Here is a 228,717-nt window from a genome sequence, read left to right as displayed (position 1 = left end):
CTGGATTCAGCTCTAAATTTGGATTGTGATTAAATAGTTGACACAGCATAGGTTTCTGACACAGAATGAATGTGTTCTAATGAACTTAAAATTTTTGTTTTCTCTTAGAGCAATTCACTATGCTGTTGAATATTAATCCTCTCAAAAAAATGTTTGAAGAAATTTTCTTTTTATTTATGAAATTTCAAATGAGAAAAATTGAACCCAATTTTTTAATCACATCCCCCTTTCCCTTATTCCAAAACTAATCTCAATTAAAATATTCTAATGGAGTTTGCAACAATAACTACTCATTTAAATACATCATAAAATATTGAGATGTAAAACAACTACTTGTTATCACTGAATGGTAAAGATCATTTAAATTTATCAGTTGGTAGTAAAAAGTGAATATACATTGTATATTGTATATAACAAAGATTTAAGTTGATTCTGGACAAAGAAAGATAACTCCAATTAAAAAAAATTCTTGCAATAAGATATTTCTTGCTTACTATTCTGGACAAAGAAAGATAACTCTAATTAAAAAAAAAATTTGCTATTTCACAATATTGTGAAATTAGATATTTCTTGCCATTGCACAATACTGTGCAATTGAAAAGACTTGCTATTGCACAATACTTAATATAATAATTTTAGATCCTGATTTGGACCAACTTGAAAACTGGGCCCATAATCAAAAATCTAAGTACATGTTTAGATTCAGCATATCAAAGAGGCCCAAGAATTTAATTTTTGTTAAAATCAAACTTAGTTTAATTATGGACCCTTTGGACCTTAATGTAGGCCAATTTGAAAACGGGACCAAAAATGAAGAATCTACATACACAGTTAGATTTGGCATATCAACGAACCCCATTTATTCAATTTTTGATGAAATCAAATAAAGTTTAATTTTGGACCTGGATTTGGACCAACTTGAAAACTGGGCCAATAATCAAGAATCTAAGTACATTTTTAGATTCAACATATCAAAGAACCCAACCGATTCATTTTTTGTCAAAATCAAACTAAGTTTAATTTTGGACCCTTTGGACCTTAATGTAGACCAATTTGAAAACATGACTAAAAGTTAAGAATCTACATACACAGTTAGATTCAGCATATCAAAGAACCCCAATTATTCAATTTTGATGAAATCAAACAAAGTTTAATTTTGGACCCTTTGGGCCCCTTTTTCCTAAACTGTTAGGACCAAAACTCCCAAAATCAATACCAACCTTCCTTTTATGGTCATAAACCTTGTGTTTAAATTTCATAGATTTCTATTTACTTATACGTTATGGTGCAAAAACCAAGTCAAATACTTATTTGGGTCCCTTTTTGGCCCCTAATTCCTAAACTGTTGGGACCTAAACTCCCAAAATCAATACCAACCTTCCTTTTGTGGTCATAAACATTGTGTTTAAATTTAATTGATTTCTATTTACTTAAACCAAAGTTATTGTGCGAAAACCAAGAATAATGCTTATTTGGGCCCTTTTTTGGCCCCTAATTCCTAAACTGTTGAAACCAAAACTCCCAAAATCAATCCCAACCTTTCTTTTGTGGTCATAAACCTTGTGTCAAAATTTCATAGATTTCTATTAACCTTAAACTAAAGTTATAGTGCGAAAACCAAGAAAATGCTTATTTGGGCCCTTTTTGGCCCCTAATTCCTAAAATGTTGGGACCAAAACTCCCAAAATCAATACCAACCTTCCTTTTATGGTCATATACCTTGTGTTAAAATTTCGCGAAAACTAAAGTATTCGGACGCCGAATACGACGACAACGACGCCAACGTGATAGCAATATACGACGTCGTATAAAAAGTAAACAATATCATTACTGACAATAATCATAAAAAGTAAACAATAGCATTACTGACAATAATCATAACTAGAGGCTCCAAAGAGCCTGTGTCGCTCACCTTGGTCTATGTGAATATTAAACAAAGGACGCATTTGAATTCATGACAAAATTGTGTTTTGGTGATGGTGATGTGTTTGTACATCTTACTTTACTGAACATTCTTGCTGCTTACAAACATTTTATCTATATTGAACTTGGCCTAAGAGTTTCAGTCGAAAATGTTAATTAAAATTTACAAATTTTATGAAAATTGTTAAAAATTTACTTTAAAGGGCAATAACTCCCTATGGGGTCAATTGACCATTTAGGTCATGTTGACTTATTTTTAAGTCTTACTTTGCTGTACATTGTTGCTCTTTACAGTTTATCTCTATCTATAATAATATTCAAGATAATAACAAAAAACGGTGAAATTTCCTTAAAATGACTAATTCAGGGGCATCAACCAAACAGCGGTTTGTCCGATCCATCTGAAAATTTCATGGCAGATAGATCTTGACCTGATAAACAATTTTACTCCCTGTTAGATTTGCTCTAAATGCTTTGGTTTTTGAGTTATAAGCCAAAAACTGCATTTTACCCCTATGTTCTATTTTTAGCCATGGCGGCCATCTTGGTTGGTTGGCCGGGTCACGCCACACATTTTTTAAACTAGATACCCCAATGATGATTGCGGACAAGTTTGTTTAAATTTGGCCAGGTAGTTTCAGAGAAGAAGATTTTTGTAAAAGACTACTAAGATTTACGAAAAATGGTTAAAAATTGACTATAAAGGGCAATAACTCCTAAAGGGGTCAACTGACCACTTTGATTATGTTGACTTATTTGTAGATCTTACTTTGCTGAACATTATTGTTGTTAACAGTTTATCTCTATCTATAATAATATTCAAGATAATAACCAAAAACAGCAAAATTTCCCTAAAATTACCAATTCAGGGGCAGCAACCCAACAACAGGTTGTCTGATTCATCTGAAAATTTCAGGGCAGATAGATCTTGACCTGATGAACATTTTTATTCCATGTCAGATTTGCTCTAAATGCTTTGGTTTTTGAGTTATAAGCCAAAAACTGCATTTTACCCCTATGTTCTATTTTTAGCCGTGGCGGCCATCTTGGTTGGTTGGCGGGGTCACGCCACACAATTTTTAAACTAGATACCCAAATGATGATTATGGCCAAGTTTGGATTAATTTGGCCCAGCAGTTTCAGAGGAGAAGATTTTTGTCAAAGTTAACGACGCCGGACGACGCCGGACGCCAAGTGATGAGAAAAGCTCACTTGGCCCTTCGGGCCAGGTGAGCTAAAAAGTAAACAATAGCATTACTGACAATAAATCATAATAAAGGGCTGCGCTTAGGCGCATGATACGCCCGTTGCTCTTTTAACTGGTCTTTTATGCTTTAAATGAATTTATATGATCAACTAGAAATAGTGTGAGCCCTGTCAAAAACCTCCCCCCAAATAATAAATAAAAATGCACAAAAAAATTGGCACTATTAAGGCTACCTCAAATTTAACCAAGTTTGTTTTCTTTATTTTTCATCCATACATAAAATGTTTGAGAAAGTGTTAGTTATTGTCCCAAAATTGGAAAAATCCCCCCTTTTTTAAGCATAAAAATTCATAACATGGAAATGTAAAATCTGAAATTTATAAAAATTGAAAGGGAGCTTACATTAATAGATATAAACAATTCACCAAAGTTTCATGGACATTGGTAAAAGCCTTTTTGAGTTATTGTCCGAAGTGTTAAAAATCCCCCTTTTTTTATGAATAAAGCCCCATAAATCCAAAACTTTAAATCTGAAATTTATAAAAATTGAAAGGGAGCTTACATCAATAGATATAAAAAATTCACCAGAGTTTCATGGACATTGGTGAAAGCCTTTTAGAGTAATTGTCCGAAGTGTTAAAAATCCCCCTTTATTTATGAATAAAGCCCCATAAATCCAAAACTTAAAATCTGAAATTAAAAAAAAACGAAAGGGAGCTTACATCAATAGATATAAACAATTCACCAAAGTTTCATGGACATTGGTGAAAGCCTTTTTGAGTAATTGTCTGAAGTGTTGAAAATCCCCCCTTTTTTATGAATAAAGCCCCATAAATCCAAAACTTAAAATCTGAAATTTAAAAAAAACGAAAAGGAGCTTATGTCAATAGATATAAACAATTCACTTAAGTTTCATGGACATTGGTAAAGCCTTTTTGAGTTATTGTCCGAAGTGTTGAAAATTCCCCCTTTTTTTATGAATAAAGCCCAATAAATCCAAAACTTAAAATCTGAAATTAAAAAAAAACGAAAGGGAGCTTACGTCAATAGATATAAACAATTCACTTAAGTTTCATGGAATTTGGTGAAGGTGTTTTAGAGTTATTGTTCGAAGTGTGGACAACGGACGGACAGACGGACGGACGGACAGACGGACAGTCGGACGGACGGACAACGGTATACCATAATACGTCCCGTTCCGGGCGTATAAAAAGTAAACAATATCATTACTGACAATAAATCATAAAAAGTAAACAATAGCATTACTGACAATAAAACATTGTAATTAACATAATCTGTAAACACCTTTAATGATTTACTTTTGTAGATTGTAAATTGGGTGGAGAATTGACTCCTTGAAACTAGTATCACCAGAGACATCTAATACATTGTATTATATGTCTCTGGTATCACGAATAGAATTACCGACAATAACACATTTATAATACATAAAATGTAAACAAAAACATTACTGACAATATATAATAAGAGTAACAGGAATTAACAAAATTATTGGATAGTACAAAATATCACACACATACCAGTACACCAACAACCTGCATATTTCATAACATCAAATTATATGGCAACACCAAACAGCTTCTGATGTTGATTTCCCGCCGTAATTACCTCCCTTTTTTTTTACCAGAATCGTTATGTAAATTATCATCCACATACAACTTACATTTCAATTTTATGGCGGCCACTTTCATTTAAGAATGAAACCGTCTAAAAAGTAACTTAAATGCTAAGATTGTGAAGATTTCAGTAATGCAGTAAGACTTAATGATGCTAGTACCCGATATATGTGCATTGTATTGTCAAAACAGCCCATATTTAAGTAGCAGAGCATTCTACTTCGGCCAGTACTGTAAATAGCTAAAAGATTACATTTTCACAATTTTGTAAAACTGTTATATTTTTAGGACAAATTGGAGCCTTACTGAACATACTCCTTTGTTCTTGTTTGGCTTTCTAACTATTTTGATCTGAGCGTCACTCATGAGTCTTTTGTAGGCGAAACACGCGTTTGGTGTATTAAATTATAAGCCTGGTACCTTTGATAACTATTTTCATACAAGTGATTGAATCTGATAGCTTTAGCTAGTGTTGTATTTTTCATTTTTCCATTTGATTACGGTCTTTAAGTTTTCCTCGGAGATTTATATGTTTTGTTTATTTACTTTTTCTTGACTTGTTCGAAATTTTGTATAATCATTACTTTCAGTTTGTTAAAACCAAAAAAAAATCATCAGTTTAATTCATTTTACTCCAAGATCGTTTTCAAAATTGTTCAACCTCTGACAGCAATGTGATAAGAGTTTCTTCAAACCACAATATGTCGCATTTTCCATGTGTTATTTTAAAATTAGTTATGCTCAAAAGATAATCTAAAACTGCAATTAAAAAAAAATGGCAACTTTCGAAAATAAAAACACGAAAAAAGGAAATAACATTCCAAACCAACTCTAAATGATACTGGTATCTGGGAAGACGTTGGTATAATCCGATCTCTCACCGCTCCCGTTTTCTGATATGCCACGCGGCATGCTATACTAAAGTTTATAAGTCTCTGGTGCAATAGTTCTAGCTGGACAGAGGCATCAGAAGAATTTTGTTTTGGCGGGTTGAAATGTTCTTTCCTTTTTTTAATTGATGATCATTGATATGATATACGTTTTGTCTTTCGGATAGTTTTTGTTTTACTAGACTAGTTTTCACAAATAAAAATACTTATGCGATAAAAAAATTAAAAAAAACATAATGTTCTCAAAAACTATAATAATAAAGTACTGAATTATATTTACGGTAATGTTTTGGATAGATAGATAGATACTTTATTCTCTAAAAACTAGATACAAGTTTACAGAGAAACATACAATATAAATACAGACACAATAGTTAAGGACTGGTAACAAATACAGTTAATATGATGACATACATGTTTTAAAAGTAACATGTATAATTAATGATATAAGAAGGAAAAATGATCGGTAAGATGCTTATGCGATTACATTTACATGGAGGGACAAACTTTTTTATTAATACACTTAATAAATAAACACAGTTTCCTTAAGACATATTGTTTTTTATTATTAAATAATGAGCAAAATGGAATTATATTTGGATTATTTGAAAACTTGATTTGTAGAAATACTTGTCTTTCGTTCTTCAAATGCGAACAGCAAAACAAATAATGAAATTCGTCGCCTATCTCACCGATCATGTTCTTTCATTTCTGGCAATGTTTTGCCATCTTCCCTTTTCCATAGGTAACGAATGGTTACCTGCTCTGAATTTACATAATGTAAACAAATGTTTATCTTCAAGAATATTCAAGTAGTTCTCAAACTCCAATGTTTTTTTGAACAGTCGATAGTTAATGCATTTTGGTGAGTCTTGTATTGAAGAGTACCACGTCTGCTTGTATTGGTCGATTAGCCTCATTTTGATGCTCTGATTCAGCCACTTTGAGAAATGTCCATTTTGTTGTAGAAAAATATTTGAAAACCCGCCCGTGTTAACAATATTTTGAACATACTTGATCCATTTAATGCCTTGATTTTTCACACAGTGTTGGTAATATGCAGTCTTGTAAATTAATGAAGACAGTTTGTTTTCGTCTGAACATACTTTGCACCAGAACGAAATAGTTCGGCATTTTATGCTAATGTCAAGTGGGTATCTACCCGTTTCACCATACACAATTATGCTTGGTGTTGATTTTTTCAAGTGCAAAATATGTTTTAAAAATTTCAGGTGAACTTGTTCGATGACATCATTTTTCTCAGATCCCCTGACTTCACATCCATACAGAAGGATAGGTTTAACTATTTTGTCGAACAGATCAATTTGGCATTTTATTGAAAGGTTAAATAAACGGCTTTTTTGTATAACACCATACATGGCTTTCGTTGCTTTTTCTGCAATTTTTTTATTTGCTTTTGTAAATGTTCCTGTCCTGGCAAGATTTATACCCAAATAATTGAACTCGTTTACTATGTCTAGATGGTTTCCTTTATACAAGAAATGTACGTTACTCGGTGGTCTTCCCTTTGAAAATTTCATAACTTTTGTTTTTGCCACATTTACTTTTAATTTCCAAATATCACAGTATTCACTAAATATATCTAATTGGTTTTGAAGATCGTCTTTATTCTCTGACATAAGGACGGTGTCATCAGCATAAAGTAGTATAAATAATTTTAGGTACACATTTAGATCATTTTCCAAACATTCAGATATGGACGATAAGCCATTAATATTTTTGCTATTCAAATAATCTGTTAAATCATTTATATATAAAGAAAATAATAGTGGTGATAGGTTTTCACCCTGTCTAACGCCTATATTGCAAGAGAAAAATATTGAAGTTTCATTGTTATATGTTATCCGTGATTTGATGCCATTGTACATATTTACTATCCCATTATACATTTTACCATTGATGTCATTTAAAATCATTTTATACCAGAGTCCATTTCTCCAGACAGTATCGAATGCCTTTGCGAAGTCGATGAAAGCGCAGAACAGTTTTTTTCTCCGGTTTTTCATCATTTCAAAAAGACAATGTAATATGAATAAATTATCAGTAATTTTTCCTAAATCCGCTCTGGTTATTATGAAGTATAGAAAAAGTTTCAATAAAAGTGGATAATCTTTCATTTAAGACAGACGTGAATAATTTCCCAAAACAGCTTAAGATCGTTATTGGTCTAAAGTTATTCGGATCCTCCACATCTCCTTTATTTTTGTACATCGGATTTATATTTCCAAGGAGCCAGCTTTCCGGTATAATTCCAGTATTAAAAATTATATTAAACAATTTCACATATATATTTATCATTTTATCAGCTGTTGATTTTATGTATTCATTAATAATAAGGTCATCGCCACTAGCTTTATTGTTTTTAAGCTTCTTTATACATTTCAATATCTCTTCTGCTGTAATTACATCATTAATAATTTCTTTCGACTCTTTCTGTACATCGGTATCATCATGATCATTTTGTTGTGTGTTTCCATTTGCATCGTTGCTTGTTGTCTTGTTTAATTCCTTAAAGAAGTCATATAAGATGTGTATAGGTATATTAGGTTGTTTTTGTTTATGTCCACCATTCAGTAATTTCCAATATTCCTTTGGGTTTTTTGTTTTCATATTTTTCATTTTATTTCTCATTTCGATCCTATATTTTTTAATACATTTGTTTAAGGTCTTTTTATATTCTTTTTCGCTTTGGTTTTTATTCTTTTATTTTCTTCGGATTTACACAGTCTGTATAATCTTTGAGTGCGCCTCGTCTTTTTTCTTTTTTGCCTGCATTCGTTGTCAAACCATGGTTTATTCGATTTCTCTTTTTGCGCATTGTAGGTTCTTTTATCAGATTTATCAATTTTTGGATTGTAAGTTCCAAACGTTTGTTTTGCTGCGTTGACAAATATATCACCAATATTCTTTACAGTATCATTAATATTATTCAAGTTAACATGGGCATGTGTCAGTAGATCCAAAGCATTATCAATAGTTTCAATTTTTGCAAGATCCAAGTATTCATTCAATTCATCCGCTTGGGCTAAATTCCACTTCTTAATCTGTACTTTTTTTGGTTGGATATCCGTTCGAGGGTTACATGCATTACAGGTACATGTAGTAGTGTTGATGTTTATAGATATGTCCAAAGGACAGTGGGCGTCAGAATATAAATTACTAAAATGTAGCACATCAGAGTTTGAAATAATATTAAGGAGGTCTGGGGTTGCTAAAAAATAATCAACGGTAGCTGCATTTTTGCTTGTTAGTTTACCGGTAATGTTATCACCTATTCTTCCGTTCACAATATATACACCAGTGTATCTACATAAATCTAGGAGTAAATTACCGTAATTATTTTTCGTTTTATCCATATTTTCCCTAGAAGTAGGACATGTGAGGTTGTCAGATATGTGCAGACTATTTTCTTCAAAAATGGATGATTCGATGAGAATATCGTCAAAATCGTTGTGTTCATTTGATACATGATCTAGGTCTAACGATGTTCTGCTGTTAAAATCACCGGCTAAGCATACATATTTATATCGAGAAGAATATTCTAAAATATCATTTTCAATTTCCCGAAAAGAATCGGAGGAACTGTATCGTGTATTTTCAGGTGGAATGTAAACCGAACCAAGAATAACATCGTCGTCTAATTTAGTGTATTGGGATGAAATATTAATCCACATGACAAAATTACTCTCATTTTCTATAAGTCGGACATATTTTGAAATCTCATCTTTATAAGAAATTATTAGGCCGCCTGATCTTCTATTTGATAATCTGAATCTGTTTTTCATTTTGAAAGTATAGCCAGGTAGGGATAGATGGTCGCAGTTGTCGGTTTGGGTTTCTTGAAAACATATAATATCGTATTTGGTTATAAGGTCAATAAATTCGGGATATTTCATTCTTGTCTTAATTCTACATACATTTAAACTTAATATTTTTAAATTTCTAATTTTAAATTCACTGCAATTTAGCTTACACTGTTTATGATTCAAAGTTTTTGTATTAAAATTTGTACCTCCGGCGATTTCCTATGACGATGAGCCAGTTCTAGATCTCTTGTTCGGCCTACTTTCAGTATCATTATTTTCCTTTGGGGATGTCTGGCTTTCCTCTGTAATGGTTTTGGAATTATAAACTTTACCTTCAATAATTAATTTGTCCCGTATCAAACTAACTCTTTTCCCATTTCTTTTCGCTTCTTTCATGACAGGATATAATTTTCTTCTCCGTTCTTCAATTTCGATGGGAAATTGTAAGTTCATCCCAAGCTGAGGTTTTTCTTTTAACTTTGGCCCTGCTTCTAAAACTTTTCGTAGGTCAGCAAAATATACGAATTTTGCTACAATAAGCCTTGGTTTTCCCTTATTTATGTCTGCTCTACCAAACCTATGGATATTTCCAAACTGTATATCTTTTTTAATTGAAAGTTCGTTCGAAATGAAGTTCTGAATTACGATTTTGGTATCTTCCTCGGGTTTCTCCTCAATCCCACTAAAAACAAGGTTATTTTGCATTGACCTGCATTACAGGTCTATAATTTTCTCCTGCAAATCGGACACATTTACTTTGGAAAAGTATGATATTGTTAAAAAAAATAATTATCAATAAGACTTTTTAATATTAAAACTCTACAAGGTTTAGTCAACTCCGATATCTTGATATATGAAAATTAATACAGACACATAGAAAAAGATCGACAAACTATAAAGAAACTAAATGAACCAGTGGATTTTATTTGAAACTAGTATAACACGTTATAGTAGTCTCAGATTATATGACGCACAAGCAGATGTCCACTACTACTGATAGACTTCTGGTACTAAATTTCTACGATGGTAACATTCTTCTTCAGAAAGAACGTGTCTGACAGTTGCTTATTCTTACCATTGCATACATCACCTATTGTTTTGTTAGCTTTTTACCTACTAACCTTGTGAAGTCTGCTTGTGACATCTGCTAGTTGGTCTTTAAGGAGATCTTGCTTTCTCTTACGGTTATCATATAATGGTATATACATCCCCATTGAAATCATTGGTGATTCAGTTTGGTCATGATCAAATTTCGTAGTGCCGTATGATGAGTTGGTTATCATTGTCGGAGGTTCAAGCATACTCATGTCTAAATACGGCTTGTCGCTTATCTTTGAACCTCTCCGCTTGCTTGAAGCAATGTTGGCAGCAGTGTATTTCACTGGCTTTGCTTTTCCAGTTGGTTTGGCTTTTGGAGCGGTCTTCCATACCGACATTTTACTGGAAAACAAAGTTACTACCACGTGATTAGCAAAAACGTCTCCAACGTCACAATATGCATATATATACCGTCGCCTTACAAGTCTTAACAGATATAAGAAGGTGTGGTATGAGTTCCACTGAGACAACTCTGCATCCAAATCACAATTTGCAAAAGTAAACTATTATAGGTGAAAGTACGGTATGCTCTTGCATCTAATTTCCCGGTTTGATTTTTTAAGACTATGATTTTGCCCACTTAAGTTTCGGCACTATGCGTGATTTGTTACTTACTTCATTTTGAAAACTGGATAATGCGTTAATGCGATGATATTAATCTTTAGATCTGTTTGGAGTATATATAATAAATCACAATCTGTACAAAACTTGAGTAAAGTTCACTTATGATTTTTAAAATATATATTATAGTATAGATTTGAGTTGTTTTTTTATCATTTGTTTTGAGTATGTTAGTGAATTATGGCATCAAGAATTGCGTAACGTCTTTTGCTTTTTAAGTTTTAAAACATTTAAAAGTGCTGCACCCCTTTGTATTAACGTGAGAGAGAGAAAAAAACTTGGATATCAGGTTTTGAAATGTTTTTAACTGCTGCACGTAACGAAAGTAGAAACTAAGGAATCGTTGATATGCCTTAAGATACGGGTATGTCTGTCTTCTTAAAACAGCTTCAATTTGATTTCCCGACAAATCAGTATCATGTTTAATCCCCATAGCAGTTCCAATGCGGTACTCGAATCCTCCAGATTCAATAATTACACATAGGATAATTCAAGGATAAGTTGGGGCACGATCATACTGAGGCAATGGTATAATGACAATAAGTATTAAGTTCTGATAATTTCAATTTCGTTTTCTTGGTTAGATATTCGGTTTAGATCTGTTGGCCAGACAGCCACGCTTCAACTTCAGTATCATCCTTATTTTCACTGGGGTGGGACTAATTTCTATTACACTATCCGAATTATCACGAGGAAAAGTTTTATTATTCTATCGAAATTATCACTGGGTCAAAATCTATTGTGATATCAGAAGTAAGTAGCATGTATATATCCTTTTTCTGACGAAGTTTCTTCACGAAAACACAAACAGAAACTACAAAACAGTCAAAATCAACGTCATTATAGTAAACAAAGACTGCATTACAGTCAACGGATATATCATAAGCTAATAGATACAACATATCAGTCAACCAAGCTATTAAAGAAGTTCATAACACTCCATGACAGTCAATAGAAACATCATAACAATCAATATAAACAACATTAGTCAACAAAGATCTCATAGAATTCAACAAAGTCATCATTAGGGGACGACCATTTGATATTCTGGGGGGGGGGCCTGGAGGATTTTGAAAATAAATAACTCAGCCTTGATAATCACAAAAATAAATGGTTTGTTCTGTGATAGTTTGAAAATAAATTACCTGACTTGCAATGTATTGAAAATAAATAACTCAGCAGGTCTATGGCTTATTGGGCCTTCAGCAGTTCCAAAACCCTTCAAAAAAATTTTGCCTCGCTGCCCTCGGTGAAATATGTTTGACAATACTTTGGAAAGAGGCTAGGTAAAACCAACACTATATTAACTTTAATACTGTGTATGTATGCAATATGTGTATATTGCTTGGGAATATCAATGATTCATTTCGTTAAGAAAATTATTAATTAAAAATACTTAATCTAATTATACCAATTGTCTTTTATAATATACTTATAACTATGTATTTAGTCCAGTCTCGCTATTTATGATCTTAACATGTTTGTATATATTGTCCTCTTGTACACAAGTATGTGTACATGTCTGACTGAGGTTATGAATCACATCTTGAATCTTAATATTTCTGAAGGGGATAATGATCTACTAGTATTCTGATTAAATGGTACACAATAACTTGACTATACATGTATTAATGGTTTATCTTTTTTTTTAATGGTTATTTGGACAGAGAGTTGTCTCATTGGCACTCACACCACATCTTCCTATATCTAATTATTCAAAATTAACAAATATTTAAAAAAAAAATGGATGTTTTTTCGAATATCATAAATATAGTGGAAAAAAATAAATAATCAGTCCCTTGCTTTAATGAAAATGAAAAATCTTGCTTCAATAGTACAGAAAATGAATAATCTGTCCTCTCAGTTTACAAAAATAAATAACCGATCAAAAACAAATCCTCCTGGCCCCCCCCCCCCCCCCCCCCCCCCCCAGAATATCAAATGGTCGTCCCCTTACGGTCAACAAGAGATATACATCGTTGCAGTAAAAGGAAAGTCAATAGAAACAGCATGACAGTCATCATATCCATCATTACAGTCATCATCATAGCTTGACAGTCAACACAGACAGCATAACAATCAACAGTCATTGTACGTCAAAAGAGACATTTGAACAGTCAACAAAGAGATTCTAGAACAGTCATCAGAAACAGAATGACAGTTAACACAGAGAGCATAACAGTCAACACAGACAGCATAACCGTCAACATAGACAGCATAACCGTTATCAGACAGCATAAGTCAACAGAGACAACATGACAGTAAACACAGACAGCATAACAGTCAACACAGACAGCATAACAGTCAACACTGACAGCATAAGTCAACACTGACAGCATAACAGTAAACTCAGACAGCATAACAGTTAACACAGACAGCATAACAGTCAACACTGACAGCATAACAGTCAACATGACATATAGGTCAACAGAACCATTGTACGTCTATAGAGACATTTGAACAGTCAACGGAGTGATCAAAACAGTCATCAGAGAAAGTATAACAGCCAACAGAGACAGTTGAACGGTAAAAAGACACATCTAACAGCCAGCAATGAGACAGCAATCAGTCAATAGTGACTTATTCTAGTCCCCAGAGACCAGATCACAGTCAAAAAGACATAATATGTCAACTGAGACATCATATCAATAAACAGGAACAGCGTAACAATCAAGTCAACAGTCAACAGAGATAAACTAAGTCAACAATGACAAAATAACAGTCCACAGGGATAACATAACAGTCAACAGACACATTCCTTATGCCAACAGAGACATCTCAACAGTCAGCATTCATCATTTGTCAGCATGACAGTCAAAAGAGACATTATCAGTCAACAGAGATATCATCACAGTCAACACAAAGAAGGTATAATAGTCAACAGACACATCCTTACTGTCCACTTATATATCAGAACAGTAAAAGGGATACATCGTTAGTCAAGAGTCATATGACCCTATTAAGAAAGGTGGCTGTTTTAATAGATATAGGAAGATGTGGTGTGAGTGCCAATGAGACAACTCTCCATCCAAATAACAATTTAAAAAGTAAACCATTATAGGTTAAAGTACGGCCTTCAACATGGAGCCTTGTCTCACACCGAACAACAAGCTATAAAGTCTTCCAATGAATTTTAAACAGAAATCACTTTTACTGAATTCAATAAATAAATTTAAGATGATGCAAGGCCATGACACAACATTGGATTTATTTATATTTGAATTTGATTTATTGTCATCCTAGGCAGTACTGATGCAATGACTGAACAGATGGGATACCATACTGTAATCTTCTTTGATACTTATACTATATGACTAGTCTAACATAAGCTCTGTCCTTTTTGGTAGGAATATTGTTGGCAAGTAGTTATACATTCTCCTATTAACTTTGTAAACAAAAAATCAATTACTGTATGAATCTTATTCTTTATTTCAGTATATATCATTATTAATTATTTGACCTATCTATGAGGTAAATTATACTTTAACCTAACTACTTGTAAAATATTCATACAAAATGTTCATAAAACACTTCACATTGTACCCTGGAAGTAAATCAATATCAAGAAAATTTTGATTACATTTTTGAAAGCTTTTGTTTTACATTTATAACAACACATTGAATCAAAATACTTTAAACATGCTGAAATGTCTCGTCTGCTTACTTCATTATTTACACCAAACATCAAATATAGTTCACAAATAGCTTTTAAAAAGTGTCTGAGAAACAGGTCTTACTAAAGTAATAGAACTTTGACCAATGAACCATAAAAATAAGGTCAAGGTCAGATAAACACTGATAGACAGACTTGTTTACCATACAGACAATAATTCTTTCAGTATGGAATAACAGACAAACCATGAAAACTTAAAATTGACCAATTAACCGTAAACATTATGTCAAGATCAGATGAAATCTGCTAGGAGGTAGTATACACCTTTTTATCATTTCTAACACCAAATATAGTTGACTCTTAGCTTATGGTATGTGAGATATTGATGTGACCAAGAAAAAACTAATCTTGATCAGATAACATGTAGATCTTGCAAGAATCCCATAAACTTAATATAGTTATCATATGACTCATAATTAGAGGGATTTTTATATGACATAAAAACAAAAAAAAGAAGCAGTTTCTGAACCATGAAAATGAGTTCAAGGACAATGGACATATGACAGACAAAAATATAACATAATTTGATTATATGGCATCTGTATACAAGGTATGAAACATCCAGGTCTAATTACTATTGAAAAATAATGCTATGTACAAAGAGTTTACATTGTCGTCACATAATTGTAATCCCTATGTCTTCCATTTTGAGACCTTCATTGCAGGCGAGACAAAAAATGATGCTTCATAAAAACAATTTGAATACTTTTTTAAATCATTCTTTTAAAAAACAATTCACAAAAAGGAAATTATCTTGCCAATTTAAACCAATTAATGTTTTATACTGCAACTAGTTGTGTTTATTTCCTAAATATAGTAACACAGCTATATTTTGTGCAATGTCAATTTCATTGTGGCTCACTTTTTCCACAATCAGAGGTTCATTAAGGATTGAAAATAAGTTAATGTAATATGTTCAACATGTTTTATGTGGTTAGACATTTTACATAACACAACCATGACATTTCATTCTAACAATAAACACAACCATGACAATTCACTCTTATAATGAATCCTTGATAAACAACAGAATATGTCACTAACCTTAATATAAATATAGGAAACATGCAATTTAAGCTGGCCATATATATGTAAACTTCTACCCCAAAAATGTTGGAATCAATGGTTATATATGGGGACTTTTGAATATGTTTTACGATTGTTGTGTGAAAATTGCTGCCTATAAATATCTAGTCTAAGCAAATTAAATATATAGAAAAAAAACATATAGAAATATTCATGTTTTATAAGTGAATAATTAAACCAAAGGGGTCCTATAAATAAATGTATCAAACTCCCTGAATTCAGTATATGTACAACCCATTCACTATATGTATTTTTAAAAATATATAAGCTGTGCTATGATATAAATTTATTTTTCATAAAGTTCTTATAACACGACCAAAATCAATTATAAGACCAGTATACAAATCTAATCTTAATCAATTATATGATATCTTGGTGTCTAATTAAATCAATCTTGTTCAAATTTGAATTTTAGTTTCAATTTAGAATAATTGAACTCATTCATAACCTTAAAAAAACATGATTACAAGGTAATTAAAAGTACCAGGGAAACTTTTTACAACCAGTCTGCACATAATCAAAAAAGATTTTTTTTAATACAAAAGTTTAAGCACTTACATGGCACTATCTTCAGTATTACACCAAATTTAAATCTATATACATTCTTAAAATTAAACATTGAACCCAATACACCATAAAACTGAAATATAAATATGCATTTTTACAAACAAAAAAATCATTCAAATCAACAAAGTTAACTTATCTTATTACACTGAACCCAGGTTTGAAGTGGTACACATTTGAGCAATGGTAATTAAAAATAAAGACGTCTTTACACCTAACACACAAAATTTGTCACATTAAAAAAAATTAGCAATAAATATGGAGTACATTTGGGAGATAACTCTGCCTCGTGTCACTAGGTAAACTCTATTGCTACAGTGAAATCTACATTTTACATGGATGAAGTTTAATATACAATACAGTTATTGTCATTTTAACAAATTAAACACAGTTTCCCATTAAAGACTTCATTTGGGTGTAAAAATATTATCTCTGGAAAATTCTGTGAAACATTATTCTCTTCTTTGGAATAGTATAATATCGTTGTATCATGTATGCTTTTAGTATCAAATTTAAATTTAAATATGACATGAATAAGCATTATGTTATAATTTAGAAGAAAATAAAATTTAACTAACAGAAATGATTTTGAGGTGAGATATATGTTTGTTGTGTTACTAATTGATGAAATCACAGAAATTCAGAGATTCAAAATGGCAGCTTTGGATCTAACAGACCAATTAACCTAGACTTTACCACTACCCCCATCCCCCTGAAAATACAAAAGGTAATTTATTTAAAATTGTGACTACATTATAATTCAATTACAATGAAATATTGTTTCCTCAATAAACAGATTGTGTCCTCTTTATAAAGTTCCCAGGGGCAGATCCAGCCATTTTAAAAAGGGGGTTCCCAACCCAGGACAAAAGGGGGTTTCAACTATATGTCCCCATTCAAATGCATTGATCGGCCAAAAAAAGGGGGGTTCCAACCCTCGGACCCCCCCCCTGGATCCACCAATGGCTTCCCTTTGTAAAAAAATATAAAACACCTGTACTGCTGCATCATAAATAAATGTAATCTTATTCCTTAATGTTAAGTATGAGATTTCTAATAAAATAACTACTATTACTTTATCATATAATTCTACAATATTGTGGGTTATGTAATTGAAAAAATAGGATATGTAATAAAAATCTGTTCTTTCACATTTTACAAAATAACTACCATCATGGTAAAGTACTAAACATCTTTGTAATGACAATGTTATGATTACAACAACACATAGAGATTAGAATCTCTGGTGGTCATTTCTGGTTAGACCAGAATAAGTGACCATGTCTTGGAAATCGGGTCTATTTTGATAGGTTGTCTCATCAGACATGTCACCATGAGTAGAATTAGCATGAAATGTATTTTCAGGGTGCTCTGCATTTTCTACGAGTGGTGGTGTTGATAGGTATGATAATGCTCGATCTCTTCTCTTCTTCAGAATCATCACAACAATAATACCAATGACAGCAAGTCCTGCTAATGTTCCTAGAATTGCTACAGCTATCTTGGCTCTCTCATTTACTGAATAATAAACAGACATTTCAATAATATACATTTGTACAGTTATCTTGGCTCTCTCATTTACTAAATAATAAACAAACATTACAATTATACAGGGAAGTAAAATAACTATATGTTTTTAAGATCAGTGTTGAACTGCAGGATAAAAATTAAATTTGTAAAGTGAAGAAAACATACTTTTTTTTTAATCCAATGGTCATTCTCTATCATTTGTCCTGAATATATAGAACAATATATTTAAAAGTTATTTTTGTGAAAGATATTCCTTATTCATGAGAACTTTAATACTTTTTTAAATTGTGTATACAATACTTACAGACAGAGCAGTTCTCTCCATAAAGCTTTAATGTGGAATTCATTATTTCTACATTTTTAAATTTTTCTGATAGAACTGTCACCTGTAATGTAATTTTAAACAAAATATATAATACACTTTTATGATATACAATATAAAATTGAGAATGGAAATGGGGAATGTGTCAAAGAGACAACAACCCGACCAAAATAAAAAAACACAACAGCAGAAGGTCACCAACAGGTCTTCAATGTAGCGAGAAATTCCCGCACCCAGAGGCGTCCTTCAGCTGGCCCCTAAACAAATATATACTAGTTCAGTGATAATGAACGCCATACTAATTTCCAAATTGTACACAAGAAACTAAAATTTAAATAATACAAGACTAACAAAGGCCAGAGGCTCCTGACTTGGGACAGGCGCAAGAATGCGGCGGGGTTAAACATGTTTGTGAGATCTCAACCCTCCCCCTATACCTCTAACCAGTGTAGAAAAGTAAAAGCATAACAATACGCACATTAAAATTCAGTTCAAGAGAAGTCCGAGTCTGATGTCAGAAGATGTAACCAAAGAAAATAAACAAAATGACAATAATACATAAATAACAACAGACTACTAGCAGTTAACTGACATGCCAGCTCCAGACTTCAATTAAACTGACTGAAAGATTATGATTTCATCATATGAACATCAGGCACAATCCTTCCCGTAAGGGGTTTAGTATCATACCATCATAACATATATGAGAAGAACATAACCCGTGTCATGCCAACAACAGTTTTTAGAATAAATGTGTTTAGTTCCGACGCAAAGACCTTATCAGTGACTCAATATTAACGCCAAAATATGCAATCTTTAATGACTTGACAACAGTATCGTAATTATATCCCTTCTTAATAAGTCTATTCAAAGGTTTTGTAAGTTTATGAGGTGAATACTGACACCTTTGTGCTTTATAAAGAATATTTCCATAAAAAATTGGATGTGAAATACCTGAACGTATAAAAAGTCTGCATGTTGAGCTATATTTACGAATGATGTCTTTATACCGATGATAAAATTTAGTAAATGTTTTGACTAGTTTGTGATATCGAAAACCCTGGTGTAATAATTTTTCAGTAATACATAAATTTCTCTCGTAAAAATCTAAAACATTGTTACATACACGAGCGAATCGTACAAGCACATTCTCAGGACTCACTTCATTTAAACTGAGTTTTACTCTACATTCTGCTGTGTGTTTGTTTATAATTCCACATATGCTAGAGGTAAAGGGGTGGTCTGACATCTCACAAAACATATTTATGCTGCGTTTATGCGTCTTTTCCTAGTCTAGACTTTGTAAGTCTTGTGTGTGTTTTTCTAATTTTTGTTACTTTTATATGTTTAGGGGACAGCTGAAGCCTGCCTCCAGGTGTGGGGTTTTCTCCCTGCCTTGAAGACCTATTGTTTAGACACCTGCTTATTATTGTATGGTGCTCTTTGTATATCTTTTGTTGTTAAGTTGCTGTCTCATTTACTAAGTGATCGTACATACAATCAACAGAAACAAAACCTTTATTTAAAAGGAAAATAGAAAAAAAAATACCCTGATCATTGGGTGTCAAATCTAAGTTGAAGTCATATGACATATACACATATATAATCCAAACAGCCATTTTTGTTTCAATTATATACAAAATAAGTGTATGTCTAGAAACATTCAAATTTACAAACTCTTTTGAAATGTTTCTTGTCAATCTGTCCTTAAATATGTTATTTGAGTTGTTATTATGACTTTTGAAATGACAAAAATCAGTAATTAAAATAAAAAGAAATTCGGGAAATAGACTTAGTAATGTGTAGTAAAGAAGAACACATGGTGTCAACAACACCATTGAAATATATCATTTGTGTTATACAAATAACTATTCTAACATTTTCATCACTCAAAATTAATCTATCTTTTGTATATAAAACCATTTGTTTATGAAAACCTTTTTTTTTTTACCTGAATGCCATATTTCTTAGAATTTGAAGAATACTGTTGTTTGACCTGTAAGTAAATCTTCTGCCAATATCCTGGCACTTCCTCTGTGTCTATAGCACCTGTAAATGTTCTTCTCCAATCAAGTTTGGGCTTTTCACACTAAAAAATGTAAATAAAACTTTAATAGATACTGATTTAACATTAAAAAACATAACTAAACATTACAAAATGTTTACAATAAAGTCCTGATATCCATTTTGTTAAACTTGAAATTTATAAAATAAAACATAACTCTTTGATTGGTAAAAACCCTTGGAATACTTTTTTTTTTAGGGCAAGAAAAGGGATGGGCTTATCTCGCCCCATTAACAGAAAGATATAACAGTTTAGAGTATTTAACAGGTTTGGGTTGGGCTCATATAGCCTTTATTTTATCGAATTTTCTCAATTTCAAACTGTTCTTCTTAGCCACTTCTTTGATGTTCAATTTACGTTCTTCTGAGTACAAGAAATTCATCTTGTCTCATACATCTAACCAGTGGTCATGACTTCTTTTGATGGCGCTGTAGAAAGTCGGATCTTTTTTCTTTTTTGAACAGTTTATAGGGGTACAGCTTATCTGAATAAACAAGGATAAAACTGTTTTCCTTTTCAACTTCGGAAACAGAAAGGTCTTTTGTGGGAGGTAGAGAGTTATCTTTCCTATCCTGTATCTTGTAGTTCGTTCGGTTTTTTCCGTTCCTGCATAACTTGCTGAAAGTTGTTGTGCGGGAGGTATCCTTGTGTGTACAGGATAGTGTTCTGTCATCCTGCAGTACTGTGATTAACGGTTCTTCCTGTGTAATCATTTCCTCTGTATGTTGAGCGGTATTATCATGTTCTCTTCGGTATTGTTGGTAAGCTGTACATCGGGGTTATTTTCTAGACGTTTTTTTTTAGCGGGTTCTCCATTCTCACTTGTCGTTGGTGTTGACGTCGATGTTGCGGACTTCTTAGCTATGTAAGCTTCTAGGCGGCATTTGTTCCTGTCTGATCTAGTTTTTGATGACCGTTTCTGTGTCTTTTGTAGGTGACTCGGTCTGCACTTCATGTTGTCTGGACTTTTTCCATCTTATTGCTAGCTTGTTATCTCCATTCCTTGCTGAGAGGTCCCAGTTGGCAGTTTGATGTTCAAGTAAGTGTACAATGGTGAAGATATCTCCAGTCAACAACGAAGGTGAGCATGACTCACTGCTCGAGGTTATAACGATCCACCTCTGCCTGACATGTGGTGATTAGTCAAATAATCATTACAAAATGTTTACAATAAAGTTCCGATATCCATTTTGTTAACCTTGAAATTTATAACATCAAACAAAACTTTTTGATTGGTAAGAACCTTTGGAATACTATCAAGTCATTCAAGACAACAATTTAAACTGACAATGGAACAGGATAAAAAATGACATTTAATATATGAAATAAAGTGCTCGATTTTCAAATTGGTTTAAAATTGCTGTTTATATTGATTTTTTCATTCATAAATTTTTAAACACACCGTTTGTCCTTCTCATTTTAATAGAATTAAGCATGTATAAGCTTAAACCTAATAGTTCAAGTGTTATATGAATAAGCTAAATAATTTCAATTTCAATTTAAGGGGAGATAATCCAATAGTTCTCCAATAATTTCACAGCAAACAGAAGGGATGTTATTTAACAATGTAAGATATTACCTGCTTTCATTGGGTGAATGTATAGACTTATATAAGTTTCTTCTATCATTATAACTTCATCAATTTTTTTTTAGAAAATTATCTTATTTCAAAATGATTTTATTTCAATATTTGAAAGTACACATGTAAACAAGTTTGCTAATTTTCAATTTCTTAAGAGGAAAATCCGAAATGATATATAAAATCATGTGTGACTTGTATATTATGATTTTAATAAAAGAAATTAAGTTCAGACAATAGCATCAGAACATGCTTTTTACACTACCATATGGTTAGTTTTAATTTTGATTATATAATTATAATTATTATGAAATGAACCATAGTATACTGAAGAATAATGTATTGTACTTACTGATATTCTTAACGTTATATCAACAGGGTCATTGCATTCATTGATTGTGGCCTGGATTCTGGACATGGCAAATCCATCCAGTCTGTAATCACAATCTGATTTCAGATGATAAAACAGACATATTACACCTGAAAAATAAGGACATGTGATGAAACAGACATATTACACCTGTGAAATAAGGACAGGGAATAAAAAAGACATATTATGCCTGTTAAATAAGGAAAAGTTATGAAACAAACATAATTAACACCTGTGCAATTAGGACAGGGGATAAAAATAGACATATTATACCTCTTCTTCTTCCAGGTAAGGAACCAGATTCATTGCTGAATGTTAATGGTTCCACGTGAACATTTTACGCAGTGTGGGGCAACACAGAAAGATTTCTCTTGGCTATTTACAAATTACATTTGAAAATACCTGTAAAATAAGGACAGGTGATAAAACACCTGGACCAATTGGCACACAATTATATTACCTTGGTCTGACACATTATTATCTTACCTTGGACATTTGACACAGAATTAAAGAGTATGATTACAAAGAAAACTACAAATCTCGGAGACATATTTATTGTAGTAGTCACTTCTGCTGATTACCACTAGACTCAAGCTCCATATCTGAAGTAAAAACAAGTACTTAGTTAATGCATATATTTATGGTAAGAACATTTTTAAATGGTATCATCATTGGTACAGCTCAAAAAACTAATTCAAACTGGTTTAGTACCCAAAAAACATTAGACAGAATTGGTTTTGTGCTCAAAATTTAAATGTTCGACACCAATTGCAAACAAAAACACTTTCGCTTTGAATTTCAAGCTACTGTGATCAAACAAGTGTTATTTTGGAGCCAATCACATGAAATAATTAAATATATTCTGGGAGATTAACTTGTGTGATTTGTAAGTCCCCTAAGATTGCTCAGGACTTTGAATTCCAAAAGTGAAAAGTGATGTATAGGAGACAAAAGAAACATACAGGACACTTTACATTATTTCATGGTTACACAATAATAAGATCTCTTAGGGGACATTCAATGTTAAAACTTCTATAATACAGATTGCATTGTTTGCTGAAACAATCCAAACAAAAATTAATAAACGAGATAAATTACTTACTTTTTGTTTACGGAAATGAATTTTCTAAAATGAACTCTTCCCCGGGAGGATATGAGAAATTTCCGGAAAATCTAAAATCCATCTAAATGAACCGTAACGTGTTGCCGGCCAAATACAAACCCTGGTACAGTACTCATCCTTCTTACGGACTTATTATTATTTACCTGGGAGGGAGAAGAATCAAAAATAAAAAAAATTCTTGATCCCCCATAATAGTTCACTATTTTTATTTGATCCCCCCAGTAAAAACATTTGAAAATTTGATCTCCCCTCTATTTACATACGAAAACTTTAACATCTAAAACACTTGTTATTTCACGAAAAAAAAAATTGAAAATAAAAACATATTTGAAGGAAAATTGTCTTGAAATAAGACTCTTTCATAAGGCCTTTCCATGAATATAAGTAGGTAGAGCAAGTCAGTGCTTTTGGTAGTTTTTTTCTGACTTTTTTTTCTTCTAATTTCCTATATTGTGCTATAAAAGAAAACTTGAACCAAAGTATGTAAAAAATAACTTTTGGAAACAGTAACAACACATAATTTATTAAGGGGAATCTATTATATGAACGCTGCTTACGTGAAGCCTTAATATTGAGTCTAACAGGGGAAAGTTGAGATGTCACAAATAATTTTTAATACCATGTCATTCTTGTAGTACTACGTGTATGTCAGTCTTGTATTATTTTGAATTTTAGTTCACAAACTGAAGTGTCCTGTATGAATAACTGATTATTGAATTCTAAGTGGAAAGACCAATGTTTTATTTATAATTGATATAAGCAAGTTATATGATAAAGAAGGTTATTTGTTGTTCAATAGAACGTTATTTATTTTTCTCATGATGAGGTTATCTCTCACATAGTTATATTAAAATCTCAATTGAGTCGCTTAACTTTTATATGGATAGTTCATGCTTTCGGCAACTTAAACAATTCAATTACTCCTTTATTGTCACATTTCATTCACAAATGTGTGATAGTAACCTTTAAATTTTGATATATTTAGCATAAAAAGTACAAATTTTGAGGGAGTTAGAGGTATAAATGGACCCCAAGGGATCTTGTTATGAAAACAAAAGAAAACATTGTGGTGTTCTTCATCTCACAATCATTATCAATGTGTATCATCAGGGGCAGACCAAACTGTTTTAAAAAAGGGGGGTTCCCAACCCAGAGTAAAAAAGGGGGCAGTTCCAACTACATGCTCCAATTCAAATGCATTGATCATCCAAAAAAAAAGGGGGGTACAACCGGAGATTTCTTGTTATGTAGAAAAAAATGTATTTTCGGTACATCAACGTCATCATCATCCTTACCCATTTTTACGTTATTTCTGTTTTATCTTTTTCAATTTGATAGACTCTTAAAGTATTGAACATATCATAGGGTTATTGCATGCTCATATCAATATTTGTATTGTAATTTATTGTTACTAGTATTCGGAGAGGACGTCATAAGTATGGCTTACTTGTGTCCAATCCATTTTACTTTGAGTAAATACAATATGTATAAACTAAACTAGAAATTGATAGAAAACCGTAAACTAATATATTGTTTCTTGTAAACTATGTAAGCCAAAAACAAGCCCATTATTCTTGGAAAGGTTTTGGTGAAGGGGAAGAACAACACAGCTGATTTCTAGGCAAGACAAATAAAGACAAACATATCTACTCAAACGTGCCTGTTTCAAGAGAAAAGTTTGATACAAAAGCAAATCCATTGTGTGGACAATGAAGAGCTGAAACATTTAATCCTATATTGTGCAGAGCTAGAATAAATCAGATCAAAATACTGCTATTAGATCGGCAAACCATGGACCAATAAAATACTGCTATTAGATCGGCAAACCATGGACCAATAAAATACTGCTATTAGGTCGGCAAACCATGGACCAATAAAATACTGCTATTAGGTCGGCAAACCATGGACCAATAAAATACTGCTATTAGATCGGCAAACCATGGACCAATAAAATACTGCTATTAGATCGGCAAACCATGGACCAATAAAATACTGCTATTAGATCGGCAAACCATGGACCAATAAAATACTGCTATTAGACTCGGCAAACCATGGACCAATAAAATACTGCTATTAGGTCGGCAAACCATGGACCAATAAAATACTGCTATTAGATCGGCAAACCATGGACCAATAAAATACTGCTATTAGATCGGCAAACCATGGACCAATAAAATACTGCTATTAGATCGGCAAACCATGGACCAATCAATATATCAAACGGTAAACATTATAAATGATGGCAAACTCCGCCAGCCTTTTATGGACATGATAGACTTGTATGTCATACAAAATTGTTTGAAAATATATAGGAAGCAGTGCACGACTAGAAATATGTGATGTGAGATAAAAAGATGAAATATGACAAGAGTGCAATACACGAGAGTAAAATGTACAGAAAATTTCAAAAATAAACAGTAGAAATGATTAGAATTATAAATTCAATATTTCAAAAGATCATAGTTGGGATTGTAACAACAAACCTTTGAGTCAAAACAAAAATTTGAATTATCTAATATATGAATTTTTAAACTTATAACTCCATACATATATAAATTAATTTCATTCAACTTCTTATATGCACTCAACACGTGTTTTATTCAATTTCTTACGATGTCCATCACAGTAGCTCTAAACATATTTTACATGTACGTAATGCTCAGTCAACCCTTGTAATATAATGCACAATTTGAACTTGTATGTTTAATTACACTTAACTGAAGTTTTACAATGGACATTTTTCATCATTTTAATTGTGTTTTAAACAGGTGTTGTCTTTATTGAAGTTGTCTCTTTGACGACACAATCTAATTAAAACGTCCTATAGTGCACTATAAAACAACTAAAGGTTTTCTCCTGACAATATTTACTTGTCATTTTTTTATGATAGAAATTATCATAAATAAAACCCATATAGTAAGTAGCTATAATATGGTTGATCAATTTATGAGAAAAAAATACAGACTCACACACATGAGGAAACAAAAAAAAATATGCTCTTTGAACTTTTAATCGACCGTTATTCATCATTCACTCACTGACTCTGCAAGTATCAGGTCTCTCAATTGAGCATAAGTTTCACATCAATGCAAGGCTCTGGGGCTCATGGTCAATACGGACCCTAACTAATTACCTGCACCATACTTTGTATTTGCTTTCTTTAATATAACTTATTTTGTACCCTGAAATCCTGAGTAAGCCCTTATTAAAATTTATTGATATTTCTCACAAGCTTATAACCATATAATACTATTGTGACCATTTTTTTTCAGAACCATTTTTTGTGTTTCCTTTAGTATGTCATAGGTATGCCACAGGACACATTTATATCTTTCATGATTTAGTGATATTTCCTTAAAAACTTTACCATATGGTGCCAATTTTGTGTTTGTTGTTCTCAATCATTTGTATAGTATTACATGTAATACCTTGTCTTTTCAAAGCATTTACTTTGCAAGGGACGGTGTGTGGTATAATTTTTGAGAGAGTTGTGCACAGTACTACTAAATGTTTATGTTTTACTGATATAATAGTATGTGTATTCAACATGCAATAACTTATGTCTAATTCTATTAAATGGTTAATTACTACTATAAAACAGCATTACACTAATTATATGCGTGCTTGAATGTTCGTGCTCAAACTTACAACTAAAGCCTTTCTATGTTTTCATTTTTTTTTTAAATTTTCTTAAACAATTTTAAAATACGTTTTACACGTACATTAATTATTTTGTTTATGGTTTATGTCATAAAAAATGTTAAGGCGTTTAAAAATGACACAAGAAATGCAATATATATTATAATTATATATATTCTCAAGGTTTGTCATTATAACTAACGACAACGATAAGGATATAGGGAGACGTAGGGTAGTATAGATCCATACACAAAGGAGACTGCAACCAAACAAAAACATAATACCGACTTATCAAACCAGTGACATATCTTTGATAAAGGTCTACAAATAGCCTTCAAACTGATACATTTGCTTTTGCAATGTGTCAAGCTCTCTCAGCAAGCTCTCAATTGCCAATAGGCCGAGAAAGTTATATTTATTTAACAAATATGAAAATAAGAAAATATGGCATACATTTGTATTTGCGAATAAGACAACTCTCCACAAGAAAACAGGAGACCAAATGAAATAGAAGAAAAAATGTTTGATTTTGTTCAATTAATAATGAAGGTAAAATAAATATATCTTTGAACAGCCAGTATGGTTTGATTTTTCAAAATAAGCTAAACAATATCAATGATGATAATTCACTTGCAGGTGAATAATTAGATCTAATTGTGATCTTCAAATTAACCCCTTAACAAGAGATGGATTACGCAGGAATTATGCGTGTTCGGTTATTAAATTAAAAAGAACATTCAATGTAAAACAAAGGTAAATCATTTGATTGACTGGTTCGATCTCAAACAGGTTAAAACGAGTATAATATGAAATAATAAATACATAGAAAAAAATCATATTGCACGAGTTCGCTATCTATTTTAATCTATATATAAGTTTATATCTCTTTTATGATCGTTGGAGGTGTTCGGAGGTCAACTCGATAGTAAACTAAACGACGTTAAAACTAAAATACACACGAAACGATATTACACATGAAACGATATTACATATTATCAAGCCTTGTAAATTCTTTATTTTAGATTTGTAAAGCTTAGATATACGTTTAAGTATGTTATAAACCAAAAATGAGAATTTAAGTCGTAAGGAAAATATAGTTTAAATCACTTAATTTTGTTTGTAATAACTGTAACTTGTTGTAGATGTACACACATCTCCGAATTTGATTGAGTTGTGTCTGTGTTATTTTTATTATAAGTCCGTATAAAAAAAACCCCGATCAACAGTTTAATTGATTCGAATATCATGCATAAATGATGTGAGCAATATTTGAATTTTCAATCGTTCTTTGGAAGAATTTAGTAAAATATTATTTTTGTTGTTGAGTTATGTATGCCTCATTGAAGTGTACCCTAATAACGTTCTATTATAATAAAAAAATATATTAAAATGAAGAAAGCATTTAAACGAGGTGAAATAAAAAAAAAATATTCTGAACTAATATTTTATGAATTCTTATCAATCAAAAATTGATATATCATAAAAACTTCATAACGCAAACATACTTTTCATGTGTAGTGAATGTCAAAAAACGTCAATTTTACGATGATTGACACTTTGGTGGACCACTATATGACTCTTTATTTTGGTGACTTTTACATCAATCTTTATTTTACATATATTGAAATGTTCCTATTACAAAGGAATTTGAGGGTAGCGTTATTTGTATCTAACAACTGGTGTAGTTTTCATTGTATTCTATGATTCAAAAAATAAAAATCTTAAATAATTCAAAGAAAAAACAAAGACTAACATTTTTATACTTTTGTAGCAGGGGCGGATCCAGCCAATTTAAAAAGGGGGGTCTCAACCCCGAGTAAAAAGGGGGAGAATTCCAGCTTTATGCTCCCATTCAAATGCATTGATCGTACAAAAAAGGGGGGTTGCAACCCCTGAACACCCCTCCCCCTGGATCCGCCAATGATACCATACCCTTTCAAAGCCGATATGTGATACAAATCGATAAAATTCAAATGAACCGCATGAAACAGTATTTTTCTTTATTTCAATTTTATAATACTTGCTTCTTTTTATCCATTCTAAAATGCATAACATATTAATTTGAATAGTTTTCTATACCCAACACCATTAGTACTTAAGTTAAAACTTGTGAGAGAGAAGCCTTGTTGGGATTCATATATAATTATTATTTTTTTATTTTTGTTTTGTTTACGCCGACATCTTGTTTACATTGGTTACGAAAAGAAGTTCGGTCAACGTCGTCTATCGAAAAATAACCAACGTCAAGATCAACTACGTATAGATTATCGGGTTTTCTACACATTGATATCGTAAATTCTAATGCAATTTGGATGTAACAATTTTTTTCAGTTTTTTCAGCTTACAGTTGCCGTCAAATCCACAGTTGACCAGGCGTAACTAAGGAGAGACCCGCCATTTTGAATTGATGAATCAACAAATGTTCGATTACTACTATATAATCAAAAATAAAACAACACCTACCTCGAATTTGCCGTTTTAATGTAATTTTATCCAAATTTGAAGCGTACAGGTAACGAAATAACCTCCAGTTTGTAAGTTTTCGTTTGTATGACGTCACGTTTAGCCATGATAACTTTGTGCCAAACTTATTCATGAAGTTTCGCGGATTTTTTTAAATGACAAATTAAGACATTTTTTCAAGTTTTATCGTATTTTTTTCTTTTTGTAATGCATTAGAATCGGAATAACAGTACTGTAGTTGAAGAGTTGCCATCGTCAATTTTGATTTGACGGTCGAAAATCTTCGTTTTACTGTCTCCGCTACGCGTCGCCAGTAAAACTGCATTTGCGACCGTCAAATCTACAATTGACAGTGACAACTCTTCAACTACAGTACTGTTATTCCTTAAATATCAGCCGCGAGCCACAATGTGAACCTTTTTTGACGAGTGAGCGTAGCGAACGAGCTAAACATTTTCACATTGTGTCGAGCGGATGATATTTTACGATATCTATACGAAGAAAACCCGATTATCTCTTTATCGTTCCACAACTGGTCTTTTATCCTCTCCATAAGGCAGATTTACGCTTAACGAAAGCAAGCTTGATAACGTCTCCTCTCGCATTGTGACGTCGCTGATAACTTCTCCTCTCACATTGTGACGTCGTTGATAATGCCTGGTCTCGTTTTGAAGTCTTGATACGAGAATTTCTGAGCGACAGAGCAGGTTGATATAGACGTAGGGAAGGACGAAAACGGAAGATATCTCAACCAATCATATCAACGTAATCTCTTATATGCAAATCATATAAGAATTATACTCTGATAACTTTATTTCTATACAATACGATTTCTTGGGTTTTTACATTCTGATAAATTAGGTTTTAACACTCTGATAACTTGGGTATTACACTCTGATAACTATGTTATTACACTCTGATAACTATGTTATTACACTCTGATAACTTGGGTTTTACAAACACTCTGATAACCTGGGTTTTACATTCTGATAACTTGGGGTTTACATTCTGAAAACTTTGTTTTTACACTCTGATAACTTTATTGTTACATTCTGATAACTTTGTTATTACACTCTGATAACTTTGTTTTTACGCTCTGCTAACTTTGTTATTACACTCTGATAACTTTATTTTTACACTCTGATAACTGAAGGTTTTACACTCTGATAATTTTGTTTTACACTCTGATTACTTTGTATTTTTACTCTTATAATTTTGTTTTTATACCCTGTGTTACTTTGTTTTTTTCTCTGGTAACTTTGTTTTATTTCAGTTTAGTTTCACTCTTTATAGAATAACTAATGGAAGAATTTAAATGAAGAAACATATTCAACGATTGCCCCAACAGCACATTTATTCACGAATGCGCCTAGTGCATGAGTTAATTATCAGTGTTGTTCGATCGCGAGTTGAATATTTTTCTTTATTTGAATTACTAGATTAGTTCATTTTTATATTACATTGGCAAATGGCTTTTTCCTGAAATTAAAGTAGAACATTAAATGAACTTTATGGAATAATATCTTTTTTAAGCCTTCGCAATTTGTTTTGCGATAACTATGCTGCACGTAGAATTGTTCTATTTTTCAGAGTTTGTAAGGGATATTTTTTTGATGAGTTGATTCATCACTACTATACACGTACATCACATGATGTGAGGTGATTTGTACTACATGTATTGAGGCTATGGTTCATGTACACGTTTCCCACCTTACGTATGTTGGTATGATAAGTTGTTTCCTGTTCACCTTAATCGTTAGAACAAAGCATGGCTCTGGTTCAAACCACGTATACTTATCACTTATGTAGAATCATATATTTGACAGTTTTACATTCAAGAATTTGGTGATGTCATATGACTTTTGACATTAATATCAATTATCACGTGTAATTAATAACTTTGTTGACTTGCGTTTTTGTTGTTAAATAAATCTTCTATGAAAACATAATAGTTTTTTAATTTTGTTTACTTCTCTGTACGAAAGCAAAATGGTAAGTCATAACTAATTTGTCCAATATCTGTTTTGGATAAATTTTGATTTGAAATCATGTAGAATATCTACAGTGTATTTTCTGCGAGATAATACATATTTGTCTTTGTGCTTGGAATTTTTTTATTGAAGAAAAGATTTCTTGAAAATCACTTAGAAAGAAAACACCAAGACAGCTATAAACGGTTTTATGTTTTAAACATGTTAAAGGAAACGGAAAACGATTGAAACAAAGAAAATAGCAATATGTACTCAAACGAAATAATGAAAGCTCGTTTTTTATAAAATGTTTTAAAAGTTTATGTTGCTGCATGTTTAAAAATACCATGATTTAACTTTTGGGACCTTGATATGATATTTTATCCTTTATTTTATTTCAGAAGACGATATATTATGTTTTACCTCTTTTATTGACTTTAATGGTAGTATCAGGGAGATGGTCCAGAAATAGTTATGTCGCAGTAATGCACGAGTGTAAACGTGAATGTATCAGGATAACTTTAATCTGTGAGTGGCCATGCCGTATTTACTCAAAAACTAGAATGGACTATAAATATTGTGCAGTGGATTGTAAATTGGACAGACTAGTTTGTATGGACGAGTGTGGTCGGTATGTCAGGAGATCACCCGTGCGGCGTAGGAATACGAGGAACTTTCTGTCAAATCATAGAAAAAACTACGCCACAGAAAACGAAGAAAATGAAGAGTCATCGCCAAAGTATAATTTATACCAATATCTACTTTCAAGCTTGGATTAAAATATGACATTCTCAATTACTTTGAACAACTGTGAAATTTGAACTTTATTTCCTTGTCTATTATAGTGAAAATCTTTGGAAAAGAATGACATATTTCGTTTGTATTTTGATTTGTATTTGATTAGAAAATTCTTCTTTTTTTATACCATATTGACATAATTGGTAAATAATGGTCTCATAAAAACAAATACTTCACTTGCGTCTTATGCGTTCTTTTTAGTTTCTGAATGATAAAATCTGTCAGATAGATGTATAAATAAATCTTTATTCTAGCTAAATATATCGGTTCTTACTCCAAAACGTTGCGTGTGTGACGGGCAACAAATAACAATTCTGTCATTTGATTAAAGAGGAAAATTAATTCACGACCTCCAACTTTTGGGACAAGCGCTCTACAACGAAATCCCGAAGCAAAAAAACAACGTTAAAGAAACAGAAAATGTGGAAAAGACAATTCTATCCTCTTTTCTTAAGAAGAGATATTGCCCTTAAAATCAATTGTTACCCGAAAGCGGAAAAAAGGTTAAAGAAACTTAACAGAAAATCTTGAATAGACAAAATTGTTACCAATATTTTACGTTTTTCTACAAATCATCATGAAACAATCGTTGTAATAGTCCTTGATTGACATTTTATTTTACACAGGTTAAGCGTTTTCGGCTAAACACGTGATAATAGAAATGAACAGCAACACAGGATTTAGAAGAAAAAAAATACCTTCGCCATAAAAAGTTAGTCTAATACTAAATATAGGAATAATTGCGTTTCAATGTCAATTTTCATCTATTGAAAAATGTGTACATTATTTGTTGTTGCTTAATTCGAAACTAAACTGTAGCAGATATAGAAAATGTAACCAGTAAAAAAATGTTATATAAAAATTGTAAATCTTTGTATATATTATATATGTCGTGTGCAAGTTGCGATTTTGTACATGTAATAACATGTATATTTATATACGAGGTACTTTTGTACATGTTATAACTTATATTTTAGCATTGTACAAATTATAAAAGTACAATATAGTTGTACACGTTATAACCTGTACAAAATTGCAGCTTGTACACGACATATATGCATTTTTTGCGTTGCTGCAATTTAAATAAAAATACTCATATTGTGTATACTGAATTCCGAGTTCTAAGACAAGTATGGACTCAAACGAAATCCGAGTTCTATATTTTAATTAGATTGGTGTTGATGGCACACGCTCTATATATAAAAGACTAAAAGGAATTTTCACACCAACAGAAAATCATGTTTAAAGTAGAAAAATAAGTCAGTGAATTTTTAGCTCAAGTCAAAAGAACAAATGCAACTCCTAAATATGATATCTGACAAACTTTGCTTTAAAGGAGGGGAACCGGGTTCAGACTGCTCCCGTATGAATGTAAGTATGCACACAACATTAAAAGGTTACACAATGAAAAATTCTCGTATTTTTCAATACGTAAATGTTTTAATCTAAGAACATGCTCACATCAATTGAGGTTTGGTCAGTACATTCTTCAAGCAAGATATTGAGAAGTTTATTCTGATCTTCGGTCAGTAAAAGTCCAGCTGATTTCAAACAGGATAAAAACACAGGAATTTCCACTTTCTTTTTCTCGTCACACTTTCCTTCTAAGAACTCGTGCACCTCTACTTTGTTATTGATACAGTAATTATTTACCAGATCTAAAATGTTTGAAGGGTTGACAGTTTCCTTCGGAACATCAAAATACAGAGCATCGTTTTCGGATCTCATCCTCTTTTTGATAATAAACTTTGACAAGATTGGCCCATGTATAACTTTGACGGGGCGTATTTTATCCAATTCTTTCGTCATATTCAAAAATTCTTTGTCAACTTCAACACCACTTAGGTCAAGTTCTTCAACGATCGAATAAGGAGAGCTGATCCCTTGTAGTATAGCCTTCGTGCCCTCAACACCAAATTTGTTATGTCCTATTTTAAATGTTTTTAACACATCATTAACCTCTAAAGCCTTTCCGATTACCAATGCCCCAGGATCTGATATTCTGTTATAACTAACGTCCAGAATTAGAAGTGTGTGGTGTTTCTTAATTATGTCAGCAATAGCAAACGCAACATCATCATCAAAGCCATTCATTGATAAATTGACTTTACGAAGGCCCATGTTTTCCGAAATTCCCTCACATAGCTTTATTGCACTGGCGCGTCTAAAATGATTCCAACTTAAATTTAAATTGTCAATGGTCTCGTTTTCCGAAACAGCTGGTCCGATGATACTACCGGCTTTTTCGGAAAATTCGTTATGACTTAAGTTTAAATGTCTGATGCGGTTATTTTCGTTTATTGCGTCCGCCATGATTTTAGCATCATGATCTGAAATTTCATTTCCGGACAAATTTATATTTTGAATTACAGTGTTTTGCATTAGCATGTTGCAGACAGATTCTATACCTTTGCTTCCTAGACGATTATCGGACAAGTCAACATCGGAAATGTAACAATTCTCCAATAACATCGAAGCAATTGCGTCACCGCCTTCAGCTTCCAACCAATTATCATGAAGATCTAGGATAAGGGTTGATGTATTGCTCTGCATAGGCAGGGCTATTGCTTTGGCGCCAAGTTTTCCTAGACCGTGATGCCTCAATTTCAATTCTTTATCATTCAAATGCCGTAAGAAATAAGAACAGGGTACAACACCTAAATGTTTGCAAGCACACATATAAATTCCTCGCATGTCGGAATCAAACTCTGACTTTTCTTCTTCAATTTCTAAGTCCGTATCAGGATCCTGGTCTTCTTTTTTCTTAAGTTCCCTTTCTCCTTCAGCCTCTTCATCTACACTATCCTCGTTTTCATCTACACTATCCTCGTTTTCGTCTACACTATCCTCGTTTTCATCTACAATATCCTCGTTTTCATCTTCTTTTTTTTGTTCACCGGTTTCCCCTTCATTTTCTTGATTTGTTATGCTAATCTCTTCTTCTACACCATGCTGCACATCGGTTACACTTTCCTCTTCCAAAATTGGCATCATTTGATTTGCCTCATCGCTGCTAGTAGTCGCCATGTTGTTGAATTTAGATAAATCGATGGCCCCAAAAACTGCCTTACGTAAACAACAGTCCTAAAGGTACAATGGGTATAAACGTTGTGAGTCTATTTAGTTGCTAGGTGAGATTTGACGTCTGTGGCGTCATAAAGCGTAGCTTCTTATAAAATTCTAAAGGGAGCTTACATAATTATGTAGATATAAAACAAAATTTCTACCAAGTTGGTGAAATCATTCTTGAGTTATTGTCCGAAAATTGGAAATTTCCCTCATTTTTGTCGAGCCTTCGACTTTAGTCGAAAAAGCGAGACATAGCGATCCTATATTCCGTCGGCGTCGGCGTCGTCCACAAATATTTACCCTGTGGTTAAAGTTTTTGAAATTTTAAGAACTTTCTTAAACTATCCAGAATTTGTACTAAACATGGACAGAAGCTTCCTTATGATCATAAGATAGTAAATTTTGTAAAAATGAAATTCCCGTTTTTTCGTATTTCACTTGTAAATGGACTTATTTTTTCTGTTGGGAAACAATACAATCACTCTGTGGTTAAAGTTTTAAAGTTTTAATAACTTTCTTTAACTTTTCCTGGATTTGTACCAAACTTGAACAGAAGCTTGTTTATGATTATAAGATAGTATCCAGAATTAAATTAAAAAAAAACAAACTTTTTTTACCGTATTTTGCTTATAAATCAACTTAGTTTTTCTTCCAGTTAACATTAAATACAGTCTGCACTTGAAGTTTTTAAAACGTTTAGTAGATTCATAAGCTATGCTGGATTATTACCAAACTTTTTTTTGAGTTAATATAAAAAAAAAAGAAGATGTGGTATGATTGCCAATGAGACAACTATCCACAAAAGACCAAAATGACACAAATATTAACAACTATAGGTCACCGTACGGCCTTCAACAACGAGCAAAGCCCATACCGCATAGTCAGCTATAAAAGGCCCTGATAAGACAATGTAAAACAATTCAAACGAGAAAACTAACAGCCTTATTTATGTAAAAAAAAATAACGAAAAACAAATATGTAACACATAAACAATCGACAACCACTGAATTACAGGCTCCTGGCTTGGGACAGGCACATACATAAATAATGTGGCGGGGTTAAACATGTTAGCGGGATCCCAACCCTCCCCGTAACCTGGGACAGTGGTATAACAGTACAACATAAGAACGAACTATAAAAATCAGTTGAAAAAGGCTTAACTCATCAGATAGACAAAAAATACAAGTGGACGTGGCCGGGTACTTATACATCCCGACATGTTGATGGTATACAAAAATACGTCCGGTGAATATGAGGTCAAGGTCAAATAAAACATGCAAGACTGACATGCACATCCTTAAATATTTCCATACACGAAATATAGTTGACCTATTGCAAAAAGGAAGAAAGAAGAAAAAGAAAAATTTCAAAAACTTAACTTTGACCACTGAACCATTAAATTGAGGTCGTGGTCAGAGGACTCCTGTTAGTTAGACATGTGCACCTTACAATTATTTCATATACCAAATATAGTAAACCTATTGCATACAGTGTAAGAAAAACAGACCAAAACACAAAAACTTAAGTATAACCACTGAACCATGAAAATGAGATCAAGGTCAGATGACACCTGCCAGTTGAACATGTACATCTTACAATCATTCCATGCACCGAATATACTGGACCTTTTGCTTATAGTTTCTGAGATATTGACTTGACCACCAAAACTTAACCTTGTTCACTGATCCAGTTAAGATCAAGTGAAAACGTCTGAGAGGCATGATGAACATGCAAGGTACGCACATACCAAATATAGTTATCCAATTACTCATATAAGAGAGAAATCAACATTACCAAAAATTACAACTTATTTTTTTCAAGGAGTCATTTAACCATGAAATTGAGGTCAAGGACAACGGACATGTGACAGACAGTTACAAAATAACATGAGGCATTGATATACAAAGTGTGAAGCATCCAGGTCTTCCACCTTCTTAAATATCAAAAGCTTTTAAAAGTTATCCAACACCGAATCCGCAACAACCGCCATTGCTGCTGAATAACTATCTCTATGTCGAGCTTTCTGCTACAAAAGTCAGAAGCAAATCATTGTTGTTGATTCATCTACAATTATGGACAAAGGAAGATAACTCCAATTTAAACAAATAATTTAAACCAACTACAATTATGGACAAAGGAAGATAACTCCACTTTTTTTAAAATGTTCTTTTTTTATCAATTTGATCTGTGTTTTGTGGTAATTATCATTTTGTATAAGTTTCATGAAAATTGGTTAAAGCAAACTAAAGTTAGAGAACCTAAACCAACTTTGGGACCCTTGATGTAGACTAATTTGAAAATGGGACAAAAAAATAGGAAACTACATACACAGCTAGATTCAGCATATTAAAGAACCCCAATTATTCAATTTTTGATGATATCAAACAAAGTTTAATTTTGGACCCTTTGGGCCCCTAATTCCTAAAATTTTGGGACAAAAACTCCCAAAATTAATCCCAACCTTCCTTTTATGGTCAAAAACCTAATGTTTAAATTTCATAGATTTGTATTAACTTATACTAAAGTTTTGGTGGGAAAACCAAGAAAAATGCTTATTTGGGCCCCTAATTCCCAAACTGTTGGGACCTAAACTCCCAAAATCAAACCCAACCTTCCTTTTGTGGTCATAAATCTTGTTTAAATTTCATAGATTTCTATTTACTTATACTTAAGTTATAGTGCGAAAATCAATGTGTCTTCTGACAACGACGCTATCGTCATACCAATATAATTGAATATTTTTGTGGTCATATAACAACTCTGAATTACAAGGATACTCTGATTTGTGATGGTTTGCTGAAGTGCTATTGATTATATAAACTATTTTCTTAATGTTTTCTGTGTTAAGATGTGGATTTCTTTGTTAGTTTTATCTTTTAAGTGTTTCTTTTTACCAAAGTTCACTTTGAAACAGTTATTGCCTAGACCACTTTAGTTGTCATCTAATAGCTACAGGATTTATTTAAAAATAAACAAACAGCCATACAACCTTTAGAAATTGACCTCTTTAGATTCCACATAGTATAGTATCATATAAAACCAGTCTTCTTTTTTTCCTTAATTTTTTGTATATAAAGAAGGATGTAAATGTTCTCGTTTGAATTGTTTTACATTGTCATTTTAGAGCCTTTTATAGCTGACTATGCAGTCTGGGCTTTGCTCATTGTTGAAGGTTGTATAGTGACCTTAAGTTGTTAATATCTGTGTTATTTTGGTCTCTTGTGGTAAAGAAAAAGCACTAGGGGAGGAAAAAAACAGATGCTCCACAGGGCACAACTTTATATGACTGCAGAGGTAGAACCCTGAATGGTTGGGGCAAGTATGGACACAACATTCAAGCTCTTAATTCCTAAACTGTTGGGACCAAAACAAATATGATTATTTCAATTTTAACAATAATGTATAAATACCATTTTGAAAGACAGATAATAATGGATCAGTTTATCCTAAAGATTTATAAAATGTAAGACATCAAAATACATCATTTTCAAAAAATGATATCAAAATGAAACCAGATGCTCCGCAGGGCGTAGCTTTATACGACCGCAGAGGTTGAACCCTGAACGGTTGGGGCAAGTATGGACACAACATTCAAGCTGGATTCCGCTCTAAATTTGGATTGTGATTAAATAGTTGACACAGCATAGATTTCTGACACAGAATGAATGTATTCAAATGAACTTAAAATTTTTGTTTTCTCTTAGAGTAATTCACTATGCTGTTGAATATTAATCCTCTCAAAAAAATGTTTGAAGAAATTTTCTTTTTATTTATGAAATTTCAAATGAGAAAAATTGAACCCAATTTTTTAATCACATCCCCCTTTCCCTTATTCCAAAACTAATTTCAATTAAAATATTCTAATGGAGTTTGCAACAATTACTACTCATTTAAATACATCATAAAATATTAAGATGTAAAAAAAACTGCTTGTTATCACTGAATGGTAAAGATTATTTAAATTTATCAGTTGGTAGTAAAAAGTGAATATACATTGTATATTGTATATAACAAAGATTTAAGTTGATTCTGGACAAAGAAAGATAACTCCAATTAAAAAAAATTCTTGCAGATATTTCTTGCTTACTATACTGGACAAAGAAAGATAACTCTTAATTAAAAAAAATTTTGCTATTTCACAATATTGTGAAATTAGATATTTCTTGCCATTGCACAATACTGTGCAATTGAAAAGACTTGCTATTGCACAATACTTAATATAATAATTTTAGATCCTGATTTGGACCAACTTGAAAACTGGGCCCATAATCAAAAATCTAAGTACATGTTTAGATTCAGCATATCAAAGAGGCCCAAGAATTTAATTTTTGTTAAAATCAAACTTAGTTTAATTTTGGACCCTTTGCACTTTAATGTAGACCAATTTTAAAACTGGACCAAAAATTAAGAATCTACATACACAGTTAGATTTGGCATATCAAAGAACCCCAATTATTCAATTTTTGATGAAATCAAACAATGTTTAATTTTGGACCTCGATTTGGGCCAACTTGAAAACTGGGCCAATAATCAAAAATCTAAGTACATTTTTAGATTCAGCATATCAAAGAACCCAAAGGTTTCAATTTTTGTTAAAATCAAACTTAGTTTAATTTTGGACCCTTTGGACCTTAATGTAGACCAATTTGAAAACGGGACCAAAAATTAAGAATCTACATACACAGTTAGATTCGGCATATTAAAGAACCCCAATTATTCAATTTTGATGAAATCAAACAAAATTTAATATTTTGGACCCTTTGGGCCCCTTTTTCCTTAACTGTTGGGACCAAAACTCCCAAAATCAATACCAACCTTCCTTTAATAGTCATAAACCTTGTGTTTAAATTTCATAGATTTCTATTTACTTATACTAACGCTATGGTGCGAAAACCTAGAAAAATGCTTATTTGGGTCCCTTTCTGGCCCCTAATTCCTAAACTGTTGGGACCGAAACTCCCAAAATCAATACCAACCTTCCTTTTGTGGTCATAAACATTGTGTTTAAATTTCATTGATTTCTATTTACTTTAACTAAAGTTATTGTGCGAAAACCAAGAATAATGCTTATTTGGGCCCTTTTTTGGCCCCTAATTCCTAAACTGTTGAAACCAAAACTCCAAAAATCAATCCCAACCTTTCTTTTGTGGTCATAAACCTTGTGTCAAAATTTCATAGATTTCTATTAACTTAAACTAAAGTTATAGTGCGAAAACCAAGAAAATGCTTATTTGGGCCCTTTTTGGCCCCTAATTCCTAAAATGTTAGGACCAAAACTCCCAAAATCAATACCAGCCTTCCTTTTATGGTCATAAACCTTGTGTTAAAATTTCATAGATTTCTATTCACTTTAACTAAAGTTAGAGTGCGAAAACTAAAAGTATTCGGACGACGACGACGACGACGACGCCGACGCCAACGTGATAGCAATATACGACGAAAATTTTTTCAAAATTTGCGGTCGTATAAAAATGCAAAACAACTTATTTTTGATGGAGAAAAAATATCCTTCATGATTCTTCTATATACTCTTGTTTATATTTACCTACTTGTTTATTTAAAATTTGAAATCTAAAATTAAAGTGCAACAACACTATATACACACTTAATTTAGATGTAGCATTGTAAATGCCCTGCAAACGTCGACAACAAAGATCTTTTAAAATAATGTTTGTGAAGACATTTCACAAGTCTTATTTGAATATTGAGTTTGTCAATACCTGCACTCTGTGTTTCCTGGCCCTTAATTTGGTTGAAATCCAGCTGATTTTATCAAATTTCACCAAAATTCCTTATCTTGACCTTTTTGGGACGTAAAAATCCACGTGTTAGAATTAAACTTGGACAAAAATAGTTCTGTTTAACTTTCTCACATGTCTTTATGGCAACTTAAATCAATTATTGTCTTGTAACTATGAACTTTATAATTGGGGCCAAATATGGCCCTTACCGAACTTACTCCTTTAATTTGTTCTTACTAATGAAAAAATCTATTTCTGTGATTTAAAACTAACCTTCCATCGTCATATAGACCATCCCTCATCAGGAAAAACACCATCACACTTTGACATAGAACATGACATCTGTGAGTCTGTCATATTTACTAATTCACATGTGACCTAAAACAACCTTGAACCAAAAATTTTTATCCATGTACTGGAATGATGGACAATCAGAATAGAAAAGTATTTAAAGACTTTTTTCAGATTATTTAGTTAACAGGATGTTGATTAGGTAAAGAACAATATTGTGCTTAGCTTTTATTTAGTAATGAACTTCATCATGTGTTTCAAATATATCATTAAACAAATATAAAGCTTGTATTTTATTCATCAAGAATAATTCATGAACATACACTTCTTTGGTACAAATCATAATGTGAATCATCAGTGTTATTGGAACAATTTTCCCCTATACACAATCCAGAATTCATCTGTGAATCCCCAAACAATTCTGTATGATCACTACTGGCTATCACTGGGATATTATAAACTTTTTCAGCACTTACATCAACCTGTTTGGTACAGTTTGTATTTTTATTGCTAACTTCAACACCTTTTTCAATAAGTTCATCTTCTGTATGTTTGTTCAAAATATCAATATTGATAATATTTAGTCCTTTATTGTTTTGACTGAATTTTAAATACTTTCTTCTTGGCAAATGTTTTTCATGAACTCCAGCCTCAGAAATACATAGATGTGATTCTGTCAAATATTGCACACTTCCTGTCACATGACCTGCCTGTTTCAGATTCTGCTTTTCATCATGAGCACTCTCTGATTCTGATAAACAAATACGATCTTCAGTTGATTCACATTTAATTAGTTTAGGATTGATTCCAGTTACTAATGCAGCACAGCTTTTCTTTTTTACTCCTTTTCTACTTTTCTTCTGAAAAAGAATATTTTTGTGTAATCTTTGTTTGTCAACAAATATGCAATAAAAAGGGCTAGGTTTACATTTTCTTAAACTTTGTCTTAAATTCAACTCTTTAAAAGTGTTATTTCGTTCCTTAAAACTGATGGAGATAATATTCTTTAATATAACTAATAGTATTTTTTTCTAGATTCCTGGAGGTGCTCCTATTCCAGGAGTAATATATAGGAGAACAAGAAGAAATTCATGAAAATTTTGCAGACTGATTCAAGGGGGATAATTCATGCAAATTTTACGTTTGAAAGAAACTAAAAAAGAGTTATCAAATGGTTTAATGCAGCTTTGGGTTTTCAACGAGTACTGCTCAAGTATTCAATATGATAATAACTGATGCACTGTCTTAGATTATTCATTTTTTGCCTACAGTGATTTTTTTTATGCCTCCTGATTAACTTCTAGGAACTTTCAATGTATTTCACAAGGAAATTTTGCTATTCCGGCCTTAAAGGGCTTATGAAACAAGATAGTTGAAAACAGAAAACAATTCTGAAATGCTTAGTTATTTTATTACCAGGGCGGGTCATCAACAAATCTCAGGTGAGCTGGTTAATCCCCAGATCACGCTGGCAAAAAAATAAGGTCAGTTGACAGGTATAAAAACAGGAAAAACCATTGTCAAAATAATAATTCTGGAAGTCCAAGTTATGATGGACACTCGAACTATGCATGTGAAGTGTTCCTTGTTTTTAACCTATGTTAAAGTAAAAAGGAACCTATCCTAATTTTCAAGATCTCAACTCTATACTAACCTTAGGAGGTGTGCCTTTCATTTGGTGTAAGAGAGTATGTTTCTGACATTTTTGCTGAAATACAAAATCAAATTATTTGTCATAACAGTCTGTTTTAGGAGGATATAGATATCTCATTTTTGTGTGTTTAAGAAATCTTCTTTTTATAAGAATCTTTTATAATTTGATAAGTTCAATGAGATGTTTTCATTATTATCTTTTTTAATTTCCACATTAGCTTTCTATATCATCTCTGACAACATATCATTTTTTTTTTAAATACAAAGCTTGAAACATTAAACCATTTCATATTTACTGATTTTCAATGAATTCATTTGAAGAGTGACAACAACAAAAAAGTTAGAGAACAGAAATGAAAATTTCAGTAACTTTTCGATTTGCAAAGGGACATAACTCTAGAATGATAAAAGTGATGCAATCAAAATTATAACTTGTTCTGTGTTTTGTGGTAATACTTTGGATACATTTATTTTTGTTGGTAGCAATTTGACAAAAAATTGCATGATTTCAAGGTTTTGCTTTTTCTACAAAGCTTATAGAAAATTTACAATTGGTTGAACATTTACATTCGTGCAGGTTAACCTGTACCCATGGAATCCAGGAAAACTGGTATCCAACGAATATTAATGAATCCCCAGTTAGCATTGTGTATAAGTTTCATAACATTTTGTTGAGGCAAACTAAAGTAAGAGAAAGGAAACCAAAAAAAAAGTAATTTTTCCATTTGTAAAAGTAAAATCACAAAAATACTGAACTCAGAGGAAAATCAATTCGGAAAGTCCATAATCACATGGCAAAATCAAACAACAAAACGCATCAAAAACGAATGGACAAGAACTGTCATATTCCTGACTTGGTACAGGCATTTTCAAATGTAGAAAATGGTGGATTAAACCTGGTTCTAAAGCGCTAATCCTCTCACTTTAATGACAGTCTCATCAAATTCCGTTTATTTACATTGATGCGTTGAACAAACAGACACAATAAACAAAATAGTCAAAACATGGGTAAATCAGTCATCATCGTATAACAATTTCAAAAGGAACAATTTAACAGAACACGAACACATCTACTATCTACGAATACATTGATTAATTTGAGTGTCTGACGTCAGAAATTGTTATACGTCACATTTTGTCGTTCAATGTGCATACAAACAATTTTTAAATTTTACATAGGCAACGTTAGCATACAGGGTTAAAAAATCATAAGTATGTAAGAATAAATTTCAGAAATAGACCGAGATTTAAACTAGTCTAAAAGTTATGTATATAATTTGCAAGAATCCAAAAATAGTTGATTTCACTACGCGATTGAATGATGTAAAGGGGCATAACTCTAAAACAGTTTTTTAAAGTGACGACACCAAAATTCAAAATTTCGTGGTAATAAGCATAATGTATAAGTTTCATAACATTTAAGTGAGGCAAATATAAATTAAAGAGATTGGAAACCAATTTTGGGAAGTACGTACTGACAAGGGTAAAATTGAATGCCCCCTACGCTACAGTGGGGGCATAAAAAGCATTTAAACACAAACAGTGCTTACTTTTGTTGAGAAGTTCCTATCACAGCCTTCATATTGACAAGAGAATCTGTGTCCTTCATGATAAGATTTAATGTGAGCTGTCAGATTCTTCTGTTCTAGATAAGTTCTACCACAGTTAGGTCTAGGACATGTGTACACTTCTCTCTCTTCACAATGACTTTTCATGTGTTGATGTAAAGCATTCTTCTGTGTGAATGTCTTGTCACATTCTGTACATATGTGCACTAAAAATTAATAAATGGATTGATGTAAAGCATTCTTCTGTGTGAATGTCTTGTCACATTCTGTACATATGTGCACTAAAAATTAATAAATGGATTGATGTTAAGCATTCTTCTGTGTGAACGTCTTGTCACATTCTGTACATATGTGCACTAAAAATTAATAAATGGATTGATGTAAAGCATTCTTCTGTGTGAATGTCTTGTAACATTCTGTACATATGTGCACTAAAAATAAATAAATGGATTGATGTAAAGCATTCTTCTGTGTGAATGTCTTGTCACATTCTGTACATATGTGCACTAAAAATTAATAAATGGATTGATGTAAAGCATTCTTCTGTGTGAATGTCTTGTCACATTCTGTACATATGTGCACTAAAAATTAATAAATGGATTGATGTTAAGCATTCTTCTGTGTGAACGTCTTGTCACATTCTGTACATATGTGCACTAAAAATTAATAAATGGATTGATGTAAAGCATTCTTCTGTGTGAATGTCTTGTCACATTCTGTACATATGTGCACTAAAAATTAATAAATGGATTGATGTAAAGCATTCTTCTGTGTGAATGTCTTGTCACATTCTGTACATATGTGCACTAAAAATTAATAAATGGATTGATGTTAAGCATTCTTCTGTGTGAACGTCTTGTCACATTCTGTACATATGTGCACTAAAAATTAATAAATGGATTGATGTAAAGCATTCTTCTGAGTGAATGTCTTGTAACATTCTGTACATATGTGCACTAAAAATAAATAAATGGATTGATGTAAAGCATTCTTCTGTGTGAATGTCTTGTCACATTCTGTACATATGTGCACTAAAAATAAATAAATGGATTGATGTAAAGCATTCTTCTGTGTGAATGTCTTGTCACATTCTGTACATATGTGCACTAAAAATTAATAAATGGATTGATGTAAAGCATTCTTCTGTGTGAATGTCTTGTCACATTCTGTACATATGTGCACTAAAAATTAATAAATGGATTGATGTAAAGCATTCTTCTGTGTGAATGTCTTGTCACATTCTGTACATATGTGCACTAAAAATTAATAAATGGATTGATGTAAAGCATTCTTCTGTGTGAATGTCTTGTCACATTCTGTACATATGTGCACTAAAAATTAATAAATGGATTGATGTAAAGCATTCTTCTGTGTGAATGTCTTGTCACATTCTGTACATATGTGCACTAAAAATTAATAAATGGATTGATGTAAAGCATTCTTCTGTGTGAATGTCTTGTCACATTCTGTACATATGTGCACTAAAAATTAATAAATGGATTGATGTAAAGCAATTGCAAGTCTAGTAATACTAGCATCATGTGATCAATATTTTGTAATATAATTACAATAAAGTACTTACAGTATGTATACAGAGTCTTCTGAATAAGATTGTTTGCTTTGGGAATTCGGAATGATGTTGGAATACATGGATGTTAGGTGTCATTTTTATTCAAAGTCATACATGTAGAATGTTGCTGATTGGTTGTTTGAGCCATTTCAGGAATTGCTCGTGTATTTACTTTTAAGAACATGTTTTTTTTTTTTATAAAAGTAGGATCCTACACATATCTATGCTGCCTGAGACAGATTCAAGACTCAATCAGGAGTCAATTTGAAATATGGTCAGATCATGTTTCCATAGTCATACAAATTTGTATTATGTAAGAATTTTCAAAGGAAATTGTTGTATCACAATGCATTTTTAATTCCACAAAACCCCATGAGATGAGGATCATCCTGATCCATTTTTATAGATATCTGTAGTCTTGAGTCAGGTTCAGGAGGAGCTATGTGTCCTCGGTCATTAAACTTTACTTAGTACTCAAGAATACAAAATTTGTGCTCTTCACACCAAAACCAGTATGTTAATTGAGGCATTCGGGTGTGGGAATTTCTCACTACATTGAAGACCTGTTGGTGACCTTCTGATGTTGTTAAGGAGAAACACAGTAGTTATTTTTTTTAAATTTTATAATTACATACATGTTTGATGGTGTAGATATCTGTGTTGTCTAAATTATATGTATATACATAAAAGATGCTTCAGATATCTGTTGTTTGAACAGGTTAAGGAGAAACACAGTACTGGTAGTTATTTTTTTAGGATTTAATATTTACGTACATGTAGGATGGTGTAGATATCTGTGTTGTTAAACATTTTTTTACATACATGTAGGATGCACAAAAGTTATTTTTAGGATTTAATATTTACATACATGTAGGGTGGTGTAGATATCGGTGTTGTCTGAGTTGAGTCCACGTGTCAAATACTTCTTTACATCCATCATGGTTACATTGATATCCTAAAATTAGCCAATACATACATATTTTATAGTTTACAAGCAATAAGTTGAAATTAATAGAGAAGTTATTATTGTGTCATACTTTGGAAAATATTTTACAAATTGTAGATTTATTATCAATTTTTGGCACAGGAGACAACTTTGAACAGATATAACTGTAACTGTTCTTTGTGAAAAATGTACAGCAAATATAAATTGCACGTGTTAAACAAATTTCCAAACAATTCCTTTTGCCCAAAACAAATGTGGTTCTCAATTTTGAAACCTGCTTTTTAACACAGAGACAGTAATTTACTATGTGAGAGAATTGATGGATCAAGAGTACATATATACCTACCTGAATGAACTTTTATGTGTTGTTTCAGCTTACTTGGTAACAAAAATCTTTTCTCACAATCTTTAAAAATACATCTGTGGGAAATGAAGATAAATTATTAGTCAGTACAAAAATTCAAATTTACTGATGCAAACTGTCTTAAAAATATTATCTCTAATTTTATTTGTGTTTATAAAAATTTCAGAAAAAAATTGACATTTGTTTTTCATTACAAATTTTATTTATTACCTTTTGTAGTTGTTACTTTATCATATGGCACAAAAATATCAAAACAATGAATTCGTGTTGGCCCCAGAGGACTTTTAAAATGTAAACATCATTGAAAAAGTTCCAAATTATCTCCCTTTACTGGAAAAATGCCATTTTTTGGCTTTAAAATTGAAATATCTCTTTCAACTCATCATTGACCTATACTTTTAATATAATTTCGATATATGCTGTACTTAAACTAAATTATTGTAAAATTTGAGCGATTTCTGTAATAAATTTCTTCTTTTATTTCGATATCACTTTTATTTTCTCCTATTAGTTCAACAGAAAAAAAAACACTTTTACAAAGATGTATGCTTCTTTCGAAGGCAGATTGTGAGCGCAAATGATCGGTGACCCCATTTTTTAATTTTATTTTTCTATTAACTACAATGTATAAGATAAAGTTCATTTAAAGAAAAATATAGAGAAATCCTATATAAATGATTTAGACCCGCGAACCTCCTTAATTATGAGAAAAAATAAATGTGAACCTAATGCCAGCGTCACAGATTGGTGTATAGACCAGCATGCACCAGACATACACAGAAAATTGACAAGGTCGGTATACGTTAGTTGCACACTAGAGGAACGCTAAGCAATCGTTAAACACACGTTGACTAAGTTTGAAATACGTCAAAATGCAAAGCTATACGCTTGGTGAATGCTACAACTCAAGGAAATTTTTATGCAACAAAAAAAAATTTCATCCAGCTCAAGCGTTACTTAAACACACAATAAACACTTAGGTACGCTTCTTGTACACCCGATACACAGTTTAAGCTCATTGTGTACATGATACAGATAATATTGACAGGATGAATGCATCCAAAATTACTAGTGTATTGGCAGCGTACGTGATTTTTTGGCATGTTCAATTACCAACAACTTACAAATCTTGACATTACTGAATTAAAACAAAAATCAAATTGAATTAATACAGTTTGCAAAATTCCTAATTCTAAAGCATGTTAAGTCAGGTCTAACTTATCTCTTAATCATGTGACTAACTTACTTAAATGGTTTGACATCTGTATGTTCATACTCGTGTATAGTCAGGTGTTGATGTTTGTGGAAATATCTGGTACAGCCTTTAAATGTACACTGTAATAAAAAGAAACAATTAAACTAAAAAAAAGTCTAGAAATGAATTTGAAGTTGTTTTACTATGATGTCATATCTAGTCTAATCAGATGCTACTTGTCCTGAACATGCATGAAATATTTGCCACTGGACATTAAGCAAACAACAAAAGGATCAATCAATATTGATGCCATAGGTCTCAACATCCTTCTTTCATTTGTTTTTTTCTTTATCTTGCTTTAAACAAGAGATACTGCACGCAAATGCTCACAAAGCCTTGATAACCAGATGGACTGATATCACCAAATGTCCACTCCAGAAAGATCAGGGTTTAACAATTACTAAGACAGATTCTTAAATCTGACATGAATTTATCTGGTTCCTGGCCTTGAACTATTTAAATACAACTTGTAATAATAGGTTTATATTACCTCATACAGTTTCTGTTCATGCCTCCTTTTTATATGTTTATTCAGAGCTTGCTTTGATGAGAATGTCTGGTTACACCCTTCTTCCTCACACCTATAAATAATAAAAAAACCTTTTAAAACCTTCCTCACATCTATAAATAATAAATAATACATAACTTTTTAAACATCTTTATAATATAAGGGATCTGAATGAGTACCTGAATACAAAGATGATGCAAGACAGTGACTAATGGGTTTAGTAATTAGTTAAAACAGCATCCCATTCTTTTCAAAATTGATTCTAAGTTGATTTCAACATTTTCTCCTTCTTTCAACATAAAGTTAGAAATTTTCCCCATTTTAACCTTCACTGTGACCAGTGTGGTAATTATTGATTTAAATACAGTGGTTGATAATAAATTGCCTCTCTTTGACAACTTTTTGCCAGTAAACATGTACATGTGCTTAAATGTAAACAAAATACAAAAATCTCAAACTAATCAATTAGGCATTTACCACGATTTATTGGTATAGACTTATCCCCTGCAATTCTGAACCTTCAAAAGTGTTCATATATTGTCATATCAATACTTGTCAATACTTACAACAAAGACTGAACCACTGTGGATCCATGGACAGTTTCCTTGTGTCTGGTCAGGTGAGTTGATCTGGCATAACTTTTACCACATTCACAAAGGTAAGGTCTCTATAATGATAGAATAAAGTCAACAATTACAGTAATCATAATTCATGTAAATAAATTTAAAGCACTGGCTGCAATTATGTTGAAATGTAACAATAACAAAAAAAAATTTGTAACATTTGACAACAATTGCTGGAATACTCGCGATCAGTTGTGGTAGGAACAGATTAATCACAAAAGTAACAATAATACAGTTGTGTTCATTTCAGTCCATTACTAATGTTGTGTTGTACAGTGTACATTCAGAAATAAGTGAGAGGTTTTTTAATTAATGCGAATAATGTGACTCTTTATAAACATATTGAGTATTGTAATGTATAGTCCAAATAGTTATATTATGAAGTCTTGAAAGGCTATTTTGTAATATCTTCCTACATTTTGTACTTGTCATAACACTGAAGCCATTTTTTTCGTCTGGTATAGGAGAGAGAATTTTTGGCAGAACATTCATAGTTTTTCTATAGAAGACAAATCATTGTCTTTCAATGTTGTCATAATTTCATAAAGATGTTTGACTAATTCATAAATATGCTTGGGTCTTGTAGTTGATCAATTTTGGCAACTTTTCGACTTGTAGCCGGACATGCATGCCTGAAAGAGTCCATGCATATTTGAAACTTTTAAAAGCAGGTAAAATATTCCTTGCTTCTGTTAAGTTCTGTATCTGAATTTATAAGTTGAAGACACCAATTCTGGCTTTTATTCAACGGGAGAGACCTGGCTGACCTGGCCGCTTGAACTTTTGACGCACTCCCTTTTCCATTGTGGCATCAGATATTTTGTTTATTGAAGTCAAAATATTATAAGAACCTGTGTGATATCCAGTAATGGCGGACAAATAGGGATAAGGTGTATTGACTTATTAAAATCATTATTTTGTCTTAAATTAAAGCCAATAAAGGGAGACAAATTTAGAAACCCACAAATGTAGACCTTCATGAGTCAAAAGCAGATTTAGCATTATTTATACTTGTAACATTTCTAAGCTCTGATTGTAAGTTGGGAACAGTATATCAATTTATATGTTCCTGATGTAAGTGTTGTTTATTGTTAGTGTTGCCAGTGTTTGTCATTCACATTTATTGTCGACAAATTATAATATATTAGTGCTGGATTTTTTTTTATTTAAGTTCACGAGTCGAAGTATACCTCTCCTGTGTGTGTTCTCAAATGAATAATTAATCTATCTTTCCTTGAAAACGTCTTTTCACAGCCTTCAAATGAACAAACATGTGCACAGGTTGACATTTGATACATTTACAGAGTAACTTCCCTTTATTGGGATATACTAAAAACAAGAGTTTGGACCTGCTCAGGTACGGAAAGTTAAAAAAAAAAATAATTGCAAATCTTGTTCCTTTAATAATATAATTTCAGGCGGTTGATTTTATGAATAAGAGTGAAATTATTTTCTTCTGAATTGTCTGCCAATAGATTGCGTTTTAGGTTAAGTGTGATTTGGCGGTTAAATCATTCGGCACACGACAGGGTCTACTCGATATGTCACGTTAATTTTTACATCCATGATAATGCTTTTTGATATTTTGTATCATGCATTAAGAGATTGATTGATTTACAATAGATTGAGTTAATTGAAATATATGTAATATATGATGACATTTCCATCTGATTTCGTAATTTGTATATGATAAATATTAAAAATCAGATTATCTTCTGCAAATACAATGTATTCAAAATACAAAGAAAGCAATTAAATGATGTAAATCAATTATCCGATATCGTTAAATAAAAGGATTTACAATTGTCACTAAAATATTTTTAATTGATTAGAGAAATTATGAATGTTTCGAGGAGCACTTCTTTGCTCAGGGATCATTATCTTTTGATTTTGACAAATCAAAGAACTAATGTACTGTTTACGCAGACGAACTCAAGAACTGATGTCCACTTTGATGGCAAGCGAATAAACCATACAGGTACCAATCTCCTTGTAGACTGATGCTTCCAGTTTTTATTCGCATGTCGACTAAAAGAAACTTCAAGTTGCTTTCTCAAGCTGAGTGTTAAACATTTCAGACACAATTGTAAATTTCTGTGTCATTTGGTCTCTTGTGGAGTCCGAGAGTAATCAGTTGTTTCATTGCCAATCATGCCACATCATATAATTTGAAAAATCAAGAATTTGAAATTGATCCTATTAAATCGAAAGAGGATGAGTTAAGGAACAAAATAAGCTAAAATATCTATATGTTATGGACCTCTTTTTTGAGATATTTGAGTTTTAAAAATGGCGGGAAAACACAGGCACTGACTTGTCTCAGAAAAAAATTTCCTTTATACCTTAATGTTATATTTAAAAGGTATATAGAGAAAAACATTCTGAGACAAGTGCCTGTGCGAGAAAAGATTGGCAAAGGAGCTCTCGATCATGCACCTATCTATATTTTATCTTATTTTGTTCCGTAATTAATCATTCTCTTCTGACTAATAGTATCAATTTCAAGTTTTAATAGATTTTTATTAAAACTTCACCTAGATACACCCTTAATTTCAAAACTGTAAGACCGTAAGTTCTGAATCATTCCAAGATCACACATATTTTAAATCAAACGCATAGACTATTAGCTAACATCATGCAAACCGAAGCAGACTCTAGAATTAAGGCGTAAAACAAGTAGATTAACCATGTTTGACAAAGCATCCAATGATGAAGCAACAGTAAACATACCATAGTAAACAATTACTGATAGATCATACATCTGATCAAGAAACTACCATCCATATACATTTACAAGACCAGTACCTTGGCTTAATGGATGTCTACAAGTGTTGCTATATACCGTACACTATCATCGACTGGAATACAACAAAGCCATGATAGCTGCCTCCTTTAGTAGATTAATATTAACCATGTTCTACAAAGCACGATATGGTGGAGCAGCAGCAAACATATTATAGTATATTATTACTGATAGATCATCCATCTGATCAAGAAACTGCCACCCATAGACATGTCACAAGACAAGTGCCTTCTTGGACGTCTACAAGTGTTGCTATACACCGTACACTATCATCGACTGGAATACAACATAGTTGTCTCCTTTTGAGCATCGCCATCTATATAAATTTATTGAAGGCTTCACGGAGCACATACAGAGACTACACGTACATAGATTTGAGTTTTTTTTATGGGTTTTAAATTATTATTCTAAAATGAAACATTTTGACTGTACTTAGTGGTTTCATAACACTTTGTCTGTTGCACGAGTGTCCTCGTGATTATCGGAAGTGCAGTGACAAAGCGTTCAAAGTTCTATCAAAACGAAACTCTTATATATCAATTGTACACCAAATCGATTTTTTAATTTTCGAATAGGGCATGCCTCACAAAGTATCATTTTATTTAACTAACTATAAAAGACTTGAACTTAACTACATCCGAGATACTTGTGACACTTATAAGCATTGTTTCCGGTAGAAAAGATGTCAGTCACTCCACCTACCATAATATATCCATAATAAAGTCCAGTCTGGATACTAAAGTGCTATAGTTCTACCAGTAGGATGAAGGATTTAGTAGTTTCCTTGTTTTCGCTATTGACAGTAAGTATAGATACATCGGTTATGTTTAGAAAAAATAGTCGTAACTGAACATTTAAATTCAAAACTTGAGAATGACTTATCCTTGTCTCCTATTTCAATAAACTCTTACGGATCTTATTCTTATATATATAGATACGGAATCTGATGTACAGTAGTTGTCGTTTGTTTATGTAATTTATGCGTGTTTCTCGTTTTTCGTTTTTAGCTCACCTGGCCTAAAAGGCCATGTGAGCTTTTCTCATCACTTGGCGTCCGTCGTCGTCGTCGACGTCGTCGTCGTCTGTCGTCGTTAACAATTTTTCAAACATCTTCTTCTCTGAAACTACTGAATGGATTTGAATGAAACTTATCATGACTGTTCCTTAGTATATCCTGCACAAAATGTGCGCTTCGATTTTTGATCCGTCAAAAAACATGGCCGCCGTTACTTAAAATAGAACATAGGGGTCAAATTCAGTTTTTGGCTTATATCTCAAAAACGAAAGCACGTAGAGCAAATCTGACATGGGGTAAAAATGTTCATTAGGTCAAGATCTATCAGCCCTGAAATTTTCAGATGAATCAAACCAACCATTGTTGGGTTGCTGCCACTTAATTGGTAATTTCAAGGAAATTTTGCAGTTTTTTGTCATTATCTTGATTATTATTATAGATAAAGATATACTGTAAACAGCAAAAATGATCAGCAAAGTAAGATCTACAAATAAGTTAATATGACCAAAATTGTCAATTGACCCCTTAAGGGGTTATTGTCCTTAAATGACAATTTTTCACAATTTGTTCATCATATTTGCTAACTTTAAAAAATCTTCTCCTCTAAAACTACTCAACTAAATTCAACCAAACTTCAACTGAATGATCTGTAGGGTGTATAAAATAAAGTTTGTGCTTTATTTTTTATTTCGTCAAAAAACATGGCCGTTATGGCTAAAAATAGATCACAGGGTAAAATGCAGTTTTTGGCTTATATCTCAAAAACTCCGGCATTTAGAGCAAATAAGACAAGATGTTAAAGTATTCATTAGGTCAAGATCTACCTGTCCTGTAATTTTCAGCCGAATTGGGTAACTGGTTTTTCAGGTATAATGCCCCTGAATTGATGATTTTAAAGAAATTTTGCAGTTTTTGGTTATTACCTTGAATACTATTATAGATACAGATAAGCTGTTAATAGCAAAAATGTTAAGCAAAGTAAGATCTACAAATAAGTCAATTTGACCCAAATTGTCAATTGACCCCTTAAGGAGTTATTGCCCTTTATAAACATTTTTTCACAATTTGTTCATCATGTTGACTTACTTTAAAAAATCTTCTCCTTTGAAACTGCTGTATCAATTTCAGCCAAACTTAGGCTAAATGAGTTTTAGAGTATCTAGTATAAATTTTATATTTCATTTCCTTGTATGTCAAGAAACATGCTCATATGGCTAAAATAGAACATAGGAGAAAATTATTTTTTTTTGCTTTTGAAGAAAATAGGACGATTCAAAGAACATTTAAATAAATTGAAAAGCCAAAATAATCATTGATGAGAGATTTAACCAAAAAAATTCAGGTGAGCGATTCAGGCTCTTGGGAGCCTCTTGTTTTATATAGATAGACCAGTGGTTTTCCCGTTTGAATGGTTTTACACTAGTAATTTTTTATATAGGAAGATATGTTGTGAGTGTCAATGAGACAACTCTCCATCCAAATAACAATTTAAAAAGTAAACCATTATAGGTCAATGTACGGCCTTCAACACGGAGCTTTGGCTCACACCGAACAACAAGCTATAAAGGGACCCAAAATTACTAGTGTAAAACCATTCAAACGGGAAAACTAACGGTACATGTATGTTTCGGTTTACTGTCAGGTTCATGTTCTGATTTAGTAAGCCTTTCTAAACATGAAGGATATCAAAAAGCAAACTTACATGACTTTGGTTGTAGATCGTTGTAAATACAGTACGTAGTTATAAATGGCATTTAGTCAAATATATGCAAATTATGCAGGGGCTCTTCATTTAAGGATTATTTGAAATATCAAATATAAAAAAACAACCGATAAGTCTTTCCGAAACAAATACATCATACAGACAACATTGATCAAATACTAAATTTACAAGTTTTGTACCCACAGGTTACACAGTTGTTAACAAAACCAATCCCCTTAATAATTATCATCTTTTTTAAATAATTGAAATCCGCCAAATAACATAAGAACATAAAAAGTATATGTATATATAGAGAGAAATGTGCGACAAGGCTGTACAAACCATCCAATTAATCCAATTAAAGTTATGATTGAAACACTTATTCTAAATTACAAGTTGGTTATAGAGGCTCTAAGTGTTTGTGTTTCTATGAATATTATTGTAAGCACCTGTCTTGTTAATTTGTCTACTGTGCAAAAGTTGTATTATATCGCCATGTATATGGTTGTAAGATAACGGAGAAAATAAGTTTTGAATTTCTAAACATCAAACTGGTGTTTCATTTTGAATCTATATGTAACAGTCTATTATTTGAACTTGGAACTATTTTTAATTATGGAATTTGCATGATTTCTTGTGTTTAAAATTTATAATAAATTTCATGTTTATTTGGTATAATAACCTTTTGAGTGATTAATAACACTTTCCATACAATGTATTTTGGTTAGATAGTGTTGTGCGCAGCACAGAACAATTCAGTACAGAATAATCATGGAATTTATTAAAAAAAATCAAAGAAATCAAGCAAATTCCATAATTAAAAATAATTCCAAGTTCAAATATGGCCTGTTATGTACACTTTTTAATTCCTAGAATTTTATACTAGAGACACATGCTATCCCTATGCATATCGTTTTAAATTCATAGGAAATTTCATGCCACCAATAGTGTAACATTTTTTAATAAAAGTTTCCGTATCCAAGTCATACTTCTAGCTAGTGTTCCTAGTGAATTAATACAAACCCTTTTGTTATTAGTACAGAAACGTCCTGTAAAATAAAGAGGTAGTCGTAGTCGTTAAACATCCCCGTAGTAGTAGCACCCTGTAAGGTTATAGACTGTGAATCACTAGAATTGATTGAATCGAACTTAATCCACCAATTTAATTGTTATCAAAGGTACCAGGATTATAATTAAGTACGACAGACGCGTGTTTCGTCTACATAAGACTCATTAGTGACGCTCATATCAAAATAGTAATAAATCAAACAAATACAAAGTTGAAGAGCATTGAGGAATCAAAATTCCAAAAAGTTGTGCCAAATACGACTAAGAAAATCCTTAGTTTTTCGAAAAAAAATCAAAGTTTTGTAAACAGGAAATTTATAAAAATGACCACATAATTGATATTCATGTCAACATCGAAGTGCTGACTACTGGGCTGGTGATACCCTCGGGGACGAAACGTCCACCAGCAGAGGCATTTAAGAGATGAGTTCATTCTGGAACATGATAGAAAATACATTTATTTTAAATATTTTTACTGGGGGTATCAAATAAAAATAGTGAGATATTATGGGGCGGGGGGGGGGGGGGGGGGGGGGGGGGTAAGAAATTGTATATGTTTGATTTCAAAATGACCAGCCCCCCTCCAAGGTAAAAATTGATAAGCCCCTAAAACATACAATTTATATTGATTTGTATTATATTATATTCTAAAACTATGATCAGTGGCGAAACAGGGGGGGGGGGGGGGGTTCGGGGTTGGAACACCCCTTGTTTTTTTGACGATTAATACCGATTTGAATGAGAGCCGTGGTGTAGTGGTTAGTGCATCGGACTACTAACACATAGGTTCATGGTTCGATTCCCGTTCGGGATGAACATTTCAGGAACTCAATTTTCGGCTCTCCTTTGACACCATTTGCGAGTATGGTCTTAAGGAAACGATGGTAGTCCGTCGGAAGGGGACGATAAATGGCTGACCCGTGTTAAGAGAGAGCCATATCTCTTGCACGTTAAAGATACCCTTGTAGATTTCGAAAAATAGTAGGCTAATGCCGCTACAAGGCAGCACTCGCACCTGCAAAGTGGAAAGGGATAAATATAAGTTGCAAAACTTGTTTCCCAATCATCTATAAATAAATATGTTTAAATCAAATTAAAACAATTTGAATGGGAGATTTAAGTTGGAACCCCCCTCTTTACTCTGTGTTGGGAAGCCCCCTTTTTAAAATGGCTGGATCCGCCCCTGATCATGTTTAGCAAATACAATAAAACAACGGTGCAAATCATATATTCGTTCGCCTACACGCACGTTTCCCTGTGTGGTGCAGTGGGCAGTAATTGCGGTATAACATCGAATCAAAACTAAGAATATTCAGATCTCTGAATTTAGAAATTAAAATTTTCTGACATAATTTCATCTCTGAATGTCTACTAAAACATTGAGTCCTTCAATATATGCTTATGCCTACATATATATCTTCACATTTATATCTTTATTGGATTCTGACGTTTATGGTTATACTTATATAATTCTTTTAATAGTTCATGTCAGTCAATTCCAACAATAAAGGTGGAAACAATCATCAAGTGTAGTAAATAATTGAGAATATGACGTCTTGCTCAACGGAAATAACCACAATGCTAATTGTATTGACACTTATATTCATTGTACAAATGTATATATAATCTTTAAAAGAATTGATTTCAAGATCATACCTTAGAGAGAAATTATGTATTTTTTATGAATAAATAAGAATACTTGGAATAATTGGAGATGTATTCCTAAAAGAATATTTCCGGTATGTGTGTGAAGCATATTCAGGAATTAGTCTACCCTTCTTAGAGAACTTTGAGAAAATTTAAAACACTTAAAATACTCTTAAAGATCAAAAACGAATTCAGTGGTTGTCGTTTGTTTATGTGTTACATATTTGTTTTTCGTTCATTTTTTTTTACATAAATAAGGCCGTTAGTTTTCTCGTTTGAATTGTTTAACATTGTCTTATCGGGGCCTTTTATAGCTGATTATGCGGTATGGGCTTTGCTCATTGTCGAAGGCCGTACGGTGACCTATAGTTGTTAATGTTTGTGTCTTTTTGGTCTTTTGTGGATAGTTGTCTCATTGGCAATCAAACCACATCTTCTTTTTTTTTTTTTATATAAACACAATTTCGATTATCAAAAACTGTAAAAATGCTATAATGTTTGATCTAGGTATCTGTCTTTTGGAATTCCTGTAAAGGGCAGTCAATGGCAGAATTAAGGAAAGCCAATATAACTGGTGTCAGACCTACAGATATAAACAGTCCAGAAGCTCAAACAGGACTAAGCATGGACCAAATCATCGTTAGAGCAATGGGCGGTATTGAAGGTAAACTCATAATCTACAACAAGAATTAATACATACAACGCCGTTTTCAAAATGTGTAACAAACAAACATATCATCATAAGGTTTAAAAGTTGGTTTACGAAAAAAAAACACCTGTTCATTCCTTTTGGTAGTGTTTAGGGGTCATGGAAATATTTACTTCCATGACCATAAACACAATTAAAAAGTCGTGTGAATAGATAAAACAGTCGTGTGAATAGATAACACACTAGTGTGAATAGATAACACAGTTGTGTTAATATTAGTAGATAACACAGTCGTGTGAATAGATAATAGTTACGGTCGTGTGAATGGGTAACACAGTCGGTAAACAGAAACTTATTTTGGTAAAACAATTATACATGCAGTCGGTAAATAGATAACACAGTCGTGCAGTCGTGTACATATTCGTGTAAATATTCGTAAGTGGCAAAAATCATTCAGGGTTTAAAAAATACTAGAATAAAAAAAGATGCTTTAAAGAACATGCAATAAAAACCAGAACAAGTATAATAAAAGACAAGAACATACAATCAAGTAAATTAAATTGAACACAACAGAAAACAAAGAGGACCAGAGTTAATATAACATGGACAAAGCAAGGCGAAAAGTGATATCAAAATAAAAAAAAAAAAAATTCCGATAAAAAAAAGTGGAATTTCATACGCCCTTTGTGAAATAACAAGAATTATTATTATTATTATTATTATTTACAGTGCTTATATAGCGCTTATCTAAATAAACATTTACTCTAAGCGCTTTACAATGCATAAAAACAATGAAACAAGTACATATAAACATATTTAAAAATCAAATACAAATAGAAACCATAAAAAATAAAAATATACGACTAAATATATGAAAATTAAAACTTATTCATCAAAAACGATTTAAAAAAAAATGAAAGCTAATTTTGAAAAAAAAAGTATTAAAAGCAAATCAACAGGAGTGCTTCAGTTTAAAAAAAAAAAAGACAAATAGCTTTATGTCTAAAAATAAAAAGAGTAAAGGAAATAAAAAGGAAAAATACGTAGGTATGAGAAATATCTTAAAAAATAAAAAAATTAAAAAATGTAAAGGTAATAAAAATGCAATAAAAAGTTAATATGATACATAAAAATATAATCTGAGATCAAATAAAAGTCTACAACTGTCCGAGTATTAATTATGTGGAAAAGCCTGTCTGAATAAATAAGTTTTTATGTTTTTCTTGAAAGCATTCACAGATTCAGTGTTTCGCAATTCTTTCGGCAAGTCATTCCATAAAACGGCGGCCGCTCTATCAAACCGTCTCTCTCCGTATGTTTTTGTTCTTACTATTGGTTTGACTAAAATCATGTTGTTTTCTGACCGAAGAGTTCTTGTTGGCTTGTAAATGATAACTAGATCTTGAAGGTACACGGGTGCTTCTTGTTTCAGAGCTTTAAACACATAAAGCAACACTTTGTATTTGCATCGATATGCTACCGGCAGCCAATGAAGAGATTTTAAAATTGGACTTACGTGTTCGTTTTTCTTCTTTCTTGTTATTAATTTTGCGGCAGTGTTTTGGACACGCTGTAATCGTTGGATTGCATTTGCGGGAAGTCCATATAATAACGCATTTCCATAGTCCAATCGAGACGTTACTAAAGAGCAAACAAGTGTCTTTGCTGCATTCTCTGTAATGAATGGACGAATCCGACCGATATTTCTGATCTGATAGAAACAAGATTTTGAGGTTGCACTGATCTGTTTGTCCATCGCCAATGTTTTGTCAAAGTAAACACCAAGGTTCTTGACGCATGCTGAATTGCTAACGATGTTTTTACCAAAAGTAAGATGGCAGTCTGAAAACTCTTTTAATCGGTGTTTCGGTGAGAAAATTATCAGCTCAGTTTTATCTTCATTCAATTTTAGCTTATTTGAACACATCCAAGAGCTTATGTCCGCCATACAGGTTTCAAGTCGAGCAGATATATTGTTCCAATTGTCAAGGGGTTTAATAACGAGATAAACTTGAGTATCATCCGCATAGCAGTGGTAACACATATTATGACGTTTACATATTTCACCTATGGGTTTCGAAAAGATGCAGTAAAGTTTCGGTCCGAGAACGGATCCTTGAGGAACACCATACTTGAGATGAACATCGTCCGACTGAACAGAGCCGATTGCGATACGTTGAGTTCTATCAGTAAGATATGATAACAACCAATTTAGCGCGGCTCCAGATATTCCGAATGAGTATTCAAGTCGCTGTCGTAAAATGGAATGGTCGAGGACATCGAACGCTGCCGACAGGTCTAGCATTAATAAAACTACACAACAGTTGTTATCAAGTGCAACAGCTACGTCGTGATGAACCCGTAGCAATGCCGTCTCGGTGGAATGGTAAGCTCGGTAAGCAGATTGAACACTATCAAAAAGATCGTTCGATTGAAGATGGTTCTCTAGTCGACATTCTACAACCTTCTCAAGGACCTTCGATATAAATGGAAGATTAGAAATTGGACGATAGTTCTTCAAAACTTCTTTGTCTAGTCCCGGTTTCTTCAGTAAGGGTCGTACAACTGCTTCCTTAAATGTTTTTGGAACATACGACTCTTGTAATGACTTGTTAACTATTTTCGTTATGATTGGTGCTAAGTTGTCCACACACGGTTTTAGTAACGAAGTTGGCAACGGGTCGAGTTCGCACGATTTCGACGGAGCCTTTGAAATTATCTTCCGAACTTCATCCACGGATGCAGATGTAAAAACAGTAAGTGCCTGTCCGTCGAACCTTACATCTGCGCAGAAGGCGTCATTTCTATTTAGAGAGGAATCATCTTCACTTGATAGACATCTCATGATGGTTTCGATCTTATTGAGGAAGAAGTCGCCGAACCTGTTCGATATATCTTTATCGCACTCGCGTGATGGCAAAACTACGGTCTTTGTATTACCCATTAGCTTGTTTGTTAAATTGAACAGTTTCTTTTGATCGCACCCTATTTCCAAAATTTTATCTGAATAGTAGTCAGTCTTACACTTCAAAAGCAGCTTGTGTGTTTTGATACATTGCTCTTTATACAATTGTTTATGAACCTCAAGCTTTGTCTTCCGCATTTTACGCTCAGCCTTACGGCGCTCTGTCTTAGCGGTACGGAGCTCGGATGAGTGCCATTCTGTATTCGGGCGCAATGTTGTAGTTTTGGATTGCATTGGAGCATGTTTCTCAATGATAGAACTGAGCACTGAGTCATATGTTGAAACTAACTCGTCAAGCGTTGCTATCTGATTTGGCATGAAATTCGAACAATTGATGTCGGTATTAAAATCGTCAATAACAATATCTTCGAGCTTACGGAATTTCATGGACTCACGTTTTTTAGGTGGTTTGTTAACGTTCAGACTACAGTGAACCGCGAAATGGTCGAGTGATGGAACGCCTTTATCATTACAAAGATGTAATTCCTCAATAGATGGAATGCCGATTACAATTGAACTGTCTTCTCTAGTTATAATGACATCAAGTGTGTGTCCACGAATATGAGTAGCACCAACAACATGTTGCACGAGACCACGATCAGATAACGTTTCAGTGAATTTTCTGGCGTCACAGTCGAATTTATCATCTAGGTGGAAATTTAAGTCTCCCGTTAGGATTATATCATCGGATATTCCCATTGTATAGTCAAGAAAATCCAACCATTCCTCGAAAAAGCTAGATGTTTTGAACTTGTTGGCACGGGACGGAGGTGGACGATAAATCACGAACAGACGGAAGTTATTTCTTGATGAACTTATATTGCATTCAAGCAGTTCGAAATGTGAAGGTGATTTTTTCGTTGGTACACGTTTAACAGGAATGTTCAATTTATGTATGATAGCAACACCACCACCCCTTTGGACGCATCTAGGAGCATTCTGAATAGTGTATCCGTCTGGTAAAAGTTCAGATAGAATACATTTATCGATGACGGAACCGAGCCATGTCTCTGTTAGCACTAAAATGTCGGTATTGCTCGAAATTAAATGGTCACTTATAGATAGGGATTTGTTTTTAACTGATCGAACGTTTAGTGATGTAAGAGAAAGTTGTTTGCACAATTTCCACTGCGATGTTTTTTGCAGTTTAGGTAAAGGTATTCGAATTGGCGTTGTCGATAGCTTCGTTTCTGATCGCTGATGCACAATTGTATGAATATTTCTCACATGATTGTCATAATTTGTAAGCTCAGTGTCACCGTGCGTTATGACATGAATTAGATTACTTTGATCCACAAAACGTTCTTTCCCTTTTTCTATATCTCTTTCACAGTTAATTACAGATCTTATAGATCGAAAAAAGTTTCGACCAGCTTTTGTTCCGCGCCGAGTCCGTCTGGTAGGTTTCTCGCCGAAAGAACTGTATTGTGAATTACCTGTATGCGTGATTAGTGGTCTAAATTTAGATGTAGATATAAATAGCCTCCTTATACAAAATGCACTCATGGCGAATCGATATCGATAAACAGTAAACACAAAAAGTTTCTTGGTCTATATTGGCCTCAAATAATGTTTTTGTTAAAGTTTGATAGATACTATTGCTTCAGTGGTATTTTACACAAATCCATGTGAAATATGAAGTAGTTGTTTTCGCTAATAATTCGTAAATAAGCAAAATATCACTTACGTAGTGGGAGCAGCCGACCAGCGCTAACCACCAGTCTTTTCAACCAAGCACTGAAGACTCAACCTCTGATAGCTCAAAATTAACTTGATTTCTTCCAATAGTTGCAGCACAAAGTATGGTATCCCCAGGAGGAATGATCTTGGCGGAACTTGACATGCTGTTGACAGAGGAACAATTTAGTACCTTATACGAGCCACCAGAATAGTAAGTAAACTTTTACTGGTAATTATTCACTGAGGTACAAAACTTCATATGATCTTCTGGAAAAGTTTGTCTACCTTCAACTTGACACAGAAAAGTTTATGATATTTTGGACAAATGTCAAAGCCACAGAGACTATGCCTCTACAACACGTTCTGTCCATACATATAAATGATGATTGGGTCTGTTGTGCTGTTTTGTGTACAGTTCTGTGTTGTTTTACGTGTTCACTTTTATTCTGTGGTTAGCATGTTGGAATGTACCACATCTTTGTTTTTATATGTTGTATTGGTTATTTGTGTATTTCTCTGCCCTGAATGTTCTTGCATTTATTTGTAATGTCATGTAAATAAATGGTGTCATGTGAGTGTTAAACTTAACATTGCCATAAAAGTGCGAGTTTTGGCTAACCACAACAACCGGTGCAAGTATATTTAATTGTACTGTACCAAGCCAGGAAAATGGCAGTTGTTATCTTATAGTTCAATTCTGTGTGAGTTGCATTTTCGTTTGAAATTTGGTCACTTCAGTGTTTCTGTTGTTTCGTTGTTTTCCTCTTATAGTTGATGTGTTTCCCGCAGGCAGTTTGTAACCCGGATTTGTTTTTTGTCTCAATCGATTTATGACTCTCGAACAGCGGCATATTACTGTTGCCTTTATTTTTCCGTTACCACACTGATTATGAATATGGAAATGGAAATATTTTCTTCAATTTTCTCAATGAGTTTATAATATAAAAACTCAATTGTACCAGTAAACTTCTCCGTTTTTTTATATTTTGTTTGAAGCATGAAGTCGAAATACTAACCCTTTACATGTTGTAAAACATTTATCAATAAGAAACATTCCTAGAATCAATTTTTGTATTGTTAAATAAAAGCATTTACTTATTTCATAGTGGTGACCTACGTGAGATGCCTTTCTTTGAACATAGAAGAAAGAGAAGGAAAGCCGTAAGACAATTAGACCTGAGGTGGGCGGATGGCGTTATGCCTTATTATTTTGCTGATGGTCATTTTTGTGAGTATTTGATAGATCTTAGTATCAGTGAATCTTTAGTCAAGGAGTTATTTATAAAAAAATATAGTATTTCAATTGTAGAACATGTTTCATTCAACACGATACTAAATGAGTATGAAACTCCCTGGATATGATTATATTAATTTCAGAGTAGATTTTTTCAGAAATATGATTTGATATAAGTATGCATATAGAAATATATTTCATATACTAGTATTGTTTATTGTACTACTAAGCCATGCACTATTTGATTCCAGCTGACAAAGAAAAATACCTAATTAAAGTGGCAATGCGTGAATGGGAGAAATACTCTTGTGTTAAGTTTAGGGAGAAAACCCGTAGCGACAGGAACTATGTTAGATTTCAGAATGGAATGGGGTAGGTACATCAATCAGTAGTGGACCTAACACTACATATTTCTAAATTTTTGGTTTTTCTAAATAGTATGGTGCATTCTACCACTGAAGCAGAAACTGCATTTCATCTCAGTGAAAACATTATTCTCTAATTGTAAGCGAGGTTTCGGGTTGTTTACCTTCTGGTTTTCTGTGTAACGTTTTGATGACATTTATATGTATTTGAATTGCTCCTTTTGGTAATGTGTTTTTTTAAACTTACGATGCTTCATTGCCTATAGTATCTTTTAACTTCTTCATTGACCGGTACAATGCTTTATTTAGAATATAACTGGATAAGTATAGTATATCTTTACTGAAAAAAAGCTTGTCAAATTTCAGACAAATATCCATACAATAAAGGCAACAGTAGTTACCGCTGTTTTAAAGTCATAAATTGATTGAAAGAAAACAAATTCGGGTTACAAACTAAAACCGAGTGAAACACATCAACTATAAGTAAATAAACACAACAACAGAAACACTGAAGTGCAGCTAATGCCAATGCAACATACATAGAAACGAACTTTATATAACAACTGCCATATTCCTGACCTGTTAAGAAAAATGGTGCGTTGAACCTGGTTGTATTGCTAGCCTAACTTCCCGCTTTGATGACAATGTTAAAAATACCACTATAATGACAACATTACGTGACAGGAAAAAACAACTTCGGCTTTATTAAATACAAAAAAAAAGTGGTAAGATATTTTCTAGCGAACTAATCTTTGTTAGATATGAGAAGGGAATGTTCACAAAAGAGAATGGTCAGATATTCATACAATTAGCGACAAGAGCTTTGTTAGATATAAGGAGGTAACTGTCAGATCTATATACAACTAGCGACCAGTGCTTTGTTGGATATAAGAAGGCAATGGTCAGATATTCATACAACTAGCGATCAGAGCTGTGCTAGATATATATCAAATGGGATGGTCAGATATTCACAAAACTGGCAACTAGAGCTTTGTTAGATATTAGAACGGAATGGTAAGATATTCATACAAAGTGTAACTGGAGCACCAGGATCTAATGGATAGATAAGCATATACTTAATGACTGGAGCTAAATGCAAATAAGATTTCAGATGCTCATGGTGTGTTGTTATTAAAGTTGTGCTAGCAAGCCGTTTGGTTTATGCGGTTTACTTAGATTTGTTATCCAACTGAAAGCATGCAAATAACATTTGTACAAGGTTTATTCGGACTAAAGTTTTCTATTTTATAACTTTATATCTATAACTAAAGAAGAAGAAAATGAGAACGATAAGACACGATCAGCTTATTTCATTTATACATTTGTACATGATAACTTGTCTTTTGTGGATAGTTGTCTCATTGGCAATCATACCACATCTTCTTTTATATATTGTCAAGTTAGAATAATTTTAATATAACTTTTAGATGTAATTCTCAGCTTGGAATGGTTGGTGGAATGCAAGTTCTCAATCTTGACGTTAATGGTTGCAGATGGGTATTTATGAGAGAGAACAATTCTAATAAAAGTTACTTGTTTTGTTTGCCTTTCTGGTATTTATTTAACTGAGTTGTGTACATTAAAAAGAAAGGATAATAGAACATTTAATTTAAATTAGATTTTGCAAACAGCATATTATCCGTTAATAGTGTTATCATTGAGGATGATCGCATGCTCTTACAAGATGTTTTTCTGGTGTGCTTGGTCTATATTCCATTTTGTGCTTCTTTTTCTTTACTAGTGTTTGTTTGTTTCATAGTGAGTAAGATTATAACACAATATTGATTGCTGTACCCCTATTTTTGACATTTTTGCCTATTGTGTCTGTTTGTTTGTTTTGTTCAAACATCGGTGTCAATATAATGGAATACACTGTCTTACAGTGAGAGGTTTAGCTAGCTTTAAAATCAAGTTAAATCCAACATTTTCTACATAAGAAAATGCATGTACCAAGTCAGGAATATAACAGTTGTTATCCATTCGTTTGATATGTTGGGGCTTTGATTTTGCCATTTGGTTAGGTACTTGACTTTTAGAATTTTCGTTGGAGTTCTGAACTTTTATTATTTTATTTTTTACACTTAATTTTATGTGTATTTTATATCAAGTTCTTGTTTACGCCTGTAAAAAAAATCCCTCTTAAAATATTGAAATTAAGGAAGAAATGTGAATTAGTGGAACGATTTTATTTTTCTATTCTCTATCCAACATAAGACCTTTTCCTGTTTTCTATACATATACCTATAATGGTTTACTTTTATGAATTGTTATTTGGATGGAGAGTTGTCTCATTCGCACTAACACCACATCTCCTTATATCTAGGAATAAGATTATGGTATTCGATAGTCAATAAAAAAGTATATATATTTTTTGGACTTTTTTTGTATAATACATTTTTACAATCAATCATCACAATAGTGAACCTATATTGATCTTCAAAGGCTGAACAATAATTCGTCAAATTATTTACAGTCTTTCAGTAATATTTAAGGTCTAGTCACAGCGATTTATTTATTCAGTAATGTTTAGACAAATAACCTGCAGTCATTCAGATCTGTTCAATTGTTGACATTACTTGTACACAAAAACAGTAATGAATTGACTGAAAGACTGCATATGACTGAATAATTTATTTTTAAAACTTTTCACATGATGGTAAGATCAAAATGACCGTTTCAGACTCAAATTTATTCACTAGTGCTTGCATACTTTTTAACATTGTTCGAATTGGCATGTCCATACTCAAGTGTGATTAAAAGTCGAATATTTTTTATCATATGTCAAATTTCATAGTGATCCAATATATAAATCTGAGTAATTGAGATCTAACAAACGAAGCTGTATTCAATATATACATAGTAATGGCCTGAAATTATCAGACAATACATCTTGCTATTTGTGAAAAGAGACCTGAAATTACCATACAATATATCCGACCAATTGAGACAAAAAATATCAAAGACATTCAGCAGTCAACTAATTATTTTCCCCCTCATGTTAAACCAGAAGTTTAAAAGGGGTAATTAATGCTGTTTTATGTTTAAAAGGGGTAATGACAATTCATGATTCAAGGAAAGATACACTGTAATCAAATAAAAAAGACAAAAATACTATCAAGTATCTATAAACAATACTCAGAAAAGTATGTGTTTACAACGATACTAGACCAAAGAAACGTTTTGATATCAGACCATATACACTGAATAAAATATAGAACAACATACATTTATTATTAACATCTGAAAATAACATACAAGCCTAAATATTGACATTTGGACTATTTAAATGAAATTAAAACACTATTTATACTGTTTATCTATTTCCAGAAAGGACTATATCTGCATGAAATTGGACATGCGTTAGGTCTTGTTCACGAGCACCAGCTTCCAAACAGAGATGAATTTATAGAAATTATGTACTCCAATGTCGAACCGAGCATGCGTATATGGTTCAATAAATATTCAGGACAAGAAGTCAACCAATATGATGTCACTTATGAATATTCTTCAGTTATGCATTATGGAATTACGGTAATAATCTTATTCAAATGATATCAGGTAAAGTCTGAATTTATTCACTACCTTTTATTGTAAAACAAATTTTATAATAAGAAGGCGCAATTCTGTATGAAAAGAATCAAAGTATATGTAAATGCACCATTCAGTTCAGCACATTCTAGGCTTTGTATATGTCTGACCAAAGTTAGGCGCCAGTAAATCAGTTTTTATCGTTTGTTGCTGTATATCATATTTGTTTATCATTCTTCAAAACAATATATTGAAACAAATTTCTATTAAAAACAACATTGACTAAAAGACATATTCGCAAATAAAATTAACATTGTTGCGCATAAACTGTATTGTTATCTTTGTCTACTAGATTGTACCTAAGTTGATGCCATTGATAGTATTATTATTTCTGATATTTTCATGTAATAATTTATTATAAGAGATACAAGATAATTCATACTGCTGAAAATTTGAGAAATTAGAAATCAGTCATCCTTGACCATTGATTTTGATTTTATAATTATTGTAACCAACGAATATAAGTCAACCGAGCAAAAATAAGAGAATCAATGGCGCACATGATGTTGTGATTTTTTCCTCTTTTTTGCTTATGTGCTTTGTCTATACTAATATGTCATTTGTTTTTCTTTTTGATACATTTGTTTGTTTTTATAGTGATTTAGATTGTAACACAATATTGACCGCTGTACGTGTGTTTTACATTTTTTACTTTTTTGTCAATATCATAGAATTTAATGCGACTGTCATACAAGTGAGAGGGTGAGCTAGACATAAAACCAGGTTTATGGTTGATGACTCCTTCTGTAGCCATTTTTGTACGAACTTTTCAAACTTCAATTGTATCAAAACCGCAGATAAAATGACAAATAGAGATAGGCCAATTTGTACATATACCAAGGGGAAACTTGATGCAAAGTAATAATATTTACTGTTTCATTGAATTTAATAGAAAAAGAGTACTTTGTGGCGAATAAACCTAGGTTTGTAGAGAAAATCCACAGCCTTTATACAGAGGTTTATGTTATAAATTTTGAAACATAGATTACTCACTTGCTTTTCTATGATGTGCTAGTGTTTATTTTTTTACAAAAAAATCTAACCAACCTGTAAATTCTAAAACACCTCATGCTGAGTCACTTAAGTCGAGCGCACCCTAAAAGGTGTACATGATTTGGTCCACATTTTGTTTATACCAATAACTACATAAATAAACTTATTTAAAAGAAATTGATGCTGGCACTGCATGACATAATCCTATATCTATAAGTCATCAAATTGCCAAAAATGAGAGTACAAAGATAAAGGCTGTGGATTTTCTATAAAATTTCCTTATGTTTAGCATTGAATCAACATCCTTAATCAAACATTTTCAACACAAGGACATATCTGTACAAGTCAGGAATATGGCAGTTGTTATCCGTTCATTTGATGTGTTTGAGCTCTTGATTTTGCCATTTGATAAGGAACTTTCCGATTTGAATTTTCCTTGTACTTTGGTATTAAATGAATGAAGAGGTCTTAAGCGATAATTATACGCGAAATTAGTTTGAATGGTTTTTTTTTTTGGCAACTTGAAGTTCCTTCACTTTTTAATATTCTTGAAAGGCTTTTTCCAGTGACGGCAAATCCCAGACCATCAGAGCTAAGGACAAGTCTAAAGAGGAGACAATCGGAAAGGTTTGGCGTAAAGAATTGTCCTTCAGTGATGTCAAGGCGGTCAACAGATTATACAGATGTGGTGGTAATATAATGTGATACATTTAAAATGTTACAAAATGAAGTCACAGAACTAATCACCCAAAAGTAAAAAAAAACACTTAATTTGTCTACATCACGTGTCTTTGGTGTCATCAACCATGCATAACCACGGTTTTAGGAAAACACATATTAACGTTTAACCTTTTGCGTTCTAAACAAAATGATGGGACAAACCAATCTTATTATTTGATCTTAACCTGATTACACCCTTTGTGCATGAATGTGTCAAAACAGAGAGTCTAACATTGTTAAATAATAAATGCGTTAAATTGAACTATATGAACTCAACATACTGAAAACATATTCCCATAAACAAAACAACATAAATAAATGACTAAGCCGACACATATTATAGAGTCTTGGTTTGTTTCAGAAAGATGTCCTTCCAACATTCGTTGTCGTGATGGAGGTTTTGTTGACCAGAACTGTAGATGTATTTGTCCTGACGGATCACAGAACTGCCAGGAAGGCCAACCTGCCACCGGAACTGATGCTGACCAAGACGGTACTAAACTGAAATGAGCAAATAGATAAACAAATTCAATATAACTACATATTCTAAAATAATCTGATGTTAGATTCATAAAGATTCCATAACTGCAACAAGTGTATTACGATATTTCTCCACTCGAAACAGTTAAATTTCAATATTTAAAGCGTGAGGCTTGCCGAGCTTTTTGAATAATTAAAATTTAACTGTTGAAGAATCTGTTTCTCTTATGATTTTTAACCTTCCTCTTCAAAGATTTGGGGAAAGTTGTGTACTTTTGATATGACGTCATCAGACATAGTCACCTTTTTTCCTGACGTCACAATAACAAATTCAAAAGAAAACAAGAAAATTCAACGTTACAATTAAATTTCAACCAATCATTTGCCGAGAACAGATTTTTACTAGTGAGGAGAAATATTTTGATCACACCAGTCAGGAAATGTGAAAATAGCACAAACATTAGAGGAAATCTAGTTACTAATTGAAATGCAATGCAACCATTCTTTGCTGTAGTATTATTTTAGTATTTTTGATGATCTCGTATCACTGTGGTATAATTGTCAATGAGACAACTCTTCCTAAGCGATCAAATGACACAGAAAATTTAACTGTAGGTCACAGTATTGCCTTCAACAATGAACAAAGCCCATGTCAAAAGGACAACTATAAGAGGCTTCGAAATGACACATTTAAAACAATTCAAACTAGAAAAACTAACGGCCTAATTTATGTACAAAATAATAAACGATAAACAAATATGTTACACAGCAACAAACGACAACCACTGATTTACAGGCTTCTGACTTGGGCCAGACACATATATCATATGGAATGAAACTAGTTTATTGGCACCAAACACTCCCACTAACCCGGGACAGTGGCACGACGGCACAATACAAGAACAAACTATACAAATAAATAAACGAAAACCGAATATGAGAAACAGCAATAAACGACTACCACTAAATTACAGGCTCCTTGCTTTTAAACATATTTCGTCTGAACACAATTTTAATGTTGGTATGTATGATGAGTTTATTTGCAACCACTGGGTCAATGTTACTGTTAGTTGAGATGCTTCATCCCCAATGGTATACCTAGCACAGAGGTCAGCACGTTTGATTTGACAAGAACTATCATTGATTTGGTTATAATTATAAATGAACTGTTTAAAAAACATAATTTTTTCGAAATTCTAAGTACTTCTTCTCCATGTATAGAGTACTTTATAGCTGTATTTGACAGAACCTTTTAGAATTGTGAGTCCTTACTGCACATCAACTTCGTACTTTATTTTAGAATTTTAACTATTTTGATTCGAGCTGAACTGATGAGTCTTTGTAGGCAAAATGCCCATCTACTGTATATCATTTTAATTATTGTATCTATGAGAAGTTCATTTTACTATTGGTCAGTATTGTGATGGAGAGGAACAACTATAATTTGTCACTAGTCAGAGAGGATCTAAAATTATACTTCAATGTTTTATTTTTGTTGGCATTTGATGTAAATGGCATATAATCAATAGAGACTATACAGTTTATAAAATTGTTTAATAACCTCTGAATTATCTTTCTGTTTATATACAAAACATCTCTTGTCAATTCGTCACCAATTTGTTATATTATTTAGTGTACATGCTTTGGATTTATATAGAAAGCTAGAAGCAATTCTATGGTAAGCGAAAACTTGTATGTATCCATAGTTAGAATAGTTATCGAAGGTACCAGGCTTATAATTTGATACGCATATCGCCCGTTTCGTTTACACAAGACTCATTAGTGACGCTCTGATAAAAAAAAATTAGAAAACCTAACAAGAAAAAAGTTGAGTAGCATTGAGGATCCAAAGTTCCAAAAAGTGGTGTAAAATAGTGCTAAGGTAATATATGCCTGGGATAAGAAAATTCTCAGAATTTCGAATAATTCATACTTTTGCAGACAGTTAATACAGAAATGACCATATGATTAATATACATGGCAAGACCGATGTGATGACTATGTGCTGGTGATACCCTCGGGGACGAAACGTCCACCAGAAGTGGCATCGACCCAGTGAAAGAAACAAAGCGTGGAACGCTGGACTTGTGACAAAATTGTTAACATCAAGCAATAAATTGTTCTATAAAAAAAACCAAAACAAAACAAAGCGTATCCATATACAACATAATATACATTTAGGGCCGACCAGTCAAAACCAATTTACAAAACTTATCAATATGTATGTCTGTTATCATAGCAATTACATACACTACTGACGAGATTACACTGCATCAAGGAAACTACGAATTTACTTCAATTATGAAGGGAAAATTTTTCAGATACTTGTACAAATATGTATGACGAATGGGCCTGTAATGTTTGGGCATCACAAGGTGAATGTAAAGCAAACAAGAAGTTCATGCTGACCTCCTGCAGGAAAGCTTGTAAACTGTGTGGCGACGATGCCGAAAGCGACGAGGGTATGATTATGCTGGTATTTTAGTAAACATACATAAAAATACAAAAAGATATAGTAGCTAAAATAATGAAGAAATATCTATGAAGAAATAATTTTGAACATGCATATAACCCATACTCTCCATCAATAAGCCATCACACATGTGATAAGATGTTGTTAAGAAACCTTCCAACTTTCATTCAATTTTAATACAATGGTATCAATAAACATAATTTATTCTCTAAACACAGTCTCTAATTTCAAGTTAAATATAATTTCTACTCATTATTTTTATAAAATAAGTAGTTATGTTAAAAATAATGTACTTGATAGTCCTATGAAAAGATGTCAGAAGTTACAAGCTTGGATCTTTCTAAAACTAAAATTTATCTTAAGTACCGTTGTCTATGAATATTTTGTTTTATAAGGTTTTCTTGATTGATTTATCAATCTTTTAATTGATATATATTATGTACAATGAATATGTTTATAAAATTATACTTTCAGGAGACCATGTGATGACATGGGCGTGGATGTGGCTAGGGACATTTGCAAACTTATTTCCAAGGAACTGGTCAATAGGTATTTTCTAAATTACATTCTTCATACACCTTTAAGTTACTACAAAGTTGTTGGTCTTTTGATATAGTATTTTCAAATTTAATACCTGATCAGGTAATTGTATAATCACCTGGAAAGTAATACAATAATCGTTTGTTTATGTTATTTGTATTTGTTTCTCGTTTCTCGTCTTCAACTATTTACCTGTTTGGCTTTACAAATATTTTGATATGAGCGTCACTGATGAGTCTTATGTAGACGAAACGCGCGTCTGGTGTACTAAATTATAATGCTGTTACCTTTGATAACCTTTACACCATTGTGTCGATGCCACTGCTTGTGGACGTTTCGTCCCCGAGGGTATCACCATCCAAGTAGTTAATATCTATGAAGAAATAATTTTCTGTGTTAAAGGCCAACACTTCGGTGTTGGCATGAATATCAATAATGTGTGTGGTTTTTTTATATAAATTATCTGTTTTAATACAAAAAAATCGAAAAAAGGATTTTCTTATCCCAGGCATGTATTACCTTAGCCGTATTTGGCACATCTTTTTGGAAATTTGGATCCTCAATGCTCTTCAACTTTACACCACTGGGTTGATGCCTCTGCTGGTGGATGTTTCCTCCTCGAGGGTATCACAAAGCTTCGGTATTGACATGAATATCAATAATGTGGTCATTTTTATAAATTATCTGTTTACAAAACTTTGATTTTTTTTTCGAAAACTAAGGGTTTTCTTATCCCAGTCATATATTACCTTAGCCGTATTTGGCACATCTTTTTGGAAATTTGGATCCTCAATGCTCTTCAACTTTACACCACTGGGTTGATGCCTCTGCTGGTGGATGTTTCCTCCTCGAGGGTATCACAAAGCTTCGGTATTGACATGAATATCAATAATGTGGTCATTTTTATAAATTATCTGTTTACAAAACTTTGATTTTTTTTTCGAAAACTAAGGGTTTTCTTATCCCAGTCATATATTACCTTAGCCGTATTTGCACAACTTTTTGGAAATTTGGATCCTCAATGCTCTTCAACTATTTACCTGTTTGGCTTTACAAATATTTTGATATGAGCGTCACTGATGAATCTTATGTAGACGAAACGTGCGTCTGGCGTACTAAATTTTAATTCTGGTACTTTTGATAATTTTTATATATAGATTAGCCCGTTGGTTTTCTCATTTAAATTGTTTACACTAGTAATTTTTTACCCCTTGTATATCTTGTTGTTCGGTGTAAGCCAAGGCTCTGTGTTGAAGGCCGTACCTTGACCTATAAGTGTTTACTTTTATAAATTGTTATTTGGATGGAGAGTTGTCACATCTACCTAGTATATCTTACACATACATACAATATACTAGTATGTATGTGTTAGATATTCTAGGTAGATGTGACAACTCTCCATCCAAATAACAATGTATACTAGTTTATTGTATGTATCATACCAGATATTAAACAATATTTTAATACGGTGAGTACTGGTATGTAAAAAATATAAGTAGGATTCGTGTTGACAAATGTAAAGATTTGTGCAAATGTTATTTGAACATTATGATTTTGGTGCTTTCGAATCCTTATTCTAGATTTGCCTTCACAATGAACGGTAAAAACTTCAAAAGTTAAAGCGAATTGTGAAAACTATACAACAATTAAAGACCTTAGGTTCTAACTGAAACACGAGGTCAGCTCTGCCTAAGGAGTTGGAACCTCAGTCGCCGAATGATTTCTAACTTTAAGAAAGATATGTTATAAATCAGTATGTAAAAAAAATTTATTTCTTATATTCATGATCTAAAGCTGAATGCACAGACAAGTTTCCTCCTGCAAAATGTCAAAAATGGGAGAGTCTTGGAGACTGTGTAACAAGTGAGGAATGGATGACTGAAAATTGTAGAAAAACCTGCAATATGTGTAGTAAAAGGCAAGCAGAATGTAAGATATTACAGTTTTAAAACTTAGTTATGGGTTAATACTAAATTATTATAAAAGAGGTAATTTCTATCAATCAAAGATCGTTTATTTGTCTAAAATGTAAAGCCAAAAGACATTGTTATATAAAGCCATTGCAATGACTAATAAATTCTATAACACATGTTTGTCACAGGACGCCAACTGAATAAAATTACAAAGTGTTTAGACAGTCGCTTGCAGATAGTTTAGACATGTTTTTATATATTTGCTTGCAAATTATTTAGACAGGTTTTAGACATTTCCTTGCAGACAATTTATACATGTTTCAGCTGTTTTTCTTGTTTTATGAGAGTCCAAAAATAATTACTTCATTGTATGTACAAACAAGATGATGAGATATTATCATTCAACTGAAAATAATCGTTAAAAACTAAAATATAATATTTCCTTATAAATACTGGTCATTGGAGCATGCATAATACAATATATGTAATTAATTAGTACAGAAAATTAGGACATTCAATATAATTGTTCTTATTTTATATAATTTAGGATTTCATGATTTCATGATTTTATTTGAATATTTAGACACAGATACATAAGATTGAGAATGGAAGTGGGGAATGTGTCAAAGAGACAACAACTGGACCATATAACAGACAACAGTATAAGGTCACTAATATTGACAGTATATATGATAAACAGTTGGAAGTCGTGTACACAATTTTTATTGTTATATTGTTTACCTTTTTGAATTGTATTTAAATAGATAATTGCACGACACCAAAACTACTTACTTTTCATTTCGAGAATACTTTGATTCAGTTGATGCGACTACAAACTGTAGAAATTTATACGAAAACAGTGAGAAATGTGACGGTTGGGCGAAAAAGGGAGAATGTGGAATAAACCCGTTTTGGATGACTGAGAATTGTAGAAAATCTTGTCGACTCTGTCACAAACTGACGACAGAGCAGCCACCACAAAAAGATGACGCCGGAGATAATAATGATGAGGAAGACACAGAAGAAGAAGAGGAAGATAGAAGTGGTAGAACAGCCAGTAAGATAGACATTTATAAATGTTTATGTTTTAGGGGTGTTAAGTAGAACAGCCAGTAAGATAGACATTTATAAATGTTTTATGTTTTAGGGGTGTTAAGTAGAACAGCCAGTAAGATAGACATTTATAAATGTTTTATGTTTTAGGGGTATTAAGTAGAACAGCCAGTAAGATAGACATTTATAAATGTTTTATGTTTTAGGGGTATTAAGTAGAACAGCCAGTAAGATAGACATTTATAAATGTTTTATGTTTTAGGGGTGTTAAGTAGAACAGCCAGTAAGATAGACATTTATAAATGTTTTATGTTTTAGGGGTGTTAAGTAGAACAGCCAGTAAGATAGACCTTTATAAATGTTTTATGTTTTAGGGGTGTTAAGTAGAACAGCCAGTAAGATAGACATTTATAAATGTTTTATGTTTTAGGGGTGTTAAGTAGAACAGCCAGTAAGATAGACATTTATAAATGTTTTATGTTTTAGGGGTATTAAGTAGAACAGCCAGTAAGATAGACATTTATAAATGTTTTATGTTTTAGGGGTGTTAAGTAGAACAGCCAGTTAGATAGACATTTATAAATGTTTTATGTTTTAGGGTTGTTAAGTAGAACAGCCAGTAAGATAGACATTTTTAAATGTTTTATGTTTAAGGGGTGTTAAGTATAACGGCCAGTAAGATAGACATTTATAAATGTTTTATGTTTTAGGGGTGTTAAGTAGAACAGCCAGTAAGATAGACATTTATAAATGTTTTATGTTTTAGGGGTGTTAAGTAGAACAGCCAGTAAGATAGACATTTATAAATGTTTTATATTTTAGGGGTGTTAAGTAGAACAGCCAGTAAGATAGACATTTATAAATGTTTTATGTTTTAAGGGTGTTCAGTAGAACAGCCAGTAAGATAGACATTTATAAATGTTTTATGTTTAAGGGGTGTTAAGTAGAACAGCCAGTAAGATAGACATTTATAAATGTTTTATGTTTTAGGGGTGTTAAGTAGAACAGCCAGTAAGATCGATAGACATTTTTTTTTATGTTTTAGGGGTTTTAAAGGACATTGTTATGTTGATATTTCAGAGTAGGACAAAAACATGTACCAAATATTCTTAACCAGATACTCATTTCGACAAATAATGTCTCTTCAATGATGCTCGAGGCCAAAATATTTGTAAATCCAAAGCTAATTGAAAAGATGAATAGCTATAAATTCAAAACAACAAACAAGTATAACCAAAGCCGGGCAATGAATCAAACATTGCACGAGGGAGACAGATATTAAAAGCTTAAAGAGTTTACAATGAATACTAAACTGATATATTTATGTCAGAAGAAATGCATATGACAAAAAAAAACCATGATATTAAAAAGAACATCCAGGATGTAGACAACACTTCCTTGCTCATTTATTTTTAAACTATATAGTGTTTAAATTAGACAGAATTTATTGGATTCTGAAAGTCTAAAGACATCTGATCAGTTTAAATAAAACTTTTAAACTTTACTATATTACTTCTTTATTGATCATTGCAAACATCTAGTACATCATCTGATAGTTTTGCAGAGGAGTGAAATTGCTTCACTGATGTCATTTATTATTATAGGAAGCTGCCGTGATCTACATGATACAAGAAAATGTAAAAAATGGGCGGACCAAAACGAATGTACTGTCAACCCCGATTGGATGATTCCTAACTGTAGAAAATCATGTGATAGATGTGTTGGAGGTAAAAGTAATTTCTATCAAAATACAACACGCGATTTTAAGGGTTTCAATTTGTTATAATGATTTTTAAGAAGAATAAAATATACCTGTAAGGGTGCAATTAAAGCGAAAAAACCGTTAGCCCATCTTCATCAAACCAATCTTTAAAAAATAAATCACATCATCTCCTCCTTACGTTTCTGTATTTTGAATTAAAAAGATATAGAAAATGAAAAGTTAAAAAGCTAAAGATGCATGAGATTGTTGGACGTCATTAAACTCACTGACCAACATACCTCATCTCCTTCATTATTTTCATATTGGAATTATAGAAATAATATACAACTATAGTGCTATAAACAAAACCAAAAGGACTGTATACTACATGCCCAATCATTGAAATTATGAAAATATTTTTAGATATGTAAATAAAATAGCCATGACACATGGAGTTGTGTAAGTATTCGATATCACGAAGTAAACCAATAGACCACTTTCGAGTTCATCCGCCACCGGCAAAAACTCGTCAATTATGCACGCATTTATGACGTTATTTACCAGATAGAGGGGGTCGCCTGTATCCCTGCACTATTTACGTTCATCAAGCGTCTTAGTGATCGTCTTTGTGCAGGATAAACTAGAAATAATGGTTGCTCTGTAGGGACTTACTGACAATTTCCTAATGACAGCAGTGTTGATTGTCAATTTTGAGAATTCAATTTGCCGAATAATTCGTACAATATAGAATTATAGTTTTCCAACCACTCGCTCAACATTGGAAGGGAAGTGACGACGCCCCTAAACGCACAAATGACGGTAATAAAGGCGCGTATCATTGACGAGTTTTTTCCGGTGACGGATGAACTCGAAAGTGGTCTATTGTATGTCCTATTTTTAAAATTTCACTGTGAAAAATTGAACATTCACCAGCTTTTTTAACAAAATTTCTAAACAAAACTTTCCAACGTTATTTAGGTACCTGTAGGAATTATCACGATGATACAGAATGTGACAGGTGGTCAAGTAGAGCTGAATGTATAAAGAATCCATCTTGGATGAGGAGAAATTGTGCAAAAGCTTGTCATTCATGTAACGAGCAGGACATGGATGTGTTTGATGACGATAAAGAGCGAGACGAAGATGAAGAGGAGGACGATGGCGATACTACTGATACACAAAACGATCGTGACACAAATGTTGGAAGACGACGAGATAATCAAGATGACAAAAACACCGTTACTAGTACTGGTAAGTACAATTTACACACTGTATAGACCAAATATATAGGTTAAAAAATAATTATTTGTAATACTGATTACTTTGAAGTTCAATTTTACATTCTAGAAACATTCGAAAACTCGTCTTTTTTCTGGTTTTGCTGCCGACTTTTATTTGGCAAGTCTTGTTTATATCGTGGTATTGGTTCATTGGCATACACGTTTGCTGCATTCTTTTATCGCTTCAAATTTCATTTGCATACACTTTTGCCGTATTCTAATATCGCTGCTTCTGGCTATTTTCTGGCAACTCTTTGTCCATACCATGGTATTACTGCAGACTACATTTTGGAAGAACTCTTGCTACATTCATTAGAAAATATTCTGCCAACTCTAGTCTTTACCCAGGTATTGCTCCAGACTTTATTCTAGTATTTTTAGTTTATTTCATGGTACCGTAAAATACTCGTGCAAACTTTGTGTGCGTTTGTATAATTCTTGAAAGTGTCCAATCATTAAACTTTCATCGATGCCTGACTCTTTAGTTGATGCTGATGATGCTGAATGTACTGATGAACGTCAGGAATGTGAAGCCTGGGCAAGACATGAACATTGTGACATAAACCCAGACTATATGCTCAAATCATGTCAAAAGGCTTGTGGGGTTTGTCAGAATACCAGAGAAGATACGAATGGCGGACGGACAACGACGGTTGCTGGTAGAGATGACAGGAGCCATACTGATGACGACAGAGTGGTCAATGATGGCGGTACAAGAGACCGTAATACAAACACAAGTATGATTGGTATTCAAATAAATCGTGTATATGTAATAAGTTTAAATGTTACTGCATCTTCTCGTTTAAGGTTTATGTACCCTTCTGTAGCCATTTTTGTACGAACTTTTCAAACTTCAATTGTATCAAAACTACAGATATAATGAATAGTAGAGATAGACCATTTTGAACATATTCCAAGGGGAAACTTGATGCAAAGCATTATTGTTTACTGTTCCGTTGCATTTAATAGAAAAGGAGGACTTTGTGGCAAATAAATCAAGATTTTTATAGAAAATCCACAGCCTTTATTCTTGTACTCTCATATTTGGCAATTTGATGACTGACAGATATAGGATTATTGCATGCAGTGCTAGCATTGATTTCCTTAAAACAAGTTTATAAATGTAGTTATTGGTTAAATCAAATATAAATATGGCCAAAATCAAGTACACCTTGTCGGGTGCGCTCGACTTTAGTGACTCAGCACGAGGTTTTTTGGAATTTACAGGTTGCTTAGAACTTTTTGTAAAAAATAAACACTAGCACATCATAGAAAATCAAGTGAGTAATTTATGTTTCAAATTTTAAAACAAAAATCTCTGTATTAAAGGCTGTGGATTTTCTACAAAAATCTTGATTTATTTGCCACAAAGTCCTCTTTTTCTATCAAATGTAATGAAACAGTATAAAATAATACTTTGCATCAAGTTTCCCCTTGGAATGTGTACTAAATGGCCTATCTCTATTATTCATTATAATTGTAGTTTTGATACAATTGAGGTTTTAAAAATTCGTACAAAAATGGCTACAGAAGGGTACATAAACCTTAACTGTTTGATAGAGATATTGACGTGCATTTCAAGTTAATAGCTTCTTATTTGAAATATAGCTTTAAACTTCATATATACGGTGCAAAACTGAAAACAACTTGCAAGAAAATTATTTTGAAAACGGTCCACTTATATTTAGATATGATACTCATCATATCTTTTACAAAAATGTTAATATGTGTAATGTTTGGCTTACATCTATTTTGTCCTGAAACCATTTAAACAAACTACAAATGTTGCACATTTTGTTATACAGTAAAACCCGTTTAAACCGATATTCTTCTGGACTTAAAGATTTTGTTCGGTTTCGGCCGATGTTCGGTTTTATCAGGTTTACAACGTATGACATTTGATATGACGGTGCTTAAGAACATGTTTGGTTTGAAAATTTAGTCTTTCCGAATTTCTCTAAGTTCAGTATTTTTGTGATTTTACTTTTTAGACAGGTTTTCGATTTATACAGGGTTTGGTTTAGTCAGGTTTCACTGTAACATCAACAAGACATTACAAGTGAATTTTATAAACAAAAGTGTCCCGATAAATTCTGTCTTTTTATTTATCAACAAATTATGTTTTGGAAATAGTGCATACTTTGCACTTTCATCGTCCAAAAATTAGCAATAATCATACGTTCTCCTGTTGAATATAACTTGTCACCGATCAAAGTTATCCCGATAATATTTTGATTGAACTATTATTCAATTTTGGATCATTATTTTGTTAAAGATACTTGTGAAGATGACAACCAGGACTGCGACAGTTGGAAAAGAAGTGGAGCTTGTGATAGTAATCCTAGCTATGCTTTACGTCATTGTAAAAAATCTTGTAATAATTGTAAAGATGGTGAGTATTAGAGGTCGGTCATTTACAAACGTATCAGCCGTATCGTATACGTTGACGTATCCGCATCTGCAGATATATCAAAAAATATTATGTGATCCCGAGCTTATTAATAAGACCATACTTCATTTAAAAAAAAACTAATTGGAATCTTTTCGAAACGATCAAACATACACTTTTAATATTTGTAATGGTGGTGTTTTGTGAAACAAAAATAAGGGGTTCTAAAACTACTTTTACATGCCCTTAAAAAGGAGCCAATGTAGGGCTGGTACACGAATATCCTTTATTAATATGGTTAAAAAATGTTTCAAGATCGTAAATGAATAAACACAAAAAAATCAAATGTACTACTTATATAAATGTAAGGAACTTTGAATATTGTTCATTCAATATTTTATCATAAAAGGTAATAGCACGTACTGAGTATCAATTTATTTGTCAATTAACAATTTGGTTCTACGTTCATACCGGCACAAACAAATGATTTTACCGTATTTACTCTTATCATACCTGTAAACTGTTCCAACTATCCGGAATATCTTTAAAAGTAGGGTTACATATTCTACAAAAACTCGATATTTCCTTATTGTTTTGTAAATTTCTGCATTAGAAATTAATCAGTCGCCCATTTAAATTATTGAAAGTACATAAAATCAAAGCTCGGGATCATATACTATTTTTTTGTAAATCTGCAGATGCGGATACGTCAACGTATATGATACGGTTGATACGTCTTTAAATGACTGACCTCTATTAATCAGTGTGTTAAATACGCAGGTAGCATGCTGTTGATAATTTACTCATTTATATAAGATTAATCAACACGATTAACACAAGACAAACGTCTGGTATAAATTGCATGCTTGGTGGGAGTTTCATTATGGAGGGCTGAGCTATTTCAAAATATTTTTTTAATGATAACCTGCTATAAAAAAAATGAAGATAACATACATATCTTGTGAGCAATAATTATTTAACCCAACTACAAAGAAAAATTTATAAAAACCAACTGATGTTGTGTCTTGTATCTCTGATGTAAGAAGTCCTGATACAAAGATTAATACATAGATATAAAAAGATGTGGTGTTAGTGCCAATGAGACAACTCTCCATTTATGAATATAAGAAACACTTAAACAAATAAAGGCAACAGTAGTATATAACGCTGTTCATATGTCAAAAATTGATTGCGAGAAAACAAATATGGGCTACTAAATTGTCTTAAACCGAGGGAAACACATTAACTACAAATTTGATTCTAGAATGACTGATTATGTTATGTCCGATACGACCTTGTTTGTGATCAATCTTTTATCTATTGCAGGTTGTCGTGATGAGCACACCCTTTGTCCTATATGGGGAAGAGGTAAAAGTTGTACCTCAAATCCGGGATATATGCTTCGATTTTGTCAAAAAACCTGCAAAGTATGTCAGTGATAAACACGATTCATTTCACAGTCTTGTCATAAATGTATAATTGTAAAGGATGTAACATATGGGTTTTCACCTATACTTTTAATAATCTGTAAAATTGACTTTCAATAAGGAATATATAATTTGATAATCCTGGGTCGCCGACTACTGTTCATTCATTTGGCGAGTAATGCTAGTTGGCATTACATTCTGGTGTTTTTTCGACACAGTAAGTAAGTAAATGAAGATTTCATAGTAAATTAACGTCTTCTACATTGAAAATGTAATAATCGTTTATATTTTGTTATATTTTGTTATATTGATGTAATATTAATTACTAGTAAGAATTCTATGTAATGGTTAGTTAAAATATTGTTGTTAGTGATGAATAAAGACTCCGTGTATGTCCAGCAAACAAAATCAATAAATTTATTTACAAATTTGCATTATTTTTAATTTTACTATTTCGAAAATCATTCGGTCAATGTATGCTTCTTTTGTTGAACAAAAAAAAAAGACGTGTACAGTTCTTGTATTGCGATGACTTTTTTTTTTTTTTACCGTATATAAAAAATCCGGTTATATGCGATTGGTATATTTGTTTTGAAATGCATTGTGTGGGTTCTAATGTTTCTATCACGTTTGTCACATAGAAACGTGTGATGAAATGATACCAATCAGTACATATTTATCAGTATCATTTACAGGTAATTATTATCATAAATGAAGAGGTGGTAATTTTTTTCGATGATGTTGAAGTTTGGAATATTAAAACACTTCTTTTGTAAAAGACGGTAAAAATGTGGTTTGATATGATAATTATACAGACATCAAAGTTCTGGATACCTGCCTAAGCAAATTGAAGTCCTATCACGAGAACCTATAGTCCTATTAATACACTATAACATTATCTAGTCCATAGTAGATAACGTGTTTATGTTTTAATATTTAGCAAATAATGTAAAAAACAATACCGAACTCGAAGATTAATCCAAGCAGAAAAAGTCTATAAAAATGGCAATAAAAAAACCCCGCTTGTCTAAATCTACTAACAGAACGTTCACATAAAAGTTCTGAATGTTAAACAGTTCGTGAGTAAGTCGGACCAGGTTACACATAAATAATATCTGGATTTTTTTTTGCTTGTTCCTATCATAACGTTTAAAGGAATACATTGAAAAAGATCACACATGTATGCGCAAAAACCGCTTAACATCGTTTCTTTCTTTTTTTTTTATGAAAAAAGAGTTAAATATTATTAGCTATTTTTGTACGCATATTTTAATCAGAAATCTTAACCTAGCTGAACATATATGCTCTTCTCATTTGTTATATTTACAAGAAATCTACCCGGAAATTTGTGTTTAATTATAGTCAATTGTGTAAAGATGTTAATATCAGTGAAAATACACCTACTTCATGTAGTTGCAGTAATTCCAACTATATTTATGGACCCATTTCCCATGTTATAACAGGAGATCTTAACATCGTTCAAGACCGAGAGTTAAAATCATTCATCAGTAAAGGATCTAAATATCGTCCCTCGTCAATTATTATTTGGAATGAGTGTCTTAATATCATCCACGACTCACTCCATACTTACTGTATGAAATGGATAAAACGGGAAAAAGCTGACAAAAAATCTTTGGATTCTTTTTTTAATTCAGTAATGAAGATAGTTGATATACGTATTCAACATTTTAAAGAACATTTTACTATTAACAATAGTAACCACAATAAACCTATTTCTCGTATCAAACATAAACTAAAAGAACTAGCCAAGGATTTTTTTTTTGTCCCGGCCGATAAAGCTGCTAATAATACTATTATTGTTTGACGTAAATTTTACATTGAGGTTCTGAAAAAGGAAATCACCAATTCACCAACATTCCAACTGACTCCATTTTCAGAAAACGAAATCTAAAACAAACATAAACTTTTAGCCACCGCTTTACAAGCAGAGCCAAATACAATGAAAGTCCCAACTATGTATTGGCTTCCGAAGCTACACAAAACCCCTTACAAATATAGATTTATTTCGTCTTCAAGCCATTGTTCAACTACTAAATTGTCTATTCTTCTTACCAGCACACTTGGTACAATTAAAAACCTTATAATAAATTGTTCAAATAAGGCCTTCGAAAATAGTGGAATAAATTCCTTTTGAAGTGTCAAGAACTCGTTGGAAGTACTTGATAAATTGCATGCTTATATTGGTTATTTTGAATCTTTTCTCAAAGTTTTGATTTTTCTACCCTGTATACCACATTGCCTCACATTCTCATTGAGAAAAAATTCACACAATTAAATGGGCATTCAAAAAATCAGAATGTGAATATATATGTTCAAACTCTTTTAGGTCATTTTTTAGTAGCAATAAACAAAAAGACTATGTTAATTGGACATGCTTTGATACTATATATGCCCTTGAATTTTTACTAGATAACATTTGTGTTCGCTTTGGGGATTCCGTATATCGTCAGATTATCGGAATTCCAATGGGGACTAACTGTGCACCACTTATTGCGGACCTCTTTTTGTATTGTCATGAGTTACAATTTATGACAAAAATAAGCAAATACCCATCAAAACAACATCTGATAAACAAATTTAATAATACTTTTAGATATTTGGATGATATTTTGGCTCTCAATAATGACGACTTCAGTATGTATATTAATGAAATTTATCCTGCTGAACTTACTTTAAATAAAGCTAATACTAAAAATGACCACTGCCCTTTCCTCGATCTTGATATCTATATCACTAACGGAAAGCTGAATACTAAAATTTATGATAAAAGGGATGATTTTTCGTTTCCGTTTTTAGATAGTGACGTTCCCTTGTCACCATCTTACGGTGTTTATATATCTCAACTTGTACGATTCGCTCGTGTATGTTTCAATGTTTTAGATTTTAACGAGAGAAATTTATGTATTACTGAAAAATTATTACACCAGGGTTTTCGATATCACAAACTAGTCAAAACATTTACTAAATTTTATCATCGGTATAAAGACATCATTCGTAAATATAGCTCAACATGCAGACTTCTTATACGTTCAGGTATTTCACATCCAATTTTTTATGGAAATATTCTTTATAAAGCACAAAGGTGTCATTATTCACCTCAGAAACTTACAAAACCTTTGAATAGACTTATTAAGAAGGGATATAATTACGATACTGTTGTCAAGTCATTAAAGATTGCATATTTTTGGCGTTAATATTGAGTCACTGATAAGGTCTTTGCGTCGGAACTAAACACATTTATTCTAAAAACAGTTGTTGGCATGACACGGGTTATGTTCTTCTCATATATGTTATGATGGTATGATACTAAACCCCTAACGGTAAGGATTGTGCCTGATGTTCATATGATGAAATCATAATCTTTCAGTCAGTTTAATTGAAGTCTGGAGCTGGCATGTCAGTTAACTGCTAGTAGTCTGTTGTCCTGAATAAATTTCGCCTTTCGCTCTTCCTCTACCTCTAACGGTTACAGTATTTGAATGTTAACATTTTTTTCAAAGTTAGCTTAACCGTTCACTTATTTGAAAGTCGCATAAAATACAATTAGCTCCCAAGGGTGACTGGGGAATAAAATATGGTCACTTAATTTTCTTTCGACCGGCAGTAAAACGCTTGCCAAATTGGGGCGTCCGTATGGCTGTGCTAGAGGTATCAAGTTTGCAGCCATGGGGACGTTAACTCCGATGTTTCATGAGTGCCACGCTCTTTGCACGTTAAAAACCCTTGTGATAACTCTGTAGGTGGTTTGTTGCATAGCAAACCTTCTGTCCCTATCTATAATACCCTCATTTTCCAATTGCAGTCAAAATTTCCCCGACTGTCATCCCGTATGGCCTCTATTACAAGACCTACCAGTAACCTATTGTATTTATTGTTAACTCGTTCCCGTTCTAAACATGCATAGAATATTTGCTACTAGACGTTAAGCAATCAACAATCATTCAATCAAATTCCATAATATTGACAACGATTGGTGAACAAAACAATAGGTTACTCTGGCGTACTAAATTATAATCCTGGTACCTTTGATTACTATTAACTGTCAAAAATAGAGGAACAATAGCAACACGGACCCCAACAGGAGGAGGAATATACTAATAAAGATACAACACAAAATCGGAGGGAATCGCATGAACATTAGAGGGAGTAAAACAGTATGTTTACTTCTACATCTATTTGTGTTCTTGTGTAGCCTTGACTTACAACCAGCATCGTAGCAGGGTAAAATTTCTAATGATGAAACCCTTAAATGATCCGGGATACTGCATTATTAGATAAAACTATCTTAAACAAGAGAGCACTCAACATTGACAAATGAACCATGCAAATGAGGTCAATGTCGGATGAACCATGCCAGACAGACATGTACACCTATTATTCTATCAATGCACTAAATATAGTAGACGATTGCTCAAAGTATCTTAAACACAAACTCAATATTGACAATGAACCATGAAAATGAGGTCAAGGTCAAATAATACTTACCATATAGACATATAAACTAAATACAGTTGATCTTTTGTGGACAATGTAAGAAAAACAGAGAAAAACACTTTAAACTGTTCACTGAGAAATGAACTGTGAATATGCATTTAAGGTGAAATTAAACCTGCCAGACTGACATTTGTATTGTAGAATATTTCCATAGCACTATAAAACCAGGTTCAATCCCCATTTTCTGCATTTGAAAATGCCTGTACCAAGTCAGGAATATGACAGTTGTTTTCCATTCGTTTGGTGTTTTGTCATTGGAGTTGGGACTTCCGTTTTGAGTTTTCCTAGGAGTTCCCTATTTTTACGATTTTGCTTTTTCCATACACCAAATATAGTTGACCTATTGCATATAGTATAAGAAAGAAGACCCCCCAAAAAAAACCCAACTTAACTTTAAACATCGAACAATCAAAATGAAGCAAAGATGAAATATGCCAGTTGGACATTTACATCATAGCTAAAGCTAATTAATTAATGTTCGGCAAGTCAATGTTCCGTGTTGAAGACCGTACTTTTACCTATAATTGTTTACTTTTAAAAATTGTGACTTGGATGGAGAATGTTTCATTGACAATCATACGACATCATATATCGATGTACACCTTACAATTATTCCAGATATAAACCTATTTCTTATAGTATATAAGATATAGACTTGACCACAAAAATAAACTTTGTTCGCTGATCCATGAAATGAGGTCCAGGACAGATGAAACTGTCTGACTGGCATGCAGGTCTTACAAGGTATGCACAGAGAGAAATCAACATAACATAAGTAGTCACTGAACCATGAAAATGAGTTCAATGACAAGGGACAAATGACAGACGGAAACTTTATAAAATAAAGCATCCACGTCTTTGGCCTTCTGAAATATAACGTTTATAAGAAGTTAGTAAACGATGCATTTAGATCACTATCCCCATGTCGAGCTTTCTAAAACAGAAGTTGCATCTCGACAAAAAAAAACAAACAACCAGAATAAACATATGGAGACTGTTTGACTGATCATGATTGAAGATAATATTGACAGTGTTTAAAACTATAAAGTTTTACTAAAGATATCACATAAGTTTCCCAAATTATCAAAATCCAAGTCCTATATAAACCCTCATAGTTTACATACACTGAAAAAGTAGACTTATTGTATATATCATAAGAAACTAGTGTAACTATGAAACTTAACATTGACCAATAAACTAAGAAAATCATAGTTTTGGCATCTTTAAGCGAAGTTGCTATACAGGATATAAATTATCCAAGTCTTAAGTCTTTCGAGTACTAAAACTAGAATGTGTCCAAGTACACGGATGCCCTACTCACACATTCATTTTCCATTTTCAATGGACCGTGAAATTGGGTATAAAATCTAATTTGGCATTAAAATTAGAAAGATTATACCATACTAAGTTTAAAGTTGATTGGACTTCAACTTCATCAAAAAGGATGCCCCACTTGCACTATCATTTTCAATGTTCAATGGACCTTGAAATTGGGTAAAAAATCTAATTTGGCATTAAAAATAGAAAGATTATACCATGGGGAACATGTGTACTAAGTTTCAAGATGATTGGACTTCAACTTCATCAAAAAGGATGCCCCACTCGCACTATCATTTTCAATGTTCAATGGACCTTGAAATTGGGTAAAAAATCTAATTTGGCATTAAAAATAGAAAGATTATACCATGGGGAACATGTGTACTAAGTTTCAAGATAATTGGACTTAAGCTTCATCAAAAACTACCTTGGCCAAAAACTTTTAACCTGAAGCGGGATGAACGGCGCACAGACGGACGGACAGACCAGAAAATATAATGCTCCTCTACTATCGTAGGTGGGGCATAAAACATAAAACTTTATACAAAGTTTTCCTTTTTTTTTCTGTCTCACAATAAAGAAAACAAATTGAAACTGATGTAACAGCAAATGAATTTATGTCTGGTATGTGGAGTGAGTCTGAAAGATTGTGCAATGTGTTTTTTTTAAACTGGGATTTTAAATAGATTTTGTAACAATTGTTGTAATTTAGTTTGGCAGTCAGTTTATTTTGCATGATTCTGCCAAGCAGTTTCTTTTGTGTTTCATATGTACTTTATAATTTGATTTGGACTTTTGTGGCAGAGGAGATATTTTTTATTTGAAAATAAAAGTTTGATCAGGTGACTGCTCCATTCAGTACACACATATTGCATTTGTGTGTTTTTCATTATTTCTGTAATAAAAATGTAATTAATTGCGTGTTTTCAAGGTTTCAAAATAGCTGGGGCATTTTAGAACATACATATTCCAGAATAAGATTTGGGTTTATATATTTTGTATGGCTTATATTTAAATTTGCAATATATTCATAAATTATTTTTCAAAAGCTACCTTCTGCTTTAAGACCAACTGAATTTGAACAATTTTGAGCCAGGCATACTGTATGCAAATCAACATTTCAATGTTTGAACTGTTTGTGCTCTACAACTCTCTTTTTGATTTTTGTGTCCTTGGGATGATGTTTCTACATTCTCCACATCTCTTTTTAACTTATTTTACATTGTCTTATTAAAATATAATCAAGTCATTTCAGAATTGCCCTATAAGTGATTCCTACATGTGTATAGTGCTTTCTTTCAGGTTGTATTAACTCATTTATTTATAATCAAACTGTGTTTTAAAACTATAAAATGATTCTTATTGAAAACGTATCAGTATATAGTGCTTTCATTATGATGATGATGACTAATTTTGGAGGCTTTTGTTTTATCATGCAATCAAAATCTGTGTTTTAAAGTTAGTTTTATTATAAAAAGTGCCTATTGAATAACACTATTTTACTCTTACGTACTATTTTTATACAATTTACCTGTATTAATCTGTATCATTGGCGCTATTAAATGAAATGCCAATTGACACCAATACAAAGCACCTATTGCACTTACCTTTTAAATAATAAGAACACAAATTATCTTTACTGGATGGATGGATTTGTGTTTAATTCAAATCATTGATGGCTTTACAAACTGAGATATTAATGAGATTTTACTTTAATGATGACATAAACTATAACAAATATATCATTGAAATCAAGTCTTTTTTTCACAATAAATTATGCTGACAACACAATATATAATGTCAAAACAAGCACTAACAGTCTAGAATCTTATGACATTTCTTCTTCTAAACTTGGCTTCCATATATAAATCTGAAATATATAAAAATCTGTTATCATTTGCATATCTATTTAACCTTTAACCTTTCATAAATAAAAACTCATGAAAGTGCCATTTCAGATCATTGCAGATCACCAACTAAGATCAAATGGTGATTTTTAATGAGTTTACATACTTGTTAGAGAAAGATTATATCCTGAAACGAGTTTGTCACCTTTTATTCATAATTTTTTCTTCTTCAGTTATTCATAATCGAATTTTTTTCAGTGATATAAATATAAAAAGGAAAAAAAAATGATCAGTTTAAAGTGAAGTGTACCTGTAGACTTTGAGATAATTCAGAAACATGTCAAATAGACATCAAATGATGTGATATGTTTTGTTGTGAGTTTTTTTAAAAACATTTATACTAAGATCAATGTTTATTTATCCTTTAGATAAAATATTGCTTGTGTTGAGAAAGAGGCTGAATTGAGCAAATGATTTTGTTGAAATGTTGTTTAACTTAAAATTCCAATACCAACATTTGCACATATTTCCATAGCTTTTAGGAGAAACAAAGTTAGTTTCTGGAACAAAATCTGTATCGTATGATATAAAATGTAGTGACAGTGGGTAGACATAGACAGGATTAGTTAAGTGTCCTAGGTATGTACGTTTCCCTGTCATGCATACTTGGTCAAAACATCACAATCAAGAAAATGTAACTCAATTGGTAAAGGAGTCTAGACAATAAGGCCCTCATATAAGTGTAAATTGAAAAGTTTCCATCTAATAATTTTTACAATCAGACACGTATATATAGTATGTAAAGATCTAAGACAGTGAATTGAGTTATTACCTAATCTTCAGTCCATTCGAATGGCTCTGGTGGTTCAGGTTCCTCCTCCTCTTCAGCCTTTGGTCCCCCAGTAGCCACAGGTTCTATTATCTCCTCCTTCTCTTCGGGGTTACAATTCTTCAACAATATGATTCCACCACTGCTAACCTAACATACAAACATTTGATATCATAATTCAGACTGTTTACAGATTAAACATTTGAAATATAAATCTGGGTGAATTTAGGATTTTTCTTCAGTCAATTTCTTTAGTTTGCTATCTTTTAAATCATATGGGTTCTTCATGGGAAATAGAAAAAGAAAAGAAAAATCCAAGAGTATTTACAAAAATCTGCTTTTTTCTGCTTATGAAAAAGGAAACAAGAATATATGTCCACTGGACAGTATATCCTGCTTACACTAGTATTGTCATATTTCCATGTCCTGTGAAAACCAAAATATATAGACTAAAAACCCTAATTTGGCATATATTTTAAATGAGAACATTTATACCAGTTGACATTTATTGTGAATACAGCTTCATTGTAAATACAGCTTCATGGTTAATATCCTTAAAACAATGAAAAGGGAAATATACAGAGGTAAAACATAATGCATAATGTACAATCATAGTAACAATAAACTTACTTCCTTGATTGGTTTGTAGCGACTTCCTTCTGGCATGTTAACAACCTTCAACTAAAATAAAAACAAAAGTATTTAGCACATTTATACAAATCATAAACATTCTTTAAAAAAAAAGGTCACAAACAAGTAAAATTGGCCAACTAGAATTTGATGGTCTCAAATTTCAGTTTTAATGTCTCTACAATTGGTTGCTAGTAAAACTGCAATTGCAATCGTCAAATCGCTACTGACAGTAGCTCAACTACAGTACTCTTATTTCTTAAGTACTACGTGCATGAAACTACCCAAATACTATCAATTTACCAGAACTTTTAGACATTCCTTTTTAGTTCTATATCTTCACTGTTATAAGTTTTCATTTATGATGAACAATGTGTGTTTTACTAGCTGGTATACTCATCTGAGTGATTTACAACTTATCAGATGGTTAGAGTATATTGTTCTAAACCATTAAATGATATGTTTATTATTTTCTGTTACAAACCTTGACTGACAAGGGTGACTGGGGTGTAGAAATATAATCACTATTGGTCTTTTGATGACCGTCAATTAAACTCTTGTTACATCTGGACTGAATGGAGATTTTTTTATGTGTGCCTCATAAAGAGAGAGCTTCATGCTCTCTGCACATAAAATCCCTCGAATCAACTCTTTGAGGGTTACAAAAGAGGTACCAAAGATACCAAAGGGACAGTCAAACTCATTAATCTAAAACAAACTGACAACGCCATGGCTAAAAATGAAAAAGACAAAGGAACAAACAATAGTACACATGACACAACATAGAAAACTAAAGAATAAACAGCACGAACCCTACATCAAATATGTAAGGGCTGATAAGTCAGGCAAGGACTTAAAATACATGCATGTTTAGAATAGACACCCATCTTCTCTAGGTAAAAAACTGAAAAACGTCCTGCTCAAAGCTGGGTTTTTAAGTCTATCTCTCTCTGTCTTTACAGGATGTCTACATGTTTCGGACTTTTTGCAAGAGCAAATGGAATGAAATCAAATGTACCTAAAATATTTGCCAAAATTTAATTGCAACAATTTCTCAAAGAAGAGTGGCTGTTTGAAAAAATGCTGTTTGCTGTTTATTCATGAAATTATTATGTTTATCAAAACATGTATATGTATCCGCAATTTGACGACAACGTGTCTGTATTTTAACTCCCTATGTCCGCCAAAGAATAAACAACACGAACCCCACCAAAAACTAGGGGTGATCTCAGGTGCTCCAGAAGGGTAAGCAGATCCTGTTCCACATGTGGCACCTGTCGTGTTGCTTATGTGATATCAAATCCGGTAAATAGTCTAATTCGGTAGGTCACATTCATGAAAGGGAAGGGGATTGTAGTTACGATGTAAGGAACATATCCGATATCATTTGTGAAACGGTTACCATAACGGTCAACCAACTCATGATGGTGAAGGTAACAAGTTGCAAGCCTGATTAAGATATTGGTGTATATACAAACCTGTTGTTTCATAACTCTAGCAGGATTTGTTAGGATTTGAAATGTTGGCTCTGGTTCTTTTTCCTTCTTTTCTGCAGGTGTTTCTTCCATTTTTTCCTCTTTTCTTTCATCTTCCTTTTTCTCCTTTTTGTCATCTGCTTTCTCTTTCTCTTTTTCATCATCTTTCTTTTCATCATCCTAATAAATCAAAGATAAAATAATTTGTCCTAAAAATATATCCTCCTTTTTAATTTTTTTTATTTGTTTTATGAAATATACTGTAAACTATCTTATTTCCCAGATTTATTTATTTTTGTGAATTTCCAAGGTAAAACAAAAGCATATGCAATCTTAACAAGTGTGTCAAACATGGATTTGCTAAATTATAAATCCAAAATAGAAAGTAGCAGAAATATCTTGGTTTGCATTCCTCTGATAGAGAAATGTTTTATGTTATATTGATTGTAAAATGTTGAAAATAAAGGACAATGAGAAAGTTTGCATTCAAAAAGGTAAAAATTAAACTGTAAACATGCATCAATTTCAAGTTATAATGTTTTTTATAAAGTCAGACAAGACGTTTATCAAAATGACATCATTTTAAGTACTATAAAGTATTTGACCCATTATTCCTTGTACTTACTCAAGCAAGCTTAGTAATAAACTGGAAATATTCGTTCAAAATATGAAATATCATGAAACTGTATGTATAGATTCCTGTTTTCAAAACTGCCAAATGTCATTTTATAATATGCAGTTTTAGTACACATAAGATTTTTTAAAAAGAAATGCAAATAATACTGCAAACATTGAAAGAAATAACCCTATGTATCTATATGAGAAGAACTTTTTCACTAATTTGATTGGTTTCATTTTTACATAAGCATTGTGATAGTTACTTGACAGAGTTGCCTTTCTTCAAATATAAATGTTCATTTCTTTGAGAGATTACATCAAAAAAATCCCAGTGACCTTGCAATATAACTAAGGTAAAACCAAAGTTGCAATCAACAATTCACATATATATGGGATGTAATACTAGGCATGATATGTCAGTTTTTTTAACGTACCACATCCATTTTTTCTTCTTTTTCCTTCTTTTCTGCTTCTTTCTTCTTCTGTTTGGCTGTGATACTAAGAACAGCTGTTTCTACTTTCTCTTTTGCCTTTTCTTTCTTGTCTTCCAATGGTGGAGGATAAGCATAATGCGATGGTTTGGCATTAGATTTAAACTCTAAAATTGGCATCTAAATAATACAACATATATGTAAGTAAAAGTCTGTCCTAAAACAATATTTGTACATCTTAGAGAAATTATCACATACAATGTTCTGCTGACAGAAATATTGACAACTAAACTTGAAATTTATATACAAAAAAAACAACCTTTGAAAATATTTCATTTCTAAATGTTCTCCTATTCAATCTTTCTAATTATATTAATGTTTATATCTCTCAACCTTCTGTTTTTGACTACTATGATGATTAATCGTGTAAATAGACCTATTTTTTCACACAGAACATGATTTTAAGTTCTTATATTTGTTTAAAAAACAAGAATGCCCATTTGTTGTACTAAACCTAGCTCTACTTGTAATTCAAAGTATTGTAAATCAGAAAGTAGGTGCCTAACATATGAACAAGGCTAGCATACGTTATGTTTATTGTCAAGCAGCTGACCCCTTATCAAGACATAATGTGAGTAGTTATGAGAAAAGTGTGAAGAACTGTTTGTTTGAAAAACAGACAACATGACCAATGGAACAAATGATTACAATACAGCCCAAACTCTTAGAGGTGGGGTATACAGTAATTAGAGGAATATTTAAATGTAGGATTTTCTGTGGAATAAAAAGAGATGTTATTTGATGGTACTTACCTTGAGGTCTTCATTTAGACCAATCAGAAATGTTGGTTTATAGTTATTGAGGTGCTATTTGATATTACTTACCTTGAGGTCTTCGTTTAGACCAATCAGACATGTTGGTTTGAATGACAAACACAGGAAGTGGCTAAGAGGATACCAGAACCAGAACTGTGTGAATACCAACATACCAACAACAGCCTCTAGATTGGTGTGGCCCATCTTAGACTGAAGAGAGATCGTCATGTTACGACCGCCTACAAAACAGAATAAAGATTAAAGATAAATCTAGATTGGTATGACCCATTTTAGACTGAAGAGATATTGTCATGTTATGACCGCCTACAAACAGAATAAAGATTAATATAAATATAATTTCAGACTCAGAGATCTTGTAATATTATGATCTAGTATTTTGGTAGAAGTAGGCAAGTGCAAATTACTGACCAAACATCATATATTGTATCATTTAGGCATTTCAAAAAAACATTTAAGACTTTATTGAGCAAGAATTTCATAAAAGGCAAGATAAATACATGCAATGTGTCTAGAATCTCTTTTGAAAGCTACAACTGCTATTTTAAGAGCTCAGTCCTTTAATTGAAAGACAATCAAAAGTGTTATTATTAGCTTCAAATTGAACATATACATTCTAGTTGTACTGTCGATTCATTAATATTCATTGGATACCAATTTTTCGTGGATTTTGTTGGAACAGGGGAACCAAGAATTCAAATGTTCAACGAATTCCAAATTTTCTATCTGAATGTATTCAGACTTTGCCAAAACCATTAAATTCAATTTCCATGAAAATGCTAAAGTTTTCATAAATCAATGAAAATAAGTACCCACAAAAATAATTTAATTCATAATATGTTGGAAAGTTGTCCCCATACAACATCTGCGTTACCTGTACCCAACATCTCCTCTTTAAACCAAACATTGTATAAAGAAACTTGCTGACACGTATCAATGTTAATGATCTGTTACACCATTGTGCATAAAGATAATGAATCTGATGTCATTCTCTAATCTTACTGGGAGTAGCCAAACATTTAATGTTTGTGATAATACCACCTACAAGTCTCAGGTATTTAGTGACAGGTATATATATATACATTGTAAGCTGTATGTGTCATTTAGGTGGATAGTTGGGCTCAAAGTGCATACTCAAGGTAGGAAATGGGAGCAGTGTGTCCTTTTATCTATAATTGTTTATATGCAAAACAAAACACCATAACATGATACCTTACAAATATATCACTGATTCTCTTAGGCCGATTAGATAGCTCCAGTATCATATCTTTAGGCAACAGTATTTTAAACTTGCATGTTGAAGACCGTACTTTTAACTATATTGGTTCAATTTTTATAAATTGTGACTTGGATGGAGAGTTGTTTCATTGATACTCGTACCACATCTTCCTATATCTATATATCCAACATCAACAATTTGTTTTGGACAATATGTGTAACATACCTGCATCAATGATCCCTTGGGCAACAATAGCTCCAAACTTGGCCATGACATCTTCATGTTTGTCACTGATGACCTTGGCATACATTGTACGGAAATGGGCAACCTACAATTGGAGAAAAGATGCATCATGGGTTAACATTTGATGTAAAGAAATCGGCCATCAAAGAAGATGATATACATATACAGTATAGCCTATAAAGTCCATTTGTAATCAGGAACTATTCTTTCTAAGTAACAGAGAACTTTTCTGTTCCTGAAGTCGGTTTCACAAAAATACAGCTTACAACTAAGATTGATGTAGGTATATTGAATTTTTTATGACTTACAATCGATTTTAGTTTGTAAGTATTTTTATGAAATTTACTCCAGAAACATACCTGTAATCTTAGGTTAGCGGCCGTTTAGATTAAATGAGTGATATATCAGTAACATTATTTCATTTACTCTCCAAAGGTTAATATATAAGGTGTATAAACTCACATCTCAGTCATAAATTACTGTCAATTATGAAGGAATATTCAATAAGGAGTTCCTGTTACATTCATTAAATATTCACAATATCACTAGGGGACTCAGATTAACCAAGAATTGTTTTTAGTATAATTGAGGATCATAGGAATTGAAAAGGTCATAGGCTCACTTATGAAAATTAAGGAAATTATCAAATTGAACAGGTCAAATGTGCTACTGGAATGTAAAAAAGATAATGGTCACAAATATCTTCAGACATTTTATAAGATGCTTATTAAAAAAAATGAACTTTAAAAGGTCACTTAATTAATGTCCAACCATTAATTCCCCTATTTATTGAGCATTGAGCAAGATTTAGAAAAATAAATGGAGAATGTGTCCCACCATGGGAGACAGATGATCCCCCCACATATAACTTTATTGAATGAGAACAGAAAGGGAGACAGCACCCCATAAGAAACAATACAGCCAAACCAAATAAAAAGGACAATCCATAAGGGCTAAACATTTACAGACACTGACCATAGATGACATGGACAATAATCTGACATAAATATTTTGTTCAGATAAAAGTTTAGACCTGTGAATGTCTTATTCATCTTTATAGTTTTATTTTCGATTTTCTATCACTGTAAGAATAATTCTTCACTTCATTTTTGTTGATAACTTGGATATTTTTTCAATAACTATGGCCTATCAATGTCATGTAGACATCCCTTTCTAGCCAAGATTTTTCAATATTTTCAATAATAGTTAATGATTTAGAAAGTAAGAGATCAGATCGCAGGAATCAGTCAAATGTAACACAGAAGAAAAATCATTAGACAATAGCAATAATATGTAGAGATATTGTCTGCACAATAGAAATGATCAAATCTGTCAGTTTCATTCTGTTAGATACAAAAATATTTATAAACATCATTACTTTTTTTTGTAATTATCAAGATCTAGACAGAGCTTGTAGAAATTGCAAGAATGAAAGTCTACTTTTGAAAAAAAATTCAAAACCACCCTTTAAGGTGGTACCCAACACTTTCACTAAAATTAATTTGGCTCGTTTAATTTTCATAAAATTTTGACAATGTATTTACTTTGACCCTTTAACAAAAATATAAAAATTTCTAAAATTTTGAACCAACCGTTTTATTAGAAAAATTACACTGGTTATATAGCAATTTGTCAAACGCTAATTTTGATCATTGAGAAGCTTGATATTCCCTTTACAATACAACGTAATTAAAACGTTTAGCTAACTTTACAGAGTTATCTCCCTGTAGTATTAGGTACCACCTTAAAAATAAGTAACTGGTCCTGCTTAATTTCAGCGATCTCCAATGAGAGCTAAATGTAGGTTAAAGAAGTTATTGTGTTTAGGTCTTTGATTATCCCTTTCGTCTTTTCTCTATTTGAAAAGCAAATGAGGACATTTTCTTTGTTTTGAAGAATTGTTATCATAATAACAGCAACCCTGAAGTTTTGTAAATATAATGAATCATTATATTTCAAGTGGTAATTGAAATATTATCATGTTCTGCTGTTAGATGTCATTAATCAAAGGGAGACAACAATTTGCATATATCATATTAACTAATAAACCTAATTATATAGTTATAATTAATTACGGCTATATGATCATCAAGTGAGATTATGTCATTAACACAAAAACTTTGGGCCATTACCAAGAAATGTCATTAAGAAACTTTATCAAAGAAAGACAGCTTGAAGATGATAGTCATTTACATTTATTTATCTGTTGGTCTGATAAATAGTTGTGGAAAAATAATTATAAATAATACCCCAGGGAAGGTCACATGTACTTTTAGAGTTCATTCCGTCTAAAACTTGTTTGATGGTTGCACTGTTTTTCCAAGTTCAAAGATTTTTTTTATCACTTTAACTATTGTGTTATCAAAATTCCTTGCTGCATCATTAATCAAATAAATAAACTCTATGTTTTCACAGTATTAATAATGTATAAATGGACTAATTATACAAAATATAATATAACTGTTGGAAGCAATGCAGGTATTGTCTCTGCAACAAATCTTCCCTTCTCATCCAAACATTTTCCAATGGTTACAACATTTTACTTACTGTCAAAGAACAACAGATGAGTTTTATTTTTATGGATATGATAGATATATAATATCAACCAACTTTAAGATGAAAAGACTGGTTACTATGGCTTACCTTTGGACATGTGGTTTCATTCTGTTGAACAGTGACCATAGCTGAAGCGATCAGGGCTCCTTGTCTCACATAGTTGACTGGATCATTGGTCATTGGTTCAAGTAGTCCAATGGCTTCCTGTAAAAATTAAAATATATTTAATTGCAGTTTGTGTAACTGAAAGACTATCTTAAAATAAACTTAAACTATTGAATACTGAGGATTGTGATTTTGTGGAAGAAGTTTGTACTTATAGATCATCGTTGATCATCTCAACGAGATTGATTTTCTCGCTTGAGCTGGTACAGCGAAAGTGAGAAAAGCAATCGAGTTGAGATGACCAATGATAATCTGTTTATCGCTATTTTACCTATGACGACATTGTCAATTTCATGTCAATTTGGTTAGCAACGCCACATGGCCTCCTTAGTTTCTAGCAATAAATTTTCCATCTCAAGCTAGAAGCATGATATGAAAATTATCACAAGAAGAGATCAAAGGAAAAATGCACAAAATAGCGATAATATCTTTTATCATTATTGAGTAAGTTGTACGTCAGGTACAAAATCTACCCACAAAGAAACATCTTCTATAATTGTCAAGTCAGTTCACATGTACATGAAATAATAAGTGTTTTGATTGCCACTTCAGATGAAACTTACATTATTGTTCAGTATGTTTTTTAAAGGTGTAAATTGCAAAACATATTGGAGATGAAAAATACAGCAGGGATACAGGTGAATCCCTATATCTGGTAAGTATCAAATGTCATAAAGGTATTTATAATTGACGAACTTTTTCAGTGATGGACATTTCTCGAAAGGGGTTGATTGCCTAGACCAAGATTACTTGGACATCCAATGTCTGACGGGCCCAGTTTGTTTGGCAAAATAACCCTTGGACATCAGAGTAATCAGTTTAAAAAAAGTTGTGAATCACTTCACATAGACTATAACAGATCTGTCTTTAACACTTAAGTTCATAGCTACAAAATTATCATTGTTATCAAAGAAAAAAATACATTTCCAGCACATCTTGGCAAAATATGGATGATTTAAAAAATTCTATTATATATGATAAAAATACCATTTTGAAGGATCTAAATACAAGTAAGTGCAGTCATTTATGGAATCGTAACTAATGCAATAAAATGAAGACAAAATCAACCCGTTTGATTTATTGTTCTGAATCATTGTTCACTCAGAATAAACACAGAAATCAGTTATGTCCGACAAAAGTACACTGGTACCAACTATAAATCAAGACCCTGGAAATGAATAGATCCCTCTCAAATGACAAATCAAATTGAAAGTTATTGATCAAGGTTTATACCCATCAGATCAAAGAACAAACAATTGACAAATGTCACAGGACATTGTAAAAACAATGTTAGACAAATTATCATGTAAATTGGTGTTGTACATTATCCCAATCAGATGACCATTTCACAGGAAACAGTTTGTGATATTTAAATCTCAGCTTAATTGGTCTTTGTAATTGTGTCCATTGTTTTACATAAATAATGTGTCTTGTTACAGTATATCAATACTTTATGTTAGATATGGGTAGGACATCTACTATATCTATAGAATAAGATATGCTCTCACACAGGGCATTATTCCTAGAGCTTATACAGCATACAGGATTTCAAAAGAGACATTTTAAAGAGACATTTTTGAAAATTACCAATATTCTTGAATCTTAGTATTTTAATTTTAATTCTGTCAAAAGTTATACGGACAATTCAACCAAAATTTGTTTTCAAAGTAACTTGATGCAGATTTTTTAAATTTTTCAAAAATATATTTAATTGAATTCCGCCCAAAATATTCTATATTCAAAAATTCAATCACTTCATGATGAATTAAAAATATTACTACTAACTTCCTTACTAATTGGTTTAAACCTTTTACATGATTTTGTTTAAGAGTATAAAATGTAAATAAATTATGGGAACTGTCATGAATGCCAATTAGCCTCAATGTATGCCATAACAAAAGTTATAACAGAAACCTGCCATATAAATATTCTAACAAATGGCCAAAACATCTGATAACATGATAGGCAAGAGAAATGACCACATTATCTACCCAACACATTGCCCATCAATGCCATCATCTATAACCATCATTGGTACACATTTAATTTCCACTTGTTTTGGCAAATTTAACATGGATTGTAAGGTTATTGTAAGGTTATTACTCCAACTAAAATACAATTGCAGTATTTCTTATCTTCTTTATGTATCTGCACAATAAAACTGAGGCTTAACGCAAGTTATGATCATATGGTGAATATTTTTTGAATCACAAATAATTCTGAGATAAATTTAAAACCTAGAAGGGGAAAGATAAGATTATCCCAGGGGAGTAGCAAATTTTAATTACAACATAACTGTAAGAAGCAGAAAGTCGTATATAAAGGGATATCAGCAAATGTATTTCCCAACTACCCATCTAGACCCTCAAGTCTGACTGCAAGTTGCAGACATCTGCATGTTCTCATTGGCTTTCAATATTAATTGATAATGATAAGTAATTTAAGGACTGACCACAGCTGAATAGATCTATTCCCTGGATCATTACATTTTATTCTCCCAAACCAACACATGTGTTTAAAACTTTCTGTGCTCAACATGGCTGGTTATACTCATTGTATTGTTTTAACTCTTCAAAGTTTCATTTCTTTGATTATTTAAGAAAACTTTTAATATTGATAGAAAACAATTCAAAAGCATTTGTCCTTTTTTATTCCCATTTTAAATGCAAAGATCTAATTTGTTTTTTTTTAATTAATTTTAAGAAATTAGTGTGAAATATTACAAAGAATATTTTTGATCTCCCTTACTATGATCTTAAATGTAGAAACTGAACAGAATTGGAACTGTTCTATCAGATATAGACAACTGACCAAGATTAATTACCTGAATTTACCACTTTACCATAGAAAAACAAACTTCCCTAAAATAGTAGCTGATCATAACAATCTGAGATTTCCATTTTTTTCCAGCAAGTATTCAATCAATGTCTTCCTGATTTACTAAATATAACATAAGTCAGAATGTATGTCAACACAGAACACTCTGTTGTGACGAGGTAAACCTGGTTTCAATTGTACTAAACCCATAATAATAAAAGTACTTGTCTTAACTACACTCCCCTCCCCTTTCCCTAGAATTTTACCAACAGGATTAGACTTCTGACCAGGATGGAATTTACAAGAGCAGCAAAAAGGGTGCCACATGAGGGAGCAGGATCTGTTTTCACCTTAGATCATTCCAGATTTTGGTGGAGTTGTGCTACTTAGTTTTTCTATGTTGTATTTTGTGTACTTTTGTTTGTCTGTTTGTATTTTTCTTTGAGTTTGAATGTCCCTTTGGTATCATTGGCCTCTCTTTTGTCTAGATGACTCTTGGTCTATATTGTGGTTGTATTTTTGGTTCATTACCTTTAATCCAGTCCCTGCACAGGCTATCCCTAATGCCATGGCTGCACCAAACCTCACATGGGGATTATAACTAGACTTACCTTTAATCCAGTCCCTGCACAGGCTATCCCTAATGCCATGGCTGCACCAAACATCACATGGGGATTATAACTAGACTTACCTTTAATCCAGTCCCTGCACAGGCTATCCCTAATGCCATGGCTGCACCAAGCCTCACATGGGGATTATAACTAGACTTACCTTTAATCCAGTCCCTGCACAGGCTATTCCTAATGCCATGGCTGCACCAAACCTCACATGGGGATTATAACTAGACTTACCTTTAATCCAGTCCCTGCACAGGCTATTCCTAATGCCATGGCTGCACCAAACCTCACATGGGGATTATAACTCTCTGACAATAGTGAAACAACACTTGGGCATTGCTCTGGTGTTCTGGAAGTAAAAAAAACAAACAATAAGTAAAAATATCAACCAATTTTTGTTTCTTAAATAAGCCTTTTGTATGATCATAAAATGTTAGAGGCAACAACATTGACCAAACAAATCAGTGCAATGCAGACTTTTGCTCTTTCTTATGAAAGTAAAAGTACTTTCTAATTATTATAAAAAGTAAGTTTTTTACCATACAACATTGGGTTTAATTTTCTTTAAATACTTTTGATTAAGTCTATCTGTGTTCAATGTATATTTGAAGTTTTTTGGTAGTTTTGAAATTATAATTTTATAACACTCCATAATAACATATACTGGACTACAAACATACACACAGCATGTATCAAATGCCAGATCTTCATTTATATTCACCAATATTTAAAAAAAAATAACATAGCTATACCAGCACAAGCAATAACAATGACTTATTTAAATGTCACTTTTGAATGAACTATCGGTTACTGACAGGAGATTATCTGACAAGTTTCAAGTTTTAACAGAATAATATAACATTGTTATTACACAAACAGAAACAATACTGTCAACGGACACCAGCGATTCCCCATCACTAACAAGGAAGTCAAATCTCTATGGTGTGTCGTCTGTCCTTTTCATCACTTATACAATATTATTGGAATGTAAATCAACATTTCTATGAGTTCATAAATACATTTCAAACAAAAACATATTGAATTGAAGTATCTTTACATGATAATGTTAACTAGACAAGCTTAAAATAAAACTATTTTTACACAGGAATATATATGTATGTATGTATGTATATTTTTGCAGAATTTTCTCTATGTCTGTCTGCATGGCAGCTCTTACAAAAGACATTCTCCATAGGATAACTTTTGTGTTATACAAGGTAAACTTTACAAATTTCATGAACTTCCATTAAAATTCAGCGCAACAATTTAAGAAATGCAAATTTTGGCCTTTCTTTTGTAGCCTATGCACTTCAACCTGTCCTAAACACTAAAAAAAAAAAAACCCTTAAAAGAGATGTGTCGCTGCTGAATGCAGTTGCAAAGGGCAATTTTATTCCTTAAAATGTAAACTTGGCAAAAAGGAGAAGATTATTTATTTAATTATTTCACAAATTCACTAATTGTTTATAAAGAAGTTTCAAGAAAAACACTAACAAATCAATGCAGGTTCAGAAAATGAATAAATTTCTAGTTAAACTCCAGTACAATCAGAAAGTAAATCTTTCAACATTTTAAATTTACTGTTATATAATTATGTACAGGCAGATGTGTGCTTCTTCTGTTAAATAGACAAAACAAATAATAAATCACTTAATCTGAACACAATTATTTATTAATAATTGGTGATTAAATATATATTTATATGTTTCTATCGTGTTCTGATCAATAGACAGGTGACAACTGAAGACTGATTAATGCTAACAAGAAGAGAACACCAACCAATTACCTCTGGATGTAATGTTCCAAAGCTAGTCTTTACTTGTGAAAAAAGAACAACATCTTAAAGATCTGGCATTTAAATTAGAAAGATCAGATCATAGGGAATATGTGTACTAAGATAAAAGTTGTTTGGACTTTTAACTTCATTGAAAACTTACCTTGCCCAAAAATGTTAACCTGAAGCAGGACAGTGGACGAACGAATGAACAAATAGACAAATAAATAAAATTGAGAATGGAAAAGGGAAATGTGTTAAAGAGACAATAACCCGACCTCAGAGCAGACGACAGCAGAAGGTCACCAACAGGTCTTGAATGAAGGCACAGACTAGAAAACATAACACTCCTCTACTATTGAGTTTACTAAAATAATTTAGGCCTGAACCATTATGTCATATTTTTTCTAATAGTAGATACTTTGGTGAGACCACAAAAATATTTGGAACTTTAAAACTAGACCCACTAAAAAATGGTGATGATGTTTAGTTTGAATTAGCCAAGTGGTTTTAAAAAAGAACATAAAACTTTTCAGATGGATGGTGATGATGTTTTATGTAAATCTTAAACTAATTCTATGAGGTGTGATTGTAGGTCATGGTGACCTACTTTGGTCTCATCACACTAAACTCCCATTGACTTTTATTTGGACATAAACCTAAAGGCTAAACTAAATTAAATTAATATGAAAGAATAATACTGAGGCAAAAAGATACCAAATGGACTTCTTCAAAACTTATAGTCGAACTCAGCAAAGAAAACTTATTATAAGACTGAGTAACTTGAACCCCATCAAATACTCAAAGCTAAGCTGAATAAATCTGGCTTATTCATTACACTAACCCATGTATTCATTAAAAACTCTGTGCATTTTCTTTAAGGTTTTAAGAGCCAATATCTAGAGTCTTTGCTTTCCTTGATGTCTATGAGTAATTCCAATAGTATCAGCACATTATCATAGAACCAGTGTTTGTAGATTTCAAATTATAAGTAGAAGGTCCTGTTTATCTAATATTAACCAAAAAAACAGAAAGAAAACGAAACAGATGTCTCTCTATGTTTCCTCAATTAATATCTACTTATCTTTATTTAGACGTAATTCTACGATATAGTCTCTAAATAACATTACAGACATGTAGGATCATACATGGGTATATCCTGTCATAGAAACTCTAGATGAAAAAATAAATGTCATTACCACAGGTAAACAAAACTTAGTCAATACTGACGAAAGATCACAACAATTAGTGCAATATTATCAATGTGCACGGAATTCTGCTCCGGTAAACTATTGAAATTCTTTCAAGTTAATATCAACTTCAATAAAAGCTAAGCTTTTAGGGTAAGGATAAGGTATAGCAAACATGCAATATTGTTGTTAACTTCTTAAATAGATTTATAAATTGACAAAGGATTTTGTTTTGTAAATATTTATCAAAACAAGGTTAATGTATTGTTCGATATTTTTTCAGAATTTGACTCTAAGTAATGTCAATAGTCTTAGATCAACAATGACACTTGTTTACAGGCTGCAACCAACTATGATATGTAATTGAAGCAGTCTGTTTAATTCAAATGTCTTAAAGCACATACAATCTTTTCTGTCAAATAGCACAATTCTTTTACTCTCAAAAGAGTACATAAATGCTAGAAAAACAAGGGCAAAACTTTGAATGCCCCCTGTCTGCTAATGGCAGGGCAATAAAAACTTAATGACCCCTCCCCTGGCAGGGCAATAAAAACTTAATGACCCCTCCCCTGCCAGGGCAATAAAAAGATTTTTTTAAAGCTGCATTGAAGACCCATTGGTGGCCTTCTGCTGTTGTCTGTTCTCTGGTCAGGTTGTTTTCTCTTTAACACATTCTCCATTTTATTTTTTATTCTATTTTTCTCTTGAATCTTTAAAATACTAGAAACAAGAATGTGTCCTCAGTACACGAATGCCCCACTCGCACTATCACTTTCTATGTTCAGTGGACCGAGAAATTGGGGTAAAATCTCTAATTTGGCATTAAAATTAGAAAGATCATATCAAAGGGAACATGTGTACCAAGTTTGAAGTCGATTGGACTTCAACTTCATCAAAAACTACCTTGACCAAAAACTTTAACCTGAAGCGGGACAGACCGACGGACGCACAGACCAGAAAACATAATGCCCCTTTACTATCGTAGGTGGGGCATAAAAATGACAGATAAAATACAGTATAACCCCTTCAGAAAAGTTCAATATGAAAGTAATTGTGATAAAATGTGAATCTTACACACTTTGCTTATTCAATTTTTAGTCAGACACTGAGGGAAACTGATGAAGAATTCAGCCCCAATGTCTTCCACACCTGTTATATCTGATACTGGAAATGAATGGTCAGTACAGTATCTCTGGCTTATCTCTTAGAATGAATGGTCAGTACAGTATCTCTGGCTATCTCTTAGAATGTATGCAGATAAAAATATTAAAGTGTTCATATACATCTATGGAAAGTGAAAAACGATAAGCTGAAGAAACATACATGGGTTATACAGAAGTGGAAAGGATCCAACTGCAGTGTACAAATATTACAGCAAACTTGTGTTCTCGTAGATATCACTTTTCTTTGAAGTGAATAAACCTTTAATAATGATAAATAAACATACATTTATAATTTAAAGATGAACTTCTTCTGATATACAGTTACAGCTTCATTAGTATTGAAGATTACGAACTGAACAATCTTAACATAAGGTGAGATTGTTTTTTGCTCCTTGTGGGGGGCCTCACTGTGACTGAAATGAAGAACAAAAGAGTGCTGTTCCTTTGCTTTTTTTGCTGTGCATGTTCTGACTTTGTGTCATTAATCCTATTTTTCAAGATATGAATAGCTGTCCATGACTACGTCTGGATAGAAGGTCAACATAACAACACAGTATAACTGTCAATGTTAAAAAAGAAAACATCTTTTGAGATCAATTTTGTCTAAGTTAAAATAAACATGTCTTGTATAAATTCTCCAGAATCTTGTAGAAAACAGAGTTTATAACTTTGTTGCTAGCTATAATCAACCTAATTACTAAATATAAAAGTCTGGAACATAAGTCTGGTAATTTATGTCTTAAGCTTCCTAAATTTGGTTTCTAATAAGATATTATTTCCAGGATGTTATAAACTTGATTATGTTGGAGAAAATTGAGAAATGTCTGTCATTGGTTTTAGTCAATAGAAATTAAAATGGGATACAACCTATATATGTTTGTCATATTATCGCTAAGATACTTAAAATAAATATACAAGATGTTAAAATATCAATTGTTAATGGAGTATGTTGTTCCTTATGGGTGAAAAACTAAAGCTATTAGACTAAAGCTTTGCCAACACAAACTGCTAAGCAGAGTCCCTTAGATTTGTTTAAAAGTCATCAATTACCCCCTCCTAAACTATCCAACCGTACACAACATTTCAAAACTGGAGAATCAATTGACACATTTCCGATAAATCAATCTGCATCAAATTAACAACAATCTTTGATATTTAGATCTAAAATGGAACTACCTGCAGTTTGAAGCTAACTTTGGCATTGATGATAATATAAATCTGTTTCTTTCTGATTAAATCAAACACCAGTGAAAATGACTATTCTATCAAGTCTGATGCAAATTCAAAATGAGCAATACAAGTTAGCAAATCTATAAAATTGTGATCTGTTCTAAACATAGACTGACAGTACAGCTATTAAACTTCAAAACTTTCACTTTATATTTAATCATCTTTTATAACACCTTTTACATAATTTCAATTAAATTAGACTTTAATTGGTAGAAGATATTGATCTTATCAATTAAATTAGACTTAAACGGGTAGTTGATGCCAATGAAATAGTTAAGTATAGAAAAAATATTTGAAATTCATGTTTTTTTCCCCATGAACCAAAGATGATTACTCAAATTCATATCTTTGTTAGCAGTAAGATAATAATTTCTGCCTGTCATATACCTTTTGACCAAGTGAGTAACTGACTCCAAACATATAGCATTAGATCATTTGAGAGTAACTGAATTCTACCATATAACAGTAGACCAGAATAATAAGAATAAGAATAAGAATTTTATTAGTTTGAAATCCAAACAATAGGATTGTTACTAAAATACACAACAAAAAAACAAACAAACAGGCATATTAAAATTACAAAACCATAGTCAATAAACAGTTACACTACAAACATGTAGCATTGAAAGAAAAACAAAACATAGATTAATAGTATTAATTATAATACTATTTTTGACAGCAGTAGACCAGAAGAGTAACTGACTTCCATCATATACCAGTAGCTGAAGAGAGTAACTGACTTCCATCATATACCAGTAGCTGAAGAGAGTAACTGACTTCCATCATATACAAGTAGACCAGAAGAGTAACTGACTTCCATCATATACAAGTAGACCAGAAGAGTAACTGACTTCCATCATATAGCAGTAGCTGAAGAGAGTAACTGACTTCCATCATATACCAGTAGCTCAAGAGAGTAACTGACTTCCATCATATACAAGTAGACCAGAAGAGTAACTGACTTCCATCATACACCAGTAGCTCAAGAGAATAACTGACTTCCTTCATATACCATTAGACCAGAAGAGTGACTGACTTCCATCATATATAAGTAGACCAAAAGAGTGACTGACTTCCATCATATACCAGTAGATGAAGAGAGTAACTGACTTCCATCATATACAAGTAGACCAGAAGAGTAACTGACTTCCATCATATACCAATAGCTGAAGAGAGTAACTGACTTCCATCATATAACAGTAGCCCAAGAGAGTAACTGACTTAGTTCATATACCAGTAGCTCAAGAGAGTAACTGACTTCCATCATATAACAGTAGCTCAAAAGAGTAACTGACTTCCATCATATACTAGTAGCTCAAGAGAGTAACTGACTTCCATCATATACAAGTAGACCAGAAGAGTAACTGACGGCCACCATATACCAGTAGCTTAAGAGAGTAACTGACTTTCATCATATAACAGTAGCTCAAGAGAGTAACTGACTTCCATCATATACAAGTAGACCAGAAGAGTAACTGACTTCCAACATATACCAGTAGACCAGATGAGTAACTGACTTCCATCAAATACTAAGACTAAGTAGCTCAAGTGAGTACCTGACTCCAAACATATACTAGTAGACCAAATGAGTAACTGCCTTCCATCATATAGCAGTAGCTGAAGAGAGTAACTGACTTCCATCATATACCAGTAGTTCAAGAGAGTAACCGACTTCCATCATATACAAGTAGACCAGAAGAGTAACTGACTTCCATCATACACCAGTAGCTCAAGAGAATAACTGACTTCCATCATATAACAGTAGCTCAAGAGAGTAACTGACTTAGTTCATATACCAGTAGCTCAAGAGAGTAACTGACTTCCATCATATAACAGTAGCTCAAAAGAGTAACTGACTTCCATCATATACTAGTAGCTCAAGAGAGTAACTGACTTCCATCATATACAAGTAGACCAGAAGAGTAACTGACGGCCACCATATACCAGTAGCTTAAGAGAGTAACTGACTTTCATCATATAACAGTAGCTCAAGAGAGTAACTGACTTCCATCATATAACAAGTAGACCAGAAGAGTAACTGACTTCCAACATATACCAGTAGACCAGATGAGTAACTGACTTCCATCAAATACTAAGACCAAGTAGCTTAAGTGAGTACCTGACTCCAAACATATACTAGTAGACCAAATGAGTAACTGCCTTCCATCATATACCAGTAGCTCAAGTAAGTAGCTGACTCCAAACATATACTAGTAGACCAAATGAGTAACTGCCTTCCATCATATAACAGTAGCACAAAAAGAGTAACTGACTTCCAACATGAATCAGTAGCTCAAGTGAGTAGCTGACTCCCAACATATATTTGTAGACCAGAAGAGTAACTGACTGCTAAGTATTGACCAGATACCAATGAGTAGCTGACTTTCATCAAATACCATTAATAATTAACTTTTCATCACATACCATCAGATTCAGTGTGTAAACTGACCGTGCAGTAGTGATTAGGGTTAAACCCCAATCTTAAATAGTTAAAAGATGAAGTATTTTTCTTGAAGAAAAAAATCTGTGCATGAAATTTGAGGGAAAAAAACCCCTAGAATTTTGATGAACTGATATTTCAAGACCTATTTTTAAAAAGAATAAATGCACACAGAGTAAGTAGCTGTTCATCAAATAATTATCAATAGGATGTGTTGATAGCTTTATACTATAATACTACAACAATCAGAAGGCTTTAATACTCATCTTAATTAATCATATACAATACTACTGATACATCCTATCCTACTATAGCTCATACATTTATCAATGGAATTCTTACTAGGAAAGACCAAAAATCAAGGCAAGTACAAATCAAATGTATCTTTTTTTCTTACTTTTCTTTGAAGTGGATTAATGATCTATTACATTTAATTTCTTAGACAATTAAAAAATATCTTTTATCAAACATCTTAAAATAAGCCTGTTATCATATCAGATACCTGGACTTCTATTCATGTTATATCTAGAAATCATAAAATCCAATTTATCTTTGCTTTCGTCTCAGTCTGCGTTAATTGTTAAGGTATTTCTAAATAGTGTCACTGCTAATCAAAATAACATACTGTAAATAACAAGTACTGTTCAATGGTTAACAAATCTATTTCCTATAATTAAAATAACTATCTGTTGTTTACTATAACTGTGAGAGCTTATCATCAAGATAAAACTTACTTTGACAAATAACAAAAGCAATTTCACAAAAACCTTCCTTCTAAGCATTCAATAGATGTAAACAGTACAGTATATTATCTGTATTTCTGTGTTTGTTTGTTGCTGTAGGATATCACATTATTTTTTTTGTTTATTTTGTACTGTGTCCTGGTGTTGTGATGTTGCACCACTGTCTTGAGTTTATGGGAGGGGTTACTTGAATGCCTCAAAACATGTTTAACCAGCCACAATATGGTTTAAACATATTTTATTGTTCATAATGACAAAAGGATCAGCCACAATATGAATGTTCCTGCCCAGAGTCAGGAGCCTCTAACTCAGTTGTTGTCATTTGTTGCTGTATATCATACTTGATTTAGTATTTTGTTTTGTGCTGTTGATTCTCTCGTTTGAATTGTTGTTATTCTATCATGTTGTGACCATTTACAACTTTCTACGCAGTATTGGTTTTGCTTATTGTTGAAGACTGTACAATAAACTAGTTGATATCATCTATGTCATTGTGAATAGTTGTCTCTGGCTATGATACTTGCTCTCCTTATTTTCCTGCCATCTCCAGCTAGACTCTCCAGTGGGTTGTCAGTGAAAATAACCTGATGTCATTATACAGCCAATATCATTGACGTTTTATAGAGAAAGTTGATTTCTATTAATATAACATTGTTTATAAAGTTGCAGTGTAATTAAAAATAACGTTGCCACTTGGATCTTCATAAAGGTTTCCTTCATCAGCCTGATAAATTAATCAGACACTGATGCATTTGATAGTTACGGTTAAACTACAAGAATATCTTGCCTCAATTATGTTTTAATAACTGGTATGTCAAACAGACTTTTGGTATATGAATTAAACAAACCCCACAAGGAGTTCTATTTATAGGTCACATGCAATTCTTAACAAAGGACTTGGTCTCTGGGAATCTTTAAAGTTTCATGTCTTGATATCAAATTGTCACCACCATATATGTCCTTACAAATAACTCCATTCAAGAACACACTTTAATCTTCAATTACATTAATCCCTTATCCTTGAACATAACATCATAAGGATTATCCTTAAATGATGTAAAACAAAACTAAATACCAGGATATAATCGTTAAAAAAAATGATGCAATTCACTACTGTTACTAACTTAAATTTTATAAAATTTCACATTTCAGTCGTTGACATTTCATTGAAATCAAAGTGAATATTTTTCCATTATTATGTACCATGTTGCATTATCATTAATATTGACCAATAACTTCAATAGTTATATTTTATTTCTTTGTGTTATTATTACAAAAAACATATAGATTTTGAATATTCTATATTCAATAATAGAAATAAAATTTGAGCTTCTATTGAAATAGTTGAATCATGTAGATTTTAAATATTCAATATTCAGTTATAAAAATAAAATTTTGAGTTTCTGTTGAAAGGGATTTATACAATTTTCTTCTAAAGTAGTTTATTTTTTCAATAACTTGCTGTAGTATATAGTAAAGTGGTGGAGAAAATCAAATGATGATTAAGTTAAAACTATTCTATCAGAAATCTTAAGATCAACATATCATAAAATAAGCAAATATATCATATTAATCAAGTAAATATACTGACAGACTAATTAATAAGGATTTCTTTGATTGCTTAAGAAGATCGGAAATGAAAAAGCCATTTTCGAGGAGACTGTATTGATTGTTACGCTAATTGGTGTCACTGATTAAGTGGGTTTAACACATACCTATAGGAATTATTGATAACAATATATTAATTATCTATTCAAACCAATCAAAACTTCTTGTTTCAGCCTCTACAGAACTGTAAAAATCAATTCTGACCAGACAGGTAAAAATGTGATGGATGTAATACACTGCAATAAAGTATTGAGGAACATTTCATGACGAGGATCCCGTTATAATTCACGTAATAAAGTAAATACACATTGTACGTCACTATGATCATGGAATATGTTGTGCATTTTAGAACTTCTGGTCACATGTTTCAAAAAGTTCAAAAGTTAGAAAAAGTACAAAAGAAATATCAAAGTGTCGTCTAATTATAAAGATGACAATATCTCAACAAAAAAATTTTAGTGAAAAGAATGGAACAGAATATATACAATGGGATTTACTGCTGAACCAATCAACGATTCATCCAAACTCCACAAATTCTAGCATGGAGACCGAGTATAACTGGGCCATCTTACTTTGGTCTCCGTTGATAATATTTGGAATTGCTGGGAATATACTTGTGTGTATGGCTATATCTATGGAGAAACGCCTTCAAACTGTCACCAATTACTTTCTGTTGTCTCTTGCTGTCACTGACTTACTTGTCTGTGTTATAGTTATGCCTTTTAGCATCATTAATGAATTTACAGGTAAGAAAAACACATTCAAACACAAATTATTATTAAAGATTATTTATTTATTTCTTATCTTCTATTTTTTTATAATGATAATTCATTTTGGAATTTATGAAACTTTGTGTCTTGCTGAAAAAACCCCAAAAAGTTATTAAAAGAAAACTTAACAACATTTTCAAAAGGAAATTAAACTACAACAATATTTTCCATTTCAACTTTAGTTCAAAGTAAATAAAAAATTTCCATAAAGAAAATTTACACAAAATAAAAAAAGAGTACCAGTATATTTTCTTCATTTGATCGATTATTATTGTGATAAAAGCTTAAAAGAGTGGATTTTACATTCAAAATTTATTAATAACAAACATTTTTCAATGTGATTGGAAAGAAAAAAAAATGTTATAAACTGGCATGACATTTGACTTTAGTAGAGAACAAATAAGATGTTAAATGACTGTTTTATCCATTAATTTCTCCTTTTGTAGAAAAATTCCTGTACATCATTCTTAACATTTAATTCCATTTGATTTCAAACTGATTTTGTATATTACAACTTATTCATTTAACCTTCATTAACCATCACAGTTATTAAGAGAAAATATCCATCTAAAGCCTGATCCTAGAAACCTTATATAAAACACATTTCATACAAAATAGTTCCAAATCAATTCTTGAAACAATCTTTTCAGTCATTAAAATGCTATAAAATCACTACTTAAAATAAATTATTTTCATGCAAGATTTCCTTCATTTAAAAAATCATTATTGGTTTTGATGGTAATGAAATATTCACCATTGATATCATCAAAATTGACTAGTTTGTTTCATGGTGTTTATATATCATTACATTATCAGATCACAAAGCACTTGGTGAGGAAATTAACTGCTTTATTATTTCATCTCATAACTAATTAATTTCTTCATCATGTATAATTCTTGGAGTAAAACACAGCATACAAGTACAAAAAGCAAGGAGTTCCAAAATTGGAAATGACTGAAACATATTTGAATTTGTAACTTTCTACTTTGGTCATGTGCTAATGTAGGTGATCTCATAGTTTATAAGATCAACAGAGAAAGAAACTTGACAATATCTGATTCATTATATTTACAAGTAATATATGCATGACAATCGGAACATTTATAAGGAGTAGCTGGAAATCCTGTCATTTTCCTGTCTCCAATAATTGTGTTCCTAACTTGTACTGTGTGACGTCCAACTATTGTTCAATTTGAGTAATGCTTTTGAAGAAAGTTTTCAATACAAGATATTGCTATACTTAAACCTGTAGTTTTGGTTCAACAATTACTTAATCAATTACATTACAAATGTTACAACCAAACATTGATTTCTTGTTTATTTATAATAAAATCATTGTATAGCCAACAGTAGGTGAAAAATAAACTTCTATTAATATATACATCAGTTATAAATGTATACAATAGGCAAACAATAAACTTATATTAATAAATATATATCAGAGATATCTCAATACAATAGAAAACATACTTAGGCCATAAATGCATTTTTTAAAAGTATATTTTGTACAAAAATCTGTGTTTCATAATGAAAATAAACCAACGTCATTACATCACCATTACTTTTATACGCCAAAAAACCCAACTACAAAACAATGAAATTCTTATGAATGTATATAAAAATAAATTGGGAATGTGTCCATGGGACAGTCAGATGATGCCCCCACTTGCATATAACTAAAGGGACATAACTCAAGAACTGTAAAAGTGATGCTTCCCAAATTTGTATTTGATCTGAGTTTTGTGGTATTAAATAAGCATTGATTATAAGTTTCATAACATTTAGTTGAAGCAAACTAAAGTTAGGAAACAGAAACAAAAAATTCAGCAATTTTTCCATTTGTAAAGGGGCATAACTCTAATATATGAAAAGTAATGCCCTCAAAATTTGAACTTGATCTGTGTATAATGTGGGAAGAAGCATTGTGTATAAGTTTCATGACATGAAGTTGAGGCAAACTAAAGTTAGAGAACAGAAACTGATTTTGGGAATACATACATATGGACAAGGGTAAAACTCACTGCCCCCTCTGCTACAGTGGGGACATAAAAAAGACTACCTACACCAATAAATCATACATGCTGTTTAAAAGAAACATGTATTTATGTATACTAAAATGTAGACAATTTCTAATAGAGAGAGACAGGGCAGACACAACTCTCTCCCTTCCATTATGGCAGAAACTTCCAAGTTTTTTTTTTATATTTTCTGCTTTTTGATTGTCCCCTTCCTGTCCCCCCTTTTTTGTTATCTCCTCCGACATTTATTGATAAATGAGGGCTTGTACAGTTAAGTGAATTTCTTATAAGATTAAATTTAAGGAAAAAAAACAACTCACAAATTTCTATAATTTATATGAATATATAATATAGGCTTATACCTAAACAATGATGATTCTAAAACATTTACTTGAAATGTTTTTATATAAGGTAATCTGGCGCAATACCCGCAAGGGTAGTCGCTATTAATCTCTATTTAGTAGTAGTTAGAATAGTGAATTTCATTTTGTGTGAAACATTCACTTCATAAAGCTATTGACCAATCAGAAAGCCAGATTCAATTTAAATACATGTTTAATGCAATCATGTACCACCTTTTACTAGATCTTTACCTACAATTTAATTGTACTAGTGATAAATCTATATTTGTGTTTATTTAAGTACTTATTCCAATTATGTAATACATAAATGTTACGTGCAAAGGGTCACAATATCAACTTACTGAGATGATAGTCTGAACAATCTTTTGCCTCTAACATTGCTGATAATAATTTTTTTAATTATCGTCAGACAAAAAAAGATATGCTGCTAATAACTAAGATTTTAGATTGAAGGACGTTGGTATGATCGACAACATTGCACCTGCTACAGGAATAGCATGCATATTCCAAAGGCTCAACAACTTTTCACAAAACATTAATACGGAAAGGAAACCTTGAAGTGCTAAATCTTGTCAATACTAATTAAATTACAAGTAACCACCACATAATAACAAGATTTTACAAGGTTTTCTAATGTCATAACTAAGTACTTCAAACTGAAAACAGTGTCTGGCTCCTAAATGGTTTTCAGAAAGATAACACTTATTGTAACAATTTTTGACAATTATTTGTGAATATTTGTTCATTGTTGAAGTAATAAGAAAGAGGATAATTGCAATACACTTGTCTTATTGTTCATCCACTAATTTTTATTTAATTCGTTTTTTCAACAGAAATTTGTCTACTGCGATGTAAGATATGATTTACCTCTTTAAACTGTGATCAACTAAAACAACTTGTATATAATGGCTATTTACTTCATATAATACTTAAACAATTGAAGGCTTAAGCTATTATCAACTGAAATAATTGAAAACAAAGCACTTCAGAATTAAATTTAGATGGTAATATATATTTTAAATACAGATAATTTTAGATTGGTTGGTAATACACTTTCTAAGATTGTAATAATTTCCGATTGGTAATACACTTTAGATCTATATTGATCAGTAACAGGTTACCTACCACAGAAGATGACTTATGTCTACACCTGCTGATTAATGCTGCCAATCTTATAGCAATTCTTTTACTTATAGCTCTAAAGAATGGGATTTTTATATTTGACCATTCTTAAGGCTGGAAATTTATCTTTTTCACATTTAAAAAAACTAATGTTTGTTTTCAATATACATTGGAATAAGCTATGTCTTAACTTCCTGCCAGCTGCTGCTTCTCTCAAATTGCAACAGTTGACTAAAAACTGAGTTATTTTGCTATTGTTTTTTGAGAATTCCAATGGTTTTTGTGTTTCCTTTTGAATATAAGTACAGTCTGATTACCCCTTCATATCAATCAATTGTCTTGTAACTGGTCATGTTCTAAAACCTATGTATACTAGACAGGTGCATGAGAAGTGACTTGCTCACAAATCAGAGAGAATGGAAGGGATTCCTGTAGATTCAATACATGCTACTGAATGTGGAATTTCAAAGGGATCTGAGTCATCTGAAGTAGTTGGAAAGTAAAAGGAAAAGTTGCCTTCTTTATTTCTGATTAATGTCATAATAGAACTATAGAATGACTAATCATTAAAATCTATAGGAAACTCAATTCTTAATTTCTTATTTATTTATTAAGAAAGCATCAATTTATAACCAAGGATGGAACCATAAACACAATATGTAAAAAAAATAACGAGGATTGTTTACACTATACATTGTTGTGAGATGGATGAGAAACAAGAATGGAAAACCTGTGACAGATAAAATTGTTATGGAACTTTAAAACCGGTTCTTGAACAAACAAGTATATTTTTCTAGAACATTTTTTGGTCTAAAACTTCGATAATCTGTTTTTAATCTTTTAAGCAGTTTAAAGGAAAGACAACCCCACACTGTCATGTTACGTCATAATATAGAAATAGTCAGGTGTTCAGATCCAAATTGATCAAACAGAACTGAAGTCAACCTTAATTAAAATCACATGAAAGAGTTCAGTCTGTATTAGTTACAGAACAGATTGTTTCTACATTAATTGTCTCTTATATCAGAATGGTCAACATCCTTAGACAGTCCTTCCTTTTTTCATGTTATTTATTCTTTAAGATTAGATACTCTAAAATAAATATGGTCAGAAACCTTCTTGGCTGATGGACTTGTGAAAATGATTACAGAAAAACCCTTTAGTTGTGGGAGTTTTAATTTTGGTTAATAGTGGTCTAACATGCAAGATGAATCAGTGTTATAACAAACCTATTTAGATCTCTATATAGACCTAATATCCTTATAAAACCTTTCTAATTTCCATATCTAATCTTAACTATTGTGTTACAAAGCCCTTGACAGGATAGGCAACCAATACAAACAGACTGACATTGGAATATCTATTTTACTTGTATGGAAATCATCATCTTTTTTAATTTCATGCTTTAAGATGAAACTGACAGCCTTTCAGAACTAGATTACACTTTTGCCAACTTCCAAATTATATTTTAATCAATATTATGAAAAAACAATGAGTTTTCTTTTCTGTTGTAAGTTATTAAAACAATTATCTGACTAAACAATATGCCATCCTAACTCCATTGATTTAGCTATACATGTGAAATAGACGTGGAACAATGTATATGGTAATACGACTCAGTCAGGATGTTCTTTTCAATGTTAGACTGTACATACAATAGGACAAGAATTTAATGCATAAAAACAATTCCATTGATGACACCTTTTCGACTTGGCTTTTTTAAAACATTTTTTGTCTGCCAGTAGGATAGAAGGTTGAAAAACAAGAACTACGGAGATTATACTGTCTTATACAACTTTTAAACCATCATTTACAGTTTAGACATTTATCAGTATCAGGTCGACTCTTATTTACATTTTTTTTGTCATAATTTAACCAAGAAATATCCATAGTTAACAAAGGTCTTCATGCTGACAATAGTAAACTAAAATTTAAGGAGAGACATCTGATGACAGGAATCATTGCCACAATTTGCCAACATTATATTATATAATACTGCAAGGGCAAGGACACAAAACCCTTTTGGCAAGTGCCTTGCAATTACCTAGTTTGTCTCATCTGATGTTTACAAACATAAGAAAACCTTTACAAGACAACAGTCAGTCTCTGATTACAGAATGTTTTCAGTGTAAATATTCTGACATTTTGTCTGGGATCTCCATGACATTAAACATTTTATAATCAACAGAAATAAGATTCCTATCTATATATTGCTGGCACAAAAACTTCATTCACACACCAGCTTGTTCTACAGTATTCTATGTAAGTCAAACTGTGAATGTTAAATAAATTCATAGCAATACCATGATATTACAGAGATGGAAGATAAACAAAATCAGCAAGAAATCAACTATTTGTTGAATTCATCGTAAAAGTTGAGTTCATTTTTAATGACATTAAAAGAAATACCACAGGTTCTTTTTATCATTTAAGTAAAATGGTGGCACATAATCCTGCATGCATGAACCTTTCCCCCTCTTTGACTACCATGTTGTGATTACTACATATAAATTAGCTAATATATATCTGGTGGTATGTAAAAAAAATAAAAAAATAAAAAGTGCTATAAGGAAGATTGGTCATTCCCCATTTAGGTCATGGTACCATTGCAATTGTGACAACTGCAAATATGACAAATATCCAAACTGCATGATTGCACTTCACTTTAAACTGATTTTAGCATTCAATTCAAATATCAATTTCCATGAATCTGATAATGAAATTAATTTACCAGTGCTGACAAGAAACAAAGACCAAAAAGATTACAAGTGAAATCACAGACCATTGAACACTAACCACAGCGATGGATAAATGGACAGTTATATGAACTAATTGACTTAGGGGATTACATTTGTGTACTAGTTAACCCACAAGAGTGAAAAGACCAACATGTTTTGTCTCACTCACTCAGCCCACTGATATCAATGGTTTCATTAATAACTATTCCTGGCTTTCCTTGGTCAAAATGAACTCCAGTGCAAAAACATGGAAGAAACTTTACACATGAGCCTAAAATAAACAAGTACTTTACAACCTAAATGTATCTATCACCCAAAATAAATTAAGTATAGATGTCATTAAAAGAAGATTACAACAGATCAAACTAATGTCAGGTACACACATGTGGAACAAATGATATTTTGTGAATTATTCCTAACCATCTGACCTTATAGCTGATTTAATAAGAAACATATCTAATCTATCAGAATTTAACCCAATGCTTTAAATTACTGTAAACTTGTAAACCTCTTCATATACACCCACAAGGATGACCACATGGCTGCACTGAGTGACCAATTCCAAAAATATAAATTTATAGTCCTTTAATATTCTTACTCTTGATATTTCACACACACTTTATTGTTGAAGACCATTTGTTGGCCAGGTTAACTGTGTACCAAACAATATATCCCTAGCTGCCAGAAAGACCATTCTGTGTACTAAATAACCTTTGTACCAAGTGACCATCATTGTATGGTTGTGTTTTTGAGTATAACAACTGATTCAGATAACAGACATGTCAGACAACCATTCATAACTTACTTCATCTAGTTGGCAAAAGTATTTGACCTACTATCTCCCTCACTACTATGACCTAATTTACATCACCAAGCTCACAGGCACAAATGTTTGACCTACTAAATCACCGACTACACTAATTTACTGAACATCATCCAATTGGTGGACATGTTTGACCTACTAACTTCCTCACTCTTATGACCTACTTCAACTCATCCAGTTGGAAGACATGATTGACCTACTAACTTCCTGAGACACTACCATGACCTACTTTAACTTATCCTGTTGGTAGACACATTTGACCTACTTACTCCCTCATAAACTATGACCTACTTAAACTCATCCTGTTGGCAGACATTTTTGACCTACTAACTTCATGAGACACTACCATGACCTACTTTAACTCATCCTGTTGGTAGACACATTTGACCTACTAACTCCCTCATTAACTATGACCTATTTTAACTCATCCTGTTGGCAAACATTTTTGACCTACTAACTCCCTAATTAACATAATGACCTACTTTAACTCATCCTGTAGGCAGACATTTTTGACCTACTAACTTCATGAGACACTACCATGACCTACTTTAACTCATCCTGTTGGCAGACAAATTTGACCTACTAACCAACCTAAATACTACCTGATTTTATATCTCATCAATCAATCAATCAATCAATCAATCAATCAATCTTTTAAATACCTCTTTAGAAGAATGTCTCACCACAAGTTTCTCTTAGAATGATATAATTTAAAATCCCCCAGTTGTCAGACATTTCAGCCTGTCTATAACACCAGTTGGCTGACATGTCTAACCACAACTGTTATTGTTTTCACTGTAAGTTGTTAACACCTGATTTAAAGGTTCCACCTGTCAACAGTAAAATCAGTATCATAGTGTGGAACTGTTTAATGGCAAGCTTTGAACTGCACGGAGATAAAGGAAATAAAAATTGATATTAAAATATAGTTTACCCCCACCACAAGCTCATGTCCTGTTACAAACTAAGATATTTATAGGCAACCAGAAACATAATTTTGACAAATGGTTCCAACACTTGTCAGATAATGTTGTAATTTTCATTTTTGCATGGTCATTTTCTTTCCATTCATATACTGAATTAAAGAAAAAAATAAAAAATTAAAAAAGCTGTGGAAGATAAATTTGAAGATAAGTAGCCATCTTTGCAATGTTAAAAATATGTACCTGTATATTCTCTAACAAAAATTGTTTAAGATATCTTTTACCATTTTTGTGTGTAAATAGAGTGTTTTTTTTTAACATCCTGGTTTCTATTATTGGTCAGAAGACAGACATTCTGGTAGCTACAAGGGTGAGATACAGGCCAACTTAACTAAGACATTCCCATAGTCCTTAAAAATTTGATGAAAGAATATTGATGCACAATGTTTTGGGTTCATGCTGCTAAGTAAACAGTAAATATGTGCTATACATACTGCCATGTAAAATTAAGTGAGGAAGACATTTCTTCACCCAAACCAATCAATTTCTGAAATAATGAAGTTTTGCCAGTGGAACTAATATGGTCAGTGTCATAGGTGGGCTGGCTCACCATATACATCCCTGGTCAATCAGTCCAAGGAAATATTATTCACAGATCAAAAGGCAAGTCTTTCTACTTATTGTATATTTGGAAAAACAATTTTTCAAGGTTCACTGTGAATTCAAGGCAACTTTTCTTGTTGTTTTATTGAGATTTCTAGAACAATGCCTTCAATCCATTAAGACAATACAAATCATGTTTTCTTGAAAGCAGATTTGGAAACCTGTCAGTCAATATTTCTAGCTTCCAGTAGAAAGTTACACTAAATTAATAAAGAATCTACCAAAGTTAAAAACAATGCCTTAAGATCATTTTAACTTGCAACAACACTTTTCAGTACTGACAAACTAGTTACCATTATGCATTCATCCAGAATAAAAGAAATGATATATTTGAGTAGGACAGCAAAATTATGATAGATGTTCTGACTATATAGCCCTGGACTTAAAAACATAATAACATTTGTAAATTTTCTACTGCAGTTACAACTTACAGTCATCTAATCCAAATAAACTAGTTATAAAATAGAACATCATTAAAGTTTTACTGAATTAATATATACTTGGTAAATGACAGCTATGTATAATAAGCTGTTTACTATGATTAGTAAAATATTCTACAGAATAAAAACCTATTACATAATGGCAAATTAGGGGGAATAAAAACGATCCTTTAAAATTGAACATTACCACCAACAGAAAGGGAGATTTCATATTTCAAAATTTTAAGGTTTACAACAAATTTTTGAAAGCCATTACATCTGTAAATGAGTTATAAAGGTCTTCTGGGTAAATATAAAAAAGAAGATGTGGTATGATTACGAATGAGACAACTATTCACAAAAGACCAAAATGACACAAACATTAACAACTAAAGGTCACTGTATGGCCTTCAACAATGAGCAAAAGCTTTATTTTTATTGATTTGAAATAATATTTAATTTGCTTGAGCCAGACTTTGTCTTTATAAAATATGTCTGTTTATTATCTGTCTGTTAAGATGATGATTGTTATGTTATAATCAACAGAAGATTGTTAGTGCTGTCTTATAACATTTTATTGGTTGATCTATGAATTTTGATCTGATGCATATTAAACTTATATTTCTTATAAGAACTAATCATAATCAATAATAAGAGAAAATGATATATTTGCTAAAGATTCAGGTGCCAAGAGTAATTAATTGGGGTTATTGAAAATTCAATGTTATTCTAATCTGCATGGCAAACAAATAAAAATAAAAAATTTGCTCTACTTCCAGGTAAATCATTTGTACATGTAGCATGGTGGTCTAATGAAAGGGTTTCACTATTCAAATGAGGCCTTATTAATATTATAAAAACAGGAAATGATATATTACTCCCTCAATTTTTATACGACCGCAAATTTTGAAAAAATTTTCGTCGTATATTGCTATCACGTTGGCGTCGTCGTCCGAATACTTTTAGTTTTCGCACTCTAACTTTAGTAAAAGTGAATAGAAATCTATGAAATTTTAACACAAGGTTTATGACCATAAAAGGAAGGCTGGTATTGATTTTGGGAGTTTTGGTCCCAACATTTTAGGAATTAGGGGCCAAAAAGGGCCCAAATAAGCATTTTCTTGGTTTTCGCACTATAACTTTAGTTTAAGTTAATAGAAATCTATGAAATTTTGACACAAGGTTTATAACCACAAAATAAAGGTTGGGATTGATTTTGGGAGTTTTATTTTCAACAGTTTAGGAATTAGGGGCCAAAAAAGGGCCCAAATAAGCATTATTCTTGGTTTTCGCACAATAACTTTAGTAAATAGAAATCAATGAAATTTAAACACAATGTTTATGACCACAAAAGGAAGGTTGGTATTGATTTTGGGAGTTTCGGTCCCAACAGTTTAGGAATTAGGGGCCAAAAAGCATTTTTCTTGTTTTTGCACCATAGCGTTAGTATAAGTAAATAGAAATCTATGAAATTTAAACACAAGGTTTATGACTATAAAAGGAAGGTTGATATTGATTTTGGAAGTTTTGGTCCCAACAGTTAAGGAAAAAGGGGCCCAAAGGGTCCAAAATTAAACTTTGTTTGATTTCATCAAAATTGAATAATTGGGGTTCTTTAATATGGCGAATCTAACTGTGTATGTAGATTCTTAATTTTTGGTCCCGTTTTCAAATTGGTCTACATTAAGGTCCAAAGGGTCCAAAATTTAACTTAGTTTGATTTTAACAAAAATTGAAACCTTGGGGTTCTTTGATATGCTGAATCTAAAAATGTACTTAGATTTTTGATTATTGGCCCAGTTTTCAAGTTGGCCCAAATCGGGGTCCAAAATTAAACATTGTTTGATTTCAACAAAAATTGAATAATTGGGGTTCTTTGATATGCCAAATCTAACTGTGTATGTAGATTCTTAATTTTTGGTCCAGTTTTAAAATTGGTCTAAATTAAAGTGCAAAGGGTCCAAAATTAAACTAAGTTTGATTTTAACAAAAAATAAATTCTTGGGCCTCTTTGATATGCTGAATCTAAACATGTACTTAGATTTTTGATTATGGGCCCAGTTTTCAAGTTGGTCCAAATCAGGATCTAAAATTATTATATTAAGTATTGTGCAATAGCAAGTCTTTTCAATTGCACAGTATTGTGCAATGGCAAGAAATATCTAATTTCACAATATTGTGAAATAGCAAATTTTTTTTTAATTAAGAGTTATCTTTCTTTGTCCAGTATAGTAAGCAAGAAATATCTGCAAGATTTTTTTTTAATTGGAGTTATCTTTCTTTGTCCAGAATCAACTTAAATCTTTGTTATATACAATATACAATGTATATTCACTTTTTACTACCAACTTATAAATTTAAATAATCTTTACCATTCAGTGATAACAAGCAGTTTTTTTTACATCATGTATTTAAATGAGTAGTAATTGTTGCAAACTCCATTAGAATATTTTAATTGAAATTAGTTTTGGAATAAGGGAAAGGGGGATGTGAATAAAAAATTGGGTTAAATTTTTCTCATTTGAAATTTCATAAATAAAAAGAAAATTTCTTCAAACATTTTTTTGAGAGGATTAATATTCAACAGCATAGTGAATTGCTCTAAGAGAAAACAAAAATTTTAAGTTCATTTGAATACATTCATTCTGTGTCAGAAACCTATGCTGTGTCAACTATTTAATCACAATCCAAATTTAGAGCGGAATCCAGCTTGAATGTTGTGTCCATACTTGCCCCAACCGTTCAGGGTTCAACCTCTGCGGTCGTATAAAGCTACGCCCTGCGGAGCATCTGGTTTAAAAAGGGAGCCATGGCTACGTAGAGAAGTACATTTTATATCTGCTTTAAAGTACCCATTATACAGCAGTCACAAAATAAAACATTCAAATAAAAGGAACAACTTAATTTAATAGATAGATTGGACATGCTACATGTCTATAGTCTGGTAATTTGTCTTTGAATGCATAGTATACTGAAAATCTTTGATGATAAGGTTGCCCTTTTAAAGTGAATCATGAATGTTTAACTTTCATCAATTTTCTATACATATGAGGTCAGTGGAATCCTGACCCATGCAGACAGACATTGAGTTCCTGACAAATGATTCAATAGAGCAAGTATTGTCAATCAGAATTATTAGAAACAGAAATGCATGCATTGGTGTGCCTAGCATCTCCCCACTCCTTACTTTAAAAGTACCAAAAAGCAGAAAAATTGTGTCGGACAAATCTGAATTGTGCTCAAACTTTTCAAATCATCACTGTTAGAATGCTTACTCAGAATATGATGTATTCTTTTTACAAGTTTCTTTGAAAGTGTGACAGAATTGAAAACAAAATATAGTAGACCTATAACTAGTGTTTTACTTTCTTGGTGACTACGTCCTACTGAACTGTTGCTATGCCATCTTTAAGATTCAGTTATCCTCTCTGTGCAGAGAGTTCATCCCTAATATTTTATAACTTTATTATATGATTCAGTTTATCTGCCATTCAACAGAACTCAGTTTTATTTAAAATCCATAAGTTTTAATACTAGAAACATCAATTTCTTAATCCACACAAAATCAATATCAATAAACTAAAGTAACATTGATAAATCTTCCGCTAATTAAACACAACATATTAATGACGTTAATCAGTAGGCAATTGTGACATCACAATTCTTAGTCAATTCTGCCCCCCACGATAAATAATATTAAAACAATGCTGATGGTTATTTATTCAAATTATGGTTGATCGTTTCATTCTTAATTCTTCTATAATAAATATATTTTTCTATTTATGTGTTTTTAAAAACATTTTCTCTTTCCAGATTTATTTGTATTTCTCGTATTGAAAGCCAATTTAGAAGCTGAAAAGATTCAAATCTATTTCATCAAAACAAATTAAAAAGAAATTGTAGTTCTTTTTATTAAGTATGTCAAGTAAAGTCAAAGAAATTATCTATTTTTTGAAACTGTAACATTCAGAGCAGGTTATAAAATGTTGTATTAAAGGATATGAACCCAAAGATTGGCAATTAAGTAAAGTAAGAAAAAAAAAGATAAAATCCTTAGGCCTATAAAAATGTTATAAAAGCTTTACAGCAATTTACTATATTCCAAGTAGAGGCTTTAGAATGTATAAAGTCTGGTATAATAATAAAGTGTAGTATCATTGGCCTTTTTGTTGACAAACTTTGGTTTTGTTTATTATACTTTTATATGATATGTGAATTAGAGAATATTTTACAGTGATTAGATTTCCAGACTGCTATTTAATGATAGATGATTGTTAGACGTAATTGATTTGGCTTTTTCTTCCAGGGTATTGACCCTGCTAACTACCACTGTTTTCCCTGCAGCAGGGTTAAATTGATTTGCCTATCCAATTTTCTGCTTCTATTTTACTCTGAAAATATGGAATCGTAAAAAGTTTAATCCTTCTGAAGTTCAATGGAGGAATTAGAAATAATCCAGCTAGGATTTTAACTTCAATAATTGATCAATATAAAAAAGAAAGTATTTTAAAAGGAATAAAGCTAGTAACCTGAATCAATGGCCCTGTAAAGAGTCAGTTTAAAACTTCAAATGTAAATCCGTTTTTGTAATGCTAATGTATTATTTTAAAGATTAATAAAAGAAAAAATGTTTATCTGCTTCCTATAATATTATAAATATATTGACCAGAAAAAGTACAGATTTCATTTTTCTAGAAATTTGTTATTTTCTTCTACCTCATTTCTTGAATTTAAACGCGGCACCACACCTGAGGCCCAATGAAAGTTTGGTTGAAATGTAAAGAATATGAAATATTTAAAGTATTTCAGCAAAATTATTTGTGGGTGATAATTATCTCTTGCATTAACTAACACATGTACTTGATAATGGCACCACTTTAAGTGATATTTACCACAATATTAACCTTAACTGAACCTTATAGAGAAATGACATCTAAAAACATAAAGAATGCATTAGAATATAAGTTACAGAGTACTTACATCAAAATCTAATTAATCATCAAAAACATTTTCATTTTTGATATTTCAATATTGGAATAACCTCATTAACACTGCAAAATAACAATTAACACTAATTAATCAATCATTAAACTTATAGCCACTTAGTTTTATGATTTATTCATTAACTATTGTATGTTTTCAAAACCATTTTCATATATGGAAACTAAAATAAGACATTAAAGTCAGCAAATGGTCTAAGCCTTGTCAATATCTCTCTAAACATGGACTTGATGACATTCTGTGTATGCCTGTCCCATTAGTTAAGAGCCTTACAGATTTTTTTTAAGTTGGAGAGCAGAAACAATATGTGACGGACAGACAGACAAACATCCTCAGGGTTGAAATACAATAAATAAAGTGGTTATGATATTTGGGACAACTTGAACCTGGAATATCTCTACTGAGTTGAAATAGCACTACACAAAATGGTTGTAGAATCTTCACTAACATCACTGGACAATTAAGACAATAATTGCTGGTTGACAATAGTTGTCAAGCACAGACCAGAATGCAGAATGAGGCTCCTTCCTTTAATCAATAAAGTTTCTATCGAAATATGATTTCTTCATAAAATTATACATTACTGACAGGAAATACAACACAATGTATTGTAAATACTATAATATGAGAACAGAAACTGTATGCCTCTGCAAGATACAAAACATGGATGTGTGGTAAAAACATTTAAAGCAATATGTTCAAAATTGTAAAGAATGTCTTTACCTTAGTGAGTGAGTGTATTTGGCAAAACTTTTAGGAATTTTGGACCTTAATGCTCTTCAACTTCGTACTTTATTTGGTCTTTTTTCACTTTTTTGGATTCGAGCGTCACTGATGAGTCTTTTGTAGACGAAACGTGCGTCTGGGATATATACAAAATTTAGTCCTGATATCTATAATGAGTTTATTTCCAAGGCATCTTTAAAGGAGCAAAGTTCTCTCTGATCATGATCCAACACAAGTCCATCCTCAATTTTAAGATATTATAAAAAGAAAGGATATTGTTTAGCATGCAAATATACTGCGTAACCTTGCTTTTTAGCATGTTCCCCATTTCTTAACATCTCTTGATACATATGCAATAATACAAGAGTTAATAAATTAAAAATTTCTTTAAACTATAAGACTTCTATAGACATTTTTGAACTTTAAATAGGGTTCTAGTATTTCAAATCAGTGGATGTAGACATTTTTGTTTTTCTATTGTGTTTTTATCAATTATTTGACTAATGCTTGTTTATTTATATTTCAGGTCAGTGGTTGTTTGGACCAGTTCTTTGTGATTTCTTTGTGACAGCTGATGTCTTCATGTGTACTTCCTCTATACTTCATTTATGTACGATATCACTTGAAAGATTCATGGCTATACGAGCACCTCTTTCAAACCGTAATAAATCAAAAACTGTTGTGATATTAAAAATAATAATGGTGTGGGTTATAGCAGTGACAATATCAAGCCCTATTACAATTCTAGGATTTGTAGACGAGTCCAATGTTTTGAGTGGAAACTACTGTGTTCTAAGCAACAAACATTTTATGATATATGGATCAATATGTGCTTTCTTCATTCCACTTTTTATCATGATTTTATCCTACAGTATAACTTTGTATTTACTCATACGACAGTCTAAAAAGTGTCAAAGAGGAAATCAGAATGGTAAACCTATAATGAGGAGATCGCTGAGTCGAAAACCTGTTCAACGCCGTCCATATGTACGATTTCAATCAAAACTAACTTCTCCAAATGGAAGTATTGTTGGGAATGCCGATAATCAGTTTTCACCAATGATAGGTAGAAAGCCAGGTAGAAAACAGCGATTACGTCCCAGCTTAACTTTTCCTATTCAAAAGAATGCCCCGTATCTTAGTCCAGGAGATGTATCACCTGACAAGGAATGTTCAGTGTATCATTCACAAGAAGTGCTAAACAGTAAATGGGATAAAAAGGCAAACTTTAATCTGTCAAGTCCCTCAGCATTATCTAGACTGATCAAGAAACATCAAATGGAGCTTAAAGAAGCCAGAATAAAAACAGATGATGTTCAGACTGAACAAAAAGCTTCAAAAGTCATTGGAATAGTATTTATAATATTTGTAGTCTGCTGGGCGCCATTTTTCATCGTCAACATTACTTCAGCGTTATGTGATAAATGCTTCTTTAGTCAGACACTGATTTCAACGTTCGTATGGCTCGGCTACTTATCAAGCACAATCAATCCTATCATTTATACCATGTTTAACAAAACATTTAAAATGACCTTTAAAAAGCTGATACTTTGTCAATATGATACGCTTCAACGTAAAACTCGGGTCCAACGTTGGATGTTAAGTAACGGGATCAGTCACTATCCAACCAGTTCCAGTACTGTTAGCTTAGAGACACCCTGCTGACGAAACATAAAAATCATCTTATAGTCAGGTACAATTCACCTGTCAGAAGCCAATTAATCATCTCTAACTGTTTTTAATTGTCTCAAAGATGGATTTCCAATATTAAAATAATATATATCTTCTTTAATTTCTACTTCAACTTTATTTGTTGAGAAATATCTTGATCAAGGGTTATCATTAACGCAAATAATAAATATCAACAAAAATAACCACAGCTTCTATCTTAAAATTATTAATATCATTGGAAATACATAATTTACTGATGGATAGTGAATATCAACAGCAGAACATCAGATATCCCATTTAGAATCTTTCATCTTTTTTCTGTGATCATTGGGTGTTTCTATCTTGATCAGCAATGTAACAGCATTTATAGTTTCTTCTGTTCTAAATGTGTCATTACAATCATAAGTGGATCACCAGAATGAAGATGACTAAAAAAATCAAATCTCTTATTAACTCATTTAGAACAACACAAAATCAGGGACTACCTAAGTGGACCCCTGGTTTAATGTTTTTCATCAATATAAAATTACCTGGTGGAATTATTCCTGCTTTATTGATTAACTTAAGTAGCTTTTGCTGAAATTGTGGTTTCACAAAATCATAAAAAGAACAGAAAGTAAAAGAAATGCTAAAACTCTTCGTCACGTCACGGAACATATTATATTGGTTCCTTTTTAAACAGTCATTTAAGAGCTGAGGGCAAAAGTCTTTTAATTTTGTTCCATAATGTGTTCATTTAAAATAGAACTGTTATTTCTTTGCTATATTATGTTTTGTTATGACTATAAATAAAGATATCAAGTGGTTTTAGACAAACAATAATATTACTTATATGAAAAAGTCCAATATTACCGTTTTTTTTAAAATCATTGTCTGGTTGAAGATTACTTTACAGGTGGACAAAAACCTTGGAAAGAAAACTTAACAATGATCAATTACATATACATGATAACTTGGTTCAAGCAAGCTTAGTGCCAGATGACAGGTTTAAGTTTAACCTGGGTTTAGCTTAGACTCTCCTAATGCAAACAAAACAGCACAAATACTACTTTTAATTAAGCTACTAATAACATAGACTATCCTTGAGGATGACCGCATGTTCCTGTGTGTACAATAACATAGACTATCCTTGAGGATGACCGCATGTTCCTGTGTGTACAATAACATAGACTATCCTTGAGGATGACCGCATGTTCCTGTGTGTACAATAACATAGACTATCCTTGAGGATGACCGCATGTTCCTGTGTGTACAATAACATAGACTATCCTTGAGGATGACCGCATGTTCCTGTGTGTACAAAACAATCTGATAAACCTATCTCTCCTTGTATCTGATCCATTACAGATCTGGTGATGGACATAACTACATGATTCACATGATCAAAGTCATCAGCAGAGATTACAGTAAAACCACTCATACCTTTTATTAGATTTTGTATGCTCATTTTGCAAGTATTTATTGTTATGGTTTTAAGATTAAAAGTTTATCTGCAGTTCATTACCAGAGTAAAGCCACAAAAACCAACTGTTAAAAGGTCTGAATAAGCTTTGCTCAATAGGACAAATAAATAAATAACTTTTCGTCAATTGTAAAGTAATATAGTTTATCTTCAACGTCCAATTTGCTGTTTCACTGATACATTAAAATGATGGACACACAAATTAGAACTCTCTCTGTCCACAACTTGTATCTCAGTTGTGGATAAGAGAGGGAGAGAATTCTGAATACAACTAAGTACTGTAATTTCAGGGGAGAGAAATAAATCAGAAAATTCTCTGTAAAATTATTGTATGCTACAAATAACTGTATAGAATGTAATCAGAACTACTCTAGGGCAACCACTGTAAAGATAGAAAGAGACTAGTATGACCAAATACAGACCACTTTGGTAACTTATCAACCAAAGGAAAATATATACCTGCCATGTAACTCAGCATTGAGGCAAATGTTTGTTTCAATCAGAACTCAAATAAAACATCTCTATTACTTTGGACAGATAACAAATAAAATGTAGAAGAGGTGTCTATAACTCAGACTGGTCCTTCATGTCAGATCAGGGAACCAGTCAAAACTTGATGTTTATCATTATTTACCACATATGAGGGTTAAACTAAGGACTCTACTCCCATAAAATACTGATAAAGGAAGGAAAAAACAGATATATATATTACATATCACACAGTTATTAAATATGATAATGAATTTATCTTGTTTTATGAGAAATGTCAAGATTTTGACAGAAAATACATTGAAGTCTAGTGTTTAAGCTGTAGAAATGTTCATATACTCAAGACAGACTACATCATTAAACAGATAAAGAAGATGTTGTAGGGTGCAATGTCTTATCATTCCAATATATATTTTATCATCATACTCATCAAATGGTTCTGCAGTTTTGAATTTTATGGAAATGTTTGTTTTAACTTGAGGCAATGTCAGCAACCATTTTAAAGCTGTTTATGTATTGGTACTGAATACAATCAAACAGTTCAAAGATTTTTTTTAATAAATTTTAATCTTTGGGTGTAATTTGGACTATTTCATTACTTTTTAGACCATTAACCTTCGGAGCCTAATAGGATGTATTTGCAAACTAACCTATCTGGTTAGATCAAATCACTTAATTCTTATCTCTCTAGTATCCTGTTTCCACTGAGGAATATCATCTAATTACAGAACATCTTGATTGTAGGAGCCATGAAAGTGTGGATGGGGCATGATAAGATTTTATCAAGTTTTTGTTTCATTTCATTACAAGTGTTTACAAAACTCTGCAATTAAGATACACAATCAAAGCAGCGTGTCTAAGTATCAATTTACATAAATATTTCAGTTATCTACCATTTCAACACTACAAACAAGGATACCAAAAGTATGGGAGACAAACACCTACCATTTCAACACTACAAACAAGGATACCAAAAGTATGGGGGACAAACACCTACCATTTCAACACTACAAACAAGGATACCAAAAGTATGGGGGACAAACACCTACCATTTCAACACTACAAACAAGGATACCAAAAGTATGGGAGACAAACACCTAGCATTTCAACACTACAAACAAGGATACCAAAAGTATGGGGGACAAACACCTACCATTTCAACACTACAAACAAGGATACCAAAAGTATGGGGGACAAACACCTACCATTTCAACACTACAAACAAGGATACCAAAAGTATGGGGGACAAACACCTACCATTTCAACACAACAAACAAGGATACCAAAAGTATGGGGGACAAACACCTAGCATTTCAACACTACAAACAAGGATACCAAAAGTATGGGGGACAAACACCTAGCATTTCAACTCTACAAACAAGGATACCAAAAGTATGGGAGACAAACACCTACCATTTCAACACTACAAACAAGGATACCAAAAGTATGGGGGACAAACACCTACCATTTCAACACAACAAACAAGGATACCAAAAGTATGGGGGACAAACACCTACCATTTCTACACTACAAACAAGGATACCAAAAAGTATGGGGGACAAACACCTACCATTTCAACACTACAAACAAGGATACCAAAAAGTATGGGGGACAAACACCTACCATTTCAACACTACAAACAAGGATACCAAAAGTATGGGGGACAAACACCTAGCATTTCAACACTACAAACAAGGATACCAAAAAGTATGGGGGACAAACACCTACCATTTCAACACTACAAACAAGGATACCAAAAGTATGGGGGACAAACACCTACCATTTCAACACTACAAACAAGGATACCAAAAGTATGGGGGACAAACACCTACCATTTCAACACTACAAACAAGGATACCAAAAGTATGGGGGACAAACACCTAGCATTTCAACACTACAAACAAGGATACCAAAAGTATGGGGGACAAACACCTACCATTTCAACACTACAAACAAGGATACCAAAAGTATGGGGGACAAACACCTACCATTTCAACACAACAAACAAGGATACCAAAAAGTATGGGGGACAAACACCTACCATTTCAACACTACAAACAAGGATACCAAAAAGTATGGGGGACAAACACCTACCATTTCAACACTACAAACAAGGATACCAAAAGTATGGGGGACAAACACCTACCATTTCAACACTACAAACAAGGATACCAAAAGTATGGGGGACAAACACCTACCATTTCAACACAACAAACAAGGATACCAAAAAGTATGGGGGACAAACACCTACCATTTCAACACTACAAACAAGGATACCAAAAGTATGGGGGACAAACACCTAGCATTTCAACACTACAAACAAGGACACCAAAAGTATGGGGGACAAACACCTACCATTTCAACACTACAAACAAGGATACCAAAAGTATGGGGGACAAACACCTACCATTTCAACACTACAAACAAGGATACCAAAAGTATGGGGGACAAACACCTAGCATTTCAACACTACAAACAAGGATACCAAAAGTATGGGGGACAAACACCTAGCATTTCAACACTACAAACAAGGATACCAAAAGTATGGGGGACAAACACCTACCATTTCAACACTACAAACAAGGATACCAAAAGTATGGGGGACAAACACCTACCATTTCAACACTACAAACAAGGATACCAAAAGTATGGGGGACAAACACCTACCATTTCAACACTACAAACAAGGATACCAAAAGTATGGGGGACAAACACCTACCATTTCAACACTACAAACAAGGATACCAAAAGTATGGGGGACAAACACCTACCATTTCAACACTACAAACAAGGATACCAAAAGTATGGGGGACAAACACCTACCATTTCAACACTACAAACAAGGATACCAAAAGTATGGGGGACAAACACCTACCATTTCAACACTACAAACAAGGTTACCAAAAGTATGGGGGACAAACACCTAGCATTTCAACACTACAAACAAGGATACCAAAAGTATGGGGGACAAACACCTACCATTTCAACACTACAAACAAGGATACCAAAAGTATGGGGGACAAACACCTACCATTTCAACACTACAAACAAGGATACCAAAAGTATGGGGGACAAACACCTACCATTTCAACACTACAAACAAGGATACCAAAAAGTATGGGGGACAAACACCTACCATTTCAACACTACAAACAAGGATACCAAAAGTATGGGGAACAAACACCTACCATTTCAACACTACAAACAAGGATACCAAAAGTATGGGGGACAAACACCTACCATTTCAACACTACAAACAAGGATACCAAAAGTATGGGGGACAAACACCTACCATTTCAACACTACAAACAAGGATACCAAAAAGTATGGGGGACAAACACCTACCATTTCAACACTACAAACAAGGATACCAAAAAGTATGGGGGACAAACACCTACCATTTCAACACTACAAACAAGGATACCAAAAGTATGGGGGACAAACACCTACCATTTCAACACTACAAACAAGGATACCAAAAGTATGGGGGACAAACACCTACCATTTCAACACTACAAACAAGGATACCAAAAGTATGGGAGACAAACACCTACCATTTCAACACTACAAACAAGGATACCAAAAGTATGGGGGACAAACACCTACCATTTCAACACTACAAACAAGGATACCAAAAGTATGGGGAACAAACACCTACCATTTCAACACTACAAACAAGGATACCAAAAGTATGGGGGACAAACACCTACCATTTCAACACTACAAACAAGGATACCAAAAGTATGGGGGACAAACACCTACCATTTCAACACTACAAACAAGGATACCAAAAAGTATGGGGGACAAACACCTACCATTTCAACACTACAAACAAGGATACCAAAAAGTATGGGGGACAAACACCTACCATTTCAACACTACAAACAAGGATACCAAAAGTATGGGGGACAAACACCTACCATTTCAACACTACAAACAAGGATACCAAAAGTATGGGGGACAAACACCTACCATTTCAACACTACAAACAAGGATACCAAAAGTATGGGAGACAAACACCTACCATTTCAACACTACAAACAAGGATACCAAAAGTATGGGGGACAAACACCTACCATTTCAACACTACAAACAAGGATACCAAAAAGTATGGGGGACAAACACCTACCATTTCAACACTACAAACAAGGATACCAAAGTATGGGAGACAAACACCTACCATTTCAACACTACAAACAAGGATACCAAAAGTATGGGGGACAAACACCTACCATTTCAACACTACAAACAAAGATACCAAAAGTATGGGAGACAAACACCTAGCATTTCAACACTACAAACAAGGATACCAAAAGTATGAGGAACAAACACCTACCATTTCAACACTACAAACAAGGATACCAAAAGTATGGGGGACAAACACCTAGCATTTCAACACTACAAACAAGGATACCAAAAGTATGGGGGACAAACACCTACCATTTCAACACTACAAACAAGGATACCAAAAGTATGGGGGACAAACACCTACCATTTCAACACTACAAACAAGGATACCAAAAGTATGGGGGACAAACACCTACCATTTCAACACTACAAACAAGGATACCAAAAGTATGGGAGACAAACACCTACCATTTCAACACTACAAACAAGGATACCAAAAGTATGGGGGACAAACACCTACCATTTCAACACTACAAACAAGGATACCAAAAGTATGGGGGACAAACACCTACCATTTCAACACTACAAACAAGGATACCAAAAGTATGGGGGACAAACACCTACCATTTCAACACTACAAACAAGGATACCAAAAGTGTGGGGGACAAACACCTACCATTTCAACACTACAAACAAGGATACCAAAAGTGTGGGGGACAAACACCTACCATTTCAACTCTACAAACAAGGATACCAAAAGTATGAGGAACAAACACCTACCATTTCAACACTACAAACAAGGATACCAAAAGTATGGGGGACAAACACCTACCATTTCAACACTACAAACAAGGACACCAAAAGTATGGGGGACAAACACCTACCATTTCAACACTACAAACAAGGATACCAAAAGTATGGGGGACAAACACCTACCATTTCAACACTACAAACAAGGATACCAAAAGTATGGGGGACAAACACCTACCATTTCAACACTACAAACAAGGATACCAAAAGTATGGGAGACAAACACCTAGCATTTCAACACTACAAACAAGGATACCAAAAGTATGGGGGACAAACACCTACCATTTCAACTCTACAAACAAGGATACCAAAAGTATGGGAGACAAACACCTAGCATTTCAACACTACAAACAAGGATACCAAAAGTATGGGGGACAAACACCTACCATTTCAACACTACAAACAAGGACACCAAAAGTATGGGGGACAAACACCTACCATTTCAACACTACAAACAAGGATACCAAAAGTATGGGGGACAAACACCTACCATTTCAACACTACAAACAAGGATACCAAAAGTATGGGAGACAAACACCTAGCATTTCAACACTACAAACAAGGATACCAAAAGTATGGGGGACAAACACCTACCATTTCAACACTACAAACAAGGATACCAAAAGTGTGGGGGACAAACACCTACCATTTCAACACTACAAACAAGGATACCAAAAGTGTGGGGGACAAACACCTACCATTTCAACTCTACAAACAAGGATACCAAAAGTATGAGGAACAAACACCTACCATTTCAACACTACAAACAAGGATACCAAAAGTATGGGGGACAAACACCTACCATTTCAACACTACAAACAAGGACACCAAAAGTATGGGGGACAAACACCTACCATTTCAACACTACAAACAAGGATACCAAAAGTATGGGGGACAAACACCTACCATTTCAACACTACAAACAAGGATACCAAAAGTATGGGGGACAAACACCTACCATTTCAACACTACAAACAAGGATACCCAGAGTCTGGAGGACAAACACATTATGAATCTGATCTACCATTTCCAGGTTATGGGGGACAAACACATTATGAAACCTACTAAGACAACATTTCAATATTACAAACAAGGTTAACACAGAGTATGGGGGACAGACACACAAGGAATCCTATCTACCATTTCCAGATTATGGGGGACAAACACATAATGAATCCTATCTACCATTTTCAGATTATGGGGGACAAACACATAATGAATCCTATTTTGGACTTTTGAACTTTTTTGGAATTGAGCGTCACTGATGAGTCTTTTGTAGACAAAACGTGCGTCTGGCGTATACATGTATACTAAATTTAGTCCTGGATTCTATGATGAGTTTATCTACCATTTCCAGGTTATGGGGGACAAACACATTATAAAACCTATCTACCATTTCCAGGTTATGGGGGACAAACACATTATGAATCCTATCTACCATTTCCAGATTATTGAGGACAGACACATTATGAAACCTACCAAGACAACAGTTCAACAAAACAAACAAGATCACACAGAGTATCGGGGACAGACACAAAAAGAAACCTTTTTACCATCACTTCAAATAAGGAAAAATAGATTATGAGGGGCAAAGATCTGAATTTGAAGTCCCTTTTTACATTTCCATTGTGAGCACTGTTAGTATATTGTACTATATTCTGATACTTTATTTCAACTAAAAATGCAATCTTATCGAAGTACTAAAGGAGTACCACATTATTTAATAACATTTTCAGTCCTTTATTTCTATTATATTAAAATAGATGTGGATAACTAGGTGTATAAGAAGATGTGTCAATCCCATACACATCCAATTTCCTTTTAATACAAAACTATATCCTTTTGTGGCTGCTGTCTTGAATTGAATATTTAAAATCATAAAATTGTGATTAGGTTTGGCAAAAGGCTATTGATTGATTCATTCTATAACTTTTCAATCAAGTTTGAATGACCCCAGACTCCTACATTATATTTTGTTTGTTTGCTATTGTTCATAGCTGATTATATTCCTTTGATAGTTGTGTTGCTTTCCAGCATATCTAGGACACACAAGCACATACATCCCACCCTCCATGTCTACTGTATAAAGCTGGGAGCCATCTTTAAAAATGGTAACACTTATTTACGAATCTGGAGAGAGATATTTAACCAGGTGACAATCGTTAAAACCAGATACAAGATAAAAGAGAGTGCTTGTGATAATACTGAAACCAACAGTTTTAATAATTACAATTGCAGACTGGATGAGCTAAAATAAATCATTATGTAATTTAATGTTTGTCTTAAAAACGTCTAAAAATGTATGATGTATAAGTAATAGAAAAGATTTGTTATAATTTATAGTTAGATCACTGAACAGTACAAAATAAACAAAATAAACAAGTAGATTATTGAAGATTTTGTCATCTTCTGAGAGACTTACTTCAATGCAGAACTTTCTCAAAAAGCATGTAAAAATAGCAGTATTGTCTTAATCAGCCCTCAATAACATCTCAAATAGTTTAAACTTAGACCAATCAATCTGGGCTTTGTTAAAAAAATGTCTTTTATTTTATTTACTCCATATGAATATTTCTTACCAAATAGCAGAAACTGTCTTACATGCATTTTTAAATTGACCAGTGTCCAGACAGAGAGTGTTCAATTAAGCTTCAGACAAACTACAGATGGTAGTCAATTATAGTTTATTTGTTTGTTTTTCATTACCAGAAAGTGTTACACTCAGTAGATATAGCACTTCACACATTCCTGTTTTAAATGAACAGCCTCTCACAGAAACCTTATACATCATCCTGTTTCTAGAAACAGATAATTACCTGATAATAAGGTTTCATACAAACTTTTTATACTTTTCATTGCCAATTAACATCGCAACTAATGCTTTTGAAAATATACAATTTTCAATCTTATATTGATGAACATCGTTATAATGTGGCCCTGTTATGCATTTGAAGAAATAGGCATATTTTACAAAATTATTGTGATTTATCCTATATTATTAGGGGGGGGGGGAGTTTATTAAAACTGACAAGAATGCATTCCTTATATCAACTGATGTTCACATTCAATTTTGTTCAATGATAGCCTGTGTGGTAGACTGGTGTTCATATTTGTATTTGTAACTTGTGACAGAGCCTTAATAGAACAATCAAAAACTATAAAAGTAGATAGTTTAAACCAAATGCTGCATGAATTCAAGGGAAACTAGAAAACTTACTATATCTAGAACTAGTCACATTTACATTGTTTATTTAGAAAACTCATCTTTTGTTGAAAAATCAATTGCATTTCAGGTAAATTCTATAGATTTTCCATTTATTTTGAAATTTTCTTAGTGCAAAAAGATTTCATCTCTTGAGAAACTATATTTTTTAGGCGGAGTTCCATGCTGGTAGCATATTTTACAACTCATTTAAAAGCTATTAAATAGGCCTGTATCTTTCCTGTCTTGATTGGGATGTCTGTTCTTCTAAAGAGATTGTCTGGTTCATGGAGGACTACCAATGCATAACTATAATCAATGATGTGGAGGCATATACTGGAAATGTTGAAGGAGTTACGATAAAAGTTTATTTGTAAATTATAATGACTTTGGATTCAAAGATAAAAAATGCAGAGTAACCCACTTGTAATTATATCAATATATTATGAAAGTATTCAATAATAATTGTTTGACATGGGAAATAAATTATATATATAAATACTTTTTTTTTTTTTAAATACTACACAATGGTTTTTAATGACTTTGACTGGCTGTTAGCATACAAGTCCCTCACACAGTCATTTATTTTTATCCATGTTAATGACCAAATTTGTGGCTTTTCCTTTACCTTCACAGGACACTCCCAGAGGTTAGGAGAGTCAACAGCATATCATTAATAGGGACCACTTTAACCAATAAAGTCTTAGTGTAGCAATGGTAAACATACGCTTAACTAATGTGGACTGAAACATTAGTTCCAGAAATGTATTCAAGTTTGTTAATTGATTTAACTTTATAGTAAAACAATTAATAAGAGCAGTTCTGATACTTGTACAAAATAAGTAATACTCATCACACTGCAAAGAATGGGGAATAACTCTATCTATTTATGATAGGGGACACTACTCTGTCAGGTCTAGATACAACTCAATACTCTACTAGAGTTGTCTTTCTTTTTACATTATATAGACACAAATTTTTTAAAATCTACTAAGGAGTGTTATGTTAAATCAATGTCTATTAACATTACAACAATTTACACCATGATTCTGTTAAATAAAATTAGATACCTGTCATTTATGGACTTTCCTAATTGATTTTCCTCTGAGTTCAGTATTTTTGTGATTTTACTTTTTATCATGCTTATCAATAACATGTGGCCAAATCACTGTGAGATCTCCCTGCTAAATTATTGAAAACTATAATTCTGCATTGACAATAATATACTGGTGTAAATTAAGATACACATTCATAGATATTTGTAACACAAACTGTGAAAAAGTCCACCTACCTTGCTTAGAATACCCACACAGAGAATAAGTATCAACTGTTCTTACCTACAAAAATTAAAAAAATATTTATCATCATGAACAATTCCTGCTTGTAGACATTTCTATATCTTACATTCTTTTTTAATATAGGTCTGCTTGTTATTTTCAAAATATACTTACAATCATTTGGTAAGGGTAATGTTGATCTTTGCACATTCTGTGATATAACCATAGTTTCAAACTTGTGTCATTCAATTATACCAATATTTGAAATGTGAATGCCTTACTTGGTCTATCTATCAATGTGCAATAAGGAAATCAAACCCAGCATATATATGAGTGCTATATTAATATAAGTGCTGAAGTGTATCAGAGGTGTGAGCTTGAATCCTGTTCAGGAACAAACATTTTTTTAGCATAAATATCTAGTTCTAACACTGTTTGGTATAGTTTTCAGGCCTACATAAATATTTATATTATCCTGCAATCTCAACCACAATGAGATCCAGTGGGCATATATATTGTATGGTTGTCAGTTGGGTTCAATTTTAACATCAACCCAACAATGTTAGATCTGTAAATTTGCAAAAAGCAAATTTTTGTTCTTCCCTCGCCGGGATTATATATAACTTGCACAGGCACTTGTCTCAATTTTTTTCCCCTATATATACCTTAATATAACACAAGGTACTTAACTAAATTTTTGAATAATGACACCCAGTCCCAAATTCCCGTTATTTTTTTTATTTCTCGGTTGTCAAACCTACTTAAACTTAATATGCCGTCAATCTAAATTGATTTATCTACACAATGGTATATGACACGACTATCATTGTTGTCGGGATCATTAGTAGCAGGCCTCAGAAGTCGGTCAACGGGATGTTTTTTGCATTCGTCTCAATTTTTGGCAACACCCAGTCCGCATGTAATTTTATACTGGTTTCTCATTGGTCAATCGTCTGGCTAAAAATAAATGTGGGAAATTTTGGTCAATTTATAACTCTACATTAGTGTCGTTGTGTACACGTGTGTTTCATAACAAACTTATTTGGGTTTGTTTCACATAATCTGTAAAGAATTTACAATAAAGGTAATAATTCATAGTCAGAGGGAAGCTGACAGTTTTTATTTTAATATTTTTTTATAATAATTCAATCACTGCGGGCTGGGTGTTGCCAAAAATTGAGACGAATGCAAAAAAACATCCCGTTGACCGACTTCTGAGGCCTGCTACTAATGATCCCGACAACAATGATAGTCGTGTCATATACCATTGTGTAGATAAATCAATTTAGATTTACGGCATATTAAGTTTAAGTAGGTTTGACAACCGAGAAATAAAAAAAATAACGGGAATTTGGGACTGGGTGTCATTATTCAAAAATTTAGTTAAGTACCTTGTGTTATATTAAGGTATATAGGAACTTTTTTGTTGACACAAGTGCCTGTGATAACTTGTCTGAACATCAACCCAACGATGTTAGATCTGTACATTTGCTTTCGCTAATTTTTTGTTCTTCCCTCGTTGGTATTTGAACCCATGCTACTGAGATATCGTGACACCAAATCACCTGCACTGTAACAGGGGCGCTAGATCACACAACCACTTGGGCTTCATAAAAATGAAGCTTTCAGTGGCTGGGTGTTACCTTTCCACATCATTTTTTAATCTAAGCGTGGTACTACAGTAAATGATATATAAGGCATGAAGATGTTATTTTTACAGATCAGCTAAATTATCTACAGTAAAGGATCCTACAAATTAACGTAAAATCCAGTCACAGAAATAATTATATTTATAAGTACGTCTGAACCAGTAACAACTCTACAACAGACCTATCTATCGGATCACCAGCAGTGATTGTGATACATGGCTGTGTACATATATCTATATTGAGGGCAAAGATGTCAATTTGATTTTGGTTTAGATTGATAAATAAAAAAAAGTTTGATGAAGCCCTCAGAACTATGCACTACAATTACTGAACAGTGGAACCAAGATGAATCATACAAAACCATAATAAAATACATAAACAATTGCTACAACAAAAACAACAATGAAAGAACTCCACAAGCCTATCACCATGGAACACTAATACAACATTATAAGCAGTTACAGAAGTATTCTCATGTTATTGAAGATTTTTAATATATTATACCATGGATATACTTGACAACTCTCCACCAAAGACTAAATGATATAGAAGTAATAAACTTGTTTCTGACTATATCTTACAAATGCATGAATCTCATTTAGAGTCAAAGTCTGATGTAGGAATAGGCAACAGAAGAAACTTAGCAAAATGACAATTTAACAAAGAACTACTAGCAGTTTCTGACATGCCAGCTCTTCGAGTTAATTGGTCCACAGATTGACTTCATCATATGAAAATCAACAATTTATTTATTCATCTTAATATTAAGTATAATAAACTGATAATGACCCTACAATCACCTGCAGGATAAACTGAAGTTAGATGTCAATTCTGATCTTTTGAAGAAGAAGATTGACAAATCAATTAACTAATTATTCTGGCTTTGTTTGAAATCCTTGACAGGGAATTCACTCATTTCACTCAAGAAGAAGGGCATTGACAACACAACAGTTAAGGTTAAACAACAATAATTTGGCAAAATCATCCATTATTTCGAATCCAGTGGAAAATCTATTAGGAAGAAATATAATTAGACAAGGATCAATTAAAAGACAATTTTTTTTAAATATTAAAAAGAATCAAAATATTTTTCCCAAATAGCTGCTGTGCATGTACTTGAAAGTTTCGAGAAGAAAAAAAATATTTTGAAGCTAGCTTTTATTCCAACTACAAACTAACTTTATTACTGATGGAAAGCCTCTTGAAACTGTATAGAATTGTTCAATTGTCATAATGTACATGTTTAGAATCCACAGATTTTCCAGTGACATCACTTTCAATATAGAATTGTTAAGCATATTGTTTAGATGGTATTTACTCCAACCTTAAAATTTATGACAAAATATTTCTTTCTTGTGGTAATTCATGCACAATAGTATAGGATGAATGAATCAAAGAGTAAAGGAAATATGTTTTCCAGATATATGACCACATCCTCCCCCTTGTGCTTGTTTACCATAAAAAAACATGACTAATTTTTCTATCAATTATGAGTACAAAAGATTTTCATCTGAGCTCTCATACTAGAAGTACATGGGTATGAAAGCTTAATTACACAATAACAGAAATATATAAATATTTACATAAGCTATTAGGTACAAATGTGTTTGGCTAATGTGAAGTATTATAGAATAATAAGTTTTATAAATACTGTCAATTCCAAAGAGGAAAACAGGAGAATATCTAGCTACATATCCGGATAGGAAATCTTAATGAGATCACTCAAGTTTTATGTTCTGTATGGTAATAACTTCACACAATTCCTGGAATCAGTGCAAACACTTAGATGCTTAGTGTAAAATCTGCAATGTTCAGTGCAAAAATGCCATTTATTATTGTGATTATGGAACAATTGACAAGATAAATCAGTTATTGTGATTTCTGGAAATGCTACATTCATTCATGCTGTCATTATTTTAAATGCATTTTTGTTTTTATTTTTGTGAAACCTATCCTGTCGCAATTTTTGCAATAATAAACACTTCTGAAATATTTTAGAATTCAATCATGTATTACTGTAGACAATTTTTGTATAAATGTAACATCATCCTTACCACAAAGTTTAATATATTTAGTATGATAAAATTTATTCTGTTACATATGTTTGTTAGTATTTAAGTGTAATAAGTGCTCTCATTATTTTACCAATGTGAAATTGAAAAAGCCATGTCATTTCCTTGCAATGCAAGATGGTTTTTGAGGAACTAAATCATAGCTTTTTCAATATCACATATGTAACAACAAAAGACAGAAACTTTAATCATGAGAGCTCAATATCACACGTGTAACAACCCAAGAAACTTAACAACATCAAGAGAGCTCAATGTCACATCTGTATCAATCTGGGACAAAATGTCACAGGAAAAATGGGGCACCAATATATCCCCAACCGGGGTGAAGCTAAGTCACCAGAAACCACAAAGACATTAGGCATGGTAATAATTGAGGGCCTTTTTCTGCATGAAACAAGTAGTCCAAGTTATAATACTTTATTTCATGAATCTGTAGCGTCAACTCTTTGATATTATATCGACCAGTGACTAGTCTCAATATCATATGTGTAACTACCCAAGACATTAAAAATAGAATTATGAGAGTATCACATGTGTAAACAACCAAATAAACACATAATCCAGAGATTCAATTTAACACCTGTATCAATCTCATGCACCAAAATAATCATGAGAGCTTTTACTTTAATATATATACAAGAAACATATGTTTTCTGTAAAACATGATATAATACAGATTTAGGGCTGTGATAAAACCTTTGCAATAGTGACTGATATTGAAACCATCACAGATTTCTGATACAGAAAGATTCAAATTGATTAAACTACACTAAATTTACTGGAATTTACTACACAATCTATAATAAAAGTAAATCAAAGATACAGGTTTTTTTTCAATCTTTCCAGTAGATAGAAATTTTGGTATTTTTCTAAAAACCACCAATCTTTTAACATTCCACATGCTTATCTATACTAATATTATACAATAGACAATCCACTCAACAAAGACCATCTAGGTAATTGCTTCCTCTAAGATTTGTATCAACACTAAATTTATTATTATAAATGATGAGATGTACTTCAAGTTGAAAACAATAAAAAGTGATCTGATTTAACAAATCTCTTCTAAAACCCTCTCCAAGTTTAATTTCAATAGTGAAAATATCTGTACTTTTAATAAGACAACCTAATGCTGTCCAATAAATCTATATCAAATCTATCCTGACTGTTTATCATCTTGTAAAATTCTCCAGGCCAATTCTAGATTAATCTCATTACACTTGGTCTGTTCATTTTGTAAATTAATCATTCCTCCCTTTTAAGCTGGGAAAATAGAAAATATTGTACTTTAGAGAATTTTCATTACATGTTTATACAGAAAAAAATGAAATATCAGAAATCAAAGATAAATTTGTTTCTATTGAAAGGCATCCCTAACTTTGAAAAATATACTGAATTGAAAGAGGAAATAAAAACCAAAATGCATTAAAGAAATCAAATTATTAAAACAAGACAAGTCGACAAACAGATGGACAAAAAGATAACCAGATAAATTGACATGGAGATTGATATACATATAAAAATTTGGTATTTATAAAACGCCAAAACTCATTAACAGTCATTAACAGCTCAAAAGACAACATACACTACAAAGCTCATGGACAGTCATTAACAGCTCAAAAGACAACATACACTACAAAACTCATTAACAGCTCAACAGACAACATACACTACAAAACTCATTAACAGTCATTAACAGCTCAAAAGACAACATACACTACAAAACTTATGAACAGTCATTAACAGCTCAAAAGACAACATACACTACAAAACTCATTAACAGCTCAAAAGACAACATACACTACAAAGCTCATGGACAGTCATTAACAGCTCAAAAGACAACATACACTACAAAACTCATTAACAGCTCAAAAGACAACATACACTACAAAGCTCATTGACAGTCATTAACAGCTCAAAAGACAACATACACTACAAAACTCATTAACAGTCATTAACAGCTCAAAAGACAACATACACTACAAAGCTTATGAACAGTCAGCAACAGCTCAAAAGACAACATACACTGCAAAAGCTCATTGACAGTCATTAGCAGCTCCAAAGACAACATACACTACAAAACTCATTGACAGTCATTAACAGCTCCAAAGACAACAGACACTACAAAGCTCATTGACAGTCATTAACAGCTCAAAAGACAACATACACTACAAAACTCCTTGACAGTCATTAACAGCTCCAAAGACAACAGACACTACAAAGCTTATGAACATTCAGCAACAGCTCAAAAGACAACATACACTGCAAAAGCTCATTGACAGTCATTAAAAGCTCAAAAGACAACATACACTACAAAACTCATTGTCAGTCATTAACAGCTCCAAAGACAACAGACACTACAAAGCTTATGAACAGTCAGCAACAGCTCAAAAGACAACATACACTACAAAAGCTCATTGACAGTCATTAACAGCTCAAAAGACAACAGACACTACAAAACTCATTGACAGTCATTAACAGCTCAAAAGACAACATACACTACAAAGCTCATTGACAGTCATTAGCAGCTCCAAAGACAACAGACACTACAAAGCTTATGAACATTCAGCAACAGCTCAAAAGACAACATACACTGCAAAAGCTCATTGACAGTCATTAAAAGCTCAAAAGACAACATACACTACAAAACTCATTGTCAGTCATTAACAGCTCCAAAGACAACAGACACTACAAAGCTTATGAACAGTCAGCAACAGCTCAAAAGACAACATACACTACAAAAGCTCATTGACAGTCATTAACAGCTCAAAAGACAACGTACACTACAAAACTCATTGACAGTCATTAACAGCTCAAAATACAACATACACTTCAAAGGTCATTGACAGTCATTAACAGCTCAAAAGACAACATACACTACAAAAGCTCATTGACAGTCATTAACAGCTCCAAAGACAACAGACACTACAAAGCTTATGAACAGTCAGCAACAGCTCAAAAGACAACATACACTACAAAGCTCTTTGACAGTCATTAACAGCTCCAAAGACAACAGACACTACAAAGCTTATGAACAGTCAGCAACAGCTCAAAAGACAACATACACTACAAAACTCATTGACAGTCATTAACAGCTCAAAATACAACATACACTACAAAAGCTCATTGACAGTCATTAACAGCTCAAAAGACAACATACACTACAAAGCTCATTGACAGTCATTAACAGCTCCAAAGACAACAGACACTACAAAGCTTATGAACAGTCAGCAACAGCTCAAAAGACAACATACACTACAAAACTCATTGACAGTCATTAACAGCTCAAAAGACAACATACACTACATAACTCATTGACAGTCATTAACAGCTCAAAAGACAACATACACTACAAAACTCATTGACAGTCATTAACAGCTCAAAAGACAACAGACACTACAAAACTTATGAACAGTCATTAAAAGCTAAAAAAACAACATACACTACAAAAGCTCATTGACAGTCATTAGCAGTTCCAAAGACATCAGACACTACAAAGCTTATGAACAGTCAGCAACAGCTCAAAAGACAACAAACATTACAAAACTCATTGACAGTCATTAACAGCTCAAAAGACAACATACACTACAAAACTCATTGACAGTCATTAACAGCTCAAAAGACAACATACACTACAAAGCTTATGAACAGTCATTTAAAGCTCCAAAAACAACATACAATACAAAACTCATTGACAGTCATTAACAGCTAAAAAGACAACAGACACTACAAAGCTTATGAACAGTCATTTAAAGCTCAAAAAACAACATACAATACAAAACTCATTGACAGTCATTAACAGCTCAAAAGACAACATACACTACAAAGCTTATGAACAGTCATTTAAAGCTCAAAAAACAACATACAATACAAAACTCATTGACAGTCATTAACAGCTAAAAAGACAACAGACACTACAAAGCTTATGAACAGTCATTAACAGCTCAAAAGACATCATACACTACAAAAGCTCATTGACAGTTATTAACAGCTAAAAAGACAACAGACACTACAAAGCTCATGAACAGTCATTAGCAGCTCAAAAGACAACATACACTACAAAACTCCTTGACAGTCATTAACAGCTCAAAAGACAATAGACACTACAAAGTTCATTGACAGTCATTAACAGCTCAAAAGACAACAGACACTACAAAGTTCATTGACAGTCATTAACAGCTCAAAAGACAACAGACACTACAAAGGACATTGACAGTCATTAACAGCTCAAAAGACAACATACACTACAAAGTTCATTGACAGTCATTAACAGCTCAAAAGACAACAGACACTACAAAAGTCATTGACAGTCACTAACAGCTCAAAAGACAACAGACACTACAAAGTTCATTGAGCAGTTAACAGCTATAAAGACAACAGACACTACAAAGTGCATTGACAGTCAGCAACGGCTCAAAAGACTACATAAAGGACAAAGACTTTTAAGGCCAAGATGATCTCAGAGGACAACAGAAAGTACAAAGATTATTTACAGCCAAGATGATCTCAAAAGACAACAGAAAGTACAAAGATTATATACAGCCAAGATTACCTCAAAAGACAACAGATTATTTACAACCTAGATGATCCCAAAAGACAACAGAAAGTACAAAGATTATTTACAGCCAAAATGACCTCAAAAGACAACAGATTATTTACAACCTAAATGATCTCAAAAGACAACAGAAAGTACAAAGATTATTTACAGCCAAGATTACCTCAAAAGACAACAGATTATTTACAACCTTGATGATCTCAAAAGACAACAGAAAGTACAAAGATTATTTACAGCCAAGATTACCTCATAAGACAACAGATTATTTACAACCTAGATGATCTCAAAAGACAACAGAAAGTACAAAGATTATTTACAGCCAAGATTACCTCAAAAGACAACAGATTTTTTTCAGCCAAGATGATCTCAAAAGACAACAGAAAGTACAAAGATTATTTACAACAGATTATTTACAACCTAGATGATCTCAAAAGACACCAGAAAGTACAAAGATTATTTACAGCCAAGATTACCTCAAAAGACAACAGATTATTTACAACCTAGATGATCTCAAAAGACAACAGAAAGTACAAAGATTATTTACAGCCAAGATTACCTCAAAAGACAACAGATTATTTACAACCTAGATGATCTCAAAAGACAACAGAAAGTACAAAGATTATTTACAGCCAAGATTACCTCAAAAGACAACAGATTATTTACAACCTAGATGATCTCAAAAGACAACAGAAAGTACAAAGATTATTTACAGCCAAGATTACCTCAAAAGACAACAGAAAGTACAAAGATTATTTACAACCTAGATGATCTCAAAAGACAACAGAAAGTACAAAGATTATTTACAGCCAAGATTACCTCAAAAGACAACAGATTATTTACAACCTAGATGATCTCAAAAGACAACAAAAAGTACAAAGATTATTTACAGCCAAGATTACCTCAAAAGACAACAGAAAGTACAAAGATTATTTACAGCCAAGATTACCTCAAAAGACAACAGATTATTTACAACCTTAATGATCTCAAAAGACAACAGAAAGTACAAAGATTATTTACAGCCAAGATTACCTCAAAAGACAACAGATTATTTACAACCTTGATGATCTCAAAAGACAACAGAAAGTACAAAGATTAGTTACAACAGATTATTTACAACCTAGATGATCTCAAAAGACAACAGAAAGTACAAAGATTATTTACAGCCAAGATTACCTCAAAAGACAACAGATTATTTACAACCTAGATGATCTCAAAAGACAACAGAAAGTACAAAGATTATTTACAGCCAAGATTACCTCAAAAGACAACAGATTATTTACAACCTAGATGATCTCAAAAGACAACAGAAAGTACAAAGATTATTTACAGCCAAGATTACCTCAAAAGACAACAGATTATTTACAACCTAGATGATCTCAAAAGACAACAGAAAGTACAAAGATTATTTACAGCCAAGATTACCTCAAAAGACAACAGATTATTTACAACCTAGATGATCTCAAAAGACAACAGAAAGTACAAAGATTATTTACAGCCAAGATTACCTCAAAAGACAACAGAAAGTACAAAGATTATTTACAACCTAGATGATCTCAAAAGACAACAGAAAGTACAAAGATTATTTACAGCCAAGATTACCTCAAAAGACAACAGATTATTTACAACCTAGATGATCTCAAAAGACAACAAAAAGTACAAAGATTATTTACAACCAAGATTACCTCAAAAGACAACAGAAAGTACAAAGATTATTTACAGCCAAGATTACCTCAAAAGACAACAGATTATTTACAACCTTAATGATCTCAAAAGACAACAGAAAGTACAAAGATTATTTACAGCCAAGATTACCTCAAAAGACAACAGATTATTTACAACATTGATGATCTCAAAAGACAACAGAAAGTACAAAGATTAGTTACAGCCAAGATTACCTCAAAAGACAACAGATTATTTACAACCTAGATGATCTCAAAAGACAACAGAAAGTACAAAGATTATTTACAGCCAAGATTACCTCAAAAGACAACAGATTATTTACAACCTAGATGATCTCAAAAGACAACAGAAAGTACAAAGATTATTTACAGCCAAGATTACCTCAAAAGACAACAGATTATTTACAACCTAGATGATCTCAAAAGACAACAGAAAGTACAAAGATTATTTACAGCCAAGATTACCTCAAAAGACAACAGATTATTTACAACCTAGATGATCTCAAAAGACAACAGAAAGTACAAAGATTATTTACAGCCAAGATTACCTCAAAAGACAACAGATTATTTACAACCTAGATGATCTCAAAAGACAACAGAAAGTACAAAGATTATTTACAGCCAAGATTACCTCAAAAGACAACAGATTATTTACAACCTAGATGATCTCAAAAGACAACAGAAAGTACAAAGATTATTTACAGCCAAGATTACCTCAAAAGACAACAGATTATTTACAACCTAGATGATCTCAAAAGACAACAGAAAGTACAAAGATTATTTACAGCCAAGATTACCTCAAAAGACAACAGATTATTTACAACCTAGATGATCTCAAAAGACAACAGAAAGTACAAAGATTATTTACAGCCAAGATTACCTCAAAAGACAACAGATTATTTACAACCTAGATGATCTCAAAAGACAACAGATTATTTACAACCTAGATGATCTCAAAAGACAACAGAAAGTACAAAGATTATTTACAGCCAAGATTACCTCAAAAGACAACAGATTATTTACAACCTAGATGATCTCAAAAGACAACAGAAAGTACAAAGATTATTTACAGCCAAGATTACCTCAAAAGACAACAGATTATTTACAACCTAGATGATCTCAAAAGACAACAGATTATTTACAACCTAGATGATCTCAAAAGACAACAGAAAGTACAAAGATTATTTACAGCCAAGATTACCTCAAAAGACAACAGATTATTTACAACCTAGATGATCTCAAAAGACAACAGAAAGTACAAAGATTATTTACAACAGATTATATACAACCTAGATGATCTCAAAAGACAACAGAAAGTACAAAGATTATTTACAACCAAGATTACCTCAAAAGACAACAGATTATTTACAACCTAGATGATCTCAAAAGACAACAGAAAGTACAAAGATTATTTACAACAGATTATTTACAACCTAGATGATCTCAAAAGACAACAGAAAGTACAAAGATTATTTACAACCAAGATTACCTCAAAAGACAACAGATTATTTACAACCTAGATGATCTCAAAAGACAACAGAAAGTACAAAGATTATTTACAACCAAGATTACCTCAAAAGACAACAGATTATTTACAACCTAGATGATCTCAAAAGACAACAGTAATTACAAAGAATATTTACAGCCAAGATTGATACTATATAACCACTGAAACTTATATACACATGAAAGAACACTTATCATAAAAGTATAGAAGTTGCACTTTCTCAAGAAAACTGAACTCAAATACAGTGAATGCTATGAATAAATTGTAAGGGTGATTTAAATCAGTTTCTGTCAACTTCACCTTGAGGTGTCACCATAAGAAGCAAACATTTCTCTCAGTGCCTGATATATATTTACATTTTTTATTAGAATTATTCTTAATCTTTTACTGAATCTGATAAATATGATTGCCCTGAGAAGTGTAATAACTTTATGGTTTACAGTAATTACAAATAACTGTGCAAATGGAAGAAACATGTACATTTATTAATAAACCAAAATACATACAAAAATAACTTTTTATTTTTGATGTTAAATCATAAAACTGAAATTTCAGATGTATATCTTATTCATGCAAAATTGTGAAGAAATTTTAGAACTTTGTGTATCTTAACACAGTTTTATTGAGTGAATTATACCACTCAACATCAAATTAATAAACATTCAGGAATTAAAAAGTAAAATTTACACATTTTAAGATTGTTACAAAATTAACAAGGAAATAAGTGAATAAAGAACACTAGAAACCGAAAAATTAACCCTTCATTTTGATGGACACATTTGAAAAGACCAATCTATATAATTAAACATAAGCTGTTGTTTTATTGTTTACAAATTTTGCTGAAATTTTAATAAAGCTAACTGGAATTATCATGAAGAAGGCTCCTAATGGGAGAAACTATAGAGATTTAAGTACTTTTCTAATTGGAATGAAAGAACTAAATACAAAAATTAAACAGAACTGTTTTTCTAATGCAATGAAAGAACTAAAGACACTAGAGGCTCTTTGTGTCGCTCACCTTGGTCTATGTGAATATCAAACAAAGGACACAGATTGATTTATGGGGATGTGTTTGTAAATCTTACTTTTCTAAACATTCTTGCTGCTTACAATTACCTCTATCTACAATGAACTTGGCCCAATAGATTCAGTGGAAAATGTTAGTGAAAATTGTTAAAAATTAACTAAAAAGGGTCAATTGACCATTTTGGTCATGTACTTATTTGAAGATCTTACTTTGCTGTACATTATTGCTGTTTACAGTTTATCTCTACCTATAGTAATATTCAAGATAATAACCAAAAACAGCAAAGTTTCCCTTAAAATTACCAATTCAGGGGCAGAATGTTACCTAACAACGGGATGTCTGATTCATCTGAAAATTTCAGGGCAAATAGATCTTGACCTAATGAACCCTTTAACACCATGTCAGATTTTATCTAAATGCTTTAGTTTTTGAGTTATAACCCAAAAAGTGCATTTTACCCCTATGTTCTATTTTTAGCTGTGGCGGCCATCTTGGATGGTTGGCCGGGTCACCGGACACAATTTTTAAACTAGATACCCCAATGATGATTGTGGCTAACTTTGGTTAAATTTGGCCCAGTAGTTTCAGAGGAGAACATTTTTGTAAAAGTTTACGGACGACGGACGCCAAGTGATGAGAAAAGCTCACTTGTTCCTTTCGGCCAGGTGAGCTAAAATTTAAATAGAACAATTTTTCTCTTTGAAAATTATGCATTGTGTTCAAATCTGTAAAAGGTACAGAAAAGCTTGAGTTCCTTCAACATACTTTACAAGGCCAGGTGAGCTAAAAATGACCACTACGAAATAACAGAGTTGAAAGTGGCATTGAACAGCAAATAATCATTCAGTCAAAACCATTCAAATGACTAACTGTGAATTTTAAAAATTGCAGAAAGGAGAATAATTTTTAAAATCAATATCTTAAAGCCATCTTGTACCTTATTATCAGTTTCAGATGCCGTTTTTTTCTTTCTTGTTTTTTTAGGAAACAGGGGAAGAGGGGAGGGTGGCAGTTAGCTCTTTCACTTAGTAATAGACAATGTAGATGATTGATTAACAGGTTGATCAGGGGCAACTTTTGGGAAACAAAATATTAATCAGGGATTATGGCATAATAGAATAATAACTTAATTGTGATATTTAAATGATTTCTTCTTAATTTATTAAATCTATGAGTTAATGACCACTTTGGGTTCAAAGTCTCCTACTTATATTAGTTAATCACTGTACAAAAAACACTTATATAAGCTACCATCGATTGTAGTCATCCTACACTAATTGTTCAATAATTATGCTGAGGTTAATTGTAATCATTTTGATATTCAATTAACGACTTAGTGACATCATTAAAACAGACCTTAGTGTTTCGTTATATAAATGTTTTATAGATCAATTATAAGGGGAGAGAATTGATTGGTGGATTGTAAATCTATCAATGAACGTGATTAGATGATATCTACAGTGGGATGGAATGTATCGAGAGGAGGTTGTAAATAGTTTTCATCAACATCATCTTGTGCTTTTTCACATCTTTAAATAATTTAACATTAATGAATCTTTAAGTACATTGTACTCTGTATACTTCTAAAGGAATTTTGTGGTTTTTATAATGCACATGTTTGTACAAAAATAGATGCATGATCAATTAAGACAGTTTTGGAAAATAAATTAATATGAAAAGTTTTAAAAACTTGTAAAATTAATGTTGGATTTATATTACTAAATAAGAAAAGGAGAAATTATTTGTCAATGATAAAACATGGATTAAGACTGTGATTTCAAATTTTAAAATAAATATGGATAAAATAGTGAAAGACTAAATTAACAGGATTGACAATGAATGAAAATATTTCTGCCTTAAATGGAAGTCTTAATGTGACGGATGGTGGCGAAGAGGAACAAGAATTACGATGGGGAATGCTATCTTTGTTAGCTTTGATATTTTGTACAACGTTAGGAAATTTATTAGTGTGCCTTGCAGTAATATGGGATCGACGATTACAGAATATGACAAATTATTTCCTCATGTCTCTTGCCATTGCAGATTTCCTCGTCTCAATTCTAGTCATGCCTTTTGGCATGGTTGTAGAAATTTATGGTAGGTACATTAAAAAACATTTTGAAAATTCACGTTATTTGTCAAGATCAGAAATTCTTTTAAAAGGGGGATATTGTTTTTAAAACTGAAAATGTTATCAACTTTCCTATTTCTTAGTTACAACATAATGCAACTATTTGACTAAGCAGTCAAATAGCATAAAACAACGATTACATTGATTATAGGACTCTTTTAAAATATTAATAACCATAGGCATTGATTTACTTTGAGGTGTTCCAGGAACTTACTTTTAATTGTGAAAAATAAGTTTTTTAATTGATTTCGATAAACTTACAAATGCCAAACTATTGATAGAATTAATTTAAACAGAGAATAAATATATGGAATCAGCTTTCATTCCATTTCATATGGATTTATACTCAAGTATCTATACATTTAATTTGACCAAGTATCTATACATTTAATTTTATCAAAGCAGGAAATTTACCATAGGATAGTATTTTGTTGCTGCCACTGCTGTCACAATTCATTATCCTGATATTTTAATAGTGTGTTTTACATATAGTCTCTTGCTATTGATAACATTGCACAGCAAAGAAAGTAAAAGGAGAAAGAAAAAAATAAGTGTGACTTAAGTTGTTTACTCAACATACAGTGGCAAATATCTCATACATTCATACACTAAATTCAATAATCAAGTTCAGCAAAATGGGTCCATAGGGACTAAGGAAGGGAACTTCAAGGTATAACGGATAAGAAATGGTCACCAATTGACCCCTCAATGAGTTACTGCACAAGTTTATAAATGTGCACTCTCTCTACGTGAGACATCAGATAGTGGGACACCATTCTGACCTGGCTAACATCAATACATCCAATGTCCCACTGAAGTACAGGTTTTAAATTCAAATTGGGAGGAGTATTCAACCCTTGGGCTATAAAAACCAAAGAAGAAACCAATGTGACAGAAGACAACCAATAGTCCCTTAAACAGATTGTCAGATATCTTGAGACTATGTACACCACTAGACTATGTAACATGAACACATCTAGAAACTTAAGTTAGAAGGGGGCGAATACAAAGTTAACCAAATGGTTTTAACATATATTGGTCCTCTGGTGGCATGGCGCTGCACATGGAATGTATAATGCTGTTACCCTGGTATATGTTCTGAGCTTTGCTACCATAGTGGTCTTGTTATTTTGGAACATAAAACTACAAACAACAACAAGTATTTGCTTGAATCCAGGGAGTTCTACTTATTTGTGAAATGTATAACATTTATCTTAAAATGTCAGTCTTTACTTTTTTAAAGGAGCTAAAAAATGCTAACTTAAAATTTGACCTCAAAGATATAGAAACTGTTACCAGGAAATTGATTGTTGTCTGTTGCCATCACTTTTAACAGTAAGCATTTTTTTCTTCTATCGTAACTAAGTTTGCATGGCTAAGAAAGCATTAAATTTCACCAATTTGTGACAGACAGTTTCTTTATAGACTTTTAACATCATCAAAGATGGGACTTCCAAGTTACATTCAATTTACTGCCATTTTATCCCCACAATAAAAACCTGTCACAATAATAAAGGATACTTGTGAAATGATATCTCCTACTAACTGTATATTAACCCAGTCTTTATGTCCCTAAATTACATCAGGGGACATGCCATTTTCATCTGATGGGAAAGGAAATACACTAACTTAATAAAAGTGTGAAATGTAATACCATATAGCGGAGACAGCCATGAAGTCTTCAAATTATCAAAGAAAAATGCTGATCAATAGGCTTTTTTACACTTTGCTCAGAATTTTTTTTTTTGTGGGGCAAAATAATAGATGAAATATCTATGGCAGACCCAGTGTGTTGTTACATAAAATCAACTGATGTTACAGCTGTAGGCAAAATATGAAAAAGACAAAGACATGTTTTTAATAATTCACGGAATTAGAGAGGGTGATACAACAGACTTAGTTTTGGTTGTTATTCTATGGAAATTAGGGTACATAAATCAACAATAGACAACTGACTATAAAACATGTCAATATAGATAAGCTTCAATTATAATTCAACGAAAATGGAACCACAAATTAAAAAGATAAAAGTTAAAAAGGGGCATAACTCTAGAACAGTAAGTGACTTACCAAATTAGAACTCTGCCTACTAGATTTGATTCTTTCATTAAACTTGCAAGGGACAACCTTAAGTTAAAGTGTGGAAACATAAATGGGACAAATGAATGGAAAGAAGGATGAAAGGTCAAGGATAACACTTAATGCCCCCTTTGTCTGCAGCGGAGACATACAAAAAATGCGTTTAATAATGGACACCATTCTGTCTAAATATCAAATTCTTATAAATATTATATAACAAACTAAAAATTTCTATAGCTTTTTTCCGCATCTCATGTTCTCTTGAATTATTCAGTATCATTATTTTGGTTCACACGATAATTAAAAGATGCCAGATTTAGAGCTAATTCTCATTTCAAATAAAATACATGCAAAAACTATAGTGTTTTATTTTAAACTAACATTATTTCAGCTTTGAAATATTCCTCAGAACTAGATTGAGGCAAACAAGATCAGAGAGCTGCTGTAAATCTTTCAATTATAAATAGTCATGCAGCTCATTACAACCACGACAGACTTAATTACCCATCTTGTTAGCCTCAAATCTTACTTCTAGGTATTTTGGGCATCCTATAATTGCTGCGATATTACATCATACCATTGTACTGGTACGTTTTTTGTTCTTTTAAGTATAGCATTAAATTTTGGTATCAGCAGCAATCATCATAGAAAAAGTGACAAGATATTATTTGAGAAAAATGAACTAGCATTATTGTACAGTAACCTTTAGATGCTTAAATCTACCGTCAGTTGGTCTCTAGTGAATAAAGTTGTCTCATTGGCAATCATACCATGTCTTCTTATTTTTATAACATTATTGTTTATTTGTTTCAATTATTATAAAGCATGAAGTAGATTGCAGCATGGTCTCTTGTGACACGGGTTGTTAAGAATAAGAAATATGTGTGGGAATAAGATGATATAAAACTATCCATGTAAAACAACTAATTCTTATATAAATTTAGTCTGTAGAATCTGACTAATGTTCCAATGATAAAGTCTGAACATGACCTTGAAATTAGTTCATAAAGGTTACATCTTATTCAGCAAAACTTTGCAAAAAATAATTTGTCCACTGTTAAAAGGTTGTGTTTCAGTAATTTGGGAAGATATCTTAGATGATAAAAGCTGTAGTAGAAAGGGAGGGATGAGTTCTGCTTAGGAAAACTTGAAGTCTCAATCTTTAAGGAGCTGTATATAGCTTGCTTTAAATGGTAGATTGCTCTATGTAGATCCTGGCAAGTAGAAGGGTGGGATATTAGCACTAACTTAACTGATCTCTAGATCTGGAAAAAGTATTAGTTCTCATAGGGTTAATATAGAGGGAACTATAATATATTGCAAATAACAAAATTTCATCTGTATAATAATTTTGGAAACCATTCAAAGGACAAGCTGCTCTAAGGCTTCAATATATGAGAGTATGCCAAAAAGGTGGACTGTCTCAAGATACTTAATGAATCACTTTCACCAGAGGGACACTTTTCATTCATCTACAATGTACACTGAAAACTTCAATATGTACTGTGTGACCCATCTGTAAATCTTATTAACTGTCTTAGTCCTTAAGCAGTGTTTTGTTTAATTATTTACAGTCAAATTAGCAACTGTTAAATATATACAACTCCCAACCATTTATAAATATATGTGTATTCTTCCACTGATTATTACATATAACAGTGTTATAATAGGAATTATCTAAAATAGTGGACAGCACAAGAGAACCCAACCAACACTAACACCCAACAACTTCAGTATTAAATAAATGTACAAACTTTTTATTTTTTTATTTGTTGGCTACCACAGATTCAGTGTTTTACTGTTTCTAGAGGTTCATTACAACTTCCTTTGATATTTAAGCCAATCTTTACATATCTGAATCAGATACCAGCTTATCACTCTTCCTCAATGTTAATATTACCAATTAACCTCGAATCTCTCTCATCTTCTTAAATCCGTAAAACAAAAAGCATAGAAAATTACTTAGTCTATCCTTGTACACCTTTTATTTTTTGGAAGAAGAGAAATAATGTTTCACAGGTCAACATGGTCAAGGACAACTAAAAAGTCAGACTTGAATTACCATGAAAGTAAATGTTATCCCTTGTCTTATAAATGATGATGTGTATACATATTTGACTTCCCATAATAAAATACCAGTCTGAACAATAGTAACAGTTTTGTTGTTTTGTTTTTTGAGGGGGTAGAGGGGAAGTTGAAAAACAGGGGAGTGAACTCTAATCTGTGAATCTAAATCAGAGCCTGTCTAAAAATCTATGAATTTACCATGTTATCCTGTATATTACCCATAAATTTGTTTCTTAACAAGATCTGTTTGTAAATTTTGTAAAGATAAATGCAAATGTTTTTATTATTCCATACAATATTATTTATACTGAAACCAGACAACTTATTAACATGAAACATATTAGAAAATAACTGTTTAGCATGATTTTTCTCTTATCAATTCAATTATGATTCCCTCTATAATATCTCTTCTTAACATGTTAAAACCACCAAATAATTACAGTTAATGATTAACATAAAATACTCAATTATCTATCTGTAATAAATAAACTTAAAGTGCCTCCCCAAAAACTGTTTTTATGACTTTCAACATAAACCTTATTAATCTGACCCAATACTTTATTTATCAGTTTCAACCCTCAATATTGGCTACTTTTGAAAATAAACGCTTAGCAATGTCTCCTATATGAACCACATAAAAAATTATAAAAATAGTATTTGAGTAAGACGTCCATTCTTTTATTGACTTTTTGAATAATTATCAAGTAAGCTTTAAATGTATGACTTCAAGGACTGCAACATCAAACCAGTTTTGTGACCATGACTTTAGTGGGAGATTCCAAACTTATGTACATCTGCCTTCTGGTGAAGAATCACACAAAGTATAACTTTTAACTCCAAGCACAACATTTATCACTAAGTGGACATATAAAGTAAACAACCTTGCCCTTCAACCTTGAAATAACAACCTTATCTACAACACACCTCTATAATTTAACCTTATTCTGTTGGCCTCAAACAATCATCATTAAATTCAAAGTAGCATCAAGATATAAGGCTATTTAGAGATATGAACCTAAACTAAATGACCTTGACCCTAAAGTATATAAAGTATAGATTTTAACCATATCCATGGACACACTTTCTTTACATAGGAGAGTTGTCTCATTGGCAATCATACCACATCTTCTTTTTTTTTATATTATACTGTAAAAGAGAAAGTTTTGAATTTTATCTATACATAATTACTTTTGCAAGAAATTTGGTTACAGACAGAGCACAAATGAGTTTTTATCTTAAATTGGGAAGGTTCAAAAAGCACTATTATTGATCATGTTCCTTATTGTATATGGTACCATGAACTGAGGAAAGCAAACAGTTTATAAGATTACCCATGTATAAAGTGATAGGCAACAGTGTCATCTTGTTGTTAAATGTGATACAGTATTTTGATGACTAATGCTACTTTCTCTTCAAGATACATGGCTACAGAACTCTTATACTTTCAATCTAATACTCATAAGTTAAGACCTTTAATCATGATAAGAAATGACAAAGAAGTTCTATAAAAAAGTGCCAACAAATAGCTGCCTGACCTTAGAAACAAAGAGTCAGCACTATAATATAAAACATTCACACTTCATACTTTCTGTCAAACCAATCAAAGAGAGTTACGTAATATGTGCTCAATTCTAAAAAAAAGAATATTTCACCGATTCTATAAAAGTCAATAATTCTCATGAAAGATGTAACATTTTCACTCTTTATTTATCTCCCCTTTATTCTGGTGTTCTAAATTTAGTTTTTTATTCTAATCATTTAGTTCATTATTGTCACAACCAAACACGATCACATTTTTATAAATCGTTTATTGTTCAATATATCTGCCTTATCTGAAAGTCTAATTACTTTATACCATAAATCAAAAAGTTTGTTACATGTATATTTACATAAATTTATCAAAAAGATCATTGACTTCCCTACATTATAATTCTACAAAAATCTTGGAACTGTAAAAACAGCATTATCCGTTTCACATTCATAGAACTTCTTTGTCATTTCTTATCAATGGAATCTCGGATAATATTCATCCTTAATTTTTATCATGTTGTCAAGAACAAATAAAATTGAGTAAGAAATCAATAGCAAAGAAGTTCGTTAAACAATACTGAAGCAACCCAAAACAGATAGAGGGCATCAACGAGACAGCAAACCAACAACAAAGAAAACTGAAAAGGAGTTAAGTGATATAAACACCAATGAGACAAAAACCCAACGACACTTAAATAAGAGACATCTTGAAGTCAACACAAGAACATTGCCTAGGTTTTCTCCTAAACTTTAATTAGAGAACATATCTTATTTGTTTCTGTAGACATCTAAGTCATTCCATAATTGAAAAAAAAGGAGGGTGGTATTTGAAATTGAGATCGAAACCCATAAACACAAAGAGCACAGACAACTAGAGGTCAAAAATATAATTCACTTATCCATGAACATGGTCAAGTCAGTTGTTTGAAGCTGCAAGAGACATTTTAAACAAATAAGAGATCCCCAAAGTGATCAATAGTGTTGATATATTCAATTGTTAATTAAATAGTCTTTAATAGATAGGTCATCCGAGATCACAGAGACTAATATCCATTATGCAGTAAACTTCTTTACTTCTTTTATTATTTTTAAGTGTATATTTAAAGTAACCACCAATCAATCGATCTAAAACAAACTTTTAATTCTGTGGGTTCAGACTTGGATACACATTTTTATACCAAATTGACATTCATATAAAAATACTAATTAATCCCTGTGTACATCTCCTCCTCTCTGTATTATCAATCACATATAACACAATGTATAGTTCCCACTCCCCCCCTCTGTATTATCAATCTCATCTGACACATTGTATAGTTATAACCCTCCCACTTTATATTACTCATCATCACTTCAAATCTCTTCATTTCCTACATATAAATGGTTTTTCAATTCTCTATTAAACAAATGAATATTAAAGCCTTTAAATTCCAGTATCACTAGTACAATGTATCAGAATTAACCAAAACTTCAATCATCAAAAGGCTGAAATTTACATTTAAAATTTAACTTCTGATGAGTTTTTGTTTTTGTTATTGTGATTCTTATGTGTTGTGTATTTGCTATCCATATAAAACTTTAAAGGGGATAGCAAGTGGCACATAACCAAATAACCAAGCAGTCTTTAATTTCAGATTCTGTTTTGGATGAATTGTTCCCTTTCTCTTCAATAATTCTGGTTAAATTAGTCAATGGACAGATTACACTATTTTTCCCTTTGGAAACTTTGTTTTATAAACACTTATAATTAATGTCAAACAAAATACTTATTGATATAAAATTACTTTACAAGATGGTTTTAGCCTAAACATTTATCTACATCAAACAAACTGATAGAAACTTAAATTTGAACAGTTTTCAAAACATTTTCTTTGAGAAATTACTGCCTATCCACTTTGAGCCTACACATCTGTTTGTCCCATCAAATCAGGCAGAAAGCAAATTGTATCTATTACCATAAATTTCAATTTCAAAATCAAATGTTCAAATCAGGCAATACAATTTAAAAAATTTCCTAAAACTAATGCAACATATGAAGGATCTAATGATTGTCAATGAGAGAATAAATAATGAAAAAAATACAAATCTAATCTCAGTGTGTACAGACAGTAAGACAAACATAAAACTAATGAACTAGTTAATGATTTAATGACTACTGTAGTGCATGTGAACTTTAAACAAATCTTATATCCAAAACATTGCTGCCATTTTTGAAGTTTTTCTCTTTAAAACTAATTACAAAACAGCATTATAAATCATAGTACATCGCAAATTATGCAAACTTAAATATAAAGGGCAATAACTCCTTTGTACTTTTAAACTGACATTGCATGAGTTATGACGATGGTTTCCATCCTAGGTTTGTTGACATTAATTACCAGACACAATTCTTCCATTCACACACATTTAAATACCACAATGGCTTTTTAATAATTATTAATTATTGACTGTGGTATCAATTCCCCCCACTAATGAAACAAAGACCATCATTTCCAATATACAGTAATTATATGGTATTTCCCATTGACATAACAGCATTGGGGTTTGTCAATATCTATATTCATTTAGTAGCAAACTATCATAGGCACTTTACTATTTGAATTGTAACTCCAGCACTTAATTTCACATCAAGTGTTACATATTATAGCACTGCATGGACAACTGTCAATAATTACAGTTCAACCACCTCAGGATATCTTTTTTGAGTTGATTGGTTGCTGTCTCATTTACAGATTTCCTTTTACTCTTTTCCAGCATTAAAGTTTAGTAACACAATTAGCAATCCTCTCTTCTTATTCTTATTCTCTTATTCTTACTCTCTTATTTGAGCAGTAAAATACAAAGCTTTTGAAAAATCAATGAAAACTTTAAACAGAACCAAACTTGAAGAGAAAAACTGCTTACAACTTAGATAAAATTCTTTCACAATATTGAAGCATTTCAAAGGTAACGCAAGTACATTTAAATTAAAAAAAGAAATGGGTAAGAGCTGCATGTAGTATCAGTCAAAATGTCTAGTGAGCAGATGAGTTAATAGTCTGATAACAACTTAATGATGGGAGGCTTTGACATGATCAGAGATGTGATAGAAATTATTATTTATGGATTTAATTTGTAAATAAATAATACTAACATATTGCATTAATATCATCTAAAGATGTAATTACAGTAAAACCAAGTCTAAACTAGATTCATATCATTACTATTTCATTGTAAACCAAGTCTAAAACTATGTTACATGTAGTTACAGTAAAGCCAAGTCTTAACCAATGCTACATGTAATTACTGTTAAACCAGTCTAAACAGGTCTATGTTGAATGCAATTACTGTAAAACCTAGTCTAAACATATGTTACATGTAATTACTGTAAAACCAAGTCTAAACCCATGTTATTAAAATGTATTTTCTGTAAAACCAAGTAAACCCATGGTAAATGTAATTGCAGAAAATTCAAGTTTAAACCAATGTTAAGGTAAATTCCTATTCAAATAAATTTAATATACACTAATAGAAAAAAAAACAGTCTAATGAAAGTGGAAAATTCAGACAGCTACCTAGCAACAAAGACATCAAATATGAACATTTCAAGGTCACTTTACAGTCTTCAACATTTACCAGGTGTTCATCCAAAAGTTTTAGCAATTAAATCTCATTTGAAATTACTTGATGAAATAACAGAAATTCCATAAATCTGCAAAATATGTTATTAGAAAAACAGACAGTATCAAACAAGGTATTAATAAATTGTCCATTAATAACCTGTGTAACAATGATAAGTTGTTGTATGACCAACATTAACTACATCAGGCCAAATAATGACCATTCTGGTCAAGGATAAGTGGTATTCAGAGAGAAATCCATAAAGAGAGTCATTATCCACTACTGGGATATAATGAGAAAATTGTTTTGTAAATCAGGGAACAAAAAAACAACCTATCAAATACATGAATAGAACATTGCTAATGTAAGCAAATTATCACTAAATGTCCAAGGGAGTAAAAACACAATATCGTTTAATACATCAGATAACAAAATCAACTGGTAAACAGGTTTTTGTTCTGATAAAATCTGATAAAGATGCTTTCTAAATATTTTCACTATTGTACATTTTCTATCAGTTATTAGGAATTTAATAGGCAATATTACCTGTAGGCTAAAAACAATATTTTTTGTATAATGTGGGTGTTTAATTTCCTCAAATGACAATACTGAATAGGACCAATGGACAATATCATTTCACACATAAGAAATAATTCAAGTTTCTCAAAACTTTTTTATTTAGCTTTAAAATGAATACAATATATTTCAAAAGGGGAAAAAATTAGAAAAGGAAAAATAAGCTGCACAAAAACTGCATCTTTAATGATATTAAACCCAATGATGTTTTTTTTGCATTATTCCTTAGTATAAATAATAATGACTTTCAAAACTCATTTAGTTCCCAAAGTACAACTGAACCTAATACAAATTATTAGATTTAAAGTACTATGGAAAACCAAACAGTGAAAGGATAAAATAGCGTTCAGGGGAGATAATTAAACTTTCTTTCTGTTAAAACACAATCAGTCATTTGCCTTATTGATTTTCCCTGGAAATATGTCCTTAGAGGCAAATAAAAGTGATGATTTAATGCAATCACTTTATCACTTTCATTGTTAATCCAAGCTCTACAACTTATTTAACAAAGCAAAACTGTCCCTAACATCTGATCAAAACAGAGCGTCCACTTGTCAGAACACTTATTTCAAACGAACAAATTGTTTCCTGGAATAAATACTCCAATTATCTAAGGTTTTAACAATACAAAATAAACCTGTAGGAATTACTGTCTGAAGTCAACAACTAGGTTGACTAATTCAACTTAAATATTTAAATCCAAACTAGATTTTTAATGACCTACTGGCCTCTTTAAGATAAACGAAGCTTAACACATATATATATAGACCTAGTTTAGTCTGGTTTAAATCAAGGATTTTTTAACAGGATAATTTGGTGTTAATAAGCAGCAGTGATTTGAACATTAGGATTCTTAGTACTGTTACAACAGAATACAAATTCAGCCAATAAAAGCATATTTTATGTTTCTTTTTGGCTTTTATGGAGAATTTGTGCCAAACTTCTGAACATAAATTGATAAACAAGAATCACTTCCTCCAAACTAGAATTGCTTGGTTGATTGATATATATGCTATAATGTTAACTGTGTACCAATGTCCCTTTATACAAGTTGTTGGTTGTTACTCACTAATTCACAGGAGTCTTAGGCCATTATCTACACTGTCAGTTTAGATACTCTGGCCTAAGACTCTTAGTGAATAAGCTATTGTTAATTAGTTTAAACATATTTATTTAGAGTGGATTGGGAAACAAGTTTTGCAACTTATATTAATCCCTTTCCACTTTGCGGGTGCGAGTGCTGCCTTGTAGCGGCATTAGCCTACTCTTTTTCGAAGTCTACAAGGGTGTCTTTAACGTGCAAGAGATATGGCTCTCTCTTAACACGGGTCAGCCATTTATCGTCCTCTTCCGACGGACTATCATCGTTTCCTCAAGCCCATACTCACAAATGGTGTCAAGGGAGAGCCGAAAATTGAGTTCCTGAAATTTTCATCCCAAACGGGAATCGAACCAGGAACCTTTGTGTTAGTAGTCCGATGCACTAACCACTACACCACGGCTCTCTTGTGTACCAATGTCTGTAGGTTGTTACTTAATGAATCACAGGAGTCTTAGGCCATTACCTAGACTGTCAGTTTAGATACTGGCCTCAGACTCCTAGTCAATAGGCTATTATTAATTCAAATTGTGTACCACTGTCTGTAGGTTGTTACTTAATGAATCACAGGAGTCTTAGGCCATTACCTAGACTGTCAGTTTAGATACTGGCCTCAGACTCCTAGTCAATAGGCTATTATTAATTCAAATTGTGTACCACTGTCTGTAGGTCTGTAGGTTGTTACTTACTGTATCACAGTTTAAATACTGAAGCTGAACTATGATGGATACTAAATTATTACTTACTATATCTCTACCAGAAATATTCTCTTACCTGAAACAGAAAAATTCAGTCCATTAAACTACAACTGGTAGTCAATAAAATACAATCATTTAAATATGAGAACATTTGTTTATTTTATATTGGTTGTAAGTGTGTTATTAGACTGTTGGTTTTCCCGTTTGAATGGTTTTACACTAGTAATTTTGGGGCCCTTTATAGCTTGTTCAATGTTCAGTGTGAGCCAAGGCTCCGTGTTGAAGGCCGTATCATATGGCTTCGATTATAATCTTTTTTCATGAAAAAATTGTTGTAATGTAAATAAATTAAAATGTAGTTTTCAAAAATTCAAAAATGCATATGAAATTCACTGCAAATTTTTCATGAAATGTAAATTCTACTTCTGTTTTGGTCTATTTTATCAGCAGTGAAATGTTAAAATCAATCCACTTAATCTTTTCGTGTTCTTCGTCAATTAATTTCACTGGATAACGGATTGTTACTTTGACAATGACATGCATTGTATTTTCAGAACTTTCAACTTTTAACCCATTAATTTGTGTGTCATTTAAGGATTGGATTCACTTAAACTCACAGACGATTTAAATATATTCTATATAAAAACAAACTGCCAAAAGAACAATGTTGGAAGCATTTTAGATTCTCTGATCAAGTGTAAATTGCTAACAAATATCAGAAACTCCTCATTAAGTGTAAGCAATTGAAGAAAGAGACCTGGTCAGTCAAAAAGGATCCAGTCAAACTTTATTATAAAGGAGAAGAAGTAATGGCTTTTCTATTGACCAATCACCATCTCTTGAAAGATTTTTTTTCTTATGAACAGAACAAAAAAGAGATTTTGGACTAGGATAGCATATTATCTACGCTGTCTTGGCTTGTTTTAGAGGTTATCATTTCCCATAATTCCCTCACTGTCTTGGCTTATTTAGAGGTTATCATTTCCCATAATTCCCTCACTGTCTTGGCTTGTTTAGATGTTATCATTTCCCATAATTCCCTCACTCTCTTGGCTTGTTTTCGAGGTTATCACCCCCATTATAAATTCCCTCCTTAGGAATAGATTGTACAGATAACATCTTGTTTCCTTCAATCACAAATGGATTTTTATATGTTTGCTTACTGATTGGCTTCATTTCTGGGGGTTTCCGAGTACATTTCAATTCCTGCCAATAGGCAATGATTTTTTAAATAATTGTAAGATTTAAGTAACATAATCACCACAGTCACAGAATTCTTTTCTTCTATACATAATTGTCAAAGCTATAATTCGACCTTACTTGCCATATCATGTTTTATTGAAAAACTATTTTTCAAAACAGGGATAAAAATTTAGCTAGCTAATCTTTCAAGATATTTTTCAGTTGCTTTGAATGTATTTCTATCAAAACTAGTCTTAACCAGATGCTCCGCAGGGCGTAGCTTTATACGACCGCAGAGGTTGAACCCTGAACGGTTGGGGCAAGTATTGACACAACATTCAAGCTGGATTCCGCTCTAAATTTGGATTGTGATTAAATAGTTGACACAGCATAGGTTTCTGACACAGAATGAATGTATTCAAATGAACTTAAAATTTTTGTTTTCTCTAAGAGCAATTCACTATGCTGTTGAATATTAATCCTCTCAAAAAAATGTTTGAAGAAATTTTCTTTTTATTTATGAAATTTCAAATGAGAAAAATTGAACCCAATTTTTTAATCACATCCCCCTTTCCCTTATTCCAAAACTAACTTCAATTAAAATATTCTAATGGAGTTTGCAACAATTACTACTCATTTAAATACATCATAAAATATTAAGATGTAAAAAAACTGCTTGTTATCACTGAATGGTAAAGATTATTTAAATTTATCAGTTGGTAGTAAAAAGTGAATATACATTGTATATTGTATATAACAAAGATTTAAGTTGATTCTGGACAAAGAAAGATAACTCCAATTAAAAATCAAAGAGCTGAATAGCTCTGAGGGGAAATACGGCCCTTGTTTCTATTTTATTATGTTTTTGGAAAGGGGGGGGGGGGTTATCTTTTGATAGTTTTCATATGAAGAATGAAAAAAGTAAAATCACAAAAATACTGAACTCAGAGGAAAATCAATATAAGAGAACAGCTAGAACATGCAGAAAGGTTGACAATATTGAAATCAATTGTTGTTTATGTAATTTCATTTCCTTAGTTTAGAATTCAATTTGGACCAATGGAAGTGATCTGCATCTTCTAAATCTAAACATTTGATTAAAGTTGATAGCTAATTATCTAAAACTCAACTGAATTCTGTCATTTCACAACAACTACAATATTTTTTGAAATCTTGATTGTGTACCACTGAACTGCAGGCTAGGGCCATTTTCCATTTTTTTGTGACAGTACTCTTGGATTTTTAAGTTTTTTCTTTAGAAAGTGTGGACTGAAAAATCTATTCAGTTTTAAATTTCCATTGTTGAAGTTCCGAGTTACAACTCTCATCACAGGGAAACAGGTACTAATAAAAAAAACAATATGAGTGATGTAAACTGTGTGAAGCTTGTTTCCAAATCATAATTTTGAAATATTTGTAAATAATAAATATGTTTAAACTACAAAATGCAAATTTTTATTATTTATTTTTTTACCATTACAATGATTATGTAGGTACACAAAAATTTAGTTTTTAATAGAAGACTACTAATCCAATGAAATGTCACATTTGAAGTGTTTAAATACATTAACTTTTATTTTAGTGGATAATTACTCATCAATTGAGGTGCTCCTGAATTGGAGGAAGATTCTCAGATTTTTTACAGAAAAAAGTGGTCTCACTAATTAGCGACAAGAAGAATTTTAGCGACAAAAAGCGACAAGAAGAATATTTTTTCTTGTCGCTAAATAGTCTTCTTGACGCTTCTTGTCGCTTTTTGACGCTTCTTGTCTCTAATTAGTGAGACCCGAAAAAAGTAATAAAATCGTTTCTTTCCCCTGTCTCATGTAACCCCACGATCTTTGTTTATTTTGAAAGTTGTTGACCTACAAATTAAAGTATTGCATGTTGATGTTTAAATCATCTACAGTAAACAATATTATGTTTAGATTTAACAAATACCAATTTGTTATTAGTGCACGATCTCTAAGATTGATTTAAATAACCAGTGAACTGGTGAAGGATATCCCTGCTTCTTCCAAGAATGACGTCACTATAAAATACAATGTAGGTTGGATATATTTAGAATATCTCGTCATACTAATTTTTCCGGATTGTTAAATAAACGTAAATAGTGTAAAGGAGAGTTCAAGATACGATAATTTCGTGAGAAACAGAACGGAAATGTGTAAAAAAGTGTTTAAAGTCAAACTATTCATTTCTGGGTCTCCTTCTCTTCAATCTAAGTAAGATTTGTTGGGGGGTTTTCCACACCATAATATGTATAAAAACAAAATGAATGATGTGAGGGAGTGTCACTCTGGTCAATCCCATAGGGGATTGACGGCTTGAAGCCGTCTTTCCCCAAAAAATCTTGCAGATATTTCTTGCTTACTATACTGGACAAAGAAAGATAACTCTTAATTAAAAAAAAATTTGCAATTTCACAATATTGTGAAATTAGATATTTCTTGCCATTGCACAATACTGTGCGCAATTGAAAAGACTTGCTATTGCACAATACTTAATATAATAATTTTAGATCCTGATTTGGCCCAACTTGAAAACTGGGCCCATAATCAAAAATCTAAGTACATGTTTAGATTCAGCATATCAAAGAGGCCCAAGAATTTAATTTTTGTTAAAATCAAACTTAGTTTAATTTTGGACCCTTTGCACTTTTATTTAGACCAATTTTAAAACTGGACCAAAAATTAAGAATCTACATACACAGTTAGATTTGGCATATCAAAGAACCCCAATTATTCAATTTTTGATGAAATCAAACTATGTTTAATTTTGGACCTCGATTTGGGCCAACTTGAAAACTGGGCCAATAATCAAAAATCTAAGTACATTTTTAGATTCAGCATATCAAAGAACCCCAAGGTTTCAATTTTTGTTAAAATCAAACTAAGTTTAATTTTGGACCCTTTGGACCTTAATGTAGACCAATTTGAAAACGGGACCAAAAATTAAGAACCTACATACACAGTTAGATTCGGCATATTAAAGAACCCCAATTATTCAATTTTGATGAAATCAAACAAAGTTTAATTTTGGACCCTTTGGGCCCCTTTTTCCTTAACTGTTGGGACCAAAACTCCCAAAATCAATACCAACCTTCCTTATGTGGCCATAAACATTGTGTTTAAATTTCATTGATTTCTATTTACTTTAACTAAAGTTATTGTGCGAAAACTAAGAATAATGCTTATTTGGGCCCTTTTTTGGCCCCTAATTCCTAAACTGTTGAAACCAAAACTCCCAAAATCAATCCCAACCTTTCTTTTGTGGTCATCAACCTTGTGTCAAAATTTCATAGATTTCTATTAACTTAAACTAAAGTTATAGTGCGAAAACCAAGAAATTGCTTATTTGGGCCCTTTTTGGCCCCTAATTCCTTAAATATTGGGACCAAAACTCCCAAAATCAATACCAGGCTTCCTTTTATGGTCATAAACCTTGTGTTAAAATTTCATAGATTTCTATTCACTTTTACTAAAGTTAGAGTGCGAAAACTAAAAGTATTCGGACGACGACGACGACGACGACGACGACGACGACTGACGACGACGACGACGACGACGACGACGACGACGCCAACGTGATAGCAATATACGACGAAAATTTTTTCAAAATTTGCGGTCGTATAAAAAGTCTACTGAATTCAATGAAGAATTATTAAAAAGAAATACAATGTAGTAGATTTTATCTTGTTGCTGCATATATTTGAGCACCATAAATTATAATTTTATTTGTCTAATCTATATACAAACTAATCTGTAAATCACATCAGAACATGTTAAGAAAAAATATTTTTTTCCCATTTAAATTTGAAATTTACAATTTTTATATTTTCAGGTACATTTCCTTTCCGAGCTGAGTTATGTATGTTCTGGGTGACAATGGATGTACTCATGTGCACAGCCTCCATTTGGCACATGTGTACAATGTCGATGGATAGGTATTTTACATTAAAATATCCGATGCGATATGGACGAAACAAGACTAAAATGATGGTTGTGTTGAAAATATTCTTTGTATGGGCCGTTTCCATAACGATCAGTAGTCCTCTCTGTATTTATGGAATTCAAGACAGTAAATATATCTTAAACGACGGACTCTGTGCTCCAGCCATTGAAGACTTTGTAATATATGGGTCAGTGTTCGCCTTCTACATTCCGTTAATTATAATGCTAGTTACTTATGTACTCACAATCAGAATTCTGTGGCAAAATCAAGTTAACATGCAAAGGATTGACAGATCAGATTTAAGATATAAACAAAAGAAAGATAAAAAGAAAAAGTCTTTCAAAGCATATCTGTCACCACCCAGTGATGAAGGCTCACAACGGCATAGTGTGGAACAGCTTGAGAGCGATACCGATAATACCATACTGGCTTCAATTCCAGTGCTTCCTCAAAAGGACCATCTTTATACAGAGAAAGTCTGCAAAAAGATCCCAAAACCCAAACAGAACTGGGAAAGGCGTAAAGCCTCTTCTTTCACATGTCTGCCAACGTATCCTAAATATACAACCATTAAACCAAAAGAACAGACATCAGATTTATTACGTGTTAATTCTATTGAAAATGTTTCAAAAGGAAAAAATCTATTTGGTGCTTCCTCTTTCTGTAACTTAAATGACACGGATATTCCATTTGGAGGTGGTATGAGAAATGTTATGTTTCACAGTTGTGGAAATCTGGATTTTAAATCGGCAGGGTGGAAACAAAATTATTTCCAGATTCAAAGCGAAATGGACCAAATTATAAGAGACGGAGAAAAGGAGACTAAAAGACCTACACCTGAGTCACTGTCTGATATGAAACTTCACAAAATACAGGACTGGTCAGAAATCAAGTTTCATAAAATGCAAGACTCAATGTCAGACATTAAGGTTAATAGAATACAAGACTCAGTTTTGGACATGAAGCTCCAAAAAATACCTGATTCAATACTGGATACAAAAATAACCAAACTGGATGACTCATTGTCTGATATAAAACTTCATGATCTTTCCGAGGATAGTGGTGCTCCTAACTTACTCGGCCTGCCGGCATCAAAGGTCGTATCAGAATCAGAGGACTCATTAGATGAAACGTCTTCATCTGGCTCAGACTTTCTTACGATTAAACTTCGTCCGCAATCTTTCCATATGTATAAACTAAACACATCAGTACAGACATCTTCAAGTCCACTATTAGGGAATTCAACCATAAAAAATCATGTGAATGGATTCTGTCAAAAAATGTATGATACCACAAAATCAAGTGAGTCTCTAGCTTCTTCATCAGACAGACCTGAAGTCTCGAGGAGTATCAAAAGTCTCCTTCACAAATTTAACAAAGCTCAGGACGCTAAGCACACCATGTCAAGAAAGGCTACTTCTAATGAGAAAAAGGCGTCAAAAGTACTAGGAATAATATTTGGTGTATTTGTAGTTTTGTGGACACCATTCTTTTTTGTAAACATACTGTCTGGATTCTGTGAGTCTTGTATGGCGTTTGTGACTCCTTACATGATGTCCATTTTCCTATGGATGGGTTACGTGGCTTCGTTAGCAAACCCTATTATTTACACAATGTTCAACACAGCATTTCGTAGAGCTTTTATTAGAATTTTAAAATGTCATTTATGTACAAAGGGACATATAAGATCCGATATATACAATGGTACAAGTTTCCCAACATCCCATAATATCACAAATGATCGTAGAAATACAGTGACAGTTTTAATTAAGGATGAGATTAGATAATGAACTTTGATTTTTAAATTTACATATCTATATTGTCTGTTAATTACCAAAGATTAAAACATATTTATTTATCTTGGTGTATTTTTAGTTATAGAACTTTTCAAGCTAATTGGAAGATATTTCATTTTACTCAACACTTCAACCAAAACTAGGTTCATGTACCTTAATAACATAGATACAATAAGAAATGTTCAAATGTACCAGAAAAGTTGCATTGTTTACACAGTATTCAAGTTTATATCAAAATTATACTGGTGACTTGCTTGGTAGGCAACAGAGGTTTATCTAAAAAGCATTCATGTAAGGTAAATGCTTATTGAACAGCGACTATGACTTAGACATTCAAAATACATTTTATTCAAATTCTACAAATTAGATAAGAAACCAACATGAACTGACACAAGACATTAAACTCTAATTTGGAGATGTCAAGTGCTGTTTTTCATCTATATTGACCCACAACATTCTAAGATAAACTCAACTTATATTTTCTTCTTCTTACAAAACAACTTTCCTTGTTAAACTTACAGTATCTTATCAAACACTTAATATTGTTAAAATAACTGAATAACATAGTTCTCTGAAACCCAGAATTTAATGATCACACAAAATAGATATCTACCCTCCTAAGCATAGGGTTTGAATCATATTCCTGTATTCATCTATGTATTTATAGAACATGAAATAGTATTGCATTTTACATACAAAAAAAAAAAGAAATCATTTTCTACAAATCATGAGTTGAATCAGATCTGTTAAAGACAGATTAAATGAACAAGAATTTTAAACTACCAAAATAGATACTATCATATATCACAGAACACAATAAAACAAAGCTGTTCATCACATGTCAAAATAAACCGCCTTAGTTCAGAAAGTCTTTGAATGTGATACGTAAAAAACAACTATCAGCTGAATAAAGCAATTCAATGTCAAATCTCAAACTCAACCTCTTTAGTTCAAAAAGTCTAACACACCTGTGAATTTGACAACAGCAATCACTTGAATAAACAAGGAATTTCAATTTGAACAGATATGAAATGTTACAAATATAGCTGTTTATTGACAAGTTATTCAATGGCTAGTGTTTCCTCTGTGGATTCTCTTGTTTATTGTTGTTGTTTACAAGGAAGCCATTGAACCTTGGGATCTTAATGGACTAGCAGACAGTCTCAAGGACGATGTCCTAACTCTTTTGCCTTTCTTGACAAACTGATGACCACTTTATGTCTCTGTTAAATGCACTTCCTTGTCTTCCATTCCTTAGACATCATACAATACAACTGACACTGTAGGTACAAAAAGAATGGCTCATAGGATCACCTGATTTAGGTTTATTTTCTATCAGTCTTCTCTTTATATACAAGTGCCATAATAGTCTCATGATGCAGATAGGGGGTTTCACTCAGATCCACAGACAGGTCAGAACAAAAAAATCAAAACTTTGCTGCTTATATGCTACATATATAGTTGTATTTATATACTGCATATCAGAGTAGACCCACAAGCCAGCTTGAAGTCAACATAATATGTCCAGATTTGATATGATGAAGTGTCTTACTGTGGACTGTTTTAAACTAACATTAATGGTACCAATTTTTTCTGCACCAGATGTGCATTTTGACAATACATGTCTCTTCAGTGATGCTCTTGGCCAAAATATTTGACCAAAGCTTATATAAATGATGAAGAGCTATAATCCAAAAGGTCCAAAAAGTATAGCCAAATCTGTGTAAGAAATCAGAGCTTTGCTTAACTTTTGAGCATAAGTTAGCATGTTATAAATAAGGACCTGAATTTCAGCTCATTAAAAGATAGGATGGATAGATTGTTGTTAGTCGATTGTTCAGTGGCAAATATTTTATGCATATTTAGAACAATATCTGAAAAAGTCAATTTTCCATGTCCCCAACTTCACCAGCAATTATTTTTTTATTCAACCATCTTTTTTGAAAATTTCAAGTTTCAGTATAAACTAAATTATATAATGCACCAACCCCTGACAATTAAACCCTCATTCTTATATTTCTTCCAATAAAATATTGTAATTTAAATGTTCAACCCCCCCTAAAATCATGTTGTCCCCTGTGTTTTTTGGAAAACTAAATCATTCAAATAATATCCAAATTAATTAAACAGGCGTCCGATTCTCACATATATGATAAATTATATAATAAACTTGCCCTTAATTTGTCTTTTTATATTATAACTATAGCATGAAATAAAATTTTGCAAATTTTAAGACAAAAAAAATTTGTCCCAGAGGTGATTTCCCTCCTGTTACCACTGAGTTTTTTTTACCCGTGGAAACGTTTACAAGACCAATAGTTATTTTCCCATTATGTATTGTGAAGAGCATCATTTCCTGAATGCATTAGTACAAAAAAATAGTTGAAAAGGCGGCCAGGTTTGAACATTCAAGCCCCTCCAAGGTAAGAATTTATAGAAAAATACTTATTGGTGTTCCATCCTGTTATAGCCTTTTCTTCCACTTTCTGAGAATATTTTTAAGTGTGCACCACAATATTTAGTGTGTTTTTATATCATCTTTTTAAAAGTTATAGGACTCAGGAAATTCACTTACATTTAATGTGATAAAAAGGACAAAAACTATCGTGTAATTCCTTTCTGTTACGTTCTGTCATGTTACCTGATAAAAAGTAACAGCATAACCATCATTAGTAACAGGAAGGATATTCAAGACATTTTCACTGAAGAATCGAAGAGTTAATCTACTATATGTCAACCATTTCATTTAATATAAGTTATCACCACCATATCAAATAAATTTCAAAATAATATACAGTATATTGAATAACAAAATAGGTTTTTTGCTTTTGATAACAGCAGAGAACATTGTGCAATTTAAGTATAGTAGATAGTAACAGAAAGGAATTTATTTTAGAATTTTTCATTACCTAGGCAAATTTTTCATCTTGCAAATACAGTTTTAAAGACTAAATGACATTGTTTGCTGTTATCTTCTAATTGTGACCAATCTAAAATGATGTATTTTTCTTAAACTTTAAAATAAAGCAGAAAAATCCTTTCTGTTACCAACTCTGTCCTGTTACCGTTGTCCTGTTACTCAAAATTCTTTCATGTTACCAACATACCATACTATATTTAAGTATGTTTCTAAACCTTTTGTATTGCAAATGTTAAAATCAATAATTGGCATTTGATAAACTGTTGCAGGATATACTAGTAAACCACAAATAATGTCTTAAACTTATTCCTTATTCCCATTAGAAACTTTTTAAAATTGATTCCCTTTGGTAACAGGAAAGAACTGGATTTTTTTGTACCATTTTTAAAATTGCCATTGTTTTCTTATTAAACAATTGTTTGAATTACAGACAACAGTTCCTATATCCCAAATGTGTGTTCTTCAATTTGTGCTATTGAAATACCGGGTTTAAAGAATTTTTTTTTGGTTTTTTCTTATTGCCAAAAAATCAACTTTTTCAGATATTGTCTCATATACAGATTAAATCACGGTGTTCTTTCCAGGAATAAGGATGAAAAGATAGCCCCGTGGGCATTTAATCCATCACTCCTTCTATAGATAAAATACAATTATCCTTAATGATCAGAAATCCTTTATTCTAATATGACGTGCTGCTTAGGCTTTGTAAACAACATCGTGATAAATTCCTCCGATATATATCTATATTAAGCACACTAACAGATGTACAGATTTATGGCCCTTACAGTTTATCTCCTCCCAAATAAATCAACATGTAAAAACACTGTGTGTTGGTTTGGCTATGATAAAATTGAAATTGAAAAAAAAACTCTTGTCAGAAATACATATTCAAAGGAGCTAAATATCAATATTCTCCAGTCGAGTCCAAAACTATTATTCCTATTCTAATGTTTTACTATAAGAAATTAATGTTTTTCAGATTGGAAAACGATTGCAATTGAAATAAGGTATTTTCTGTGAAATATTATGAATGATTTTGGGACATTATTATCATATTTAAATGGAGTTTTTGAGGTTTGTGTTGTTCTCATTTTCAATTCCATATCAGCCACCCAAAATTAACTGTATCTGTGTTGGTGGTTATAATAATTGAAATAAAATTGAGAATGGAAATGGGGAATGTATCAAAGAGACAACAACCCGAAAAAGGTTATATACTTTGAAATAGTTATGGTTTTATATGGTGGTCACTTGCAAAAAAACAAAACATTGTGTAAACAATTATCACTGTACTGTCCGTGTGTGTGTGAGTCATCACTTAGTACAAATCTTTATAATTAATGTAATTGGTATAAGTTTTACTAGAGAGGTGGATAACCAACTAAATGGATAACTCTAAAAACAAGGTGAAAATGCTATTGCAAAAGACTAATAAAATGCTGAAAGACAAACAACAGTATACAGGACACAACATAGAAAGCTACAGACTGAGCAACCAGAAATCTCCTTCATGTGGGGCACAAAACCTCCTACACAGGTCGTGATAACTCTCCTTCATGTGCACAAAACCTCCTACACAGGTTGTGATAAATCTCCTTCATGTACACAAAACCTCCTACACAGGTTGTCATAACAATATTTCAAAATACTGGCCACTGATAACTGGTCATTGACATATCTAAACTCTAGTTAGTTAAAAATTCTAAAAAAAACATTGCGAAGTAGCAACTTGAAATTTATCCCTTTGAGTCTCTTATAGCTTCAAAAATTCAGGGTTGGCAAAAACCCGGGTTTTATGAGTATTGCCCAGCCCAGTGGGAAATACTGGGAAAGCCCGGGTTTTACTGGGTTTTAGTGGGTAATACTGGGCAATACTGGGTAATACAAAAAACTAGTCTGAATTTTATAGAGAATTCAGTGATCAAACACAAATTTTATACATTTAAGATATATGTATAACCATTTTTGTTTGTCTGAATTGGTAAAACTGTAAATCATAAAGCAAAAAACTTTTTTAAAATAGATATAACTCCTATTAAGAATTAACAATTGCATGTAAGAAAAATTTCATTTAAATAATGTATATGTACTGTCACTAATTAGTAAGTAATTATTCTGATTAGAACATGTAGAATGCAGATTTGTTTATGTAACAATAATCAGCCCTTTCAATTTTATAAGTGTTAATGGCCTGACCCCTTAGGGTGTTTATTTAGCAATATGACAAATGTATGAATGTATAACATTTAAATTAACAATTCACTTAAACATTGCAATATTTTTTTTTTTTCAAAGTATGGATTATTGAAACAATGCTTGGTAATTAACAAGGTTTCCTTAAATGTGCAAATCTTGTATTCGGGCTACATACCTGACATAGAAGGGAATGAAATTGAATTTATAATTCTTTTAGAAATGACTGTCAATGGTTATCAGTATAAAAAGTATATATTTAGCTGTAATACTATGAAACTACACCAAGACTTTACTATTTTATATTAAAATAAGCTTAAAAAATCATATTGCCAAGTAATGCCCAGTATTCACAATTTCTGGGAGTATTGCCCAGCCCGGGTAAACCCGGGTTTTCCCATCCGGGAATTCCCGGGCGGGTAATACTTTGCCAACCCTGTTCAAAATGATTTTTAATCAGAGAATTACAGTCCAGATTGTTCAGGAATTAAAGAGTTTAAAGTAAAAGCAAATAATATAATGTAATATAAAGAATTGAATGTTTTTGGTTTATGTTGTTCATAATAAATAAGGATGTAAAAGCAATAAGATTTAAAGTTGTAGTGAAAAAATATAGGACAGAAATAGAATATATACAAGAATGGGATAGTTAATATGACCAGTGATTCTTTTTATTGCTATTAAGGATACTAGTACTGTAAACAGATTCAAGATACTTGACTGATATAAATCAGATGATTTCATTCATACAAAATTTCCAACACAGAAAGCAAGCACTCGAGAACAACTTCAAATTCACCAATCATAAACCTTATTAGATTTCAAACCAAGGAATGAACAATTTTGTTTAACTGTATCTTTTTTTAGCTCCATTATAACTTGAATGAGTTATTGTAGTGTTTCGTAATTTACTGTAAACTGTTGCCTTTTATTGAGACTGGTGATATGACATGACTGTCACAAATCACATTACAGTTGGAAATGAAACAATAATTTTGTCAATATGGAGAAAACAAATTTGATCAGAAGCACAATCAGTAAGAAGAGATTTAGTAAATGCTTTATGGTTTGCAGCTGAATGTAATGAGAGTTTCTCAGAAATAATAATGCCATCAGAGAAACGTGAATGAAAGCCTTCGATGATCAAACCTCCATTTGTTAATATTGGATAACTAATAACTGTCTACTAGATGTCTTTGTTTTGTTGGTCTGTTGCCTACTTGAAATATGTCATATAATTTCTTATATTCATATTTTATCTTTACAAATGGAAGCCATTACTACAATAAACATTTGGATATAATTTTTTCACTTACAATATGATAAACGTTTTTCAATCATTTTAAAATGACAGAATATAACAGCATAGTGTTTTCTTACAAAAGTATAGTATTCTGTAAAACCAACTTTCTTTTAACTTTTTTATGTGAAAATAATAAAATCTAAAAATAAAGCTATAAACCTTTTTTTGTCTTTTTTTTTCAAACAGTATGGCCTTAAAGAACAATCAGCAGCCTACTTCACTAAAAGCCCGTCCATTCCACCCATTATTACAACTTCCTAAAACCTTTAAACAGGAAGCAATCAAGACTTAACCAAGTATCTGGTCAATGAATACTTAATTTGTGGGATCTTACTTAGCATCATACATACAGAGATTCCAATTTATTATTTTTGCCCAAAGATAATTCTCCTTAGTTTTCTTAATTTAGTCAAATTGTCATCAGGCAAAAATATGTCAGATAAAATGATTCTTTATCAACTAGCTACAGAATTGTTAAACAGGCTTCAGAAAATGTGTGTCTATGACAGTTTTAGCTCTAGGATAATTATAAATTCACATCAGGAATTTAGTTAGAGTCTACAGATAACTAACTGTATTAGCTGGATAGTTTTTATTATCAGATATGTACTGCTATTAAAATAGATACAAATAGACAATTCCATTTTATCTACCATACATACATAAAATGCACTTCTCATAGTGATAGAACACTGACATGGCTGATTTAACTTCTGCTCTAAATTAACAAAACCATAAAACAACAATTATAGTTAAAGAGTGTATGATTTGAGCGCAGGAATTAATTAGGGCACAAAGAAGTACTTTATATTTTTCGTTTGTCTGCTAACATAAATCTTCATTTACCCAGCCAACAAAAAAAGGGAAATATGCAGCATGGGTTTTACTCATTGTTGAAGACAATTGTTGTACATTTATTGTACAGTTGTAGTACAGTGACCTATAGTTGCTAACCCCATTTAATCTCTGTAGGTTGAGAGTTCAGTTTCATTCAATTATTGATTATAATTCAACTCTTCTTATTTTCAATGAACATCTGTGCCATGAGCGAATATCATGCCAAACTTGTTTTCAAAGAATAAAGTTTAATAACTTCTCAGTTTCATATCAGAAATTTATGAAAATTGAAAGGGAGCTTATTTCAATAGATATAAACAATTCAAAAAAGTTTGATGTGAACTGCTTATAGTATTTATGAGTTATTTGTCAGAAAACTGAAAAATCCCCCCTTTTTTAATGATAAAATCCCACAACTTCGAAACCTAAATTCACAAATTGGTTAAAACGTTTTTGAGTTATTGTCCAACATGTTGACAGAGGACTGATGAACAGACCTACATACCATAATTCGTCCTGAAAACAGGCATATAAAAAGGGTATTTCTGGATTTTCACATTATTTCTGGCATGCAACTTTAGTTTGAGACTTGTAGCAACATACACACCACATCTTCCTATATCTATTTAAATCCTGTTTTACCAGACTTAAAATATCAATCAGTACACATCCAATGGAACTAGTGATAAGATTTCATAAACAGCCTGAGAAAAGTAAGAACTTACAAGTGCAATGCAAAACACTAAGTACCAACATGATATAGGCCAATAAGTGTGCAAAGTAAAGCAAACATGTTAAAATAAGGTTTTTTTCTAATAAAATGTTAGAAAGTGCAACATAGATTCTTATATTACATGGATTTTAAAATCATATTTTCATCTGAACCTATTTAACATTTCTTACTCAAGATTTATTCCATTACATCATAACAAAATGAAATGATACCTTCTCTCTAATCTCTTACTATGCAGCTTTAGTGTCCTGCCTTTTTGTCAGAATTATTTGTTTAACTCCTCTTTTCATTGGTTGATTGGTGCCAATCAAAATGACCATAAACTAAGTTACCAAAAGCATTCTAGTAGAACTTGACTTGTATAAAGAGAGAGAAAAATGTATTCTCTCAAATATTGAATTGTTACTTAATGATTGAATAGTAATGATTTAAGAAGTAGAATCTATAGGAGATACATATCAGATTAATGGACAAAGGATACCCTACTGACCACTTCATTATGTTATCTATACCCTGCTGACCACTTCATTATGCTATCTATACCCTGCTGACCACTTCATTATGTTATCTATACCCTACTGACCACTTCATTATGTTATCTATACCCTGCTGACCACTTCATTATGTTATCTATACCCTACTGACCACTTCATTATGTTATCTATACCCTGCTGACCACTTCATTATGTTATCTATACCCTACTGACCACTTCATTATGTTATCTATACCCTACTGACCACTTCATTATGTTATCTATACCCTACTGACCACTTCATTATGTTATCTATACCCTACTGACCACTTCATTATGTTATCTATACCCTACTGACCACTTCATTATGTTATCTATACCCTACTGACCACTTCATTATGTTATCTATACCCTGCTGACCACTTCATTATGTTATCTATACCCTGCTGACCACTTCATTATGCTATGAATATGAGACATTCTATAGAGTACACTATGTCTACAGGGATATGCCAATTGAGGAAAATCTTTTTAAAAATTGATCAAGTAATTATGTGCAAGGTCAGAAGTTGGTCAACAAAGTGTAAGACATTATCTCAAGAACACTTCCCAATTTACTCTTACTTTCATTGACACCATGAATTTTAATTCTATAGACTTACAAGTGCACAATAATGTTCTGTTTAAACAAGGTTTTCTTTGATGTTGTCCTAATAACGTAGTGATTGAGTCACAAAATCAAAATTGTAACCATTTTAAGCTAACTTATTTTTGTCTTTTTGAAAAAAGCAAACTTTGCCAAATAACGTTTAAACAAGGAAAACAAAAAGGATGGCTGTAACGTCTTGACATCAACCATAGTTGGCTATAAACAAGCAATACATCTTCACAAGTTGTTCTCAAAACTATTGAAACTATAATTATTGTGTTTCAAAATTCTAACCTTAAATATAGGTACTGCAGTGGCTAATAAAAAAATAAATAAAAGAAGAAGAAGAAGAATGGGTTTGAGAACACAAATGCCAGAAGGACAGTCAAGAGTTACACTTAATGCCATCATTGCCACTAAATATCTGATACAAACTCCCTACTAATTCTAAAAGCAGTAATTTATCAAAAATTACAAAGGTCCAGCTCGTACATTTTTATCAAATTATGTAAAACTGAAATAATATTTCAATATCATGCAGACTTGCTGGCTTTATCTTAACTACTTAGAGATTTCAACTATAAAATGCCTGAGTTATAGTTATGTATATACAATTCAGACATATTTATGACTATTTTCATGATACCATGTTTTTTGATCTGTTAAAATAATATTTCCTGATAAATAAATGTATAAACCCAGTAAAAAAAGAAGTAATTTTAAAACGAATTTTAACTATTGGTAGTTAAATTAATACACTTATATTATATTTGAATTTGCAAGATTAATTTGAAATAAAATATGAAGTTTCAATCCAAACTGATAGGTTTACAATTTTACATTAAACATATAATACAACAAATATTTTGATAAACATTTTAATTACATTTTTATATCATTTATTTGATTAAATAATCTGGTTGGTGTTTTATTCCAGGTTTCTTGTCAGCACAACATTTTTGTTTAACAAGAAAATTTATAAGCTTGACTAATACTTATACAGACACTGACAACAATCCGACAATGGAGTGTCAAGCATAAGTAATATCATTTCACAATAAATTGTCCACCAGACTTCTTTTCTCTTAGTTATTAGAGGTTTCAGATTCCAGGAAATTAATCAGTGCAGTCAAGGGAAATTTCAATTGACAATATCTTACTTCTTTCAAGGGATATTCAACCTGCAGGGATTATTTACCTACCATGAGTTTCTGGAGCTATTCAATCTTTAGGGACTATTTCCTTGCAATGAGTAAAGCTTTCTGGGGTATTTAACCTGGAGGGACTATTTCTTGTAATGAGTGAAGTTTTCAGGGGTACTCACACTGGAGGGATTTTTTCCATGCAATGTCAGTCAAAGATTTTAAGTTAGTAATTCAATACAATATTGGTCACTTATGTCAACTAAAGTGAAACTGCTGTTTGTTAATTAACCATAGACTTGTTTATAAAGCAAATGTATTTGTCAGCTTTTACTCCACTGGGTAATTTTACATATAAAAGTCATGTAGTGTAAAGAGTTGACACAAATGCTTATAATGCCATGTTCTGTTGATGATAACTTGTTTACAAAGATTTGTCCTCACAAATAAATGTTGTTTATATCCAATGATATGATTGATTTCTAGTTGACACGATTGTCCTGGATATAATAGCATATAAGTTACAGCTTTGTCTTAATAAATGCTGAGATATTGTTTTTCTATCATCTTGATGAAAACAAATTCAATGATCGTCGGAAATGTTTATTTGGATACAGGTGAAAATCTCAAGGTGAAAATCTCAAGGTGAACTCAATTGATCATTTCGGCATAGATATATTCGAGGCTGCTCTGTTTCTACCTTTCTTACATTTAGTGCATATGTGCTGGGTTCTCCAAGATTACTCTGACGTCCATGCTGGGGTTGTGTCTGGCAAAACAGCCGTTGGATGTCAGAGTAATCTCAGACTAGTGCTGGGATGTTCCTAAGTATTGCATTAAAAGTGTTCAAAGAAACTTACAGTATTGTTTTACTAGGGCCACATATATTTAAAAATTAAACCTCTATTTCAAGCATGACTTGCTAATCTCACAATAAGGCATGTTATGCATATAATAAAACTTATCAATTGTGTTTTATACAGGTTTGAATTAGTTAAAAGTTGAATTTTATCTAACGAAAAGGTTATTCAGTACTTCAATATCAATGATCAGTCGATTAAATCTAGCAGAGAGTCATTATTTCCCAGCTTTAGGTCCAATTTTTAACAAATACAGACAATTAAATACTATTACTATTGTTGATATAAAACCTTCATTAACTTAGTACTTATGGTAAGTAGTATTAGTCTAGACAACAGTATAACAAAACAATCATAGTCTTACTATCATTACATCTACAATGTTTAATGGATTTGCACAAGGGTATGAACACTTCTGGATTTATTGATTGATTGGTGTTTGACACCACATTGAGCACTTTTGTTCTATTTTCAATTTTTGTGGTCAGGAAAACTGACAAACTTAGATTGGAGTCTACCTGCCACATGCCAAATCAAACTCACAAACTTAGTGTTGACAAGCTACTAATACAGAAGTTTGATTTTTTTTACCACTAAGCCACTGAAGCCTCAAATTGTCTTATTGCAACTACCATATTTTATTGGAATGCAAGAATATTAAACTATGGTCTTTCTGACTGTACTATACAACAGTATCAAAATAAGGAGATGTGGTATGATGGCCAATTTGACAACTATCCAACAATCTCCAAAATGACTTGGATATAAGCAACTATAGGTTAATGTTGTTTGTCTTTTAAGATCAAGGTAATTGGCCGAGTCAATAAAAGGAGATATGGAGACGAGAGATAAAAGATAACAAAGGATCATTAAACTCATAAGTTGAAAATAAACTGACAATGCCATGGCGAGGAAAAAAAGAAAGAAAAAGACAAACAGCCAAACAGCAGTACACAAGACACAACATAGAAAACTAGACTGAGCAACATGTCAACCCTACCAAACATCTAAAACAGCAAACCAAAGGGAAAAAAACCAAAAACAATTTCAAGTTCGTTAAACAATGTTTGGGTCTCTATCTTTATAATATATCATACTCTACATCTACAACCCATAAGAAATGCTGTGAATAATTAAACCAATGACCATCAGAGATAGCCATCAAAAACAAATTTTGAAAATGATTAAAAAGTGTCTAATCTGTATGTTATTACATTGTAGGTGTGTACCAATGGTCCATCTGACCTAATGTTAGTTGATTCTTAGATATTATCTACCAGACAGAGGACTATCTAACCTCTATATAATTACATTGTATAACATATTGTTTGATAGACCTAAACAATACTAAGGGGTCATACATCCTGACATCTTGTTAGTACAGCCAGTTTAATCGGTATTTCTAAGGATAGGAGGTTAAACTAATTCTATCTAAATTTGATTGCTTGAAGAAGTTCGATGAACTTACACTTGTCTTCCATTTAATAAATACACTTCAAGGGACTTAAACAAAATAATCTTGGTGAAGTTTGTTGTGGCTTTATCAGTAATTGTTTGGTATATATTGTCATGCTATTACTAATACAAATGATTTTTTATAAATTTGAGTAAAAGTCACAGTTTGACTGTATTAACACTCTGATGTCTGATTGTCCAAGTCCAGTGTAGGACACAGCCGGTCGCCTGGTCGCCAAATGCGACCAAAACCTTGATTGGGCGATTAGAAACTGTAAAAGATAGATAGTTACTGACCCAAAAATAAATCATTGGGCGAGTGCATTATTATTCTCAAAATCGTAATTACTCCTTAAATAACACACCCCAACTTCGGAAAAATCATTTTCGGAAATCCTCTGATCACATCTTTAAAACGTACAAGTTGAGGAGGTGTTCCATAATTGGAAGGATATACATATAGAAGAAGAAGTGCAGTAGAATTCTAACATTGCGAATGACAAACACGTCGTGCGTGATATTGCATGCTCGATTGCATGTTTAGTGGGTCAAATAAGGCTTTACTGGCAATAGTGGTCGCTAAACAAAATGTGTTTAATAAAAGATAACGACAGTCATTGACAGTAAAATCTCGTCTGACGAACTAAACCAAACGAGGACACAGGAATTATGGAAAAAAAACTCCAAACACGGATACAACTGAGAAGCTGTCAAAATATTTTTTTTCATACGAACCCCCAAGTACAGAAACAAGTGACTGTGATATAAGAAAATATACCGTTTATAAAATGTTTTGATTTTGTTTTTCACTGACATTTTGTACTGAAATACAAACTTTTGAAATGACTGACCGGACAGAATATCGCGGAAATTCCCAGAACTAATTTCAATAGATCAATTCGCAGAAAACTGTTTAATTTTAAACGCAACAACAAAATCTTCATGGATGGGCACGACATCACAATGCAATCGAAACGGTAATGGAACTTCTCTTCTTGCTACTCTCATGGAATGAGAAGTCACTTTTTCCTCTTCAAAACCCTATATTGATCTATATTAGGCACTGGACAGTGAGGTTTCATTAATTCAGTGACAATGAAGACCGTGAATGTGTTTTTCAGGGTTATGTGTCGGCAAGGTTTGATTGAAAAGTTAAGAACATCAATTTATAATGGTTTTTTTTTCCATTTTGTATGGCTCAACACGGAAAAAAATTTAGTAAAATAATTGGGCTACCAATTGGCATTTTGGGCTTGTGAAGTAATTTTTTTACTGGCCCAAAAAAAATTTTTCGGGCCAGCCAAAGGCTGGCCCGACTGTCCTACACTGAAGTCACTCACAGTTTGACTGTATTCACACTCTCTGGAATGTCTGATTGTCCAAGTCACTCAAATCAGAAGTCACAGTTTGACTGTACCTTCTTATCCAAGTCACCAAGATTAGACGTCTAAGTTTGACTGTCAAAGACATTTAGATCAGAAGTCTGAGTTTGACAGTATTACACTCTAATTAAAGACTGCCCAAGCAATATTTTTTTTTGACATTTGTAAGATCAGAAGTCAATGTCTGACTGTCCAAGCACTAAATGTTTTTTACATTTGGTCACAATCAGTATTCTAAACGAATCTCCATTAGATGTTATAACAAAAACTTAGGTGTGTCAATACCATATGTTATGTAATATTCAAACAGGGTTTATCATCTCCATTTGATTTATGATTCATAAAACGTTTATTCTTTATGAAACAGATTCAGCATCTATTTCATTATCAACATCTGAATATTAACTCTGAAAACCCTCAATGTGTGTGTTGACCTTGACAGCATGTAGTTATTGATGATTGACATGTAGCCACCTGTCAGAATATATCATGCTCGTTTGCACAATGTGCACATCCTCCTACAGTTTGTGTCAATCACCAGCCTTCATTATATATCTTACAGAATAGAACCATTAATATTGTTTGATATCAAACGTTAAGTATGATAACATGAACATATGGTACCAATTTAAGTTTGCAGGAAACATGCCTCTGGAATAATCTTCAAACTTTAAACAAAAAATAGGCAAAACAAAACAGTTAAATGAAACACCATTCCTGAAATCACTTTATTCAAAGTCTATTAGAACCAAGTTGCATCACTGAAGTGGGGGATAGGATCATAGTACTCTGTATTGGGAACAACTTCTAGATCATACTGGTCAAAGATTCTATGGACTATGAAATATATTGTTGTCCCTCAATATCTTAGAGAAGGACTTATTACCATTGATATATATTTCTTATTTTTTAATCAATAAATCTATTTAAACAGGTCAAGATTCTGTCGCATTTTACAAATATCATAAATGTCAATTACATGCAGACACTTAACCATAAGAGATAATTGTGTGATTCCTTATTTGTATATAATGATTGGTAAGACAATTACATTAGCACCCCAAACCTTCATCAATTGGAAAATAATATCATTACCCAATTCACCTTTAAAAGTCTCAGATCCGATTAACCTTCCCTGCCAGTTTTTCTTTTCTATATACTGACGTCAATTCTAGTCTTAAAAACACTTGTCCAAATGCAACGTTGATTGCATTTGACTTTAAGGATATAAATTGTCACAGGATTGATGCTCAAAGCTGCCCTCTTTCCATAAAATCTACGTCATTTACTTCAAATTACATATTGTGTAGAAGTTTTTCAAGAAGACTGACTTCATTGTTATTCAAGATACTGCCAACCTTGTCTGTTTGTTAGCATTCTTTTTCAATTTTATTTAGAAACCAATTATAAGAGTTTCCAGTGTTATAATAGAGAACCACTGACAGGATTTTAATGATGGTACATAAAAACTTTCTTCCAATAAATGAAAATGTCAGCCAATTTAAAATATCAATGAAAGAGTTTAAAATTTGTATTTGGTCCAAAACATCAATCGAAACATGCAACAATATATGTTTGGCATTTGCTTTTTTATTAATTCAAAATAATATGCAGTATTTATTCTTTTTAAATTGTCACCATTAATAAAAATTTTCAATCAATGCATATTTCCTGAAATAAAAGTACTTTTTATTGAGGAGCACAGGAATAGTTTTATGAGAAAAATGATTATTTTTTAGCTTTTACATTATTTTGTCTCTGGTGGAAAGTTGTTACATCAGAAATCATTTTAAACTCTCTTACTTTATGAATACTTCTCTAAAAATACTTCTGTTTCAACAAAAAAGAAGAGAAAATGTGCTATATAAATTAATGACAGTCATGACAGTAATATTCAAAAATATTTTTCATAATTTCTACTTGCACATTTTCTTTTAAACACAGACAAAGAAGATATATTATAGGCAATCAAATGTCAAAAAGATGGAGAATAAATTTGGCAGTAACTTGTTAAAAAAGAAAAACACTAATTGCAATTATATATGCCAAACCTTACAAAAATCTATGACATTATTTATTAAATGTTCTGGTACATATGAAGTCCACACCATTTGTGTGATTTTTTGAAATTGTACTAAATTTCATAGTTCAGTTCCTCAAATGAGAAAAACAGGAATTCCAAATGTCTTTTTGATAACAAATTTTTGATAACAAATTCAAATAGATTTTACTTCCATTTTTAATCTGTCAAATGTGTATTCCCATGGATGCACACTAACTGCAGCATATCAAATGAAATCTGCAGTACATGCACATTTTTAAAGGAGAATTTAAATTTTATCAAACTAAAGTGTAAATCAATAAGATCAGTTTTAAATGTCATCTTTGTTTTATGATCTTAGTCTTTGTCTTACAAACTTCTTCTATAATATATATAATCTTAAATAATTTCAATTATATACCGAAAGAGTTATATAATTTTAATTCTCGATTCTATGATCCTCAATTTAAATTCTAAATTTTATGATTTTTTCATAGATATCATTAAATAAGTTTATTTTTCTAATTTATTCTTTTTCAGAAGGAATAACAAAAAAACAAGTTAATAAATAAAATGGAATCTGAGTACAGTTGACAGTTTAAAGCTTTAATTAGAAATCTTGTTCAAAAGTTTTCATCCTATAGAAAAACTTACAATCTTACACTGGAGTGCTTAAAGAACATGTCAATAATTCAATTTAAGTTGGTTTTCCCCCCAATTTACAAAAAAGAATTGTAACTTTTCATCAACCATAACCTCTTGTTGTCAATGACATCATACATGTAAGATTAGGCAACTGATAGCAACATTATAACAAATCACTTTTATATTTTGAGTTCGAAGAGATAACTGAAACCTTAGAATTTCCTGTGTACTTTGTACAAGATTTATCATGTGGTCTTTGGTTCTAATATCTTTAAGGTTTCCAATGATTACTTCTCTATGATACAATAGCTCAGGTCAGTCTACAACCTTTTACTCATTGAAAATGTGAACAGAAAATGATTTTTCTATTACATAACAATATAAATCATTTAGCCAGTTTGTTTTGAGAATTGCTATGTTGCTATTTTTCTGTCAGGACAAAACAATCTGACATAATTGATTCGTTTGTCAAGTCCTACTTTATATAAGAAAGGTTAGTACCTCGGTGAGTACAGTGTGTAATCACAAATCATCTTTTATCCATTGTAAATACTGATGCTTTATGTTATTCATCACCAATATGTCTATATGCAATTCTTACATGAACAATTAAATCTTAAAATCATTCTCAAACAATAATAAGCATACAAAAGATACTTAAAATTAATGTGATGTTTGGTGTCAAATGTACAATAGAACATTTTCATGAATACTAACTTTTACTACCAAGTATAAATTTGTTTGACGATATTTACTTCAGGTACTTGGGCAGGTTACAGTTACAAAAAGAACTAAAATCAAGCTTTCAATTGGTGCAATTTGGAGAAACAAAAAACTGCTTTATGTTTTCTATATCACAACAAAAGAATTGGAAAACTGTTAATTCTTTTATCCAAATTGCAGATTGTAATCTGAACTCAAAGTTAAAGTTGATAATATGATAAAAGTCTATTGATTTGCTGAATTGAAACATTGGAACTCTTAAGGATGTACACCTCTGAGGAGCCAAAAATTTCTAGAATTAAACTTTTTTTCTTAACCTGATTTTTAGGTTTATAAGACTGTAACAAAACAATTAGTGAAGAAAAAATCATATGGTGGTGTGCTTCTTTTTTTGCTACGGCCCTTTGAAAATGCCCAATTTTGATGATTTTCTCACTTTTCATCGATTTTTACCTATTTTTGGGCTATTATCGTGAAAAAAATCACAGTTCCACAATTAAACTTTTTTTCATACTTTCCATAAAGATGAAGTGGACCAATCTGAATAAATTTAACTTACAAAAACTATAGGTAGGTGTTAATATAAGAAAGTTTTATCATATTATGATGCTTTTTTGTGTAAAATTTACCATACTGCCAATTTTGTATTTTTATGATTTTTCTCATTTTAAAGAACAAAATGCATATTAATTCAACTTTTTTGTTATAAATGATTGAAAAAATACATAACTAAGAAATTTGAAAAGACCAAAATGAGATGGGATGTATATTATTCTTGTAAAATCATTTTTTGTATCCTTCACCCATTTTCTCAAAATTTTGACTAAAAATACTGACTTGAATGGTCGTAAAATTTGAAAACTGGATTATTCAAAAACCGTTCATGGTAAATACACAATTTTTTCACAGAGTTATGTTTGATTATAATATTTTTAAAATTCATTGATATTTTCCACTTCTATCATATGTTTTGGAAATAATTTAAGAACGAGATTTCAACGAGACTGAACGAGACTGAAAAGTCAGAAGAATACATCCTTAACACAATTTTTTGTTGAAAATATTAATTTGTTAGATGTTTTCCATTTATTAAGCATAAAATTCTTAAAGATTGTGGTTGACACATTTCTTGATCATTTGTTTTTGTACAAGGTTTCACTCTAAGGATATATTACTGAGTTTGTGTTTTTGTGACAGAAAAGCAATATGGTGACTTATTCTATACCTAAAAGTAGCCTAAGGTACAGATTTCAGAATTTATTAATTAAGTTTTCTTTTACTTCTACATTCCCCTCCAGAAAAATGCAACACCAACAAAATAATTGAATTATAGTCTTTAAAATGCTTTGGCATAACACAGTAACATAATGTAGGTTGGATTATTATTTAATAAAAAATATTAAAAAATCTCTATTTTTTTTTAAAGTAAATAAGTGAAAATAGGTCAAAAATGGTTTTTATGAAGCCTGTACATGCACATTTTCACTGTAAATCTTATTTAAACTAGTTAAATATGAAAATGACAATAGTAATGCAGCAGATTTCCTAGCTGTCTTTGTCAATATCTCGTTGGTTCTCAATCAGACGAAGCATTATCGTATATTGTCATACAATCATTATACATATTGTCTGAGTAGTCAAGTGTAATTGATTCCAGGGAATAAACGCTTTTTTTATTGTCACATTTCCTAACCAGTATATAAAGATCCTCGGAGGAAACAGATGGTTTTCCTACATTAAAACAAAGATCAATTTCTTAGATGAAGATGACATTCTAGTCATGATCATTTCTGTAACCTGACGTCAGTTTATGTGTTCCACCCTTTTCCCTACACATATTGGATACTATATTGATAATGCCTGTACTTTATTTTATTGGGTGTGAAATATTCACCCACTTGATCATTTTTACACTAGTTGTTTATAAACTTAATATTCAAATTTTACAAACATGAATAGGTACTTATTATTTCATTCATGCAGTTTCAAATGTCTTAATTCTTTACTCAGTAGTGTATAAATAAAATGTAGATGTTTTCAAGGAACAAAATTGAGAATGGGAATGGGGAATCTGTTCAAGAGACAACAACCAGACCAAAGAGCAGAAAACAGCCAAAGGCTACCAATGGGTCTTCAATGCAGTGAAAAAAATCTAGCATCTGGAGGCAGGCCTCAGATACAAAAATTGCTCAACACTTTAATTTTAAAACAATTTGGTGTCATAAAGTACACACTTTTCCAGGAAAATTAATTTGTTGATCGTGTTAAGATGTTGACATCAAACATGTTTCATAAGGAAATGAATTTGTTCTGTGTTTTACTATTTGATTATAAAATCTGGGATACAAGATAAAACTATATGAAATTCAATCAAAACCTTATAATATACTACTATTATGTTATGTAACCATTCTGTAGAATTATATTTACTGTGTTAAAAACAAACTTGTATTTGTCTAAAATAAAGCGAACACACTACTGGGATTCTTTTTATCATTCACCAATTTATACACTTGATTCTTCATTAATTTTTAACAAAGAACAGTTATGAATCTGTATCAGAGAAAGGCATAACAGAGATGCCAAAGAGAAGGACAAAAGATACCAGAGGAACAGTCAAACTCATAAATCGAAAAATAAACTGACAACACCATGGCTAAAAATGTAAAAGACAGACAAACAAAAGTTCACATGACACAAAATAAAAAACTAAAGAATAAGCAACACAAACCCCACCAAAAACTAGGGTGATCTCAGGTGCTCCAGAAGGGTAAGCAGATTCTGCTCCACATGTGGCACCTGTCGTGTTGATCATGTTATTACAAAGATCAACATAATGTGTTATATGTTGATGAATACAACAGAAATTCTAGTAAAACCTACTTTTCATGCATCTAGATTTCTATATGACATTACATTGATGCTCCACTAACCTGAATAATAAGAATCCAAGGGAGGTAACTGCTATTCTTCTTACATCATCATTCACATCACTGACCTAAATAATAATATTCTATTACATCCCTCACTTCACATAAAAAAACAATTTGATGACAACAACATGTTTTTTTAAACACAACAAAATACAAGAAAGATGACTTCGAATATAAAATTGTGATAGAAAAACAAAATAATAATCATTGTTCTTCATTTCTTGGTCAAATAGGCTTGAAGGTTCTGACTTTAGACTAGACCTTCACAATATATTATATAATGCAATTGATTTTCAATGATATTTTTATATTAGGTATATAGTCTTGTGTAAATTATTTACATATGTATTCATAATAAATATAGCCATCAAATTTGAAATTTCCTCTTGACTATGACACTGTTGCTACTGAGTAAATGATTTTTAATAGCATAAATGTGTGCCCTGTTGCTAATATTCTAATGAGTAAATACTCTTGAAATATTTAAATAACATCAGTAGTACTTACTGCTACATGTAATAGTTTTCTGATGGCTTGGTTACTAGCTGAACCACAATATGCCATAGCTACAGTAAACATGCCAGACCATCGAAGGATAGGATCTTTGTCACGACATAGGGACTCGATCAGAGCATCAGCCTCTTCTAAACGTTCGTACATAGTTAAAGAGATACCGACAGCCAAACCTCGTAAGATCTTTTCATGCTGGGTCTCCTTAGCATACTGTTAAAGACAATAATTAATTATTTTAAGTAGTTGAATGCAGTTTCATAAAATTTGAATGAGGCAAACTTAAGTTAAAAGTGTGGAAACAAAAAATGGGACAAAAGAATGTACAGAGTTAAAACAGCGGTTAAACTATTTGACCTTGGCATAAGTAACATGAAAGGTGACACTTAAGTGCCAGATTCTGCTCACCCTTCCAAAGATCACTGATCATTGCAGAAGGCTGTACAGTGACCTATAGTTGTTTATTTCTGTGTCATTTGGTATCTTGAGGAGAGTTGTCTCATTGACAATCATATCACATCTTCTTTTTATAAATTTTTTGCTCTGGACTATTTTGATATATTTTATGATTTCAAAATAAGTAAAGACAACCCAAGAGCGACAATTTCCAGGTATCCCATAATCAGATCATTAATTCTGTACTAGACCATTTTGACTAGCGATATGAATAAAAAGAAATATAAGTTACAATGAGACATAAATCCAATGACACGAGAAACTGACATCTTTGTCTTTATCTAAAGAAAACCATCCTAACCATATGTCAAATTCTATATTTTCCTCCAAGTCTAGCCAACTGTGATTTAGCTTAAAAGACACTATCAAATACATACTGTCAGTAAAGAATACAGTAAAGAATAAGATAAAGACATCCATTCAAGATGTTTATGACTTGGGACAAACACATAATTATGACTGTAGGGGGGTTTATTTACAGTATCTATTCCTTTTTTTATTGTCAAACAATAACCTTCAAATAAATAAAATGAATGAATCAGACCAATACCAGGGTTGAACCTGCTCTCACTTGCACTTGATTCAGGTAACATGTTTACTGGAGCATAACTGATCAATCTCAAGCCCAATATCAAAATCATTCACAGAAAAGATTGAACCAATTGACAAACAGGAAGTGGCTTTTTGGTAGAGGTACATATTGCTTACTCACTAGAACTCAACATTATCAAGCGGTAGACCAAACATTAAACCATTCCCTTTCACAGAAGCTAAGTTTTTTCTTTATTGAGATGGACACACAGATGGATTGATGGAGTAAGGCAGAACTTTACTAGACCGGCTACCTCTTTTAGTGACAGGTTTAAAATATTAACGCTTGTTTTATAAAATTCATCAAATATATTTGTTATCATATTTTTACAAAAAAAAAACTAATAACAAATTTAATTATAAGATATTTTCATTTAAATGCAACAAGTTCTTAGTTAAACACAATATTTATGTGATAAAATGTGTCTGTAAAACAGAAAACTAGACACTATGATGTAAGATGTTGTCATCACACACACTTCCTTAGACACCTGGGGTCTGTTGTTCAACTTGTCGTTAGTGCTAACGCGTCGTTAAAATTCTTAATCATTCGATTAAATTTAATCATATGATTAGTGTGTTGTTCAACTTGTCGTTAATTTTAACGCTGCGTTAAAAATGCTAAAACTGTCGTTAAACTTAATCGACCTCTTTGAGGCACAGGCGCTTGGGTCTATGATACAGATTTTTTTTTTTTTTTTTTTTTTATTAAAATATTCAATTTTCTATATTTATAATACATATCTATCACTTCTGTGCATGTTTCACCTAGTTTCGAGTGATTTAAACGACCCAGAGAAAATACCCAATTTTACTATCCATACTAAGATGGATAGTAAAATTGGGTATTTTCTCTGGGTCGTTTAAATCACTCGAAACTAGGTGAAACATGCACAGAAGTGATAGATATGTATTATAAATATAGAAAATTGAATATTTTAATAAAAAAAAAAAAAAAAAATCTGTATCATAGACCCAAGCGCCTGTGCTTTGAGGTGTATTAAATTTTAATCATATGATTAAAGCATCCAAGATGGCTGCAGTACCAATGCATAAATAAGTTTATCCTTGAAATATGAGATGTTTAGATATATTTAGCTCCTGGAAAGAGTTTTCAGCTATGAAAGAGCTTTAATATTTGAAAGAAACACAATATATTTGCTAGGAGTTGAGTTGACACATAAATTGGCAAGAGATTTGACAAGATGGGGCGAAGGATCGGACGCACTCATTAATTGGTCATTTGATAACAGAATGAAACTGCACATTTCGGCAGATTTCCGTTTGTATTTTACCGCTCAGTGACGGCGCCCCAGTGACGGTGTTGATTGCAACGACGGCCACATTATTGTGCGGAATCATTCAATAAAATATTACGCAAAACAGCTTTATAAATAATAAATGTTACCATAGCATTAATGTACAGGCCATAGGTGATTTTGAAAGCAAGTCTTTGCTAATTTCCCCATTTTCGAAGTTCAAATAATAGCACATTCCCTGGTAGCGCCCTTGACCTAACAGTTTACGCAGGTAAATTCTAAAGAGTCAATTCGTCCCACAGATAGCTCGGACCTTACGTTTTTTTTATCTTTACACGGGAGTTTTTAAACATTATTTATTTACTATTAAAACTTATGTTTGACGAGGACCCAAATTATGGACGGATCCAGCCATTTGGGGGGAAAGAGGGGGGGGGGGGGGGGGGGGGTTCTAACAGTGCCTAAGTTAAAAGGATTGCTCCAACTCTATGTCTCCTTTCAAAGGCTTTGATTGTCAAATAAAAAGGGGTTCAGACCCCAGATACCCCACCTGAACGTCCACTCCAATTATTTATTATGAAAATGTTCTACTGCAAGTGTTTAATGTTAGTGATTTAGTAAAAAAAAGAATGAGTCAATGATATGTTTCATATTTCTCAACTGATGTGTAATATACAAACGCAAGCACCTGTTATCAAGAATCTGGAAAATCTCATTTGATTTTTCGAGTGTCAGAGATATTTCAAAAGAAGCAACTCACCCCCGTCGGGAAAGAGGGAGAATTTCACTTATTAGTGCCGGTCATTCAAATAATTTGAATCATTGCAACATATAATATTATGTTTGATTTATTTAACACTCAACTATATGCTACTCCGGTTTAATAGTCCGAGTAAGACATGATACAGTGGCGGATCCATAAACTTTTCCTAAGGGGGGAGGCGCGCTGACTAACCTAAGAGGGGGCCGCTCCAGTCATGCTTCAATGATTCCCTATACAATCAACCAAATTTTTCCCACGAAGGGGGGGGGGGGGGCTACAACATTTTGTCTCCGAAAGGGAGTTGTCTCGTTAGCATTCATACTACATCTTCTTGTCTTTATATTTACTATTATGCACCCTATCCCACATGATTATCGGATACCAAAATATATCCTACTGTCGGATTGCTTTCATTGATCTTTATTATTATTTCTATCTGAATTTTTTTTCTGACAGCTAGGGTATTGTCAAATAATGTCACGAAAAAGTTGCTATTTCAATTTTGAAAAAATACTGAAGACGCAGCTAGATATACCTTGACTGATAGAATAACAACTTTGACGGACTGTGCATTATGCCTTTACACTTACACAATTGAATATTTGTAATTGTCCCTCTGTATTTCCTTGTGCCGTAGGAACTACAATCGATCTCAGTTCTGTTAAATATAGTGCGATCTACACCATATCCGTAAAAAATATCTTAAATGTTAACTTGGCTTGCCATACTTGATGAAACGCGGACGTGAAAGAAAGCACTTTTCATCAACGCGTCAATGGAGATGTTATTTCGTCATTTAGCATGTGAAGAAGGTTGTACTAAATCAACAACATAACTGACAGGATTTTTAAAGAAATCATAATGATCTGGATATGTGGAAAACCGGGGAAAAATCATGAAAATCACGGCCATGAATCGGATGCATTCTTGACCGGAGACATGCAATTCAGATCACTGACATTATTTCTGGATCTTTCTGAGTTTATAGAACAACCAAATAATGCATGCTATTTCAAGTAAAATGCAAATTTTGATTATTACAAAATGTACCCATAACCATTTCATGGTAAACAGGGACAAACAAATTGGCCATGCCGCATATTCTCAGGGCATTACTTGACTTTTCACTGAAATTATTTTTCCATTTAAGAACATTTCATTGTGAACTGGAAACAAAACTAAAAGTGAATATGATTCCATAAAAAATATGAACATGTCATAAGATATTTATTCAATAATTATTGGTACCCAAAAACTGTTTAAAAGAAGAATGATATGATTTAATGCAAACAGGGAAGTTATAGAGGCCCTGATTTACAATGCATTGTGGGAAACACTTGCTAACTACCCAAATTTAATCATATGATTAAAAAATTAATCGCATGATTAGTAATTACAATGATTAAAATAAGTTGAACAACCAAATTTAATCATTGCATTAACTAATCATCCGATTAACTTTTAACGACTGATTAAAATTAATCATATGATTAGTTTAATCACAAGTTGAACAACAGACCCCTGGTCTTCAGTAAACTCAAGGGAACCTCACTATAATCTATTACTAGGATTAGTCTTATTTTTACAAAGAAAATATAGTAACAGGAATATTATTTGCATGTTAACATGTAATTTTAACTTTGATTCAGATTTTATAATGGATTGTAGGAAACAGAAGAGTAATTCAATCCAAATAATTTTCCTTTAATTTTTCATTTTGTATTATGTAAGAATGCAATTTTCCCCTAATAACTTGAACAAGTGTTTTAATAGAGAAGTTGATTCCTATTTTAATTTATTTATTTTTCAGTAATGTTATCATGACTAGTGACAGGGTTGTGATGATGGAGATGATTTGTCTTAACATTACATGGAGGTTAGTCCTTTAGTAAGTTTAAGGGATGACAGCGATGTGTAATTAAGGGTATGGGGTTGTATTTTTTTAAGTTTGTTGCATGAGGGTTGATGCTGATTTATGTGTTTAAGTTAGATGATGATCCATGTGCGAGGGTGAATGGCTATGATTGATACAGTTTGGTGATGATTCATAATTGAATGTTGATGGTGATGTTTGCTTAAAGTTTAGTGACTATTCATGCTTGAATATTGATGGTGATAAGTCGTTTAAAGTTTGGTGATGATGCATATTTCAGGATTGAAGTTGTTATTTGTTTAACGTTTGGTGGTGATTCATGCTAAAAGATTATGGTTGTTTAATGTTTGGTGATGAATTTTTGAGAATTGATGGTGATGTTTTTTTCAAGTTTGGTGGTGATAATGCAGGCTTGAGGGTTGATGGTAAAGTTTCTTTAAAGTTTGGTGATGATGCATGTTTGATGATTGATGTTGGTGTTTGTTTGAGGGATTTACAGCTGATTTTGGATTAAATAATTCCCAATTCTTGTTTTTCTTTATTGTCAAAAGTAATAATTAAATCTATTACTAAGTATACAGTATCAATGATTTTTCTAACATAAAGAGTTTTAGTGGAATTGGAAGGAAATGTTTCATTTGATAAATTGTGGTATTTGATTTGACAAGCAGCAGAATGGTTTTCACAAGAAACACAAGTGATCTGTTGACAATAAATACATTACAAGTGACAGGAAATCCTATGCTATCTGAGACTCTCATAGAAACAATCTTCTGTCCAACACCTAATAGGGTATTGATTATTTATAACTCCTAATAAATTAACTTGATAAACAACACATTTCTTGAGACTTAATTTAAACATTTACTATTATAAATGGTCATTTATATAGTTAGTTTACCATTACTAATGTCAGTGAACTCGTACAACCAGGCTAAGCACATGTCAGGGAATGCTAAACCAGTAAGGATGGGTCGACAAATTGTAATCAGTTTAACGTACACCAAAATAACATCAACATAGTAGTTTATACAAGGAATGAAGCCTATAAAATGAAGTTTATTTTAGTTCAGATGGACATAAAATAGGATCCTAAGGATTTAAATAAATATGTAGTAAAAGTTAATAATTAAAGAACAACTATGAATAAGAAATCTGATGCTGTATAACATGTAAACAAAATGTGTTTACAATGACAACAGAAATTGGATAACAACTTTAGTAACACTCAGCTAATCAAGTTTAGTCTCAATGTGATGGCAAAATAATCCAAACAATGTTTACAGATATTTGTTAGTTTGTCATCACTTTCTTCACATGACATTACCACTTATAATTTGATAAAAGAAAATGTGCTCATTCTATAATAGTTATAAGCATGGTCTTTTAATTTGAAATTAATGGAGAATGTCTCCATGGGACACAGACGATGCCCATGCTTGCATATAACTTTGAAAAGGGACACAACTCAAGTGACGATACCCAAATTTGTATTTGATCTGTGTTTTGCGGTAATAAGCATTTTATACAAGTTTCACTATATTTGTTGGAGGCAAATTAAAGTTATTGAACAAACCTATTTTGGGATGTACGACAGAATTGAGGTTCAGACAGACAAGGGTAAAACTTTGTCCCCTCTGCTACATATATACAAGTCATGGGTCGCTAAAAATCATGGCAAAAAAATGAACAAGATGGTCCAATGATTCAATGAGAATGCTTAAAACAAAAACGCAACAGCACATGATAAATAAAATTGATGTGTCAAAGTGACACCAATGGCCCCGTCCCAAAAAAATCTGCAATTTTAAAAACACATGTGGTAGTCACACATATCAAAAATTAAAAAAAAGTGGCACAAAACTAAAACTTGATCTGTAACTCATCAAGGGTAACTCACAAACCAAAATTCATCCCAATAGCTGAAAGCGTCTAGAAAGAAAGTCTGGATAACTGTGATTTTCAACAATTTATCAAAGTCCATATCCCTTAATTTCGGCAGAAATTAGCCAAGCAGAACAAAACTTAAACTTGATCTGTAACTCATCGTGGTTAATTCACATGCCAAAAGTTAGCCCAATATCTGAAGGTGTTTAGAAAAAAACTCTGTATAATGGTTTGTTGCGGAATGGTGGACAAGGGTAAAACTATATGGCACCGACAACTTTGTTGCAGGGCCATAAAAAAGCAGATTTTAAACTTATTAAGTTATTTAACCATAACAAAGCCTTGTCTGAACAGCATCTTTTAACTAACAATAGAGACAAATGATCTCTAGTATACTAACACAACAACATGTCAGGAGTACTTTCTTTACATTTCTCATTTCTTCTCAACATTATAATTCTTATTCTCTCTTGATAGTGATATATGCTATAGATCTTTATATTGGGGACAGAATTCAAACCAAATGTATTAAGGAATAAAAATCTGTATTTCCATTCATTCATTATTCTATTCAAATCCCCCTATAAGAAAAGTTTTATTGACAAATTGGCGACTTTATCTTCCTGCAATCCATAAAGGGCTGCCAGCTCAAACTGTCAATTATAATGAGTGGAGGGAGAATGATTCGTTAATTCTAAGCTGAGACATAAAAACTTTCCAATCAAGTTATTAAACAATGAAATGGAATTGGTTAGGTAGTGAAACAAACATCACATAGAAAATTAATTTCCCCTTCAACTTATTAACAATCCCATCCGTCTTATCTTCTTAGAGATGACATTTTTACTAAATACTTGGAGAATGTTTTTCATGAATGAATCTTTTATTATAATTATGACTGTGTGGAAAATTTTGTGTCAGCTTAAATCTATCAGAGTTAACATAACATCTAATTGTATGATATAAAATAAGATGTGGTATGATTACCAATGAGACAACTCTCCACTAGAGATCATATGACGTAGGACTATAGAACCATTCCTAAGTTTAGGAGTCAGCTGTGATCTATTGTGCTGTCTATTAAGGTTGGTAAATATCATTGGCCTTTTTTTTTTATTAATAGAAAGGAGATGTCATGAATAAGTCAATTAGACAGCTACTTTATTAACAGTAAAGAGAACTTATTGAGGTTAGAACAATATACAAAAACTTTATCTGTTATGTTTTTTGTAATTAGAAACTATACTTGGTATATTGCTTTATTTTTCTTCTTCTCTTTACATAGAAGAAATACTGTAAGTTCAGCTGGCAAGGGAAGAGGTGTATAAACATAATTAACTGCAAGGCTCAGTCATATATTAGAAACTATTAAAATAGGCTCAGTCACACATCAGAAACTATCAAAATCGCAATTACTTTTAAAAAAACAACATAAAGAACAAAAAAACTCTTTACAAGACACCTTTCCTTTCAAATTATTGATGATATATGAACCGATGTCTCCCAGGAAGATTATCATTTGAAATAAAATTCAAACTACTACAGCTGACAACCATTATAGCATTGTATTTCATTTTTAATGTCTTAATGCTGGAAATTTGATTTAATATTTACAAACATAACTGTGTTAAATAGAAAACTGGGACAAAGTCAGTGTTAAATACTGCTCATAGAAGTAATAACTATTGTGCTATTAGATTACTGGCATCATTTCTTAGCACAGATAATTTGTACTTTACATGCTTGATTTATTGTTAAACAAATGGTGACATAGTTTTCTGTTTTTAAGTGTCAATGTTTAACTGCAGTGAATCAATTTACAAAAATATTTTTCTTATCTTGTCTTCTGTAAAAATGCAGTATTTTCTAATAGTAAATTATAATGGATGTAACGATGCTAATTTACTAATTCCATTCTTTTTTAAATTAGTTTTTTTTACCAATAACCACTGACTAAATGTAGATGTAGATTACTTACTGCTAACATGTCCTCTATAGCATTAGCATGTTTTGTCCCCAACATAACCAGCCCCATGGCTAACCCGGCTGCTTCACCTGAAATACAATAATATGTCCTCTATAGCATTAGCATGTTTTGTCCCCAACATAACCAGCCCCATGGCTAACCCGGCTGCTTCACCTGAAATACAATAATATGTCCTCTATAGCATTGGCATGTTTTGTCCCCAACATAACCAGCCCCATGGCTAACCCGGCTGCTTCACCTGAAATACAATAAATAAAACCAAGTGTAATTTTCTTGGGAATTTTCCTGTTTTTCATTTCTATGTTCTACTTCTAAATGACAATAATATTATCTTAGTGGACAAGGACCAAGTCTTTGGTTTGATCTTATAGGAGATCTCCAACAATTAACCAAGAGAAGACCGAAGAAGTGGAGAAATAGGATAATTCATTTTTATAAACTTTATATAACAAACTAACAACCCTTCAAAGGTTAGAGGGAGCCATTTCTGAAAATGACATGCATTAATTTTAAAAGGTCACTGATTTAGGAAAACTTCTTTCCTCACAAATCCATTATTTCTTTTTAATGCGTCATTGAAATGGTTACTAACCGTAACACCGTAATTTCCCAGTCAATTTATAACTGAGATTTCATATAATGATTTGAATTAATGTGTTAATTGTTCTTTCACTTTCACACTGAATATTTTTAGGGAATTTCAGTGCTTGGATTAGTTATTCCGTAATGGTACAATTCATCACACATCTTACTTGTTCAGCAGCAACAAATTAGGTAGTATAAATACAAAATTAAAGACAAATATTAATTACGTATCATTTTAAGCTTCTAAATTACAATTTAGAGTACAAATCTCTCAAATAATATCTTTCTGATATTGAAAATCATAAGTGTGCCACCCATCCTTACTAAATTTTTTCAATTTGATCTACATTACAAACTTAAAACTTTTTGTATTGGAGAAATAGTCACTATTTCAGATCTTGTAATCTTGAAAAAAAGAATCCTTTTTAATTGAAGTACTATAACAGGAGGTGAAGAAAATTGATATGCTTTCATTGCTTTAGCAAAATTTGAACCAAAAGGATTTTGAAAGTTCAAATACAATGAAATTTTGTGTGTAAATAATAATAGTTTTCTACAAAAAATGACCGAAAATGCATCTTTAAAAACACATTTGCAAGTTAAAAAGTATTGAGCACATACAAGAACAAAATAAATAATTCAAATTATAAAAGAGGTGTGAATCATTTTATAACAATCATCATATCAAAATATTCAGTTGTTACTTGTGTGGATCTAGTTCAAAATACACCAAAATCTAAGCATTTTTCACAAAAATGCCTAAATAAGCGCAAAAAAAGTTAGTTGTACTCATATCACAAAGCAGATTTTTTTCTATTGATGTGAAATAGGTAGCATGTAATAATAATGTATTATTTAATTCACACTTTAATTGTCTATAATCGTTACATAAAAATAATGACGTCAATGAATTCACACGGTCTTTTAATTAGTCTATCTCAGCTAATTATTATAAACAGTCATGTGTGTTATCATCTGTATGAAAAGGTTTTCCTTAGTTAGATGAGTCACGAATTCAACACCATATCATTTTATACAATTAAGGCAAATCTATTTAGGAAACAGAAGTTACATAAGGTGCATATTGGTCATGTTTAACTATATTCTCTGTAACGGGAATGGTGACTTTGAAAACAAAACTGACTGGATTGAATTTGGGTCCTCAATACTCTTCAACTTGGTACTTTATTTGACCTTTTTGAGAACTTTTACTATGGTTGAACTCCTTAACATATTATGTCTTCTGCACCCAGATATATTGTGCATTGACAAGTCAAGTAGAAAAAAAAAAGAAGAAAAAAACCCCAAGACACACTTCCTAGATAATGATAGACACGCATCACAGCATCAGTTAATATAATGGTAAAATATTTAAAAAAAACAAACTACAGGCACCATTATAAAGTATTACAGGTAAGACCTTAATAGTCTTGTTGCTCCTAGGTATTTACTTAGTTAGAGAGTTGTGTTTATATTTAATAGGAGCTTCATCATATAACTACAGGTCATCATCACATTTAATTTATATAATTAATCACTCTTGACAATAAGTTAGAGGCTATTATTTCCATGTTTGAAGAAAACACATTTTAGGTTTAATTAGAATCATTTATCAAATTTTTTGTTTTACTTCCTGGTACCACAGGCCATGCTTTATGAGAATGAAGTGAAACTATAGCAGATATCATATAGCATTCAAAGTTGTATAATCTTTTTAAATTTGCGTCCTGGACACAGTTTTATCAATAGATAGTGAAATAAATTAACGTTTAGCTTCCTCTTCAGTGTGACGAAGACAAAGGCTCTGTGTTGACCTAGCTATTATGGTTTACTTTTACAAGTTGTGACTTGGACAGCGTTGTCTCATTGGCACTCATAACACATTTCCTTATATCAATTTCTTGTTTAAGGAAGTTCGCTTCCCAGTTTCAGAGTAATTAACTTTTAAAACACTAGTTCATTCATATTGATAGGGGATTAATAAAGGAATACAAAGAGCAAAAAAATTATATAGGTCACTGTGCTTGTTTCAAGATATTAGCCTATGAAATTTTGGCCGGAAAATATTCTCTCTTGACTTTTCATAGCTTTGTCATTGACAAGTTGAAGTTCTCAAAAACTGTTAAAATGTAATTAGAATTTAATAAGACTTTTACAGATGGCTTATCATTATACATGTAAAAGATTTATAAAAAAAAATGGGGGTCACCGGTCAATTTTTTTCAAGGCATTCAAATGGATCAAACCAGAGGATTCCGAAAATATGACAAAAAATCCAAAACATGACAAGCCAGCTTCATTAAATTGACTCCAGATAGTGTCATTTCAATATTTTTAATGACCAAATTACATTGCACTTTATAAATAAAACTACTGACATAGAAAAATTAACTATTTTTTTATTTGAACTTTATTTCAATTTACATGCTGGGTTAACAAGCAATTAACAATTGTCAGCAAATCCATTTTCCATTGATAAAACATTAATAGAAAATGTCAGAAGCAAGGCTTCCAAAAACAAATGATCTTTTATTTCTCTCCTGCAATGTCTAATTCTATTCCACATAAAACATGTCAACAGCCAAATAAATGTCGAAGAAAATGGGATTTTATACAATATACCATGAATTAAAATCCGTCACAAGAGTGCTCATAGTAAAGATGAGAATGAGAGAAAATAAAATTAAAAACCAAAATAGCAAAGTGGCAGAGATTTGGTTGAGGTTTTTCCTTCATTATGAAGATGTCGACCACAAACAGTACATACTTGAATAATGTCAATTGTTTTATAACATGCTATAACAAACTGTCAAGACACAATACAACTCCGTAATCTAATTTGATAAGACAGAAATCTAATCCTACAAAACATAATTCCTAGTCAATCAACCTACACAAAATCACAGCATTTTCTCAACAATTTTATATTCTACGTCTAAAATTGGTTTCTATTTAGAAAAAAAATCAATTACTAGTATGTTTTAGTTCAAATCAGCCAGTGATATCAAAATTGTAGGAATAAAACAAATGATTAATATACAGTTGGTCACTTTGGTTTTTAAAATTGCAGGAAAAAAACAAATGATTTAAAGTTGGTCACTTTGGTTTAAAAATTAATGGTCACTATAGTGACAGAAAAAAATGGTTAGTTCAGTTGCAGAAAGATTGGTGACTTAACTAGTTGTTAAGAAATCTATAAAATCTTCAAACCACTGAATAGCTTTATCAGTTTAATCTAAATCTAGATATGCACAACTCTTTAATTATTCAAGGCTTGGCCATTAAAGTGCAGTTTAAAAATATATCCATTGCACGCATTTCTTATTATCACATGATCAGTTTCAAATATGTTCAAATGTTATGTTCAAACAAGGTATCAAACGACAATATTGGTATATTTTACATATCAATACAGATAGAACTACTAAATGGAAGTATAAATTCTTCATCCTTTTCACAATGACTGTTTCTGGAGTAGTATTTTCTGATTTAACCTCAGCTAGAAGTTTTAAGTGCAAGGCTAAGATAAAATAATGTTGATTATTTTTAAGATTTATTATCTTGGCATTCAGTTTCATTAGACAAAGAGCTGCCAATGAATTAGTAAAGGTGATAAATTTTGTACCTTGGTGATGTTAGAACATGTCTATAGCCTTATATGGCACTATTTGTGCATTTGTCAGAAGTTCTGAGAACATGTTAATTCCAAAATTAAAAGTGTTTTCCCCTTCCTTTATCCATCTGTATATTTTCATTGTTAAATTTCTCCATATGGAAAAAAAACTTCAAAGCTTTACTATTGAAAAACAAATAACCACAAATACTGTAGTACAGTGCATATAGTATGAACAAATTATGTCAATTCCAAAGTAAACTTGTGCTGTAACAAACTTTTGAATGAACAGATGGACAGACAGAAAAATAACTTAAAAGTTCTTCTTTCATGATTGGCTAAAACAAAGTTAATCTTACTATGATAAAAAGACCACCATAAAAAAAAATAATTCTTAAACAAATTAAATTATGCCAACATTTTCGTAAAAATAAATTTTCATGAATGCTTCCTAACATGATATAAAATTCAAATTAAAGCTCCTTAAATGTCATTATTGGTGAAAACATTATCGTGAAAAATGGTCATAGACAATAATTTTATGAAGTTATAGTCTTCTGGGACAAAGATTAATCTATCAATCAGTTAAGTAAATCTTGGTATGACATTCATGTACATATAGTTCCCACCTGATTTACACATGATAGATGGGATCATAACAATGATATATATGTATCTAACATGGGGAATTACAAAACGTAATTGTCATGTCCTCATTCTCTACATCCAAGGGTTAATCTGCTGAGGGTAAATTAGTTTTGCATTTTATCACACTTATCTTGATAAAATAGTTCTGAGACTAGACAGTGAATAATCTATCTGATCTGTAAACCCAGTTAGGTAGCTTAGAACCAAACAAGTTTGACTGATCAAACCTGACATAAGCTCCCATGTGATCTCTAGAGTTAGACTTTCCCTTTCTTAGTTATTCATATGGGTCCAAACTTTTCCTCTTTAAGGACACATGATGAAAATCATTTGAGTAACACATATATTAATCAAATTTAGTTTGGATTTGTATCTTTTATGTAAATCCCTCAATGTGATGACATCAAATATTTTTTTTAATCATCTAGACCAATATCATATATATTTTCATGCTTGTGTTCATATTGTGAATAAAAATGTATGGAACACTGTTTGTAACATTCATTTTGATTGGACCACAGCACAAGTTTCATGGCATCAATTCACAATTGATGTAATGAAAATGCATGTACAAGCCCATACAAAGTATGACAGATTTTAAATGTATGAATTGATTTCCCCTTTAACTACATGTACTTTAGTTTTCTTCATTGGAATTATTACCAATGATTTTTCCAAAAAAAATTTAGAAATTATTAGTCCATCCCATGCTTTACTTTAAATCAATTCTAGTAATTTCAGAAACTAATATTCTTATTTTCCTTAAAATTAGGAAGTTATTTATACCTTTAGACAGCTTATTTTACAGACATTTATTGGCTGTTTAAATAATTGTCATGCCATTTCATTATCTTGCACTCAGTAACTGATTTGTAAAGAAAAGCAAAGCTAAGACTAAAAGCAATGATGTTAAGTTTTTTTCTAAAGTTATTTTGCCCATAAATCAAATTTCATGTCAATTTCTGACATTAAAATCTTTAACAGTTTAACAATTATTAAAACATTATCATAATTTGTATTTCTTAATGCACCAATGAAGACTTTGATTAATCTATCTATTTCTGAGAGTAATCAAATGGCAAAGCAGAATTACTTAACTTTTTGACCAGAAAAAAATCTACCAATTATATAATAGAAGAATAATAACATTTACAATGAATGATAGAATGGATGTCTCTATTCTCTTGTGGTTATGTTTGACAAATGGACAGACAGACAAGGTGACATCAGTTTTCCCCCACGTCTACAGTGGGTGTATAACTTTACTAAACTCTGATGAGACAAGTAGGAGAATAATGATTTATATTGTTGATTTTCTATAATTGCTTTCCCAAACCGACCGTGCAAGGGCTGTATAGCCAGTCAAGGTTGTTAAAAACTTCTATTTGTTGCTTTCCCAATGGGCATATATACAATAAACACTTGATGGATACTGATTTTCAACCTTGTCTTAGATATTGCATGATGTGAACATAAGACATATATTTCAACGAACTCCAGTAAGACATAAAGTTACAACAGCACTTCCAAAGTTGTTTTTGTATTTTATTAACATTTTCAAGGCCATATACTGTAAATTCAGAAATTGTTGCAAGGGTTGTAATTAATGCGAAAAATGCGAGTTGTGAACACAATAATTTAAACTCGTAATTTGAAATATTTCATAATAATTTAACAAGATTTTCCTCAAAAATAAAAAAAAAAAATTATAATTTAAAATGTTTAAAAGTTTAAATGACAAAATCGCAATAATTCAGAATTTACAGAATTGTACATTGATACAAACAACATATATACTACATAATATATTACCTGTAACAGCGTCATCTTGGTACAGATTAAACTTTAACTGTTCATATATATCTACAAACAAAAAAATAAGTTTTTCAACCAGAATATGAATTATACACAACTCTCTCTCCTTTCTAAATGGTAATAGCTCCTCTAAGGGACCAATTTACCATTTCTACCAATTTGACTTATTTGTAAATCTTATTTTGCTGTTAGTTCCCTCTATTTATTACAGTTTCAAAGACTATTTTTCAAGGGCAATAACTTCAATGGTTTATTTAAGTCAAGTGGATTTATATGAAGATCTTATTTGGCTGAAAATGTCTGCTTTTACAGTTTTATCTTTTACAGCAAAATATCGGTGAACGCTAGAGCAATTACTGCTGTAAGAGGTCTATTGAAAATTTTGGTCTACTATGAACATTTTTGAAGCTCTTTTATTTGCTGATCAATTATACTAACTTTTCAAAAAAAATCAGTTTAAATGAAATAGATATTAAATTGAATGAAAATTTTATCACAATACTTTTCTAAAGAAAACCAGATGCTCCGCAGGGCGTAGCTTTATACGACCGCAGAGGTTGAACCCTGAATGGTTGGGGCAAGTATGGACACAACATTCAAGCTGGATTCAGCTCTAAATTTGGATTGTGATTAAATAGTTGACACAGCATAGGTTTCTGACACAGAATGAATGTGTTCTAATGAACTTAAAATTTTTGTTTTCTCTAGCTTAGAGCAATTCACTATGCTGTTGAATATTAATCCTCTCAAAAAAATGTTTGAAGAAATTTTCTTATTTTTTATGAAATTTCAAATGAGAAAAATTGAACCCAATTTTTTTAATCACATCCCCCTTTCCCTTATTCCAAAACTAATCTCAATTAAATTTTCTAATGGAGTTGGCAACAATAACTACTCATTTAAATACATCATAAAATATAAAAGATGTAAAAAAACTGCTTGTTATCACTGAATGGTAAAGATTATTTTAATTTATCAGTTGGTAGTAAAAAGTGAATATACATTGTATATTGTATATAACAAAGATTTAAGTTGATTCTGGACAAAGAAAGATAACTCCAATCAAAAAAAATCTTGCTATTGCACAATATTGTGCAATTAGATATTTCTTGCTTACTATTCCGGACAAAGAAAGATAACTGTAATTAAAAAAAAATTGCTATTTCACAATATTGTGCAATTAGATATTTCTTGCCATTGTGCAATACTGTGCAATTGAAAAGACTTGCTATTGCACAATACTTAATATAATAATTTTAGATCCTGATTTGGACCAACTTGAAAGCTGGGCCCATAATCAAAAATCTAAGTACATGTTTGGATTCAGCATAGCAAAGAACCCCAAGATTTAAATTTTTGTTAAAATCAAACTAAGTTTAATTTTGGACCCTTTGGACCTTAATGTAGACCAATTTGAAAACGGGACCAAAAGTTAAGAATCTACATACACAGTTAGATTCGGCATATCAAAGAACCCCAATTATTCAATTTTGATGAAATCAAACAAAGTTTAATTTTGGACCCTTTGGGCCCCTTATTCCTAAACTGTCTGGACCAAAACTCCCAAAATCAATATCAACCTTCCTTTTATGGTCATAAACCTTGTGTTTAAATTTCATAGATTTCTATTTACTTATACTAAAGTTATGGTACGAAAACCAAGAAAAATGCTTATTTGGGTCCCTTTTTGGCCCCTAATTCCTAAACTGTTGGGACCTTAACTCCCAAAATCAATACCAACCTTCCTTTTGTGGTCATAAACATTGTGTCAAAATTTTATTGATTTCTATATACTTAAACTAAAGTTATTGTGCGAAAACCAAGAATAATGCTTATTTGGGCCCTTTTTTGGCCCCTAATTCCTAAACTGTTGAAACCAAAACTCCCAAAATCAATCCCAACCTTTCTTTTGTGGTCATAAACCTTGTGTCAAAATTTCATAGATTTCTTTAAACTTAAACTAAAGTTATAGTGCGAAAACCAAGAAAATGCTTATTTGGGCCCTTTTTGGCCCCTAATTCCTAAAATGTTGGGACCAAAACTCCCCAAATCAATACCAACCTTCCTTTTGTGGTCATTAACCTTGTGTTAAAATTTCATAGATTTCTATTCACTTTTACTAAAGTTAGAGTGCGAAAACTAAAAGTATTCGGACGACGACTAAGATGCCAACGTGATAGCAATATACGACGAAATTTTTTTCAAATTTTGCGGTCGTACAAAAAGAGGGTTTTATTCTTTTTTTTATTGTTTTTTAATAGGGACATGCCAAAGGAAATATTTACTTTACTGAAATGTAAAGACAGTTACTTACCTTGTCTAGCTGTTCCCATGGCAGCCAATCCTAAACCAAGACAACCACCATGTCTGACCATCTATAATTATATTTTAAAGTGAAGTTTAACATCTTTTATGTCAATAGAAAGGATTAAAAACATTCTGTGGATATTTTATATGACACAATCTTACCTACCAGGTGTAGTGTTAACATTGGATATATAGTGTAATACTTTTTTGGATGCACATTAGTTGATATTGATGTAGCATGGAATTCCCATCATTATTTGGGTCAGAATATTTATTGAAAGATGTATATATTAACAACTACCAGTATTTTATTTTTTTAAAATGAGCAACTTGACACATTTTTCATCAGTAATAAATATAACAATTTTTAAAGCCTTGGTCAGTGGATCATTAGGAATTGCACAGAAATGACATTCTTAAATAATTTATTGCAAGGAAACTGCTGGCAGCTGCCCGCCCACCGTTATTAACTTATTTATTAACTGTTTCTTTCCTGAGAAAACCCAGAAAAAAATCATAAATTTGACCATCATGTGTCATAAAAAAAAACCAAAACATCATAAATTTTAAAAAGTTTTTGCAGAGAAACAGCTGGAGATGCACTCCTATCCACCCACTGTAAAACCTATATTATTCGATTTTGATTGGAAAACCTTATAAAAGAAAAATGCGGTTTTCCTATTAAACCATGCATAACCTGTAAACTGATTTTTAAATAATGATTATTATTAATACACAGAAAATCTACAATGAGAGCCTCTAGAGAATGATAACAGACTCTGAATGATTGTGTACTAAAGAAAACATAAATAAATAAAATATTGCTTTGAGCAATGACATTGCTTAACGATTCTGCTATCAAGACCTGGACAGAATAAATAAACAGTGATATGAGAGACAATCCCTATATTTAATTATGCTGTCATAAAGATTTCATAATCAAGGATTTATAGCAGATATTCTCTTTTCTTTAACCTCTCAGCACTCTATGTTCTCAATGTCCTAGTTTGAAGTGGATATGTTCTTCAAACTTTGAATTGATTCTCTATCTTATGATAAATTGATATTTTTACTTTTATATCCCAATAAATTTTACAGTTTCTAAAATATGTCATTCTGACAGCAATTTATTTTCCTACTTAATTGATCCAAGGTCATGAAGGTTATAGAAAACTAGAGAAAGGTTTATACATAAACTGCCACAGAAAAAAATACAAAAACTTTCAATTTCTATTTTGTAAATGTTATTTCATGCACAATATCCAATATAAATATGTCCATATGTTTTTATTATTTATGGTAATTGGTTATATAACTACTTACATCAGTTGAAGCATCTTTTAACTGATTCAATAAATATTCTGTTATTTCTCCACCATGGTTGGCATGTATCAGACCTACAAAATATGTAAATTCATAAGAGACTGTCAACACTTTAATGGAGTCAGGGGTAATTGAAACCTGTCTGACCTTGCAAAGATCCCTTACATCAGCTATAAATAAGTGAGAAATTCATTTGACAAAAAACAAGAAGAATGTGTCCATAGTACACAGATGCCATACTCTTCTATCATTTTCTATGTTTAGTGGACCGTGAAATTGGGATAAATAAACTCTAATTTGGCATTTATATTAGAAAGATCATATCATAGGGAACATCTATAATACTAAAATTACGAGGTCCAATTTGTCAGCCGTCATCACGTAAAAACGACAAATCACAGAATTCAACTTTATATATAACTAATATAGTACAAAGGTGTAGATTAAAAAATACACCACTCCAGGCCCTTTTGTTTTCCACGTTATTAATATTGCCAATAATTAAGAAGTTCCGGGTCGAGTCCGATACCGATACAAATAGTATATTAACCTGTTACCTATTACCTTATCTATACGTTCCGCATCTGTCGGGCGCACCACCAAACGGTGTATTCAGGATTAATATGCTAAATCACAGGGTTGACACTACTAAATAGTCAAATTGTTACCTATTGTAGTATTTTAATCAGTAAGACTTTCTAAGATAAAATTACGAATACTAAAAATCTGGACTAAAAATAAGGCGTATGGGTACAGTTTTCAGTTTGTTAGTGGGCATGACGTAAAACAGCGAATCAAAGAATGCAACTTTATTTATAACTAATATAGGACAATGCTGTTGATTAAAAAATACTTCATTCCAGGACCGTTTGTTTTCCAAATAATTAATATTACCAATAATTGATAAGTTCCAGTTCGACGGGTTCAAACAGAAAGATTTGAAAGCAGAGAAAAACTGTGTATCTTATAATCGGCATGACTTTATCAGATGACAATACTAATACTAAAATAAGGCTTGCGCATAGTTAAATACTTTAATTCAGTCATGGACCCCTGATATCACGGGTGTGTTCTAGTGTGTACTAATTAAATTTCAAGTTGATTGAACTTCAACTTCATCAAAAACTACCTTGACCAAAAACTTTATGAAAATTGGCAATTACAACACACTTGAATCAGTTTAGCCAATTACAACCCACTTATATCAGTTTAGCATTGAGATGAATTGCAAAACAACATTAAATTTATACATACCTAATGCATACAATCCACCACCTTCTGAATATGCTGATCCTGGTCCAGAATCTTTTGGTAAATAGGTTGACATTAAATTCAATGCTTCTTTTTCATGTCCCTATGATAGAAAAATTAATCATTAATTCCAGCAGGCAAACTTTTAACTGGACCAAGTTTGAAAATAAATTAAATCTCAATTTGACCAACATGCTAAGTAAAGTAAGATTTTCAAAGTCAATGTCCACATAAAGACATTTCAATACATCTGTTGAAGGCCATACAATGATCTAAATCTGTTAATAATTTGGTCTCTTGTGGGATTGATATTTTGGATTTTCAGAGATTCTATAGGCCATAACTGTATATTATTGTAGTTATAGTAAAGAATGGAAACAAATAATAGTAAAACATTTGTGAACTTTGACTATCTGTAAAAAGTCTACTCACTTTATGAATAACACCTAAACTAGCAGTGGCTGTAAATTTTGCCCAGTTTGTAGCTCTAGCTAACCATTCTAAATTATCTCTGCAAAGAAACGTTCAATTTTCATATGAAAAATAAACATGAATTCTATTTTACAAAAAGTTATAACAATTATGAAAGTTTAATTGTGAGTCTGTGATTGTGGATTCATTTTTTTTTCATGGGTATAAATTTTCCTGGCGTAAGAAAGAAACCAGAATTAAACTTTGAACTTGTTAGTACTATATATATTCAATGGAGCTTCTTCACTTAAATTGGAGTTCACAAGATTTTATGGATCTTCTGGAATAACAATAGATTTTATGAATCTTCTTGTCTTAACTGTGAGTTTCTGAGTATAATAGATTTCATGAATCTTTTGTTTCTACTGCGAGTCTTTAAGTACAATAGATTTAATGGATTTTCCTGTTTCAAAGTTGATTGAATGATAAATTGTTGGTATTTAACACCATTTTCAGCAAGCTTGGCTTTGACATGATGGCTAGTTTTGATAAGTGAAGGAACTGAGTGCCAAGAGAACCACAAACAGGAACACTGACAATCCTAGTTTATGTTGACAGACTTGTGATCACTATAAATCAACTACATAGACCAACTAGGCACTAAGGCCACTTCAGATACCAAACATTTGAGTAAAAAGTAGGTATTTTTTGGATTCATGTAGTTGATAAAACAAATATAAGTCATGCATATATATTTTCTTTATACAGTATAACTGGGGTTACCTTAAGAATTGATCACATGTTGTTCCACAGTGCATGAACGAGTTAGCCATCACTGTTGCAGAATGACAGACAGAGTTCCTTACAGCATCCTAATCAAATACAAACAAACATTTGGTATTAAAATAATTCATTCCTCTAAGTTGTTTTTTAACAAAATTAATTTAGAGTATGGGAAGACAATAATTCAATAGCAGTATATTTATGAAGATTTGAAAATACAAAAATTTTCTGTTATGAATCCCACTTTTTTTTTTATGAATTTGAACTTTTATATAACTTTAACATATTTGTTATATTATTCTATATGACTTGATGGACATACCTTGGTATTTTTCAGTATTAACATATCTGTTTTATTATTTCGTATTAAGAACTGTAGATTGTGTCCTATTGTCAGATCACCTCCCAGAATCGTCTGTAATTTCTTCATTCTTTCTTGTATCTTTTTATCTTCTTCACTCTACAATAAGCATCAAATTTGTAAGTGTTTTAATTGCTTTGGGAAAACAATTAAATGAATGTTTAAGAACTTGAAAGGTTCCAACTTACTTGGATTTTTAAAAACTCACTTTCATTTGATTTATAGTGCTATAGATGGGACCCTGAACTAATTCAATTTGATATTTGGAGAGCACATGATTCAAGTACATCATACTATATTACTGTATAAACATATCTTGACAGTTTCTGTGTGATAAAATAGCAAATAAATCATCATTTCAACTGACAGATTTATGTAGTGTGTACTACCATTGTTAAATTATTGCTATTTCTATGATATACTGTAAATTTTAGATAAATTAAATATGATCATCAGGATACAATCAGTTTTACTAACAATGAAATAGGGCTTGTTTTACAGTAAATAAATAAAATATCTACCAGTTTTGAGTTTTCCTAATTATGTTATACCTTTTTACTAATTTCATATAATGACAAGTATTTAAAGTATTGGCAAATACAACTGATGCAAAGGGAAGCAACCACTTTGAGGTATGTGTCGCATTTACAATCGTTTATATTTACCAAAGGATGTTGTGGTTCTGATTTTACTGTAGTTGTGTCTGTGGCTTTAGTAGCGTCAGTGGCAACTGTGGCTTGGGTCTTACTGTCATCAATTTCCATTTCACTGTTAAAACATGAGTAATAATACAAATAAGTTTTGTATGAGAGATATGAAGTTTACATTGTTTTACAGCTCCTGTTCTGTTTGATTAATTGTTATCTAAATGAAATATTCTTCAGAAAATATAGTATACAAAACAAGTAGTGCTATCTTGAAAGTTACCAAATATGATCCAAAGATCCATCAGTTTGGCATAGGTTTTAAAAGTCCTGATTTAATGTCTTTTTCTGTTATAAATTTTGACAGCTTAATGTTGTTGTTTTTTTGTGCAGCTGACATTTCTGAGTATAACTCTCAAAAACAAAAGGTATAAGTAAAATCCTGTTAAAAATCTGGCAAAAAAAAGGTATTCTTAAGGATAAATATGGCAAATCCACATTCTACATGAGGCTACTACTACTACTGTATATATTGTCACCTGTCTTTTTTGTCTTCCTCTGTTTTGACTGATTTTTCTGGTTCAGGTAAAGGTACTGTAGATCGGAGAGAATTGGTTACTCTCTGTAGAAACTGTTGGGTCGCACTGTCATAAAGGTCAAAGGCTATCTGGTAGGCCATTAACAGATTCTCCTAGAATTGATCAGGTTAAATGAAATGATAGTCAGCAAAAACAAGTGCAATCAACTTATTGATAAACAAAAGGACAAAAGTTTAACTTTTTTTTTATAGTTTCTGTTTGGGTTTTTTCCCGCCTTATTAAGACCAATTGATTAAAGCCAAAATTTTTCACAAATGTTTAAAATGAAAACAATTGCTCACCATTAGATAACAATGTTTTTCTTACTGTTCTACATCATCAGTTTTCCTAAATGTTTTTTTCTCTTATCTAATAAATAATGGTATCATAGAAAATTACTTAGTACCTAATAAATAATAAGGAAGATAGATTATTAAAATCAAACTAAATGTGTTTTAAGTCAAAAGATTAGATTGTACTATAAATCATACACCTGGTAACTAAAAAGATGATGTTATGATAAGACAACTCTTCTGCTTTATCTTTAAAAATGTGAACTATCGAGGCTGTTGTTGATATATAATTCAACATAGGTCATGTTAAGATTTGTTAGCACATCTTGGATATTATTCTTGACATCTGAATCTGGTAATACTATTTACCTCTGTTCCTTTGATCAATCTTTCGAGGATATCTGCTACAGACTGGGGGTCATCCAGAAATATAAAGCACTGTAAAAAAATAACATAAAAGTGTTCATATTCTAACAATTCTGCAAATTTACAACTTGGCTTCAGAATTTTGTGATATATTTAATATGTACTCCTCTAACTTTTAAAGGTGTGTACAATATTATGTTTTATGTATCTGTTAGATATGAATAACCATTTAACCAGGTCAAGCATATTACATTTCTCATTTGGTGTTTTTATTACTTTCAGCAAATTACTTTTTCAGTTTTAATGTGGCATCCAATAGAAAGACAGTATGTGATTTTTCATGGTCTGTAGTTTTGCTCTTTGATAGCAGTTCAGAAAGTTAAGAGTAAGAGACTTGTTTTTTGAAGATTAATGTTTGCTTGAGACCCAGGTGCAAATCTTTCAGGCACATTTATGAAACTACAAATTAACAATTAATACAATACTAGTAGGTAAGTGCTAAACTGTAGATCAACAGGATTAAAGGTAAGAAATTCTGACTAAAAAGGTCTGTTGCAAGGGTTTTGTAATCCACATAGAACATTACAGTCTGCCTAAATAAATACCCCCTCCCAATCAGATGTGGATACAGAGTAGTAATACATTCTTCCCAGTCAAACACATTCCCCTTTAACAAAAGTTTTACAGCTTGATTGTTGAAGTGTAGGGATGGTCACATTGCTATACTACAGTCATCCCTTGAGATTGTCTTTCACTGCAGACTATATGTTGACCTCTATATATTAATAAAATTGAGAATGGAAATGGGGAATGTGTTAAAGAGACAACAACCCGACCAAATAAAAAAACAACAGCAGAAGGTCACCAACAGGTCTTCAATGTAGCGAGAAATTCCCGCACCCGAAGTAATTTCTCTTTAAAGGTTTCTTTTTGTAAAAATGGAAAGACTGCCTTAATAGGGTTTATGCAGTTCTTTCCACATCAGTTCTCGAAGAAAAAAAAAACTTGAGATATATGTTTTAAATATTGATATAACTTATTTTTATTTAGGAATCTTTCAGACTTTCTGGTCCTTACCTGACAAACATTTATGTAATCTGGAGTTTGTAGTCCCATGTATAATTTGGAAAGGACTTGTAATACTGTCTTCTTAAACTGTCTGTTCCCAATCAAAGACATACAAACTTTCAGACTGTAAGACAACATGCTATTAACATCATCCTACAAACAAAGAAAATAGAAGGTTTTAGTCACCTTCGGAAGTAATCAGTCATATTTTTTTTATTTCACAAGAATTTGGTATTTTGTAAATACACAAATAACATGACGGAATATATATTGGGTTTAAAAAAGAGAGAAATGGCTTTAAATCTATCAAACTGTTGTTGGGCCTTCCTGCGTACAAATTTCCTAACAAAACTTTACAAAATTATAATGATATTTCATTGCAAACTCAAAATAAAACAAGAAAAATTTGATTTTTTTTCTGACTGGTTTAAATAATTCATTGAAAACGATGTTAAACTTTATGTGTTTTGAAGAATATGCCACATGCTGTTGTATGATATAATGACTTACTGCTTGTAGTATTGCCTTTTCAAATATATCAATTCTCCTGGTCTCCAATGCTATACCCACAGCCTACAAATACAATATAGTAAACTTCATTAGTAGAAATGAAAGATATATATCAAAAATATAAAATAGAAAACCCTCACCAACAGCAAGTTTGAATTGCTTAGTTATCTTAGAGATGTCTACCAATAATGCCCACACGAGAGTTCAACAAGATTGTTCAGTTATTATCTATATAATATAATGATTAAAAGTTTTAAGAAACATGGCAAAAACACGAATTTTAGCAGGACTATAGGGTTTTCACTCAACTGTTTTATTTTGGCTCAGTAATAACTGGTCTTTGAACAACTTCAATTTGTCCTGACACAAAACACCAGCCATTTCTGTCACTGTGTCTTTACATTTTGTATGAAAAAGATATCAGTGTAGAACTTAACCATTTTGTTGGTAGTTTGGTAAAAGCTTCATCATTTTTCAACATGAAATGACATATATTGTCCTCACAGTAACCTTTATCAAGTTCTTGTGACTTTCTATTAATAAATGTAATTGCTAGACCTGTATAATACCTGTTTGAACTGTTTATCAGCTAGACATCTTTGGAACATTCTGTTAACAATGGCCTCCAGTCTCTCGTCAATCATTACTTGTTCACCTTCTCCAACATCTATGTTGGCCACTCGTAACTTGGTGTAATGGTCAATACACTTAGCTGAAACAAATAAACAAACACTCGTAACTTTGTGTAATGGTCAATACACTTAGCTGAAACAAATAAACAAACACTCGTAACTTAGTGTAATGGTCAATACACTTAGCTGTAACAAATAAACAAACATATTATTATTATTGTTGTTGTGATATAAAAAATAACTTTGAACTTTAAGGAGTCATAAAATTAAACAAAGATTACCCTTTTCCTGTAGGAAATTAAAAACAAAAAATCTTTGACGAGCCTCTCTTTGAGTTTTTGTTCTCCTTTCTAAAGAGTTATACATATTGTCATACTGCAAACCATCTCAGTGATATTTTTTTTTTCATTTCACTGTTTTATTACACCAAATTTATTTAGAAAACCTCAGAATTTCCCAGCGTTTAATTATAACACAGTTGATCTTTTTTTTCATTCCATAACCTACATGTACCCTTCACACACAAAGGCCTTGGCATGACTTGAGACCTGGTCGTATGACTGGTAATGAGTGGGCGCACTTTGATTTATTCTGCTTCCTTAAAGTTAAACACTGATTACAACAATACAGTTAACTCTCGTTGTCTCGAACTCAGTTGACTCGAAATTTCGGATGAGTCGAAGTTTTCACGTGGTCCCGAACTTTGTTCCATATAAACGTATGTAATTCGACTCCTGATGAGTCGAAATTGGATGAGTCGAAATTTCGGTTGAGTCGAACTAAATTAACGATCCCAAGGTTAACAAAAGCATTCAAAATTCATTATTTATCTCGAACTAATGCACATATGTCAAAACATGACCTCCGGCATTTAAATGGATTGAAGAGTTAATCTGACAATACACGTGTAATTAAAGTACCAGTCACTGACCACTGTATTGATTTATGACATGCTATTTCCACGAGTGTTTTCTAATATAGAATTTTTATAAATAATCAGTGATACATTGTTGAAAAAGTATTTAAAGTGTTTTCAAAACAATTAATTGTGATTTAAACTAATGAGCCTGGGTGTGTATAAAGTAAGGATTATGACTTCCATTGATGATCACCTAAAAACTACTCAATCGGCGTTTTTAATCTTTTTGTGTTTTCTTTTGAAAAGAAAGAGTGAGATAAAACAAAATGAAGAGAAATCTAAATTTTCTGAAATCTCTTGTATCCGAGAATAAACCATTTTGTCAACTATAAACGCTCTGAATAATGAAACTATCGATTGGAAATTACTCTCTCGGATAATATCCAAAAGAAAAAAATGTAACTGAAACAATTGAATAAGTAAAAATAATGTTATTATAAAAATGAAAGACCATGACATACAACTACCTCGATCTGATACCAGAATATCGATCCCCTTCCCATATTCACCCGGAATTTTTTTAGCTTTACCAAGCTAAGCAAGAGTTGTGTCCCTTGTTCTGACAAACTTCCGGTTTTCGTTTGAGTCGAACTACGTGTATCTCGAAATATTTCTCTGGTCCGGCTGACTTCGAGATAACGAGAGTCAACTGTATATATACAAATGGTCCTCTAAATTACATCCATAACACTTACCAATTATAGTTTCCACATACTCTGTTGTATCATTAACATTGAACAGATTTCCTGCTCCTAAAGCATAGGTCAGAGAATCGTCAAAGGCTCCTAGATGGTAATAAACCTACAACAGACAAAGGCATTTAAATTTATATCAAAATCCCATTCCTGTTAATAAAACCAAATTGATGATATGACATGGTCCAGGGACTATGAAAGCTTTATTCATAAACTGTCTCCAAGAATTAATGTGTTTTGAACAGTCAGACAGCTTTCTATATATCCCTGCGATGTGCTGGGGATAAACTATGCACAGAATCTGGTAAAATGACAAACCTGTCATGCCACCAAGTTTTAATAACTTTTATTTGGCGCTTCACAAGAATCTGATTCGACTAAGAAACTTTCCACTAAGGCACCAAATATAAATTACAACTATTTGATGCCTCAAAGAAAGCTGGTGAAATAACAAAGCTTTTTTTATGCCACAAGGGCAATAAGTTTAAATAACAAACCTTTGATGCCACCAATGCAGCAAGTTCACTGTTCTTAAATGCAACATCTTCATATAGTATTTCTCTGAAAAATCAAATACATTATTTTTACTAATCATACTTGTAAATTGATTTTTTTTTTCAGGTATTGTCAAATTGGAGAAATCTACTCATTCTTTATAATATATGCATCCTAAGAAAGCTCACCTTTCTGAGGGGATCATATAAAATTAAACCATGTGACATATAACAAATATCCTTAATTTCTTAAATACTAAGCTATCATGTGAAATTTATAGAGAATACACTACTGATAATCCTGTAGTACTGGAGATGAAAAGACAAGACCAAGACGTTGGTATATAAAACATTCTGAACCATTGAAGAGCTTAAGTTTTAATCAGCTTGTAAGTAATTTGATGTGTATACAAACAGTTTATTCAAACTTACATTTTGCCTATGGCCTCTGAAATCTCTGCCCAAAACACATTTACAATTCTGTTCAATTTCTCCAAGGCAAAAACCTATAATAACAAATTCCAACCAATTAAAATACATGTAGATTTAAGAAATAAATGGTTACTTTATTTTCATTTTTTAAGTAAAAAAAAATCATAGAAAAAGGCAATACTTCTGCCTGAAGCTCACTTTTAAGAAAAAAATAAGATTCAATTGGCCTGTATGTACATTTGTACATAGAGTCTAAGAGATGATTTTTGCAGGAGACTGAACTGGCAGCATTTTCACAATCTTCAGGGCTGAACAGTGTTTAATATCTAATTAATTATTTCTGACAAGTACCAAAACATAGTTATAAAATGTTAATTAACAATTTAAGACCTGAACTTTTCCTGTAAAGAAATTCTCAGCCATGAAATAAATTTGATACAAATCGTACATAATATCATCGTAAAAACCAAAAATAATAGCACCGACACTGCAGAACCAGACAGGCAATTTCTTGTTAGTCTCTGACACCACTTCTCCCTATCAGCTTCAGAAAGAGAAATTACTTCTCACTGTATGAGCCTGTATACAACCATCAGGACCATATGTACATGTAATATAGTTACAGCAATCCCATCATCAACATTAAATACATGTAGGTCAATTTTTTATTTTAATTTATAATGAACATAGAAAAGAAAAGGTGAATTTCTCACATTTATTAAGATAAATATAAAAGGTTCTTTAAATAGTAGAAATAAATTTGTCAGTCATAAAACTAAGTGAAATTGAATATTCACCTTCAGTTGAGGTTCTGGTTCATCCAGTAGAGATATAACACCAGCTAAAATAGAAAAGTAGAGATTTATTCATGGCAAACTTAGTTCTTCCAGCAGAAAATATAACATCAATAACATTCATGCAATTATGTGTCCACTAGGGAGGCATAAATAGAGGAAGGTTCCATTTTGATGTTAACATTCATCAACATGTCATGATAACAATGCACCTTATTGATATTTGTCACACATTTCCTACAGCAAGTTCCCTTAAAATTTAGGCAGTGTCTGGGCTTACCCGCATGAGAGTACAAAATGTACCAATAGTCATATTGACATTCGTAGGCTATGCTTACCCACATCCGGTTTTATAAATAAAAGCCATCGGATCAGGAATGTAACATGAAATATGAACGGAAATTATCAAAAATATGAAGATTTCGTGTAGAAAGAGTGAAGAGTATGAAAAATTATATTTTTAAATTGTACATGTATTTTTTTTAATAATAATACATAATAAAAATTACAAATTTAATGCACACTGATGGAAAATGAAACTGTACAGTCCCTCAGGGACTTTCTAGTATAGCATAGAAAGTCCCGTAGTCCCTGAGGCTATGTGTCACCGTTCCCTCTTGTCAATTAATGGTTTGTTCCGCTGTGTCTGAGCTCTAGCAAATGAGACCAAATACAGATGTTCAGATACTTTAATAAATATCATATAAATTTACATGTCAATGATGAAGCCAAAGTATAAATTTAGTAAACTGTTCACTTACCTATATATAAATAATTATAAAATTTCTGGGTAGTTTTAACCAATTTATTCACTAATTGCAACAAATTCTGTATATATTTCATTGTTTTAATCCCCATTCCAGGGTTCTCGCTAAGGGTTTTTGAAGGCGAGTCCAGGGACTCATCATTTTTAACCACAGACACTCGCTCACTGTCACTACCTTAAAATTAGCCTTCTTTAAGGAAGATGACTGATACTGATGCTTCAAAAGAGTTCTAATTAAGTGATTGTTGTAAGGAAGTGTCATTGATTCAACATATAGCAAAAAATAAGGTAGATAAAAAAAGTATGAGGTAAGTAAAGTCATTTTCACACTAACTTTTCTGAGAGTAAATCTTTGATTTCATCCAAATGATTGCAAAAATATCACACAAAAATACACCTTATCGCTATTTGTTTGTCATTACTGGACATCACAAAAGGTTCCAGATAAATTTCGACATCAAAATAGAAAGTGATGTGTTGTAGGATGTCAAAAGTTCAATTAGTGCTGTAAATAGCAATCAGTGTAATATAGGCGAGATTAACTGGTGAATATGGTGTGATAATATGGGAACAATATTCACAACGAGAGCCAGAATAAAATTGGGTACAGATACAGAAAAAGGAAAAAGAAAACACTTACAAAATGAGTCGACCTTCATGGGCTCAGCAGGTAGGCTCATGTTGACTTCTCATCAAGATCCTTCATTAATCATTAAATTTAAATCATTATTCATCTATTGGGTTTTTTTTAATGTCCGTGCTTCTTTTTTAATTTGGGAAAGAAGGGGGGTTGTCAAAAAACCTTAGTCATCCACGTGATAGTAAATTTAAAGATATTTTCACCATTGAAACATGAATGAAACATTTCAAAATACTAACCAGCTGAAGTTATATTCATTTCTAACTGTCTTTCTGCAACTAGTTAGTTGCCTGCCACTTTAAATATCAATATATTATTTGATCCAACGCACAAAACCGGCAAACAACAAATCAAAGCTAAAGGGAGATAATAATTAACCGGAAGAAGGTTGGGTAAATATATTTTAACACTTTAAATGCAAAACGAATTTCGGATGCAATACTCAACCATGCAGTGCAACTTTTGTCAGAATGTAGTTTATACACTATGCTTATTTTTACCTTTTTCAAAGCAGTGGCAGATCCAGGGAGAGGGGTTCTAGGGGTTAGAAACCCACTTTTTTTTGGCAGATCAATAAATGATCAATGTTTTGCATGATCTTGCATTGGTAAAAATACAAGGATTGGACAATGGTAAACTTTTTTTTGGCAGATCAATAAATGATCAATGTTTTGCATGATCTTGCATTGGTAAAAATACAAGGATTGGACAATGGTAAAGTTACAAATCCTTGGTAAAAACAGTCGTAAGAATAAAGATCAATAAAGTAAGATTTTTTTTCTTGTTTAAGGTGGTATGGGTGTCTTCCTCCATCTTGGATTGTAAAATACAGAACTAAAGGTCCAGATTTTCTATCAAGTTAGCAAAATTTGATGCAGGAATGCAGATATTTAATGTGAATTTTAATTTAAATGAACCAATTTATAAGAATATAACTTATAAATATTAAAATATTTTTGCAAATGTTGATTATTTTTGGTTGTTTTTTTTTTTCATTTGAATAGGCATTTTAAGGAGAGGTAACTCTAAAACAATGCATTTTCTGAAGGATTCTACATGGAATGTTCCTATTTTGTATTAAAGCCGGAAAAAACGTACGCGGTGACCCTATCTTTTCTTTTGATGATATTCTCAACGCATTGTCTGAAAGCTATATTTTCCTTAAGTCTTAACATCTCTATCATGTTTTAGTTTCTAATCAGAAAATGGTGTTTTTTCCTGTATAATCAAAAGTAAATATGTCCTTTTGTCACGTCTGTAGCTTGTAAAAATGCGCGGTGACCTATCATTTTTATTATATTTTTCAACATATATCAATAGATACTACGTTTTGGCATTTACAATATCATAAACAAATTCTATCATTTTTATTTTAGACTCTCATACCACCTTAAACATTTGCTTATTTCATCCAAGATCAGACCAAGAGTTTTCTGTGGTTTTTTTTTA

The 228,717-nt window shown here is 31.9% G+C and overlaps 7 protein-coding genes and 1 long non-coding RNA gene across 11 annotated transcripts; 4 read left to right on the top strand and 4 right to left on the bottom strand.

The window, feature by feature from the left end:
* Nucleotides 1-14,614: 14,614 nt before the first annotated feature.
* LOC134712866 (uncharacterized) lies at nt 14,615-23,597 on the bottom strand. 3 transcript variants are annotated; one of them, XM_063574834.1, is made up of 6 exons: nt 23,495-23,597; nt 22,879-22,994; nt 22,375-22,502; nt 20,330-20,467; nt 18,361-18,442; nt 14,615-18,044 (listed from the first exon to the last, which is right to left on the bottom strand). In XM_063574834.1, the coding sequence occupies exons 2-6, from the start codon at nt 22,940-22,942 to the stop codon at nt 17,761-17,763; spliced, it is 696 nt and encodes a 231-aa protein (XP_063430904.1). In that variant the 5' UTR covers nt 22,943-22,994; nt 23,495-23,597; the 3' UTR covers nt 14,615-17,760. The 3 variants fall into 3 exon arrangements, with proteins under 3 accessions (XP_063430904.1, XP_063430905.1, XP_063430906.1); XM_063574835.1 differs by lacking the exon at nt 23,495-23,597 and adding an exon at nt 23,367-23,385; XM_063574836.1 differs by lacking the exons at nt 22,879-22,994; nt 23,495-23,597 and adding an exon at nt 22,666-22,769.
* A 7,927-nt stretch (nt 23,598-31,524) lies between these two features.
* On the top strand, nt 31,525-32,273 carry LOC134712865 (uncharacterized). The gene is made up of 2 exons (XR_010106329.1): nt 31,525-31,609; nt 31,989-32,273. It is a non-coding gene; the product is annotated as an uncharacterized LOC134712865 (long non-coding RNA).
* Nucleotides 32,274-33,790: 1,517 nt separating this feature from the next.
* Nucleotides 33,791-35,526, bottom strand: LOC134712864 (leucine-rich repeat-containing protein 74A-like). The gene has a single exon (XM_063574833.1). It carries the CDS (start codon nt 35,410-35,412, stop codon nt 33,826-33,828), a length of 1,587 nt encoding a protein of 528 aa, XP_063430903.1. The 5' UTR covers nt 35,413-35,526; the 3' UTR covers nt 33,791-33,825.
* A 6,240-nt stretch (nt 35,527-41,766) lies between these two features.
* LOC134712863 (transcription factor IIIA-like) lies at nt 41,767-51,283 on the bottom strand. The gene is made up of 9 exons (XM_063574831.1): nt 51,164-51,283; nt 49,917-50,017; nt 49,333-49,423; nt 48,834-48,922; nt 47,570-47,643; nt 47,146-47,232; nt 44,690-44,913; nt 43,141-43,194; nt 41,767-42,346 (listed from the first exon to the last, which is right to left on the bottom strand). The coding sequence occupies exons 1-9, from the start codon at nt 51,269-51,271 to the stop codon at nt 41,798-41,800; spliced, it is 1,377 nt and encodes a 458-aa protein (XP_063430901.1). The 5' UTR covers nt 51,272-51,283; the 3' UTR covers nt 41,767-41,797.
* Nucleotides 51,284-53,423: 2,140 nt separating this feature from the next.
* Nucleotides 53,424-84,091, top strand: LOC134712862 (uncharacterized). Its single transcript, XM_063574830.1, has 18 exons — nt 53,424-53,578; nt 58,716-58,872; nt 63,611-63,713; nt 64,609-64,730; nt 64,988-65,108; nt 66,529-66,598; nt 68,429-68,632; nt 70,238-70,373; nt 70,764-70,895; nt 73,204-73,344; nt 73,830-73,904; nt 75,690-75,824; nt 76,629-76,865; nt 78,466-78,588; nt 79,542-79,814; nt 80,329-80,580; nt 82,119-82,235; nt 83,559-84,091. The coding sequence occupies exons 1-18, from the start codon at nt 53,540-53,542 to the stop codon at nt 83,669-83,671; spliced, it is 2,550 nt and encodes an 849-aa protein (XP_063430900.1). The 5' UTR covers nt 53,424-53,539; the 3' UTR covers nt 83,672-84,091.
* A 7,096-nt stretch (nt 84,092-91,187) lies between these two features.
* LOC134712860 (26S proteasome non-ATPase regulatory subunit 1-like) lies at nt 91,188-227,637 on the bottom strand. 2 transcript variants are annotated; one of them, XM_063574828.1, is made up of 31 exons: nt 227,508-227,637; nt 225,866-225,909; nt 225,069-225,142; nt 224,640-224,703; nt 224,143-224,248; nt 222,466-222,608; nt 221,897-221,959; nt 221,396-221,539; nt 220,322-220,390; nt 219,621-219,772; nt 219,103-219,205; nt 218,399-218,536; nt 218,077-218,165; nt 217,315-217,393; nt 216,886-216,985; nt 215,632-215,705; nt 214,316-214,376; nt 211,999-212,049; nt 205,332-205,408; nt 196,522-196,737; nt 196,015-196,079; nt 104,058-104,120; nt 103,686-103,737; nt 100,260-100,376; nt 97,599-97,701; nt 96,206-96,375; nt 95,325-95,501; nt 94,276-94,452; nt 92,798-92,848; nt 92,171-92,317; nt 91,188-91,361 (listed from the first exon to the last, which is right to left on the bottom strand). In XM_063574828.1, the coding sequence occupies exons 1-30, from the start codon at nt 227,524-227,526 to the stop codon at nt 92,171-92,173; spliced, it is 2,988 nt and encodes a 995-aa protein (XP_063430898.1). In that variant the 5' UTR covers nt 227,527-227,637; the 3' UTR covers nt 91,188-91,361. The 2 variants fall into 2 exon arrangements, with proteins under 2 accessions (XP_063430898.1, XP_063430897.1); XM_063574827.1 differs by lacking the exon at nt 103,686-103,737 and having other exon boundaries at nt 104,006-104,120.
* Nucleotides 114,064-131,911, top strand: LOC134712859 (5-hydroxytryptamine receptor 2C-like). Its single transcript, XM_063574826.1, has 2 exons — nt 114,064-114,665; nt 130,012-131,911. Exons 1-2 carry the CDS (start codon nt 114,350-114,352, stop codon nt 131,148-131,150), a joined length of 1,455 nt encoding a protein of 484 aa, XP_063430896.1. The 5' UTR covers nt 114,064-114,349; the 3' UTR covers nt 131,151-131,911.
* LOC134712861 (dopamine receptor 3-like) lies at nt 156,489-175,787 on the top strand. Its single transcript, XM_063574829.1, has 2 exons — nt 156,489-157,110; nt 173,819-175,787. The coding sequence occupies exons 1-2, from the start codon at nt 156,849-156,851 to the stop codon at nt 175,714-175,716; spliced, it is 2,160 nt and encodes a 719-aa protein (XP_063430899.1). The 5' UTR covers nt 156,489-156,848; the 3' UTR covers nt 175,717-175,787.
* Nucleotides 227,638-228,717: the final 1,080 nt, after the last annotated feature.

Source organism: Mytilus trossulus, chromosome 3, assembly GCF_036588685.1.
Source record: "Mytilus trossulus isolate FHL-02 chromosome 3, PNRI_Mtr1.1.1.hap1, whole genome shotgun sequence".
Taxonomy (NCBI): Eukaryota; Metazoa; Mollusca; class Bivalvia; order Mytilida; family Mytilidae; genus Mytilus; species Mytilus trossulus.
The sequence above is the reverse complement of the archived record's forward strand: the minus strand, read 5'-3'. Positions and strand labels throughout refer to the sequence as shown.

What these genes read in the sequence shown, in the direction of transcription:
- LOC134712860 (XM_063574827.1), bottom strand. An exon ending in AAAAGGCAATACTACAAGCA is followed by an intron (nt 221,540 to 221,896) that starts GTAAGTCATTAT and finishes CTTTGTTTGTAG; the next exon opens with GATGATGTTAATAGCATGTT. An exon ending in GTGCAGGGACTGGATTAAAG is followed by an intron (nt 100,377 to 104,005) that starts GTAAGTCTAGTT and finishes TAATTTTTACAG; the next exon opens with GAAGCCATTGGACTACTTGA.
- LOC134712861 (XM_063574829.1), top strand. Translation starts at nt 156,849, where the DNA reads ATGAATGAAAATATTTCTGCCTTAAATGGAAGTCTTAATGTGACGGAT. An exon ending in CATGGTTGTAGAAATTTATG is followed by an intron (nt 157,111 to 173,818) that starts GTAGGTACATTA and finishes TTATATTTTCAG; the next exon opens with GTACATTTCCTTTCCGAGCT.
- LOC134712859 (XM_063574826.1), top strand. Translation starts at nt 114,350, where the DNA reads ATGACAATATCTCAACAAAAAAATTTTAGTGAAAAGAATGGAACAGAA. An exon ending in CATCATTAATGAATTTACAG is followed by an intron (nt 114,666 to 130,011) that starts GTAAGAAAAACA and finishes TTTATATTTCAG; the next exon opens with GTCAGTGGTTGTTTGGACCA.
- LOC134712862 (XM_063574830.1), top strand. Translation starts at nt 53,540, where the DNA reads ATGAAGGATTTAGTAGTTTCCTTGTTTTCGCTATTGACA. An exon ending in AACTGATGCTGACCAAGACG is followed by an intron (nt 70,896 to 73,203) that starts GTACTAAACTGA and finishes AAAATTTTTCAG; the next exon opens with ATACTTGTACAAATATGTAT. An exon ending in TCCAAGGAACTGGTCAATAG is followed by an intron (nt 73,905 to 75,689) that starts GTATTTTCTAAA and finishes CATGATCTAAAG; the next exon opens with CTGAATGCACAGACAAGTTT.
- LOC134712864 (XM_063574833.1), bottom strand. Translation starts at nt 35,412, where the DNA reads ATGGCGACTACTAGCAGCGATGAGGCAAATCAAATGATGCCAATTTTG.
- LOC134712863 (XM_063574831.1), bottom strand. Translation starts at nt 51,271, where the DNA reads ATGTATCAAATGTCAACCTGTGCACATGTTTGTTCATTTGAAGGCTGT. An exon ending in TGAGAACACACACAGGAGAG is followed by an intron (nt 50,018 to 51,163) that starts GTATACTTCGAC and finishes CTATCATTATAG; the next exon opens with AGACCTTACCTTTGTGAATG. An exon ending in ATAGGAACTTCTCAACAAAA is followed by an intron (nt 43,195 to 44,689) that starts GTAAGCACTGTT and finishes TTTGTATTTCAG; the next exon opens with CAAAAATGTCAGAAACATAC.
- LOC134712866 (XM_063574834.1), bottom strand. Translation starts at nt 22,942, where the DNA reads ATGTCTCCGAGATTTGTAGTTTTCTTTGTAATCATACTCTTTAATTCT. An exon ending in ATATAACGTTAAGAATATCA is followed by an intron (nt 20,468 to 22,374) that starts GTAAGTACAATA and finishes TACATTTTTTAG; the next exon opens with TGTGAAAAGCCCAAACTTGA. An exon ending in CTAAGAAATATGGCATTCAG is followed by an intron (nt 18,443 to 20,329) that starts GTAAAAAAAAAA and finishes ATTACATTACAG; the next exon opens with GTGACAGTTCTATCAGAAAA.